Source organism: Plectrocnemia conspersa, unplaced genomic scaffold (genome assembly GCF_051122295.1).
Source record: "Plectrocnemia conspersa isolate PC_06_02 unplaced genomic scaffold, ASM5112229v1 ptg000013l, whole genome shotgun sequence".
NCBI classification, from domain to species: domain Eukaryota; kingdom Metazoa; phylum Arthropoda; class Insecta; order Trichoptera; family Polycentropodidae; genus Plectrocnemia; species Plectrocnemia conspersa.
Window position 1 is genome coordinate 21,417,427 of NW_028277177.1, and position 223,471 is coordinate 21,640,897.

The 223,471-nt window shown below is 32.1% G+C and overlaps 13 protein-coding genes and 2 long non-coding RNA genes across 49 annotated transcripts; 8 read left to right on the top strand and 7 right to left on the bottom strand.

The window, feature by feature from the left end:
- Nucleotides 1-3,127: 3,127 nt before the first annotated feature.
- Nucleotides 3,128-4,691, bottom strand: Vha13 (V-type proton ATPase subunit Vha13). Its single transcript, XM_088201305.1, has 4 exons — nt 4,540-4,691; nt 4,186-4,286; nt 4,017-4,115; nt 3,128-3,949 (listed from the first exon to the last, which is right to left on the bottom strand). The coding sequence occupies exons 1-4, from the start codon at nt 4,619-4,621 to the stop codon at nt 3,878-3,880; spliced, it is 354 nt and encodes a 117-aa protein (XP_088057431.1). The 5' UTR covers nt 4,622-4,691; the 3' UTR covers nt 3,128-3,877.
- Nucleotides 4,692-7,790: 3,099 nt separating this feature from the next.
- dnr1 (E3 ubiquitin-protein ligase defense repressor 1) lies at nt 7,791-36,775 on the top strand. Its single transcript, XM_088201297.1, has 6 exons — nt 7,791-7,970; nt 33,592-34,409; nt 34,485-34,701; nt 34,812-35,003; nt 35,111-35,241; nt 35,319-36,775. Exons 1-6 carry the CDS (start codon nt 7,884-7,886, stop codon nt 35,404-35,406), a joined length of 1,533 nt encoding a protein of 510 aa, XP_088057423.1. The 5' UTR covers nt 7,791-7,883; the 3' UTR covers nt 35,407-36,775.
- Nucleotides 18,454-23,037, bottom strand: LOC148227562 (uncharacterized). Its single transcript, XR_015811896.1, has 3 exons — nt 21,126-23,037; nt 20,904-21,048; nt 18,454-18,689 (listed from the first exon to the last, which is right to left on the bottom strand). It is a non-coding gene; the product is annotated as an uncharacterized LOC148227562 (long non-coding RNA).
- On the top strand, nt 25,325-27,652 carry LOC148227563 (uncharacterized). Its single transcript, XR_015811897.1, has 2 exons — nt 25,325-26,544; nt 26,598-27,652. It is a non-coding gene; the product is annotated as an uncharacterized LOC148227563 (long non-coding RNA).
- Nucleotides 36,776-45,164: 8,389 nt separating the features above from the next.
- RyR (Ryanodine receptor) lies at nt 45,165-134,432 on the top strand. The gene is made up of 99 exons (XM_088201255.1): nt 45,165-45,289; nt 83,068-83,264; nt 93,934-94,083; nt 94,157-94,210; nt 94,936-94,950; nt 96,165-96,242; nt 96,344-96,462; nt 96,528-96,597; nt 96,669-96,868; nt 96,934-97,116; nt 98,308-98,479; nt 98,550-98,719; nt 98,784-98,908; nt 98,968-99,532; nt 99,601-99,741; nt 99,809-99,963; nt 100,140-100,281; nt 100,344-100,554; nt 100,624-100,832; nt 101,604-101,844; nt 102,090-102,243; nt 102,316-102,443; nt 102,601-102,681; nt 103,388-103,487; nt 107,030-107,147; nt 107,233-107,313; nt 107,387-107,499; nt 107,563-107,674; nt 107,732-108,012; nt 108,073-108,181; nt 108,521-108,701; nt 110,166-110,317; nt 110,391-110,534; nt 110,599-110,773; nt 110,841-111,038; nt 111,106-111,211; nt 111,281-111,392; nt 111,457-111,597; nt 112,412-112,549; nt 112,616-112,768; nt 112,833-113,123; nt 113,186-113,289; nt 113,353-113,480; nt 113,546-113,635; nt 113,696-113,820; nt 113,889-114,071; nt 114,142-114,189; nt 114,252-114,381; nt 114,452-115,015; nt 115,079-115,340; nt 115,400-115,548; nt 115,637-115,785; nt 115,974-116,136; nt 116,208-116,400; nt 116,465-116,539; nt 116,602-116,725; nt 116,797-116,890; nt 116,961-117,098; nt 117,398-117,421; nt 117,522-117,678; nt 117,757-117,877; nt 119,001-119,205; nt 119,272-119,426; nt 119,489-119,666; nt 119,735-119,870; nt 120,592-120,716; nt 120,790-120,910; nt 120,977-121,166; nt 121,246-121,495; nt 121,565-121,709; nt 121,769-121,881; nt 121,941-122,012; nt 122,077-122,235; nt 123,555-123,782; nt 124,054-124,166; nt 124,993-125,086; nt 125,150-125,278; nt 125,348-125,470; nt 125,764-125,943; nt 126,015-126,374; nt 126,444-126,574; nt 126,650-126,810; nt 127,522-127,723; nt 128,177-128,338; nt 128,406-128,765; nt 128,840-129,043; nt 129,217-129,332; nt 129,834-129,936; nt 130,905-131,039; nt 131,391-131,637; nt 131,704-131,827; nt 132,532-132,695; nt 132,766-132,896; nt 132,970-133,333; nt 133,408-133,539; nt 133,618-133,774; nt 133,839-133,948; nt 134,008-134,110; nt 134,180-134,432. Exons 2-99 carry the CDS (start codon nt 83,211-83,213, stop codon nt 134,281-134,283), a joined length of 15,429 nt encoding a protein of 5,142 aa, XP_088057381.1. The 5' UTR covers nt 45,165-45,289; nt 83,068-83,210; the 3' UTR covers nt 134,284-134,432.
- A 4,307-nt stretch (nt 134,433-138,739) lies between these two features.
- On the top strand, nt 138,740-143,320 carry LOC148227565 (uncharacterized). The gene is made up of 6 exons (XM_088201302.1): nt 138,740-139,687; nt 139,751-139,910; nt 139,983-140,105; nt 142,676-142,823; nt 142,887-143,002; nt 143,068-143,320. The coding sequence occupies exons 1-6, from the start codon at nt 139,194-139,196 to the stop codon at nt 143,119-143,121; spliced, it is 1,095 nt and encodes a 364-aa protein (XP_088057428.1). The 5' UTR covers nt 138,740-139,193; the 3' UTR covers nt 143,122-143,320.
- An 80-nt stretch (nt 143,321-143,400) lies between these two features.
- Nucleotides 143,401-147,095, bottom strand: Seipin (lipid droplet biogenesis associated protein seipin). The gene is made up of 6 exons (XM_088201304.1): nt 146,666-147,095; nt 146,454-146,599; nt 144,351-144,553; nt 144,152-144,290; nt 143,934-144,077; nt 143,401-143,592 (listed from the first exon to the last, which is right to left on the bottom strand). Exons 1-6 carry the CDS (start codon nt 146,944-146,946, stop codon nt 143,525-143,527), a joined length of 981 nt encoding a protein of 326 aa, XP_088057430.1. The 5' UTR covers nt 146,947-147,095; the 3' UTR covers nt 143,401-143,524.
- Nucleotides 147,096-148,419: 1,324 nt separating this feature from the next.
- On the bottom strand, nt 148,420-153,659 carry hrg (poly(A) polymerase hiiragi). Its single transcript, XM_088201293.1, has 7 exons — nt 153,175-153,659; nt 152,739-153,076; nt 151,800-152,670; nt 151,599-151,729; nt 151,361-151,525; nt 151,127-151,288; nt 148,420-150,749 (listed from the first exon to the last, which is right to left on the bottom strand). The coding sequence occupies exons 1-7, from the start codon at nt 153,299-153,301 to the stop codon at nt 150,588-150,590; spliced, it is 1,956 nt and encodes a 651-aa protein (XP_088057419.1). The 5' UTR covers nt 153,302-153,659; the 3' UTR covers nt 148,420-150,587.
- Nucleotides 153,660-155,413: 1,754 nt separating this feature from the next.
- Nucleotides 155,414-160,051, top strand: LOC148227568 (uncharacterized). The gene is made up of 7 exons (XM_088201296.1): nt 155,414-155,583; nt 155,658-155,754; nt 155,829-156,143; nt 156,238-156,578; nt 157,190-157,372; nt 157,443-158,141; nt 159,546-160,051. The coding sequence occupies exons 2-7, from the start codon at nt 155,688-155,690 to the stop codon at nt 159,774-159,776; spliced, it is 1,836 nt and encodes a 611-aa protein (XP_088057422.1). The 5' UTR covers nt 155,414-155,583; nt 155,658-155,687; the 3' UTR covers nt 159,777-160,051.
- A 2,466-nt stretch (nt 160,052-162,517) lies between these two features.
- Nucleotides 162,518-167,759, bottom strand: JMJD5 (Jumonji domain containing 5). Of its 3 annotated transcripts, XM_088201299.1 has the most exons (9): nt 166,408-166,668; nt 166,175-166,326; nt 165,940-166,099; nt 165,692-165,858; nt 165,293-165,630; nt 165,022-165,224; nt 164,736-164,960; nt 163,649-163,729; nt 162,518-162,994 (listed from the first exon to the last, which is right to left on the bottom strand). In XM_088201299.1, the coding sequence occupies exons 2-9, from the start codon at nt 166,261-166,263 to the stop codon at nt 162,839-162,841; spliced, it is 1,419 nt and encodes a 472-aa protein (XP_088057425.1). In that variant the 5' UTR covers nt 166,264-166,326; nt 166,408-166,668; the 3' UTR covers nt 162,518-162,838. The 3 variants fall into 3 exon arrangements, with proteins under 3 accessions (XP_088057425.1, XP_088057424.1, XP_088057426.1); XM_088201298.1 differs by lacking the exon at nt 166,408-166,668 and having other exon boundaries at nt 166,175-166,333; XM_088201300.1 differs by lacking the exons at nt 162,518-162,994; nt 163,649-163,729; nt 166,408-166,668 and adding an exon at nt 167,599-167,759 and having other exon boundaries at nt 164,570-164,960.
- A 640-nt stretch (nt 167,760-168,399) lies between these two features.
- hppy (MAP4K3-like protein hppy) lies at nt 168,400-184,376 on the bottom strand. Of its 6 annotated transcripts, none has more exons than XM_088201261.1 (20): nt 184,211-184,376; nt 181,109-181,416; nt 180,905-181,043; nt 180,769-180,841; nt 180,505-180,695; nt 178,524-178,634; nt 178,149-178,440; nt 177,933-178,080; nt 177,148-177,210; nt 176,081-176,119; nt 174,440-175,506; nt 174,215-174,369; nt 173,902-174,106; nt 173,682-173,825; nt 173,491-173,615; nt 173,286-173,421; nt 173,100-173,218; nt 171,743-171,908; nt 171,546-171,672; nt 168,400-171,474 (listed from the first exon to the last, which is right to left on the bottom strand). In XM_088201261.1, exons 1-20 carry the CDS (start codon nt 184,313-184,315, stop codon nt 171,378-171,380), a joined length of 3,810 nt encoding a protein of 1,269 aa, XP_088057387.1. In that variant the 5' UTR covers nt 184,316-184,376; the 3' UTR covers nt 168,400-171,377. The 6 variants fall into 6 exon arrangements, with proteins under 6 accessions (XP_088057387.1, XP_088057386.1, XP_088057389.1 ...); XM_088201260.1 differs by having other exon boundaries at nt 174,215-174,375; XM_088201263.1 differs by lacking the exon at nt 177,148-177,210 and having other exon boundaries at nt 174,215-174,375.
- A 3,219-nt stretch (nt 184,377-187,595) lies between these two features.
- On the top strand, nt 187,596-192,519 carry LOC148227571 (uncharacterized). Of its 3 annotated transcripts, none has more exons than XM_088201294.1 (11): nt 187,596-187,938; nt 188,012-188,224; nt 188,299-188,552; nt 188,621-188,714; nt 188,785-188,971; nt 190,460-190,702; nt 191,126-191,210; nt 191,281-191,398; nt 191,484-191,658; nt 191,727-191,849; nt 191,910-192,519. In XM_088201294.1, exons 2-11 carry the CDS (start codon nt 188,020-188,022, stop codon nt 192,334-192,336), a joined length of 1,911 nt encoding a protein of 636 aa, XP_088057420.1. In that variant the 5' UTR covers nt 187,596-187,938; nt 188,012-188,019; the 3' UTR covers nt 192,337-192,519. The 3 variants fall into 3 exon arrangements, 2 of the variants coding, with proteins under 2 accessions (XP_088057420.1, XP_088057421.1); XR_015811895.1 differs by having other exon boundaries at nt 187,606-187,938; nt 190,460-191,019; XM_088201295.1 differs by lacking the exons at nt 191,281-191,398; nt 191,484-191,658; nt 191,727-191,849; nt 191,910-192,519 and having other exon boundaries at nt 187,606-187,938; nt 190,460-190,599.
- Nucleotides 192,520-193,507: 988 nt separating this feature from the next.
- Nucleotides 193,508-194,701, top strand: LOC148227572 (uncharacterized). The gene is made up of 4 exons (XM_088201303.1): nt 193,508-193,906; nt 193,964-194,056; nt 194,165-194,240; nt 194,309-194,701. The coding sequence occupies exons 1-4, from the start codon at nt 193,520-193,522 to the stop codon at nt 194,620-194,622; spliced, it is 870 nt and encodes a 289-aa protein (XP_088057429.1). The 5' UTR covers nt 193,508-193,519; the 3' UTR covers nt 194,623-194,701.
- A 2,889-nt stretch (nt 194,702-197,590) lies between these two features.
- Nucleotides 197,591-218,531, top strand: LOC148227573 (serine/threonine-protein kinase MARK2). 25 transcript variants are annotated; one of them, XM_088201275.1, is made up of 18 exons: nt 197,591-198,157; nt 206,103-206,354; nt 206,420-206,527; nt 206,591-206,849; nt 206,912-207,047; nt 207,115-207,299; nt 209,032-209,144; nt 209,214-209,313; nt 209,385-209,587; nt 209,657-209,762; nt 209,879-209,999; nt 210,998-211,080; nt 211,153-211,276; nt 215,315-215,383; nt 215,996-216,055; nt 216,540-216,686; nt 216,754-216,872; nt 216,941-218,531. In XM_088201275.1, exons 1-18 carry the CDS (start codon nt 198,026-198,028, stop codon nt 216,997-216,999), a joined length of 2,376 nt encoding a protein of 791 aa, XP_088057401.1. In that variant the 5' UTR covers nt 197,591-198,025; the 3' UTR covers nt 217,000-218,531. The 25 variants fall into 25 exon arrangements, with proteins under 25 accessions (XP_088057401.1, XP_088057403.1, XP_088057402.1 ...); XM_088201277.1 differs by having other exon boundaries at nt 209,900-209,999; XM_088201276.1 differs by having other exon boundaries at nt 209,214-209,304.
- On the bottom strand, nt 202,642-205,079 carry LOC148227574 (uncharacterized). 2 transcript variants are annotated; one of them, XM_088201307.1, is made up of 2 exons: nt 204,842-205,079; nt 202,642-203,262 (listed from the first exon to the last, which is right to left on the bottom strand). In XM_088201307.1, exons 1-2 carry the CDS (start codon nt 205,077-205,079, stop codon nt 203,252-203,254), a joined length of 249 nt encoding a protein of 82 aa, XP_088057433.1. In that variant the 3' UTR covers nt 202,642-203,251. The 2 variants fall into 2 exon arrangements, with proteins under 2 accessions (XP_088057433.1, XP_088057432.1); XM_088201306.1 differs by lacking the exon at nt 202,642-203,262 and adding an exon at nt 203,959-204,059.
- Nucleotides 218,532-223,471: the final 4,940 nt, after the last annotated feature.

The window sequence follows — 223,471 nt, forward strand, 5'->3', positions numbered from 1 at the left end:
TGTATTTATGCTGATGTAGAAGCCATAATTAATGTTAAATATCTTGAGAAAATATATATATAATATAATATTAACATTGCGTACATATAATATAAAATTTGATCTCAAAGACACAATTCGCACTTTTTGCTATTATATATATAATCAAAATTGTAGTTACAATTTATAAATACATAATTTAAAATGTTTTTTTGTGTGAATTAAATCTGTTAAGACACATATGATGTGATTTAATATAAAAAAGTTAGAAGTTTGCCTAAAATATTTCAAAATTGCATAGATTGTGTGATCTTAGTTATTACATACATAATAAGCGAAAAAAAAATATAAAAATGTGTTCAGGTCACATTTTTTCTCGTGGGTTTTAGCTATAGTTTTATATATTATTCCACCAAATCCAAAAAGTAAAAAAATATATTTATCTTAATGTAATCAACAATAAGACTAATTAGTTACCTATATAAACTTTGCCATATATTGATGATTTTTTTTCTCAAAACCTCTGCAAAGCGTAAAAACGATTTTTTAAAAGTGTCATTTTAAAACTGTTTTTGTCGTAATAACGTAAGATTTGTATTAGAGTGTAAGCTTTACTTAAATTTACAGCTTTACACCAAAGCTCTGCACGTCTCGTGTACTGTAAAGGTTACTCTAAGATTGAATATAATATTTAAAAAGACATATATCGCTCGTTGATGATGTTTGAAATGGCTTATTTGTTTATTATTTTTATGTTTGTACGATTTTTTTTCTCTTAAAGAATCAATCTCTATGTTATTGTTAATCGATTTTATTTGCGCTTTTGCATAATTTCCTACAAAGCTGTGTGTTTTATGATTTTAACATTGTCTTTATAATAGTGGTCGCACGTTTGAAGATGTTACTGAAATTGTGAAACATTTGACACCGATTATATTAAACTGTTTTATGTTTTCATTTATTTTTTTGTTGTTTATATACTTTTTTGTCATTATAAATAATATACATGAATATTGTACGATGTGTACTTAGGCTACTTTGTTTGTATTGTCAACATCTCTCGTTTATTATTGTATTCTCACTGAATTTATTGAAAATGTAAATACACATGACTTTGATTCGAATAAAATTTAAATGAAATTAAAAAGTAATTCATGATTTTCATTCCGTACTAAAATTTAAAATTAAGGTTCAAGATAAAAATACTTCAATACGAAAGCTGCAAATAATGTAAGTATAAAATATTGTCTTTATGTAACAATAAAAAAATATTAACAATTATAATGAGAAAAACTGAGAAAATGTGAGAAAATTTCAACCAAAATATCTTACAAAACCATATATGTATGAATAATAAGAAAAAAGAAAAACAAATATTTTCTTAAAAATATTCAGAAGCTTGTAGAGTTTTTAAACTCAGTTAATAGATGTCTCAATTCTTTAAGTAATATTTTTATGTGAATTTGCTAAATATTATTTTAATTATATAAATAAGATAATAAACTAGCTCAAAATTAAAGTAAAATACTTATAAGTAAAAAATTTAAATATTTTTATTCACGAAATACAAATATTTTTGACATAAATTATTAAATTAGATGATTATTCTATTTGAGACTTCTCGTTGATATTACCTATAAATTGCTAATTATTTTATAATTTCTACCACGACAAAATTTAATTTAAATAAATTAAGCCTTCTTTGTGTCACTAAGTAATAAACACATTTCTAATCCCTTTTATATTACTTACATCCCATCTCCATCTATTGGCCTTCCTGCGCAAGTTCACTGTAACAAGAAATTCAACAACACAGGACGATAATTACAAACAAAAGTCTTCATTAGATTCTAGCACATTACATATGTCAGATATTTCTAGCGATGAAACCCATATTTATCCCGTCCGTCATAAATATTCATCAAGTAACAATGAATAGTATCGTGGTGGCGTTTTGACAATTCCCAGTGCTGCCACCCCACCGCTCAACTTGAGAAGCGGGTGTTCTTAACAACTGGCAACATACACTCTCTCTCTCTCTCTCTCTCTCTCTCGCCATGGCCAAGGCAAAGCAAAGCAAGCAAGCAAATTGATGGCAAAGTTGAATTGGTGTATGATATTTGAATGCATGTATGTATGTATATCAGCTAATGTTTTAAATGTAATGTGTTGATAATATGTAGGGACAACTTAGTTTTTGCTTGAGGCGCTAAAAAAGCTATGACGGACTTTGATTGTCATACCAGTATAGGGATCGTGATGGTGACGGGTGGCAATTAGACACAGATTGAACCGCTGCAGTAGTATATTTTGATGATTACAGTTGTTTACATTGTAAAAAAGGGCGGACGCGAGAAGATGCGTCCGTTCGCCAGGAAGGTTGCCAGTGGAGAGAGAAAACCGTCACGCCAATGCTACTCCAGCGCCGACCAGTTTTGGCCATAACAAATCTAAACTCGGCTCCCATACCAGTATAGGCTAAAAGTCACCAAAATCCAAGAGTTCAGCCTGATCTTCTAAAAGATTTAAAGATCTGAATTTCAAAACTATTGAGAATTTAAAAAATAATAAGGGTATTATACGAACAATACAGCAGCTTTGCATTTTTCCAAAAAATAAATGTGATGAAAGTTAAAATATTGATTAATTTTACTTAATTCTTCTATATAAATAATTTGTTTTAAGAATCAACGAGGCAACAATTAATTATTAATGATAATTTTTTTTATCAAATTTATGAAGTTCAAAATACAGTTCAAAATGGATGCAGCTCATTCGTAAAAGCAGCAAAATTACAGCTCCAGGTATTGAACATCTTATTACCACTGAATCTGTGGGCCAATTGTGTGTGAGCTCTATTACGTAAGAACTGAAAGTTCTCTACGAATATAAAAATTTGAAGTGTTTCACTAAAATATTTCGAGCACTTTTATTTTTTTAAATATGATAGATATGATTATTAGTGCATCAACAAATGTTACTTCTTAAAACAGGTACCTCTGTGGAGAGATATGGCCCAGGATTCGCATATGTATCGAGTTTCACCGCGTTTGTACTATGAATTTAATATACGAATTCAGTTTGAATCTGAAATAAATACTCATCGGTCAGCCTCATTTCTTCGAACCTTATAAAATGAATTCGTCACTTGCGTGAATAAATAAAATACTTTTATTTCACATCTAATATTATACAGAAACAGTAACAGCGAACTACTCTTAGATCTGTAACATTTCAACAATAATTTCACATCTCTGACAACATTCTACAAAGACAGAATTATTGTCATAAGATATATTATTTTTTCGTAAATTTCGTATATAGTAAATCGATTAAATAGCGATCATTGTAACATTATATATTTATTTAGCAATTTAACAAGTACACGTAATCGATCACAAAGAAAATCTATTACCAATACAACATTCTTAAGTGAATGGAATGATTAAATATATAAATTTACGCCTGTATATAAGTAGAAACTCAAACGATGATAAAACATTAATCTTATTAATTAAATACTGATAGACGTGTGCATTTTTATATACTTTTTAACTATGTACACAAAATATATGGTTTTTAAATAATATGTTAGATTAGAACAACGAAGTGAGGATAAATATATGTTTAAATTATGTAACTGTAAATTTATTATTGCACAGTGGAGGAAAAGTTTGCGTCGTTATGGAACATGGACTATTTGTTTATACAATACGACCGGTTTCATCGTTCTAAATATAACATATTGAAGCATACTAACGAGGGATGATACAACAACATATATACAATCCGTAAATGGATGTTTTGATTATTTTTTTTAATAAACAGTAACGGAACACGGTCAATACGTAGCGGATTATCGTTTGGCGGTGTTCTTATTTGAGCGTTCTGATACTTTTTATTCGATGCGGAAGTTGATGTGCATCTCCGGCTTGATTTCGTATACCAGTTTCAAGATTTCCTCGACCACCTGAAGACATTTTGATAAATACGTTAATTTAAATCAATATATAATCGACGAAGATTTGTATAAATACCTGATTTTTATGAACCGTGACCGCCTTATTCATTTCTTCGATCTTTAACTTAGTTTCGGTTTCAATTCTGGCGGCGACGTCTTCCCGGGAACCCATGTGCTGTACGGATATTATATAATTTAGTATAAAATAAGATATGAATATGATCGTAAGATAGAAACGTGACTACCTTGGCTTCGAACTCCTTGAAGAGCTTTACTCGTTCCTGTCTGTACTTTTCGATCTCATCTTGAGCTTCCTCTTTAGCCTCTTTTAACCTGCGCGCTTTACCTGTAATAGTTATAAAATATTATAGATATAGTCAATATGAATAGTTGAGGCGAAAGTCATGTGACTCGAGATTCTCATATCAAACACGCCCAATAAAATTTTTACTAGTAAGTATGATTTTTTCTTGGTCAACTTTCAGAAACAGTCGTCGAGTGTATAACACGCCCTAAAGGTTTGTTTTTAGCGGTCATCGATGGAGAATATGAGTGAGGATGGGATTTATCGGTCGAGTCGGAATATTGCTATAACTCACGCTTCCTGGCGTCTGCGACTTTCTCTGCGGCTCTCTTCTCGGCCGCCAGCAGCTGCTGGATACCCTGGGTGTGCGAAGCCATGGCTAGATGCGGAGACGAACGAGCAGTCGCAACTGGCTAACGTCAGTCGGATCGATACCGTCATATGACTACGAGTGCGAGCCCTCGCCGCTAGAGGCGCTCCGTAGTCACGCGAAACGCTACCAACATAACAAAAAAAATGGAATAAATAAATATTTTACAATAACAATAACACAATAAATACCATTATTCTAATATATATATAAATACATTATATCAAACATATTTTAATGTAATGACTTCTCCGACTACTTTATTTTAACTCGTAATATCGAATACCAAAACATTTTTTAATTCCTCTTTCTAGATATATTCAACAGAAATCAGCAGTCTATGGTTGGAAATGTTCCGATTGCTAACTGTCAAGAGACCGAAATATTTTTAATCGAACATAGAGCACAAACGCATTTCCAACTCAAACGTTCGCAATAAAACACAATATATGTTTTTACATTTTTTTTTTACAAATAATAATATTAACAAAATAAATGATAAAAAACATATCTATAAACATATAACATACAAAAATCATAAATTAAAAAAATTACAAATGCATTGCAATCTGGCTATTTTATTACTTTATGCATTTGACACACAGCTCTGTAACAAATAAAACACGAAACGCGTAATTTTATTACCGGAACAATAGTTAATCGTACGTCTTCGTCCAATATTACGAGTACTACTGAGGGCAGATGATGTAGGAAGATCTTTGAGGGCAAAAGTCTTCACGAATAATTATATCGCTGTCTTTTGCATATCATAAAGGCATTGAAAGCCATAATATCAATAAGATCCATAAATATTCCAAATGATCACCGCCTTATTTAAAATATCTGTCGTATTTTTTATTGTAACAAAATATTGATATCACACTTACATTATACGGATGTTAAGTGTTTTCATTACACTCCGATGAGTCTGACATATTTGATATGAACTATAAATAGTGAAACGTCCCTTTACCAATGCTACGACTCTGGATATAAATATTTACTATTTAGAGCAGTTTACCACTAACCTTGACACTTCAACATAGTCGACTGAATTTCAACTGAAACAAAGTCGAATTACACACATTTAGTTAGGAGTCATATTTATATTATAAGAACTTTTTGATGTTGTTAATATTTTTTTGTTGTTCTAGCCACCTTAATCAGTCACTTTATAAATTATTTTACTGCATGAAATAAATATTATTTTATCAATTCGAATATTATTAAGCCCATATTTTGATAAAATTATGGTTGATTCGGAATCCGACTATTCATTAGATGGAGAATAAATGAGGCGTTCAGAGTACAAAAGGTGAACTCGAAAAATGACCATTTCGATAAAAACAAGATTATATTTTTATGTATGATCGTAGTCAACAGCTATCTATTTTTCTCGTAACGTCGAATTCGCCCTTTGTGCTTGTAATGACAAAAATCAGAAAATGAACTTATAAATTCTTATAAAATAGGGACAATCTCGGCAAGATAAAAATATGGCTATAATCTCTATGAGGTAAGGATTTTTATTTATTTTATTTAATTACTTACGTAATTTCGCACGAGTAAGAAATAACTTATTCTGCGGTCACAGCTTAATACATTAAAATTATTATATTAATTGAATAAGTACACATTTAAAAAAATATAATAAATACACTTAAAACATTTAATGTTTGTGGTTATTGTGCAAAACCAGATTTTTTGCACGATTTATATATTTATTGTTGAAGTCTGAGCCTTTTCTCGTATACATAGTAGATATTTTTAGTTATTAAAATTCGAAGTTATAGTTTGCGTGAGCTGTCAATTCAATATGAACGAAAGATTTATTGTCGTTTTAACTGTCGAGTGAATGAAATATTTTTAATCGAGCGCAGAACGAAACCATGCTATGCATTTTTGTCATTGTTTATGCATACACACAAATGCATTTTCCACTCAGACCCGATGAGGTCAAGCACGCACGGATTCTCAAATGTTCACAAAAATCACAATATATTTTTTACATTTTTTCTTCACAAGGAATAATAAAATATAAATGATAAATACCATATCTATAATTATTAAACCTAAATTACTTAAGGTAAAAAGTACATCTATAAATATATAACATACAAAAATAATTAATTAAAAAACTCCAAATGCCTAGCAATCGGGCATTATATTACTTTTTTAATTTGACACACAAATGTTGGTATCATACTTAGATTATACAGATGATGAACTGTAAATAACGAAAATTGGTCATTACTGCTTTTGTAATTAATAATAATTTCAAATGTAAATGTGAAAAGTACTAATTTCATAATTGCAATAATCTTTGTCTGATTCCGATTCGAACATTTTAGTCACATCTTCGTTATCTGAGAGAAGTTCTACACATTTATATTCGAGATCCGATTAATCGGAATTATTATATCTTTCGGTTATCGCTATAAATATTATTTAAACTAAATTTAGTTTGAATTAAAATTATTTAACGTAGTAAAAACATAAATATTCTTAGTAAATAAGTCGAAAAATAATTGAGAACCGTGGGAATATTTTGCGCTTTGACGTAACTCTCCCGACGACAGACAAACAAATATTGACGCATTCTCACTTTGTCACATGCACGTGTCATCTCGCTCGTACACCTATAAGCGAATCTGTGCGAGAGAAAAGGGGATATACTCACCGTCCGATATACCACCCATCTCTCTCTTGCGAAATTTTCTGATAAAGTAGTTTAGCATGGGCACGTGAAAGTTAAATATTTTTATTATATAAATTAATAATTAAAGCCCCCTTACAATGTGATAATCATATTTTGAATGTTTTTTTAATTAGCTACTATCTTAGCACATGAATATCGCAGCCCGCATACAAAATGTAATAATATCTCAATTAAAATAATGTAGAGATCATTGAATCATTGAAAATCGTCGACGAGTAAACTTTTAGTAAGTGTGCGGGTTCTGTAGCAAAATAATTTTTGTACATGACCATTTTACCATCTCACCACTAATTATTTTGAATGAAATAGTGAATGTAAGGATAGAGATATGTTTTAAAATTATATTTAATTTAATATTAAAATTGAGATTAGTTGCGATGGCGTTAATGGCCGACGTCATATGTCATTCGCGGCCAAAATAGGCAACAAAGTGCCGTAGCTCGCTCGCGTGCGGTTCAGTATAGAACAAGCAGCGCTCGTCGTAGTATGGCAGTGCGCCACTTCCAGCCTCAGCGGCTTCCGTTCCTCGAAGAGTCTTCCTCTCAGCGCCATGTGGTGCCTCGTCAGCCAACCAAACGCGGTCATCATCGAAGTCAAGGTCGACCCCAAGGCCATAGGCCAGGAGTGCCTGGAGAAGGTATTGTTACTTTGTTGTTTACCTTCCTCCCCCTTAAGCATCCCGTTTGTATTATTTCGAATATCGGTGTATCGAACGCGTACGCGTCTTGCATATTAATTTGATCGTCCTTTCATATGCAAATCTATCCACTCGCAAGTTTGTTTTGAATGGAAAACAGCTGTCAATTTTTACATCGGCCATGTTCGAATTATTGAAATCCTGCTCGAATCATGGACGATATTTATACGACTTGGACCAAGATATATTAATGCGCATTTTTCGTTCCTACCTGATACCTGATTGCTGTTATCGAATTTGTTTTGTTTTGCTATGACACAATTTTACGACTGCTCGTTTCGCGTTTCATCGACGGTGATTTCGTTCACCAAATTAATAAATATTTATTCAAAATTAATTCCGCCATTGTTGCAATGAAATAAAGCCTAATTCATACTGTATTTCCTGCATATAAAGCTCGCTCACATTATTGTATAATAAATTATTTCTCTTATTTAAAAAATATTGTGGCGCATCTAAAAGTAGTCCGAATTATCTTAATTCTTAAATTTATTTATCTGACATATTTTCATTGTTTAATCTAAACAAAAATATATCTTATTTATATAAATATTGAATACTTGAATGCAAGGACATATTAAGTGATATTTTATCATAACTTTTGGTTCAGTTACACATAAGGCTAATAGGCAGTTTTAACGCCACCTCTATCTGTATTAATTTGTACAGAAAATAAACATTTCGTGTCGAAAATATTGTCAGATAACAGAAAGGCAACAATGGCTGCTAACAAACTAAATTATCATATTGCATTTGCAAAAGAAATGAATCATCTTTTAAAACTCAAAACAATTCTAAAATAAATAGATTAGATTAAAAATAGTTTTTAATGAATTCTATCGAAGAAAAAGACGCGTTACTCTGAAAATCAAATCAACGTTAGAAATGGTATTTTAACTTGTACTACTAGTAGCCAATTAATCATTCCTTTACCTTTAATTCGACAACTAAAACGAATATATCTGCTATTTCATATTGAATTTATACGACTCGCACGTCGCACGGAAAATTCCATGTCACATTGTTTGAATTACGAGAAGAACCATATTCTGGCACGATGAAAATTTTCCATCTGCAGACCTTAGCCAAATTGATTATTTGAAGCATGTATTCACAAAATGCTATTGCCATTTATCATTAAAAAATTATTGTATGCCGAGATAAATGTCCTTTTTATCAAATAATTTATGTCAGTTAACATGTTCTTGATTCAGCCAAAATATGTTAACCGACATTTTTGTTGAAAATTAGTTAATATGCATTAAATTAAGTTTCTTGTGTTCTTTAAAATGAATACACTCACAGCAAGTGAAGAACGTGTTAACTTATTATGGGAAGAATGTCTTTACAATTATGTAACATTTAGCGCGTGCTCATAATAATAGGATAATATGAAAAATGTTTCTTTAAATTTTATTAAAATAAAAATAAAGTTTTACTTGTGCGTTTTAGTGTTGTCGTAGGTATTTATTGAAATTTACAAGTATGTTTATTTATATAATCACAGATGAGCTGTATATTATACAAACGAAGCTGGTTACAAATCAAGGTCTTACTTGAAAAATCTCGATTATAAACATGTGATGAAATTATTATATATGTTGACGTACAATTCCTTTGTTTGATAAGTTTTAGTATGTGCAGAAGCATCAAGTAAAAAATAAACCATTCGTTTATATGTATTGCCAAGAAAATATGTCTTACGCAAAAATATACATTTATTCCCATCAAGGTGATCTTAAGCTTTTTTTTTCTGATTTGATGATTTATCTGTCTGAAGTTAATAATATTATTTATGATTTAATGATAAAGCTTGATGCTCTTCAGTACGATAGATAAATTATAGTATTTGAGATTGGAACGTCCTCGTTGGCAACGTAGATATATTAATAGTTCAAAATGTAATAAAATACATACACATGTTTTAGTATATACACCTGAAAGTAAAACACATATGCGTCCAAAATTATTATTCGTCGCTGCAAAATATTGATTCAAGATTAAAATTTCAAGATGTATTTCGTCAAAGGCGTTCGTATTTGCTTAGATGACTCCAATTCAAATATATGCGCGTTTCAATTATTACACAAATAATATTCAGGTAGTACTGAATGTTTTCAGTTCGTAACAAACAATTTGTTATTCAAAAATATGTAGGTTTTACAGTAGCTAATTGTATAACAGCGACCTGCCACCATTATAATCATAATATATTTTATTTGGTTGCGCCATATTCGGACTAGCCTCGAAAGGCCTGCCTCAGAGACCGTTATGGCCCGAATTTTATTCGTCACCATTGCAATGCAGCAAACTTTCTATAATCTATGAGGGTTTTTTGCCTACATTTTATAACTTCGTATGATTTGGTCTAAATATGCTAATGTTAATAATAATTGTAGTTCCAACCTAGGGCGACAAAAATGGCGCAAAAAAGTATAATGTTATAAGATTTCATGTAGTGCGAAAAATAAATATCAAAGCTTATTAAAATATCAGCAATATTAGCAATTAAAATATCGACTTTTCCAAAATAGAAAATGTGAATTTAAAAAATGCATATATTAACTAGTCAATGTATGCACTGTCAAATCATTTATGAACAATGTAACTAGTTATTGTATACTCTCACTGTTCGGTGTTTTTCAAAGTATTCAAAATTAATCATCTTTTGAAGTAGATTCCTTGTAAAGAGTAATTAATGGGCTGCTCATTGTTTTGATCTATGCTATTTTTTATTGGCTCTATGATTAATCGCACGCAATTATGTTGATTGTCACATACGCTTGTCGGAGAGTTCACACACTCACTAGTTAAAGCATACATTATATAGTAAAGATATATACAAAATGTAGCATTATAATCTTTATTGAAATTTAACATATTCTTTGTAGAAATTACAATTTAAAGTTTTTTAACGAAGTTTTCAGCTCGAGTCGCAGTGTGACCTGCATAGGGAAGTTCTATATCTATAGTATATTTTTTATGTATAAATTGATCGATTTCTAACGATTTCACAGAAGGCGACGATAGTAGTAATATGTAGAGCGATTTTTTTCAAACCGTTGTATTTGAATTAGTTTACTTTCACTACATTTTTTTTATATAAATATACTCGAAATTGTCTGTACGTTCCATCATTATCATTAGAGATCGGCCGTTCGGTAGATGTGCACATTGGACCCTGAACGTTCCATATACTAATTAATTTTAGTGCAACATTCTTATCTTTTTCTAATTCAAGTGGAAGCGTGTTACAACATTCGCGTGTCGTTGTTGTCATTTTTGCAACATTTTTCGACCTTTGTGTTATTTGAAATAATTAAATTATTGTATTATAAATGACTTAATACTTTGTTAAAATTTGTATATGCATTAGCTTTATGTGTGATGTCAATAACATTTGCCATCTAGTCAAAACTAATATTTTTTATTAATAAAAATAATTTTTAATGTCATAGAATATGATACAAAGTGCATATTGGAAGTTAATTATATTTTAAAGAAAAAGCAAAATTTCTTTATAAAAAGTATCTTTTCCTCAAATTATCGTTTTTACCTTAATGATTTTACCTTAATGTTTTTTGCTATAATGATTTGGGTTTTTTAATCGATCTATCATAATTTTTTTACTGCTACTTCACTGGAATTACATTTTTTTTGTCACAATTCATTCAACTATCTCATTTATATGTAAAGCTATGCGCTGAATTAAAATATTTTACTAGTATTTTCAAATTTTATTTTGTTATCAAACATTAAATTAAGGGTAGTTGATTTTTATTTTTTTATTTTAATACATGAGCTGAAGTAGCTCATTATTACAACATTTTCAATACCAGATATGTACGACCTAGTTCGATTTTAATTAATCACCACGATATTCATCCGTGGGATTAGGAAAATCTAGGTAAACCTAATCTGTGATGATCGATCGGAATTATAATTATTTAATAACAACCAATACTGATCTCCCAGATACGATACATATAAGAACACTATGGTCCGCATGGGATTCGAAGCCAGATCTTTCATGTCAATAGTCGTAGACTTATACCACTCGTCTATCGTGCTGGATATGGTAGCCTGCATAATTTACGGCAAGAATGTATAGTATATGTACTCTTGCCATAAATGCCATTATGCCATTTAGTCCTGTAGATTATCGCGTGTTTTTTTTATTAACGAAAAGAACTAGGAATAAATATTTTTTTTTAAATAATAATAACTTAAGAGGGTATGCAAAGTTTGCAACATGATTTTAAAATTTAAAGAGGTTAGGTGCGAACGAGCGGCAGCGAGCGAGCGTTGGTCATAACATGAACACCCCATGAATAATAAGGCGGATTATATAAATGAATACTTGCCTCCGACATGTCATTTATAATTGTATATAAATATATAAACATTTGAATAAAATTGGTCTGCATTCTCTTCGTGAGAATATACTTTGCTATTTTTAATGAAATATGTCAATTTTTTTTATGAATTATTAAAAAGATTGTCTATTTACAACTAGCTATGTTTACAGGTTTTTTTATTCAAAAGGTGTAATTTGAAGTGAAAAAAGTTTAATTTGAAATAAAAAACCTGTATCAAAACTACCTGTCAGTTGACACTTTCATATCTCGGGTTATTCTTATACAATGTTCGTTTTATTCGTCATTTACTATAGATTTTTTCATAAATTGCACAATTTCTGTCTATTTATAAAGCGCTTATTGAAAATTCTATCATCTGTAGTCTCGTCGTTAGATACGAAGTCCAACTTTCCACGTGCTCGTTGTGAGTCACGATGTGAGGTCGTTACGTTTTTTTTCACGTGAACTTTTTTTTTGCGTTCGTTTAATTTGTTTTAATTTAAACGGATCGAACTTTGGTCGTCGAATAATTAGTTTATATTTACTACGTATATGCAGATACATATATAGTATGTGCATAATATATAGCGAAAGCCGAAAAGTGTGCCACCGAACACGTTTTATGGTTTGTATATGATTTTTTACGCTCATCGTCCATAGTAATAATAAATTATAATGCAGCTCTCTAAAGTAGTTTTTAATTGATTCACAAAATATAAACAGATTTTTAAAAATGGTCAATGTTTACGTCTGTTTTATTACTATTGCACACTTGACAATTTTCAAATTTTCTGCATAGTAATACGGTTTATATAACTTCAACTGTGCATTATTTGCCTGCGAATATTTGACGTATTAGCAAGTTCAATGCCCTGCTGTGTTTCTGATTTTTAAGAAGCGACGATATACTCGTTTGTGTCAAGTTTCTTCCGCGAATGCGTTTTTATGCATTATCCTCAGTTTCAGATCCTCTTTATGGCTTGTTTCATTGTACGAGCGCCAAAACATGTTGTATACGTCATACGCATCGACCACATCCTGCTCGTTTTATGCTTTCAAAAATAAAATTGCGTTTTCGCAGAGGCGATCGCTCGCGAATGCGAGTTTTGTAACGCCTGTCGGTCCAAAGTCCGTCTCGATCACCTTCGTTTCACATGTGTGACCGGCTAACTGACTTGACTGACTTTGTTGTACCATTCGTTTGTACAATAATTGCAATTAAGATGTCTCGCATTGCGTCGTTTAAATAATCAGATCGGATTCAGTACACGCATGGAAAGATTATTTTTACATGGATAATGTCCTCTGGTTTATGAAGTGGGATGAGCTAAAATGTTTACCCATCTTAAGTAAAGGACATTTTTTATTGGAAATTTTAATATTGATCGTGATCGCAAACTTACCGCAACGCTTAGCATTGTCGACAAAATATAACCATCCAACAATAAATTAATTGGTTCTCTTATATCTAAAAGAAAAAGAAGATCGAATATCTTTCTTCACGCCCATATTTTAGAAGTTCATAATATTTTTTTAATTCAGCGTTTTTAATCTTTTAACGCCTTCTATGGGAAGGGGTCTTCGGAGCGGGTTGTTACGCCCTTCTTCGGCGACGACTAAAACTGTTTCTTCCCGACCGTGACTTAAATCCGTTACCCCGTTCATTTGACGGAGGGAAGGGGGTTCTCGGAACCAAAACTCCATATATTTAATCAAAATATAATATAACTAATCAAAATTTCCATCGACGAGTCACCCCTTTCTCTTTTCATTTGAAGCGGTTTGGCGTGGCACATGGTCGCCACAGAAGTTTATACATATGTAGAAATAATAAATTTGATTTGATGAATATATTATATATTCCATGGGTAATATAGAAAACTTTCGTTCTCCGTTGATTGTTTACCATAATGATATAAAGTGGGATAAGTTATTCGAACTTTCAGTAAACTTCGACCTCATAGAGAGAGAATTTCAACTTATATATTTATGTATACAATTTACAAGGACTCACTTTCTTCGTATTATGCGCGGTGTTAATTTGACTTGTAAAATTTCGCCAATCGTTCCAATATCGTTAACCTTTCGATTTTTCACGCGCATTTTAGAGCACCGAAAACGTGACGATATTGCCATTGTTCAACGCGAAAAACAATAACATTAAAAAATGTTGTTATTGCATAATTTTCAAGGATGCCCACACATTACTTGAAGTGTCGATTAGTGTTATTGTCGATATTTCAATTTTATTTATATGTTTTTCTTGGAGAAAATAACATTTTTATGTGAAAACTCGTTTCCATACACAAGGCAGTAAAACCATGAATTATACTTTCGTATTATTGATTCTAATAAGCATGTAATTGGCGCTTGCGTCAAATTTATGTTGCATTTTCATTAGCGAACACGTCTCAGTTGTAAATTACTATTATTTAGTGCATTTTATATTAACGCTGTGGTGTAAACAAAGCGAGTAATTAAACTATCTAATAAAAATAAATATGATAAAAGCTTTTTTGTTTTAATTCACTCTAATAATTTACACGACGTAAAGGTGTTTAATTAATTATTTTTTTAGGAACAAATAATTGTAATATATAATATTATTACTTTTCCTTCCGACCCATATGCGGAGCATCGTGCTTACCGCGAACATCCTGCTATAGCTTTTGATATCGTAATTCGAACCATCCATCCTGTTTATCTATCTGAGTAATCTTCTTATCATGTATAATACATACTTTTATCCTCGCCTACGTCTCGAGCATCAGCGTTAAAATTAGATAGTTAAAACTGCACCAATTACTTTTGATTAACCGTGTCCGGATGCGTGAATTTGCGCTTTTCTGCGCGCTGGTGAATTTCTAAAGCGGTTTATTTTTTGCGCGTTGGTTCGCATTAGGCATTCATCATTATGTTTTGTACAATCTCGACGAGTTTTTTCTTTCGGTTGTAATGTATAGAACTTTCCTTAGTGCCACTACAAATTCACTAGTGTAATCTGAAATGATCCAACTCATTTCGATCGTTTCAAACGTAGACACATTGTATTCTATAAAACAAATTGCTTTCGACTTGTTAAGTTCAAACTTTGTTTAGTTCTACTTTGTCGAATGTCGAATTAGTGCTTTGTTTATCTAGCAAGTTTAAAACTGCTTAATTTAAATGAAAATGTAATAAGTTTAAGGTTAACGTATACTATTTGACCTTATTTAATAATGCAGACTGCGCTTGAAACTATTGAATGTAAACTAGCAGTTTTTAATAATATTTAATAAAATAAATCTCCGCGTGTATAAATTAATGATGTTAATTTAGCCACGTTAATTAACATAATAAATTGTATTTTGAAATAATATGGTGTACACTGTAATGTACAAAAAGTCTTGGTGAAAACAAAAACAAGGATGATTTAACTCGGTTATTCTCAATTGAGCGATCGCAGATAGTTCGTAATAAATGGCGGCCGATTGTCGAAATTTTTTATTCAGGGGTTCCTCAAGAGTACATCCTGAGCTCTATGCTCTTCGCGTTAATAACATATCGAAAAGTGCTCTACTGTGTTATTTTCTCTATCCCGTTCGCCATAAGGTTATTCTTACAATTTAAATGCGAACGTTTTGGCTAGAAAAACTTCCACTAAAGATCTCAAAATTACTTTTGCGAGTAAGTGGAGTTTCTCTCTACACGTAAACGACGTATGTGATAAATCTCTCAATATAATCTAAGCTTTATTATGAGGAACGCATTTCACTTTATTGTTCGTGTCTTCTGTGAATCCCTGAGTAACCATACTCCATCTTAATCGAAACAATTCAAAAAAATTATTGAGATAACTTTATGAGAGAAAGGATCTTGTGTCCCAGAATTCTCTTAGAAAGTTGTATATCGTTAAGCATATCTTCAAACGACTGAATGCTGTCCAGGGATGTAATTTCAAAATTTGTCATAAGTGGGAGGGGGGGGGGAGTTGGCCATTCAGTATTTCTTTTATATTTCCATTTCATTAAAATTCATTCATGACATGCATTTTTTCGGCCAAATTTAAGGAGGTCCCTGTTTAGTCGCAGTCACCATCACAGTTAAAACGCTCGGTTATGTAACGTTCATATTAAGACATTTTTTTAACAATATTACGATTTGTAAGAATCGAATGAAGCACATATAAACCGAATTTTGACCAATAGGAGATCGCAAAAAACAATTATTCCTTCTTAGAAGTCAAAAATTCACGTCAAAAGCAATAAAATCGTGTCGGCGCCGTTGCACCGCGCATTGACTTCTGAGAAGTGATAATTGTTTTTGCGCCCTCCTATTGACCAAAAATCGAATTGAATATACTTTGATCAGCCCTCTTATATTAGAAGTCCATACTAATATCGATATAGCTATCATAGTGGAATATATTGTGTACTCTTTATAGAGTACATAATATATAATAATTATATAAATTAAACTATCTAATTAAAAGTAATAATAATGAATTATATTCATTTGTTTATTTACATGTACGCATTGGGTTAACATGTTTCGTCACGATGGTCTTAATTTAATTTAAATAAATAAATTTTACACGATACAACTAGAAAAAATAACCTTAAAAAAGTTCATTAAAATATCGATTCAAGATAAAAAAAAATATATTCCATTGTTTTATAGTAGACCGAACATTTTCGTATCGAAAGCCACATAAACCCTTTATTCATCGGCCCCACTGGTATATTTGATGAATCAAAAGGGCCAAATAAATATATGTAGTGTTATTTTATTTATGTTATAACTGAATTATTTATGTTAGGTAAAATGCTTTTTTTTTAGCAAAATGTGCTCCCTATTTTTCGTTGTATATATTTCGCATATATAACGCACAAAAAGTTTTAAAATAAAGCCGCATTTAAAAAACTTGGATTTTTTCCGCAAAAATGAATGAATGAGCTAAATTGTAATTAAATAAACATTGGGAATTCCATATCTTGATTGCCAAAGTTCAATATAACCGCAAGTGTGGGATATTTTATTCCACAATGACGCGTGTACAAAGTACATATTATTAAAAGTAGCACAATAGTGTATTCGTTTTAAAATAAATTCAACCCTTCAAGTGTTCTCACAATTGTGAATGTTGTGTGCCACTTTGTGACCTATGGTTGATCTGGTTTATATACAATAATGTTATGCAGATGTATAGGATTAGTGAATAAGATCAGTTACATTTTCTACGGTCCACAACATATTTGAAAGTCGAGTTTCTCACGATTGAATCAGTCAGACTAAACTTCAAAATGTACGGCGCTAATTGACGCGAAAATTAGACACTCGACACAAAAATTGCATCACATTTTATTTTTACTTATGATAATATATGCTATAAATATATTTTTCTCATGACCTACCATAACAATAAAAATAAAAACTACAGTGGCGCTGATATTAAAATCAGCAATACAAAGCACTAATGCTATCCAGCTGTGAGTCATGTTTCTATCAATATATGTTCAGTTTTTTAAATTCCACATTTTCGGCTTGGAATTGCTCACCTATACTTAATTTTAAATCCCATTAAATATTGTAATCGTGTCGAGAATTAAAAAAACCGCGCCGATCCGCTATATAGTGTATGTATTATAGTTGCATGTCCGTCTGTCTCGCTCTGTTCGGTCTCGCTTTCGCCGGCCGCGGTCGGTCCAAAGTCCATAGTCCGCGGCGTGAGCACGTGCGCGCCTCGTGGGTGTTTGGTCGATTTCACCTCGCCCCGTCTCGCTCGCTCACCTGGCCTTTGTCTTCCTCCTCCGCCGTCCACTCTGACATCTTTGGCTTAAATTGTTGTGCACGCTTCTTGCACAACGGCGGCACACCGCGAGGAGTGCGCGTCGATTTCCTGACGGCGCCGGACAGAGTTGTAGGTCAGGAAGAGAGAACCCTGGCAAAGACTCGTCGAATGTTAATAATTGTAGCGATGCACTATTGGGCCAATTCCTCTGATTCTCTAAAATAAAAGGTCATCTAAAGAAAATATGTGCTAACGTCAGCCAATTCATCCGATTATAATAATAAAAATAGTTTACATGCATTAGAAGTACTAATTAATAACTAATTAGGATATGTTCAATTGCCGTAAAAACTTACGAAGAGGCATGTCTTTGTGTTGCGTGTCATGCATTGTCGTGTTGCAGTATACGTCTTTGTTTATTTACAACAACTGATCGATAGTATAGTGCAGCCGTGTACTCTTTTAAATCAATACGAATAAAGTAATTAATTATGGTAATGTTTTTTTAAGCATACCGATTTTCTTTAGCAGCTGAAATAATTAATTACAATAAAAACAGTTTGAAACACTTATAAATATGTGCGTATGAACCTATATTCGTTATTCAAATTGTATTTTTCGATTCTTCATAAGCTTTGGAATACATATACAGTAAAATCCCTTTGTAACGAATACTTAAATAACGAAATTCTCAGTATAACGAAGCTTCAACTTTTCTCAGAAAAACTTTCATATAAAATGTTTTCATTGTAACGAAGAATGATCTCAGTATAACGAAATATTTCGATCCGAATTTAAGAATGACGTTACAGCTTGACACAATATTTCTCCGAATTCAGTTCGATGTGTCCACAAGCGACATTCAAGGTGTTTCACCGATCCTCAAATTTTTTTTTTAACAAATTTTATTGCGCTCATTACAATATCTTTAAAAATAGACAAAAAACAATCTTTACATCTCGTATGAGGTTATTTTGATGCTGCAGTAATATGGTAAAAATACCTTTCATTCAATATAACGATTTTTTAGTATAGCGAACTTTTTTCTTCGGTCCCGTGAGCTTCGCTATACTGAGATTACACTGTATTAGAATAATTGATCGTTTATTATTTGATATTTGAACTCTTCATTACAAAGTAATACCAACGACGTGTTTATTACAACATTACAAAAAAATGTTTGTAATAATTTGTAATGATCGATGGTAACTCAAAAGATGCAGATAGCTACAATCATTCAACTACCTTTTATTTGTATGGCAGAATAATGTATAATACATATAAAAATCTTATCTGAGATAAAAAAAAACTGAAGATGCAATGAAACGTAAACAAGCTTTTTTATGTTTATTTAATCTTATTAACTATATAATATTTTATACGTCCTTGGACGCATGTTTTAAAGCCATTGTTTGCAACATACATACGTTCCAGGAAATATCGCGTAAATCGAAGCATATAATGTGATTTGTAATAAAGAAATTATCTTATGTATTATGTTAATATTAGCCTGCTTAATGTCATAACACAATATATCATAATTGAGGAAATACATAATATTTCGCAACAAATATCTAATTGCGTTACTTCGTTAAATTTATCCATTTCCTCTCTTGTGATTAACAGAATATATTATTTCAAATTTCATAACGGAATTGTGTAAAAAATCATCACCGTTCGGAGAAAATGAAGGATTCTGTTTTAGAATAATGTATGTTCCAATTAATAAATAAACTAATAAACTTATCAGCATCAATCTTATCACAACTATAGATAATTTAGAAATAATAGAATTCCGAATTTGTAAATAACTTTAGCTAACAATTATCTAGGGTTACATATCAATGATTTGGCGACTACAAAGGTCGATTATAAACTATCTAAAAATGTCATATAAATCGGAGCATATCAACATAATACATACACGACTTATTTGTCGAATATTGATTAAAATGTATTCAAGCGTTCTCATGTAAGTTTGATTATGGCAACCGCAATGGGGTCGCCAAATGCGTATTTTATTATGTATTCGTGACATTTTATACGAAAAACAATGAATAATTCCGTTCAAAATTCTGAGCATAGTCTACACTTGAATTCAAATATTTATATTATGACGTATGTAAATTATTACCTTAATTAGCAGAAGGCATTATACATAATAATTTATTGAGAGGCATATATGTACATATATAGGAACTATGTCTCGTCGTAAATCAACGTCTTGATAGCTTCTAAGTTTACCATAAACCATGATGATTAATCAAGCAAAGAGTGCGATCCCTCCTATTAAATTGTTTTATTATTTCATACTAATTTATAAGGAGCGTCCACATTTACGTCGAGTTCATACTTGAACGCAAGCTAATGTATATATGTACTATATAATCGTTTATTGGTTTACTTAAAGCACTTGTTTAGCGTTAGAATACTATTAAATAATCTATTGGCGTTGCTCCAAATATGGGTACGTTTGAAGTTTGAACACACAGTTAACTATTATAAAAAACTCAAATTCCAAATTCATATTCTGCTTTGTTCCGGATTTTTTTCAGCTAGGTGAAATTCATAAACAATTGCGACATTGACCCCCAGAGCCATTGAACATCGATCGTATATTATGTTGTTTAATTCAATGCCGAACCTTTGCTCTTTTTATCAAGTCAATGTGTGCAAACGATTGTTAGATTTGCATAAACGATTCCATCCGCTTCCTCGGCTTGTTTACAAACATTCCTGACTTACCTGGAACGATGTTTTTTCTTATCACCCAACCAAAAGAGACATGTGTCGAATTTGTCGCTTGCCGATCTCGAAAGGAAAAAATACACTTTGAATGTTGAGCAAGAACGTCGGGTCCAAAGTCCGACGGCAAACCAGCGACTCGGTGCTGAAACGTGATAAAAGCCAACTCTGTCAACGCACCTTACTTTATCGTTATTAGCTCACGTGCGTCGAGCTCTTTACCTTAGAATTGATTTTCGCCCACAGTCCAAAGTCCGACTGTCGTCGGATTCAATTGCGAAACGTCGCAAACGACATTGTCCTTTTTGATCAAATCTAAATATGGACTAATTTGTACTTGATTCATGGATCTGTCATTCTGTCAAACGAATGCAAGCTCCAAAACATAGTTCAATCATATAAAATATATAGATTATACTCTGTAATACAATATCTGTTAAATTCTAATAAACTATCTTATTAAAATATTTTGAGCAATAATATTGGATAACAACATCAGTTAAGGCTTTGAGTGCATTTGCTTATTTTTATCATGCATTTTCGCCGAATTTGAAATGTTTTGATAAAATTTTACATTTTTTCACGCTATCAAAATAATTATAAATGTAAATATTACCATCTATAGATAAAAAAATAACGTGTTGAAAATGTAATCCGGCAGCAGTGTTCCATTTTCGTTCCAAAATAAAGTGACATGGGCCCAGATGTCTTGAATTAAATTTGATTAAAATCAAACATAGTTTATTAGTCTAATTTGAATTATTAGTATGAATCGAATGTTAGCCCTTGAATTCTTGACGTAGGATGCTAGATTTTAGTGACCATGAAAATATACGTATATTTAGATAAGGTGTCAGTCGTTCTCCTTGAACAAAAATGTCTGAAATGATATGTTTTGAGCTCCAGTAGCAATATCTTTCCTCGAATAAAAATTTTCAATATGCCCTTTTTATTTTTAGTGTACTCCTTTGATATTTTCAAAATCTGTTCACCTTGATAAATAAATTTGGATCGTTTCACAAACAATAGTATTTTGAAACTAATTAAAAAACATTAATTTCTGCCCTTAATGAAAAGAAAATCGCGTCGTCCGTTCGATGTTATAATCGACTTGAAATCACGCCCAGAATGATTTATCATTTTTAAATATTTTTTATTGTTTTGCGTGTTATCTGATTGGAACAGATTATACAATTTATCATTATTCGTTATGGTTTTTTATATTATTAACAATAGCCATGATCATAATTTAAGTTTGATTGGATATGTATTTGTTAATAAGTTTGACTGTCCAATCGCGTTCAAGCAAAGATGAGTGACTGCTAGCGAAATGTTTTTTTTGGAATCAAATCGATGTATTTTTCAGTAATAGAGCATTTGCAGACATTCCATTGCGATAATCATCTTCAACACTGATCATTGTGTATGAAGGACTAATTGTTCCATACTTTCACAAAACTTTGCAGACATTAATAACTGCATAACCTCACAAAAAAATAATTGTGTGTCTAGTAATACATACTTTCTTTGTATCAAGTCGCAAATAATCTGTTGAACATACTGTCCGATTTTATAAAATACAACAACATATATTTAGAGGCTTGTGGTAAGCCTTACGTATTGTGTTTGCTGTTAGAAGTTTTTCGTATTTATTTTTCAATTAAAAGTTCACCCATTATTTATACACGTTGCCTAGTAACAGGTGCTTAAGTAAAAACATTTGTCTATCACTGTGCAAAACTCGTTATTGTTTTTACTTATTTTTATATACATATGTACATACACATGTGGTCAATGCTAGTTCAGAGCATAATTCGAAGGTCTGTCGTTGATCAAGCGACTAGTCATGCACTGATAAATTGTTACACCAGCAAGTGAAATTGTGAAGTTTTTTGGGAACTAGTCAAAGCTATTGAGCACTGTGACATTCATGCATGATTCAAATTTTAAAATTTTGTGGAGAAATTTAGTGGATTGTAAAAAAAATACACTGCGATCTATTATGTCATTGAGCGAAACTCGTTTTTTTATCCGGCGCAAAACGTTCCTCTTGGATAGTAACAAAGAAATGGCGTGCATGCGATTCAGCATGCAATGACTAGCGTACGTGATGGAAGACAGGCGCTGCTGCACTGCTTGGAACCCAGTACTGCCAGGAAAAAAGGTCAACGTAAATCGACGCGAAGGTCGAGGACTCCCCGATTTGTCAGTCTGAGCAATGAGTCATTTTATTCGCAACTTTCCCGACGCCGTAGTTACGTATACGTGTCGACGTTCACGCGCGGCGGTACAATAACATTAACGACATCGACCTGTAGAACGATATTTGGAGTAATTGGGACGTGGCTTTGACCCGCATTTTTGAAGAGCTTTTTGCGCTGGAAGGTTCCCAAAAACGGCCGACGCTTTTCCGAGAATTGTCTTTATATAAATTTTCTCTGGCTGAATGAACTATAATAGCTAAAATACTTATTGTACAGACTTGCGATGTAAAAGTTATCTTGAATGTAAATAGTGATTTAATCCATCACGCACAGTTTCTATACAAATCATACTTCTAACTTTGACATTTTTTTTTCAATAATTAAAACTGATCTTGTTTATCATCAACAATTAGTTTTATTCTATGTTTAAATGGACAATTTGTGGCGATTTAAAATTATATCAAAAACATTGAGGCAGAATACCTTATTGATCAGAAAAAGTTGTATTTCCACCACTGATGAAACAATTTGGCACAATTTTTGCCAAAAGAAGGAAAATGTTTTCAGTACTTCTGTGACCAATTCTCTAGTTTGTCAGAGGCGAAATTGAAGGAAGGCATTTTTGTTGCACCCAACATCAGAAAATTTTGAACAAAAATGAAAAAAAAGTGAGAAAGAGGCGTGGAAAGCATTTAAAATTATTGTAATCAACTTTCTTAGAAATAAAAAAAGAGTCAAACTACAAGTATATTGTTGAAGTAATGTGTTTAAAAGTACGTTTCCTCCATTCAAATCTGGACTACTTTCCTGAAAAGTTCGGTAAGCGAAGGAGCAAGGTGAATGATTTCACAAAGACATAAATGTGATGGAAATGCGATACCAGGGAAGATGGAATGTACACATGATCGCGGACTGTTAGATGTTGAAAAGGGATGATCCTCAGCAAGTTTGCAAGAGAAAATGTATTTTTTTTTGTATCGATTGGAAACTTTCTTAATGATTTTAGTTTTCATATTTGTGTATCTCTAGTACATATATATTGAGTGTCAACATTAAAACACAAATATCTTAAAATGTCATTTTTTAATCTTTTATTAAATTTTTGTGAAATAACCTTACATTTTTATCAGCACTAAAAATTAGTTAACAAATTTAAAACAATTTACAAAAAGTTGTTTTTTGCAGGTATGTATCGTCTATGTACATACGTATACACAGATTCGCCGGTTCTAAAGTCCGCCTATAATTAACTATCAACGCTCGTTGTCACATTGAGACGCTTTTTGCGTAATTTTTGCAAAAACACAATGAGTGTATGATTAAAGTTTGCCGATCGACCCCGCGATCTTTGAGTAATACATCTAGTTTTTTTTATGTCACTCTTTTTTGGTTCAGTCGAGGTCTATTTCTAGAGTGACTGTTTACGCAGATGAGAGATTAATCAAATTTGAATAGCTGTAGTGCAAATTACCTCTCACTATTGACGTCGACCCCCTTATGAGTTTTCGGTTCAGTTAGAGATTCGAAGAGATGGTTTTCAATAGCGTTTACACTTTCAATAATAATGTGGAATATTAGCTATATTATTTATTTACATACTAAATGCATGAAGCTATGTAAACAGCTATGACAATTATTATATGCAGATAAAGGTTTGAGAAACTGGCATATGAGTTGACTTTGCCACAACCTTTAGGTATATATATTTATATATTACTAGCATAGGACCCGTTGATATATCGACGGGAAGCTAATGTTGTGTGTAAAAGTTCCGACAATATAGTTATAATAACATTAAAATGCACACATGCATATACGTGTAGCAAAATATAGATATTATTACGTTGTTTGACGTAATAATTAAATTGTATTCTCTTTTTGTAATTATTTAAAAAAAAGTACTTCATTATCATTTTTAATATAAAGTTATTTTAATTTTATTTAGTTTTGTAAATAATACGTGAATATATTATATAAAATAAAAATTATACACTCAAAATTTATGATTGTTGAGGTCAGTTTATTTTAATGGTTTTGTTTACATTGCAATAATCATATTGCATATACATTACGTTAATCATAAATAATGCAAATATTATTTTTGTATTACATTTCTACATGTGTGTGTATTTATATAAGTTAAACTTTTGTAATAATATTGATAAATAGTCGATAGAGTTTTGCCTCCAAATTTTTGGGAATGATTCATTACATCTAGTATGTTTTTTATTATAAATATATATATGAACAGATGTAATTTGGAATTATGTTGCTAATCTGTCTGTGACGTCTATTGCATATTTTTAGAATCAATAAATACGTGATGACAAAATGTGTTACATACATACATAATAATAATTAGATATGTTATACACTTGCTCGTGGTACTGGTACTCATTAAAACCGGACCTGTTTGTATTTATATCGCATTTTTATGCAAGTAGCGCTTCAACAGATAATACGAGTCATTCTTATCAACAGATCTTTTTGCAACATACGAATGTTTTTCAGCTAGTGATTGCTATTGTGGCAATAAACGATTTGGAAAGTACTCGAGAGTGGGGCAACCCGAAACTCGGCGAAGGATTTTCGGTTCAATTAACTCTAATTCGCGGAAGTAACCTCGATTCCTTCTGGAAAGGGTCAAAACGAGCGCTGTTAACCGGTTTCAGTGCTATACGCTTCGGCATCGGTGGATTGACAGTAACTTTTCAGCCGATAAGGTGAGTTCTGTCAGCGACGCCGTGTCTAAAGCGTTAAATTTGCGATAAGAAAAGTGCGCATTTACAACATAGCTAGCTGTCAATGCCTCGCAATCTTTGTAAGGCGAAAATCGATTGTTTGCTTGGATGTGTGTATCTATCTGCCATATCGGCCCGTATCGACCGTAAATGCGCGATACCGTTAACGTTTCAATGCTCCAAGATTAGCAATGTTTATATTTAGATGGATAGATAAACGCGGCGAATGTTGCTGCTACATATAATAGATACACTCACCGCATGAAGGAGCAATTTTGTATATTAAAGAATGCTATGACTTATTATGGGACATTAAGGCAATTTTAGAGCTTAAAAAAGATTCCAGTGCCGCGTTATTAAAGTCGTAAAGATTTTCCCATTTTCTTCCGGAAGACAATCCGGCGCTGACAAACAATGGCTTTTGATGTTGGCAATTTATCGTAGCTAATACTCGTTTTCCTTGCACCGCCGAGAGGTTATAATGCTCTTCTTTGTGGCTATGAAGCTCTTGGTACGTAGGCGGCAAACCTGTATTTTCGCCTATTGGCTATAAATTAGCAAAATTCCGCAATTCACACATGCGGCGGTAGTGTATATTTACGTTATTTTTATCTAGTCGTTGTCCTTTGTTCGTTTACGGTTTCAAATGTTTAGCTTGTACAAAACAAGCATCATACTTTTGAATCTAAGTCAGAGGTACCGATTCCGTCTACCCAGTCTAAATTAAAGTGTAAGTTTTACAAAGTCAGGATGCGACATGTTTTGTTAGATATTTAATGTACGGAACCAAAAAAATACCTTGCCTCTACATTTTTTTACGATTTTTGTTAATTAATAGCCGGATTATTACAGTGGCGTAGCTAGGGGGGTGCCGCGAGGTGCACTTGCTTGGGGGCGGCATTTCCGCGATGGAATGACCGTTTTAAACTGAACGCGCTAGAAAATATACATTACTGTGCAAAAGTTTTGGGCATCCTGATTCAGTAATATTATTTAAATAATATCATCACAACAATTCTGGTTTTTATTACCAAACATTTTTTTCGTGTTGTTGAACAATCAACACAACTGTTTAAAACATAAGAGCAGTAATTTTTCGGTATTTTTATGACTTACTGGACTTTCTTCGAAATTATACGAAAAAATGCATATTACGACCGACCGACCCCAAACTTTTAATTGCTTGTTATTAAAAATAATAATTCTTCCTGAGAATAATTCATTTGTGTTTATGTCTATATCTATTCAACAGGAGAGCTAAATATCCTCCATTAATACCATATTTAGCAGGTGCCTTAAAAGGGATTAAAAGTTCCATTTTAAGCAGGTACCGAACGAAGATCTTCAACCATTTCTGTAGAAGATATTTTTTTATTTCTAAGGCTTGTTATTTTTAAATACTTGGCTGCATCTTCATCAGTCGTTTTTGCCCTTGCACCATTTTTTTGTCTTTAAATGGACCTGTTTCTGCAATTTTTTTGATAATATGTTTCATTGCGTGTCTTGAAACTTCGATTTTTTTGCAATCTGTCGTTATCTTAAACCTTCTTTATAATGGGATATTACTTGGCATCTTTAGAATACTGATTTTTTTTTAAATACAATCAATAGACAACACAATGAAGATTTTAAAATTACAAACATAGCTACTATAGTTTTCTGTTATAATTAGAGATTTTTTTATTATAACAGTCGAGATTTTATCATTGCACAGTTTGTTTATAAGTTGGTCGGCAGCTAAAGGAAAAAAATGTGGTAATGCATGCAATTAAATAATTTGCAAAGAAAAATCGTCCCAACAAAATAATTTATTTTCTTAAAAAAAAAACACAAATTTCTCGCCACGCGGCTTACTTTTTTATTGACCTAATTAATTCTTAAGGAAATTTTTTTATTATCGTCTATATTTATTTATTATACTCCGTATACATTTTTATATATGTATGTATATAAATCGGGTCAAGGGGTAGCTAGGGGCCGGTTCATGTGCTTGCTACCTTACGTCTTGAGTGAAAGGAGAAATGTATTTTTTATTGCTATAGAATTCGAATATGAAATATAATTGCTTTCGTGGGAGTATATCTGATGTGACGGTGTATATGTTCGCATATTGAAAAAAACATACGTTTTTTGCGATCGAGCTTTCTAGAAAAAGCTTTGCGTTTGATATTTTTTTATTTTTTATCCAAAAGGTGCAGAAATTCTATTGAGTTGAAAACTCATGAACTATTGACTCGCGTGTAATCATTATTTTTGACATTCTTTGAAATATATGTTAAATTTAAGTCACCTCTAACCTCGGTTGTGATACGGAACTGTTTTTTTTTGTGAATAGTTTTTTTTATCTTATATTTGTATAACTAAAAAAAGGTTAGGATACTCACTTATCGTAATGATCGAACATTGTTCTTCAATTGTCATACTGAATGCTGGACAATGGAAGCAATTAAAAAGTGTCAAGGTCGCGTTCTGAACTTCGATTCAATAATAATTAACCCGATCAAATGCAGCGGCATACATAATAAACGCCAGTTAGATGCAATACCGTCCATTGACAATCACGCACCATAACCGTGATATATTGTTACTTAATGATATTTCGATCGATAGAGAGAAAAAAACACTTCCGTCCCGCATCCGAATTCTCACTTTTAATATTGAAGTTCAAGGCGAATCTCAATTTGTCGATTGACGGCAATTCTCTCTGGGTTATCGATAACGCTTCGGGTCAGCTGGTGACCCTAGCTATCGCCTGAAGCGTGACTCAGTCCAATTTCGCTTCCGTATCGATGATTAAAATTGCAAGTGTGCATACTACAATATGTGCACGATGCATGTACTTACGTATCCGAATCTGGCGTTCATCCATCGCAAATTGGAGTTGCACGCGGCGAGTGCATGTGCGAGTCGTGCTCGGCGCGTGCCTACTCTTCTCCGAGCCAAGCGGCCGCAATAGAGTCACCTATATAATGCCATGTTTTCCACGTAATTTCACTAAGATTGGCACGTGCGAAAAAACGAGTCTGAACGGCCAGATCTAATTTAGGCGTCGTCGCATTGTCTGCTCGTGCATACTTGAGCAGCACGTGCTGTCAACATTTTTGCAACTAGAACTAGATCGTATCAACTATTCGTAGGTTCGTTTTCATTCTGCGAAGAATTTGAATGGAGAAACGTCAGAGTCTGGCTTCTTTCTTTGTCTGAAAATAAATATAAAAGCGTCGTAATCTTAACCATTATTTACTCAAAGATGAGTTGGACGAACTTTTTATATTAAACATCGGCTGAGCTTGATCCATCCATTTAGGATGTTACTAAACCATGCCATTTTCCTTCTATTTTCCCTTTCAATATCAGCTGAAGTATCTTGTATTACTTAGCCGAAGTACTCCAGTTTAGATCGTTGTGTGATTATTTCTAGATTTATTTGTGTTTATCCTATCTTCTGTTCTTTTCACGTGCAACATGTTTAATCCATCTACGTGCTCACTATATGTTCTGAAAACTATGAAATATCACATTTTACAGTGTTGCTTTTAAAAGATTCTTTTAAAAAAAATATTTGATATTTTATAGATGATTTCCATAGCATGAATAGGGGGAGCAACGTGCCATTATTAAGTAATATTCAATCGAAAGCGGAGACAAGACCATTGATTTTTGAAATACCGTGTTGTTTCTTATATAATTGCAGTAATATTTAGCATTATATGTAAGACCACATATTAAATGGTAATTTTTACTGATGGTCAAAATAATTTTTTTAGTCAGTATTTATATTATATGCTCTGTATTTTAATCTCAATGTCAGTTTTATGTTGATAGATGGTCAACATAATAATACACGGTCAAGGTGTTTTAAGCCCAACAAGCCAAGCGTGCTCTACGCCGCCGCTCAGTCGTTATTCCTGCTCCGTTCGTTGCTTGAATACAATTTTTGCATGAACATTCACACAATTCGCATGACACTCTTGAAGTAGTGAAATAAATTAATAAATATTTGTAGAAAGTTTCATTTAAACTTACACGTTTAAAGCAGTCACATTTTTATGAATGGAGTAAGTATGTACAACAAATCAAGCGTGCTCTCCGCCGCCGGTCTGTCGTTATTCCCGCTTCGCGTCATATATATTCGATTCGTTGAGAGTTATTCCTGGGGCGTGCAATGTTCAGACCAACTCTCGCTCGCACCTAACCTGTCTTAACAGTTTTGGCGCGAACGAGATATATCTAAAATAAATTATCATATTTATAAATGTCATACTTAATATTTTTAAGTCACATGATGGTTCTATATATATATGTAAATTCTGATCATCTTATATTTTTTTCTAACTTTTTAATATTTATTCTGACACAAAGTTGTTTTAAATTTTTGCAATTTAATTTGTTGCTCTATTTCATTACATTACTTTACTCGAAATGGAATTAAGTTATAATCACAAATGCATAAGTACAATATGCAGATGTTCACATCCTAAAATAAAAAAAATCCTCTAAATATAGTCATATATTATTTTTATAGTAGGTATATAATAGTTTTAACTATTATTATAGATTAATGTTGATGTCTCCATATAAGATTAATCGCAAATTGTTTTTCTAGTTTTGTTATCTCAAATGCTTATCTATGTGCTTGCAATAGTTAAATTTCAAAGGTTAACTTTCTGACAACATATTATTAAATCCGATCATTTTGTTATTTATGTAACTACCTTTATCTCTCCGCGTATCTATATGTTGCTATTGTAAATATGTGTTATGCCATTTACCGTAATAATCACGAACGATAATCGATTGTCAATTTTGATTTTCAAACAGTTTGTATTATTAGAACATTTCCATGAAGATAAACATATTTTAGTCAAATATTTTTATAGGTCACTACGCCTCCTTCAAGTTGTTGAACCAACTGTTTTTTTTATACGTTATAGTTGAAATAGCATACATGTTTTACATCAGAATAAAAATAACTTGTTTACAGTGTAGATGAGAAATTTACAATCGATTTCAGGTTTTATTTGTATGTACAATTGGAATAGATACACACTTCAGAAGACGATATTATTGCATCATATGCATACACTTGTGCATGAATCTATAGAGTAGCTCCTAATTTTTATTTTACCAGGACGTTGTGACCTTCGACGATTCTGCTGCGCAGTTGTTTTTTTTTTGTTTCACAGGTGCTCGATTTTTTGATCGTTTTTTCTCTCTATCCACACATAGAATACACCATGTGCGTGTGTGTTTATCGCATCACACTCGGAATGGTATAAATAAACACAGCATGTGTTTGATTAGCGATTTTTGCTATCACGTCCTCGTTTTTCTCCCCCTTTGGGATTCACGTTGTCGACGTTATCGACAACGTGAATCTGTTTACAATAGCTGTGTTAGCAACTAAAATTTTTACTTTTTAAATCCAAACATCCCGGGTCAGTTTGTTTTACGATAGTGCCGGGGTCATCCGCGTCACGTTTCTATATGTGTGACATTTCAAAAGTGTCCTACCACCTACTTCATCAATTATAACGTTAATACAAATTGAAAAACTATTCGTAATCCAGATATTTTGAACAATGCAAGAGCGTCTTCTAGTATTAGCGTCTGTTAATACTTATTTAGAGATTAAATTAGGTGTCCTTTTTATAGAACGCTCTGCGCTAACGGGTTAATATAATTAAGACGTAGAAAAGCCGTATCGTGCGAACGTGTGCGGCCTTCGTAATAAGGCTTCTACGCCATTTAAAACAATAACATTATGCTCGACCTGTTCGTCATTGTTTAGCCAGCGCAACGTCGTCGCTGAAATTGATCAAATGCATATGCAAATTTAGCAACTGGTACGTGTTAATGAACACTTATATTGCATGAGCTTTCTTCAGCGAATAATATTTGATCAAGTCAGGCCGGTGCAACTTGTGCTGATAACATTTTCTCATTGCGCAGCTTTTTTTAGATGCATTTTCAATAATCGTTAGTGTGTCGTGAAAATTGTTATGAATAAAAAAAAATCATTTTTAAAATTTAAAATTTTATGCTACTAAACTCAGATATTTATTTGCATTTACTGTAATTTATTTTTATATTTTACTTATAAACATAAATAGTAATACGCATTAAATAACAGGTTATAATTGGATTTGTGGCATATGCGATTCGGACCATAACGGTCTCTGGTTCAGGTTTTTCGGGGCTTGTCCGATTTCGAGTTTAATCTGATTTGTGTTTATTTTCATATCACTCTTGATGCGATTTCAGTAAATGTACTAAATATTGTTAAGGTCTGTCTTTTCTCTTTGTTTGGATCGCAAAACATTATCTGTGATATTTTCCTGAAAACGCGAAAACAAGTCGACTCGCGTAAATTTATTTATATATATAGTAAATACAGCGTGCACACAAGTCGGGCAAACACACGTTTTCTATGCGAATCGAAGGCGACCCGCATTTTTACCAGAGTCGCATTCTTGAAGAGTTTCGCTAGTTGGCGAAATTTTGACGCGTAGTCCATGCGTGTTTACTTACGCGCACTGCCTCTTGGCGAGTCATTGAACTGCCCTGATCGTCTCCTAATGAGTTTGTTATTGTATGTGCGCCTTGCTCTAACTGGCGACTAGTCCCAAAATAACACGTCGCTGGCTCCTGCATGGTCACCTTGCTCGCTTGTATCTATCTATCTACAAGCTAGCACACGTTCAAATGTTTCCACTTTGTTTATGTGCGAGAGACTCGTCCGAATAGGCTTTTTTGCGAATGCGTAAATTACTATATCCTTTCCAAGGTCCCAGAATTTATAATTAGGTGACACGCCCACAATGTGCCGCTGATAAACTTGAATCTTTCTGAAGTCTGACCCCGACGTGACAGCTGCTATCTTTCAATTCGAAAACACTCTCTCTCTCTCTCTCTCATGGTTACAATAATTGATTGACCCACACAGTCTTATCTGCTTGAACCGTTCAGGAACTGTTGTGTCATAATAACTCATCTCGAACGAATAAACATGCTCGCACATGTAGTACAAACTTGTCTTTGAGCATGATTACTTTATCTTATCGATATGGATTTTTGGGGGTTATTTCCCCCAGTGAGTCACAACTTTTAATGCGGCCGGGCTTACAAATTTTTGAACCTGAGAAGATAAGAGCAAAGAGAAAGTCAGCTGTGTGTTAAAGTACTTTGTTAGAAGTGCAGGAAGCACGTGACACCCCATTTTTTGAGGGTATGGTAAGTTATATTAAATAAAAATGCATAGGACTGGCGGACTATGCATTTTTATTTAATATAACTTATCTATATGTACAGTGGCGAATATGTCATTTTTATTGACATGCTATTTTTGTTCATAAAGACTAATAAATTGATGCGTAATAAAATTATTAAATTAAAAATAAAAGCTACTAGAATGCATATTTATTTCATTTCTCGAGTGATATCCTATAAATATCAAATGACTCTGTCTATCTAAAATATTTTGGTTTAGTTCTGCTTTTAACCGTTTTCGTGCCACGATATATTTCAAAAATACGTAAAATTAACTCACTCCCAGGTGTATATTAACAAATTCATTACTTTAAGGATTAATACGGCGTTTCACAATAATGCTGCTAATGTAATATTTTTATATTGTTAATATGTCACAGCAACCTAATTTAATTTCAATATACATTTTATCACACAATTCTGAAAGCTTAAATAATTGATGAATTCTATTAATTTCTTGCTTTTGACTTATAGGTATGTGAGCAACTGGGCATCGGACCAGAAGCTGACTATTTTGGGTTGAAAATATCAAAATGTTCGCCGGCAACAGATGCGGTCGAATCTAACAATTCCGGAGGGTACAGCGACAGCGACGATGAAGCGTCCGGCGAGTGGGCGAACCTCCGCAATCTGATGACGGCCCAAACTCGCCTCCGTTTACGCGTCAAGTTCTGGGTTCCGCCCCACAGACTGCTCTTGCCCGCAACCCGTCATCAGTTCTACTTAAACGCCCGTCGCGACCTCATCAACGGCCGCATGGTCGTAGCCGATTGGGACATCGCAAGCAAGCTAGTCGCCTTCATAGCGCAAGCCGAATACGGAGATTGCGATCCAGAAGCCCCTTTGACCAACTTGTACAGTCAGTACCATAACATTGGGCCCCAAAATGAGAAACCCATCGATTACGTCCAGCACATAATCGACTATCACTGCGGAATGACCGGCATGAAGTCATCCACGGCCGAATACCAAGTGTTGAAGCACATCTCTGAATTGGAATCCTTCGGAGAGGAGTTGTTTTTCTGCAAGCCGCCCGGGCCACACAATAACAACGACGCACACAGTCTTTACACTCACCTGCTGTACCACGGAAAGGACGTAGAAGTACCGACTAAATACAATAGTATGTACGCCAGCCAGACGGTGGGATGTTTGACTACAGGGGGAGTCCAAGAAGGCGTCGTTGAGGGATGCGGATGCAAACTGGGTATGTGCGTCGGCGTCGGTCCACAAGGAATCGTCGTGTATCGCCCCGGAAACGGGACTGGACCAGATGCTAATGAAAAACAAAGGTATGCATCGAATTATATGCTTTGATATCATATACGTAACGTTCATGATTATTAATATTTTATTAATTTTTATAGCATTCCTTACACTTCGATCATCCGTGCTGCACCAGTCCGTAAAAACTTTCAACTGACGTATTTGAACGGCGAAGGAAAAGAAACACAGCTCAATATCAAAATGTATTCGGGCCCCATTGCTGCCGCGTTGTATAGAGCCGTCACCGAGAAACATGCGTTCTATTGTTGCGAGACTGTTCGCAGCGATGTTACAAAACAATTCATCAGGGATCTCAAGGTGAAAATTTAGATTAAATACGTTACGTATAACATACATTAAGACCACTCAATAAAAATATTGGAGACTCATCATGCATATGTACTAATGTTTATATCTGCGTTTTTCAGGGTACTATTATATCAATATTCAATGAAGATTCCACAATTGGTAAAAAGTATGTGTTCGATATTCGTCGTACGTATACCGAAGTGTACGACAACGCAATGCGTGCGCTGTTTGCAGCCGGTAGCGGTCCAGGACACCTTCCGACCTTAGATGGATGCAATAATGGACACCGCAGAAGTTCTCAATGTGGAATAGTACGTATCTTTAAGTTTTTTATTTGCTTTATAAAAATATTTTCTTGCAATTATGTATTAGTTTATATTGTAAATGTTATGCATTATTAATTTATATTTGCTTCTAGGAATCCCGGGAGCGCAGTAACAGCTTATCGCAACAAGCAGATTTTGCTTGTAGAGTGTGCATGGATAAGTCGATGGATACTCTTTTCCTTCCTTGCAAGCATGTCTTGTGTTGTTTAGAATGTGCCACCAGGTATATATACATATAATTATATAAACTTTTAATTATATCATTTTATACATGAAAGTGAAGTAATTTTTCCATTTTAGGTGTGATAGGTGTCCATTCTGCAGGAGTGAGATTGAAAAAGCTTTCAAAATATTCTTTCCCGCAAATGTGTACAGTGCGAACCAATAAAATATAAACTAAAACTCGACAATTGTGATATAAGTTTAAGGATTAACGAGTCATAAGAAAAAAATGTGATAATTTATTTAAGTAACTGCTGCCTTTAATCATGTGAAAAGTATCGATTGACATGCGTAGCCTTCGTAGTTCTTCTGTTTTGTGCAAGAAACAAGGAAATGAACAGTTTTTGCAAGGATTACGTTCTGATGGATTCACACTCGCTAGGAATATTTGGACAAACTAAAATAAACATGATACTCAGCTGGACTGAAGTTTGTGCTTGTGCGACGGAACTATCTGGATCGTCTCAATGTGATCGTTTGTGATTTGTGAACTATCAACTACTTGAACCATCCTCGCTTAGTTTAGTTTGAAATTATATCATTTGTTTATATCGATTATGATTAAAAATCATTTTTTAAATTAGCTAAAAGTACAAAAAATATCAATTTTTCATATAATTAATTTAGAAAATATAAGTTTTGCTTTTGATTTTATTATATTTTTATGCCAATAATATTTTTTAAGCTGTTTCGTTTTAGAAATGAGCATTTTTAATTTTATGGTTATTATAATAGAATACATGTCAAGATTGAATCGTATTGACACGGGCAACATATAAATGTTATTGATATGTGAGGTTGTGAAATTCATACAAATCAATTACGTTTATGTGAAATGTAAGTTGTCTTGCATTTATTAATTTGATAATTTATATGGAAAACATTTTTTACATACTGCATCGAGTGTATATCTAAAATAAATTGTGAGTCTGAAATGTGTGATGACAAATCTCTTTAATCGTTTATACTTTTTATGGATAATATATCATATAATTAATATTAAAATTGATTTTCGAACATGTTATGTAAAAATGATGCTCTATTTTATAATATGTTTATGATGCTTTGATTATCTGTTATGATTTTGAATATCTTATCATGCTGTATTCTTGTTATATAAAGTCAATATTATGTTTAGAGTTATCGTTAAATTGAAAGATGTATTAATCGCCAGCATTTCAGACATATTTCCTGCTCTATTTTATATATTTATAACTAGTCAATATTGAGAAAGCTTGAAAGGCAAGACCTTTTTGCATGATGTTACCTCTGAGTGAAATAAATTTATGTACTGCATTGTTTTTTTTTGTAAGGTTTTGTAATAACGAAAGAGGTGTATCTCATTTAATATTGTAGCTATTAAGACGAATTAATATTTTTTAACGTAAGTTATATTATATACAGTATTAACCACCGTTAATTATGTAATTCGACATTATACCAGTTGTTGATGATATTTTTTTGTATGTTTAAAAGATATGGTTGAAGTATTTTTCAATGAGAAATAATATAAAAATATATACAAATACTAAAAATGTTTTTAATTATTTAGATGTATATATGAGATTCTTGATAATTTAAGAAAAGGTTTAATATTGTGTTTTAACATTATAAATATTTTTCATTCCAAATTTTAATTTGAAAATCTAATAAATATTTTAAAACTTTGTATAGATCTGCGAGATAATTCCTCTATTATTATCTTCATATTTTTTTTATTAAAATCAATAAAAAAAATTTAATTAACATGGGTAAACATGTTTACAATTTATTTTAAACTTACTGTCCTGGAACTTTGCTTCCCATTAGGAAAAAATTGTAGAAAAAAAGATAAATAAGACTTAAATACATAAGTATGAATTTTAAAACTGCAATTTAGATGATGTTTTTCTACAACTTAATTTTAAAATACACAAATCGAAAATTACAGAGTTTGTGTCAGCAGTTAGAACTAATTTTTTTAAGTTAGAACATGTGCATTTTTCTTACAAATACTTTTTATTTAACACTACATTATTATTTACCGAAACAGAATTATTATTTTGTGCACTACAGTAATATTTACCCTTGAATATTTATTTTTTATCACTAATCTTTTACTGTTATCTTGTACCTTGCACCAATAACTTTTATTTGTAAGATTGCATCTTACCTTCAACCATTACATTATATCTTGAATGGCTGTATATTTCAAACAATGATAATTCGCTATTTTAAAAAATGAATACTGGAATATTGATATTGAATAACATATGTGCAGTATACATTTTATTGTGTATATTGGTTTATTCAATTTTTTATGAATATTTAATATATTTTTAATTTATACTATTTTTGAGCAATACTGGACTATTCAGATCATCACGAGGCGGTCTTAGAGCTAACGCCGAGCAGCAATTAAACTTCAATCTTTGCCAACGGCGATGTCAAATCCTTCAATATCATTAGTCCGAAAGTTTTCTCTAAAGTCGAGTATTGGCTTTTATATTGTAAGGAGAGAAGCCCCTCTGCATATAACTGCATCTTTCAGGAACGGCGTACGTTGATGCATTATGTTTATTTTGCCAACTTTTTTAATTACCAATTTCATTAGATATTTGCTTCGAATACCTTTCTATGTAAGTCGTGCTTTTATTGTCGCCACAATATATTTCATCTTTAGCTAATGAGATGTATAAAATATTAAAAATAGGTACACAATAAATTTCATAAACTATACAATAATACAGATGCCAAACATAAAGAGCGATTAAATTTTATTTGCTAAAAAAATACAATTGTAAAAAAAACGACACAAAAATGTGATTAAAATTTATTTGTTAAAAAACTATTATTTTAAAAAATAATACAACTAAACTTTAATCATTTAATTAAGATCTTATTATTGTTATGTTGCATGTTTTTCCCGACGAGGAAAATAGAATGAAGAGTGTTTTTCATCCATACACACCTTGTATTTATTTACAATATTTTCCATTTTTCGCTCCAATAGTATATTTTTAATTGTTATTTCTTTATTATAGCTAGTCCAGTGTTTTTATCAACAAGCTATTGACTGAAGTTATCTGAGAGTCTTATCATATATGTATTAATGTATCTGATATAAATTTCAGTCACAAGTGTTTAATTAGTATTATAAAGGTGATCAAGCTGCAGTGTCCTTTACTTTTTTAAACAAAATAAACACAAATTTAAGAATTTCTTCTTATTAATATAACATTTGATGTATTTCATTAATTATGAAAAAAAAATCAATTAAATGGCCGCCTCTGGACCTTTTGCAGCAACCGATCCTTTACATTTCGGGCGTTCTCTCGCTATAACTAGTCGGATGTTGGTTTTTAGGTGCCCAAATATTTCGGGTTTGTCGGCGTAGACACGATCCTTAGCACAACTCCCCAAAAAAATCCAACGGCGTTAAATCGCATGATCTTGGTGGCCATTTGATGTCGCAAAAACGTGAAATAATGGGACCTGAGAACTTCTCACGTAAAACATCTAACGTTGCAAATTGCGACATTTGTCGGAACCACGTGTCTTCCACATCAATATATTGGATTTCGTGTCAAAAATAATCGGTTATCATACACCTATAGCGCTCACCGTTTTCAAAAAAATAAGGCCCAATGACGCCGCCTGACCACAATGCGCACTAAACAGTCACGCGTTGAGCGGTGGTTAAGCGATCCATTCGTAAATATGTTATTGTAAATTACCATTTGAATACGTTTGATTATTGACAGCTGTCTGATTTACAGTGCTGCCAACACAGGAATCTCGACTTGGATCACCTTTATATAGCGTCTCTTGTTTTGTTTTGTGTGAGGTCCCCATCCAAATGCGCAGAAAAATGCCTATCGAGACCTGTGAACGTAAAATAAGGATAATGGAATACAACTTGACAATTGCGTAATTCAAACAAAAGCAACCCGCAATAAGATAACGACATATTAATACAATAGATTTAAACTGAACATACCACTACGGTTAAACCCTTGTAGTGTCTGTAGAACAAAACGATCCTTTCACCGTAAGACGGATAGCATCGCAAGGCCCAACATTCCGTTACACAATTCTTCGATCTCGGAGGTATTCATCAAGCAAATGTCACTTTCTAAAGGCGTATAATTATTTCGTCGTTCTAAGAAGCGAGTGCGACTATTAGCTTGATGATCGCTGAATAATTGTGATTGGTTAGCAAACTTTGCAGCCCTGGATACTTAAGCCTGGACTCCAATGAGAAGAGGGGAGTCACAACTGGCAGAATCCGGCAGAAGCCCGCCCGCCCGCGGACAACATACTATCATGTACATTCGCATCAGAGAGCTCTTGCACCGACAACATCCCTGCGGCAGCTTCTCCACCACCGCTCGGGGAATAACGATCTCGCCCATCATAGTCTGTTACAATATGTAATTTAATCTAATAAAATTCTTACTAGTTTCCACCCGCGTTTCACTGGCTGCGAAGTCACATCCCTCAGGGTTAGAATCCTGAAACTAAAATTTTTATTTATTTGTTACTTTCTAAAAACAGCATTATGGTAAAATCCTAATACTATAGAGGTATTGCGCTGCTGTTTACTTCTTGAATTACACCGCAAACGATATTGCTCGTTGAGGTTGAAAATACGATAATCATTCTGAAGAAGAGTATAAGACTTTTTTGCTAAAAATAAAAACCTTTTAAATTTTACTAATACTGTGCAGGTTTATTTTGACACAAAGATGCCAAATGAAACTTCCATCTCAGTTGATATGCCTTGCAAAATTAAATCCGGTAACCGGCACCTAAGCATATTTATATAAGCTTCGTTTTTATTTATTTCTCGTAACAGAAAGTATTATAGGGGGTAGTCAGTCATAATGACTTAGTGGCCTTTAATAATCGTATTATTATTAATGAGTATTTCCACCGCTACTAAATTAGAACAATGTGTAATTAAAAAAATACAAAATTATATAAATTAATATATTTTTTTATACATATTACAATTTTTATAACTTGTTATTTCAAATTTTAATCTTGTAACTGTGAATAAATTGCAGTGGTGTTGGAAGGAATATGCGAGCAAAATCTCTCAATAGGCACCGGATTTTGTGAGCGCCATCATTAAAATTCGTACTAAAAAATTCATTATGGTGCTTACTAAACAAAAGGTTTTATGTGGCACAATTAAGAAGGGCTCGGTGCTTAATCTACTTTATACACAGATACTGCCTCAAGGATTAAATAAATCTAATTATAAAGTGCATTTAATATTACAAATATTTATATTTACAACTTAAAATAAAAATATACATAATCATTAACATATATTTAAACAACACAAGTAATGCAAGAAAAATTAAAATAAGACAATATTTTTAAGGTACCCGTCTTTTTGAAATTAGTAACTACGTTAAATTTGTAACTACGTTCAACTTACTGTGGTTTTTGTTTTTTTATTACTATTAAATACTAGGTTTGTTATAGTTACCAAGCGACAAAACAAAAATCAATAAAGCCGTTAAAAAATTCAAGACTCTATTAGACAATACAGCAAAATATTAAATTCAAAATTATTTTAAGACCTTGTCAGCCTCAAAAAGCAACGACTACACGCTGTGGAAAGCTGAGAAGAAGCTAAAGCAACCCATATCATACTCGCCGTCAGTTATAAACGGAAACAATACATGTGTTAGAAGTGATAATGAAAAGGCCGATTTGCAGCTGATTTGAAAGAGGTATTCACACCATACGATCCTGCGACAGAAACTACAAGGGATGCAAAGGAAATTGCAGATTATCTAAGAGCACCGCCACCCCTTCAAGCGAGTCTAATAATAAAAGAAATAAAACAAATAGTATTAACATACACAAATCCAAAAAAAGCGAAGGGGTCTGAATTAATATCAGAAAAAATAATTATCGGGAAAAGGAATGAAAATTATCACAATAATATTTAACGCTATATTAAGGCTGGAATACTTACCTTTGTCCTGGAAAGTAGCAGATGTAATAATGATACCAAAACCAGGAAAACCACTCGAAGAAACAACGTTGTATAGAACGATAAGCCTGTTAAGGTGGGCACACACGTAACTGCAAGCTTGACAAACATGGATGGTCAATCTTTTTGTACAAGCGCTTGAGCGTTTGTATGATAATTTTGCACAAGCATTTAGAAGATTGAAGGAATTTCGATTATGGAAGCTCGTACAAGCTGGTCTAGTCGAGGCACTGAAGAGATTTAAGTACCGACACTGTGGTACTACCACTTGTTTCACTATTTGCGAGATCAAGACAGGCCCAGAAGCTCTTAATCCAACTTGAATGAAACATATGTAAGTGTTATTTATATACATACACATTTTATTTATAAAACAGAACACAATACAAATCTAGTATATTGATTTAATAATTAATTACATGTACACAAAATTATTGAAATTTATAAAGGTACCTAAACAAATGAATGCACAACACAATATTAATGTTTACTTGTTTAGTGTACAAGGTTGTCTTGCCAATGCATTTGTCTTTCATTGACAAAAACCTCTTTACACTTGTTTGCCATCAAATGTTGTACTTCCAACGATCCGTCTTTGTAAAGGCACCATATTCGAATTCTCAGATGTTAAACCAGTAATGACTACACCTTCTTCCATGTCTTCAAAATCTAAAGATTCAAAGTGGACGTAGGTGTGACTAACAACTGACATTAAATAATTATGTAAAACACAAGTTGCTTTTACTGTGTCATCGATATTTGCCAATTTCATATTCATAGCAGTGTGATAGATTCAAAAGCGTGCTATAAAAATCCCTAAGAGCTTCTTGACAATTTGGCGTGCTTTCGTTAAATGGTAGTTATAATTTTTTTAGCACCTCATAAATAGCCTACTCATGTGGAAAAATCACAGTTGAGTATTCATAACTCTTCCTGGTCGCAAAAAATCGCAATGTTGTTGTTAATCTTTTGTGTGATGTTATTGCTTGTCTCATGATTGTATCTTGCTTTTTTAAGGTTTTACGAGTGACAAAAGGTTAAAATAAGTGTCTTCGTTCATTCAAAGATAATTATACCAGTCCCGAGCATATATTTTCATCTCATTAAATATGTTATTAAATATCTGATAATAAGGCCCTACGCGTCCAACCCTTCAGGTGGGCACCCAGCTTGTGACGGCCGGGTGAGCGGTTCCTTACCTCCGTAGTACTAATATGTTATTGGCTCTCGCTGGCTGGCCGGCATTGCATTACGTATCATCCTAGTAATAGCACCACCCCCAGTTCTACAGGGGGGGGGGGTGTTTATCTCCTTGTCCTCAGACCGAGCCCTTTGGCCCGCTTGCGTTACTCTGCTATGCTTTGTTCGTCCTAGGTAGTGCCTCGCGCTCTAAGACGGCCAGCCCGAGAGGTCCGTTCTCCTCAAGGATTTGGGATTTAACCCACTTGGACTGGCGCCCAATGTTAATGTGAGAATAGGTTATTCTTCTCATTAGCTAATATTTACACCACAGCCACAGTTTCCGTTTCTTTTTCTTTTTTTTTTAACGAATACGACTAGGGCCACGGAGAGTGAGCCCGAGCACTAGAAAAACAATGATTCCGGGCCTCATGACAAAAATGGCATTTTATATATTTTTTGACATAATATAATTTCTTGAATAAATAATAATAGATACGAGTTAACCCTTTCTATGTTACAAATAAATATAAATATTAGCCACCGTTGCGACATATTTTTTGAAATCATATTTTATGCGAAATATTTTAATTAGGCATTAAAAATTATTAAAAAAAATATTTACCTGATAATTAGCCGTGTTTTCTTTGCTGCTCAGTGTTGCCATATAGTGAACTTCCAGTTCAGGTCAAAAGTAATAAATCGTGCCATCGCGAAGGAGAATTGAAAAAAACAATTATCCCTTCTCAGAAGTCAAAAATCTACGTCAAAAGCAATAAAATCGTGCCGTCGCCGTCGCAGTGGGAACACTCGGTAACGAGCGCCGACACGATTTTATTGCTTTTGTCGTGAATTTTTTCCTTCCGAGAAGTGATAATTGTTTTTACGTTCTCCTATTGACCAAAATCTGGTTTGAATATACTTTAATCAGTCCATAGCAATATCGGTAAGGATAGTTATACTATTTTTAAAACATAGTGTTATATCGAAATGTAGACAAACTATGGAGCAATATGTGAGATGCGATGTCTATATGTACTTATTCTTACGCTTATTTCCTCCTGAGGGATGAGTTGGCTTAGTTTGTATTTTGGACTTGACCTAATGAAAGTTTTTAAACTATAAGTAGTTTTAGAATTTTTTTTGAGCAGGAAATGGATATTTCGTATCTGTCAAATTGGGTTTCATCGACATTTTAATGCAGCACATTCGCGCCTATCAGTTAACTTAGCTTTTCGCTAGTAGAAATATATATCTACTGGTGAAAATATATTTGGACTTTCCTAGTGAAAATATAACTAATATAACATAGACAATATTAAATTCAAACTACTTGTAAATTCAGAGAAATTTTTCTTACCACCTTCACACATAAAGCTTGCTCTCATGAAATTTTTTTTGAAAGCGTTAGACAAACATGGCACTAGTTTTCAATATCGTATGACAAAATTTCCAAAAAATTCAGAAGCAAAGTTGAAAGAAGGTATTTTTGCTGAACCACAAATACGCGAAAACCAACTCATTAGTGTTCAGTTAGCTGGAAGTCGTTCAGAGCTTTTTAGGTAATGATAAAGACTAACTATTCTGATTTACTGAAACAGTTATTAGACTGTTACCAGAAAATGGGTGCATGTATGTCACTTAAAATTCATTTACTCCATTCGCATCTTGACTTTTTTCCGGAAAATCTGGGCACAGTAAACGACGAATCGGGTGAGAGATTTTATCAAGATATAGCCATTATAAAATACCGTTTTCAAGGGAAATAGAATGATAGAATGATGGTAAATTACTGTCAATTCCTTCAAAGATAAATTGATGAAGTAGAACATAAGAGCATTTTTCATTCAGTTTTTAACTGATGTTTTTCTTTATATATTTGTTATTGTTTTTAATATAAACTAGTAAATATATTACCTACTACTTTTACTCCATATTATTGTAACTTTGAATTGCCTTTGACAAAAACATGTGCCAATCACCGTTACATGTTTAGTGTATGGGGTCCATACAAACAATATTTTACTGTAACATCAAAACTTGACCATACAGACTTTGAATATGTATGATAAACTTAGTGCAAATCAGTTATCAAAATCTTTGTTTCCCAGTGTTATCAATACAACTGCAATAAGCTCTGGGGAGGCGGAACGAGAATTTTCACTCATTAATACTATTTTCTCAGAAAAAGGACAACTTTAAGTATTAGACACATATCGGACCTAATGATTATGTCTTCATATGTTCAATCACTCTGAAGTTAACATCATTCAGCTAATGATAAACGTGTGAGACCCGCCACGGTCAAAGTATTTAATGTAAATCAAATTTTTTTTGGAATGAATATATGGAACATATATAAATTTATTTGTAATTGATTTGATTATAATAATTGAAATGCTATTTAAAAAATCGAGGGGGAGAGTGTGCTGAGATGCGAGCCGGTTAATAAAACTTTAGCAGCTCACCACTGGGTGAGAACCACTGCATTGACTAGCACACCGCCTCACCGCTGAAAATCATAACCTATAATCCGAAACGGCTCGAATCCGCGATGCGAAGAATGACGCACGATACAATTTTCTTCGATTATCTAACATTTTTTATTAATCTAATTGAGCTTTCGATTGAAACAAATTTAATTTTTTCATTATATTACACAGAGAGAGAAAGCGCTCTTCTATTTCAGAGACCGGAGAGACCAGCTCGGTCTATATATATAATTATAGCTGTAAGCCGGCCGAAAATGATTCACTCGTCCGGATGTCGTGCAGTCGACGGTCGTTTTGCTTCGATTTGGTCTGTTTCTTTTGACAAAATGTGCGAAGGTTGTGTGCGACGCTAGAGTACAGCGAGAGTACAGCGAACGGAGCCTGCAGTAAGTACCCGAGATTTGTACTTTCGCGTGATTCGGTGGTGTACTCGGTCTGGACCCTGGAACTATTCTTTTGAGTGAAAATCAGTGAATGAAAAACTTCAGTGCCATGGATGTATTAGTGAAAGTGAACGTCTGTTTCTGATCTTCTCAGAGATTCGAAGGGAATATTGTGGTGCGCTAGCTTTATCAGCTGTGTGTGCTCTCCTATATTTACACATCTATAAACATCGTGCCCGACAAACATACCCAGAATTCCTATCCCGGCGTGACGTAGCTGCGAAAATGAAATGATAACGTTGTGATGGCACGCGATGGAACCAACCAAAAGTGTGCTGGAAATATGAATAACGTGCGTTCGGTGGTTATGCAAGCATTTACTTTATGTGAAAAATGGGTGGCACGGTGTTATTTCTTGTAATATCCTAAATTTTGCTTGACGTGTTGTCAGTGTCATAACAAAAGAGTGGGGGGGTTGTCATTTTATTTAAAAATGCTTTTATTTCTTCAATAACATTGATAAATATTAGTATCTATATATAAAGTTTATGCACTTATGCAAGATTTAAAAAAAAATCAAAATCTTCGAGTCTGTCTATTGCTTATATTAGACTTTTAGTTTATAGATGGTATATGTATGGTTTGATAAAGTTTTAACTAGCATCCTCTTAAAGCGTTTTAACTTTATTCTCGTATTTCACAATGGAATTTCATTGGTCCATTTGCACCGAGCAAGGTTGTCATATACGTTCCAACTACTTCATTGTTATTCCAACCCTCGCAGTCTTTAAATTATTATCGCTATACATACGTAAATTATATATATTGATAAATTATAACTTTCACTATTTCAACATATAAAAAATATAGTAATATTTCTAATTTATCTAGATTTGTTTAAAATATTGAAAGGGGTAATGATCAGGCGCGTACGGTGAGATATATTCCCTTTTGCTCGCTTGCGTGTTAAGTGACTGAGAGATAAAGGCGTGCGGAACCAATGTAACGCACGCCCTTATCTCTCACTCACTCTCGTCACTTAACACGTTAGCGAGCGAAAGGGAATGTATCTCACCATATCCTGGTAATGATAACATATATCCGCATCTTGTACTTTAGAGTAAATTAGTGGGGTACACCCAAAGTTGTCAACTCTTTTTCACTTATGAATAATGACAAAATGGATAAACCTCAAAGTGACTCTGTTGAATGGAACGAAGTATAAATATATTTTCTTTGAAGTAGGGTACATCGCCTAAATTTGTGATAAGGTTCGAGGATATTCAACTTTGAATATAGCTACATTATCTGTAATCCCAGAAAAGCGAATTATTCCTTACTAAAAAAGAAAATTTAGCGAAAATTTTCATATATTTTAACAATAGAAAGTATGAATCCATTCGTATTTGTATCTCAGTGCCCTTTTGCTAAGAGCGTTGAAATACAATTTTGTGCATTTTTGACGTAACATGTATTTAACAATCCGTCGATGTTCAGCGATTTTCAGCTGAGAACTGTAGAGTGCCTAGAGCAACAGTCTTTATACAATTTTTATCGCGCCCCTGAAACAAAATAAAACCCCAAAAAATACATACATACATTAGTAAAAAATCAAATTTATTCAAAATATTTCCTGTCAACTCTCCTACGAATGAGTGAAAAAGGTCGATCCAAGAGTCTTCGTTGAGTGAGCGGTGCTCGATTGGTGATAGGTGTCACATGTTTTATAATGATTCTTTGAAAAAGCTTGAATGAATAGGAGTTTAATTGCTTTCTTTTTTACTCCACCTCCAAAACTCAACCCTTTGGCAAAACTGCTTTCAAGGCGGCCGTCAGATAATTACAAAAAATATTTGAAGAATTACTTTGGGTCAAAATATTAATATTAATGGACCACGTTTCCCTATCAGATATTGAACAAATCCCCTCTCTTCCTGTCTGGCCAAGAAGCACATCTGAGTCACAGGCTGAGCCATTCTAGTCGTTCTTCATCTGGCGAAAATTCTTATTGTGCGACCAATTAAAATTTTATTTTCAAGCTTTCGACATTTATTTAAATAAAATAAGTAAGATATACAAAATTTACGCTATCTTGCATAAAAAGAAAGTCACTAGAATATCTTTAAATATAATTTAAAATATTAAGTAGCAGCTTATTATTATATCCAAATACAAACGTTGTAATGAATAATTGTATATCGACATTTTCTTTACATAAAATTCAGTTAAAAATTTAATTCACAATAAAACTGTTATTATTACGGGGAAAATATAAAAAAATCATATTATATAATATATACCAGATCACTAACTGATCATTTAATATATTTTATTTGGTGAATAATGAGTATCCATTAAAAAATCAAAAGAGTTTAAAGGGTTTATTTACCCATATAAACATGTTTTCTAATATCTATATTCTTACACAAATATTGTTGTATTTTATAAAATAAACGGTTCATTATATAAGCTGTTTTTTTAAAAAGTAGTATAAGTCCATTTTTTGAAAAAAATTGAGTTATTTGTATTTTATTCAGATAATAATATCCTCTTTTTATATTTAGATATGTATATACATAAATGAATAAAAAAAAGTTAAACTGTAAAATGTTATCGCAAGAATGTTTTGATTGAATGTGGAATAAGTTCAGTCGTAATAATCACAATTGATGAAAACTAAATATGTAAAGGAGAAATGAGATTGAATTATAAATTACTTTGTTATTATCAGTTATCTTAAGTAATTTTCTTTTCACACTTATTTATTTATATATTCATTATAATATAACTGCAATTATTTTTTAATAAGCTCGAATATGTGTTTTATTACATGCTTTCATTTAAATTAATATTTTTAACATTAAAAAATACATTTTATAAAAACCAACTTTAATTAACATAAAAATTTTAAATTTCTAATGCCTATATTTTTCATAATTTATTATTATTGAAAGACATATAAGTCCATCTGTAACGAAAAAATCGCTTATTTTATTTATTATTATTGTTAATTACTATTGCATAATAAAATTGAACAAGTCGATAGTTTTGAAATCATTACTCGAATTGATTAACGTTTGCCAGTTTTTTTAGGAGGCTGATTGAAACGCAAGCTCTTAAATATCTTAATGTATGAATAAATGAACTTTTACCACTTTTAAAAACAACGGCTTATATATAGCCTTGGCCATAATAATGGGGGACCCCAATAAACGTGCTATATATTAAGGTTGTTTAAAGTGCTTATTTTTAATATTTATTAGGCCTACCCTTAACTGTAATTACAGCTGCAACCTTTTTTGGCATACTATCAACTAATGACTTGCAGGTAACGCAGACAACTTTTTCCATTCCATCTGAATTTCTTCTCACAGCTCAATTTTGGATATGCAATTGTGTTGAACAACCATTCTTTTTAATTTTGCCCATAAACGCTCTGTAGGATTTAGGTCTGGTGACTGTTTAGGTCAAACTTTTTGACGCAAAGCAACTCCTGCTTTTCAGCGGTATATTTTTATTGCTGGAATCTATGGTGGTTATAAATATATTCAAGTAGGAATTCATTAAAATAGATTCCAAAATTGAAGTATAAATATCACTATTCATACTACCCTCGCAAGTATGTAGCTTTCCTACCCTTGCTGCTGCAATGCAACACCAGACCATAACGCTTCCGCGTTTTTTGTTTCAGTACTAACAAACAATTAAAAATTTTTTTAACTACACTGATTAATTTTGATTGTTACGTCTTCGTGAAATGTTTCATAAACGTCCATTATTTAGGTTTTTAAAAGGCTGGTGGTGATTTATAATTATTGGGTGTTCACATATTACATTTATCGATAGTTTTATCATAAAGCGCAGAAATATATATCTAAGATCTGTTAAAGAGCTTTTATTTATGTTATAAAAACAAACAAAGCTTTTCAATTTTATTTTTTATAACAAGCGTTTTCTTTAAATAAATTAAGATCTAAGTTGTTATGAAAAAAAATTGTAATAAAAAACATTTTTATTGATATATAATAGAACCTAAACTTTTTATTTTAAATTAACATATGGTAAAATTTCATTAATGAATTAATACCTATAATATTCAACATCAAAATATACTTGTGCTAAAATTAAATTATGAGAAAAGCATGTTTTTTATTTATATACCTTTTAGCATTTTTTTAGGATTTTCTTTACATATTTTCAAAAAAAATTTTTTTTAAATAAAATATTGAACACATTACCAATGATTTTCATTAATTGATTTTTCATTTCAATAATAATTTTTAAAGTTAGATAACCCTGAACAGAATTGTTTCTAAAAAAATCCTTCGAACCAACAATCGCCTAGTCTAGGCGAAGCGCGCTTTTGTTATGCGAATCTATTTTAGTATTTTTAATCTGTAACACAAGATCCCGGTGAACCGAGCGGTGGGACATAAGTCCCACGGTTTCGACTAATTTGAGTTCGCCAATCGATTCTTCCGTTTCCACTCCGTCACAAATCTTTTTGAAAACTCTCGATTAGCGTCCGACCCGAGAGGAGGAAAAGTTCCGGTCACATGTAAATAATTCATCCGATTCGTCTTGCAGTTACCATCCTGACCTGAATTAATAACCGACCCCGACCCGGATAACGGAATTTATACACATTCTCGATTCATGGGTTTGTAATTGGTTTTTGGCGGGTCGATGCCGTTGAATTTGTATGCTGTTTTATTGTGTTTTTCGGCTCGCGTTTGTATTATTCCTAAATAGGGTCAGAAAGGGGAACTTTGAGATTTATACGCGGCTTTTGAACAAACACGATTTTAACTCGAATGTGTTTTCATTTGTGTTAAACAATAAAAACATACGATTTTTTTGGAATTTTTATCACGTAATACACAAGACTTAAATAAAATGTAATATTATTTTAACCCTAGTTGAACCATGACCCGAATCAAGATCTGAGAGTCTCTTATGTGACACAGTGATAAAGTAGTGCTATTTTTGCTACAGAGACAAAGTAAAATTGAATTTTCTTTCTCTCCGTAATAATAAAAAAAAATAAATGAATAATAACTATTTTAAAATGTATATTTAAATATATTGAATCTTAAAGTATTATTGAGATATCTATTATTTATAATACGTATGCAATACGTGTTTAAAATAGCCATGTAAATTTCTAATCTCGTTAAGTGCGAGGTTGATTCTTAACTGCACCTGAACTCACTAAAATTCCGTTTTGATTGGCAATTTTGATAAATGTCGAGAATTCCTCTTTATAAACTATTATCTAAAGATAAATCAATCGTAAAAAAATAATTTAATGTATTATATAATATACTAGCAAGGCCGCTGAGAGCGAATTCGGGTCTCATAACAAAAATGGCATTTTATGTATTTTTTAACATCGTAATATAATTGCTTGAAAGTTAACCCATTCTAAGCTACAAATAAATATAATAGTATATAATAAATATTAATATTGTAAGCAAATTTTTACACAAACGGAGCCGCGTCAAAAAACTACAATCTGTCCCTTTGAATAATAATGTTTATTGTGAAAGTACTACATAGAAAGTGGGTGCTTTTGAAGGCAATGTTCCGCTCCTTTTATTTTTTGTATGTATAAAAAGGGCTGAAGGAACTTATACTTGAAATATATCGATACATACATCTCAAACAATTGTAGTTTTGTTTAGATTCATTATTTGAGGGCAATTTTTATACTTTTTATAAATAAATAATTTTCTTCAGAATCAGGCCCCTCAATGAGGATTTTCCACCTCTCGGCAGACTTGCTTACTAGTGATGTTTTAAACTAGCTTACCTCAATCACACAATAGTTATATTATTCTTGTTGAGAATGAACTCAAGATTTTCCATCACCTCTACAAAACGAATATGGTTCCTCTTTTATTATATCCAGATTTACCGCTATAATAAATCTCAGTCTAAACCAGCGTCCATATATCATCTCGCACGTATAATAAAAACTGTATATGTGATGAAAAATAAATTTGAAATATATATTGTAATTGAAAAAGAAAAAGGTTCTTTGAAAAATTAAACACGCAATGTTTCGATCGGGTCGTGTATAATTATAAAAAATGTAGCTTATTAAATAATTTGAGAACCGCTGGTATTTCCGGCTTTGTCCGTTTATAACCCATATACGTAATCGGCACGGTGAAGGAGTCCAATTTTCTAGAATTTTTTTGAGTGTACCAAAAATAACTTATACGTATGAATTATTTTTAGTGCACTTGAATTAAATTTTGCTCATTAATGAATACTGAATCAAATTGAGGCTATGTTTTTATTTACAGCATCATCTATGTGGCATGTGTAACTACCAATGGCAAAGAGAATTTACATCTAAAGAACTTATAAAATATTTTCTTTCATCATTTAATCTGTATGACTAGAACTAGTTTAAATTATAAGAAATACATATTTTGCGCTAAATAGATAAATTTTATTATTTAATATATTATTTAATATTTATATTTATTGTTTTTGCAATGCCAAATATGGGTCGTTTCAAGTAGCTGAAGTGGGTCTTAAGCTAAACTATGAAATGATCCGTCTCTGACCAATAATGCTTTGTCAAAATCCAAACGCAAATTGAATGTCAGGCGATGACGCTTTTATTCATAAATACAAAAAAGGGATGCTTAAGCTCCCGGGCATTCACCAATCAGAGTTCTAGTGGAGATGTTTCTTGAAACCTTTTTTTCGGATCGAGCATCTGATGCCTATGGGTATTCAACTTCATGGAATTCGTATCCCTTTTAAACGATTTCAATTACGATTGCATAATTTCTTTTCATATAACAATAGCACTCATCTAAGTACTATTATCTTCATTATTATATCTTATTAGTGAAGTAAATTAAAAAATATATAGTATCAATGTATAAACGTTTTAAGTAGCACCACATGCAATAAAGTACCATAAAAGTGGCAACAACTTTCACGTCAAAGCAATTTACGTAAGTCGAGTGTAATTTTTTGATATATAGAATTTTATATTACATATTTTTTGTATGATTATTCTGTCTTTAAAGATAATCACGACCGTATTTTAACGTTGTAAGTCCCTTTTTCCGTCCGGTGCGCAAAGCTCGGTCGACGTTTGTACTGCGTGTTTATTTTTGCACACACATATACACATGCATAAACATATAAGTTCTCTCTCATACACACGCGCGGTTCAAGTTCCTGTTTTCTCGGCCAGAAGACGGCCATTACGAAATTCGAAGTCCCGACATCGCTAAATTACCGAATTCTTGACACGATCCCGGGAGGAACAGGAGCGAGGAACGCTTTAATTGTTCTCTTCGACAGTGAAATATTAACTTAAGTAGATACTAACTTAATCAATTTAAGTTAAATTAACTAATTCATTTAGTTAAAAAGGCGTAATAATTCATTCTCTCTCGGTTTTAATTTAACATTTGATTACTAGATTTTTTGAGTAAAATAATAATTATATTTATTTAACAGGTATTGTTTTTTCATACCGCGTAGCGAAATTTATTGTGACTCGTAGTATTACTTCCGAAGTGGAAACTCATGTTTAAGATGACGCGATAAGCCTTGTTCCGTGATGTTCCGCCTTTGGCGAGGCATCTAAATAGCGCCTGTTGCGCCTTTACATTAAGTGCGGCTTTGCCTCGGAAAATCTATAAAAAAATAATGGAATCTGGTACGAATCTGGAGGTAGCTCTATAAAATCGTTTTCTGTTCAATGACTACGGCAGTTTATTCAGACAATAGGATTTCATTTTTTTTACCTAGAGGAAAAAAATAATTTATTTATTTAAATGGAAAATTTTAGTTAGCACATACATATGCAAATTTTAGTGTTATTAAGATTTTCCTCATTTAATTAATAAAGAAAATTGTATATTTTTAAAATTCAATAAAACGAATCTTGTAAGATATATCTAATTAAAAATCCTACCTACATCCATACATAGCATAATTTTATTGGAAAATTTTCAAAAATCAATAAACAATTCAGTAGACAGCTCAAAATGTTATTGTTATATGCCTTGTGATAGGTTATTTGACGTGAGGGATACACAGGTGCATGTAAAGACACAGGAAAATATTGATTTGTTGTTCTAGAGATACGTTTGTTACCAATTCACTTTATTTTAAAAACATGAAATGCTTTACTTTTATCATAATTTTTTCTTGAATGGAAAAGTGAATTATTTACGTTCACGCTGTACATCTGGCATTAGATTATTTATAAAATCTTGAAAAAGCAGATAGACCTGATTTTAGCTAATATAATAGTATTTAAATTCACAGTTTTTTAGTCACAGAAATCCGCTTTTTTAATTTTACAAAAAATAACTAATCTAATAATAATATTTTAAAGTGACAGTCATTTTTATCTTTGTTATCCTGATCTTATGTTATCATGATTGTGATTAGTTGTTCATCGCAGGGTATGCACCTGTACGTGTAAATACACAGGATAGTAATGGTTCGCTGTTCTCGAGATACGTTTGTTACCCTTTCACTTTATTGTGAAAGCATATGTCTTTGAATTCAGAAGTCTGGTGATTTTAATGAATAAAAACTGGTTTTAAAACGTTTCGTAGTTAGACGATAACACAGTTATTGTATTTTAAGGTTTGGTAACCATAAGGTGTGTGACTTCGCAGCCAGTAAGACGCAGGTGGAAACTAGCGAGAATTTTATTAGATTATATTACGTATTGCGACAGACTATGATGAGAGAGATATTTTCTGCTGGCGGAGGGATGGTGTCGTTGGAAAATTTTCAGAGGTCTTGTAGGTGGCATGGCAGCGACAGTATAGCGGAGGTTGATTCCTGCTTGTATATGGCGGAGTCACTCTCAGGATGTGAGCATCCATGACCGTATCTGCTATGTTTCTCTTCAAATGTTTCATTAAAGCTGCAAAGCTTGCTGATCAATCACAATCATGCAGCGATCATCTAGCCAATCGTTCCACTCGCTTCTTAGAACAACAAAATAAAGTGATATTTGCTTGATGGATATCTCCAAGGCAAATTGCGTAACGGGAATGTTGTGACCTTACGATGCTATTTGTCTTCCGGTGATATATTGTTTCTCGTGACCATTTCGTAACAAATAAATATTCATTCAATGCACCGGAGAATTCTTGAGTGTTATTTATGAGAAACCCTTATTTTTTCTAGACGTACCGAAGGCCTTTGTGATCCCACAATTGTCTAGTTTATCCTTATTGACGAATAATCACTTTTAGTCAGAGTTTCAAGAATAAGATTCCCCACAAACGAAAACCACCTGTTTGGTACCCCATATTATTCTATTTTATATGTTTTATTAATTACAATCATTGCTTTACTCTACATTTTTTTAAATTATTAGTGTCTTGTTTACTTTTATTTAATTCGTATTCGTATACGTATTTGTTTTTATCCACTGACTCTTGATAATATATATAGTAATGTGGACGGATGTTATGGCGCTACGGCGCATTTTTTTGCGCTTAACGCTTATAATTTTGTGCTTGAAACCCTGCGTTTAAGTGTTTTTTTATATTTAAAAAAAAAAACATTTAAAACCGGATAACTCTAAAAACACAGTTATTAAGTATTAAGTATAGCTCATTTGTGTCCTTTATTGTTTTATGCGTTTTCCTTACCTATATTGTTTTTATAACAGCCATGGCTATAACAAAAATACCCGATAGATAAAATATTCAAGAAAAAAACACATTGTAACTGCCGAAATTCCAGAAAATACTCATATTTCCGAGGTAATGTTGTGCAGCTGTAGACTTTCTCGATAGATAATTTGTCTTTATATGATCTTATCTAATTCATTAAGCATATATAATATTCTTGCACAATAATATGTGATTATTGTTTTATTATAATACCGACAGATTATCATGTATAAATTAGGTTTTCCTATATTTTTTAATTCTCGCGAAAAAGCAATTAAAATAAAAAAGTTATAAATAGTGGTATATATTGATTGAAAACTGCAATAACAGTTGATAATAATTTTAAAAAATGTCACTGATTTACAGTATTGTGTCTCATATTACTTAAAAGTTAATTGTGTTACCCCATTGTAACGCATTAGTACATCGTCTGTCATGATGCAATGAAAGATTAACAATAAATTTTTAAATATATTATCGCTTTTTATACTCTTTTTAAGATAGGAAAGGCGTTTAGACTATTTCTTACCTTGGTAAGTTTCAAATGGAAGTGTCATGTGTATGATAAGTTTGTGTTTAAACTTTTTTTGAAATAGGGAAAATGCTTGGTTATTTTCAATGCGACTATTTGGAGCGGAAACAGAATATGTTATTATCTATAATATTTCTTATAAAAAATCTTTTGCGTAACGACTATTTTAGATGAAGGAGAGTTTGAAATGCTGTCAAGGGTACTTTCACTGATGGGACATTGTTGTTTATTTAAGTCATTTTAAAAGCTTAAAAAAATAGTTGGCGCAACGAATAGACTTGTTCTGCAAGTCACATATACTGTTATTACGCTCTTAACAAGTAATTGTGACAAATTTAGTCTTACACTTAACCGATTGATTTTGACATCCACTACCGAGACTCATTCAGATATTATATTTAATCGTCAATATAAACTATTGAGTGCCAATTTTTAAATAATAGCATAAATACATCATTATACAAATGTTCGGGCTACTTTTAAATGCGCCACTTTATTTCAGACAACAATACCGATAATGTGGCGACACACGCTCGTAACATTATCTGTTAAGATCTGTTAAGGCTGAAGTTTCATGTCGGCAGAGCTGACGTGACATGACAACGCCAAAGTGATATTTATTCAAGCTTGAATAAAATTTTCTTTTATACACACACACACATATACATAGTATATTCACACATTGTAATGTGTGTACGCGTGTGGTTTAACCGCGATACTCTTCCGAGTATCATTAGTTTTTCTCGCTTCCAGGGCGTAAATTTTTCAGTCATATGCTCATCTCGCTTGTACTAATACAAGTTTGTATATATCTGTCCCTTTCTACTATCTCGTTCGTTCATGCGGCACAATTTACTGCAGCGCAACGTACTGTATTATATCGAACATCATATGCTATGACAATATGAGCCATTATTTTACAATTGCAAATAAGCAGCAGCCAAAATTTGATACCCCATATCAGACATTTAATTCTGTTCATGACACAATCCTACGTTTCGTGTTTTATTTCCACTCGTTGCGTGTACGCTCAGTGATAAATATTTATGTGAGGTATATGTAGTATTATACTGTAGGCTTTGCGTGACTCAGTATATTAAAAAAAAATACGTAAAAAACTATTAAAAATGTTATGTACTTGGAGTATACTTACACTAAAGAGGTGACGTGGCTTAATGTTTAAGAAAAGTAATTTATATCAATAGAAAGACCCTATATATTTTTGCTAGACTAACAATGTCTTAATTAGAAGCTTACATTAACATATTTTAAATAAGGTAAATGGTGATATAATCCTGTCAGAAAATGCTTAATTTATGTTTATTTATTATTGAAACTATACGTAGATATAAAATACCATTACCTAAATATTCCATAAAATGATACATGATTTATAGTGATCGCAATATTATTTTAAATTTATTAAAATCAAAAATGCATCATAATAATACGTAACTAGCAAATTTATAATATGAGTTGTTATTTAAGGTATTGTATATTTGCTTAAGCAGTGAAAACTCTCGTACAGCGAGCTCTGACGTCATGAAATTTAATTATCAACTTCCAACGTGATTACCATTTAGAGCTATGTGCATTTAGCTGACAAATGCAATATGACACATTACATAACATAGCTTAAACATTGAAAGTAGTAGATTTTTATACATAAGCAATGATCGGTGACTAATATATAAAATACCTAGGTTCGATTCCATATGGACCATAATGTTTTTTATTTTTTATCGTTTCTGTGAGATGATAGTTAGTGATTATTATATATTTCTAATTCTAATCATTATCACAGATTATGTTTTCCTAGATTTTTATCATTAACATATTATAAACTCTAATTATAATTTATATTTAAAAAAATATATGTCAATGGATTATAGAGTTTGAAGTTGCTCTGCTGTCTCACTACTTGATTGTGTTTAACCCCGTTGTAATGCATTGCAACGATTATTGACAATAAATATATTGAGTAATGAAAAAATTACTATTCGTGTATTTTCTCATTATGCTCACCTCAATTTAAGTCACTTTTTAAGACGAATATCATTAACTTTATGTCTGCAGTAACAAGTTTTTTATATACAAGATAAAAAATTCGAAAGAAAATGAACGTCAATAAAAAATAAAAGAAAATGGACTTGAATTTTTTCGTGTCTCAAAACATTTTGAACAATATCAAGGAAATGTTTTTAGGTATTTATAATAATATATGATATTTTTGCAAAATATGTATATAATTTATAATTATATTAAATTCTACATAATCTAAATTAAATTGTATATATTTACTATTTTACTTACCTCAATCTCTATACCGATTATCTATTCCAAGAATTGCTTAGGTACACTTTAAGACCTTGATGTTAATATACCACCCTCATCTTCTTTTGCCTGTGTGAGAACCACCTTCTAAACCAGCAATAAAATTAAATGTCAATAACAAATGCGTGTTAAAAGCGCAATAAATAAAAAAAATAATTAGTATTTATGACAAGAAATATTGTTATGCATTTCGTACGTGACAATCAGAGATCCGAGGGATTAGCTAAAAATATTTCCAACGGCCGTTCGGTGCTTTTAAAATAATGGCTTGCATTGATAAATACAGAAATTAGAACGCAGGGTTGCAAAATATCTACCTATTTAAAAAGTTATTCGAATATTTTAATAAAAAGCTACTGAATTGAGTAATTTTAATTGTACTCGCGTAGCGCGATTGCCCATCGCGTAACGCGAATCTTCCTCCAGCTTGATCGAGCGTATATAAAACCCCGATAAACAAGTGGTATAAGTCGGTAAATATTATCTGAAATATCTATGATTTTTATATAATAACAATTTCATATTGATTATTACAGATTAGGTTTTCTAGATTTTCCTAATCTCATTTGTAAATATCGTAATGAATAATTTAAACAAAATCGATATAGATCGTGCTTAGTGACATCTATTGATTTTACAGTGAAATAAGTAATAAAATATATGTCTACAGACTTTGATTTCAGTATATTTTAGTACACAAAAAATTACAACTCATGTGTAACATAATTTATTTAAAAATCCAAATCAATGATTTTTTAATAAATATCACATATGTTAAGCTAAATTGTCTTGGACTAAAAGGATTATGCAGTATTTACGTATTTTTTATTATATAATATTGACATAAATTAGCGATCATAAATTGTTTATGCGGTCAATTGACGCGGCGGAAAACTAGCGATTAATTGCTGACGGTTAATTGCGGGTGATTTTTTTTCGAATCATTTTGTACTGACAATATACTGTAAGGTTACTTTATATTTTTACAGCTATTTTAATTTTAAATCAAACTATATATCTATAAGGCTTAGTAATATAGTGTTGTTGAGTGATGTTTACGCCAATAACTTTTCTTAACGTCTGCCATGTTACAATGGAAAATTAGCAAAAAATAATAATATTAATAAGTGTTGCTAGAAAATTTATATTTTACATACTATAAATAATTAAATATATGTCACTGATTTATAGACTTTAATTTCAGTCTAATGTCTCACTGCTTACTTAGTAGTTATTGATTGTGTTTACTGTTTACTCCATTGTAATGCACTGATCTAACCTGTCATGTTACAACAGAATATTAATTCACTCTCATTTAGTATTTCCATTTATCGACAAAGTCGATCAACTTTTACTATCCTGATATCAAGAGAAAATAGTGTATGGAAATATTTTGTAACTTGAACTAATTTTATAATTTCAAGTAAAACTGTGCATCCAATTTTATTTATATTTTTGTAATTGTTTTACTTTAAAAGAATAAATAGTTCACTAGGAGAACATCGTTGAAATTGTTATAAAACGCTTACCCTTATTATTTTAATTTTCATTTTGTAAAAAAATAAGTAGTTTTGAACAAGATCCAAAAGTTTCGTTGCGCTCCCTAATTATAAGTAAATATTCTCAGCTCAGCTCTCTCAGCTTCTTGTGTTTTGAGCCAAATTTGTAGATAATTATTTTAGCTTTTTCCTAATTCTAAGGAGTAGAAACGTACACAAAATAAAACATCATGCTAGTAGATGGGAATTTCATTCAGCGCTATTTGCTATAGATATTAATGCGGTCTAACGAAATAACACATATAAATGTTACGTTATTTATTCATCCATAAATTTCCGTGGACAAATCACAAATCCTCAACACCTATGGTCCGCTTCGGCTACGCCATGCGAGAGATTTCCTGAGAGACTGTAAAAGGACTCTTATAAGAAAACATGTTTTTATTACGTTGCGCAGTGCGATAGTGGCCTCGCTACTACTTTCTTACGACGCTGAATTTTGACGCTAGTTAAACAAACACCGATATCGATCCTCACTATTATTAACCTTTCAATGGATTAGATGTAAGTCCCATCCGTGATTCCGAAAAACAACCATCAAACAATCGACGGTTCAATCATTGCGAGCACGCGACTTGAATTATAAACGCAAAAACGGTTTGTAGCCCCTGCAACTCGACGAGTAATTGTGTTTTCAACTACAATGATGGGTAAGGGTCGTACACCTGACTCGATTTAATTATAATAAAAACGCGTTTAAGCTATACATATCGACCGAAATAAAAATGATTACTTATTCAATATTATGATAATGGAAATAGTATATAATCTGATCGCTATGTGTTAACATTAAAGATATTTTTATTATAGTTATTTATTTATTATATTGGGATTTTATTTATTATTTTAGTAAACATCGAGTTAAGATGAACACTATTCTAAAATATATAATAGAAAAGTTATTTTTGTATTAAAAAAGAAAGAGGTTTTTCCGCTTAACCTAAGCTTACAATATGTAGTTTTATTTAGCTAACGCTGATCTCTCTTAATGAGATGCGACTAGAGCTGTTTGGATTGTATTAATATACAAACTAATTAGTGTTGAATTGTATATACATATGTTGAGACGACATTAATTATTTTTTAATGAATTTTAATTTATTGCTAATAATTTAGTTTTATGCCAACACGATAGTCCAGTGGTTTATTTAGTGACTAATACTTTAATATGTTTTTTTAATTTTTTTTTCTATCGTATCTGAAAGTCAGAATTAGGGATGATTATATAATTTTAATTTGGATCGATAAATAGAAATTAGATTTTAATAGATTTTTCTAATCTCATAGATGAATATTATGATGAATAATTATAATAAAATCGAGCTAGGTCGCGTAGGTGTTGATTGTGTTTACTCAATTGTAACGCGTATGGTATTTTATAATAAATTAATAAATAAGTTATTTAAGTTTTGAGGGCGCAGTCTCTGGCGGTGTAGCAAATGGGAGTTTCTGTGTGTGCTAGGACCGTAGCGGAGGCCCAGCGTGACTGCCGAGTGTTAGTGCTAGAAATTTGTACTCAGTTCTAAATATTTATGGTGCTAAATTCTCGGACGCAAAATATTAAGTTACATACAAAATATCTTCGTTTTTAGAAAGAAAAAAGAACCGTTCTTTTTAAATCAATATAAATTAACATTGGAATCGTAAATATAACGGTTTAAGTGCATCGGTTTTTATGAGCTTTTCCTACCTGCTAAATGCACATGCACTTGCAAGTTTTTAATGGAACTAATTTTAAATTGAGGTACGTTGAGAATGGCAAAATTTTCTTGTAAACAATACAGATGTAATGTTGCATCTGTCATTAAATTGCATTACGTCGAGCGGCGAAATTTTTATCTTTCCTTTATTAATGCACGTGCAAAGTTAAACATGTTTTTCGTATATTTTACATATTTGCTATTTATCAACCCCACATAAGCATTATTTTAATTAATGTCTAATAAAATTAAGAATCCCAAAAGACTTTTAATTATACAATATTACCTAACCCGTTTTTTATATTAGGTGAAATTACATTTATTGCAATATATGGACTATTTAAAAAATATTTATGAAAAAACTTTATATATAGTAATTTTTTCATGTATTCTTTCTGTTGAAGCAGAAACTAAAGAACATGTTGAATAAAATATTGGCAAACATTAGTCGAAATATCTGCTTGACTAAATTTTTCACGCTCTTTTAAATGAGTAAGTTTGCATTGCTCAAAAAGGAATGAGAGTTAACTGCACTTTTATATTGAACCAAATATTCCAATTACAGCTTATTTTGACGTCTTCTAGGCTCACATTTTTTTTATTTTTAAAAAATATTTTTTGAGGACAAAAACTTTTTTCGTTCATAAGGTCTCCAAGTTGTATTCGAAGATCGGGTTCAACTATTGGATTACAAACTGCTTCTAAGTTGGTTCTGGTGTGTATAAGTTGAAAGCAGATCTCGGTCGAGGCTCGGCGTAGCTCAGCTTGATTGTATTTCGGCTGTACTGTTTTAAGTCAGAAGCGAACTGACTGGTATTTTAGTACGCTGTGTTACAAGAAGGTATTTCGTTCTTCCTTATAACAATCTACTGATCAATGTGATAATTTAGAACGGAAACCTGTAATTGTTTACTAAATATCTAATAATAATAATATCGGTTTTGTTTCAAAAAACGATTGATTCCACAATGCTGTAAAATGCGGGTTTTGATTTTTAGCGGCATTCCACCGACTTTGTATCGGCACCGACTGTTTTTTTGTTATGGTTAATCTTCAAAGTGCATTTTAAATCTGCTCATATTAGCTATCGGTACACGTATTTCTATAATGACAATTAAAAAAGCTTATTCTTTAAAAGTCGCAAAAAGCCTTGTAATTAATTTGATTAAAAAATATACTTAAATAATTCCTCTGCTTTTTAATGTATGTATATTTTATGAATTTCAAAAATAAAAATTGTAGGATAAGATATTCTACAAATTCATATACAAATACAAATTCCTAGGGCCCATTCTCCTTGAGTGCCCCAAATCTGAAAAGAACATATCTAGAATATATTTATAGAAAAAAAACTAAAAACTGACAGCAAATAACGAATCCGAATTAAACTAGTTTTTTGCGAGGTATGTGGACTGCGATGGCGCTGATACGATTTTATTGCTTTTGATGTGAATTTTTGCTTTCTGAGAAGTGATAATTGTTTTTGCGTAATCCTGTTGGTCAAAATTTGGTTTAGATATGCTTCATTCGATTCTCACTGATTGTAAGTCGTAATTTTGTTATAAAAAAATCTGAATATGAACGCTAGATAATCAAGCGTTTCCACTACACGATTTTATTGCTTTGGGCGTGGATTCTAAGCAGGAACCCTCTTAAATTTTCTCATTTAATAAAATATTAGGAATCATTAAAAAAACGACCTCATATCATATTACATAAGTCCCTATTAACTTGTACCATTCATTCAAAAAAATATATTACGACGATAAAACATACATAAAATGCTTTTTTTGTCATGGGGCCTAGAATCATTATTTTCCCAGGGCCTGGGCTTGCTTTCGGCATCTATGTATGTATGTACATATAACTTTGGCGATCACAATTATACACAGATTGGGCAATTGCAGTTGAAGTTTATTTAAGTATGGTTATAATAGATCGGCGGATGATGCGCCGCCGATCGTCGTCTTCTGCTGTATTGCTAAATGCAATATTGTATAATTAAGTTTATTTTATTTTTATAAAATACAGTTTATACAACATAAAGCAAATGATAAAATACAGCACTCTTAAAATGTCCCCAGTTTCCAATAGAACATTTTTTTAGTTCGTGTAAATTTTAAATCCTAAACTATAATACTTAGATCAATCAAGTGTTGATTTGCTTAACTTGTATTTATAACCGCAATAAAGAGTATACTCATGGATATCATCATTATTTTAGCTACCCTGTATTTACCGATAATATTAAATACAATAATATAAAATTTGCTCTGTTTATGTTTTTGAAAGATAACCGTTAATTATGGCGATCCAAGCAATTAATTGGAAAGTTAGGACAGTCGTGAAAGGCATAAATTACTATTTCGTGGAGATTCTAATAGCATTAGATTGATAATTCACGACAAGGATTAGCTCAGTTAAGGAAGGAATTATGCGCATAATGCTATTCATAAATCCAGATTTATAAATTAATTTTTGTGATTCTGTTTTATGTATCAATAATTTAATGTGTACTCAATGAGAAATGTTTTATTATACATATTATTTGTATTATAATGAATAATCATACGCGTAAATTACTAAGTCAACTTAAAAGTTACTAAGGAATTCAACACGTATGTTTTTTTTATTTATTAAACCGGCGCAGTGTTTAAGCGCAAGCGTCAGGATACTAGAGCTGAACTGATCAGTCGCACTCCGTCGTCCTTGGTGGAAAGTTTGTCGCGCGCGAAAGCTTTGTTCGAGAAAAAGCTCGGAAAAGCACCGACTGTTACATTATTTTCAACTCGTTGTTGTGTTATGTTTATAAGAGTGAATTAGTGTTTGATTTTTAATAAAAAAATATTTTTGAAAATGTGACACTAAAAAATGACGCTGAATATTGACAACTGTTGAACGTCAAAGAAGAGTATTTTTCTTGGTTTGTGTTTCATATTTATTTTACTTTTAATGTTAAAATATATATAGGAGTAAACGTATCTGAGGTCATCCAAGTAATTTTATCTTCCCCCAACAAACGTAATGAAAATAAATTGTTTTTCATAAAGGAGATACATTTTAATTTATAATTTAAAAGCTTTAGCGTATCTTCAATTTTAAAGCAGAGTCAATCTTAATCTCACCCTATTAACTTTAATATCGTGTGTTTGTTAACAATGCTAACAAATCAATTATCGATATAACCACACAATAGTGAACTGTTTCGAATTAATTAATTCTAGTACGTACCGCTGCCGTAAAACACAGGATTGTGTCGTTATGTAGTTTATTATGTCAAACTGCAGTTATTTCGGCCGTGACCCTAAAATTTATCATTGTAAATTTTAATAGGCCATTTTGGCTCAAGTCCAAATTGTGTGTGTAACTATGAATATTCGAAATTAAATATTGTACGTTTGTGGTTTACTGTGAAATATACGAAACGTCTAGGAGTGCCAAGGGTTGTTGACTCTTAAATTGCTCATACGTTTTATGTGCATTCTTAGTTCAAGAACCCTAATTGGACTTGGACGATGACGTTGTGTTAAAGGTCAAAATTTGAACCTAACTTCACCGACTTTATATATTTAAATATTATGTTAATAAATACCAATAAAAAAACATTGAATGAGCAAAACTATTTTTTAGATAGAATAAATTATTTATACACATAATGATATTCTAAACGGTTTTAAGTAAATACATAGAATTTAATGTTTGATTGTTATTATAAGTGAAGGGAATATATGATGATTAAATTTACATTAATTATGTTTTATAACAAATTTTATGCTTATGAAGAGATTTAGTGCTTAGAATTTAATAATCAAGAATATTTCTGAAATGTAAATTACAATATTCAGGAGAAGCCTAACAATATGATTAATGCTAATTTGGACTAATCTATTTTTTAGTAATAAAAAGTCTATTGAACGTAAGTTCTTTGTTTACTTTTCCGAACTAGAATCCTTTGTTAAAAATTTCAGTGTAAAAACGCAACCCCTCTGACCTTGTGAAATTTTATAATATCTAATGCTGTGTTTTAATATTGTTTTTAATTGCAAAGCCAAATTAGCATTGTATATTAAATACTATGCGTAATAATACAGTGTTATAAGTAAATTCCACGTTCTTAAGGGATGATCCCTTAATGTCGACCTAGTGACTAAAATGTTAAAAGCTGAGATAATAAATGACAAAAGCCGCAATAACGTTAGAGGTTTCATTAACCATCTTGATTATAACACACGTTGTGTAATTTCACATAGCACATGTTAAGTTATGGTAGCCGGGAAACCTCATCAAAAAATAAAGTAAAAGTTTTTTGTATTAAATTTCGCATAAAAAATGAATACAAGCTACTATTTTTCAAGGAATATCAGCATGTATATTTTATCATGCCTATCTCATATGCGCGTGAAGAAACATATCTTTAGTTTTTTCAATATAAGCACGAAAACACGTTCAGGCATTTTACAGTCAGTGGTGTAGAAAAATGAAAAAACTACATTCAATATAATTAACACCCATTTCAATTTATTATAGAACGAATTAAAAAAAAATATAATTTATATATTTTAATAATTTTTTGATACACATTCATGTACAAATATAAAATTAACTTTATATCCATAATTGTTCTTTAAAATAATTTCTGATTGTGAAATATAGAGCAATGATATTTTAAAGCTCTATAGTCGATTGGGCAGATTTTAAACAGCTTGTTTTTATAAAATATAACAATATTTTTGAACAGTGTAACAAATTATGAATAAATAATATTGTTCAGGAAAAATAAATACTTGAAACTTTGAGTTTATTTATATTACCTTTGAGTATTCTTCAATGAGTTTTAAGCAAATACGAAGTTGAATCTTGAATTTTATATATTTAATATTTAATTCAGTTTAATAAATATTGAAATAATTTTATTACCAAGTAATTTATAAAATGTCGTATTTTACATGTTGCGTGACTTATACCTAATTGTAAATTAGATTTTAATAAATTGAATTAGGATTTTTGCTGCGTGAAACGAATTAATTAGGGGTAGCAATATATTTTGAATTTAGGAACATATTTTTCGGTTATTAGTTAAAAGTGAAAACTTTCACCAGTTTGATTAGGTTCACTCCTCAGCTTAGTGCTATTATAATAAGAATACTTATATATTTTAAAACTAATATTTATGGTTATTTATTCATTTAAAATAACCTTGTTATTTTATGTTTTTAACAGATCTATTATTATAGCTTATTGCGCTTTCTCTCTATCTCATCTCTTTTTCTCACGTTTTCTTCGCATTTTTCTAGCTACGTAGCTTACGGCTTGATCTTGTAAATTATTATTTTTATGGTTTTTTATTGCTAAAAAAACAATAAATTCATTAATTTTTGTATATTTTTTAATTCATTATATTGAAACACAGTTTTGAAATAGTAACCAAGTATTTTAAATTGCTCTTTTATTTACAGTTAAATTTATTTATATCAACCCCCATTTATTTATTTTTATTTTTGATTAATTTGTGGTTGTGTGATTTTTTTATTGCCAAATTTATATTTAAATGTTTCTCTGTTTCTCTTTAAAAAAATCTCGGTTAGTCTATCCAATGTAAATTTTGTCGCCATTGTCACAGGAAATTTGATAAGCTTTTCGGAATTTATTAAGGATCCTTAGAATTCAGTAAAATTGTTTATATTTTACTATAAGATTTAAACATATATCTAATTTTTCCCATAAAATCTTGTATTAAAAATATTTCTAACAAACTGAATTATTTTTTAACAGTTTTACTTTTAGAAAATACTCATTATATAATCATCATAAAATATATTATTAGCATTTAAGCAAAATAGTATTGAACTTGTTTTAAAGCAACAAACCATTTTTTTTTTTTTTTCAATGCAGGTTTAGCTTTTGAACGATTTTTATTAAGTACACTTTTATGTTGGATATTATCCAACAAACTTATGAATTTTTAATTTCGCTAACATTTTGCAAAAAGTGATATATGTCAGCTCAAATATGATATAATATACACTCATATTCTTATTGACCTTGTTTTAAAGCAACAAACTATTTTTTTAAATTTTATTTCGATGCAATTTTAGCTCCTGAACGTTTTTTTTATTAAGTACACTTTTATGTAGGATTCTATCATACAAAGTTATGAAATTTTAAATTTGCAACCATTTTTCAAAAAAGTGATACATTTTCTTTTTTTAGCGATTATTTAAGGACTATTACGAATTATATTATATATATAATTCAAGTTCATATGTTCAAAATAAAGGAAATAAGAGTCTTAAGAAAAATCGCAATTCTTATAAAAGTTTGTATGGCGGTTCGATCAACTTTATATAGAACTTATTTTAAAGCAAACATTTAGAAATGCACATTCGTGTGCATTTCTAAATGTCAAAATAAAATTCAAAATTGATAGTGATCTAAATTGTTTTAGCTATAACACATCATTGTATTTCGCGATTTAGCTAAAAAGCTGGGTGCCTCGTGTAAGTGCTGCGTTCTCAAGCGTCGACGTTCTGACCGCAACGGTGAAGAATTTGGGACGTAATCGTGACTATCTTTAGAACCGACTTTCGACACCACTCCTTATTAAAAAGTGATTTAATACATGCTACATCGATAACTCAATAAATTTTATCACTGCTCTCTTAATAAAAATTCACTTAGATACAAATACGGATACGATCAGCAGATCCTTTTGTAGAGAAACTGATTTTTTTTCATTTAATCATCTCCAATAACAAGGAGTACTTTGCTTTGCTGAGATTACAGACAATGCAATAATTTTCTGATGCGCTACAAAACAACGTATCGTACATAAAAAAATCGCCGATAAATTGTTTTAGTTACACGCGCTCCGCATAACAAAGTCGAGCATCTTCAAAGCCTTACTGCAACCTTTGGCTGCTCAAAAATCACTCTCAAATCCTCAATAGATTATTAATTTCATCAAGAAATTAATAATAATACTTATATTTACATATATTTATCTGTCTGTAAGGGTGTGTTTTTAAACTTTTATCGCTCAAAGATTCAAAACAGATCAAAGTCTATACGTTCGCCAATGTTTCCTGAACTGTGTGTACTTTTATGTTTTTATAATAATTATTAAATATACAGTAGACCCCCCAATAGCACGGTAAATTATAAAATATAAATATATATTTAATAGATAAGCAGGCGTATATACAATACGTTTCTCATTGTAATATATTGTGGTTTTACAATATTAATAATACATCAAGGCATTAAAAAAACCTCAGTACGCCTCTGTCTGGAGCCAACGCTATATGCTAATGTTCGATAAGAGAGCGCCGGAATTACACCAGAGACGAACCCTACGCGACCCGTGAACTCTGGTTTAATGGTTCGGCTTTTGAAAAGCTTATATCCTTGCGCCGGTCCTGTACCTATAATATTTCCCTCGGCATGGTAGTGCACCGGTGCCCGGGCAGGAAAATTTATGTACATTGTTCGCGCGGAAAAGCCGGAGAAAAGCGCCGCGGCAACAAAGGTTTAATTATATCGTTACCAGTAGCTATGTATTGCCAGTTATTAATTATCTTCTAAATGTGAGGTGGGGGGGAGGAGAGGTTTTACATAAAACGATCGTTATTACTACTACAGATGTCAGTGAATTTAATTTGGGTGCGAATTTGGCGTATTTATGTATATATTTAAATTAATATAATGGGGGTCGAACACTCGTGCGCAAGCCTCGGGCACACCGGAGAGACGCGTGCTGCGGTAGCTGCGGCATATATATTTTACATGGATCCTAAAGCGGATTTGATATTTTACAAATAGTATTAACACTACCATCCGTATATAATACACGTAGTTAGTTGTCAGTGACATGAATAATACATATTGTACTAATGGTTTTAATCTTGACTATTTTACCCATAGTTAATTCTATAATTGGGCCGCTGCTGTAGAAGTTTATTGGAGTATAGTTATATTAGTTATATAGGTATTATATGAATAGTACCTTCCAGTCGTGTTCAACCAAAGAATGTGTAGCTTAAGTCGCTGCTAATCCAGTGTTGCCAATGTGCTGTCTAGTTTTTGGTCAAATAAATCGGACCCCCACATTGTCAATGAAGATAAAATAAGATTTACTTTGATTAGATTCAGTGTAAAATTTCAGTGGCAATATTAGGACTTTTATTTTTAATTGTTTACTATTTTCAAGATATATAATATGTCTCAGAAATGTTCACCTAGTAATTGATAGCTAATTTTTACTTAATGAAGTTGATATACATATATAAAAATAACTATAAAATAATTGTGAATTTGATAGTAGATCTATAGTTTAAATAATATCCTGTTGTCTTATTTAATACAATATTATTCCCACACTTTATGTATGTTTTAATAAAAAAAAACAATTATAAATATAAATGATTAGATTAATATATTTTTTTAAATTTAATTGCTATGAGATTCATCTTTAATAAATACATAAATAAGAAAATATATATATGTATTATCTTATTTTTGCTTGTTTAATTTATTATGCCGCTTTAAGTTTTAATGAGATAAAAGCCCAAAGTAAATAGTTAACACAAAAATAACAAAGCAATGGCTTTCCGTCTTATAGATATATAAGGATATGCTTCATATATATTTCAGCTATATATTTATACAATATATACACCTTTAAATTATCATTGAAAATGTCAACGTGATCAAGATAATAATATAGTTTATATTCACTTAAGTAGTTCGGTACATAATTAAATTTAATGTTAGGTAAATGGAGTGTTTAATGATTTCTGTAATGTTTACCCGGAAGCATATCAATATTTATCCACAGCTTCCACTTTGCGTAAATTTTCACGAATAGTTTAATTTTAGTTGAACATATTAAAAATAAGGAACAATTTTCTAGGAAGTGTGATAAAACATAACCACAACTAGTTGTTTTTTGTTTGTATCAAATTTCAGCCATATTTGCTGCTTAGTTTGTGTTTTTACACTGGTCGTTATTTATTATAAAAATGACAAAACAAAGAATTTGCATTTAATTTAATGTATAAATGAAATAAATTCAGTGAAGTGGTGCAAATGATAAAAAAAGCCTTTTGATGCGGATGATATATCTAAATAAAGGGCTTATGAATTTTACTGTGAATTATCAATTAAAACACTTTGTGACTTTTTCCTGTTAAAAACGGGTTAAATATAAATATGAAGATCTCGTTTGCCGGTGGATCTCAGACTCGTGCAAATTTTTTTTTAAAGGTCTTATTACCCCCTATTTATCCGTATTGAACAGCTGTTTTAGAGTAATTCTGATGGAAACCATTTAATATTCAAAGAAACGACTTATCATGCTTGGAATAGATCCCCATATACTTCCTCGCCATTGATTTTAAATCACGAAACACATGGGTGTTTGACTTTGGCTCATGCGGCGCCAAATTTTAATTTGGCTTTTTGTAAATCATATATTAGATCACGTCTGTCAGTCACCACTGTAAGGATCTTGAGTGCCACTATATATCAAACGTGTGATAGTGGATTTTCTAACTTTCTTTCTTTTTAGAAGAGTCTTATCACGCTTTATTATCTGTTTCAAACATATGTTTTAAGGGTGGTTTTAAGAACGATAGAATACTGTTCAAAATTCAAAGAAGCGTGTTATTATATTTGCGAAGATCGCCATATATACATAGATACCTTTTGATAAAAATAAAAATTGTATTTATTTTTTATTACCTCGTATATCAAATTATATGTCGTTTTTATGTGACGTTTGCAACCACGAGTCACCTCACTCCATGTTTTCAACATGATTAACTGTAAAATGAAACTCTTTGTACCAATTTACACACTGGAGGTTTTGCAAATGAGTACCAAAAAATAATATACTACTAAGAAGCTAGATAACATGTTTTTTCATCAACGATTGGAAATTAAATTTATCAAATGAAAATCGATTTTTTTCTAAAAATGTATTATTATTAAAAAAATTAAATGTCTCGTTTCGCTGCTCAACTTGTCTCATTTTGAAGTGTAAGTTTGAGTGTTTTTATATTAGAGTTTAAGATTGTTTTTATATACTAAACATAAAATGATTTCATTAGGTTTTATAAAATTTATTATCATTAAAGTATAAAATGTATAAAAAAAGTAGTAACCCTTAAATTAGGGCTTTTTATTCCAATATTAAATAAAAAACGAATCAAGTATCTTTGTCTCTGTTCTTACCGATATTAATTTATTTGTTCAATTAGTCCAGAGAATCAATTAATTGCCATAATTAAAAAATAATTATTGCTTAATTATAATTATTTAAATTAATCATTAATTACTTTCATAATTTCTAAAATATGCATAAAACAATACTGTGCGATTTACTGATAAGTGAGAGCGTCAAAAGGAAAATGCTTAATTTATTATTTGACATACTTTTTGATCAAGGACGTCATTTCAACTTTTTCCATGGTATAGTAAAACTTAGCCAGATTGTAAATGTATATATAAAATTACAACCCCTCCCCATGTTAAAAACCGTTCATGTTTTTGTATTGCTTAGGTTTTATATACATGAAATATGTTTTAATTAAACGATTTTTCAAGATAATTATAATAATGAGACGCAGTGAATTTAATTTTAACACAAATACATTTTTATATTTTGCCTTATTATCTTGTATTGTAACAAATGACACTCATATTTATCAGGCGCGTACGGTGAAATACATTCTTTTTCGCTCGCTCACGTGTTAAGTGACGAAAGTGAGTGAGAGATAAGAGCGTGCGGAGCGCATGTAACGCACGAGAGAGCGATAGGGAATATATCTCACTGTACGCGCCTGATGTTTATGGGTAGGAAAATAATATGACGATTAACAACAGGCCACTGCTTCCTCAACAGCTAAATAATTTCGAAAACTTTGAGATTATAAAAATTCCGTAACCAGTAAAATATAATGATATATATTTCTTCAAAAATACATTGAAAAAATGCTTAGAGATCCAAATACCTCGACTGCTCGTCATTTCCTCGACGACTGTGAACTGTTTATAATGTATTATTTCATAAACTTTAATTTAAAAATCCCTTAAATACATTTTTCGTATTTCCGAGAATGTCAAAGGAAAATTTACTTTCTTTTTTTATGCATAGTTTTGTAGCTATTTTTCTCTTTTCTTTGTATATTTCTGTGTTATTAATTCTGTTCCTCTGTATGTATATTTTTCTTGCTTTGATTTTCTTAGTGATTGCGGCACTGCATTCTCCGTCAAACCATTCTTTATTTAATTTGTGCTTATATATTCCTATGGTCTCATTCACGCTGGCTATTATGCTTTATTAAATTCTTTCTAAGTTGCATTATTGTCTCCCGTTTCTTTATCTTCTTTAATTTGTCTTCCAGCGGACAGAAAAATCTGTGTCTTTTCTCACCACACACGTTCGGATTTGTCCGCCAGGCACCCGCGACGGACAAATCTGTCGGATGTGCTCACGCGTGTATGGCCATCTAGAGTGTTATGATAGTTCATCATTGTGTCTTTGATATTTTAGCTCACTTTTTCCTTTTAGTGTCCTTTTTTTGTTGAATGAATTTAACTTTTATTGAGAAATGGTCTGAATCGGAAATTTCTTCTCTGTATGTTTTGACATCGTGTTTGGAATTTGCATATGGGTTAATAAAAAATAATAATAAATCATAATTTTTTTCCTTTTTCATAACTAATTTAATTTGAGGTTTTATTGCATACAATGTTAAGTATCAGTTAGCTGAAACCTAAACACGAAATATGTACATAATTCCGTCCTAAATACATTACAAAATTGTCTATTTATGTTGATTTTATTTTATAACCAACTATTGGGGAAATATTTCGTTGTTCTTAATTAATAATCCAACTAATTTCAAACAAAATAAACAATTCTGCATTTAAAGCAAAGTAAAAAATATCTTGTTTTATTCATCACTACTAATTTCTCTTCTATGTATTATTCTTAATAATTTTTTTTCGTGTAAGCATGGTATATTTTGGTGTAGAATTTTCATTGTTTTATTAGACCATTAGAAAGTCTTTTTTGCCAACAGTTACTTAAGAAATGTTGAATAAATATATTTTTTATATTTTCAAACAACTCGAACTCATATTTTAAGAAAATGCTGCCATATATTACATATGCGTATATTTAAGCTATAAATTCATATTTCTCAAGAATATGTTTTACTGAAGAAATAAATCCAACTTGTCTCGACTTAAAGTCGATATCTCAAAAATAAAGTTTGCCATTTAAACCAACTAATACTGACTAAAGGATAAGATCTGCGTTTAAATTGAGAATATTATACGCGATGTGCTGACGCTCTATGAACTTATGTGGATCAATATGTATAATACATAATTTTTAACAATTTATTATAGTATCAATATACATTGATTTATCCTAATATTTATTTATCCTAAATGCATTTTTGTCAAAATATTATCTCAATAGTGAGTTTTACTTAAATAATATAATTTTATGAATTAGTACCATTACTAAATTCGAGCTCAGAAAGAAAGACGTATTCCCTTACTGGCTTTCACAGGCAATCTATATTCTCAAAGAACCTCATTTTAGTTGAATAACATATATACTATATAGACAGACTAAAGGAACACTTATTAAATACAACTCGAAAGCAATATAACGCTTCATTGTATTAGTACACATCTACATACATACGCTATTCCAATTAATACAAACAATAAATAATAGTGTTTCATATATACATCTTAATATAAAACTTAATATTGTATTTATTTATATTTTATAATATTAAAAACATTGTATAAATCCATTTTTACCGTGACATGTTTAAAGACGGACAGTGAATGATGGTATATATAAATTATGCATAGTATTATTAAAAAGTAAAATAATTTAATGAATTATAATTATTAACGAAACGTTAACAATTTACGTTTAATTGACGATATGTCTGTAATACGTAAAACGGTCGTTATAACGATTGCTGTTATCAAACGACCGTTCTATTTTCGTTAATGGATGTGATTTTCAAACAAGAGGATAATAATCGTTTGTACTTTAGACAATATAAAAGCCTATGAATAACGCGAGTCATCGATTTATCTGACAAGATAATTTTATAGGATGGGCTAACATTTATATCAGAAGATGATAATTTTTTTTAGAGAATTGATAATTTAATTTTTATTATTAGTAGATAGCATATGTTATAAATGTAGTTCATAATGAATAAAATATTTGTCGCTGCTTACTCACTCGCAATTTATTTAGTAGTCATTGATTGTGTTCACATCGTTGTATCACATTTAACTAATGTCTGATATGTTGCAATAGAATATTAAGAATAAATTATCCATAAAAATGGATATGTAATATATTGTCCTTAGTCGTCACATTTGGTTCTTTATTTGTTGGACCATTAAGTATGTATACATCTCCATTAAATACCATTACTTGTGCCAATTATACTAACATAACTCTTCCATTTAACGATATCATCCACATTTACCGACAATTTCAACATATGAAGGTTGATAAACGCTCTTGGAAGCTTTCCAATGTTTGAGGATTTATTCTAGAAACGTTTTAAAACCTTCTGGCTAGCAGTTTCAAGATTGCCTCTATATAGTGAGAGCGTTGCGGAAATGTGCAAGTGGGATATTCGCTTCCGCATCGAATCCATAATCCGCCTGCTGCATGGGAGGCGTTTGTGTGTTTGTGTGCTCACAGGTGTTTACACCACCAGTACAAATGTAAACAAATTTATAGAACCCGTGTAACCTTGGCCTGCAACAGGCTACATGCAGTGACCACCCTCGACCCACCCCCGACACCATTGTGCCAGCCTGTTTGGATTTGTCCGAGGCCTGACCTTATGGGTTACGCTTTGAACACATGATCGACCTTTGGGTGTTAAACTTGCACCGTTTCTCAACGCGTGCTTTATACTGAATGCCTGTGTATCCTTTTTATATGCGTGTGTGGGTTAGGATATTAATCACAGTGTCCGGAACAGGCAGAGGGATACGAAATGCCGATACAGCCCAAAAAGCAATTTTGTGTTGTACTGAAAAAATATATTTTTCAATTCGAGATTCTATCATAATTTCGAATGTATAGGGTGGCACATAACACGCGTTAGGGTTTGTATATTCAAAAACCTAATCGTGCTTTTTGAAGTTTTTATCGACAAGCAATTATCATTCAAGTTTTAGATTGATTGAACACTTGTCAACTGATTAGGGTAAAGCTAAGTATAAAATAAATAAATTACCAATTGCTTAAAGTCAATATTAAAACAATCATAGTCAAAGTTCTATAAATAACTTTTTTTTTAATATTATATTATTTTTGACATATTTTTGCTTACCTGGAATGAAGAAAGGTTGCGAAATCCATTTGGAGCTTCGACCAATTGGTGGCATGGTACATAAAATATAGTAAATCAGCTGCGCAAAATCCTTTGAGGATTAGTGATCTCCGGCTGTGTCCTGCCTACTGATGAGAAATATAAGCTTTATAGAAATGTATTTTTGTAAATACTGTGATGTCGAAATTCTTCCTAAAGGATTTAGGTAAAATACAACGCCAACTGACATTCATAAAAATATAGTCATATATTACATAATAAATTTAATATTAAAATTAGAACATGCAGATACATAATTCATAAAAAAAACTATAAGATTGTCTATCCTATCCTTCCTAGAATTATAAAACCTTAAAATATGTACATAATTTAGTTTGACATAAATATATTTTTTACGATCGTATTGTATTTTATATTTATTTTAATTTATATAAAATATTGGGAGCTTAATTTATATACTTTAATATTTTAATATATCATCTTTAAAAAAATGTATTATTGTCGAAAATAAATTTCTACTCTAGTAAATTTCGTGTTAGCACACAAAAATATATTTTTAACGATTACTTTTCTTATAAATGTCATCCATACATGCAAATTTAACGAATCTTATCTCACTGTTGGGTTCCTCAGATGGTCGGGATAGCAGCAATAAACAATATTGCTGCCTCAGCATGCATATTTTAAAGCAGAAGAAGCTTATGCTTCCGCGCATGCTTCCTGATTTATAATATAAGTCTTTAATTCCATGTGTGTTTAATACTATCGTGTCACATTCACCACAATAAACAACACTTTCTTACGGAATTTATGAATGTTTTTTGCACATCCCCATAACAATATGTTATATAAGGGGTGCGATTTAACAGGGAATTATTTTAAGAGATGCTTGCATTCAAATAAAACTTTGTTTGATAAAACGAATTCTTTGTGCATTACAATAATAAAAAATGCGCATTAAATAAGTATATTTATTACATACATATATTTATTTAATGCTCATTTTTTATTATTGTAATGCACAAAAATTCGTTTTTTTTTATTTTAAACAAATATGGAATTTTCGTTTATATTAAAGAATTTTTATAAAGCAGTTTACAACCACTGCTCTTTTTATAACGCTGCATAAGTAAAGGCGGGTTCATGCCTAATATGCATACTTCTTGTAATGTTTTAATAGAAGTCTGGGAATGACAAAAAAAATGGTTTGCAATTTTTTAACGCTAGGACTCGCTTTATTTTTGCTTAAGTAATAAAATAATATACTCAGATAAGAAACGAAATATGCATATTTTCTCGGAAAATTGAAAGTTTTGAATGAAAGTTTTTTTTTGCGATTTTCTATTACTCTAACCGGCCGACGGATTTATTTTTGCTTTGGTGATCTAAGAACCCGCTCCTGATTTAGGGTTATTTTTTTTTTTTTGCTAATCCAAAAAGGTTTTTTTATATTGTTTTTACAAAGTAGCAACCGCTGTTATTGACAATTGTCTCACGATTATTATTGACAGTCAAAGGAGCCTTAAAATTTTTGTTAAGATAATTGGAAAATATCAATTCTGAGCTAAGCTCGAACTATAAAAAACAAGCAGGTCAAATTACTGCTTAAGTCTCCGATATTTATAACCAATATATTTATGAATATTTCGCGTTTCAAACAATAAGTAGCGCTTAAACAATCTTCCTTACATTCAGGTACTTCTAAAAATACTTTATACGCTGAAAACCTTTTTGTCTTATTAATGTCTTCACATTCATTAATGTATTACCTTGTCGAAGGGGAATATTTTTAAAAATGCAGGTGGCAAACCTTTCTTTTGAAACAATAAGTTTAAGAAAACATAATTTTTGACAATATATCATCATTCATCAACCGCTTTTGGATGCCTCTTAAGCTTTTATACAAAGGGCCAGAGCACCACTAGCTAATTTATTCCATTAAAATATATTATTATATTACTCAACATATTTTATCAGTTACGATTATTCGAAAGCTTATGAGAAAGGGTGCGCAAAAAATTGAAAATTTGTTTGTTCAAAATGCGTCATATTTTCTTCTAAAACAGATTTTTGTGATTGATGATTGTGATATTTACGTGATTTTTTATTTTATATTGTATCTCGATAATATTTATTTTGAAAGATTTATCTCTCGTATATTTATTTTTTTCTACCCATGTTCAAAATATTATTCATTCAATTTCAGTTATACATTTTCAGGTGAATATTGTAGAATAAAAAATATGCAAATACTGCATAGTATTATTCTACTTTGATATTCTACGCCGATAACACTACTTATGCTTATCCCCTACAATGAGCATCAATTTATTATTCGTTTTTGCTTTCAAGCAATATGGGCATCGTTTTAAGCTACGGAGATATCGTTTTCAGCAAATAAAATGTATTGATTTGAAAAAAGTATAATAAAACTTTTTTTTGGTACTGCCTGTATTTTATTTTTTAATACTGGTAGTATCGCATGTCGATTATTGCACCAATACCGGTATCACCGGTATTGCAAACCCATGCTTCCTGATTTTTTTTCTATGACAATCTTCAATTTAATGTCCAGATGAAATCTATACGTTTAACCTTTTAAAGGCTAGATTTTTTTAGCAAAAACAAAATCTATTAAAACTGTTTTTTACTGTTATTTACCCTGAAAAACACAATATTTTTTCCCTTTCCTAAGCCAGGGTTGTCATATTAAAAAATAAAAAAATGTAAAATATATATATGTATAAAGAAATTTATTTAATACAGGTGTATAAAAACAATTGCTAAGGTTGTCACATAGCTAGGTAGATTGTACTTATTTTTAGGACCCAAATATAAAAATTACAATACATATGTATTTAATCTTATAGATTCAAATTCACAAGACTGCTTAACTTTTTAATTGCTGAATCTTTTAGGATTACTATATAAATGTCTATGTAATAAATTAACTTTTTATTAGCTAAAACCTATTAAAATGTATCTTATTGACATCAGATCTGGCAATTATCAATATGGTATCAAAAGCTAATATATCCAGATACTCTTCCCACATTGGCCACCCTATCATTTTACTCAACATAAATTTATACTATATTTAATACAATCAGTTAAAAATTATCCTCAATTGCTCTTTAAGCCCCAAAAGAAAATATAGTTGCCCTCTATTTTATGTCACCCACTCCATTTTCGGACACAGTTTTACATATAATGCTACTCTTTATAATAGTATGTTAAATAAAATCAGTTTTTTACTTTAAATATGATATTTTAGTAAAGTATGTTACTTGTTTTATAAGCCTCAAAGAACATACACTAATTTTATTCTAAAGAGATGCTAATAAACCTTTCTAAAAATATTTTATTTGGTATATGTTGAATAGTTATTTAATGCGCAGAAAATATTAGCTATGAGATATGAATATTTATATCCTGGGAATTGTAGAGATTTTAATTTTATTATTATCAACGCATTTAATTATTGATTATTTATTATTTTCATTTTTTATAATCGAATTCCAGTATTCCAGTATTAAAAATATGGTCTGGTATTGAAAGACCTAACTCCACCCTGCGAACACACAAAGTGAAAATATGGAAAATTGCTCATGAATTCATGTGATCATAAATTGGCTATACTATGGGCACACGCGTTGTATTATATGTATATATGTATATAAGCCTTTTGATATTCACAAACGTAAATCAAAATACAGAGAATTTTCCCTGATGTATCACAAAGATTTTCCATTAACGACAATTTTTATTTTACAATAGTTTATCTCTTTTAATATCGATTTTTGTCATATTGTCATACTCAAAGATATGTTATATATATACAATTCAGTTTTATATTATGAAATAAATAAATGCTCTATTCTGTGTATATTTACAAATCTATATAAATGTAAATAGATGTAGAATATAATACATCTAAACGTAGATTGCTATCGATGTTATTTTATAAGAGTGTACATTTGCTTTTACGGAATGAAAATTTTGGAGCTTTCACGAGTATTGAAAGCCATAAATGAATTTGCAACGTCATTCAGCATTATGCCTGTGTGTACCTTATGAAGTATACTCGCAGTAAATATTTTACAGTGGTGTATGTTGGGCTTTTATGAAAGCTCTTTATACATACATATTATGTACGTATCACATTACGTGAGAATTATTTCTCAAGAAAATATTACATACAGTAAGATAGTTTTTCTATTTTTTTAAAGTGCTTTCGCATACGACAAGTAGAGATAATGGACTCGCCGAATAAACAATATTTTTAGTTTAGAAACGTTTGTGACAGTGTAAACAACCGATATATACTTTTCACTACGAGCATAGGCTCAGTAGATAAATCACTAGGAATGCAACCTAACTGATTCTGAATCATATATGTATTATATTATAAAATAAAATCTTACAGCCCAACAGACAATATTGTCATAAATTTCAATGAAACTGGCTTTGTCGCAATATTTTTAATCAAATTATATTATATAAATTTATTACATAAGTAAAACATCACATTCATAAAATAATAAAAAAGTGGTAATTGAAAACTCTACTAGAATAATATTATTAATCCAAATACTTTTCTATAATATAATATTAAAGCTTTTTTTTCAGTGAAAATAGCACTTCTCTAATATTTGACGAAGCTCTGTTTTCAACATGTCAAAACTTGCCCGTTTAAACGAATGTATATTTGTATTTTTCTCAAAAGTTTATCTAAATTTATTAAAAATATTTTTTTGCTGAATTTTGCTACCACACTGATTTGCTGTAGGGGAATAAAAGGACTTCCCTGGTGTAATATTTTTAATTGAATTGTGTTTCGGCTCGTATATCATTCTTCACAATGTGGAAACTTTAATTAAATACAGTCATTCTAAAATATACTTTTATATATGTATATAAACTGTTGAAATATCAAAAAAATACTTGGGAGTAGTCTTATCTATATTTATTGATCATGGAAATCACAATACATTCAATTTAATAACGATTAATTTATTATCAAATATTTATAAACTCACAAAAAATAGACTTAATAATCCGTTCAATAAATTATGATGCTGTATAATAATAATACATTTTTTTTAATCAGAATGTATATTTAATTAAGTTTAAAACAACAATAATTCCATCGCTACTAACTTCGTGCGTTAAATACAGATGGCTCTTTTATAAGGTTCATATAAAAACAAATTATTTAAAGAAAGTACATCTCACGCTTTTTTATTTATATGGTTCGCAATGCCGTATTAAAAATCGCAAAAAAAAATTTATATTAAAATTTAACATTAGATCAAAATTTATTTTTCTCTTCCTGCATACGTATAATGATTATAATCAATATTAGACATGTGTATTTAGTATGGTTTCGTGCGGTATCTAGATTGGGCACATGAAAGCTAATTAAATTAAGGTCTAACCACACCTCCATATCATTCCCTAGAGAAAGCTTGTTAGACGACCGTCCCATAATTACAAAGAATACGTACGAAAATGGTATTTGAAGTGTATTGCTTTAACCATTTGAGTGGCACACATTTTTATCATATTATATATTCATAGTTTATTTTATAAATGATATAAGTATTTAGGATCATACGGGAAACAATGTTGAAGGTTACTTTTCCCAATATTTTAGAGTTTTTCTATCATCAAGATAAGTAGACAATATTTTGTTAGATACATCTACACCTCCCATGTAATTATTGTAGTGAAAATTGCTTTGCATATCGATTAGTGCTTTATTCCGCGTGATTAAAAAAATAAAGAGGTTGGCTGATGATATGTGTTAAAATTCTTCTGAACTTAATTGAACCTGGAAGTTGTATTTTTGTCAATTTCTTAGCTTTCTGGACTTTCGATGAGATTAAAAACTCTGGATTTGTTTCGAATAATAGTAATGAAACTATCTGCGGATTCATATTTCATATAGCTATCAGCACTACTCGAAAAATCTTTCAGCGAATCGTCATATTTTTCAAATGTTTCAGTCGTTGAACTCGTTTTGTTATCTTAAATAAATTAAAAAAACGTACATATTAATTATTTATTTCCCCCGTTGTAAATTCAAATTGAAGTAAAAAGCAATATACATTAGTAGCTAAGTATATGTCAAAGCTAAAACACACGTGGCACGCGGAAACTGTCAAGAGATACTGACGTAAGCGCGATCGCGCTTCTGACAATTTCGCGCGTGGCACTGATAAAATTTACCACAGTAGAGAAATAGTGTCGTATCATGAATGCGATTTTTGGAAGTAAGAAAGTCGTAGTAGAATTAGAAAGTCAAGGTAGAGTAGTTGGGATTGTCGTCGTATTGTTCTCTGAACGATCCGCTAATGTCTCTCGTGTCAATGCGAATCTCCCTCAGTTTACCTCGAATACCATTTTCCTTTGTCTGTCTCCGTCCGTCTGCCAGATCTGGTTCGAATGCCGTCTGCTGTCTGACGACGTGACAAAGTGTCGTGTCACATCTTTTATATTATTGATTTGATACAGCTGTAGCGAATCACAGATGAAGATGTTGATGGGCAAATTGCATCACTTTTTGGTCACACTAATAAAATATGTGAAACTACAAGGTGGTTCCTTTCAAAGGGAGTTTTTAAAGAGGTATATGACAATATTTGTTTTTACGCAGGATAGACGCATTGTCTATTGCGCATCGTTTACGCACAAAAGGGTAGTTTTCCGGGTGCATTTGCGTGATTAACTCCTCGGTGCGGATTTGTTACAGGTGGTCTAAGAAATCTCAGTAATTATTACGCAATTGTTCATAACTGAGTTCTCTCTTTTATTATTAAACTTTTTGTCTAAGCGAGTTGGTATTTTCTTTTTATAATATTTGAAATGGTCGTTTGAATGCCCTCCAAGTAAATATAGCAGCTGGTAGGAGCCCATGCGATTTATGTTTATTGAGGGGCTATTGTACAGGTCTGTGTTCTGTCGATTTATAATGTTAATGTTTGAAATAATCCATTGTCGTTTTAATGATTTATAAATGTGATTTTTGAAAGCCATACCATCATAATTTGCATGATTTAAAAAAATTGTATGATTATATGACTTATTTCTGGCATTTAAAGTACCCTTCAGTTTTTTAGTCACCTTGTAACACATACATATGTATGTCGAAATAAAACCAGCATCTGATTAACAAACCATGCATAAATATACCATTAACTCGCTTCAGCAAGATAATGAATTTAGTCCAAAAACTCATCGCCAGGCGTCGTCAACCATTAAGGAGCTCGCAGCTCGCAGTTAACCAAGCACATTCTTTAGGTTATTACATATTAACGACGACGCATGGTAATTTTTGCGGTCGGTCTCATTTAACTTTTGGAAGGTAACAAAGAGTGTAAATATTTTAACAACTATGCCACACACAACTATAATATGTTAGCTACACAATGTACAAATCTAGATACACCACTGCGCATATTATATAGAACGAACCTTTCATTGGAAAAAAATATCATTCGAGAGAAAAATATGTCTTCAATTAATCTTATCCTTCGCCGAAATGAACTGAGTAATTGAACGTGTCTTTTTTGTGTTTTCAGCCGAGGCACGTGTTGTTTGGCGAAGTGAGAGAAACGTCACAGTAGGCAATCACCTTCGGCCCTCGAACGATGTGTAGTGTTTTCAATATCAATAAAAGAGAGTGATAATAGTGATTACGGTGGTTGTTGAGTGAACATCCAAGATGGCGGAGGCCGAAGGGGGGTCGGAGCAGGATGATGTTTCATTCTTACGAACGGTTAGTATAAACTATTTTAATTATTTAGTGTTTGATTTAGAATATATAAAGGTTAAGGAAGAAATTCTGACACAAACAAAGTGTTGATATCTACGTATTGTTTATGTCGTAATTGTATCACGCGTTCAGACATTTTGCAATTTTAGTCAAGAGAGCTTTTAAGAGTGTATTGAACAAAGATTGTTTATGTATCATATTAAAAGCTTGCTTATATATCATATTAATACTAAAATTTGGGATAGTTGATCTCTTGCTTCAATTCAAGTATTTAAAATCATCTGAATATCGCTTTGTTTAGATGCAAAGATACAGGTAAAAAATGTGTTGAACTAGTTCTTAGTAAACCAATTACCACATTCAAATTATATTAAAAATGTAATTTAAAAACCCCAGATGATTTATTCACATTTTATTTTTAGCAATATTTACCGCTGGAAAAATAATATATTTAACTAAAATTTATTTTAAATGCGTTTTTTCATTAGAACATATCAAGCGGCAAAAGCTATCTTTTATTTCACTCAAAAAGCTTTTTATTCATGACTCCTAATGGACTATTTATGTAATCCGTAATAATAAAACTCTGGTTTGAATACATCTTTGTTTCGTGAAAATATATCAATTGCACTTTCTACATAAATATATAACATTCTCGCTATATTACTTAATATATAATAAAAAAAATAATATGCAATGCTTTAGTTGTGAAGTGGAGAAGTTGTGGGTAAATTGGCTTCTAATGTTATCCTTTCTTTCTACCTCTACAGTAAAAAAAATTCAGTAGAAACGCCAGTTTGGTAATAAATGTACCAAATAGAAAAAAATCCTACAGTATATACGAAAAAAGCTTACATAGAAATAGGCCGGAAAAGTAATTGACCTAAATTTAATTAACCCTTTCACAGCAAAGTATAAATGACACTCGAACAGCAGTCACCTAATCTATATTTTTAGTTTCGTTGTAATCAATTGTATTTTTTGGTATTGTTCATATTCAGAATTTAATTTAACGTTTTATTATCGATTCATATTAATATATTTATTTTACCTTTTAATTATTTCATTATTAACTTAAGATATTGCTTTCTTGATAATTTTTATTAGTATTGCAACTAAAAATAATCAACTCAATGTTGATTAGTTTTTCAACAGACATTATTTTTTCTTGTAATAAAATGTCAATAAAAAACAGTTAATGAATAATAACTATTTTTTGCATTATAATAAAAAACTAAAAAACACAATTTTCAAGACCACTTGAAACGTTACTAGGAAAATAAAAACAAGAATTGCTAAAAGCTTATTTATTATTATAATTTATTATTTTTAAATCTTCCATTGTAACCTACCAGGCTTAAGCCCAATGCGTTACAACGGGGTAAATCTATGCCAACTAGGTAAGTCAATAAAATATAATAAATACCTACTAGTAAGTAATAACCACTAGACTGAAAGTCTGGGAATCTGTGACACTTATAATATTAATTATAAATTATTACTGCAGTTGGGACCGGTTATTTTAAGTAATTCCGCAGTTTTATAAATATAATTTGGGTGCCGCTGCCGGGGCTCGAACCCGCAACCTTAGCGTTACTAGTCTGAGATGTTACGAATACGTCCTCAATTCTTCAAATTTTCTAAGAACGATTATTTTTCTCATCGGTGCGCCATTGCGCATTTGAACGGATATATTTGACTACCCGGACAATACGATGGTCAATGCCGAGTACAAAAGAATGCGTAGCATTTCTTCACCGACAGATATCCAACATTCCTTCGGCGCATTATCGCATCATTGCTGATTTTATTAATTTTTAATTCATCATACGCCAATACAGACAATAATATATTTTCAATGATATATAAGCCCGAACATTGTATGACTTCAACCAGAAATATACTTAAGTCAGAACTTTCACTTCGCTTTCAACTTGGAATATGACTGAGAGTTCAGCTCAACTCGCACCAAATAGAACTACGCCATTACTTCCACTTTTTCACTTTACTCACAAGAGTAGGCCGATTTCTATACTATTATAATTTAGAAATATTTTATAATTAAAAACTACATCTTCAATTACCTACTTATGTAAATAATGATTGTTTTAATAAATGTAAAATAAATATATTATACAGCGTAGTCCGTAACGCCTCAGACTAGTAACTCTGAGGTTACGGGTTCAAGCCCCGGCAGTGGCACTCGAATTTGTATTTATAAAAATGTGCTATTATTAAAAAAAATGGCCCCAGCTGCAGTGACATCTATTGATTATAAATTTTATAGCACATAATAATCTATAATTAATAATATAGATGTCACTGATTCTCAGACTTTCAGTCTTGTGATTAATACTTACTTGTAAGTATTCATTATGTCTTATTGCTATACTCAGTTGGTTCAGATTTGCCCGTTGTAACGCATTGGACTTACGCCTGTCAGGTTAAAACAGTTTAATAGCAAAATATACGTCATTATATTGGTTTTATATAATTTTAAGTCATTAAATTTCTGATAATAATCGAACATGTTTTTAGTTAACTTTTAGGAGATATTGTGAATTATAATTATATAACTGACACGCTGGTTAAAGATATTAATCCTTCATGAAAATAAACTGCCCCTTAGGCAGCAATATCCAATAAAAATGGAAGGCGTGGAACGCTCTGAATAATTGGGCAACTATTTTTTTTGACATAATTTATATAAATAATGTCTCTTTTATCCTGACTTTACTTTTAAAAATTACATAATTATAATAAATGGGTGTAATGAACGCGCACAATACAATATACAATAGAAAAAAACAATATGATTATCTATTTCTGTTGCTAGAATAAAAACATATGGATAAAATAAATAAATAACATCAAAACATTTGTCACACAAGATCAAAATTTTTCCCAGTAGATTTTAATGTAATAGCAACATTTAAAAAAAGTCAGTTTGATGGAGATTAGTAGTGAATATAATTTTTAATAATATAAAAAGGTAAAATATTTCATTATTATAAATATTTGTCAACTATTGCGGTGGATTTAGTTTAAACATTAAAAATATAGGACAATATCTATTTTTTTTACAAATGTATCAATATGTTACAATGATACTATAAAAATATATACTATTTATCAAATTGGAACTAATATTTTTGAGAATAGCCTTAACACTTCATGGTAAAATTTGTGTATGCATTTGTAAACCTCAAAGATTAATAAATATATATGTTTGTTTTGAAATTCTGTATTAAGTATACTTCACATTCGACATGAACCCACTCTCGATTGCTGAGCAAGGTCTCACGCTCGCTAAACTATTGGCTGATAGATGTTATTTATTGTGAAAATATGCTTATTATACAAAACATGCGTTTAATTATACAAAATATTGATAGTAGTTTAATAATTTAGGACAAAGTATAAATTTAAATTAGCCACACCCTAGTATATAGTTATTTTCTTTACTTTAAGTACAATATATATTGAAATTAATTAAAATATGGTAAAATGCCAATAGAGTGGTTACGCATATTTTAATTATATATAAATTGTCTCATACATTCCAACATATGACGATGTTACATCGTCAGAATAAATGTTAAAAACTTTCTTAAACAAGGTTTAAAATAATTTTAATACAATTTTGGATAGCTTAAAATAATTGCATTATTATAATTCTAATCATGTTAGATTACAGCTTTATTTTCTGGTATCACTGTTGCCATGAGATTTGTTGGCATTGGAACTACAAAAGTGAGTGTAATGTTTAATAGAAAGCTTCTAGAAAGTATGTAAAGGAAATAAATATTTGGAACAAAAAAAAACATTCTTAAGTCTTCGATATGCATCTTATCTTAGTAATAGAACAGTAATTGCACTAGAGTAGAAATATGTTTTATACGTACTACACGTTTGCGCAATACTTGAGTTGATAAACTTTAAAATGCTCACATATATATATCATAGTTAACTTCAACCCATATCAATTTATTATACAAAGGTCTTTCTCGGGTCTAAAATGTCTTTTTCAATGATCCTAAACATGAAATACGACTTAAATTTTACGGCGATCTCAACCTCGAATTGTGTAAGAAATTTAAACATTTACTCCTTGAAAACACGTACTTAAAATATTGATCAAAAATTCGAGAACCAAAATGGAATTGCCCAAGTTAATGCCACATAGGTGCGGCCCTATCTTTGTCTATCCTAATTGTCAGCACGCCATGTTCTTTTATAATATGAACCACAATTATTATCAGAGCGTGTCAATTACAATTACCTAAGCTCTCTAAATATTCTGAAGTTTTTTAGGTTTTATGACTGATTGATTAGGATCGGAACGTAGCGAGTGTATCAGAGATAATTCGGTAGCTGCAACGAGCCAGGGACATTCCCCGGACTGTTGACCATTTGTCTTTCTGCCAAAGAATGGCTCGACAGACATGTGCCCGGGGGCGTGCTTCGACCACGTGGTGGGTCACTAATTTCAATGGCTTCCTTCAGAAAAATGAATGAAACAGTTAGGATAACCTGGCCACCTAGCAACCTCACCATTCCTAAAAGAGGAGTTTCCAAGCCTCAAATCGATACCACTCAATCGACGCTTGGAGACGCGTATAACACAAAAGTTCACAAAAGTATCGAGACGTTGGCCTAGATCCAAATGCTAAAGCTGGACACACACACATGCTAAATTTTTCATCAAGAGTCGGGAAAGCGATAAGTTGCTTGTAAAACTTATGAGTTATAGACTGATGTAAAAGTCATAATAGTGGGGTATTTGATAATATTTCCATGTTTGGTTATTTAACATCATTTATGTGGCTTTCATACACAAACAGGGAAATGTAATCAACAAAATATTATTTTATTATAAATAGTGTCCTCTTAATATACATTGAAAGTATTAAATACAGGAAATATTCAGAAATACTAGAATGACCGACTTTTAATAAAAAGTCACTTGATCCTCAGTGCATTTGATGAGACAGAGATCGAGTTTTTTTATTGTAATTTACTAGGAATCTCGACCCTCTTATTTTCTCGATTAATCTATAGCCCAATATGTTATTAACCATTTTATAAATTATAGTAGTGAAAATATAAAGTTTTTTCATCATATTTTTTAAAATAAATTCATCTGTGACAATATATGTGCATTCCATTCCATAGGCATAACATTCCATAGGCATAACATTTCTGCAATATCAGGGTTAGGATTTTGAGTCAAGATTCCAAATAAGACGCTAAGGAAATCGAACGAATCTATATTTATTATATTATTAAAAAATTAGCGTTTACCATAAAAATAACGCAGTTGTAGATGACCAAGTCCAATCGTAGCTTCAGAGTTGCAGAGTAAAATCTCAAACCGAAATGTAAAGAAGTATGTTTGAAGTTCATATTATGAAGTGCAAAGACTCACAGTTATATAGACTAAGTTTTCAGCACTTCAATCCAAATTGATTTCTTAATGGAAAAACCGTGTTACCTTTGCGAGATTTTTTTGTTGATCGCACAACAAAGTCCTTAAGGTTTTTATTTTTATATTTTTAATTACTGACATTATTGATCTTATACTTATTATTTCTGATATATATATTTTGCCAGCAAGTTATTGCTTTACACGGAACCTCTATACTTAAAAATATCACTATATGGAAAAAAAACATTCAAAATTCTCTACAATCGACTTTAAAACATACAATTTTTGTGGCATTCTATTTTAGGGAAGTAGCACTGAACGCCGCGTAGTTAAGTGTATCTAACCAAGTTCTGATAGCTTTGACATTCTAATCATCTAGTTTGCTATCTGTTTAGATCATTTGCTACTTCTATAAATTGTGATCATTTTGAGGCTATGGAAGACGACATTGATTCTTAAAGATAAATATTTCACTCATAAATCGTTAAGCGTTTGTTGGACCTTAAATATAACGATTAAATTCCACAGCTAATGAAAAAAATATTGCTATTTTGAAAAGCACACACAACGATTGGCAACACCTGTTGTTCAAGTCGCTAATAAAAATAAAATGAGCGAATGAAGAAATTTGTACATAAAAATCGACCCTTCATCCACGCGCGCACCTGCTAATCGCGCGTGATCAAGAAAAATATAAAAACACCAAAGTGAATTCCATGGGAACAGAGTGATCGATAAGTCACAGATTGCGCTGTACAAGGGGGAATTTTCTTTATAAAGCACGTTAAAAACGCACCTGAATCATTTATTCTTTAACTCAAAAAAACGCTCACAATCTTGGATATAAAAAACGAACTTCTGTTACTGGTCGGTCAACAAATAGTATATCCTCTCGTCGACCGACCTTTGACATTCAATAATTGAAGGGATTTACTTATACTAATAATCGTAAAAAAGGCAAGTTCGACTTGTGATAAAGCAATTTAACTGATTAAGAAAAAATGTGTTTCATTGTTACCAAAATGGGACAACACTGTGCAAACCGTTTTATGGATTAAATCATAAGGTACGCGCCATATATAAAAAATAATTAAAATATTCGCCGCTTTGATAAAATATAGCACATGAATTTGGGTTTATACTTAAAACGACCGTTCCTGACCTGCCTTAGCGGCCAATATATATTTTATTAAAAAAACTTGCGTTTGTAATTGGTCGTCCCATTGAAAATGAAGCAGACAACAAAATTTAACATGGGCCATGGATATAAATACTGGAATGCAGGTAACCAGAAAAAACGTTCTCTCAGCCATTTCGTCAAAGAACTTCCACTCTTATAGATTAATTTTAATAATTTATGTATATTTTCGTCAAGGATTTTTTAAATTACGAATTAAACTTCTTTGCTTTTTAAAAAAAAAATTAAAAGTTAGATATTTTCTGACAATTTAATTAAAACTACGGCAATTATCGTGTCTTTAAAAACTGTTTTATTCCACATATAAGACATGAAAATTGTTTTAAACATTTTTTTTTAATTTTCAACCTTTTGCTATTTTATAAAATAGACACAAAACAATAAAATATATTGATAAAGGTAAAGTCAACGATTAATTATACATAAAATATTATTGCCATATATTTGCGATACAATGAATTACGGTAAAAAAATAATTAAGGAAGCTTAGTGTAACTTTTCTACTTTTTATGTTCAATATACATATGTATTATATACATAATGCACATATAACTAGGTTACCTCGACCTAAAACTAAAACATACATAAACATAATCTGTAAAGCACGCTTTATGATTAAATGCCGTTTAAGGTAACTACACATAATATAAACGAATCTAATCTAAATCAACTCCATATGCAATGTATTATATAATATTTGGAGCACACGAAAGCTTTACTATGCACATTACATGTTTTTAATAAATTTATAGTTGTATATATCGTTATTGTTTATTTTTTTGCATATTTATAAAAACGTTATCAAATATTTTTAAAGCTGAATTGACTTAATTGCATATAAAAATGTATGATACTGCATAATATAATATATGTATAGATACTTATTACAAATCATATTAAATTATATTAGATATTTTAATAATGTTACTATGAATTTAAATTCAGCAGTGGGACTTGAACAATTGTGCAATATTTATATATACATAGGTATGTACATGTCTATTAAGACATGTAGTTAATGGCATGGGTTTAACATAAATAACCTCGCATACCTCCTATTTTATTTTACGTAAATATATAGGTCCATTTTATGCCCCTCGTAGGCCCTAGACAAATTTTGAATCCCATCTTAGCGAATAAAATAATTCTAGATAGTTTATTTATTGTTAATAATATTGGTAAAAAAAATAATAAGCTTTCAATAATAATAAAAAAACTTTCGAAAACATTTATAATATAAAAAATGTGTACACATACTGAATACATACAGAAGTTGGTAATTTCAGACTCGTCGGCAAATGTAGTTAAAGTCCTTGGGTTAAGTCTATAATTTTTACATTTCTTTATTTACTCAGGTAATCTTCGTTAAGGGCTATGCCATTTTCCCAATCAGGAACAAACTTTTTTAAATCATATTCGAATAACTTAGTGTAGTACTGTTTATCTCCGCTATCATCTCTTCGTTATGTTTTAAATAAAAATGTTTGTCTCGGAATTTATTTCTTATTTCTCTGAATAAATAAAAATCATTAGATAATATGATCTATTCATAATCACAATATACCGTGATGGCATGATATTAAACTTTTTTCTTGTGGCTGCTATTCTTGTAATTTTATTTTACTTGTGCTTTGGAATTAAATTAGTTGCCCAGGTTTTATTAGTCATGATTTTTCGTTTTCATTCTATTTGTAGAATGATCACAATGAATTTTTCAACAGTCACGAGAATTTATTTACTTCAAAGCAGAATCCCTGAACTATTTTGAAATCAGTCGTAAGTCGTCGCAATCTCAAAGCCATGACCGTCTCAACTCGAAGGTCCTTCTTTATTTTGTTAAGATAGAGATAGTTGTTATTTAATTTGTTGCGCAACGATTGAGAAGTGTTGTCTGTAGGCTGCAAGCGTCTCTGAAGTGGGTCGGTCTGGATTCCGGACGTCAAGCTGGACCATTGGACACGAAGAGAGAAGCAGCTGCTTCTGTAATTTTCGCTGGTCTAAAGTTGAGTCGGCCTGATCTTGGTTGTTTGCAATTTAAAAAGCTCTTGAAGTTCTAATGTCCCAAACTGCGATGTGGATGTTCAGAGTTAATCTATAAGAGTGGAAGTTCTTAGACGAAATGGCTGAGAGAACGTTTTTTCTGGTTACCTGCGTTCCAGTATTTATATCCATGGCCCATGTTAAATTTTGTTGTCTGCTTCATTTTCAATGGGACGACCAATTACAAACGCAAGTTTTTTTAATAAAATATATATTGGCCGCTAAGGCAGGTCAGGAACGGTCGTTTTAAGTATAAACCCAAATTCATGTGCTATATTTTATCAAAGCGGCGAATGTTTTAATTATTTTTTATATATGGCGCGTACCTTATGATTTAATCCATAAAACGGTTTGCACAGTGTTGTCCCATTTTTGTAACAAAGAAACACATTTTTTCTTAAACAGTTAAATTGCTTTATCACAAGTCGAACTTGCCTTTTTTACGATTATCAGTATAAGTAAATCCCTTCAAGTATTGAATGTCAAAGGTCGGTCGACGAGAAGATATACAATTTGTTGATCGACCAGTAACAGAAGTTCGTTTTTTTTTATATCCAAGATTCTGAGCGTTTTTTTGAGTTAAAGAATAAATGATTCAGGTGCGTTTTTAACGTGCTATATAAAGAAAACTCCCCCATGTACAGCGCAATCTGTGACTTATCGATCACTCTATTCCCATGGAATTCACTTTGTTGTTTTTATATTTCTCTTGATCACGCGCGATTAGTAGGTGCGCGCGTGGATGAAGGGTCGATTTTTATGTACAAATTTCTTCATTCGCTCATTTCATTTTTATTAGCGACTTGAGCAATAGATGTTGCCAATCGTTGGGTGTGTTTTTCAAAACAGCAATATTTTCTTCATTGCCTGTGGAGTTTAGTCATTATATTTAAGGCCCATTCTACCATTAACTTGTACAAAGTACTTTTTTATTTAACAGTCAACAAACGCTTAACGATTTGTGAGTGAAATATTTATCTTTAAGAATCAATTTCGTCATCCGTAGCTTCAAAAGTCACGATCTTTTTTTCTTCTCGATATTTATCTGTGAGATTAGAAAAATGTATGAAAACCAAATTTGTTATAATCGATCAGAAGCATACACATTCATATATGATTCGTACCAAGAATTTTTAGGTATAAGTCACCGACTTTTATACCACTGATATATAGTGCTGTGTATTTTTTTTGCTAATTTAAATATTTTTTATGAATTAAAGCCATATTTTTACCAAAAAAACTACAAAAAAACAAGACGTTAAGCGGGTTTTTGGTTGAAAAATCATAAATTAAAAATCAGCACGTTATTTTTATATTTAAATCGATTTATTTTATCTTTGTAGTAAAACAGTACAAAATTTTTCTGATACGCAAATCATATAGTTTGCTAATAAATATATATTGATTTTTTATATGGTATTACAGTTTTTTATAAGTACTTTATTTTATTATGCCTAGATTATGAGATTAATTTTTCAAGAAAAATTCATTCGTTAATAAAATATTATTTCATGTTTTAAAACCTGAAATTTAGCTTTGTACTTTTACTAAACACGTAATACATGAGACATAAATTTGGAAAATAAACCTCGAGTAATATACATATTTTTATTATACTCATATTTTATTATAATTAAAATATTTTTCTCGTACAGTCCACAATTTCTTGACTCCACTTATATATCTGGGTTGCCGTCATATAAAAAATATATAACATGAATACTTGAGCAAAGCTCGAGCTTATCTTCCAGGCGATCGATCAAAGCTGCATTCAAAGCATATTACAATACAAAGCGCTATTGAAGTTATAGTAGACATGGGAATTGTGCATCAGTGAAGGGGTTCGACCAAAGTAAAATCAATACTGCTTTGTCTTGCTAATATATGATGCAATATCTTTTGAAAGATATTATTATTGAAACTATATTTTAAAATAGGTTACACAACACATTTTTTGCATAAATATATTTTATATACTCACTATTGTTATTTTTATAAAATTACAGGAAGATATGGTATGTCTCTCCTGCACGGCAACCGGAGAACGAGTCTGTCTAGCAGCTGAAGGATTCGGCAATCGCCACTGTTTTCTGGAGAACATAGCCGATAAAAATGTTCCACCAGATTTGTCGCAATGCGTATTCGTCATCGAACAGGTATACTATTTTATCTGCACATATTATCTCATCCACCTGAGCAGCTTTTATCTTATAACAATTATTTTTTCAGGCCCTTTCAGTCCGAGCCCTTCAGGAATTAGTAACGGCCGCTGGATCTGAAACGGTAAGATTAAACATATACCTAAAAATACGATAACATTCAAAGGCGATCTAATTATTTTTATATTCAAATTAAATCGAGCGTTTTTGAGTTTAAGGGGAATACCTTGTGGTTTTAGTAAATAACATTTGGTCATAAGACGAATTTTTATGCACCCATCTTTAATGTCCATTTGTCTATAATTTTGTATAATATGTGTACGCTCTTCAAAGCTTTACACGTGAACGTAAATAAGTTTAATAAATTGTTCTAATAGATTATTTATTAATTATAATATAATTAAACACCATCCTCGTATTATTTAGTCTTACTTAGTTTTATTTAATTCTGTATTGGTTCCTAATAATTGTTGTTTTTTATTGTACATGAACACATTCACATTTGATACATTTCTTAAATATATTTTTAAAGGGTTGTGTAAAATGATGTATTAATTAAAATATGTGTGCATGTACACATACATGTAAATATGTATAATCCTATCTTTGCAAAATAATGTATGACCCATAAAATTATTTCCTATCCAATTAATAAATTGATGGATTGGACACTTGAAATGGGTTTAATAAATTAAACACTAATTATAATTATCCTGTCAATATTTTAACACAACCCTTGATATGAAACACTGACATACATTCGGCACACTATCACGTATATTTTATGTACGTATTGTTAAAAATTATCCTTACGTCTCGACTAATCAATGTCACCGGTTTATTTTGCAGGGTCAAGAAAATTTAGTAAGTATTGTAGAATCTCCTAAGCTTTTGTATCCAAAAGTTTTGCTCTCATTTCTTCATACTATATAAACACATAATATCAATAACTGTGACAAGCTTCTATTGTTAATTTTATTAAACAACAATCAAAATTAATCATATGCTTTATTTTCGTTTCGATCGTTGAAGATTTTGAGCTTTTGAAAGATCCCGTCTTGGTTTTTTTCTTATTTTCTTTTTGAGACAATAAAATTAGACATCATTATTTACTTTATTTTTCGAGCAATAATGTTAAAAAATATAATATTGATGTCTATTTGTTACACTAATACGCATGTATTGTTAATACGAAATCTATGGTAATAACTAACAACGAAATCGCCTTATGGTCTATAAATGTTGTAATCAATGTTCGGTATATGAAATATTTAAATTCGCAATACATGTTTTAAGTGTTATTATAATACTATTTTACTTGTGAAGCTATATTAAATAAATAATAAAATAAACAATCAGAATATTAATGTTATTAGAGCATTGAATAGATGTCGTAAAAAAAGTTATTACCATTTAACTACGAGTGTTTGTATGCCGATAATTTTGATGATCAATTTAATAGATGATCATTATTGTTTTTCATTTTTTACACAAAGTTTAGTTTTTGAGATTTTTCTTAATAATTTTCAATTGAAAATTCACACTTTTATCAAACATATGGTTTCTAAGCTTCTTTCAAAATATAATATAATGTATTAAGTCGAGGTCCTTAAGTATAAATAATTGTCTTATTCGACTACAGAAAATAAAAAACTTTGTAGTTTTACTATTAGTAGTGAATACTTTTATTTTAATGTCATATTTATCAGAATATTAGAAAAAAATAGAAAATTGACAAATTATCTGTATAAAAATAAATAAACTTCCATCGATAATTATATAATTTAATTTTCGGATTTATTATATAAATTTATAATATTTAGATAATAATCTGATACTTCATATATATTTTAATTCATATTATTTTTATTTATTTGCATTGTAAATTATATAAAATGCAGTTCTGTATCTATTTCATAAAACACAGTTTTATAATCATTCATGTCACCATTATCATTAATAAGAATATTTTGATTTTGGTTTTCTGCTATTTTTGTGTTGGAGGTTTCTACAAAACAGAACATAATAACAAAGCTTGAATTTTAGTTATAAAATTATCTCTATCTTATCTTGTTCAGGGCAAAGGAACTGGATCCGGTCACAGAACGCTGCTTTATGGTAACGCTATCCTGTTAAGACATCAAAACAGTGATATGGTAATTATAATACTATATGAAAGACAATCTGACTAGATTGTTCATTATACATTTTGAATAAATAAATCAATATATGTATTTAAATAAAAAATATATTCCAGTACTTGGCTTGCCTTTCAACATCTTCATCAAACGATAAATTAGCATTCGACGTCGGTCTTCAAGAACATTCACAGGGAGAAGCTTGTTGGTGGACTGTACATCCTGCCAGTAAACAAAGGTTCAATTTTCATCAATCAGTATCATGTTTTAAAATCCAAATCCTAATTATTACGATGATTATAGATCTGAGGGTGAGAAGGTTCGAGTGGGTGATGATTTAATTTTGGTATCAGTAGCTACTGAGAGATATTTAGTAAGACATTAATCTGAAAATATGAAACATAACAACTATTTTTAGTTACTAATAATCTTCTCCAATTTTAGCATACAACTAAAGAGAACGATATTTCGGTTGTAAACGCAAGCTTTCACGTAACTCACTGGTCCGTCCAACCTTACGGTACCGGTATTTCACGTATGAAGTACGTCGGTTACGTGTTCGGTGGAGACGTGTTACGTTTCTTTCACGGAGGAGACGAGTGCCTTACAATACCATCGACTTGGTCTAAACAGACTGGTCTAAAGTAAATTAAATGCCACAAGTGATATGTTTTTAATCGAACGATGTTTTAATTTATATATTTTATAGCATTGTGGTGTATGAAGGAGGATCTGTTATGTCTCAAGCTCGTTCTTTGTGGAGATTGGAATTGGCGCGTACCAAATGGGCTGGTGGTTTTGCTAATTGGCATCATCCTATGCGTATTCGCCATATAACAACGGGTCGATATCTTGGTGTCAACGAAGGAAACGAATTACTGCTATTGGGAAGGTATGTATGTACATTTGAAGTACATTGATAAATACTACTTTTTTTAACATTATTAATAAATATTATTTACCAAATATCGTTAAAGCTTTCCTCATATAAAATATGTGACATACGAACTGTGATAAAAAAAGTACGGTGAATGAATTTTTATAGCAGCAACTGCCACCGCTACATTAATTTTAAGTAATAATTTCAAGAGATCTTTCAATCCATTGAGATAGTCAGTGTCAAATTTGAACAAATTGTCACTTTTTAGCCGGCTTCCAGAGCCGGACGAGTGAGGTCGTCTCTATTGCGCATCATGGATTTCGAACAACGCGTTAACTTTAAGTTTTATTTTAAGTTGCAAAAAAGTGCTAATGAAGCTCATGAAATAATAACATCAGTGTATGGCAATAATGTGGTGACTTTGAAGACTATTTACAAGTGGTACGAGTGATTTAAAAGAGGAAATGAGTCTGTTGAAGACAAGGAAATGAGACGAGTGATGCGAAATTTGTTCCCAAACTTTTGACTGACAGAAGGAAAATCGTGTGTCAGTTTGTACGGAATTGAAGTTTCTTCTTGATGCAGATCCGGACTTAATGTTCAAAATTATAGCTAGAGATAAATTTGGGTGTATGATCCTGAGACGAAAATGCAGGGTTCCTAGTGGAAAACGAGTGATTTTCCTCGCCCTAAGAAGGCAAGTCGAACCTCAACAGTTTTTTCGGTAGTGAGGGCATAGTGTGATCAAAGTTCGTTCCAAGAGAAACCACAGTAAACTCCGAATATTACAAGGGCGTATTGCAACGTTTGCGAAACGATGTACGGAGGAAGAGACCAGAAAAATGGGACAATGGCTTCCTCTTTCACCTCACACCTCACTTCTGGCCGAAAAAAAGGTTCCTCTCTGTCTATATCCACCTTACTTTCCAGATTTAGCACCATGCGACTTCTTACCCTTCCCAAAAATAAAAAACGTACTAAAATTAATACGTTTTGCCACCCTTCTCGACATTAAGAGGGCCACGACGAAGCAACTAAAGGCCCTTCCAAAAGAAAAATTTATGATTATCGATTAATATAAATTATCATTAATATTTTAGCGAATATTTATCTAATAAACTTTTAAAACACCTTTTTATATTAGTAGTGACTAACAACTTTCAGCAAATTGTTTATAAAACATATATTATTATGACTTTACAGAGATGAAGCAACAACTGCGTCATCTACGTTTTGCTTGCGTCAAGAAAAAGATGATCAAAAAGTTGTGCTTGAAGACAAAGATTTGGAAGTAATCGGAGCTCCGATTATCAAATATGGTGACTCGACAGTTATCGTTCAACATTCAGAGTCTGGTCTATGGTTATCTTATAAGGTATGTATTACGTTTAAATTTGTGAAATTATTATTAACAACAATTACAGTTAAATTTTTCCTGATTTCAGTCATATGAGACAAAGAAAAAAGGTGTCGGTAAAGTTGAAGAAAAACAAGCTGTACTGCACGAAGAAGGAAAAATGGACGATGGTCTCGATTTTTCACGTTCACAAGAAGAGGAATCTCGCACAGCTCGTGTCATCAGAAAGTGTTCTTCACTTTTCACTAAATTCATTAAGTATGTTCTAACGTTATTTAAACATTTATTGTGTTATTATAATAATACTATAATATAATTACAGTGGCTTAGAAACTCTTCAAGAAAACCGTCGCCATTCTTTATTCTTCGCATCAGTTAACCTGAATGAGATGGTTATGTGTTTAGAAGATTTGATCAATTATTTCGCTCAACCTGAAGAAGATATGGGTATGTGTTTATAATATTATATTTAATGATACTGTTTATTAATTAATATATTCTTGTAGAGCACGAAGAAAAACAGAATAAGCTGCGTGCGTTACGTAATCGTCAAGATTTGTTCCAAGAAGAAGGCATTCTTAATTTAATCTTAGAAGCTATAGACAAAATTAACGTGATCACATCTCAAGGCTTTTTGGCTGGATTTTTGGCCGGAGACGAATCCGGTCAAAGCTGGGAAATGATATCTGGTTATCTATATCAACTTTTAGCCGCCATCATTAAAGGAAATCATACAAATTGCGCTCAATTCGCCAACAGCAATAGATTGAATTGGTTGTTCTCTAGATTGGGTTCACAGGCTTCTGGCGAAGGCACTGGAATGTTAGACGTGTTGCACTGCGTCTTGATCGATTCGCCAGAAGCTTTGAATATGATGAGAGACGAGCACATTAAAGTAATCATCTCTCTATTGGAAAAACACGGGCGAGATCCTAAGGTTTTGGATGTGTTATGCTCTCTTTGCGTCGGTAACGGTGTAGCTGTACGTTCATCTCAGAACAACATCTGCGATTATTTACTACCTGGAAAGAATCTATTATTACAAACGCAACTAGTCGACCATGTATCAAGGTATTTATTTGCATTTTATTATAATTATGAATCACATCTACAATTCATATCAATTATATTATTTCTAGTGTACGTCCAAACATCTTCGTAGGACGAGTAGAAGGTTCAGCCATTTATCAAAAATGGTATTTTGAAGTCACGATGGACCATATTGAGAAGACGACGCATATGATGCCCCATTTAAGAATCGGATGGGCTAACACTGCTGGGTTAATATTTTAATAATCATATTTTTATTGAATTTTATGAGCAGCTGTTAATGTTTAAAATGTATAGATATGTTCCATATCCTGGAGGTGGCGAAAAATGGGGTGGAAATGGTGTTGGTGACGATTTATACTCATTCGGCTTTGACGGAGCTTATTTATGGTCTGGTGGTAGAAAAATATTAGTAAATCAAACTCACGAGGTAGAGCCGTTCATTAGAAAAGGTATTGTTTATAGACATATTAAATGTAAACCCAATAAAATATGGAGATATAAAGAAAGACTTATTTATTATATGCCTCTATATTTTATTTTTTATTTAACTTTTAAGATTCATAAGATTATTTTTGATGAATATGATATATATTTATAATACATAATAAAATAATTTGTTAAACAGGTGATGTCATCGGCTGCGGTTTAGATTTAACAGTACCATCGATTACGTTCATGTTCAATGGCCAAAAAGTGAACGGGTGTTTCAGAAATTTCAACTTAGACGGAATGTTCTTCCCAGCCATCAGTTGCTCGAGTAAAGTGAGGTATGTATTATGAAAAATAACGATGATGAGACATCTGTATCAATTGATTTACTATTTTACAGTTGTCGCTTTTTGTTGGGCGGAGATCACGGAAGACTACGCTTCGTTCCCCCTCCTGAAATGTCACCGTTAGTAGAAAGTTTATTACCGCAGCAAACCCTCGGATTAGATCCTTGTTCTTATTTTGGTAATCTGAACAAATGCGTCCTTGCTGGTCCATGGTTGGTAGAAGACGACACAGCTTTTGTGCCGACGCCTGTCGATACTACAACGGTGAGTAAACCCTAATATTTTTAATATATATAAATAAAAGCAATAATAAATATGATACTTTATCAATAGATCACTTTATCGTCTTACGTTGAGCAAATCAGAGATAAACTAGCTGAAAATATTCACGAGATGTGGGCAATGAATAAGATTGAAGCCGGCTGGACTTACGGAGAGAAACGCGACGATCTATACAAAATACATCCTTGTTTAGTACAGTTTGAGAAGCTACCAGCAGCAGAAAAGAAATACGATAGCCAGCTTGCCATTCAGACGTTAAAGTAATATATTTTTTATATAAGGTAGTCCATGAGTTACTTTACCCTTTAAAAAAATAATAAGTATTCTGCTCTTTGATCGGTATATATACGAATGTTTCCTAACCAGGTCATGCTTTTCATTTTGATCTAATGCTTCCAATGCCTTCTATTTTCTTATCAGAATAATAAAGATAATATATAGACCTTTGGACTAACGTCACAGTATATAATAGCGCTTTATTTATTTACAAAAATAATATTTTTATGTAAAACAATACAATAAAATGCATATATCAGGCGCGGGCGGTGAGATACTTTCCCTCTCGATTGCTCGCGTATTAAGTGACGAGAGTGAGTGAGAGATAAAAGCATGCGGTTAGCATGCTCTTATCATGCAGTGACATATATTGGTTATAAATTATATTACACATAATAATTTATAATTATTAATATAGATGTCACCGATTCCCGGACTTTCAGTCTGGTGGTTAATACTTACTTTGTAGATATTCATTATATCTGATTGACTTACTCAGTTGGTAGAGATTTTACCCCGTTGTAACGCATTGGGCTTACGCCTTACAACGGAAGATTTATTAAAATAAATAAATATTACATATAAAACATAAAATAATTTTAAAATGTGCAATGTGTGTTAATAAACCCACGTCATTTAACTTACATCATTTTCATACACAGTTCCAAAATATATATTTTAAATAGTAAAGCAACTCATGGACCTACAAAAAATATGTTTTAATAACACGTGATACTAAATATATATTTTTTCAGAACAATTTTAGCACTTGGTTATTACATCAGTCTCGATAAACCACCATCGCGTATAAAGAACGTTCGTTTACCTAACGAAAGCTTCATGCAATCTAACGGTTATAAACCCGCACCGCTCGATCTTACAGCAGTAACTTTAACTCCAAAAATGGAGGAGTTAGTTGATCAATTGGCTGAAAATACACACAATCTTTGGGCTAAAGAGCGCATACAACAGGGTTGGACATACGGTTTGAATGAGGTATGTATACATAGAATATTTATGACTTTAATATACGTGGAAAGGCCGTCTTAAGAAGCAATAATACATTTAAGATGGTTTTACTTGTTGTATTTTAACGCGTCGTTGAAGTACAGAAGCCAGTAGTGTAAGAACAATTTGGCCCGCTCGGCTTGGGCCAAATATCTCTTAACCATAATGAAATTTGAGACGAAAATGACACAAATAAATCAGAAGAAAAGTTTTATCATAGAATATATTTTCAGGATCCCGATATGAGAAGATCACCTCATTTGGTTCCATATTCTAAAGTGGATGAAGCAATTAAAAAGGCAAATAGAGATACGGCGTCAGAAACTGTTCGTACTCTTTTAGTGTACGGTTACAATTTAGATCCGCCGGCTGGAGAACAGCACGATGGTTAGGATCATAAGCTATGGTTATATTATTTGTAACATTTGTATCGAATTTATGTGATAATGTGTGTTTTAGCTCTGATGATCGAAGCTTCACGATTGAAGCAATCAGACTTTAGAACATATCGCGCAGAAAAAACGTACGCAGTATCCTCAGGGAAATGGTACTTTGAATTTGAGATTTTAACAGCCGGACCATTAAGAGTAAGTTGTGTTATTGAAATTCAACTTTTTATTATTATTAATAAATTATAGTCATCACATATATTTAGTGCTTTCAAAAAATTATTATACAGTTCATCTAAATATGTAATTATTGCCTTTCCTCAAAAATTTTAACTCTCAGTATTTTATTTATTAGGTTGGATGGGCTCATGCTGATTCTCAACCAGGACAGATGTTAGGTCAAGATGAGAGTTCTTGGGCTTTCGACGGTTACAATGTAAGTTCAAACTTTATTATTTTCTTTCAAGTGACATATATAATGCTCATATTATATATACTATAGTATATTTGTTGAGATTCTCGTGTATTTTCAAAATAAAATGTATGTTGGAAACGTTCATATCAAACTCTCCGTGATTGCATAACGAACGAGAATGATATCACTAACGATTGAATAGGTTCAAAAAATTCACGGTGGTTCCATCGACTGTTTCGGCACACTATTGAAGGTCGGCGATATAGTAGGCTGTTTTTTGGACGTGGCTGATCAGACAATCAGTGAGTTGACCGGTCAACGTATCGGTTGACCCGTCATTAGTGTGCACCTAATTGTTTTTTTTTTTACTTTTCCTTTGGAAATAGTGTTTGTCATAGATAAATTCACATTATTGTTCCTTGTTACTTGTAAAACACTGTTTTATATGCACTTGCCCCATTTTCATTTTGTATCCGTGGTTAATAATATTAAAACAAATACAACATAATAGAATTGCCAACAATAAGAATTAAAACGTTGGCAAATCTAACTTACACTTCATACATATATGTTTTCCAAACATCCTACTCATGAGAGCAATATTTAGTATTGCTTATATTTAGATATGCAATTCTTTTACAGACTTGGTGGAAATGTTAGCATTCCTCTGTTCAATTTTTGTCGAGTGTTGAAATTTAGTTTTTCTTTTCCAAATTATTTTCGATAGGAAGAAAAGGTTTACTGCGGCACCATGGAGTCTTTCGGTAAACAATGGGCTATCGGAGACGTAGTCGGCGTATTCCTGGACTTGATCGACAGAACTATCAGTAAGCCATGAACGTAACGCTTTATTTTGCTGCAAAGATTCATAATCCGCATCAGAGTATATACTACAAAGATAAATCGAACGTCATAGGACTTGCAAAATGCTTTTAAAAGAATGTTAATATAACAAGATTTATGCACATTCGATTATAAGATAACAGGATGATTCTTTTTTTATTTTTTCTAATGGATTATTTGGTTATTTCATCTTTCGTTTACATTGATTATACGACATCAACTCATCATAATATACAATTCTATTATGAAGCATTGAAACTATGAGAGTGTTGACTACGTTGCCGCTTTCGCTGCATGAATGAGAATTAAAGATTACTATATTTCTTTGATAGAATAATTTTATGATCAACTCTACCTTGTTAAGTAAAGTAAAATACATTTATGATATATTTCAAAATCATATTACTAAATATTGCTTTAGTTTCCATTTATTTAATACATATTATTCCTATTAATATTTTTTTACAAAATAACATTTTTTTTGTCACTAAATTGCATTTTACGTGGTTTTTATTTTTCTTTTATAGTGTGTTTTAATATTCACTAACATATATTGGTCAATTTAGTTACGAAAATGTAAATATTTTTTATGTAAAATTATATTTCATTGTAAAAAACATTCAACGTGATAGGTAAGTCTACAATGTATATATTTCACAAAAAAATATATCAAGCTTAATAATCAAATTTGCAACACAATTGAGCATAGTTATACAACAGGCAATATATAATGTCCTGATCTTCTGGTCAGGAGTTTATTTTGTTGTAAAACAAAGATAGTTTGTTGCGCAGCGATTGAGAAGTGTTGTCCGTAGCTGCGTCCGTAGGCTGCAGGTGTCTCTGAAGTGGGTCCGCTCTGGATTCCAGACATCTAGCTGGACCAGTGGATGCAAAGAGAGAAGCGGCAGCTAGTCTGCAGTTGAGTCCTCCTGATCCTCCTCTCGGTTGCAGTCCAAATTGGAGGGCTCTTGAAGATCTGATGTGTATGTTAGAGTGTAAACGTCAGTATTATCAGAGGAAGTTCTCAGATGAAATGTTTCCTGGTTTCTTACGTTCCAGTATTTATAGACATGGCCCCCTTCATGCTAGATTTTTTGGTGGGACGGCCAATGAGAGAAAGGTGGCGAGTTTTTTAATATGAATTTCTGTTGGCCGCTAAGGCAGGTCAGAAACTGAATGCACGGGTTATTTTTTCTCAAGGTGGTGATTATATTATTCCTTTCTGAGTTAAGAGATTTTCTATGGTATTCCATTTAACGAAGAAACTCTTTTTTTATTTAACTGTTAACACGCTTTATCACAAATAGAATTGGCCCTATATACGACTTACCAGCATACGTTAATCAGTTAATAAGCCCGACAAAAATATTTTTAAAAACTTATTGTTTCGGTCGATTCGGCGTAGCTCCGCTTATTCCAAGTCAAGATAGGTCTATATAAAGTTGCGAAAATAAGGTATCTAAATAAAGTTAATCAATGCAGCAGTGTTCTGGCGTACATATACACTCTTGAGAATTAGTGGAAGTCCAGCATTTCTTATAGTCCTTGATCGTCTGACCAAAGTCGATGATTCAGGACATAATCAGTATCATATTTGACTATGTGGCGCGAATCTGTCATCATTATATGGAATGCGTGATCAGGGGATGCTGCGTTTGGTGCCTGTATGTGGAGATATGTAGCGATTTTCGCTTCTGTTCAAGTAAGGTCCACAGTTTTATGTAAGTTCGTTGATTGTGCTTTATTAATTTATTTATTTAAATACAAGTTCAGAGCATATTAGCTTCACACTAACGCAAAAATATGTGTAAAACCTTATTATGGACCTTATTGTTTTTCAATTTCTATCGCGTCAGGAAGATCGAAATTATTTATTAATATATCATTCTATCATCACAGATCAAGTTTTCCTAGATTTTCCTAATCTCACAGATGAATATCGTAATAATTAATTAAAATCGAGCTGAGTTGTACATATTACGTATTGAAAATTCTCTAATAATTAGATATATAGCTCATAAAGAATGTCATATGTATTCAACAAAAATAAATAAAAAATATATACAATAATATCTAGATGAGAACAAATCAATACTATTTTATAGATAATCAAAAAATCAGGGAATTTGAAAAATATTAATGTTCTTGCTTGCAGTAATATAAGCAATAATCGGGAACTATTAATTAAGTTATTCTAGATATTATTTACATTCTCTCATATACAGGTATCTGAGAAACAACAGTTGCATTATTTGGTACTGCGTACTTGATTATACAAGGCACACAGGGTTCCCGAGCTCCTATTTTTTCTATATGCTAATAGAATTCTTGAACTTAAAGGATACTATGTAAGCCTTGATAAATATTTTTTAATAGACGTCTGCTCGGATACGCAAAATCGTTTATTTACACATACAAAAAAACTTTTAATTGGATTTGATTATGATATGTGTTATGTGATATTTTTTAGTGTAAATTAAATATAAAACCGTTACAAAAAGCCTTATATACAACTTTAAATAAATTTAATTTATATTGTATTAAAATGTATGTCTTAGCGAATAATAAATATGCAATAACGTCGTCATTTTATGGAACACGTAATCCGGGGATATTGCGTTTGGTGTGCATCGTCTATCGCTTTGGTTCAAGTAAGATTCACGTTTTTTTATTGAAATACTATGGATACCAGTAAATGGACGTCCACTCGGATACGCATTATCGTTTGTATATGCCTAGAAAAAAACGTTGTTTCTTAGAAATACTGAGGAATACAAGTTTTACTTAAAAATTCACATTTTTAATCATTAATTATGGGTGATTGAGATCAATGGTTTTTATCACCTTACATAATACTCAAAAAATATTTTTAATTGCAGTTTTGAATTATTTTAGGTTATGAAATATTAAAATAAATTCATATAGAGCTGACATTTTATAGTATGTTTTTTTATTTAATTTTCAAAATTCTAAAATACAATTTAAAATAAATTATATGTATACTACAACTAAAAATAAAATTATTTTTAGTATTTAAAAAAATAAGGAGTTTTGCTCTAAGAAATAAACAACATACGAGCGGTATTAGTGGCTGACTACTGACCTGAAAGACCTAAGTTCGAATCACATATAGATTATTTTAAATTTCTATCGTATCTAGAAAATCTGTATTAGTGAGTATTATTTAATTATAATTATAAGTTTAGGTTTACTTACATTTTTCTAATCACACGGATGAATCTCGTGATGATTAATTAAAATCAAGTTAGTTCGCACATATTAGGTATTGAAAATTCTATAATAATATAGAATATCTTACATTTATTTTTTAAAAATGTACCAATATGCATATAATAAGCGAGACATTAAAAAGACAAAACTAATCAACGTGTTATTGTTCACATCTTATCTTTGTGTAAAAAAGTCTATTAAATGGCATATAGCTATGCTCAATTAACACAATATTTTGTTCAATACACAATCAATAAAAAATACTGCCAATTACTATTAAAATATATTTCACTAGGTTTTTCATTGAATGGTGAATTACTAATGGACGCTCTTGGCGGAGAAACAACTTTTGCTGACGTTCAGGGAGAAAATTTTGTACCTGCTTGCACTTTAGGCGTAGGTCAAAGAGCCAGGTATATATTAAATAATAATATTATTAGAATAATTATACATAAAATATGATAAAGAAAAAATCAATAATATACAATTTGTGTATAGACTAACTTTCGGTCAAGATGTCAACACGCTAAAGTTCTTCACAACTTGCGGTCTACAAGAAGGATATGAACCGTTTTGCGTGTAAGTGTTTTATATACAACTACTAGAAATACCCACACTATTTCTTTGTTATTTTATACTATCATACTTATAGTAACATGAAACGAGCAGTGACTTATTGGTACACGAAAGATCAACCGATATTCGAAAACACTGAAGATATCCCCGATGCTAAGATCGACGTGACGAGGATTCCTGCTGGATCTGGTATTGAAAATAATTTCTATACATTTAAATTAATTTATGTTGTAACATAATTGCGTTTTATAGATACTCCACCATGTATGAAAATCTCGCATAACACATTCGAGACCATGGAAAAGGCGAATTGGGAGTTTTTGAGGCTTTCATTGCCTGTGATATGCCTGCCTGAGTTTATTAAGTAAGTTTATCGAACCATTCTTGAATATTTGTGATATTGATTTATATTTTTTTGTAGTGAAATAGAAAAAGCACATCGTTGGGAAGAGATTAAGCATAGACAAAATCGACTGTTAGCTGAAGTGGAACAATCGACGCCGGCTCACATTGAACAAATTATGAAGAGCGGTTTTACCATGAATGATATCAAAGGCCTTCATAGAAATTACTCAGAAGATGGAGTAGAAGACGTAGAAATGAGCGCCGGACCGTCTGGTGGAAGTCCTCGACAAGGACGCTTACCAGCGAAGCCACCTAGGAAAGGATCGTTGAGCCGTCAACCAACATTTGAACAAAATGGTAAAGTTGTGCTATATTGCTTTATATATATTAATATATAATATTAATATTCTTGTATAGGTCTTCACGATGGCTTACCAAGATCAAATAGTGAGTTGGAAATGTCGCAGTATATGGACACTGGTGTTAAGGACGACAAGAAAGATAAACGAGGAAGATCTCCGTTTAGGTAATCTAATACTTTAATTTATGTAAATTATACTGCCGAAAGCTGTTTTAAAATAAAATGTATAGTTATATATTGAATACTAAATTAAAAATAAATATAGTAAATATTAACCTAATTGATTTATTTAAATAGCATGCTTAAAAAACTTCACCTTCTCTCTACTGAACAAATCTAAATAAATAAATCTTACATACACCAGTTGTTATATAGTCTTCATCTTCCTCTCAAACTCTTTCATGGCACATCTGAAAAGCATCGATTCTTTTTAAATATGGAAAAAATTATCTTCCACTTTAAACCACCGTACAATAAAATATAACTTTTACATTGTGTTTATAGATTCTTCTCACGCAAACGAGGCGAAAGTAGTGAGCGGTCCAAAGCAGCTAAAAGCAAATCGCCCACAGGCGAATTAGATGTTGAAGTAGATAGGGGTATATCAGAACAAAGACGCGTCACCCGTCAACCAACCACAACGGCTGCTAGTAGAAACACAAATCCGCAAATAAGGATATCTCAAGTAAGCACTCTTTAAAATGATATGTGATAATTCAGCTATTACCAGCACATATTTCGAATGTGTTAAATATGTTTAGAATGACGAAGTACATGATGATAGGAACAGATCGCTTTGTACTGAATTGATAGCTATAGTTACATAAACTGAATAAGAAAACAAAGCATATTTTCAGAAACAATGTTCTGTTAAAAACTCCTAATTTAATAATAATTATAATTATCATATATAAATTAATTGATTGATTACATTAATTTGTTGATATTATATTCAATCAAAATATAGGATGTCCCAAAATTAACGAACGAAATTAAATTCAACGAACTCTCTTCGCCGTGCATGGTCATTAGGCTTCAGTTGTTGTGTTAATTGAATTTTGTAAGCATGGAGACCATTATGTTTAGTGTCTCCAATTGATCCAGTCTCTGAATTTTTCAATTAATCTCTTCGCAGTTGACGAACTTAAAACACTATTCCGACAATATTTTGTATTAAATTTTCGAATTGCGGCTACCAAACTTTCAGTATTTTTCAGATATTGTTCAATAATGAAAACACGTTGTTATATCGTGTAACGCTCCATTTCTACTAACCCTAAACTCTCAGCTGTCAATTTGTTTTTTCAGGGCTGCCAACATTTACTGCACAAATGACGACAAATTCAAATCTTGCGTTAATTTTAAAACACCTTTATTTATTTGATAGTCAATCTTAATTATTATAATTATTTTACATAGCCTATCCTACGTGAAATAGTGAAAACAGGAAGAATTCAACGTTGCATTAAGTCATAAACAATTTGTTGATTATTAAATTATTTTCACTGGCATTTTAGTAACATCATATCGGAATACGTTTTCACCAGTAGATATATATATATTTTTACTAGTAAAAAAGACATGTGCTAGTGACATTTTATACTGCTCTTAACTGTCATTTAACAGGTGTGAAAAAAAAAATTGTGATTTTTAACTAATAGTGGTGAACGCTACTTGTTAAATCCTATACGTCACCGACGAACTTCGTTTCAAAAAAAGTTGTAGGACGCGATATCAGCTGTTAAGGCCAAAAACTACGAACGTACGCGTACCGGATTATCCGCGAAGTGAATAAATACTGTTTAACTGATTTTGCCCAATAAACTTATAAAGCGATTGTTTGCTACATTTAACTAGCCTAGTTACTGAAATTATATTTATACTAGTGAAAATATAACTTCATTGTAACAATTGCAAAACGTACATTTTCTGTTCAAACCCAAACCTAGTTACTTCGAAATATTGTGTATTAAATCTTAGACTTTGGTGGAAGAGGCATACAATTTAGACACACGTATTTGTACAGAATAATAATCTAACTTTGATTTTTGGATTTGAGCAGTCTTGGATTTGTTGCATTTATCTAGTGATCAATGACCACGCGTACAAATCTGGGGAATTGATTATAATTATATTGTAAATCTTTCAGTCGAATCTTGCAGTTCAACCACCAGCTGTACCCGATCGTCAAAAACAGATGACAACCAACAATCTGATCGGCTCCGGCACTGAAATGATCGGCAACGATATATACGATTCGGAGTGTTTAAAGTTGATGGACGAATACTTTTATGGTGTTAGGTAAAGTGATCAATTTTTCACATATATTACATAATGAAATGTTCAAATGTATTGATGTTTTATTATAAAATAGGATTTTCCCTGGTCAAGATCCTACTCATGTGTACGTAGGCTGGGTGACGACACAATATCATTATTACTCTAAAGAATTCAATCAGAGCAAAGTGAGGAAATCATCTGTGGTTATCGTCGATGAATATGATAGAGCGATTGAAACGTTAGTATGGCATTAAAAAAATATTCAATTATGTGCTTTTTAATTATATTTTTTATGATAATAGGATTGATCGTCAATCTTGTTATATGGTACGAGCTGACGAGCTTTACAACGAAGTAATGGCAGATGCTACTGGAAAGGGTGCTTCTCAAGGAATGTTCATAGGGTGCTTTGTGGACACAGCTACGGGATACATCTCATTCACTTGCGAAGGCAAAGAGACTCCTCATAAGTTCAAGGTTGAAATAAATAATAAAAACATATTATTATAATAGATATGTATGTACTCAGCTTTTTTATGTATAGATGGAGCCTGAAACGAAATTATTCCCTGCTATATTCGTGGAAGCGACGTCTAAAGAAATACTTCAGATTGAATTGGGTCGTACTCCTAACGCTTTGCCTTTGAGTGCCGCAGTTTTGCCAACTGGTGATAAGCATGCTACACCACAGTTTCCACCTAGGTTGAAAGTCCAATGTCTCAAACCTCACCAATGGGCTAGGGTGAATATATAATTTGTGTTTATTTTTTTATATTTATAGTTATAACTTAATTAATAATTAAATATAGGTTCCAAATCAATCGTTGCAAGTTCATGCTTTGAAACTGTCTGACATAAGAGGATGGTCAATGCTTTGCGAAGATGCCATATCTATGCTAGCATTACACATTCCAGGTATGTTAAAACTTTAAAATAAATAGTTTTTTAAATGAAACATCTATTCAAATATGTATATTATTATAGAGGAAGATCGTTGCATTGATATTTTGGAATTGATTGAAATGGACAAACTGCTCAATTTCCATGCACATACTTTAACACTTTATGCAGCATTGTGCTACCAAAGCAATTATAGGTAATGATGGTTCATTATAATAAGATATTGATGGTCTAATAATAATACAAATATTATTTTACAGAGCTGCTCATGCACTTTGTTTACACGTAGATCAAAAGCAATTGTTGTATGCCATCAAATCGGAATACATGTCAGGACCACTTCGACAAGGTTTCTACGATCTTTTGATTGCTCTCCATCTGGAATCACATGCAACCACAATGTAAATATAATATTTATTTATACATGTAAATAATAATAAATTCATTACTGATGTACCGGAATAGAATTTAAAAGTATATTAAGATGTGGTTTCAGAAATTACTAGTATTTTCTGGAGAAAAATGATAAAAAATCTTTTTCATTACCTTGTTTATTCTATTAAATCAAAAGTCCAATGATTTTAATGCAAAAAAATAAATCAAGATCTTTTTTCCTGCCCTACAGACTTAATTTTTTTGCTGTCTAAAATATTTTGTAATACTCTGAACAAATCATAATCAGAATTGGCATATAGTAACGCTTAATAACATCCCGATTAAATCATTGTGACATGGTTTTGTCTTGCACTCAAATCAACACATATTGGCAGATGACAACTGATGCGGAGTCCACATATTTTACCGCTAAACCATTCCCATGTGCAAATGCCTCATGACAGTTGAATGGTGAACTTTTAGTGCAATCTTCCTTGCATTTTTACATATATAAGTTTTAATTATGACCCTTAATTTATATGGGGCTTAGCAATTAATGAAACATCTCTGGTTTGGAATTTCTTAGACCATCTCTGTGTCATTTTATACAAACACGTCGCATATATTTTGCTTGTCACAGTCGTTGTGTTATCTTCATAAAATAAACAATAATGTGGATGCATTAGTAAAATAAAACGACTCTACTAAATCGAAAAGGAAGCGATATATATCAATTTAGTAGATACAATTAAACTTTTGAATAAAATATTATTAAATAGTAATTATGGTTAGATTATTATATTTATCTTTAGATATTAATACATTTTATTTAAATTAAAGGGAAGTGTGTCAAAATGAATACATCATACCACTCAGTCAAGAGCTGAAGGAGCTATACGATAATACAGACATGCGTCACAGTCTTCGTTATCTATACACTGAGAGTGTGCGTCCGCAGATGAAAATGACTGAAATTGCGTTAGTATTTAATATATAAAATATAATTGATATTTATATTAAAAATATTATTGTTTATCATTGCAGTGAAATTATTCCAACTATAATGACACTATATTCTCCATATTTTCCATTGGACGTGGTGAGAGATTATGTAATGTCGGCTCTAGCTGAAGCCGTTGAGATAAATCAAGTCCATAACCGTGATCCGATCGGTGGTAGTAACGAGAATCTATTTTTGTTAGTATCTCCTCAATAAGTGTTATATATTTTCAGAATAGATATAATAAAATAATGTTTACAGACCTTTGCTCAAATTGACTGATCGTTTATTGTTGGTCGGAATGATACGCGACGAAGACATTGAAAAATTGCTTATTATGATTCATCCGGAGACTTGGGATCATTCTTTCGACAAGGAGGGTAAAGACGAGCATCGTAAAGGATTGCTTCACATGAAAATGGCAGAGGGTGCTAAGTTGCAAATGTGCTATTTGTTACATCATCTTAACGATACACAATTACGTCACAGAGTGGAATCTATAATAGCTTTCAGTTATGGATTTGTCAATGATCTTCAAGCTGATCAATTGCGGTAATAGTTGCATTTTGGAGAATTCATATAGCATGATCTAAGAAAATTATATTATATTTCAGGCGATACGTTGAGATCAAACAATCTGATCTTCCTAGTGCCATAGCGGCTAAAAGAACCAGAGAATACCGCTGTCCCCCGAGAGAGCAGATGAACTCAATCTTGAGTTAGTATTTAATGTGATAGTGAATCAGTATAATTTATTATTAATATTGCTATTATTGTTCAGGTTTTAAACATATGGAGGAAGAAGATGATTTACCTTGCGGTGAAGAATTAATAAAGCAGATGAATGAGTTCCACGCCGATTTGATGGCTAATGTATCCTTAGCCGCTCTACAAGAACCAGAAGACACGGTTTGATATAAAATTATATATATTTGGAAAAATATATGTATAATATATATGTTTATTAAATAAAGGGTCCAGCTGAACCTCTAGAAAAACCTGGACCGATTACGAAGCTATGCAATTTTATCAATGCTGTAAAAGAACTTGAAGAAGAACCTAAGGTTTGTGTTGTAAAATAATATTATAAGTAAGGTTTAATGATAATATATAAATATATATAGATTGAAGAACCGCCTCCAAAGAAAACTCCTGAAGAAATATTCAGAAAAGTTCTCATAGCCACAATTGTAAGTTGGGCTGAAGAATCACAGATTGAAACTCCAAAGTTGGTTAGAGAGATGTTTAGGTATGTTTTTGAACGATTCATGTACATTTTAATTAGCATGTGTATGATCTTTCTACTTAATCTTTTAGCTTATTGGTTCGTCAATATGATGCTGTTGGAGAATTGATTCGTGCACTTGAAAAAACATACGTGATCAATGCTAAAACTAGAAAAGATGTCGCAGAAATGTGGGTTGGATTGAGTCAAATAAGAGCTCTTTTACCTGTGCAGATGAGTCAAGAAGAAGAAGAACTGATGCGTACACGTCTTTGGTAATAATTTTAACTAATTAATGTAATAAACACAAGATATGTAAAAATATATTATGATTGTTTAATTCAGGAAACTCGTCAACAACCATACATTCTTCCAACATCCAGATTTGATAAGGTATTAAATTGTTTATAAGTGATTATGAATATCATATTCTTTATATATTTTATTTTATATAGAATCCTGCGTGTTCACGAAAACGTTATGGCAGTCATGATGAACACTTTAGGAAGACGAGCACAAGCTCAAAGTGATGCTCAAGCTCAACCGCAGCCAGATCAAGAAGGGCAGCCAGTTACAAAGGAAAAGGTTTAATATATTTTATGTATCATAGTATACATTGAAATGTATCATTTATAAATATTAAATAATATTTCAGGATACTTCTCACGAGATGGTTGTAGCTTGCTGTAGATTCTTGTGCTACTTCTGTCGTACAGGACGTCAAAATCAACGAGCCATGTTCGATCATTTCGACTTCTTATTAGAAAACTCCAATATTCTTCTATCGAGGCCTTCACTGCGTGGCTCTACTCCATTAGACGTGGCTTATTCTAGTCTTATGGAGAACACCGAATTGGCTCTTGCTCTTAGAGAGCATTACTTAGAGAAGATCGCCATATATCTATCACGCTGCGGTCTTCAATCTAATTCTGAATTAGTAGAAAAGGGCTATCCAGATCTTGGTTGGGATCCAGTGGACGGAGAGCGCTATCTTGACTTCTTGCGATATTGTGTTTGGGTTAACGGTGAAAGTGTAGAAGAAAATGCTAATTTAGTCATCCGTCTTTTGATCAGAAGACCTGAATGTCTCGGACCTGCGTTGAGAGGCGAAGGCGAAGGTCTTCTCCGTGCTATAGTCGACGCTAATACAATGTCTGAGAGGATAGCCGATCGTCGTAAGCTCCTCGAAGTCGAGGGAGTCTTAGATGGAAATCTAAACGTTAGTCTAATCTCATCGATCAATTAATATAATACATATATACCAATAACTGAATATTTACAGTTCACTCATCCACTTCCGGAATCAGAAGACGACGAAGATTACATCGACACCGGAGCCGCTATACTTTCCTTCTATTGTACTCTCGTTGATCTATTGGGTAGATGCGCTCCAGATTCTAGTGTAATCGAGCAGGGCAAAAACGAATCGTTAAGAGCACGTGCTATTTTGAGATCTTTAGTACCGCTTGAAGACTTGCAAGGTGTTTTGAGTCTAAAATTCACGTTGTTGAATCCAGCTACTGGCGAAGAAAAGCCAAAATCAGGTATTTTATTTTATATTATAAAACATAAATGAAGATGATTTTATATATTATTTTTATAGATATGCCATCCGGTTTAATTCCTGGACATAAGCAAAGTGTGGTTCTGTTCCTTGAACGTGTATATGGTATTGAAACGCAAGAGTTATTCTTCAAGCTCTTAGAAGAAGCCTTCTTGCCTGATCTTCGAGCTGCGACTATGCTGGATAGAGTATATAATTTTATTTTGAATATCAAGTGTTATTATTTTTTAATCTAATTATTATTACATTTGTTAATAATATTATTATTATTATTAGAATGATGGATCTGAATCAGACATGGCACTATCGATGAACAGATACATTGGAAACTCCATTCTTCCGTTGCTCATCACACATTCTAGGTTCTATTATGAAGCTGAAAATTATGGAAGCTTGCTTGATGCTACTCTTCACACTGTTTATAGGTTTTTATTAATATTTATAGTGGTCCATAAGTCTGTTCGAACAATGTGTATTTTTTTAAGGGTTTAAAATAGAAACAATTAAAACAAAAACTAATTGGTTTTAAAATAGTAAAGCGACTTTTGGACTTTTTGTTACCATTACATATTTTTATTTACAATAATAAACCATATTTTTCAATTAATTATAGATTATCAAAGAACAGAATGTTGACTAAAGGACAGCGTGAAGCTGTCTCTGACTTCTTAGTAGCGTTGACTTCGCAAATGCAGCCGTCCATGTTGCTAAAATTATTGAGAAAACTTACAGTCGACGTGTCAAATCTTTCAGAATATACCACTGTTGCTTTAAGGGTAAAATATATATGTATACATATTTAATTCAGATTTAAAAGAATTACTTAATTGTGTATTGCATATTTTAGCTTTTAACGTTACATTATGACCGCTGTGCCAAATATTATGGATCAACGTCCGGTCAAGGAGTATACGGAGCTTCTTCTGATGAAGAAAAGCGTCTGACCATGATGCTTTTCAGCAATATTTTCGATTCGCTCAGCAAAATGGATTACGATCCAGAATTATTCGGAAAAGCTTTGCCATGTTTGATTGCAATTGGTAATTTAATAATAACATATTATTAATTTATAATCAGAATCTTTCAATTTATAAATTATTTAAGGTTGTGCTTTACCGCCTGATTATTCACTATCTAAGAACTACGAAGATGAGTTTTACAACAAAGAATCACCTTCCGGTAAGTAAATTATATATTTATAAATTAATGTTAGTGAAATATAACAACAAATGTTATTTAAGGTGGTCCAGATAATCCACAGTATGATCCACAACCTATCAACACAAGTTCGGTTGCTTTGAACAATGATTTGAATACAATTGTACAGAAGTTCTCGGAGCACTATCACGACGCTTGGGCATCTAGGTAATTAAAACTATTAATTAAATTTATAATGTACAATCATATTAACATATTTTGTTATTTGGTGTATTTAGAAAATTGGAAAACAGCTGGGTTTACGGTGACTCTTGGTCAGATTCACAGAAAAGTCACCCAAGACTCAAGCCATATAATATGCTAAACGATTATGTAAGTCATAATTTTATTACATAAGATATACTATTTTTTATCATAATATGTTATGCTTTAATGCTTATAGGAAAAAGAACGATACAAAGAACCAGTGCGAGAATCTTTAAAAGCTCTTCTAGCAATCGGATGGTCAGTCGAGCATTCTGAAGTCGATATTCCAACTTCAAATCGAAGCTCAATGCGTCGACAGTCAAAGAGCAACGTGGTAAAGTATCCGATTGTATTATAAATTAATGGCCTTAATCTTTTACCCCCCCTTGAATTTATTGAATGAATCTATGACTTGATCAAAAATCATCTCAAATACCCTTTGCCTAATGCAAGTTTGTTACCACAAATGGATTATGTATATAACATTAGTAAGCCCCCCCCCCCCCAAAAAAATACCCCTTATTTGTTTATATATATTTTTACAATGCTTATGTGTGTATTTCATCTTATGTATTGTATCTCTCTCCTGCCACCACTTTACCATCCTATTAACATCGATCAATGGACCAAAAGCGCTTGGATGACGTTCCCACCATTGTAAGTCATCAGTTTGTTTTTTTTTATTATTATTTATTCATATATACTATTTCGTAGTCTCGATTGTTGAATGTCACTCATAATATGCTGTGAATTTTAGGTCGATTCAGCGACTCCGTTCAATTACAATCCTCATCCGGTAGACATGACGAATCTGACTCTATCGCGTGAGATGCAAAACATGGCCGAAAGATTGGCTGAGAACGCTCACGATATTTGGGCTAAGAAGAAGAAGGAAGATTCCATGACAAGTGGTGGTAATGTGTTATTTTAAATATATGTATTAGTTTATTTTTTCATGATTTATGTCGATTTAATGAACTGTTTATTTTTAGGTGGTATACATCCGCAGCTCGTTCCGTACGATCTGTTGACTGATAAGGAGAAGAAGAAAGATAGAGAAAGGTCTCAAGAGTTCCTTAAATATCTTCAATATCAAGGATACAAATTACACAGGTACTTATTTTATTTACTGGAATTTAATTTAACACATAAACATAAATTATTATAAATCTCTATCTAAAATGCACAGGCTAATTTTATTTTTAGCACAAAATTGGACATTATTTTTTTTTATCTGTAAAGCAATATTTTTGCCACAAAGATAAGATTTAAATATAAAATTTCGTGTCATTAGTATTTTCCTTACATGATCAATTCTGTTATTATTTTCTTTTTATATATAGCATTATTGGAATATCCACATAATTGCTAATTTCGGTAGATTAAAAATCTGTATATGCAATTTGAGTGAGCGATACCTGCTCGGCGAAGATATTCGGAACTTTTTTGTTAAATTAAGGTACAACGGTTGTAATGCAGTTGCTTAAAAATTGTTAATTGGCAATGGACATCCGCATGGATGTGAACTTTTTTTAGTGTTTTTTTTTAATTAAAAATTCATATTTTCAGATTAATTAGTGGATGAGTTTTAATTTTGGATATATTAAATAATTTGTATACTTTTTTTATTTTTACAGTACTTTAAATCCATGTAATATTCAAAATAACTGTATAAGTATTATAGCCGAAGCAAATTCGGTAAAGCATTTTTTTTATTCTATAATATAATCATCTGCAAAAAACTGTCTTTAAACTAATGAAACTTTTAAAGAATTTATTAAATATGTTCTGATAGAACATTTTGAAAATAAAATATTTCTCACTATCGCTTTTTATAAAATTAATAAAATATCAAAGAAAATAATCCTATTTTTTATCTAAGCAAGTATATGCTAATTATCCATGTCATACCTAGATCTAAAGTTTTAAATAATTATACTCACACGTCATAATCATAAAAACAGGTTTGTGTATTTTTAAAATACAACAATATATCTGAGCAGCATACAAATTAGTATATATTCTTATTATGTACCTTTCCTTAATTTGTTTAATTTGTATGATAATTAATTTTACTTCCACATGTAATTAAAATTTCATTATCATTTTGAGTAATTATACTCTTAAATTATAATTGTAAACAAATGTTCGCGTTTTTATAAAATACAACAATAATTTGAGTAACATAAAAAATAATTTATATTACTTTTACGTTTACATGTAATTAAAATTACAGACCGTCGAGAGCAGGCCAATCCGAAACTGAACAGGCTGCAGCTGGGATGGCAGTTGAGCTTCGTTTTGCTTATTCTCTATTGGAAAAGCTTATCGCATATCTCGACAGAGCAACTATCAACATGAAGCTCCTCAAACCATCTACGACTTTCAGTAGGCGAACATCGTTCAAAACGAGTACGAGAGACATAAAATTCTTCTATAAGGTATACTATTGATAAATCTTATAGTATTTATTTACATATTTATTTAATCGTGTTAATTTGATATAGGTCGTTTTACCATTGATGGAGAAATACTTTTCAACGCATAGAAACTATTTTATAGCTGTAGCTACAGCCACAAATAATGTGGGTGCTGCTAGTCTTAAAGAGAAAGAAATGGTTGCTTCATTGTTCTGTAAATTGGCTAGTCTTTTAAGATCCAGGTAACATTACTATAAAATATATTGATCCCAATTAAATTTAACACATTAATAATAAATTTTAGATTGGCTGCATTCGGTGCAGATGTTCGAATATCAGTCAGATGTCTTCAAGTTTTAGTGAAGGGAGTAGATGCAAAATCGCTGGTTAAAAGTTGTCCAGAATTTATCAGAACCTCTATGTTAACATTCTTTAATAATACAGCTGATGATTTAGGACATACGATATTTAACTTACAAGAAGTAAAATTTTAGCAATATCAATTTGATTAATTTAGCTACTGCATAATAATATTTTTTTATAATTTTAGGGAAAATACAGTCTTTTACGAGGCACACATTTAAAAACATGTACTTCACTATTTTATATCAACAGTGTAATTCTACCAGTTTTAACCGCAATGTTTGATCATCTTGCTGCTTGTGAATATGGAAGCGATCTATTACGTATGTATTATAAATTAAATTAAAGTTTTCGTTTTCAAGAGTTAAAGACAATATTTTTGATAAAGGCAAAAATATGCCAGTTTCCGCTGTAGTACTGCGTCTTTATAATATCTAAGTCGTATAGAATATCAAGTTGTATTCTTGGTATTCAGGTGACTACTCAGTTCTAGATCCATTGATGAAACTGAAAATGCTTCTTCTCATGATATTCGACGCTCAACTATTGTTTATTCCAAATCGGAAGCAGAGTAATAATTATAGATAGTTTCTGACTGAAAAATCTAAAAGAAATGTTCCGACTTATATTTTCTTGAAAATCGAAAGGAAATTTAACGTCCAATTTTGATAATTTGGGGTGGAACCAGATTTCTTAATATTGTCTATTACATATATTATTATACTGCATAGCACATGTTATCATACTGCATAACGATGATTCGAAATCAGTAAAAAATACCAACGTCACCATTCTATTGAATATGTAATCCGAGAAATGCACCGCATTCGCCACCAACTCTTTCGTACATTTGTTCAAATAGGATCACGATTTTTGTGCAAGTGCTTTTAAATCATTTATGGACTTTTAATTAATGCCGATGAGAAAAAACGTAATTTCCTAAAAGATCTAATTAATGTATCATGCAACGATTATGGGTGATCCCGACAAATATAAATTCTTTAATAGCTATATACCAGTTCTAAAAATATCATTACATTTCAGTGGATGAAATACAAGTCGCTTCTTATAAAATGCTCGCTTCATTATATACACTCGGTACTGACGCCACATTGACGCACGATAGGAAATATCTCAAAACTGAAATTGAAAGACATAGACCTGCTTTGGTAAATATAAAATATATAAAAAATATTATATCTATTTTATGTATAATTAACAATGAAATATTATTGAATCAAGGGTTCTTGCTTGGGAGCGTTCAGTTCAACGTTTCCAGTCGCCTATTTGGAACCACATCTCAATAAGCACAATCAATTCTCTCTGCTGAATAGGATTGCGGATCATTCTTTGGAAGCACAAGGTATTTGTTATGTTTCTTCTATAATATAGCTTATTGAATTGCATTTATATAGTAAAACGATTTCAGATGTAATGACCAAAATGGAATCGTCTATGCCGACGCTGGAGAGTATCTTAACAGAAGTAGATCAATTCGTCGAATCAGATAAAACCTACAACGAATCTCCGCATATTATCGACGTTATCTTACCACTACTCTGTTCATACTTGCCGTTCTGGTGGGCTCAAGGACCTGACAATGTAACGCCGTCTGGAGGGTGACTATTTTATTGTTATAAAATCAACCAAAAGCTAACTTTTCAATACTAAATCTACAATAACAAATATATTTCACAGTAATCACGTGACAATGGTAACGGCGGATCACATGAATCAATTGTTGAAGAATACGTTGAAGATGATCAGAAAGAACATTGGCAACGAATCAGCTCCTTGGATGACCAGAATCGCCGCTTATACCCAACAGATCATCATCAACAGCGGAGAAGAATTACTAAGAGATCCGTTCTTGCCGTTAGTGGAGCGTGTTAGACGTCGTACTGAAAACATGTTCCATAAAGAAGAGAGTTTAAGAGGTTTCATTAAGGTATACGCTAGTTTTAAATAATAATTATAATCAATAAATTAAATAATAATTAACTTGTATCGATTCTAGTCTTCTACTGATGACACGTCACAAGTTGAGTCACAGATTCAAGAAGATTGGCAATTGTTAGTCAGAGATATTTATTCGTTTTATCCACTTCTCATAAAATACGTTGATTTGCAAAGGAATCATTGGTTGAGGAACAATGTTTCAGGTATGTTATAAATGCATATATATAGTTATACTTTTATAATAATGATCATTTTAACACAGAGGCCGAAGAACTGTATAACTACGTCGCTGATATATTCAACATTTGGTCAAAGAGTCAGTATTTCTTGAAAGAAGAACAGAATTTTATCTCTGCTAACGAGATTGATAATATGGTAGGATTTTATAAATATACTCATAGTACAATAAATGTAATAATAATTATTATTCTTAGACTTTGATTATGCCAACTGCCACGAGAAGATCGGCTGTTATCTCAGATGGTGCTCCGTCTGGTGGTGGAAAGGTATGCCGTTTTATTGCTATATAGTCTCATATTAATAATAATTAAAAATTCATGATTAAAACAGAAAAAGAAGAAGCACCGTGATAAGAAACGCGATAAAGACAAGGAAGTGCAGGCATCTCTAATGGTTGCGTGTCTCAAACGTCTTTTGCCAGTTGGTTTGAATCTATTCGCTGGACGAGAACAAGAATTAGTACAACACTGCAAAGATCGTTTCTTAAAGGTTAGTATTTAACGCTTTAGTTCTAATTAAATTAATTATTCTCTGCCACAAATCCGTCAATAGAGCAATATTTAAAAAATATCTGAGCCACTAAGTTTGTTTGTATATGACCTACAAATTCTATTGATGGTATTACCATCACGATAAACCATTGGTATAAGTCGATTACTTATACATGCTTACAAATTTTGCGAAAAAATCCAATGATTCAAGAATCAGAACAATTTTTTTGAAGATATTGAATGAATATGTAAATATTGTCGTTTTCATGTTTTTCTTGAAAATATAAACAAGCAGGTCAAATTTAAGTTGCCGATATTTATGACCAATTATCTGTTTATGCATATTTCGTGTTAAAAGCTTTTAAACAATATTCCTTACATTCAGGTACTTCTAAAAATACTTTATACGCTGATCCTTTATTGTGTTGTTTATGAGAACTAATAAAAATCAATAAGACGACTGTGTACAAAAACCTTTCTGTCCTATTTATTTTTTTATTTTCATTCATTCACTATATTGTCGGAAAAATAACTTTTAAAATATGAGTTCAAATCATTTTTCTTTTGGAACAATAAGTCTAGAAAATCGTCTTCTTTGATCGACCATTTCTGAATTCCTCCTATTTTTTCATACCAGTAGCCAGAGCACCACTCGACAATTTATTTCTATATTACTCATTATTTTTGGTCAGCTACAATTTTCCGAAAAACCTTATGAAAAAAGAATGCATAAAAAAGTGTAAATCTGTTTAATTAAAATATGACATTTTTTTCTTAAGACAGATTTATGTGATTTGTGTATATAATCTTATTTTAATTATTGCACATTTGATATTTATTTTAGAATATCTCAATAATTACCATTTTTTAAAGATATATCTCACGTATACTTATATTTTTCTAAGAAACGGCAGTCTTATTGCTTAGGAATTTATTTATCAATTTTGAGAAAAAATAATAATATTAATTTAATTCATAAATAATTGTAAAAAGCGAGTCAAAAATCGGTTTTCATTTTTTTTTAAATGATCAAAAAACCGCCTAATCGATTTTGGTTTTAACCGGCTTGGAAGTCTGTGAGGTTCATCAAGCTTGAAATTTGATGAATCTTGGATTCATGAAAGACATCATACAAATGGTCGATCGGCGAGTAGTCAATATCATTGTCGCCCTACCCCAAATGTCAGCTAATCAATTTCACAAAATAAAAATGATATGTATAACATAATAATATAGTCAAATGAAAGACATATAGTATTAACGTTGTAAATTAACATAAAAATGATATGTAACGCATAATATTTAATAATGTTACAGAGAGTCGGAGAGTCTGACGTCATAGACTTTGCCAAGACTCAGTTGACTCTACCTGATAAGATTGATCCTGCTGATGAAATGTCGTGGCAGCATTACCTTTACAGTAAATTGGGTAATAAAAAGGAAGTAGCAATCGTCGGCAACGAATCCACAGACAAAATGAAGCAAATCGATGAAACCGTAGAAAGGATTGTCGCTATGAGCAAAGTTTTATTCGGTTTACATATGGTAAGTTATTGTATATGCACTTTGAACTAGATTAGATTATATTTATTGATTTTATATTTTATTTGTTTTTTATTTTATTTTATGGCACTTATGAAAGACATTCTCATATAATATTTCTAAAAACTTTAATTTTTATTATCCAAGGTTGAAAAAAAGAATTTATTTTTAATATTTTGCTGATCAGTTGCATTACCAATAAACATATTTGTTTAAGGGAATATTTTCAAAATTATGTCATTGAATTACCCATTTTTATTGTGGTCTCGTTCAGATTGATCACCCGCAACAGCAGAGCAAGAACGTTTACAGAAGCGTGGTTTCTATCCAGAGGAAACGTGCTGTTATTGCTTGCTTCAGACAACTTCCTTTGCACGCTCTCACAAGGTCTATTTTTATTATGATTTTTATTGTGTCAAACATCCTTTTAAAACAGTACTAACTAGCATCAGATAAATTAATAAAATATAGTAAACATTAACCTTTTATATATACTACATTATTAAAAATATTGATTCTGTAATGAAGAATGTTTCGCATATTATTCCATTATTATTATTTTAATTATTTATTTTAATAATATTTTTTTTGTACTATCCTTTTCGTTAACAAAATTATTGATATTATTACATATGACGGCTAGAATCAATATTAGACAAGTTACATATGCTCACTACAAAAAACGTAGCTTCGTCACTTTAATATTTTTCAACGACTACATATTTTATACCGCTGCATAGAAAGGGTGAATCCGTGCCAGATGTTTTTGAGTCATATTTAACGAAGTACTGTGACCAGGAAGTCTAATATTGGTTTTAAGCGCAAAACATATACTATGTTATTAACATAAATATAAAACGCATGCGTTGTTGTTTTTATTACTAAAACCAGTCTTCTAAACCACGACGTCATAAATCCAACTGGAGCCGCGTCTTATGTGCTGCTAGAAAACGTGCAGCCATTGCCTGTTTAAGATCAATACCCCTCTATAAGTTGAGCAGGTGATTTTGTTAATGCTGTACTAATAAATTAAATATGAAATTATGTAGCGACATGGCAAATCACTTCATCATCAATTAATTAAATTATATATGTGTGCTATACTCTCCTGCAGACTGGAACAGAGTTTTGTATGAATATAGCAGTTTGCCATAAAGCTATATAAATCGCTATATATAGTTACATTAAACTTTTTTTAATAATGCAATTTTAGACATCGGGCGTGTAATATATTCTGTCGCACATTCTACGAACTGTGGCTGCAAGAAGAAAACGTAGGACAAGAAGTGATGATAGAAGATCTGACGGTAAACTATCAATTAATTTTATATTTTTATTATTATTATAAATATAACTCATATTTTTTATAGCAATCGTTTGAAGATTCAGAACTGAAAAAAGTGGAAGCTCAAGAAGAAGAAGGAAAACCTGATCCGCTTACTCAGTTAGTGACGACATTCTGTCGAGGAGCAATGACTGAACGTTCTGGTGCTCTTCAAGTAATATATAAATGCAATGTTTATATAAAGACTAGAAGTAGTTTTTTTAATACATATTTTTATACGTAGGAAGATCCACTGTACATGTCTTATGCATTTATCGTGGCCAAATCTTGCGGTGAAGAGGAAGAGGAAGGCGATGGTGCTGAAGAAGGCGAAGGTGGCGAAGAAGAAGGCGGAGCCAGTATTCATGTACATATAATATGTTAATTATAAATATAATCATGAAATAATAATATACTAATAACATAAATTATGCTTGCGTTAAGAGGACAATGGACAAATTAATGGTATACTTTTAATTTAATATTTTACTAAATTTTATAAATAAAATATACATTAAAAAATGTTATTTGACTGCAAGCAGAAATGGAGTGTTGTCCTAATACAACGATTAGTCAGATATATATTTAATGCTCTTAATTGTCATTTAAAATATTTTGGAATGTACCGAAATGTATTTTAATAATCGTTGAACATTTAAGGAGCAAGAAATGGAGAAACAGAAATTACTATTCCACCAAGCAAGATTGGCTAATCGCGGTGTAGCCGAAATGGTGCTGCTTCACATTTCTGCATCCAAAGGCGTTCCCAGCGATATGGTGATGAAAACTTTGGAATTGGGCATCAGTGTGTTACGCGGAGGAAACATTGAAATCCAGATGGTATACTATAAAAACTATATCTACCAAATATATAAAAGCATGTTGCATATTATTATTATTTTTAACTTTAGGGCATGTTGAATCACTTGAAAGAGAAAAAAGACGTCGGATTCTTCACTTCGATCGCCGGTCTGATGAATTCGTGTTCTGTGTTGGATTTGGATGCGTTTGAAAGGAACACAAAAGCCGAAGGTTTGGGAGTCGGTCTTGAAGGAGCTGCAGGAGAGAAGAACATGCATGACGCAGAATTTACATGCGCTCTATTCAGATTTATCCAACTGACTTGCGAAGGTCACAACTTGGAGTGGCAGAATTATTTGAGAACGCAAGCAGGAAACACTACAACTGTGAACGTTGTCATCTGCACGGTCGATTATCTTTTGAGATTGCAAGAATCTATCATGGACTTTTATTGGCATTATTCTAGCAAAGTAAATTAAATGCATAGTTGTTTATATTGAATTTTATATAAAGACGTTATTAATATAATGATGTTATAGGAACTGATTGATCCTGCTGGAAAAGCGAACTTCTTTAAAGCTATTGGTGTTGCAAGTCAAGTGTTCAACACTCTCACTGAAGTCATTCAAGGTCCTTGCACACAGAATCAGCAGGCTCTGGCTCATTCTAGGTATGAAGATCTTTTTCTTTATATTATACATATGTTATTATTGTATATATAATTTGTTCATATTATTTAATCAAGGTTGTGGGATGCCGTCGGTGGTTTCTTATTCTTGTTCTCGCACATGCAAGATAAACTGTCTAAGCATTCATCTCAAGTCGATTTACTTAAAGAGCTGTTGAACTTACAAAAGGACATGATAACAATGATGTTGTCTATGCTTGAAGGAAACATTGTTAACGGTACTATTTATTATAAATATGTGACATCTAGCATTTATATCAGACATGTCGAGTTTAATTATGAATGCAGAAATTTAGATAAAACCACTATCTTCTAATTTGGGTGGTAGTGAATAAGATAAATATAGCTAGATTGATTGCCAATAAGGGTATTTATTTTGATAAAGACATTATTTAGTTAACGATTGATACCTCGAGCTGGACCAGAGTTGACGTAAAAACTGATTTCTCGACCTTTCGGCTTCGTTTGGTTCGAGTTCGTACGAACTCAGTTGGGCAAAGTTGGAAGACTTCGATTTTTAATAGTGGTGTCTTTAACAAAAGTTATTGATTTGGGCGATTTAACACTATTTTATTTTAATAGAGGGAGGTTTAGTGCTCGCCCCACTTTTCACTGCAATAGCCAATTACAAATATTGGCGGTGTAATTGTATTTGTATGACAAAACAGTGAAAGATTGACCACCGTACATATACGACGATACCGCTCAAAACAGTTAATCGTATGATTGTTGCAATAAAAGTCATTTTATGATACTATATCATGATTTATAATTAAATTCTATATGTAATGAAAAATATATATTTAATGCCTAATAATGTACAATGCGCTTTTGTATTTTTTTAAGTAAATTTGACATGCCTAATATCGATTCTAGAACTCACACGTGTGGATATTTTTGTATAAAATAATCATGATTTTTTTGTAAAGGTACAATCGGAAAGCAGATGGTGGACACATTAGTAGAATCGGCCTCAAATGTTGAACTTATATTGAAGTACTTCGATATGTTCTTAAAACTAAAAGATCTGACTACTAGTTCTAACTTCCTTGAGATTGATCCTAATAACGACGGATGGGTACTGCCTAAAGACTTTAGGGATAAAATGGAACAACAAAAGAGTTATACGCCGTAAGTATCATCCTTTATATTACATACATATACAATTTAAAGAGTGTGTTATAAATACTGATATTAAAATAGGAATACCTTCGTTGTTTTCTCTTTAATAATAATAATGATGATAAAGTAAATATTACGGCTATAAGCTATAACATGCAAAATAGCCCATAACAAAAAGAAAATTAAATATGAATTGGTTCAAAAGCATTAGTGACATATGCTTTTAGCCATATCGGCTCGCCGACGTTTATGACTAAATATGCAAAAAAAATCTTCTCACGGTGGTGTTCCAGTTCAACAAAAAAAATGATGTAATAATCCGAATTTGTTTGGTCCTGTAAGTTTCTGAAGACTAAATCATATATAGACCTGACCCGCTATGACTCATTTTTTTTAGTGTTTTTGCAGTAAGATCTTTAATCACCTTTATGAGCAATGTTAATCTATTGTTTTATTTCACAGAGAGGAGATTGATTTCATGATTGCTTGCTGTGAACAAAATCATGATGGTAAAATCGATTACATTGCATTCTGCGACCGTTTCCACGAACCAGCCAAAGAAATCGGTTTTAATTTAGCTGTGCTGCTCACGAATCTATCTGAACACATGCCTAACGAACCAAGGTATGAATATTATAATCGATAACAAATATATCAAAGAATGTGCTTATTAAATGATAATGTATTTCAGACTAGCAAGATTCTTAGAGACTGCCGGATCCGTTTTGAACTATTTTGAGCCCTTCCTAGGCAGAATTGAAATTATGGGAGGCTCGAAACGAATCGAAAGAGTTTACTTCGAAATTAAAGAATCGAACATCGAACAATGGGAAAAGCCTCAAATCAAGGAATCCAAGAGAGCTTTCTTCTACAGCATCGTCACTGAGGGTGGCGATAAAGAAAAGTTGGAGGCATTCGTTAACTTCTGCGAAGACGCTATCTTTGAAATGACTCACGCGTCTGGATTGATGGCTCAAGAAGACTCTGGTGGTGGACCTAGAAATAGAGAAGCTGCATACACAGGATATATTAGCGATGAAGAAGAAGAGAAGTGTGTTTTGTATATTGGAATAATGACTTCGTATAAGAGAGGTTTTATATGTTTTTTTATGGTTTATATTATAGGAATGCTAAAGATCCTATCAGAAGAACTATTCAAGCATGTAAAGATGCTTTTTACATGTCGTTCGCTATGATGTCACCGGCCAATATCAAACAGAAGATTTCAGAACTCCAACAAATGTCTCCCGCTGAGATCTTCATAGGATTCTTCAAAATGATTTTCTATGTGTTTTATTACTTTGGATATAGCATATCAGTTATTATTAGGTAATAACCTTAATCATATACATACTTTTAACCAATTAAGATCTTTTTGGACTAATATGATTTATTTTGTATACTAACAATATCGGATATAGTGTGTATATGTGAGTAAAATAACAGTTGTTAATGAACTATATAAAATACTTTTCTTGATGCCAATTTAAATTATATTACAGATACATATTCGGCATCCTGTTGGGACTGATGCGTGGACCGCACGTGGAAGAGCCTGTGGTAGAAGTAACGGAAGAAGAGAAAATCGGTCAGTTCAAGATTCGCTCTAGTAAACAAAGTAAGGTTTCTTCCCCAAACAGGTCAGCTGCACGCTGAATGCGCTGCTCTCTGGTAACACGCTGCATCGGTAACAAGGACACTAACATCGTATTTTTTTCTATGAATATGTTTTTACACACTATTGACATTTTTTCTATATTATGTTTTCATCGCATTTTATTTTTGAGGCTGCTGTTTGGCATAAGAGAAGATCGATCCGACATAACTATCTATTATGTACATATTTAAGATTTTGTCTTAATATTATGGTTTCTTTTTATAATGCTGGAGTAATAATTTAATCATCTGCGTACGGCTTTTAAATTATTATTTACAGGTGTTACATTTTTCATCGTTTATATCACAGCGATATGTTTTTAATATTATAACTGTTTCAAATAAATAATAATGCTTACCGGTCAAATTATTCGCTTTCGATTAGTGCTATGATTAGTAAGCTTTTAAATAAATATTTACTACAACATAATCACTCAATTAATAATGACAATGTGAAAATCAGGTCCATCAAAACATCTTCCTGCGTTACCACCTGCTGAAGACACGGGTCAAAACCCGCAAGTGTCTGCATTCGGATTGGATATAGCTAAAGAAGACAACGGCCAGTGAGTATTATTAATTATAAATAATACAAGATTCATAAGTTGTTTTATCATTTTAAAGTTTTTAAAAAAATGCATAAATAGGTAGATATCTTGAGTAAAAGCTGCGCTATTTCTGTTTGTGAATTATCGAACAATGATCGGTAAAAAATGTGTAAAACTCAATAAATCTGCCATTGAGACATTTAATAATTTAACTGAAGCTTATATATAATATATCGATACATGTGTTTTAGGTGGTACAATTTTTTTAAAGATGGTCTAGAAAATATTTAAGGCAAACCTAGAAAGATCATTGTTGTCAGCCCATGGAATCAAGAGTCATTATGCATTTAAATGAAAAAAACAGTACCTCGTAAACAAGAATTCACACACGAAACTATACTCTATTTGCGTTAACACAGTCAGTTCGAGAGCTATCCTTTTCATCATTATTCATAATTGGGAAAAAGATTGCAAGTGTGGGTTTACGCCCTTACTATTAGCTGATGTTTGATATATTTATCATTACTCCGATTGATTGATTAATATAAAAATATAGTAATGATTTTAATTTCTATAAATTTGTTCAAAGTATGCACAGAAGTAATGATAAGTATATCGAACGTATCGTGTGCTTTAGAGCTAATATTAGGGGCGTAAACCCAAACATGCCATATCTTTCTTAATCATAAATAATGATATGAACTGACTGTGTTAACGTAAATAGGGTATAGAGATATGAAATTTACTTATTAGACTTCCCAGCAGAAGAGATTGTTGCCATAGTACAACGTTTCTTTTAAGCATTGGCATTTATATTAAGTACATGGCAAACCAGAAACTTTCTGTAGAAGATTCTCATGTAAACTTAGAAATTCTGTATTGAAGAACTACTAAGACATGCTAAAAAAATGTTTACATTTTAATGACAGAGCGGCTTATGAACCAATATGTACAAATAAAATATAAAATAATGATAATTTTTATAGAATAAAATTACAACCGCACGAATCTCCGACGTCCTCCGGCGAAGAAGGAGAAACGTCCATGGAAGAAAGCAGCGAGGGTGCACCACACGAAGAAACTACAACTGAACCTCCTCCGTCTCTAATCGATCTTTTGGGGTAATGAAAGATAGTTTATCATATACGAGCCATTTTTTTTATTATAGGAAGAAAAAATAACAATATCTTGATCAATTATATTCTCCAGGCGCGTATAGTGAGATACTTTCCGTTTCGCTTGCTAGTGTGTTAAATGACGAGAGTGAGTGAGAGATAAGGGTGTACGGAACGCATGTAACATATGCTCTTATTTCTCACTCACTCTCATCACTTAACACACAAGCGAGCGAAAGTGAAAGTATCTCACGATACACGCTTGATATTCTTCATCGTAATCTATCACTTTTTGTCACAATGTCCCCGTTTTTCTGCGACAAACTCCGATACTATAATTCAATGTTGAAATTACAGAGGAGAGGCTGCTAAGCTCCAGGCTATAGAAAGAACTGAAGCTCAACAAGCTCAACAAGCAGCTATGAGTGCTATCGAAGCCGAAAGCAAAAAAGTCACTATCCCTCAACCGTCGGCGTTATCTCAAATGGATCTTTCGCAATACACGCATAGAGCGGTTTCATTCTTAGCTAGGAACTTCTACAATCTTAAATACGTTGCTCTCGTACTTGCATTCTGCATCAATTTTATGCTATTGTTCTATAAGGTAAATAGATCAAATTTATTTATATGTATTTTAAAAATACGATTTTATAATGTTGTGAAATTTCAGGTTACAACGTTAGGAGAAGACGATGATGCAGAAGGAAGTGGTGAAGGAGAATCTCTTATCGACTTGATTAGTGGGTCGGGTTCGGGATCTGGTTCTGGCTCCGGTTCTAGTGGCTCTGGCGATGGTATTTATCAGCTATATACAACTACATCTGACGAAACATTTCATTTTGATAACCTATAATACAATTTTTTTTTTTTTTCTTAAAACTTCACTCGGGTAGAAATTAGTGAGATTGTTAACTCTAAGAAAAATGATAAGGATTGCCTGCATCGAATCTAGAATAGTGTATGTCCTTTTTGAGCAAATCGATTAGTTTCGTTGAGCGTTGTTGCAGAACTCGCCAGTTGGAGTCGACGTATCGGTACGCTCTAAGGTCGCGAGTATCTGGCTCGGTTTTAATTCCTCAAATCGTTGTAGCTTTGCTGGGATGGCATTTCAGCTTTTTCCAGGGGGGAGGCAAAAATTGGCCAGTCCGTGGTCGTTTTTTTAATAATTCGATTGAGATTCATAGTGTTTCATTAAATGACATGCATTTTTCTGTTTTTGTGCCCTCCTATTGACCGAAATTCGGTTTGAATATAAAGACTTATATTACAAGTCCGTTGAAATATCGGTAATAATAGCTATCATATTTTAAAATATAGTGTAATATCGAAATGCAGACAAACCATAAAGCAATATGCGAGATGCGACGTCTGTCTGTACTTTATATGCCCTTTAACAACATATCACTATACAATGATGCACAAAAATGATTACTTTTGTAATCAAATTGGGTTGAGTTCAATTATATATTAAATTAATAAATATATATTTATGTATTAGGTGGAGGCAGCAGTGGAGAAAATTCTAGCGCTGAAGAAGAAGATCCTTTAGAATTGGTTCACGTCGATGAAGACTACTTCTATATGGAACACGTAATGAGATTGGCCGCTTTTCTCCACTCGCTATGCTCGTTGGCTATGTTGATTGCTTACTACCACTTAAAGGTAAAAAACAGCTCACGAACATATAAATTTAAAATAAAAAAAATATATTTATTATAAAACATTATTTCAGGTTCCACTTGCCATCTTCAAACGAGAAAAAGAAATTGCGAGACGTTTGGAGTTTGACGGTTTATACGTAGCCGAGCAGCCGGAGGACGACGATATCAAAAGTCACTGGGATAAATTAGTCATTAGTGCAAAGTGATTATATTTATAGTTAAATCAATATATCAAAAGTATGCTTTAAATTTTATCATACATTATGTACTTTCAGATCATTCCCTGTTAATTATTGGGATAAATTTGTGAAGAAAAAAGTACGACAGAAGTACGCAGAGACGTATGACTTTGATTCCATTTCAAACTTGCTCGGCATGGAAAAGACATCTTTCTCTTCTCAAGAAGAGGAAGGCAGTGGTCTCATATACTACATATTGAACATAGATTGGCGATATCAAATATGGAAAGCGGGAGTTACAATCACCGACAACTCTTTCTTGTATTCGTTGTGGTATTTCATATTTTCGGTCATGGGTAATTTCAACAACTTCTTCTTTGCCGCTCATTTGCTCGATGTGGCTGTAGGATTTAAAACGCTGAGGACCATCTTGCAATCAGTAACACATAACGGAAAACAAGTAATATTCATAATCAATTAAACATTATATGTAAAATACATAGCAGATCTTTATATGAATCAAATATTTTATAGCTCGTCTTGACTGTAATGTTACTGACAATTATCGTATACATTTACACCGTAATTGCGTTCAACTTCTTCAGAAAGTTTTACATACAGGAAGAAGAAGATGAAGTAGATAAAAAATGTCATGATATGGCAACGGTAAGTTACATACATATATAATATATTTTTATTATTTTTCTGATATGTAATAAATAAATCATTCATGTATTTTTCTAGTGCTTTGTGTTCCATCTTTATAAAGGCGTTAGAGCTGGTGGTGGTATCGGTGATGAAATTGGGCCGCCAGACGGTGACGATTATGAAGTGTACCGTATCATGTTTGACATAACTTTCTTCTTCTTCGTCATTGTTATCCTTTTGGCTATCATTCAGGGTTTGTAATTATAGAATATCAAATTAAAAATATCATATTAATACTACTCATTAAAATGTTTCAGGTTTGATCATTGACGCTTTCGGTGAGTTGCGTGATCAACTTGAGTCGGTCAAAGAAGACATGGAAAGTAATTGTTTCATATGTGGCATAGGCAAAGATTACTTTGATAAGGTTTGTATTTAAATGTAATATTTTATATAATAGAAGCAAAATAAATTATTATTTTTTAGGTTCCGCATGGTTTCGATACGCACGTACAACGTGAACATAATTTAGCAAATTACATGTTCTTCCTTATGCATTTAATTAATAAGCCGGATACAGAATACACAGGTTTGTGCATTTAGAACTCATTTTAATAAAGAACAGTTAAAATATTAGCAAATTACGTATAAATTTTAGGTCAAGAAACGTTTGTTTGGAATATGTATCAACAAAGATGCTGGGACTTCTTCCCAGTCGGTGACTGCTTCAGGAAACAATACGAAGATGTAATGGGAGAATAAAATATTTAGCACTTTTATTATTATATAAAATATATTTATTTCAATAGTTGTAATAAATAAAAGATTTTTATATGTATAAAAGAACCTAATTTTTTACTTAATAGCTAGATAACATTAAATATGTTTTAGATGTACGATCAAACATTAACATAAATTAATGTTTCAAAAGGTTGTTATTCATTTTAATATTTTTTTATATAAATTATTGTTGAATGTTGAAGTGTTAAATATTATAACGAATCTATAAATTCTTCCCATTATAATATTTATTTATTTTATTTATTGTACATTTAACATTTTTCTCCAAAGTCATAGTTAGAAAATAAACGTATGACCAAAATTATTATACAATATAAATTTTATAAAAATATTTACAGTATATTTTATTGAAAGGCGCACAAATACATTAAACCATATCACAATCTCTACGCTTATTATAAAATGTGAAAATGTATTATTAAATTTATGCACTTTTCAATATAATATTTAATAAAAAAAGGTATATTTCTTGTTTATTGTATATGTAGTTTATTATAAAAATGTTGTTTATTCTAAATATTTTAATAAAATTATTATTGTATAGTATAAAACCTTTACAACTTGGATTGTCAATTTGAACTTTGTATATACATAATATTTTTTTCAAATAAAGTTAATAAAACATTGATTGTGTTTTTTATTAACTCATTATATAAATGCATAATAATTTTATGGGACCAAAAAATATTAATATGCTTCTACTTAAAACAATAAATCATTTACTCTTACCTCATATTTTGTATAGTAATGATTTAAGTCTTCAATTTCAGTGCAGATTAACAAATGATAAGGAATAAAGTCGTTTTTTAAACTCTCGCCAATATTTTTCATAAATATTATAGTATATATACATAATTTATACTATTGTGGGGGCCTATTTATACATATTTATTTATTCATTCATTATGGGCAAAAGTTGGCGAAGCTCTGGTAGCACTGTCGTGACGGCAGCGGAGGCCAAATATTCTTCGGCGGAATTCGACCGAAGATTGACATACAGTGGTGCCCCATCTGTCGAGCATTCACATTATTTTGCAATGTAACGATCATATACTTCAATAAGTAATACTGCAGCGGCCCAATGTATGTCTAAATGTCATCCGTCACCATTCATCTGCCAAACTATATACACTAGATCAGTTAAACAAGTCATAAAAACGTATTTTTCCATACAAAAGGTTACAAAAAATAAACAAACGATATATTCCCTTTCTAGCCCAATTGATGCCAAAGCGGAATCTATTGTAAATGGCACATTTAACGAAGGAATGTGTTGCTTTCAAGATAATACAAAAAGTTTGCTCGAGCAGGTAGTGAAACCCTCCAAATCACAATGTTATCGGATTGCAGTTCCTTTCCCCCTCCCTTGAAAGACCATAGAAACGAGAAAATGGAGGACTTTTTAGATTGATCTCCTCCTATTTCCCGATCATATATAGGTTAAAGCGGTGCTATAATAAAATAATTTCTCAAGTATCACTTCACTTACAATTTGAAAATATACACTAGAGTTTGACCTTAAGCTCGTTACGAGTGGCAGTGGGCTCCACTAAATCTATGCCGACAATGCAAATGTAAATAAACCTCTTCTGCCTCAGTCGTTACACTTGGTCCAGCCAAGAATCGCCAGAAATAACTTGATCTTCAATACGACTTGAAAATGTTTATGAAACCAAAACACGGTGCGTATATTTATTAAAATATCTATGTATTGCACACATCTGTACGGCTCGGAATTTAAATTATTGTAACTTAAATATAATTTACAAATCTTTGTGATTTTAACTTAAAAATAAACGTGTGTGCCAAGTCTTGCTGGGCATGTCCCAAGTGAATTAGAACAATGATATATAATATTTGAAAGCTATGGCCATTCTGAATTAATTACGCTGCAAATATAATACATGGTTACAAAGTTAAGACGCCCATCTGCGAGGTATCGATCGAAAAAACATACTTTTCGACGTTTCAAAAAATAAGTGTAGAGAATGCAGCTCTGCTTCTATGTTGCAGTCGCTGCTTCAGGTATGTCAGCTGTTTTGGTCCCCGACGTACTCTCCCCTTAGCAATTTGCGGTGTTGCTTCTGAAATCTACCGTAGACTCGTGGCGTGGTAGCTAGGTCGGGGCAATGGGGTAGCTTTGAAACTCGAAGAGATGTCTGTGACTCCGGCGCATTGTAAATCAACAAAATGTGTAAATTTAACAATTAAAATATGACAAATAACTTTTAAAATGCTTATTAATCGCAAAAGATAATTAATGGTGAATCAACTTAGTTTTTGCCTGGTGGGTTAAATAAGCTAGAACTGGCATTAACCTTAAAACCGCGGGGTTGGGTGCAAACAGCTCGGAGTTGGCGTCAGGCATGAAGTGTACGCAAAAGAGATCACGTTGGTCGTCACCTCGTTACAGAATGTTAGTCGCTCCAGATATTTATTGGTAGTTATAGTTACGAGACGTCGATCAACGGGACTTTTATCCGCGTAGTCGTCACAGTGCCACGATTTACAATTTAGTTACAGTCCATTGTGGCGTTTTAATAACAACGACTCATTTCTTAACTTCACTGTAAGTTTCATATAAAAAAATGTTATTTTTTCGGCACCCGTTAATAATGAAACCAATGGTTATGAACTCCCCGCTGCATCACTTTGCTGGTTTGGCCCTAACGGCTACGAAAGTGACCAACATTGTTTTGCTACATAAATACGCTTTAAAATTAAAACAGGTTATGTGCGAAAGAACGTTAGCGAGAGAGCATTGGTCAGAAGCAGAACGGTAAACAACACATGAATAACTCTCTGCAACGAATCTAATTAAAATGAGATTACATATTACATAAATAATTTCAATGTTAAGACTAACCAGTTTAAATTTTAAAACGTATTTAGCTAGCAAAACGTTGTTGGCCGCTTTCATGGCCGTTAGGACCAAACCAGTGACGAAGAGTTCATAACCATTGGTTTATGAGTGTGCCGCTGACATTCTTAACAAGTACATTTATCTGAATTTAAGGTAAAATCCATTATTTTCACATAAAATAATAATATTTAGAATTTTTAGATATATTTGTATAAAAGGTGGGGGGAGGGATATTTTCACTATGAAATATTTCTGCATATAAATGAATACTAGGATTTTATCGTAAATTATATTTTACTTTATATATGCAATAGATTTATATTATTTATTAGCAATAAATTAAATAGTCGGAATAAAAAGTAAGTCTTGGTCAGAATTTTATTAACAGTCATAATTATATTATTCAGGTTCAGAATAAATATCAAATGGTTTAAATAAAAATTGAATTTGGTCAGAATAAAAATATAGGACATTCAGAATTGAAATAATCATATTATTCAGTGTCAAAATAAATAGCAAATGCAGGAACGTTATTTCAGGGGACAAAAATTGGCTAGTCAGTGGTCTATTTTACGGATAGATTCTTTATATTTTTTTAGGGGTAACTCGAGAGTTTCTGATTTAGAATCAGTGACGTCACTTCAACTTTTTTCAAGGAAGGGGGGCAAAATTTGGCAAATCAGTGGTCGTTTTTACAATATTTTGATATTATTATGATTCATAATATTTTATTAAATGACATGCATTTTTCTGGCCAAATTTATTTCTGCCTCGTTCTTCAAACGACGTCCCTGATCAAATGGGTAGAATAATAATAGTATACAATTAGAATGGAAAAAATATTATATCATCTATAAATATATATAGGCAATGAATTGATTATTTTAGAAATATCTTATAAAATATCTCACTCGCACCAAAACCGTCGGACAGGTTAAGTGCGAGTGAGCGTTGGTCAGAACATTGAACACCCCATGAATAACTTTTTTATTTTTATTATTTAATTGTATGTAAGACACGAAGGTATTAAGAGCAACGAACGAATCGGGAATAATTACAGAGCGGTGGCAGAGAGCACGCTTGGCTTGTTGTGTTGAAATATGACTGTTAAAATGTTGCGAACCCAACCAGAAAAGTTGGCACTAAAATATTTTGAAAATGACCATGAAATATTATGCTGATCACCTGTCAACATAAACCTGACCTTGAGGTTAAAATACAGATCATATATACTGACCAATGAACTGTAATAAATACTCACCGAAAAAAATGATTTTGCCAATCTGTCAAAATATTTTTTACCATTTAATATAAATTCTGACCAATTATTATAAATTCTGACCCAAAAAATATGAACCATATTTATTTGCTAATAAAAACACCACATAAACAAAAGGGGAGAAGATTTTCATCTAAATAATACCCTTTATTTTTAAAGAATATTATTAATATTAATTAGATGATTAAATTTATTTTTGAAAAGTGAATAAATTTAAAATTATAAAAGGGGGAAATGTTGATGTATATAGTACGTTATCCTTTGCGATCAATAAAGGTGTTTAAAGTGATCATAGAAGTAGATATATGGGTGTATTTTTGTTGCCAATAATTTAGTCAGTCTAAACGTCAGATATCCGTACGGAACGTCAGGTTTCATAAACATTTTTTTTCCGCTTATAATTGTCGCGAATGAATATATCTTACGTCATATTGTATTTTCGTTCAGTATTGGAACATATGTTTGCCCAAAAATATATTTAGTATATGACTGCGACACGTTTGAAATGTAAACAAAAATATTATTAATAAATAAATAAGACGGAATATAATAATCATTTCACGTTAGTAAGAATAATAAGTAATTAAAAAGCAAAAAATATGTTGAAACTCTAGTGCTAGCTAAATCTAATCTTGGCTCAAGGAAAACAGTTTTTGGCAGAAAATTCGAGCCATCGCAATGTCGCGTTCTAACCTGCGACAATAATTTCCTGATCCGAACCATATTCTGATGAGCATGAGCTCTATTCTGCGAGTGATCTACAAATACTACATCGAGGCTCTCGTCGACGAAGCGGTCATCAAAAAACGGAGCATCGTCGACCTCACAAACTTCGACATCGAAGAAATACCCGAGGGCCTCTTTGAAATTCGCTTGCAGAAAGTGTTTCTCAACAAAAACACGATAATAACAGTCAGTCCAAAAATACAGCAATGGAAAACGTTGACAATCTTGTCACTAGACTACAATCGAATAACGCGTCTTCCTACCGAGCTGAAAGAACTGAAAAGTTTAATATACTTAAATATCAGTCACAATCCTTTAGACGCAATACCACCCGAGATAGGCGAACTGGAGAGTCTCGAAACTCTATGGTGCAACTCCGTCGGGATCGAACGTTTTCCCGAACAAGTCTGCAAGCTAACCAACCTGCGGACGCTGGGCGCTAGGAAAAACAGCATAATGAATTTGCCCAAAGACTTTTGGAAGCTATCTAACTTGAGGTTTATATAAATATACAATACACATCCAAATACTTACATATATTAATACTTAATATATTACAGCTGGTTAACTCTCGAAGACAACGTGTTCGAAGAATGGCCGTCGTGCCTCAACATCTTAGATTTAGTTCATATAAATATATCTCAGAACCACATCAAAGAGCTACCGCATGATATAATACAATATAAGAGTCTAATTTACTTATTCTTAAATCATAACGAGGTTATTATATTGCGTTTGTATATACAATCTTGTTTTCAACTCAATATTTATACTGTAAAAATCTATTTTCAGATTTCACATTTGCCGTTATCAAAGTGTGACGATTGGGACTTATCCAAAATGGAATCGTTGATTTATTTAGATTTAAACTGTAATCCAATAATCAATGATACGGGTTTTAAACAATATATTGAGGTATGTATTAAATTATTATAATAATGATATAGAAACATACTGTAGTAAAATTCTGATTTCTAATTTATTTTGGACACTATTTTAAATTGAATTGTGACTTATATTTATGTAATTAATGATTGAATTCAGTTAAAGACCAAATATTGATTTTTAACTAAGAATTTCTAATAAACTGTTATTTTCTTAATAGCAGAGTACTGTTACATTGTTATCTCCCGTTGTAATGCATTGGGCTTGCAACTGTAATATTATATTATAAAGGTAGTATTACAATAAAATAAAAAGAGATACAATAACTCCATGACTAGCAGATTTGCTGTTGTTAATATACGAAATGTATTACTTTATGTAACTGTACAGTATCTGGTGATGCATGCATTTATTTTTTTAAGTACAAAGTTTTACTGGTTGAATCAAAAATCAGGTTGAATTCTTGCAATTCAGGTGATTGATTAGCTGGACCTGGTCGACAGTAGAAGTAAAAAGCTACTGCTTTTTGTGGCTTCTAAGGTCGTTTCTTCTAAGATTTGGTGTAGCTCGGCTAAACTCTCATTTATTCCAAGTCAGAAGCAAGTGGTAGTACTCAAGGCCAGCTCTGAGCATACGCAACTGATTCACTCGCTTAGGGCCCCGCGCACAAACTAAAAAATTAAAAAAAAGTTAAAATTATTTTTATTACAAAATGTAAAATTATAAAATTATGGGGTCGGTTTTGTTGTCTTAGACTTTGTGTATCCTTGTAAAATTCATATACCATCGATTTTGCGAGGCTCTTGTAATCCTTTGTGTAAAAGAAATAAGTGCTAGAACAACTTGAATGCGTCGTTTCTAGAAATTATTTCTCAACGTTTGTTTTCGTTGTAATAAATCTATAAAATACACAAAAAAAACTATTGCCCTTTAAAACGCATATGTTCGAACCTGTGTTTTCTTCTTACAGGCCATATTTCGAAAATAAGCGTTTCAAATTTTAACATACGTTGATTGCTAGCACTGATTCGAAAACTTTTTATATCGAGCCCCTTTTGAAAATTAGCAATATTTTTACCGAGGAATAAATTTATCAAGATTCAATAATGTAGATTCCTTAGTCACTATTTAATATATAGTTCTAAAATGTATTACTTTGATATTGGAAAGTACAAACGATTTTTTTACAATTTTTGTAGTCTAATTTCTTTGTATGATGCATATGCAATAAATTGAAATTATTTGAAATTTTATTTGATATTACAATACTATGTTAGTGTGTTTTATATATTATTGAATAAATTTTGTATTCGTTACATAACCTTTTTACGGGGGGAGGGCCTCGCACTTTTTTCTTGCATGCCCCACACTCGCCAAAGCTGGCCCTGGTAGTACTGGATAAGTTTCTGAAAATATTCTGAATGAAGTTATTCTGTACGGCCATGTTCTAACTTATATACCCTTCAGAATTGGGTGGAAGTCCAATGTCCCTTACAGCTCTTGTTCGTCTGGCCAAACTCGTTGATTCGGCGTAGAAACAGAACTTCTCAGAAGTCAAAAATTCACGTCAAAAGCAATAAAATCGTGTCGGCGCGGTTTCAGTGGGAACGCTACGGCGAACGTTCCCACTGCAACGGTGTCGGCACGATTTTATTGCTTTTGACGTGAATTTTTGACTTCTGAGAAGGGATAATTGTTTTTTGCGCTCTCTTATTGCTCAAAATTCGGTTTAGAGATGCTTCATTTAATTCCCACTTATTGTCTTAGCGTTTAACCTAGCGTTTCCACTGCAGCGGTACAATTTTATTGCTTTTGACGTGTATTTTAAACTGGGAAGAAAAATGCTTGTCGTTCAATGAAATACTATGAATCATAATGAAATATCTCCCTGCAGAAAGTTGAAATGCCATCCCTGTTTGCAAATTGACTGGTACTTTTGAATTTTATAAAAAACAAACTGTTTTAATGTGGGGATTATGATTGAAATGTTAAAAATATGCAGATGCATTTGATTATTTGATATGTTTTACTTTTTTAATGAAAAATTTGTAATAAGTTTTTAAAACTACACTAAACCATTCTGTAATATATTTTATTAAATTATAGGTATAGGTATTTTAACATTTTCTTAAATTGAAAAGTCGTCATTTCCTAATGATATTTAATTTGCTTGTTCTATATATTCTATCTATTTTCGAAGAACAATAGTGTTCATTTGAAAAATGCTTAATCTATTAGATATTACAACTCAGGCTAAGTTTACCAGATCACAAAACAAAGTCTTGCCTTTCTAAAAAAAAACACTTCGAATCAAATTTTAATGTAACGTGATTGACTTTAAGTCTAGATTAATTGAAAATCTAATCCAGACGTTGAAAAACCCTATTCTTACCTGAATAAGAACAAAACTTAGATAGAATCTTAATAATTTATCAAGAAACTGTAATGTTTATAGAGACTCGTTAAAAAAATACTTTTTAACATTTTAAAGCTTCGCACAAAGTTTTTGACTTTATAATAAACATTACTACATTATTATTCTTTATTTCTTTATATATTATACATATCATTTAATTATAAATTAAAATTTTCACCTATAGAATCACGCCCGCTTGAAATGTAAAGATGGATTTGTGATGATAACGGACGAAAGCGAAGAAGACGTTCAACCTCAACCAGAAACAAATGAAGAAGAAGCTAATGTACCACCGGTTCAAGAAGAAGCCGCCGTTCAACCAGAAGATAACGGTAAATATAAGATAAGAGATATAGTTTATTTTAAAAATGTGTATATATTTTATGATATTACAGAAGAAAACAACGATAACAATGGGGATGAGTCTGATTCATCTTACGACGACTGGGAGCACAGCGTCACGAGCAGTCAATTAAATTTTGACGAAATCAACGATGCAGATGAAAACGAGGTAATGTTATATCATCGCTTAATCTGTATGATGTGTTGATTTATATGTCATTATTTTAATTACAGATAAGCGATTATGATATAGCGGTTATATCAAAATTTGTTGGCACTGGAAGTTAGTGAAATGCATACACATATATGTATAATGTAAATTGTGATATTTTCAATAATGGAACTAAATTAATGTCATTAACATAATAAAACAATGTATGTGTTTCAATGAAATGGATTTATATCAACAATTTAAAAATAATTGTAATTAAAAAATCAATAATTCATATGAAATATACGTTTTAACATTAAATATATTTTATTACAATAACAGTCTTTTATTAAATAAATGATCATTTGTGATTTTAATAACATTATTATTTCATTAAATAATAAATATATGAAATATACATTTAAGAACATCCGTTAAGAGTTCACTTTATTTATTTATAAAGCTTAAATCAGTCATCTTCTATACATGTATCTAAATATAATTGTAAAAGACTACTATATTATGGAATATTTTGGGACGTTAATTCATCGTCGTGCAACTATCATCAGTCAGGCATCCTTCTGCTGTATCTTCACTGCCTTGTGAATCTAAAAATATAATTCTTTGATTAATGGCTTGTCTTTTCTGGGTTAAAAAATGATTTTTAATAACAAATCTAGCGTTGATTTATAGTATATACTAACAATACAAGTAAGTCACTAAATTAACTTCAATTTTAAAAGGCGAGAATTGAGGAATTGTTTCATTTCAATATTTCTAACATAATAGCTAGTAGTGAATATTAACAAATGTTGAACCAATCTTGACGTCAGTTGTTATTGTATGTATTTTATGCTGATGAGAATAATATTATAAAATATTATATGTATTGATTAACTAATTGCTCAAGTGTATATATAATAATAAAGTTTTTTTTAATAATACATACCTTCTTGCTTAATACTAATCGATCCTTCTGTGGGTGTTCCGTTTATGTCTTCTAATAGTTTTGTCTGATTTTCATCATCCAACTGCAGATGATACCAACTGAGCGCCCCGATTAGCGCTAAGAACAGCAAATTTGTACTTACGCCTGAAATAATAGCATCATTTAGTTAATATATAGTATACATCTTAATATATAAAATAAATAAATAAAATAATAACCGATAGCAGCTGACAAGTACGGCCAATGGAACATTATATAACGTAATCCACTAAAGTGAGCGTCTATATGCAAATTAGCAGAATATAACTCTATATATCTCGATTGAATTTCAACATAGACGTTGGTAACGGGCTGACTCTGAAAATCGAAATAAATATAATAACTGAAATTGAGATAATATTCGTAAATATATCATACTTGATCGTCTTCAAAGCTTGAAAATAACTCCAATTGTATCGTTTGTTTCTCTTTAAATGTGCCAATGAGCATCATTGGTGAATATACTATTGATTTTAATAAATGTAAGAGCGTAGATCTGTACGTAAGGATTCCGGATCGACATGACGAAGTAACCAAAGCGCCATTGCGAGTTCTGAATTCGGCACAGCACATGAACATTCCTAAAATAAAAATTTGCTATTACTTTCTATTCAGTATCAAGATGGGAGAAGGTCGTTACAACATAAATAGTATTTTTTTTATATTTTTATAGGAAAGCACTAAATGTTCGATAGTTTTATGTTAAATAGAATCACAAGTTATAATTAGGGATTGCAATAATACCGGTATTACCGAGAGAAAAACAGTCAATACTGGAATTGACATTATTATTATTATTATTTAATTAATTGATAAAAAAATAATCCGAGTACCGCTCCCATGATTCACCGTGTTTATTGATTAGCAAAACCAAAACATTCGAATACCCAGGCAATTAGTGTTTCGATATAATAAATATTTTAATTAAAACACTTTTATTATTTATAAAAAAATAATATTTTCGAAAATACAGGTGCCAAATTTTCTTGTTTTGGAACAATAAATCTAGGTCAACATCGTCTTTGACAGACTGCTTCTAGATGCCTCCTAAATTAGACTTACTTATTTTTAATATTTAGCACCTATGTTTAGTGAAGAATATTCTGTGAACTATTTGGGTAAAAATATGTTTGAATGTAGATAAAATTGTAGAAATAGTAGAAAGAATTTCATGTATACAATATCTGCTTTTGTTTTCATTTCGCCAGCCATCCCTATCATAAAAAATGGCCAGCAAGTCATTTTTCTGTTACATAATAGAATTACTGGGAACACTGCTAGGTACCGTAAGACTTGCCTGAGATAAAGTAAATGTATTTCTTTTATGTTCACGTCACGCATATCGTACAAAATAATCAAACATGTTAAATTAATTTTTTTAAATTTGCCCTGAAATATCGGGCAGTGGAATTTTTCGCATGGAATAAGGTGGGTCGATGTTTCGGCCCTCTAGAACTAAAAGGGATAATATTATTCTTCTTTGATATCCTACCCTGATAAAACTACTTAATTTAATCCCCTACAATAAACATAACTTTATTCTCTGCTTCTTCTTTCCAGTAATATGGGCATTGTCGTTTTCGTAGTTCAATCATGAAGATATCGTTTTCAACAAATAAGATGTACAGATTTCGTAAAAAATATTTTCAGTACTACCGGTATTGCAATCCCTAGTTATAACTAGTATAGAAATTAATTAATTAGATAAATCTCTCTATAAGCTAATATTGTAAATGTCGACAGAAACTTTACTGCTTTGTCAGAAATCTGCTAATGTCTACTCAAAAGTTAATAAGAAGTTTCTCAAAAAATTTGGTTTATAAAGTAATATTAGTTAAAAATTCAACCAAGTTCTCTTCTTCCTCATTTGATAAATTGGCTGCTTAATATTTTTCTTCAAAAAGATTTACAATCCAATTATTTTCTTCTTCAAATATGGAGATAAAATAACATTTTCTGTATTCAAAGATTTTTTCAAATACATTGAAAATATCGTTATCTACTTATTCTGAAGTGCTAAATTTAGATTGTTTTTTGTAGGAAAATATCTGATAAACATGTAATATGGAAGCTTATCGACCAGCATGATAGAGCAATGCCACATCAACCTATGGCATTTTTAAACATCTATTGTGATCAGAATGAGTGATTTTTGTAATTAAAACTCATATTAGATTTTTCCTAGCTTTGAAGTGATTAATTTAACCCGATCTATATCACTATGACATTAGTGTAATGCAACAAAAATCCATTCTTTTATTTGTAGAAGGCAATTTAAAAATCACACGCTTGCCGAGTAACTGTTATTGTCACATAGCAAGTGGTTTACCATTGAAGACGGCTTGAAAAAAGTTGGAACAGACAAATAATGTATTTAACAATTTGATTGCCGAAATCCAATCCTAAATCAATTTTAAAATACTTTTGACGAAAATGTTCTCCAAGTCAATAATATATTTTTGTAATAAAAATAAACCATACCCATGTTTTTATTGGTTTCTGATTCAGGTAATTCTATATCAATGCTGACTCGATAAACTTGACCGACCATGAGCAATTGCTGTCTTTTGGTTAGTTGCACGTGTGCAGCTGGATTGGAACATATTCCACCTCGCGCTTCACATGATCTGTTAATTATAAAATTTCAGTAATACATTACTTGTAATAATTTAATCATTATTAATATCGCTAACTTGTATTGAAAATGAACCGGTCTCGTATGGGTTATGTTGGGCATGTAAGTATAGTAGAAAGCGATGTACATGAAGACAGCCATCCAGATTATAATGGAAATCATTAATGCGACTATTGCACCTTTGATCGCAAACTCGCGTACACTGTTTACGCCTTCCTCAGTTCTTTTTCTGTATGAAACGGAAATTCTTTCCCAGTACTTCTTCAGAGGCTTCCTCAGACGCACTTTAAAAGTCTGGATTGGGTGCATGAGCTCCCAGATGAAGGTGGAGAGTTGCATTTTTAAGGTTAGTTTAATCTCCGGACAACAGATAAGAACGAGACGTGTAATTCAAAGTTCACTAGCTGCACACTGATATGACATTAAACGTTAACTTTTTTTTAATGCACTTTTTGGCCTTAGCACGGAAAATTTTATCTTAAGTGTCACTAAATATTAATTAATAGGAATTAAGAAAAAAATATATTTACTTATTAATTAATTTTATTTCAAAACAACTTCGTCATCACCCTTAAAGTACTTTGCTCTTTTATTGCAATACAATGATTTTTTAATAATATATGACCAATATTGAATCAAATACGTGAACAGTGAGACCATAAATAATAACTAGTTACATTGTTTCTAAATTATTTTGTGTGTACTGTATATGGAGTGATTTAACAGTGCAAATAGTATCTAGGTAATGTATGCATTTTTTTAAATTCACACTTAGCCTGTTACATGTAGTTTAACGGGGTAAAAACAATCAACAACTACTAAGTTAATAATGAGACGGAGTACACCAAACTAAAATCAATGACATCTATTTTATTATTCGTAAAGGGCTGATCTACACGCTGCCAGTTGCTGGCATGCCAGCTGGAAATTGACTGCCGAGTCACTGGCACATAACGACTGGCATTCTAGTTCACTGGCATGCGACGTCTATCTATAATTTTTCTTTCGCTTAATTCCTCATGAGAGATAGGTCGGCTTGGTTTGTATTTTACGTTGTGTTTGATTAATTTGTGGTTTGGGTTTGAACAGCAAGTGAATGTTTCGCAATTAGCAAATTTAATTTCATAGACTAATACACATAATTTAATTAATCAGTTAAAGTATATTTTCGCTAGAAGAAATATATATCTACTGGTGAAAATGTATGTGGACTTCACTAGTGAAAATATAACTTCACTTTAACATTTATTTATCGCATGTAAATAAATAATGATACGTATGTAAATGTATATATTACTATGTATGGAAAAATTGAAATCATATAACTTTACTAGCACCTGGCAGATAAATTATCTTTTTACCGATGAAATGTATTCCGATATGATTTTACTGAAATGACATATTTTAAAAAATATTTTTAAGACCATGCGTCGTGGTTTCATACTATCAGTCCCGGTTTCACAAAATTTCCGAGATGACAATTTTTATTTCACCGCATTCCAACTTAGCACATCTCAGCATCACAAAATGCAAAAAATTCTGAGAAGACCTTTTTTCTATCCCGGTTTAGTTTCATAATTATTGTAAGTCTACTTATACAGAAAAGTCCAGTTATTGTTCTCTCCTTGAGAAGCCAAATTTACCAAATCCATCGCTACAAATTTGTGTAGATGATGAAGAAAAAAACATTACACATACCTGTTTCTTAAAAACTTGTATATCAAAATAGTGACCAACTTCAGAACGCTAAGAAAAACATCTATAAAAGTATATATATTTCTTTAAGCTAAATTTTATTTAAAAAAAATAATGTTTCGGATTTTAGATTTCTTTATTCTTCAAAATATTATGTAATACAACCAATACATATAAAACATAAAATACATACCGTTGCACCATAAAAGTGTCATCAAGAGCCAATTCTATAAAATAAAACATATTTTAAACTGAAATTATGTTGGTGCACGAAAACATTATTACGTGACGCATCAGATGTACTGTTCCTTGTATATGTTTTATCATTTAAAAAAAAGAATAATTGTTTGCATTACATTTACACATACAAAATTATATTTAACTCTGATCTCGAACGAGGCAGACGAGAAAACGAATTACTAGCACTAAACAGTATTTATAAGTGTACTCAGTGGGAATAATTATCATCACTCGTAACAATCAAACTCCTTCCGTCGGATCCACAAAGACGTAAATCTCGTCCACATAGTAATGAAAGACGGTCATACTTTTTATATATTTTTACATCTAATTATCAACTTTCCTCTATCACTGTCGACGCAGCAGAAGAGTACAGCTGAAAAATATTTAAACGTTTTAATATTATATCCGTTTAATTATTTATATATCATTTAAATATACATACATATCGACATCAATTATACTTAGACATAGAATCGTATATCATTCTTTGAATTCACTATTATGTACAAAATAAAATTTTATTTTTTTGCATGATTCAAGAATGATGAGATTCTAACATATAGTTAGCCGATATTACATTAAAAAATTAAAAACAAAAACATTACCGTAAATCACCAATACTAAAAATGAAAATTTATGTTATTTAACAAGAATATTATTTCAAACGCAATTTGCGTCATATTAATCAATCACAGAAAAACGTTTACAATCAAAAAGTAAATCAAAAAGTAAAGGTTGACGTAAACAACTATTTCAACAACTTAGTGTCATCCGAAAAGTCTAAAATTACACATTGGGACTATTTTATTTATTTACAAAAATGACTGTACTGTGTTATCTTTTTAATATTTTTATGAGAAATGCAGTGAACACCGGTATTGAGACAAAAGGCACAATACACCAGAAACTGTGCGGATGACATCAATGTTAAAGATCACAGCTCTGGAGCACAATAGGCAGACAATCGCAAAAGAGACGCATACTAGAAGAGCTAAGGCTCATCGAAGACTGTGTACTGATTATGAAAGAATTGAAATGCATGTCAGTTCTAAAATTAATTATAAGGCAAAAGCAGAGATGCATAATCATATCGTACAAAAGGCCACTTTTTAATTGAGCATGCCGTAAATATTAGTAAAATCTTCGTATATTTAGAGAAGAATGTAAGCAAAATATAGATACAAGTTTTATTGTAATAACATTAGGCAGTAAACATTAATCGATTTATTATGATGTAGCTCAAAGAAATCGCGTCAATATAACTATTTAGCATGAAAGCTTTAAAAAATAATATTTCTTACTTAAATAGAGCATCTAAATGCCTGCGGACGGTCATGAGAGATTTTCGTAGAAGCGATGATATTACATTGAACATGATAATTATAAATTTACTACTAAATAAATTGGCTTTACTTTTTGATTCACCTATTTATAATCAATCCATCGAATCGGCGATTCAAGAACGCAGACGGAAGACCCATTACGATTGTTTAAAAAGAAAAGGACGACTTTTATGACTAATTAAAAATACACAGGAATTTTAAATATTCAATCTTATAGATTGAATGCAATTAGATATGAAAAAAAATGGAAAAAATCGTTGACTTAACGTTTCATATTTACATTTCGTTTCTACAATTAAACAATAATCTAATATATTTACATCATATTGAGATGGATTTTAACTTTTGGATAATTTGTTAATTTCAGGTTCAGCAGCATGCAAAACATCAGGCGTTTTTATTGTACGTATTTCAAATATTATAATTGCACTTAATCGTATTGCTTTGCCTGAAAATTTTCAATTAGATTCTTTGTAGTGTCATTGTATTGTTATTATGATAACCCACGAACCTGAGAAATGTATATTTATATATGTAAATAATATATTATTAAAATAAGACGACGCGTGCCAATACTCAATTATTCAGAGTGAGCGGACGCTTGTTCCGACTTAATGTACCCGCAATTTGTTCAGGATTTTTAACATCGAATCACTGAATGTTCGCAATAATATGAACTATACATCCAGACTGACGTCCTCAAGTCAAATCGCTCCCTTGACTCATACTGATGCAATCGTTGGATTGCACGCTTGCGGAAACTTGACTCGGTTCGGCCCGAGGCTGATTCGCCGAGCTCATCGATATTTCCACATGCATGGAACTGTTGGAGTCGTCGTTGCACACAGAGTTCTCTTCGGCCTGAAATATAAATAATAAAAAAAAACATAATATTGCATATTAAAGAAATCAAAGTGTGCATATTTTATATCGATTGTGTGTTAAAATGATTATGAAGAGTGAAACGTAGACAGTTTGTAAAAAACATAGTTTATTACGTCACATATATGTACATAGAAGTTGAAATGAAAATTTACAATCACATCGTACACTTAAACATTTAAACATTTACACATTAAAAAGATTAATCATACATACATAAATCAGTCTTATTAACATTTTTACAATTAAAGTAAAAAAAAAAACATTTACATTAAAGCTGAATGTATGCTTTTGATTATTTTTTAAAAGCTTTCTTATTTTTTTGTCGGATAGTAAACAGTTTTTACTGTACTCACGTTCGATTCCGACACTCTCTTTTTCTTCTCGTTGTTTGCGGCGAAACTGTCGCTGCGCCTCTTAGTCGGCGCGTTCGCGTTGCTCTGCGAGGTCTTCCTTTCGCGTTTCACCAGAGCCATCGGCAAATAGTGGGACAGCTGCTTCCTCTTCACGTGGCGAGCCTGATGAAGAATAAAAAATATGAATCACATAAAACAATCATTTATGATTTTAATCAGATAAATTATAATCACCTCGATAGTCATGCCTTCCTTCAGTCTCTTGATCTGCTTGGCGTGATTCGTGACCATGTCGGTGAACGTGAAGATTTCGTATCTTAAATCTACGTTCATATCGGAGTTCTTGACGGACGGCGGTTGGAACGCTAAACCGATGAACCACATGCTGCAGAATTTACTCTGGAAAACGATCGGAATCGATTAATATACTACATCATAAGATAATATGCGATTCGAGAGAAACGATACATACCTCCGGTAACGGCTCTTGTTGGTATGCGTTGGCAGCGGGGGCCTGGGGAGCCGGCGCCTGATTATTGGGCTCCAAAGCGTCCGCCGGCGACGGTTTAGCGTCGACGTCGATCACTTGGTTTGCTTCTAAAACTATAAAAATGCATATATTGCACGACGAACGAAAGATTCGATCAATGTCGACGTAAGTTTGGAAACGTACCCGGCTGCACTGGCTCGGTAGCGTTGATCGGCTCGTACGTCTCCGGATTTATATGAGCTATGACGATGTTCTCGTTGCGTTCCAAATTGCCGATCAGCAGTCTCAGCTTGCTGGTGATGAGTCCGCACCACTCGAGCTGATCTTCGGCGGTCTCGCTGCATGCCAGAAGCACGATGAAGTGCCTGTATCTGGTGAAGAACTGAGGCGGTTCGAACAGCTTATCCCAGCTGCATTTCCCCAACATGATGTCCTCGGTTATGTTCAGGCCGATTCTGAACTCCTCCATGATGACGGTTCGCGTGGAAGTGGAGACGTTGTACGTGCTGTTCTGCTGCGGGTAGGCCGGAGTGATGATGGGCATCAGATGATAGCGATCGGACACGTTGACGCGGGGATCCCAAACGGGAAAGCCGAGGTTGACGGTATCGGGCTGCTTTAGAAGAACGGGCTGCGGCCACTTCCACTGAGAGAACACTAAGAAGAACTTATGGACTAGAGTGGCGGGCAGAGCGTTGGGGTAAAGCTGGCAGGTTCTGGCGACGAGCATCGCCCAGGAGACGCCTCCGAGGTATCCCAGCGCGTTGGAGTAGATGCCGTGTCTTTTAGCCCACAGTTTGATGGCGCGCAAAGCCAAACGAAAATTGTGCATGTCCGGCACGAGTCTCAATATCTCGTCTGTGACTCTGCATCCGTTCAAGCTCCTCACGCACTTCTTGTCTAAATTCTTCAACAATATATCGTCCCGCAGATCGAACGAATCCGGTATCTCTTTGAGTGCGAGTCTAGCGAACAGCAAATCGATCTCTATGCCGTCAAAGTTCATCTTGATAACGGGAACAAAAGCTTCTTCGACGGTGCGCAAGTCTGTCACCTAAATAGAATATTTGCATTAGAATTAACGAATAACGTTAGATGTCGTAGGTAGATAGATGCGCGTACCTCGTCTTGTAATTTTAACAGCTCCATAAACGAGGAAAAGTAATCGGTTCGGTCGACGTGTCTCGGAGCTACGCATAAAGCGTCGATGTCGGCGCCCCTGTGGTGCACTCCGAGTCTGTACGAGCCGAACGTGTAAATATTGCCACCGACTGTGTCCGCCACGCTCACTGGCATGTTGCGCTGCAACGACAGATCGAAGATCCATCTCCTAACCAGACCGTGCAGCTTTCCTAGCACTTCCATGCGGTGGTGCATCTCCGGTTCGCTTTCGAACACTCCGTACGGCTCCAGACAAGTTTGCAGTTCGGCCGTTTTTTCATAATCTACGGGCCTGGGACCTGAAAGACGACGACGACGACGACGACGACAATTATAGTTAAAAAGTTATATGGGTTGATAAAATTGTAAAAATAAACATTTGACAGTGTTGACTCACCAGCCGTAGAGATGGCGGACGTCATTCCTAGCGTCCTCTGGTTCTGGTTGTTCCTGGGAGGAGGGTTGGCGGTGTTGGTATGCGAATACTGGTTGGCGGGCCACATCTTGTTCGTGCTCTTCAACATGAGATGTCTGAGTGAAGCGAACGACTGTTCAATATGGTCTCGCGGAGCGAACGTTGCGCGGTCGGCGGCCGAAGCGCGAATGACTGCTGGCTGAGCTGCGGCTGAGCAGCGGCTGCGGCTGGAGCTAGCGAGCGGCCGAAGCGGTGCGCGGTGCGAGGTGATGGCGCGGCAGTCGACTCACGAATGACCGGCCGCGGCGGAGCCCCGGGTTTTTATACCCGAGCGGCGGCGCGCGTCGGAAGGGCGCGCGGGCAGCGAACGAAGGGTGAGGCGCCGCCCCCTGCCCGCCAGCGCCGAAGAACGCCGCCGCTGGCGCACCCGCAACGCTTTGTCAACTCGGCCGCGATTTCTTGACACTAACGATACCAAACACGACCATAAACTAATGTTGATTTCGACTCATTTTCGCCAGTTTAGGCATCGTTAAAATACCCTAATAATTATATTCAAAACAGGCTAAAAAATAAACTAAACCTTCAAAAAATACTATCCAAAAGGCTCTTGAAAACATTTCATCTTACACATATTTTTAGATTACAAAATTGTACTACTCTTTTACAGTTTTAATTTACTATTTAGTCGATAATTTATTGCTTAAATGTTAAATATAATTTATACGTGTTTATTTTATTATTTAACATCGTTGAAAATTAAGACATGGTAGATTAACTTTGAACGACGGTTGTACGTACATATATGGATTAGTTTTTAGCCTTTCTTCTAAAAAAATTTACTCTAAAATGCCAGAAATATCAAATTTTGGTCAATTATGTTCCTTGTATAATAATTGTCATCTATTATTGCTTTTTGGGATAAAAATTGACTACTATAAAGTTTAGTTATATTATTTATTGTGAATTTGATTGATTTAATTATTCACTCGAGTGTTTTTATTATTATTACATGCTGCTGAAATCTTTTAAACCGACTACTGATTCTTTGCTTCTATACGATGCTTAAAACGTTCAATATTTATGTACCTTTGTATTAATAGCTAGGTCTACGACCTCGAGAGATTTCTATTCAAAATGGAACAATCTACAAACGATCTTATAGCATTCATTCGCGTCGACAGTATTATTACTAAATGTGAGGCACCGCTTATTTTACCTTTAATAAATACATTGACATAAAACTGTTGGTCCGTGTTTACAAATATTATATTTACAAATAAATGTATTAATATATCAACCTCCATTCAAATCTATTGCTTATTCATGCTATGATACTGTTTTATTTTATATTTCATTTTCACTTTATATAAAAAAAAAACGTTTAGACGCTTAAAATAATAACGATTAAATTTTGAATTTCATTAGGCATTACGCCTTTGGAATTTTAGTTACAGCTGTTTTGCAGTAGACAAAAAACATGAAACTTGAAAGTGTTTTTTTCTTATCGCGTTAATCACGGCAAAGGGCAGAACGATTTCGTAATCTAGGTTTTACCCGTTATACTTTCCATTATCGCATCCCATTAACGCTTTCGCTTTCTGCGGAATTTTTGAGAGAAAAAAACGTCACTATAAAAAACAATCTAAAAGTATAAGACGAATATAATTTTAAAATACTATTTTTTTTTAAATATTCGTAAAAGGAGAAGCAATACGGAAAATGATTACATTTTAGATTTCATCACATTTATATAGTAAAAATAGTATCCTGTACCATCTCGTAAACGACGTGTTATCTATTTATTAATGTATTATTTTTTCATTTCACTCTAATTCCGGAAAGCACTTAAAATTGAAAGTGAACATTATCCTTATCGCGTTTTTTTTCGTGCGATAAGCGATTATCGCAATTATTGGAACTCTCACTTTCTACAAATAATTATTTTTATATATTATTTTTTCATAACACTCAAAAATCAACTATTTTATAAATTTGATATAAATATAAAATAATTTTATTATTAGTCGGTTTAGTCCTATTATATTATTTATTTTTTATTAGGAAAACCAAAGTCACACTATTAAGGGGGAATACAAATGATTATCAAATATTTAAAACTTAAATAGTATACTATCCGTTTGAATTGCTTCGTTGTTATATTTAATAAGGTTTTTATTATCAAATGTGTTTATATACAAGCATAAACACGCCATATAGCTCACACGATACGCCAAAGTCCGTAGTATTGATTAGTTTGCTGTAAAGTTGGCAATGCGCGAGGGAACATTACATAGATTGAAATATTAAATCTCCTCAAAATGGACTACCACAACTGCTGTACAAGGCATAATATGCATTTTGATGCATTAGATTATTAATTATATCATGGTTACTTACGATTTGACATCATATTGTGATATATGTGTATTTTTTTATTATTAATCTAACGATTCCTTTTACAGCATTATAATTTGCAAAAATAATAACATAATATGGCACTAAAAGCGAACATTCGCATTTGTATGAGTTTTTTATTATTACTTTCCGTTTTAGAAATAGGTAAGCTCTATTGTGATATACATATGTTGTTGTTTTAGTATATTTTCTTACATATCAATTTATATTTCTTATAGTATTTGCATATAATCGTACATCTTATGGTGTCGACGCACAGGACAACGACCGCAAGCTTGCTCAATATGCTTCCGATGTAGAGAAATTCGAGATACGAGTGAAAAAGTCTAAAAACGCATATCATAGCTTGCCACCGAAGAATCTCTATCCCCCGGACGATCCTTCACCGACCAACGAAGATTATTTTGCATCATACGACGGCGATTATGTTAATCAACCGAGTAACTTCAGTGCTCTCATATACGACAGCAATTCTGAAAATCCAGCCATATTCCCAAATCCGGAGATGATGATCTATGATTCGGAAAAGTCTGGTAAGATATTCGTAAACATGTACACATTTCTATATATTCACATACTTAAGCATGTATTAAATATGTATTATAATAATATTTAATTAAAATACAGGAAGTGAGTCATATTCTATGGGGAACGAGCCAGATGTTCTACCTGACGTAGATCTTCCGGACAATTCATTAGCCGACGGTGATTTAAGAGATCGTGATTTGATCGATAGTATTCAATATGTATATTTTGGTCGAAGTCAGACTACAAACAGTGGCAATCGTAGCGGAAAATGGGGGTATGCTGTTCCAGGAGGTGCTTTGGTGGGAGTCGTGGCACTCGCTATGTCAGCGGTGGCTTTATTAAGGCACAAGACTTTCCGTAATAGCAAAATGTTTCCGATCGAAATGAATATCATATCTTGTTTCATGGTCACCAATTTTCTATTAATAATTGGAATTGCGGTAATTGAATTGTTTTATATTGAAGGGATATAACACCAAAGGCAGCAATTTGTAAATATTATCGAGAAGTTATCATAACAAAAACAACATTATATCGTATTATACAAAAAATCTATTTCTCAGAGTTCAAATATTATTAAAAAGGTGAAGGTTCTGGTTTATGATTCTTTATATAATTAAAATAAATTTATATTTTAATTAGTCATTTAATATTAGATTAAAAAAACACAAATTTATATGTGATAGAAAACTATAAAATTTGCTTAAAAAACAACATTATTTTTATAGATTTTAATAGCAAAAATAGCAGTATCCAAGTTAACTTAACAAGGTTAAGGAAATATATACACATATCGAAAATAAAAAAGATTGTCTATTATTTTCTGATATAATATGTAATATAGCATGAGCTTCAGGAAAAAACTGCAATATTGGTTAGGGTAAACTAAAGAAATACCATAAGAGAAAAGTATTAGTGTACATTGGTATTAAGTGTACCCTACTCTAAAGCAAGCATATAATAGAGTCAAGAATGTCATCTTTGATTTTATATCCCTTATATTCAATTATGTATTAAAATAGCTTTTTAAATATGAATTGTAACATTATAGGACACCAAATCGGATATCAGATGTGAAATAATAGCACTGCTGTTACATTATCTGCACTTAGTATGTGCTTCGTGGATATTTGTGTATTGTTATGTTCTATCAGATAACGTAACCAAAGGATTCATTCCAAATTTGAGATATAATTATCTGTTTGCATATGGAATCCCTGCGGTTCTCGTATTGGTGAGTTAATTTTATTATTCTTAATATCTTATATATAAAACTACTTTTTAAATGCTGTTGAATATTTCAGTTCTTCTATGCAATATCCATAGAAAGCTACGAAACTAAAGATTACTGTTGGATGTCACTCGAAAAAGGCATGCTTCTCGGGTTCATGCTGCCGGGAACAGTTTTGATTCTAATCAACACATTGTTCGCTATGATTGGATTGAAAGCAATATCGAAGAAGCAAAAAGAAGCAATCGCAAACACGATACAGTCATATTTATCTCAAACAGTGCCTACTGAAAACAATTGCAGCGCGGCCAATAACACAGGTCCGTCGAATTTGCCAGCCTCAGATAAATATCTCAGCACAAACAGCTCCATGATGAGTCTTGACTGCATGCCGCAAAGAAACGAAGAGTTTAACAAGACCGAAGTGGTAAATAAATACAAATCCTGTGATCATTTGGAGGAACACGGGCATATGGAGGGTGTGTCTTGGGCCGGACACTCTTCTCACATGCAAACACAGATGGGAGACTACAAAGACATTGGCTCGTCGAAGAACTTCAGTTTTAAACTGGATCTGAGTAGCTTGTCTATCGACAATCTTTCGTGGAAGACGGCCGAGCCCGAAGACATGTCCGACATGAGAAAGTGCCTCAATTTTGCACTAATAATGCAGCCTTTGTTTTGCGTTTTTTGGTTCATGGGCGTCGTTGCACTGGAGAACTCTGATCAAATTGTACCACCGTTTGTTTTCGCATTCTTATGGTCACACATGGTAATAATTTAAAAATATGTGATGTCTAGAATCAATATCAAACATGTCACATGTTCATTTTTATGGGGTTTTTCTTACTATGTATACAGAAGTGAGCATCTATAAAATGTATTTTAAAACACATTACATTTCAAATATGATCTGGTCTATGAACTTTTCGCAACGATAAACAAGCTTTTTAAGACTCTCGTTGAATAACAACTGTGGGGTACTGAAAGTGCTTGTCCCGTAGCATTATTTTTATTTTCTTCGAATGGATGATAATCACTAGACTCTAAATCAATCAAATAATGAGGATGTGATAGTATTTCCTATCCTGGATTTTCCAAAAAATTGTTATACGGTCTTACATGCTACATGCAGATTTCCTCATCGTGGTATCTAATGAGCAGAAACTTTATTTACTGTCAAGAGGTCATGTATCTCTTGAACATTTTTGTAACCGATGTCCAACTCATTAGAGGTCTCACAAATGCTAACATTTATATTATTCATCAGTAGTGTTTCCACAGAAGTTATATTTTTCGTTCACCGAGTGATTGGTCAACCACTATGTTCATTGTTATTAAGGGTCATTCTACTTCTTCTTTAAATTAGTTAATCTAATAGTACACAATACTTTTCAATTCAATAGACTCGTCGATCAGATGAAAATTGTTAATCCTTGTGAATTAGCTGCGTCTTCCATGACATAAAAGTCATAACAATTTTGCAGTTTAGTATATCTAGAAAACAATAGGAGCAAACTAAATGATTGATATCCATTTTCAACAGTAAGCAAGTAATGACTTGTTCGCACATACTGTTGCTCTGTATGCATGTGCCAATTAAACATCAGAACAAAATTTCCAAAAGACCCGTCCTAAAAAAATATATTAAACAAAGACAAATAAAAACCAATTACATGGTTATGTAATGGACTAGTATAAAAATAGTTTTTAAAATATTATTTAATTAGTTAAAAATATTTCTTTATCTGTAAATGTGGCATTTCTTATATTGATTCTAGATATCACATAAAATTATCTAAATAAGATTTTATAGATTCGCACACAATAAGCAATTTAAACAACACTGGCCATCTTATATTTTATTAATAATTTTACATAATGATGGAATAGAAAGCTTATTATGAAACATAACTTGATTATAGTTCTTGAAATTAAAAAAATAGCATTTTTCTTCAAGCACAACTGATTTTGAATTGCTTATAATGAATTACTGTTTCTTATATTCTTCACACTGAATTTATTTTAAAAATACAATGCAAAGTTTTTACAGATCACATTTTTAATAAAAAGCACTGATCATCCTTTGCCCTTTGTTTGTTAAATTGTTTAATTATGTACGCCTATTTGCTATGATTTGATAGACATAATGTTTTGAAACTTATTTATTTTTTAGCATTGGTTCATATTCGCCCGTTTTGCGTACGTGTTTCCATACATTCCGTACGAAGAGTACTGCACTGACACGGAGGAAGTGAACTCAACTCTTCAAGATTCGACGTTGATGGTTCACAACCACACCAAGTCGACGGATACTATTCCACTACTCGTTACAAAAGTAGATCCAACGCGCGACACTAGAGACAGCAATCGGCCTCCCGATTCTATTAGCACAATTAGCAACTAATTAGTAGACATTTATAAAAAGCACTGAAATTTAATGTTTTCTACATAGTACATAATAATTTTAATAACTTGTACGTGAAGAGAAAAATCATATTCTAATCAAAGATTTCCCACACTTAGTATTTCATTTCTTGGTAACTGTATTAGCTCTAATATACTATGTATTTAAAAGAATTATATTATAAAAAAACATAATTTATGGCTACTTGTATGTAAGCTACATTTTAAACGAAAAATTAGAATGAAAGAATAAATAAGACACAATATTATAACAAAGCAATATAGTTTTATTTTAATACATGTAGTGGTATCGTTACAATTTTGACACAATTATTTTTAAGAATTATAAAAATGGATAAAAATCACAATTTTACTTTTCCTTGCTAGCACTATATAGTCACCGACACCACAATTTTAAACAGCACACTGCCCAGCGCAATTATAAATACAACGCAACGCAACAAGCAATATAACCAGGGTCGTCATCTTCGGAAACACATAAACTAAAATCTCATTGTACACCCAAAAGGGGATAGCGTTCCACTACTTATTTTTTTAGAACTACACCACTGGGCACAACCCAGCCGTCATCTTGAGTCATCATAGTGCCGATTTTGCAACCACAAAATGTCGGAAACTTTGTTATAAGAAATGTGATTATAATAATTATATTATTTTTGGCGTAATATTTTGAGATATTTGCAATTTTTAGTCTTATTTTATAAAAAAAATTAAGATAAAATTCCAAGCTGCAAAACGATAATATAAACAATCCAATAAATAAAAAAATTTTTTTTTAATAAAGCTGTGATTTGTAGTCAGCACTAATATTGATGCCCTAAGGTGCGATGCCGATTAATGGATATAATGGATAAATTTATGAATATATTTTTTATTAAACTAAATTTTGTAAGGAAATAAATATTAAATAAGTCACATCAGTATTTTTACTAATTATTATCAAATAATTATTGAATAGAATTTACAAAGTTGATTACCTAAGAATATTTTTATGAAGGACATGCAGGACATGGCCTAAAGTAGTATGACCATATTTTTTCGGTAAAGTAAGATTTAATGATAAAAATATTGTCACATTGTATCCTACATAAGATACTATAACTCATTATCATGCTTTGGTGTCTTATTTATTATTCTAAAGTCGCCGTAAGCTGTATCCGATGATAGGTGATTTACATACATAAATAGTGAGATAATACAAATAAAACAAGGTTATTAAAAAACTATATATATTTATATCAATACATGCACAGTGTCATCCCAATAAAGATATTATTTTTAAGAACTACAAAAAATAATTGGACACGACACTGTTTCAAGTTAAATGCCCAATACTATACTCAAAATGGATCAAATTTTACATACAATTGTATTTATTATTTTTTAAATAGCATTTTATTCAAATGATAAAAGCAATATTTTGCTAATATTGATTTAAAGTTTAAATAATAGTCTTCCAATAGTCAAAAAATATTAACAACTAAGTCCTGAAAACATTGGGAAGACACCACTGTTAACAAAATAGCATTAAGAGATTAATCTCAAAAACTTCCAAAGAATTTTATACAATATTCAGAATATCTATTGGTAACATTGTCACAACACCAACACCGTCTCATATTATTATGTTATAAATGTACTTCGGATGAAAAAGTGAATCGAAAACATTTATATTGCTCATTTATGACAATTAATATGAAAAGGCAATCTTAAACAGGATCTTATAGGAATGGATTGCTTATCTATGCCAATCTGCAATTATAAATGAGATATGTATATTATGGTACTATTGTAAGAATATTATAATAAAGGTATACAATCACCATTATCATATTGTTTTTCGGAGTAAATATTGCCACACATTCCCATAGGCTGAACGACAAAAGTAGCACAAACAAAGTAGCAACCTAAAATCAATAAAATATAATATGTACATATTTAACTTTACATAATTATCAAGTTTTACCATATAAAATTTAATATAAATCATTTCCGTCTATACTGTAAGAAATACAACTTGATTATCCGCTTGCAAACGTAGCAATGTTATGATCCCGGTGTGAATCTCTATATATATTTGAATAACAAATAAATGGTTTTGACCTCATAGACGAATGTCATAGCATTTGTATAACAACATCGATGATTCAATTGATTTAATAGACTAATGGATGCACGTTAACATTTATATAAGATGCACTAGTTTGTGTAAGCAAATAGTAATCACATGAAATTCCTGTATATGGATCTTGTGTTTCATGGCTCAAGAGTATTATTAGTTATGCAAATATACAAACTCGTAAGAAGCATTGAAGTTGGTAAAATGGAATCAAAAAAAGTATAATTTTGGTTTTGAATAAATACAATCCGTAGACCTTTTCAGTGATGTTTCTGTACCGAGCTTTGTAATGAGCAAGTCTTACCTTTCTGCGCTTTGCTTAATTTATTTATGAATGTTCCCAAATAAGAACATGTTTTTCATTTCAATTCAAAACTTGTATTATTTATTTTATCACATAGTCATGAAATTGTGTGACTAAAGAACTCCATTTTATAGTAATGTCTTACTGATTATCATTAGGATTTTTCTGTTATACGTTTGATCCACTAAAGTCTATAATATCTAATGTTAATGATCTCAAACTAAATCATACATACCATGAAGCAAGTTTGATATATAAGTACATGTTTATAATATATAATTAAATAAAACATGATGTAGATAATAAAAATATTTAATTGATTGTCTAAATAAATTGATAGTAATACATTGCTACATAATCAAATAAACAATATATGTTACAATAGTCATAAAACATAATAGGTGGCCGTTCATCCACATGGGCTGCGGGGCTGCAGCCCTCCCAGAATAAAATAAATGTTACTGTTTCAAATATTTGTATGTAAGTAATTTAGTCAAACTACCTTAATAAATTATTTTTGTCTTGTACATATTTTAGTTTTATTAAGGAAATTTTGTTCAATCTTATAACTTTTATTCCTGCAGCCCCTCCACTACAAATTCTTATGGGCCGCCACTGATTATTCTATACACTTTGGATTAACGAAATCGTGGAAAACTTTTTTACAATATATCGTATTCCTGGCTTCAGACGAACAACACATGCACATGGTAATCATGCGACTTGTATTGAAAAATATACTTCCACATGTTCTACAGAGTTGAGCAGGATCAGCCTATAATAATAAACAAGTAAATTATATTTATTAATACAATTAAAAATAATTGAGATGCTTGATAGAAGAGATTTAATTTTTAAGTTTTCGTTTAGAAAAGATTCTTTCGGTCAACAAGAAAATGTAAACATGTAGATGCGCTCTTTTTCTATGATATATTTTCTATATATACATTTTTATTAAAAATGAGTTACAATACATTACATAGTTTGGTTTTTTATTAGGTGATTCAATATGGCTGTCGGGGCTTATATACCTTTGAGAATTAGGAAAGTTATAAAGTCTCTTCCAGTTCTCGATCGTCTGGTTCGTGATTCTAAAATCGGGAAGATCGGCAATGATTTAAGTCTACGGAATGAGAGTCCGATAAACGTATGGTACCTATCGGCGAATATACACACTCTTTTGTATTTGGCACTGACCATTGCATTATTCAGGTAGTATAGGTTAATTTTGCTTTCACTGTTTGAAGAAAAATATAATAATCTATCGGACACAAGCTAAGCTTTAGAATATTTTTTTTGTTTACTGATATTTTCTTAAAACGCATCATTTCACTTTTGTATATTTTACTCAATTCGCCTTTTTATTTATAGAAATCTTTAAGGTTTAATTAGTCGCTCTTCTACCAGCTCCAAAAGGTGTTATACTTACTTCCCTTGGAATACAAGGTTTAGTCTTTGCATCGCACTCAGACAGACTCAACGCAAGAAGAAATACGACTAAAGATGTAATCTATAAACATATACATATTATATATAACATATAACTAATAAACATATTTTGCATATACTGTGTACTCTTGATTATCTAGTTCGGTATCAATATTTTTTATATATGTGTATTTAAAGAAAAATTGTACCGTTTTATAAATAAATGTGGTTTAATGTAAGCATCTGGAACTCATAAAATGCAAATCTTAGTAATTGAAAAGCAGATGTATGTAAAGTTCTTTGAAGATTGTTCCTGAAGTGAGATTTTATTTGAAAAAAAGCAGTATTGTTTTAAGATGAAGAATTTTTTTTTAGTGTCAACCAACTCAAAAATGATACTTGAAGAAGAAACTATAAACTGGAATAATCACACCACAGCATTGACTTTTATTGACACTTGATTGGAGTATATCGACCAATGGAAATATAAATATAACGATAAAAATTCGTACTGATATTCATAAATCATTAAAAGATACTCTAAAATAAATAAAAAGAACAAATTTTCCTAAAAAAGAATTATTTTATGTTTAATAACAAAATAAAAATAAGATATTCACTAACCGGATAATCGTAAGTTTACTGTATGAAAATAAACGTTACCAGCCAAAATTGTTTAAAGGTCATCTCTTAAGTTAATCCTCCACTTTCAACAGTAGATAACACATTGACGAAGTCTGTATTTTTACTACGTGTATTAAATTAATTCGACCTTTAATAGATTAAATTCATAACCTAGTGTAAGGAAATGTATTTGATTGCAACAAGTGTAAGGATTGCACTTTTAAATGAGATATGAATGGCCGTGCATCCTGTTATGTACACATTCAATTATTTAATAACACAAAAAGACATTGAAATATTTTAATAAATATATTTTATTTAAAAATGAAAGCATTTTGGTAATCACAATGAAACTTTAAAAATATACACTAATAATATTATGTTTACGACTAACTAAAACGTACTATTGATTAATTACAGTAATTTAACTATCAATTCCACCAAAAACTAACAGAAAAACTTACAGAGAGTGACTTAACATAGTGCCACCATTTAGGAGGAATATATAAGATATCACCAGCTTTTATTATACAATACTTTGGCGTGGCTTTTGCGTATTTTGGAAATGTTTCTAAATCTGGATCTAGTGGATCGACTTGCGCCGTATTGTTCAGTAATTCTTCCTCGTATGTATATAAATACGGAGCATCTTCAGGACAGAATAACACTACTACTTTTTCTCCGACTACCTATAAATAATTGAATATAACAATTATTTATCATAATTTGATTTAATGTTTAAATAAATACCTGTGCTAATAAATTATGCTTTGGATCTGTGTGTAGAGGAGATACTGTATTAGCCGGACCAAACCAAGCATTTTTATCAATCACATTATCTTCGATACCGTCCACGTGTAAACAGCAATAATCGGGAATTTTAAAATCTTTCATCAATTCAGGTATTTGATCAAATAGTTGGTGTTGAGCCAGATAACCGATTTTTTCTTCCGCTGTAGAATAATTTAAATTGAAAAATGAAGATTCAGATAAAAATCGTTAATGCTTTAATACCACTTACAATTTAATACATGTTTACAAATGAAATCAGACATTGATAAAACTGTCTGTGACCAATCTTGGTCTGTGTATTTAGAACCGAACTCAACAGGAACAACACGGTGACCATAATTTGCCATAAAATACGCAGGCCTATTCCATCGATTCATTGCGGGCCAATCGTCGATACATTTCTTTAAAACGACCGGAATCTTAGGCATCATGTGATTATTATGAAACGATTCTAAAGACGGACAAATAAGAATATCAATTGGAACTCCATTTTGTACTTCAGGATTTTTATTAATTTTTTGAACTGGATTAAATATCAACGGATCCCATTTATCAGCATTTTCTTTCCTAAAATAGCAATTTATTTCATATAAAATATATTTAATAATATAAACAATAAACAACTTACCCTTCATTATTTATTTTAACTATCGAAGCACATTTTTGTAATAGATTGTTGTGTTGAAATGGTAACGGCGCTCCGAATAATAGTCCTTTGTCAATTATATCGGAAACTCTACATGCTAGTAAATTGCTATCTAACTTATCGTGATAATTTTCTATATACAATATGATCTAAAACATATTTATATAAATTATGGTCAATGGTAAATATTTAATCAACGATAATCGCTCAATAGTAATAGTATCACAAACCATGTAATAGCTTAGAATGGTTATAGTTCGCCTATCGTTAATTGTGACTTCTTTCCAATTGCCGATGTTGATTCGCTCCATCATTCTTTCCATGGCCTTGTCTACTAGTAATAACAGTCGGGGATTTGGTTTCCTAGATCTCCAACCTTTGTGACATAACCTAAAAATTGTTATTGCCCAAATGTTACATCGCATTTTTTTCAGAAGTAATATAGCCGCGAGTAAAATAGCATACCTCAAAATGGACTTCATTGAAGGCTCTGGCGTTTCAACGTTTAACAGCCTCAAGGGCATAAATTTGCGAAATTCCGAATACCAAACCATCTCGGGAGATTTTCAAATATGCACCACCATTTTAAAATCAAACGTCAGAATTGGTAGGTGTTGCTATGTGTAAAAATAATCATTTATAAAAGCTTCTTTTCTGTGAAATATTATTTACAATTTATAATTCAATTTTTAATTCACCGCGCTGTATAGATAAAAAAAAGTTTTAATTTTCACAAACGCATTAAGTTAGCTGTGAATGATTTTTATTTCAAAATAAAATCATAATAAGATCGCTGTATCTGCGAGACTCATCGAGGACATCTGTGCTATTTTAGGCAAACGGAAAATTTGCACTGAAAATTAGCACTGCAAAGACATGAAAAGAACGGCCGATATGAATCCGGAATTCGTGTTAAGCAATAGCATTGTAACTGGTGATGAGACTGACGTTACCAATATGAGCCATACACAATGCGCCAGAGTTCGGCTTGGAAGGAAAAAGACAAGTCGAGACTGACGAAAGTGGGCATTCAGAAGAGCTGAGTCAAGTTTGTTTACCGTTTCCTTAGATGCAAAGGGTGTGATCCATAAAGAATTCGTGCCAATTGGTCAGATGGTGAACACAGACTATTATTTGGACGTTGTTAATTATTTTTAGGCTAGAAATCAAGTTCGACCAGAATACCGAGCTCAAGACAGTTAGTCATTGTTGCATGATAGTGTACCAGCGCATAAAGAGAAGAATGTACGCGAATTTTTTGGGCAATAAAGTCACCGTAGTGCTCAGCCACCCTCCATATTCACCTGATATGACTCCTTATGACTTTTGGCTATTCCCAAAAATTAGGTTAAAGAGGTTCGAGCAAGGCCTTAATATTGGCCTCAGCAAAAGATGTTTCGTTTATTAAAAATTGAATTATTATTTACACTAAATAATAATTCAATTTTTTTAGTACAAAATCTACCATTATGGGTTATGATCCGAAAGACGAGATTTATTTTTATTCAAATAAAGATGCCCTCACCTGATCCCCCATATCCTCAAATGACGTACCTGACTAGTCGATCGACGAAATAATAATCTTTTCGTGGACAGGCTTTGGGAATCAGCTGACCCTCATTTTCTATAATCTCCCCCTTAAAAAGGTCGCCTTAATGTTTTGTTATTACGATATTTTTTAATTATAATCTGTCAGATATTCATCCATACATTTAAATATACATATAACAAATGTATGCCTTTGAAACACTAATGCAATAACAAGTTCCCAAATTAATATACATTTCCGAGCCTCATGATGTTCACAAGGATTGTCTTAGCATATATTTGATGTTAGCACGATAGAAGTTTAAATACATGGAGTCCATTGCGTACACCACTGCCGTTACCGGTAAGATGTCCATACGAGTCCAACCCTTCGGGTGGGCACCCAGATTGTGACAGCCGGGTGAGCGAAATATGTTATTGGAGATATATTAGTTTTCATCCTGAGCGCTCAGGGAAACCGGCTCTCGTTGGCTAGCAGGAATTGCATTGCGTTGCATGCATGCTATGACAAAGTCACACTAAATTTGTAATATAAATATAAAATGCCTAAGCACATATTGCTTTGGCATTTTATGTATATTATGTATAATATATTATATAGCCAAACATAACGTAAGTACTTTAAGAACACAATGCACCTCTGCTTTAAATTACCCCAAGTTATAAAAATATATCTATGACTAAAAAAAATATAAATAGTTGCTATACTCATGTGTGCCGACCTTTGTTCTGACAAAGTGTAACTACATACTGTTATCGAGAACAGGTACTGAATAATTTAGGTCTGACCAGATTTAAACATGTAACATAATACATTGCGTGCAAATTACTTTTAAAATAAAACAAACCATTCTAATATTTAATGACGAAAATAAACCAAATCCCAGAGTTTGACTGACTTATTAATCAGACAGAATCGAGGGAATCTAAATTACAGTTAAACAACAATTTAAAATGTATAAACGTGAAAATAACTAGATTCTTTACCAAAATATGAATATATTTTTGACATCCATTTGTTATTGACCAAATTTCTAATCGCTATTATATTGCATCATATGATCCTATTATTGAAATATTTTTGATACTCTACTCTTACTATATTTATTGATAATATTTGTTGCGTAAATATAAAAGGCACATTTGAAGGCTTTGATTAACTTTATTTCATACATTTTACAAATGAAATTTTGAAAGTGTACATACATTCAACTTTTTAGGCCCTTCACAAATTCAACGCTGTATTCTTTCAGCAGACAATTTCCTGCAAACGTTACACATACACACATAAATCTATTATTTCAAAATGAATAAATTCGTTACGTTACTTTTATATCTTAAAATTCCAATTTCAATAAAAGATTTTCATATACTTTTTCCATTTAATTACAATTTTGAATCGAAACATTTAAAGACAATAATTAATACAAAAAAACCCAGGAAATCTAAAATAGAATACAAACTGTCCTGTCCTTCTGTAAAACTCGCTATTCTTACGCTCTATATCTCTAACTTTCCCCCGATGGTTTTACATTGTATATTTAGTGGACGTGGCAATAATAAATTTTGTACCTTTTGAACAGTTTTTAATATGTATATGTACTGCATTTTTTTCATTAAAATACCAATGCACAGTATCAGGTAAATATATTTATCTCTTGCAATCTATAAAGTATATTTGGATATAATATTATATAATCTCATTAAAAGCTTACAATTACATCGTTATCAGTCTACACGTCAGCGGCTACACTTTAATAATTTTTATTTCTGTACGAAACTAATCAATCACATGATACTTGTGCAATTCATAAAAATCGTTAATCTCATCATCTCTATATATACATACTGTATTCAAAGGTGTTACATCTAGAACATTATAGGGTGTTTTGTAACTGACGAAAATATTAATAGACTATGAATATAAATATAATTAAAAATTTTTGACAATTTTTCTGGATGTATGTATATTAGACGAATTATTTAAACATTTAGACAGTGCCAACAATTCATAAATAGTATTTTAATATTCATTTGGGGAGTTTGAGATATATTATATGATTAGAGATTTAAATGGCAATGCAGGTGGCAATCGTTTAATTTGGATGGTGAATGTGTGACGTGGCCATTTTTTAAACGTTAACTTTAAGCATGAGTGTATAGGGAATTTCATTATTACTTTCAAACTCGTCATATATTTAATATTATATATATATAGAACTAATTGTATATATTTATCCAGGTAATTCATATGGTCATATTATATGGTAGGAGACCTAGAGATGAACGTAACAAATAACCGAATAAAACTATTATTAATGTCCATTAGATTATTTGTTATTAGAATTCGAAACATTTTTGCTACGCCTTCGCCAGGGTCTACCGATTACAATATCGTATTTGGGTCAACATATTACTTTCATTTATTTCATCAATTATATTCACAAAAATATTTATTATTTCGTTATATAATATAATTCTATGTTTTTATTATATTTTTTAATGATATTTACATCTGAATTTATGTTTTCTTTCATTTCGTTTCGTTAATAAAAATATCATTTCTCTTTGTTCATCTTTTTTGCAATATTTGATTTACACATAACTCAATCCCTTCGCTAAAAATATTTAGGTACTTGAATAGTTAATGTGACTATAATTTGATCAACATAGTTTAAAGTATACATATATTTACAAATGTGTAATAGATCGTATTTGATTATTTATTAACAAGCATTATACACACATGTGCTACCTTCAAAATGAGCAATTTTTTTTCAATTTAATTGAATAATGTAATAAAAAAATTAACTTTTCTAAATTAGTAATTGATATAAAAAAATAATAAACGATTAAAAAATTATACACATAATATGTATATATTTGTTTAAATATACACACATGCGTAAAGCGAAAATTATATTAATTTGTATAATATAAAAATGTTTTAATATTAAAATAATAATATCACATCACCTTTCGTGTTTCAATATTGTATCGTTTGAAACAAAACGACATAATTACGATATGTAATTGTAATATTTTTCAATGTATATATAATTATTACGAATAAGAATAAATAGTCATTCTAAGAATTATATGTTTAATATAATATACTCAGCTACGATATTACAAAATTAGTGCTATGAATACGAATATAGAATAATACATTTGCCATATAGGACAATATATAATGTTTAGTGAAAATTGCTAAAATGCGTGGTGTAATTAGAAAAGCAATGTAATTTGTTTAAATTTAAAAAAATAATTAGTTTTAAGTAAATAACATCAAACAAGAAAAATACTGACATAAATCTTAAGTAGTGACTCAAATGCATAGGTATTAAAATTAATACACCTTCAGATAATCAGATATAGTTGTAGGGAGTGTGAATCATGTGAAAAGTTTAAAATTGTAAAATAAATTTTAAGCTTCATGTCTTTGAGTAGAGTAGAAAGCGTGTCTGTGATAGACAATACTCATTCACCAGATACTCGGGCAACTCAGCACTGAAGGATTTGTATCGAGCTCAATGGAAATTTTTAAAGCAATCTATATCACTAACAAGATAAAGAAACTCATTGTATTTCATAAAAAAATACAAAGCTTTTCAACTAAAACCACGCACAGCAAGATTTTACTTTATCAAAGACAAACTTCACTAATCAAAAATATGTGTTCAATCGCAACGAATGACTAAAGATGATCTAAAGCGTAATGGAATCAAATTGACTGCTTCAAAAGTAATAAATAATAAAGTATTTACATAACGCACAGTTATTATGTACACACTACAAAATGTGTAATACGCATACATCTTATCAAATTCACATGTTACGATTTGTAAGATGCCCTTCAGGTTGACTATTGTCTATTAATCGTGTTATAGGCAAACAATAACTAAAACATATGTTACGAGAGTCGGTTTATAAAACTCATTAAAATCGTCGATTACATGCATAATTTTATATATTTATTTATAATATATACGAGACAACTAAGTAAATAATCTAGCATCGCTCGTTTCTTATCTACATCATAAAAAAAAATCGGCGCCGCTTAAAACTAATGAGAACAACGTTAATTGAGAGCCAGTCGATTCGCTAAAATCTATCCAAGCTAATAGGACGCTTCGTGTCCGGCCAAAATGTACAGGTCGTTTCCGTCTTCAGTCATGGTTCCGGTTTTAAGAGTGCGAGACTCCAAGGTCACAACCCTGAATTGAATACATAATATACATTAAATGGAATTCAATCTAATTATCTATCGAGTAATAAATATACTGACTTATCGTGTCCCAAAAGTCTGTAACTTTTAGATGGGTCGCATATTTCTTGGGTGACGGAACCGTCGCGCAAAGATCTTCCTTGTACACCATGAAGATGAAACGCTAAAACACTATCGGCTAAAACAACTGAAAAAAAACATGTATGAGAATGCGGAGCAAGAAATATAGTCAAATTGTTGTTGAATAGAAATATTACCTATGCTTTCGACGTTAAACGCAAATTCAAGCTTAGTGACCAACTGCTTCTGCCTCTTCGTTTTCCCACTTCCAACAATAAGATCTGCAGTTGGCTGACGATTTAAATCGCCAGTGTTAGGCAATGGATTAATGATTTCTACGAGGTTATCATAGCAAATAAGCACCTGAAATAGCATATAATATAAAAATCAAATAAAAAAAATATTAAAATTTCTAAATTTAATATATGAGCCGTTGTTTTTGAAAGTGGTATAAGTCCATTTATTCATATATTGAGATATATAAGGGAAAAATAACTTCTGTATACTTCAAATCATAATATACAGTAAACCCCCTTATAGCGTATGCCGCAGTCCCTCCTAAAGCGTTAATATATCTATTACAAATCTAAAAAAATATTATATTAGATGACGATTTAAGATGTTTAACTTTTTTCATTTCTACTATTACTATTTGTTTTTAATATAATTAATAGGTTTTTATCAATATCCTAAGATAAAACATACTTCAGAAAAGTTTGATAATTTATATTTACTTGTTGTTATCTATTCATTGTAAGCTTATGCATTTAAAAAAATAAGAAACTGTTTCGTTTGACTCCCCTGGCACTCGCAAAATCAAGGACATTCTTCGCGCGCGCGTTGCAATAAGAACATAGAACATGTGCTCTTGTTTAAATACATAAAATTAGAAAAAAAGTTTGATTTGCTGATTTCGTTAAATTCACAAAATACAGTTGAAAGAACCTAACCTCAAATTTTGTGTGGGTATCTTGTCCCCTATAACGTGGTATTCCTATAACAAAGTCCCAATCTCTACGCTATAGTGGGGTCGGCTGTACTTTAATTGCCAGTGCTAATTTTTGTTTTCTCAAGCAATATTAAATATTAAGAGAACCTTCTTCTCCAAATTTCTCAGTTAACCCATCATAATTATCAGATAAAAATATTACAAGCAATTTGTTTTTGTTAACAAATTGTTCACATAATACAATATTTGAGTATGACATTAACACACCTATTAGAAATTTCGACTCATATTCTTCATACACACAATAAGTAAACAGCTGTGCGAAACTTTTTTATGATTAAGATTTAACCACCTTTTTTGTTCTGTGGATTGTTTTATAAATTACAAACGCAATATTTACACAAATAGTGTGATGTCGAACTAGCAATTTAAAATCCATATGTCAATGTCAGACTGTCAAAAACACCACAAAATAAGTTTTGTCTGGTATATGATTTTTATTTTGCGCCGGTATTGCATGTCTTAGACTTATGACACTTATTTAAATTACAATATGTATAAAATAAAAAATAATATTAATTAGTTTATTACTAAGAAAAACTTACAGAATCCTTTTCTAGCTGCTTTATACCGACGATTGAATGTAATTTATCCGTCCGTGGTATAATCGTTGAAGTGCCACTCATATTCGGATCTAGTTCGTCAGAATGGAACCAGCTAGCACCTTTAGGAATAATAAAGCATTATAATAACACATTATTTCATACTCACATGAACCATTAACAACATACCTCCTGAATTCATATTCAATAGATCGAGTTTAAGAGGTTTTCGAGTGGCGCCGACACAAACCAATGGATATTCTTGCTCTGGTGTTATCACCATTTCGAACACCCTCAAAGGAGATGGTAAATTGCATTCTATGTGCTGTAAAGAAAAATAGATGATTTAAATTAAGTATATCTAAATTTATTAATTTGTTTCATTATAATGTACCTTTAATAGCATAAACTTGTGGAGAGGATCATACCATTGCATCAAGAACAATCCTTGTGCGGTAGCACCACACAAATATTTATAACCGTTATACGGATTTCTACTTACTGCACACTTGATACAACCTTAAATAAAGTTATCGTTGTAATTTACAATTGTCTCATTATTTTATATTTTAATATAATAAATACCTTTTGTATCAGGAACTCTAGTCGTAAGAGCAAACTTTCTCGGAACTAATTTTTCAGGCATTCTTTGTACCCTAAGCGAAAATCTATTGGTGTGACGACCTTGTAAACCTAACAAATCATGGCGATACAACTGCTGACTTTTACCTATAATTAAATAGTAAAAAATATAATTTAAGTACTAATATATCCATACATATTAATTATAATATAAATACACTACCTGATAGAGACATTAGTACATCTTTTATAACATGCATCCAAACAGTCCGTCTTGGACAAAGCTGCTCCATTGCTGTTTCATGTAATTCGTTCAAGTTCAACGTATATATTCCCTCTTCGGCACCGATTAAAATGTGCTGATCTCTCGTGTCGGGGTGTATCCACGAAGCAGTACAATTTATTCTGAGCGGACAGCCGTTAAAAACCTACAATGATTATAGTAAGAAAATAGCCCACATATTTAAAAAAAAACAATGAGATTTTCCTGTCATATATTCTTGACATGACAATAGATTCATCAGAATAAAGTATACCTTAGAGAAGCAAGCTCCCATATGAACCTTAGGTGTAGGTGGAAGACCATTAGTATTGGGACGTGGCGGCGTTAAGGCTCTCGTTCGATGATTACGCGTTCTTCTCGGCGGAACCGGTGGAGTGCCTCCTCCGCCGACAACATCAGGAGCAGTCACTATATCTACAATTGTACATTAATCAATAACACACCAAAACGGAACATAATCAAATTATATAATCATTACTTTTATTCTCAGTTTTGGCTTTATCGCGTTGACTATCAGAGAGACTGCGTTGTCTCGAACCGCCGCCTTCTAATCGCTCCCTCGATCGTCCTATTTCAATTGGATTAGAATTCCTAGAGGTAGTGACTTCCGCACTGGAATGACTAAATATCTCGTCCACTGACGAAGTTTTTCTTCTCACTTCTACGTTCGACTCGGACAGTTCACATATGCAAAATTGACTCAAATCTATTCCTCCGTTGCCTTTATTAGATTGATTCCTATTGTGGTTGAAGACTGTGTCCGAACTATGCCTGCCGTGTGTTTTAATTGACGTTTTATCGCTGTCCTGTGTCGATTGTAAAGCAGTGATAGAATAAGCGTTTTTCATCCGCATGTCTATCTCACTGTCCATGTTCAGCGACAAGTCTATCCTTTTGCATAGATCGTCATCAAAGTTTGCATTGCGCTGACTGGACGCCGAGCTCTTGGCGCCATCTGCCAGATGCAGCCTATTTGCGATTTGTAAAGCTCTAAAATTCGACAATGAAATCTTTTGCTTTTTACAATAATCACAGAAAATAATGCCAGATGACTCTTGTTGATTATTATTGTTCGCCGACTGTGAATTTAACGTGTTCTCCTTGCTACATTCGGTGCACAGACACTTTTTACTGACCGACTGTTGCAAATCACTCAGCATTTCGGTACGCTGCTGTTTAGACTCGTTACACTTGCTGCAATTGCACGAACTGATACTGTTGCTCTTCTTATCGGAGACGATGATGTCGCTGCCCACTTGATCGGCGAAAATTATATCGTTACCGTAACTGACCATCCTGGAACACGCATGATCAACGCTTGACAGTGATGTTTTTGACGAATCTCTACACATAGACGTCGATTCTTTCTTCTGGCAACCGTTTAAGTGTTTATTTATGCTGTGATGACTCGAAGTGCTTTGTGAATGGAGATATTCCTGCTTTAATTTAATACATTGAGATAAATGCCTGTCGTATACGTTGGGAGCGGCATGCTGATCGTTATGCGGAGTGGAAGTAACTTCGTTGGTGAGCGGAAGAGTGGCCCTAAAAACAATAAAAATACATTAACGCTCTATACTATTTTAATAATAAATAATAAAAAAAAAAACATTTTGGAGCTGTGCTAACAACTAAGCAAAATGTGTTCAATTTTCTATTTTTTATGATTGTATGAATTTTAACTGCATTTATAGTAATTTAAATAAAACAAGCTAATAACACAACTGTTAGTGTAACAACTTTAATAACTGTTTATAAAAATAAATTAGTTACAATGTTTTAATATGATGTACTATAAATGGGATGAAAGTTAAATATACTAATAAAGAAAATTTATTATAATTATATTGATAAATATATTAAAAAAAATGAAATCGAGAAATTATGGACATATTTTATTTTTTAGAAAATATTTATATGATTCATTCTGAGGGATCAAAACCAAACTACAACTATAAAAAATTCTATCACTAATGCAACATAAAAGAAGGTGCAGAACAGAATAAGATGTATTTATATAGAAATAAAAAACAAGCGATCTACTAAATGGCGCATGCATAAAAATATAAAATAAACATAAAATAACATTCATGCATAATGTACAGGTAAATAAGTTTACCTTAACATTAACTCTTCATCTATATATTGTAAGAGACTCCTAAAACAAAATACAAAAAATTGACAAACAGCCACAAATTACAAAAAATATAAAGCATACTCAACACATCAAAGTATCATATATAGTTTACATTAAATTTAAACAATTACTCATCAGCATCACGTACATAATATAATAGTAAATTATATGCATACAAATACAGCTCACATATATTCACACATTTTATATGATAAATCAAAATCCATTTTTAATTAATAAACATATCATTCATTGTTCTTACAAAAATATACTTTGCACGCCAGATTAACGATCTTTACATTCTTATCTATACTTCTTAATAATAAAATCAATTAATAAATAATGTAAAACATCAATAAGAAAATAATAACACAGAATAAGAAAAAAATAATGCATCATTACAATGCATTTCAACAATAAGAATCGAAAGTTATACTTTTCAATTAAAGATTAAACGACAATTAAGATTCTTGTTGTTGAACCAGAGACTTGTTGATTGCATGAGTTAATTATATGACAAGCATGAATATGAAAATATTTATATTAATAAAAATTGGGCCATAATTTACTATGAATATATAGCATATTGTGTGTGAAATAGTGTACGTAATCTGATACGATTTTTGTAATACCTCATGCATTATCCATGCAAAGCGGTTGGTATTTATAAGCTGTATCATGCTATGAGGATTCATATAAAAAATATTGATTTTTGCCCAAAATATCCGCAATGCTTGCTGATATCATGATAATTCGAGAATGTCGTATACACAATTTAACCGTAAACCGCAAAAAATGTTAATGATCCTACTTTTAATCATAATTTTCAATAGTAAAAAGAATGAGAGTTAAAATAAAAGTATGTTCAATCAGTAATAAAAAAAAGTGTTAGATGTGTATGTACAAAACTTATATAAATGCAGTTTTAAAACGATTCTATTGAGAGAGAGGCACTCTTCAATGATTCCTTCGCTTCACACGTTACAAAACATTACCACTCTTATTATAGTAAAAGACATGCCTTCACACACGATATAGAACCGAAATACCTTAGGCTCATTTTCATAATTTGTTCACCGGTTATGGGGTAATTCCTCGCTCGGACTTTCACTCTATAAATATATATATTTTTGTCGATATATGTTTGTATGTATCATCATGTTTGTATAAATTATTTAGAGTTTAAATTTCATGTTATGTACCCTAAAGAATCATCAATTGAGCAAAGTTATGCAGAGAGCAACCAGTCTTTATTATAATAATATGCGAAATTTGCATATTTATTGACAATCTCAAAAAAAATATATTTCAATCTTCTTTGTTCCTCTAAAATGCTCCGTTTATTACAGTCTATACCATTATTCATTCAGAGTAATTTTTAAGTATTGTGTGGGTGTTTTCCGTAAAATAAAATATCTAAGTGATGATTGCGAAATTTTGTAGTAAAAAATTAGGAGTAACAACCAGCTATAACTCTTTTTCTGACTGTTGTCATCATAGTGATAAAGCTACGTTAATTTATAAATTTAAAGATGAGCCGCTTTCTGCATATCCATGTATGTAATATGATACATTTATCATTGGAATTTATCTCATTGTGTTATCTTTCAATCTAAAGCTTAAGATTTGCTTATTGAGATATGATACTTTTAAAGACAAACGTTTTAAATGAATCAAGAGAGACAATAGAACCTTTCAATTTTTTTTATATGTTTGAGACAAACATACTCACCGTTGTAATCTATCAACATAAAAATACACAATCGTAACTAATAAATGTTGCATTTTTACACATAAACACACACTCGATAAAATGACACACTCGAAAACTTACTTTTCGTTTGGAAGCGAATCGTACGGCTGAGTCGTGACCGTATTATCTTGAGATTCTATGCTAGCTGTGACGTCGGTGAGCAGATCCAGCATGTCCCAATTTGACGGATGATGATTGCCCGATTTGGAATGTTGCAAATAACTTCCACCTACGATTCAATTTACAAACGTTATAATATAGGAATTATATTGATTTTATTAAAATAATAGATATTACCTGCTCGCTTTATTGTATCGGAGTTTTCGTTATCATAAGACTTGGCCGTGCTTGTACCTTCTAATTGACTCAAATCGTCGTCTGCGTCTAAATCTACTATTGGCGAATCGTCAAACACGCCAGATCTCCTCTTTGGCGGCGACACTATTGACTGGTTATCACTTAAAAGGCTATGCGGACGAGTTCGAGCTATGCCTGAAGATACTCCCAAGTCTATGGAATTTGACACAATAGGTCGCCTATTTTTGACGGTGTGTTTGGAAGCTATGCGTTGCGGAACGTTGGATATTGCCTGAAAGAGTAATAATAATGCGAATGTCATTATATTCTTCTAATATGATTGTTACAAAAAAATTATACATATAATCAACTCACAATATCATCGTCTACTTCAACGTTGTAATTGTAGACGTTTGTCGGATTAGAAACTTTTTGTAACAATTCAATTGCCAGCCTCTTTGTCATGTCGGATTGGAAAAATGCGTGCTGAAAACAGAATATAATATTTACATTATATGTATACATTTACAACAATCTTGTATTGGATTTTTGTTTTAATTTTAGAAATTTTATTGCTTCTTTTAGTTCATAAAAATACAATTTTGGCGAAAGTGACAGATGGCAATGACACGGGATAGCCATTGCAGATGATTTATTTAGTATTTATATTATTACTTATTTTAAATTTATAATTATGAGCTGATTGGCGAGCGACTGATCAATGGAAGACGTCCTTCTATAGCATTGCCAACAAAGTAAGACCGCTACTGCCGCTCCGCCTCAGTGTTGCTCCATGTTCAGTTCAGTACCCACAGTACCTAGCAATCTACTATTGCGAAAATCAACTAGCAAGAAAGATGAAGATTTTGTTTTTGGCATGAACGATCACCGTTCTCTCACTTGCACTAATTATAAAATATATAGTGTAATATGTAATAATTTAACTAGTCAATAAATAATCTGCAGCGACTAATCTGTGTTTTAATGCCATCCCTCACAAAACATTCGGCAAACAATCTTGTTTTCGATCATGGAAGATTATTTATAGTATGCAAACCTAACCTACGGCTTTCAAACCAGTTAAAACCAAAACTGAATAACAGGTTTTTTAGTCATTTAAAAAAAAATCAAAAACCAGGTTTTTTGACTCGATTGATATTTTTTTCAAAATTATTTTAAAATTAAATAAAGAATATGTCTTTTCTCAAAAATTATAAATAAAGCACAAAATCGAAGAATAAATTCTTAAGCGATAATACTCTTTGCCTCAACTCAGAAAAAAGATTCCTAATTATAGAAATGCATAAAAGTATATCATCCATTAAGACTGTTCAAGAAGTAAAAGTTTTATTTTTTGACAGTTTCCGATATGATTTCACTGAAATACTAAGTAAAATATATTTTCACTAGTATCATATTCTTTGCCTGCCTATTTCCCAAAATTGTGAACTCATATTTCATAGAAAATGTTTATATATAATTGCTATTATTTCAGATATTGATTATGAATTCAATCATTTTATGCATTTTGCTATATTTGCTTTTAACAAATAATGCATAATATTAGTCAAAGAAGAATTTTTCGTTTAGTAAGCGATTAAAAACAATATTCTTTATTTATTTTTATTAAATCTTTCGTTGTAACCTGACAGGCGTAAGCCCAATGCGTTACAACGGGGTAAATCTGTACCAACTAAGTAAGTCAATCAGATATAATGAATACCTACAAGTAAGTATTAACCACCAGACTGAAAGTCTGGGAATCAGTGACATCTATATTAACACATTACGGTCCGTTCATGCGTTTTCGCGTGTTAGCAAAATTTTGCAGTCAGTCTGTTTATCTTTTTATACAAATTACAAATAATTGAACTTAAAATTTTATAATATCATGCGAACGTAAAGAAGTTTTAAGATTTTATCGAGAGTTGATAATAAATATATATTTATAATTATTTTAATAAAAGTCACACTTTGTCAAAATATTTGAAATTTCGTGAAAATAACTAATTAATTAATAATTATAAATTATTAAGTGTAATATAAATTATAACCAATAGATGTCACTGCAGCGGGTTCGAGTCCCGGCCGCGGCCTGGAAGGACGGAACAGACATCCTTATGTTATATGTTTTATTAATCATATACTCATATTTAGTAATTGAAAATAATATTGACAAATAGCTAAAATTTGAAAATGTCCTACAAGCAAAATTAATATTGTAGAATATATAAGCCACTAGATAAAGTTCAATTAAATGTAACATTCAATTTACAGAAGTTTCACTTCATATAATTAAAATATCAATTATTATTATGATACAATTAATCCTAAAACGTCCATCGAATATATTTACCTGTAATAGCTTATCTGCAGTCGGCCGCTTTTTCGGATTCTTTGTCAGAGCCGTCTTCACGAAGTTGTGAAACGTAGGACTCCACCTCTCTTTGTCCCGCAACATCGGTGGTTTAAATCCTGACTTTGACATTAAAAATAGCACGCGCATCGGATGTAAATCGAACATAGGCGGTTGCAGTTCAGCCAATTCTATAATAACAGACAACAATGATATAAATAGCATTCTCACTAATATTAAATCTTAATTTGAATCTATAATCACCTATTGCAGTTATTCCACAAGCCCAAATATCACACAACTGGTTATAACCGCCCTTTCGTTCCACAGCAGCGACCTTACACAAAAAAAACACATTATAAATCACTATTCGCTATATTCAAATGCAATTTGACGATACTTCAGGAGCCATCCAGTACGGAGTGCCAATGAAAGACTTTCGTTTATTGATTGTCGCCGTAATTTGCGCGCTGACTCCGAAATCGGCTAATTTTACATCCCCGTTATCAGTTAACAATATGTTAGCACCTTTGATATCTCTGTTGAAAATTATTAATTGATTAATTTCATTCAACCGAACATGATAGATTATTATCGAATATACCTATGCATTTTTCCCATACTGTGGAGATACGAAAGACCGGTCAAAGTTTCTCTACACATGTACGCTATCTGAGGCTCCGTTAGAGGTCCGGTTATGTGATATATGTCCTGCAAACTTCCCCCGCCGCAAAACTCCATCGCGATCCATAGCTTATCTCTGCGTAAATATGAGCCGTAATACGCAATTATGTTGGGATGTCGGCAATCTTTCATCATGAGGATCTCCTGTTGAATGATGGCAAAGTCATCTCCGGGTTCTAATTTGATGACTTTGATTGCGGCCAGCTCGCTCGATGATATCCTCTTAGCCTGTATATAAATAGGTTCCAGTTAAAAATTATAATATATATTGTACATTATAGATGATTAGCATTGATCCTTTAATCTTATTTATAAGCAGACTAAAGCATTATATGATATTCGAAACATCGAGCAGTAGTCTGATAATGTGCAAGTAGTAAAAAAAACTAAATGAATATATGTATTATGTCCCCAGTTATCTTTGTCTGCCACTAATATTTTATGATGCAATATTTAAGGGTATTTTACTAGTACTACATATTATTTTTTATGTAAGTATTAGTACCGTGCCTGTTGAAAAATCGACAGATTACGTAAAAGTAATATAAATTAATAAAAAGTTTTTCTATAATGTATTTCCTCAAATATAAACCAGGTGGGTTCGAACATGGTACGTAAAAATGTAGACTTGCTCAGAAAATAAGCCAGATAAATTTACAAGTTAAAAATACAACTTGAGTATGAAAGAAAACTCAAATAATGGCCTGGATAAAAATTGGAATTAATTAATATAAATTCAAACCTATATTCACTAAAATACGTTATTAATTCCCATAGAAGACATAATTTATTCATAATATGGATTACCATTGTATTGTTGTATTTTATAAAAACAGAATGTTTCATTTTTGACACAAGACGAATTTATATAAAAGTCAAAACTTTTAACTATTTTTTTATTATTCCTTTTAATTTAAAAGATTTTTTTCTTTTAATTTTGCATTGCGCGAAATAATCGCAAAACTACTATTTTTTCATCATGGAACACTTCACATTTTTTAGGTATTTTGTCGGGACTATCCATAATCCATAATAGTTATGAAAGATCTGTAAAATGATCAAAAAACTAATGCATTTGTGTCCCATGAATTTACTAAGAATGGAAGCGGTCTTCCTCCTCTGCAAACAGAATATTTGAACAATAGAGTAATTATGCATCTAACACCCTGAGAAAAATGAATATGATCAATAGTGCTGATGTAAATAACAAATGAATGTGCACTTAACCGTTGAACTGTATCCCAACAAAATAACAGTCAGCCGCAGATATCTTTATTTATTAGGTAATGAGAGCAGTGGTGGGCAAAAGCTGGTCAGTCAACTTCCAGCTGGCACGCCAGCAACTGGCAGCATGTAAATCAGCCCTTAGTTATATTTTGTTACGTTAAGAATATTTCCTATCTTCAATCTTGCTACAGAAAACATCTAATATTTTAAATACTAAAAATATTTAAGGTGTAAATATTGTTTTCCCATATTTTTTTAAAAATAAAATACTTTAAGTTCTATAAGGCCTTTGTCTTTTTTAATATTTATATTTCATTAAGCTTCATAGTATTTCATTAAATGACATGCATTTTTCTTGCCAAATTCAAAGGGATACCTGTTTACAATTCACGTCAAAACCAATAAAATCGTGCCATCGCACTGGTAACGCTTGGTCATCTAGCGTTAATATTAAGACTTTTTAACATTATTACGACTTACAATAAGTGAGAATCGAATGAAGCATATATAAATCGATTTTTGACTAATAAGAGAGCGTAAAAAACAATTATCCCTTCTCAGAAGTCAAAAATCCACATCAAAAGCAATAAAATCGTATCGGTGCCATCGCAGTGGGAACACTCGTTAAAGTGGTAATGCGTTATATCGTTTTTTTTTTAATTTGCCACCTTTGTAAAAAAATTTAGTGCATTACTGATTCAGCCAACCACTCTTCGATTATTTTCTGACTATGGCTGTAACCCTCGAGGGTCTAAGAAATAATCAATCTGTTCTAAAGAGTAACATTATTGCTAGATGTCTAATAAGATATGTATAACACAATCAAAGACTCTAGTTCTGCCCCAAATACCCGCATTGGTAAAATAATCGACAAATAAGAAGAGCATTGGACTTCCCTTTCCTCACTAATATTTAAACCAGAGCCCCGCCTTACTTCTTGGCTTTCATTAGGGCTTCCTATCATTCAAAACTTGGATTATATTTTTTATCTGTAACCTCTGGGTTACCAGGCAAGATGAGATTTCAACCCTAATTCGCTCCCCAAGTAGTTACATTGAATAAACCTAGACAACAACTTAATCTATCAGGAGTGAATTTAATCTTTAAACTAGGACACCACGACAACAACATACCAGCACCGTAGACCAGTAGTATAAGTCGGTGATTAATACCAGAAATATCTGGGTTCAAATCCCATAAAGACGAGAGATATAAGGGAGATTGGAATTTGTGATTATTGTATTGTATAATTATAATTCCGTTGGATCATCACAGATTAGGTATATTTAAATAAAATCGAGCTGGTCGTGCATAGTGACATCTATTCAATCAATTATAAATTGTAATAATAGTTAAGAATGAATAAACTAGAAGTCACTAATTTACAGATTTTGATTTCAGTCTAGTGTCTTTGTAATGCAACGGAAGATTATTAAACTATTATAATTGTTAAATTTAAAATAGCTTATTAAAAATAATTAGATTTGTATATATGATGAATCTGTTTTTAAATTTGTACGGTTTATAAATATAAAGAAACTGTCTTGGGGGAAAAAGGGCGTTCTGTCTAAAATGTGTTAACAATCAAACGAATTTGTTATTATTTAAATTGAAATGCACATAAGAGTTAGATTAATATAAATTATCGACTGAATAACAAAATCGAGGCGTCGCCCGAAAACGCAGTTGGGGGTTGGGGGCTTTGGGGCGGAGCGCCTTGACGCACCGATCGTCGCCGCGTGCGATGCGCGGACAAAGGCAGGGGCAGGGACAGGGGCAGGGGCAGGGGCGGTACCTTGTAGACGTCGCCGTATGTGCCGGAGCCGATGCGCTGCACCAGCTCGTACTCATCTTGAGGGTTTCGCCGCGATATGTCGGCCGCGAGCGCGCCCTGAGCCATGGCCCCGCCCGCGGCAGACACAACTTGACAACTCCCGTCCCGCCGCTGCCGACAACCTGACGGTCCGCCGTCACTTCTGCCAACTGTCATGTTTTCTCAGATACTGGCTTAGCAAAAGCTGGCCATGTACGATGAGAACCTCATAATAATATTTTTTTATTTTATTTTAATTTTGCAGAGCGGCAATCTCTACATAAAATATATTATTGCATGGACCAAATTATGTATTTATTATGGCCAAAACTAGGAGGCACACTGGTAGCACTGACGTGACGGCGGAGTAGTGCAGCACATTCTTTGGTGAAACTTGACAAGAAATTAACGGCCGCCGGTGCCTCGTCTGTCGACCATTAATATCATAATATTATCATGTTACATCATTTACAAATTTTCAATAAATACTACTGCAGCGGCCTAATCTGTGTTTAATTGCCACCCGTTACCTTAGTATGATTAGTGATTTCCATGTATTTCTACAACTTTCAGGAGTGGCAAATTATATTGAAAAATTACACAAGGAAGAATTCACACACGTAGCGAAGTACGTTCGATTCATTTGACTTCTCAAAAATTTGTATTGAAATCAATCAGCTGTAATAAGCATTGAAGATAAACAAACAACGTATATTCCAATATATAGAGGTGTCACAGAGGGATGTGTTCTTTCTCCTACTATTTTCGATATATACTCTGAACCCATGTTTAAAGAAACACTCCAGGGGCAAAAAATAATTAAAGTCAGCGGTGAGACAATTACTATCATTTATTTATGCTGATGATAAGGCAATATTTGCTAAGACCGTTGACGGTAATCAGATATCCCTTGATAGTGTAAATAAAGTATGTATAAATAGAGTATGAATAACCATCGATAAAACAAAATTTATGCTTGTTGACGTCGATTTCGCCTGTCGTGTGCGTTTACGAACGCCGTCTTATGGCATTCGAAAATGTTAATATGTTGACATCCAGTCGGTTCCGATCATACTTACGAAAAGGTTGAAATAAGCCGAGCTCAATAAAATAAGTACACGTGTTTTGGATTCAGTACACGTGTACTTGTGTTTTAAATTCAGACCTCAGTACTTACCAGTCTACGTACCCCGATACACAACAATGGTTATACGTAAGCTCTTCGTGGGCCCGTTCAGCTTAACGTTAGATGAAGATAGAATTGAGAAGATAAAGCATTTCAAATACCTGGTTATTCAGGTGAACGACGAAATCCGGACGTAGAGATTAAAGGCAGCATCGAAATTGTTAGAAGCCACTTCTTAAAAAAGTTAGTCTTTCACCACATTAGCACTTGCATCTTCAGACCAGAATTAAATTATATAAAGTGCTACATCTATTGCACGGATGCAAGACACGGACTTTAAAAATTATTACAATTATTATATTAGAAGCATTTGAGATGTAATTTTATAGGTGTATGCTAAAAATTCCAAAAATTCTCCAAATACAGAATTTTTTTCATATTAGGAGACGATCGAAAACTTTTTTCATTAAGCTTCAAGCAAATTAATTAGTTCGCATTAGCTCGATAGAGCCGGTTGCTAAAATAATTTTAGATTGTAGAGCAGGTTCTTAAAACAAGAACTAGAAACAATACGTAAAAAGAAAGGTTTGTAATGTTCAAAAACAAAAATAAATGTGGTATTTTTGAAACGTACAGATTTGTGCACACATTGTGTGTTGTAGAGACTGGCTGAATATGCTTGCACTCGTTAGCAGGCATACATTGCTATTGCTGAAACGAGTGCTGACTAAAACTTGAAAGATATATTGCAAGTGTTTTCGTTGTTTTCCTTTTTCTTTCGACAGCTACATTTTCTCCTACGTTATTTTTCTTAAATATTATCCCCAGAGACTTCGCCAGTTCATTCAGTGCCATAGTGTTATCTAATTATTTCAGTGTCACAGTGTCATTTAGTTCTTTCAGTGTCATAATATCATATTACCCACTGGCCACTGTGTAAGTTTGCTTGTCAAAATTATTTGAATAAACTACATTATTTTTGTAACATTAATACAAATATTTTATCAGTAACAATAAAGCGACACACTCAAAGTTTGTACCTACGTTCATTCGTTCGTTAAAATTTATGAAAGCTGCCACAACTGAAATTAAAATAAATGATAATACTGTACAAATTTCATACTCTCAATAGCTCCCTGATTGTTAGAGTCAATTCCAATATGACGCTTTTAAAAGTAAATATAATGGTTTGTTCGTAAAAGACGCATTTATTGTGCAACAAATATTTTTCAGATACTAATAAGGACTTAATATTTCATAAGAATGAGGAATTAATATTTCATAAGAATGAATGGCTCTGATGATTGATATTTTATAATAAATTTATATTTTGTCGAATGCTCTTCAATCCAGAACAAAAAATCTCACTAAATTGAATTAATTAATTTTAAGAATAATATCTGCTTTTGGGCAATTGAAAGAAAATCTGGGCTGATTTGAAAAACAAGTTGAGGACATAATTAAAACTGATTCTTATAAAAATATTGACTTTCGAGAAAATATACTATATGAAAATCTCCCCCGAGAAAAGTTAGTCGTCAGTATAATAAAACACGTGATATTGAGGATAATGAATACGCATGAAGTGAATTTAAAATATCGAAATAATTATAATTTAACTAATAAGAAAATGTACGATCTACATAAAAATTTTGCACTAACTAACTAGAAATTAGATAAAAATATCAACCTATGAAGAGCTGGTGAAGAAAATATTAGGATTAAACGTGAAATGTTAAATGTAATTGCTTTCAGAGTTGCTTTAGATGTTAATAATATCATAAGAAATAATACCAAAACATTCTGAAATGGTCAGAAAATATCAAAACATTATTAATACAATTGCAATAAGCTCTGCCAAGGCGATACTACGATTTTCACTCATGAATACTATTTGCTCAGAAAAAAGGGCAACTTTAAGTATTAGACACATGTCGGTTGATTTGATAGGACCCTACACCATATGATCAAGCATGGCTCTGAATTCAACATCATTTAGCTAATGATAAACGTATGAGACCCGACACGTTCAAAATATTTAATGGAAATCAAAATATTTTTGGAAAAAACATATAAAATATAAATTAATTTATTTGTAATTGATTTACTTCTTATTTTTTAAATAAAATAATTAATTTTTAGTGTAATTATAATTACTTTGGTAGGATTTTATTATTTAAATTATAAAATCGATTTTTAGGATTTGTTTACAAAACTGGCGAAAAGTAATCGCGCGGCAGCGAACAAAATTAAAAAGATTTACCAAGTGACGTTTAGCGGTTCGGTTCATTCGCTTATTGATGTTTTATCTTAAAATTATCGATAAAAAACAACTCCAACGTTTATTATTGATAACACACCATATTTAAAAACATATTATATAAGTCAACATGAAATTTTTTCAAAAGAAACAATTAATATAGGAATCGCAATTTTTATTTTAATCTTCTGTGCAATGATCATGTTGATAATCGATATCTTAATTTTTAGCCATTTTAAAGTAATTAAATGTACGTTAGAACTAAGATGTTTAGTAATATGAATACATCATAAATTATTAATATAAATCGGTGACTTATAAAAGGTATTTTGTGTGTGAAATGTAATTCAATATTTAATGTAAAATAAATATTGTATTATTCTTATATTAATGGCAGCTGCCAAGATGTCTAGTGATAATAATACTTCCGATGGCAGCAACACCGAAGCTTCAGATTCTGAAGATGACTTACCAGTGAATCTTTTAAAGGCGAAATCGGAAAATAAAATTAGAATCGTTTCTATGGAGGATCATGATGCTGACGTAGACTTAAAAATGACCGTAGAAACTGCAGACGATGATGATGAGAATGCCAATATTGAATGTTCTAGTAATATATTTAATGTCAATTGATTGTTTTACTATTTTATTATTATTATTTATTATAAATGTTATATTTTTAAGATAATACAAGGAACCATAAATTAAAATCTAAAACGATCGAGTCTGAACAAGAATCTGAAACTGATGAATCTGATGATTCTGATGATTCCGATGAGGATAAAATGGATTCGCTGATACTTAAACAGCAACCCATGACACACAGAAATCAGTATTTTAAATCTTTCAAATTCGGTCCGCAGCCCGAGATTAAGCTCTCCGAAATTAAATTACCTGAAGGCTTCGGAGAACCTATCACTGTGATTCCAATTAAACAAGTATTTCGATTTTATATTAAATTCATACATATGTTGTATACGACTTAGTAATTTGATTTATTTAATAGGAATATGATGACGATATGCCCGATGGAGATAACTGTGAAATATTTCCTGAAGTCAAGATTGAAGAAATACCTGGAAAAATTAAAACTAAGAAATGTATTCATTGTACATGCTATTTTTATTATGTAAATTATGGATCTATTTTATTACAATTACTTATTTTTAGCTTTGAAAACAATCAGTGATGCTGAATTAGCTGAATTAAACGCTAAATTTGTGTTTACCTGTCAGATGTGCCAGGCACCGTTTACCAATGTAGATGAACTTAAAGAACATATATCAACCCACGAACAAAAAGGGACATATTTATGTAAAACCTGTGATAGAGTGTATCAAAATATTAAGGATCTGAGGTAATTAGTTAAACTTTTTGATGTAATTGTGTAACAGACAATTTTTTGCTATTGTAAGCTATATTGCTCATACGTTCGAAAATCAAACAACGCAGATTCCTCTTAGATCACACCATCAACACTTCTTTCATAGATTCACAAAGATGCTGCTTGAGAATCGGAATAAATGGACTGGCACGGCTCTCTAAACTAGACTTTGTATAGAATCAGGCTTGAGTAAATAAAATTCTCATGGATCAGTTTTAGTAAGAGGCTAACACCTCCTAGCCAAAAAACAATTCTCCCTTCTCAGTAGTCAAAAATCCACGTCAAAAGCAATCAAATAATCTGAGAAGTGATAATTGTTTTTGCGCCCTCCTATTGACCAAAATTCGGTTTGAATATACTTTGACCAATACTCATATCAGATAAGGATAGCTATCATATTTTTAAAACAGTGTAATATCAAAGTGCAGACGAACCATATAGCAATATGCGATGTCTCTTTGTTCTTCTTCCGTTTATTATCCTCTGAGAGATGAGTTGGTTTAGTTTATATTTTGCACTTAAACTAATGAAAGTTCTAAATCTATAATTAGTTTTCGAACTTCATATTTCATATTCGTACTATTAAAACTTTAACCTCACTGTTAGGTTTGAGTTTGAACAGCAAATGGACATTTTGCTACTGTTAAATTGAGTTTCATAGACATTTTAGAGCAGCAGTTAAATTATATTTTCGTTAGCAGAAATAAATATTTTCTGGCTAAAATGTTTTTGGACTTCACTAGTGAAATTATAACTTCACTAAAAAATATTATATATAAATACAATTTAATTGCATACAAAAAATGTAGCTAAAAATGAGTTACTTTTCGTATTCTAGATCGCCAATAGATGAAAATGACCTTGTAAAGTTTAACAAACGAATAGGGCTGTCACCTTTGTAATTTCTTAATTTATATTTTCCTTTATTAATTCACTTTTATCAGCAATTATTATTATATCATCAATCATTTTGTTATTCATTTCCACACCACCATTGAGGTAGAAAAAATGGCTTCCATGAAGGATGTAAAATATTTTCAAGCTATATTTTTCGCAATTCTGGTTCTAAAGAAAATCTAAAAATATATGTATAATATTAATAACCTTAATATGTAACAAATATATTTACTAATGAAATATTATTTTCATAATTTATATTTAATTCTATTATATATTAAATATAAATTCGAAGTATGGAATGCGCAGCCCTAGGCAATTGCCCTCCACCTAAACCTCCCCCTCCACCCGCAATGATGTCCCTGAGTAATTTTCATTATTGTACTTCACCTAAATGATGAATATTGTACTGTGAAAATATGTTGTAGCCGTAAATGTGCATTCTATATCATTTTTTTTAGAGCGGAATCAAATGTGAAATGCCCGCATGCTTGAAACTAATACTGTAGCTGAAATTTATTATTCTTCTTTTTAATTTAATTATTTTTATGAACTTATTTGTAGAGATCACATGGTGTGCCATATAAGATCGGGAAATTTCAAATGTGAAGACTGCGGAAAATTGTACCATCACTCGCAAAGTTTGATAGCGCATCGCAAAAGGTGGCATACGGACGAGAAACCGCACTTTTGCGAAATCTGCGGTAAGACTTTTAGTCTTAAGAATGATCTCACTACTCACATGCGTAATCATAGTGACGATAAATTCAACTGCGAGTATTGTAAAAAAGATTTTCGTACTGACAGGTATTATTTATTCATAAAAATACATAGGTTGTTCAAAAAGTTCCTAAAATTTTAAAACAGTACAATGACACAAATTCAAAATTATTTGCGGTTTCAAGCATTGAATAAATCAACTCAAGTAACCTACCTTTTAATCTTCATTAAAAACAAGAGGATGATGAGGATTGTAGTAGTTCAGTTTTTTTATTGAAGACAATGACAAGCATGACAGTAAATGCATGATTACAATTATTAGTATGAAAAGTTATGAAATGCAAGACTGAAGTGACATCTGATCCCATTGTGTGGATAATTTAATAATTCGGTGATCTAAAATGGTAATGTCTATCAAGACTGATTCAATGAGTACTTTTTGAACAGTCTACGTTGTGCCTAATTTCATTACTAGAATCCTGTATTTATTTAACACTTTTACTCTTTTAGATATCTTCGAATACATGTAAAACATGTACACTTGGGTTATAAACATACTCTCATTGAGTGCAATATATGCCATAAAACGTTTCAGGTATTCAACATCTTAAATAAAATGTTCTATGATTATTTAAATACTTATAAAATTAAAAATTTATGTTTAGAAAAAGAATTTATTAACACACAAAAAGCTTCACGAAGAAAAGGTTCATAAGTGTCACTATTGCGGAAAATGTATGACGACTTCTTACAGTTTGATAGCTCATATTAGAAGACACGAAGGTAAGCAATACAGAAATGATACATCTCTAAATCTCTGGAGTTGAACATGTAAATCTCTTTATTTTCATATTTTTATCACTTTCAGGCGTGAAACCTTTTGCTTGCCAAATTTGTAATAAAGCTTTCGTAGATAAAGGAAAATTGGCGCGACATCTTCATTCTCATAAAGGCACGAGAGATTATCAATGCGATATGTGCGAGAAGAGCTTTTCTGAAAGTCAGTATCTTCGACAGCATAAAAGAACCCACGATCTCACCAAGTATTAAAAATTGATCATTATTTTTTATATAAAATGTAAAGTAATAACAATAAAAAAAATATTTACAGGCGATATCCGTGTAAAGTTTGCGGTACTATGTTCAAGAGCATGAATTCTGTATGGTCGCATATGAGGAAACACACACACACTAATCGATACGAGTGCCATTTTTGTGGAAAGACTTGCTACAGGTTAATTTACATTAAATAAAATAAAATCTCTTTTATTACAATATATATATTTTATTTTAGGCCTGACCATTTAAGGTCTCATTTAGTGAGTCACACCGGAATCAAGGATTTCCAGTGCGAGATTTGCTCAAAGCGGTTCGCCAAAGCTTACGATCTAACAGAGCATATGCGAGGTCACAGCGGAGAGAGGCCCTATCATTGCAAATTGTGCAATCGAGCTTTTGCGAGACACGGAGAGTTTCGAAAGCATAAACAGAGCAAATATCACGCCGAAAAGGAACGAGAGGCTTGCGGTGAAACGCTAGTTTCTCCACAGCCGCGCGAGCCAGCCCCGCGTCCCTTTTCTTGCGTTCCGTGTAACAAAAAGTTCACTAGCGCCGCTCGGCTCGCATTGCATTGTAAAAGAAAATCGCATGCGACTCGAGACGATTCTCCCATACAGATATACGATAATGCATTGCAAAATCTCAATGTGGAGAATCGTTAATTGTATGGATGTTATAGGACAATTTGTGTATTTGAATACTTTGTAACATAATTTAAATCTATGTGATATGAAATACTCTATATGAATTATTTTAAGTTATTTTAATTAAATATGTTCATATCAAATCTTTTATCAATAAGTAAAATACACTCAATGATCAATAAATATAAGTATTATTAGAAATTGATTTTGATTTTTATGTAAAAAAATCTTTAAATATATTATTGTAGATTTCTGCCAATATCTCGATTTAGTGAAACTATAATTGTTTATATTATATTTGTGCGTAGAAAAAAATCCCTAACAGTTAAATCCCTAAAAGTTCAACTATTTATGTATTTTTTAACTATTAATAATCATTATGTTGCATTTATACTATAATATTTTAAGTAAACAGTGTTTGCTTATTTCCAACTCAAAATCTCATTTAGAGAGTCTGTCATTGTCATCAAAAAGTAAGGGTAAAATTAGTAAGGGACCACAGACTTCATATTTATCAGATGTAGATATCTTACTAATTTATTATTTCACATTTTATTATAAAAACCTGCTTTGATTATGTTGAGTGTTATTTATAATATCTTTATAGCACCTGTCAGGCTGTCACCGTAGACTTCAGTACAATTGATGAGCAAAGTTTCTTAACCCTTTAAGCGGCATCGCCGTACATGTGCGGTGATTGATCTTTTGAGAAAACTATGTCGAGACGAAGATTTGAGAAAATTAAACTATTTTTTAATTATTCTATAACTTTTATACGTTTAGGCACCTTATTGTTAATTATTGATAATTTTTAATTTATATTTTTACACAAAATAATAATAAGCAAAAACTTTTTTTTTATTATTATAAAAAAGTGAAACATTTCATAAAAGTGAAAAAAAGTAAAAATTTTAACTTTTTTAACAAAAACAAACGAGTATGAAGTAGTTTTAACAATAGCCTTTATGTTAATTGTTGTTAATTGAAATTTAAAATTTTAATAATAAATTAAATTGATTAAAAATTGTTTACCACCACAAACTGAACACAAACGTCGTTTATAATTCATATGGTTTTATTTCCGGCTCCCTCTTTTACAAAGTCATTATTGATTTTCGGGTGTTTGTGGCTTGCATCTAATAAATCAGTAATAAAATTGTAATCGCTCGATCTCGCCAGCGCTGGCAACACTGTGGCCTGGATGACAGTTCCGTTCGCCGGTCGGTCAAAGGTTTTATTTTTAGGCTTCCTTGGATTGCTGTTAATGTACAGCAGCCGTTTAATATACAACATTTTAAACATATCCGGTGTGGGCGTCAAACGCGGTTTCTCCGCCAACATGACGACGTGGCAAGAACAAAAAGAAATGTTCCTCAACAAATCTTTGGAAGAAAAGCGGAAATTGAATAAAAACTTCGTGGCCTTGGATAGTATAGAAGTTTGGAAAAAACAAGTTCTCAACGAGCCTCGAGCGCAGACGCAAGATTGTGAAAAATACACAAAAGGTGAATTTAAACGTCGAACTGAACTCGACGGAGTGCTCGCCAACAAGATTTCGATTTGGAAGGGAGACATTACTCGACTCGAGGTTAGTATTATACGTTATGTAACGACGAACGCTTACAATGTTGAATGTGCTTTTTAGATTGACGCAGTCGTGAATGCTGCAAATTCAAAACTTCAGGGTGGAGGAGGCGTCGATGGAGCTATCCACAAAGCTGCCGGGGAATATCTTAAGGTTCAAAATATTATTATAATTTAATAAGGAGTAAGGAGAGTTGAAATTTGAGACATTTCAACGCTCCAAAGCTCTTATTAATACACTTTATATTTATTGTATATTTAGAAAGAAAGTAAAGAACTCAATGGTTGCCCTACTGGTGAAGCGAAGATTACCGGCGCTTATAAAATGCACGCTAAATGTAAGATTCAACTATTTGTATTCTAAAAAATGTCACAAAATTATTAATAATGAATCCTTCTGTTGCAGACATCATACACACAGTAGGCCCGACGGACAAATCTCCCGTAGCTCTGACAAACTGCTATAAAAATAGTTTTAAGTTAGTCAGAGAGAACGGAATAAAATCTGTTGCTTTTCCGTGTATCGGCACTGGGGTATATGGCTTTCCACACTTGGACGCCGCTCATGTCGCCCTAACAGAGGCTAGAACATTTTTGGAGAAGGACCATCTGGAAGAGGGAGGAAAGATGGAGAGAATCATATTCTGCGTCTTCTTGCCGGAAGATGAAAAAATATACAAATCACTTGCACAATTGTATTTTGCTAGTGATGAAATATGAAATGCTTAAATTACTTCACTGTTTTCTTCATAAATACATGCATGTAGTGATTATTTTATTATAAATTTTATGCAAGAAATTTATAGTTTTTGTTTTATCGTTTATTCTACTCTTTCTTGTTTTTTATTTATTTATTTGAGTAATATTCAAACATTTCATGCAAATTTTAGAGGTTCAGAATGAAACAATTTTTTTGTACAAATTTATTTAAAAGAAAATTTTAAATCATTTGTGCTATTTATTTTTTTAAATTTAAGTAAAATTCTTAGGTAAATCCTTTTATTGAATATAGTCTAAAATCGTGGAAAACTATGAAAAAAATTGCCTTCATAATATCAACAAATCCATGATACTGTGATCAAGTTTATACATGACTTTTATTTAGTAGTATAAAGTGTTTTATGAAGAAAAAATATAATAATGGTAGCAGCTACTATACGTACTATGTTAAATTGCCTATTAAATTTCATATCTTTGACAGGAATTTATTACGACAATAAATATTTAAACTGGTTTGATTTGATTAGGTTTCATTTATAAAGGAAGATAAGCAAATTGTAAAAAGCCGTGATATATGTACATACATGCTATAATGTATGTACATACATATATCATTCAAATTGGTGTATTTTTACTCACATCAATTGATATTTTAAAAGAAATAATCATGTTATTGATAGCTTGCGATTTTTGCTCTCTTAAGTCTGCTAGCAACTTACCTTGCGTTGTATACTTTTTATCTCTTATGATGCGGGCAACCACATTCATTCTCGGCCTTAGAATATGCGTTCTCTGCCTAATATTTTATATTGAATACCCCTGAAACAACAAAAAAAAACATGCGAACGAAAATTTACATAATTGATAATCATTGTAGGTAGCCGCTAAGGATTAAATTGCCTACCTAGCACGTCAAAGCTGATAAGGCTTATAAAGATAAGATAAACAATAATGATACAAAGGTGTTTCTGCACAGATAATTTTTTTGATTGGAGGAGGGCTTATATCCCATTGTCTTAGTCGCGATTGCATCACATAATCTTGACCATCAAATCCATTTTATCATCAAGTTTTTCCACAAGACTAGGAAGTAGTAAGCATAAAAAGTATTCTATCTACGAATTGTCGGCATAACTCTCGACAACTTCAAAAAGTGCTTTACTGAATACAACGAATTGTACCTTCAATGCTCCTTTCAAAAATACGCTAAGACTCAAATATAGATACAATAAGTACTTCCTCTTATAGAGGATGTATATATATAAATATAAAAATAAAATACTTAATAAGTGGGGCAGTTAGCCAAATAATTTATTCTTCACCACATATAAATAAATAAGCGAAAGAATTTGAAGATACTGAAAGCGTTGGAGATACAAAAAGGCCTGCGTATAATCGTGGCGCCCGTTCAGCCGAGAATATTGCTGCTGTAAGCAGGGCCGTCACAAGCTTTTGCGAGGCAGGATTCAAAAATGTTTGCAGGGCTTTACCCGTGTCTGTTTTAAAAAACTGTATTCTCGTTATAACCTTCCAAGAAAGTAGGCATGTTTTCAAATATTAGGAATCTTTACTCATTGCTAGGCACGAATCCGCCATTTCTTATGCAACAAATGGCTCCGGGCCCCCACGCCATTTAGCGAACACGTGCAGGTTACCTATCGAAAAGTGGATGTCCGAGAGTGAATGAGAAGATGTAGGCATGCGAAACGCATGTAACGCAAGCCCTTATCGCTCACTCACTCTCGTCACTTAACACGATAGCGAGCGAAAGGGGATGTATCTCACCGTATGTGCCTGATTTCCACTTCCCAGGGTACAAGCAAAATTGCCACATATGGGACAAGGAAAATCCTCATATGATTCACGAGAAACTATTACACGGCAAAAAAGTGACTGTTTGGTACGCATTGTGTTCAGAGGGCGTCATTGGCCATTACTTTTCTGAAAATGACGAAGGTAGGACTGTAACAGTGAGCGCTATAGGCGCATGATAACCGATTATTTTTGGCACGAAATCGAATATATTGACGTGGTTCCAACAAGATAGCGCCACACATCGGATGCAACGTTGGGTGTTTTACGTGAAAAGTTTCTAGGTCACATTTTTTCACGTTTTGCTGACGGCAACTGGCTGCCAAGATCATGCGATTTAACGCCGTTGGATTTTTTGAGGTTAATCGTGTCTATGCCGACAAACCTGAAACGTTGGAGCACATAAAATTAATTATATCAAAATTTTCAATTGTTAAAAAATATTCTGAAGATATCCTTAAATTTGTGGGGGATTTTTGTAAAAGTTAGGAAACTGAAGTTGAGTCGCTTTTATTGAATGACTTTTTGGTGACAGGAGGTGACGGATGGCAATTAGATACCGATTGAGTAGTTGTAGTAGTATTTTATTGACGATTTGGAAGTTACATGTTGATTACTTATATACAGTGAACGGTGCACGGAAACTGCACCAGAGTGCCGCCAAGATTTGGCCATAATAAACCTAAATAAATACATATTTAAATAGTCCCCCTATAACTTTAAGTTTTAAAAAATAGTTATTCGCTTTTTCTGTTAAATATCTATTTTCAGGTTGCAATGGCGCCAAGCCGCTTAGACACGAATTACGCAATACGTTAATTAAATTAAAATCCGTCTGAATGAAAACGTTTTTTATTTACTTTCAAGAGATTTGTCTGGAATTACAGAATTTACTGAAATAATTATTTTAATTTTGTAAAACTTTTGAAATTTTATTAATTGGACTTGAGGCGATATCGACTATTAATTATTTAGAGAAATAACGACGATTTGCCCCTCTGAGGTTTATATTTAATTAATTTATATGTCAAGACGTCGCGGTTAATAATGTTGTGACATACTATGAGAATCGTAATTTGCGTAGGTGGGAAGGGGGTTTAAACGAAGGGAGAACGTTCGGTCGGGGAGGGGCAGCTGGTCGCATTTCTGTCGGTTTAGACCGCGCGGGCCTTGCAGTCGGCGGCCTCGCCACTGCCGCCGCTCGGGGTCGCCCTTCTCGCCTCCGCCTCCGTCTCCGCCCTCCTCCCCCCGCACCCCGCACCCGTCCCCGCGCCGGCGCGACTAGAGTAGAGCCGTCCGCCTCGCCCGGCCGAGCTGCGCGCGCCTGCGCCGACAGCCCCCGCCCCCGCGAGGCCGCCGCGCGCCTCCTAAGCCGGCCGCCGCCATCTTGGCCCAGCGGGTGCGCCCCCGAGCGACGCCGAGGCGGCCCTCTGCGAGAGCGCGCTCCGGCAGCGCGCCCCCGACCGCCGGGGGCGTCGACCGAAACCCCTCTACCCTCCGCCCCGAGGAGACCGAGGGGGTTGCGTAACTTCCGCCGCCCGACATGGGGCGCTCCGCCGTCTGATCGCCTGCCGCGAGCAGCCCCTCAGCCATGTCCGCCACTATGAGGTCCGTCTTGCAGACGGTGCCCGAGTCTCTGGCCGCGGACCACGTCACGCAGCCGGAGCCGGCCGTCCAGCAGACGCCCGCGCCCCAAAAAGTGCGCGCCCCCGTCGTCGCCAAGGTACGAATCGAAAAATGTCCACTACGACATGAACGACAAGTGACGTAGTCTTATTTTAATTAACTCCTAAACAATTGTGACATTCGTACATGTCATCATAACAATCATTTATTCTAAAAAATATTTATTTATTTATATATACAAAGCTGTAAAAAATTAATAAATTCGGCCCCCAATAATAGGTCACTTTTACTTTTCAAACAAAGAATTGTCTAATTAAAAATATTTGAGAATGAAACATCTTTTAGAAACCGTTGTTATCTGACAATATTTTCGACATGAAATGGTATTTCTGTACATATCTATCATAGATAGATAAAGTTAGCGTTGAAATAGCCCTACTATTATTGATCTTGTGCAAAGTGCAAGCGGAGAATCGCTGTTAGATGTAAGTGCGACAGATTTATATCCATAAATATTTTTTAGAGAAATGTTACTGCCGTAGTTTTAATCAGATTTCTAATCTTAAAACTTCACCTTGTGTAATCTCGGTTTGAAGTTTTTTTCGCGAAATTCTTCAACATTTATCGTTATGAGACAAACAGCCTTTACTTTAGAGATACATACAATATATAAATTATTTAGCGAGCTACCAACCTACCTACTGATTATTTCGCATATTTACATGGGGAGAAAAATAGTTTTGTATTGAATATTATACGAGACGTCGAGAATAATAATGGCATGTTTGACAAAAGCATATTTAAAGATAAACATCTCCTAATCGTTTGAGAATATTACCATTTCAACAGCATAGTATTTTAAGAAACATTAATAAAATTTTAATACGTCTAACTACCTGCATGGTACATGTTGTTGGATAAGCGGCGGGGGAAGGTTCCGTCTATTTTGTTATTGTATTATTTCTTATTTTATAAACATTAGCGATTTTATCTAGAATTGCCTTTTAATGTAATAATAATATCACACTTGTTTAGTCCGCCCTTGATATTATGTACATGTAATATAATCATGAAATTGGTGCATAATTTTTGTTTTGTAGGATCTTCCATATTGGATGGATAAAGTGTTACAGGCAACAAAGTTAACATACTTCTCCAAATAAATCACCCCCCTCCCACCACCACCTTCCTTATTGGCTGAAATCATATCAAATAATAAGTTCTGCCCCGCACTGGCAGCAAGTATATGAGTAGATAATAATATTTAAAGTGAAATCTGACTCATGAGGATAGTTTTGAACTTTCTAAACTGCATTGCTTTTTTCCACAGAAGTTGCAACATAAGACCTTCTGCAATTGGTTGTATTTCGATCAAAGTCTACTAAATAATAATTTGTCAAATTTTCGCAACGTTCTACTTATCTTAATGTTTTATATTTCGAACAATTCAAAGGATACGTAAAATAAAAATAGGATTCTTCAATTACGATCTGAATTAAAAAAATATAAAAGTCAAAAAGTGACAAAGAAGATGGATCAGTGGTATTAGTCGGTGATTAATACCTAGGTTCGAATCCTATATGGACGATTGGAATTAGTGATTATTATATATTATAATTTTTATTGATCCTCGCAGATTGTTTTCTTACTTTTTCTTAATCTCGCATATGAATATCGTGAATAATAATTAAAATGAAATCGAGCTAGATCATGCATTGTAACATATATTGATAGTTTATAATTTATAATTAATAAAATATATGTCACTGATTTATACATGACTTACATTAAATTAATAGAAATCTACTGATAATTATTCTTCGTTTACACAGCTCTACCGAAACGTCATTTTATATGGTGACGTATTTATAATAAATTAAATTAAACAATATGAAAGATACACAATAAAAATATGTATAACATAAGATTATTTAGGTAGAGGGGAAAGTTCAAGTTTATTTTAGTGTCATCTTGTATGGCGCTTAATACAACAGTGATTGTTAGTTCTAGTTTTATAATGAGGAGGTATAGTGGCGCGATTCGTTGAAGAACGCCTAAAAGACTTGTGTTCGAATCCTAGATGAACCCCAATATTTTTTTATTGAATTCGTGAAAAATTAAATAGTGCTCATTTGAATTATATTTCTGATCAAAAATCGATTAATAGAACCTAATAATTATGTTCTTTTAGATTTTGAAAAATTGCGTTCACAGTTTTATAATTAAAAAACAAGAGAAAAATAATAATTGACAGGAGAGGGGAGAGGGTGCAATACGTCAGTGTCTAAGGCTCCGAAATATTTTTTGATAGAATATATAATTATTTATTGCGTAGGGCTCAAAAATCGAGATTTAACATATTAACTGCCACTATGTTCACCGACGCCCGGCATACAAATATGACATTGCGCCATTGTGTGTACCAGTGCTCGACAAAGTTTGCTGGCGAAAAAAAATCCGTAAGCACCACTTCCTTAGTGAGACCATATGGCCTCTTTCAATCAAATGCTTAGAATAATAACCAGTGAAAAAATAGTTTTATTTTTAATTCGACAATTTTTTTATGTAATGTGTAATTAAAGTTGAATTGTGCTAATGGCGCAGAGCGAATGTTTCGAAATGTTGCTTGGCTTATTGCGTGAAATGGGCAAAAATTGCTTAATTCATGAAAAGTGCAAGCTCGTTGCCTTATTCGTGAATTTGGAAAATTATATGTAGAATGCATGCATTTAAGCCAATGGGATAGTAGCGCTCCGGTGATGTTTATTGAAACTAAGCCAAATGTCACTTTTGACAGTTGCTAAACGTCGCGTTTATTGAAAGGTCCAAGTTGTTTGCTCCTGTAAAGTGTATGAACAGTATTACCGTTAAAAATAGAGGTCCATATGCGTGTACTTTATCTGGTCGTGTAACTGATGCCAATATATTAGCAGGTATATTGTAATTTAATGAAATAAAATATTTATTGACTATAACAAGTTTTTCATGCAACTGTTGGACAGGCTAGGTGCGAGCGAGCGGTTGTTAGAACAGTGAACACCCCATGAATAACTACAACGAATCGTTTAAAATAACTATACGGTACATATCTCTCGTTTACACGCCCGAGCTTACCTGCGCAAACCGGTTTGCGCAGGCAAGACTTAAAAAAGGCACTTTAGCGTAACCCCACAAAAAATCCAACTGCGTTAAATCGTATGAACTTGGCGGCCAATTGACGTCACCAAAACGTAAAATAATGCGACCTGGGAACTTTTCACGCAAAACATCCAACGTTCCACCCAATGTGTGCACCGTGTCTTCTACATCAATATCTTAGATTTCGTGCCAAAAATAATCGGTTATTATGCGCCTATTGCGCTCACCGTTGATTGTTACAGTCCGATCTTCATCGTTTTCAAAAAAGTAAGGCCCAATGACGCCGCCCGACCACCATGCGCACCAAACATTCACTTTTTGGGCATGGAGTAGTCCAGTGAATCACATGAGAATTTTCCTCGCCCCATATGCGGCAATTTTGCTTATTAACATATCCAGAGTGGTGGAAATGTGCCTGATCAGGGAAAAAGAATTTATTTAAAAAATCAGCAGCAACTTCCTGCTGCTCTTTAACACCCAATCTGGGTATTATCTTTGCTCTCTTTGCTGTGTGTATGCAAGTCTAGATGCAAAATGCGCCAAAGGGAGCCATAAGAAAATACCAAAGACTGCGAACGCAATCGACAATCCGGGTCTTCGGCTACACTTTCACGGGCGAACGGGCGCCACAATGACGCACAGGCCTTACCATATCTTCAACGCTTCCAGTTTCTTTAAATTTTATCACTACGTCGTAAAATGTTCGCTCAAGATGAAATTTACCATAATCCTCCCGTAAATTTCGATACACATTTCGTACGGAATTGTTATTTCCGTAGAACAATTTTAACGCGTTGAGCGCTGCTTAAGCGATTCATTTCGGAAATGAACACGCGTGATTATCGACAGCTGTCTGATTTACAGTGCTTCCAACATATGAATTGGATCAACCTGTATTTTCAAATGACATTTGGTCTAGTAACGAAAAACACCATAGAGCGCTAATATCTGCTTTGCTCAATGCACGAAAAAAATCCTGCCCAATTTACGCATTCGGCAGATAATTTGTCTAATTCATGAATTAGGCAAAAAAAATCTTATTTCACCATATGCATATTTTCGGGATATAACGGATTTTTTGGACGCGATTCTTATTAGATATTCCTATATCTATGTTTCGGCAGCATGTTCATCAATTCTGAATATTTGTAACTATTTTGATATTAGTCATACCTTTAACATATACGATGAACGGACTAGTGCTCACATGCCAACTGGTCATACGAACATTGGTCACATAGCAACTTGCTAACACGAAAATTGGTTACAAATCGATCGTTTGCAAGACACTCTTCAGATTAGTTGCCAATTATGGCGAGAGTTAAAAAACATATTTGCATACATTTATTTTTTAAACGATCAGTTCTTATATAATTATGTTCATAAATGTGTTTTTTTTTTAGAGGTATAGAGCTTTAAAATGAAGTAAAACACACAAAAATCGTGGTAATGGCCATGGTATTGGCTTTATTGTAAAGGTAATTTTATGCCATTAGTGTTAAAATATGATGTCGGGCATAAAGCGCACTCTGGAATCCAATTTTCGAGCAGCTGGGGTCGTACGTCGGCAATAACGCGGCAAATGTTGGCTTCCAAGTCGTCCATCGTCTCTGGTTTATCGACATAGACTAGCGACTTTACATATCCCCACAGAAAATAATCCAATGGTGCTAAATCACACGATTTTGGAGGCCAATTTACTGGTACATTACGTGAAATTATGTGCTCATCGAATGTTTCCTTCAATTAATTGATTGTGGCGCGCGCTGTGACAGTGACTTTTTGTGGATGTAACGGTGTCTCAATAAAGGTTTGTGGATTTTCTTCACTCCAAATGCAGCAATTCTGCTTGTTGACATAGCCATTCAACCAAAAATGAGTCATCGCTTGAGGAAAATAAGGATCAAGAGCAATCGTGTTTACTTGCACGAGCTGGATCTTGTAAGCTCGTAACTTTTCATAAAGTGGATGGACACAGTTCCAATTGATGTACACGATGGCGAATCGACTCATTCGGGTCCTCCTCAATACTAAGCGCCACAGCAGAAACAACTTACGACGTCTCTGCGGATGCGTATTATCAATTAGAGTATGCGTGGTGCGAAAACGATCAAAGGTTATTCGAATTACTTGCTCGGATTGACATTTATGTCGATCGCAAAGTTTCGCGAACTGAACCACGGTTTTCGAAAAAAAATTGCACAAATTGCAAGCGTTGTTTTGGCGTAAGTCTTCGTGGTGAAATGGCAAACCAAACAGCCCAAATCAGCTGTTAGGCGTCAAATTGGATGTTGAAAAAAAACACCTTTATATTTCGGCAGCCTGTTCTTTAATTCTGAATATTTATAACTATGTTAATATTAATCATACGTTTTACATATATGACGAAATCGGTGAACGGACAACTGGTCACACGAACATTGCTCACACCACGAATATTGGTCGCAAGACACTGAGTAGTTGCGAATTATGGCGGAAGTTAAAAAAAACATATTTCCTATATAATAATTAAATACATTGCATTAATTTGCATTTATTTATTTTTTAAACATTCAGATATTATATAATTATGTTTATATCATTGATATATTTAGTTTACGAATCAGCATCTTTCATAATTAAAATTATTCATATGCTTTCGATTTTTAAATCAAAATTATATAATTGCCACATTATTATTTAAACCGGATATTTTTTTTGTAAAACCGGAAAAAATAGTGTATAAATATTTATTAATATTTTATTTCAATCAATTGATTATTTTTCACTTTGTGTCCTGTTAATTTTGCGATCGATTTATGAGAAGTTGCCTTGTGACCTATTTATTGGCATGTGAGCAACGATCATCGAACCGACGAACTCTAGCGAAAGTAAAATAAATACGCTTGCATCAGTTTTTTTGAGTAAATGCGCTACTGTGTTACAATCTAAATTTCCTCGTTATCTTTTAGGGAAAAGTTTTATTAAAATATCGTCGAAGGGCGCATAATAATTTGCCGAATATATGAGGCGCTACGTAAAAAGTTACGGCGAAGCGAGTACCGCTCGTATGTTTTTAAAACAGGCCGTCGCGAACGGGACGTGTATTTGTACGTAAGTCGAATCTCGTCGAACCGAGTCGACCACCTGTCTGCCTTTCGAACCGATCGCGTTCGATAGTGACGTCATCGGACGTATTCGACGCGCGCGCGTGAATCACGGTGATTTTTTGTGCGATGCCAGATCGATAAACTACGAACGGAGCTTATCGCGAACGGCGGACTAACGAACGAAGTTAAATTTGTTGTTACGGTTCGAAAGACGAAACGCCGTTAACATTAAGTCGGGCGGGCCGTCCGCGGTTTCGGAACGTTCGTCGACCTCGATTTTTTCGTCGCCCTCGGGAGCCTCGCCGCGAATCGCGAGAAGGCTGCCGTCGTCGGAAAAACGGGACGCGCGCATCGCTCGCTAGTTGCGAAAGCGAACGGTCCGCGACGGCGCCGTCGGTTTTTCGCGTGCGGAAACGTTTTCGCAGTGCTGCGCGAGCGGCGACGGCGGCGGACGCGGGCACTACGCGCGCGACGTAATAATAATGCCGATGACGTACGGATGCGCGATGATAACGAGGAGATCGTGAGAACGACGACGGGTCGAGAGGGCGAACCTTCTTCGGGAGGCGGCGCCGCGCGGCATAGCGGCGCAGCGTCGTAGCGGCCGAGCGGCGTAGTGGCGTAGACGCAGAAGAGAAGAGCGGCCGCCGACGTCGGGATCGTCGCGGGACTGCGTCGGCACGCGCGCGCCGTTCGAAACGAACGGAGCGATCCAATTTTCCAATTGTGGCCAATCTGGAGCGGTACGAGTCGACCTCCGCGTCGCGCTCGGCGAGTCGAGCCTCGCACCATGTACGAAGTGTGCGTCGGCGGCAACAAGGTGGACGCCCTGTGCGCCGTCAAGAGCCTGGCTCGCCCGCCCAAGCCGGTAAGGCGCTAGGCGTCGGGGCGCGGCCCGAGAGCGACTCCTAATCTCGCGACCTTCGCCGACAGATAGCGAGCGATCGCCATTCGCCGATCGACGATCGCCCGCGCGTAAGATAAGATAGACATGGACGCGAGCGCCGCCTGCGTGGCCGTCGCCGACAGACTCAGGGCGCCCGCCCCCGTCGTCAGCGTGGCCACCCCGATCAGGCTCGAGTCCTTCGGGGGCGCGGACCTCGACGACCCTCATCTCCGCCGCGTCGACGATCAGATACGACTCATCGAGCGCGGCTTGCGCGAACGCTCCGATGGAGACGACGAGCCTGACCTCCGAGGGTCCTCTGACGCGGGCGCGCGCACCTCCGCCCCCGTCGCCCCGGCCGCTCCCGCTCCGGCGAGAGCGCGCCCCGTATCGAGGGCGGCCAGCGACGCGAAGGTCCGCACGCGACCTTCGCCTCTCAAGGTACATTATCCTGGACGAGGTCGCTCTCGACGGGCCCCCGGAATAAGTTCCCCTAAACATATGCCACTATGGGCTTTGTTACCCGACCGCCCGAGGGCTACATAAAAGAAACCTGTATTATACTTTTTAAAGTACTTTTTGAATCATCCTAAAATTCCGCAGCTGTTTCATTTTGATTCAAAATATGAGGAAAAAAACAGCATTCTACTGAAAAGCGTCTAATACAATTCCACAAATCGATTACGTTTTATTTTGATTATTCCCTCGTACATACGCATAAACGAGCTTAATATAATAAGCACTCATGATTCTCCATCATTAGCTCTGCGGAGAACGAACTCAAGGTCATGCCACCATATATATATAATTTACCCCGCTGTTCTGATTCGGTTCTATCCTAATCGATTTAGAGTGCTAATTGCAAGAAAAATATATAAATAAGCCACACTATGACGCATATTTAAATTTTATGTTCAATCGTCTTTCAGACTGCCTCGGAGTCCTCTTCTCAGAGCGCTGCGACTGGCGGCGGAACCGGCGGCGCCGCCCGCGCTTCCGGCCGCTCGCGGACGACCGAGGAGCCGCACATCGGCAAATACAAACTGCTGAAGACCATCGGCAAGGGCAACTTCGCCAAGGTCAAGCTCGCCAAGCACGTACCCACGGGAAAGGAGGTAGCCATCAAGATCATCGACAAGACTCAGCTCAACCCTGGTTCGCTCCAGAAGCTCTTCCGCGAGGTATTTTCCATCACAAAACTCATCAAACCCGCCGTGTTTTACTACGACGAACTTTTTCTTTCAAGGTGCGAATCATGAAAATGTTGGATCATCCCAACATCGTTAAGCTGTTTCAAGTCATCGAAACTGAGAGGACCCTTTATCTCGTCATGGAGTACGCTTCGGGAGGAGAGGTAAGCACCTTCGATTGTGTCGCTCTGTTTCGATCGCCGATCTCTTACAATCTCTCGTTTCAGGTGTTCGATTATCTCGTACTACACGGCCGAATGAAAGAGAAGGAGGCGCGAGCCAAATTCCGACAGATTGTGAGCGCCGTGCAGTACTGCCACCAGAAGCTGATCATTCATCGAGATCTAAAGGCTGAGAACCTTCTGCTCGACGGAGAGATGAATATCAAGATAGCCGATTTTGGTTTTTCTAACGAATATAAACCTGGACGACGGCTAGACACATTCTGCGGAAGTCCGCCGTACGCCGCTCCCGAACTCTTTCAAGGTGATTGTCGAATCTGTAAATATTCCGCCATTCGATTTTTCAACGCCTCTGTATATTTTCAGGAAAGAAATATTTTGGCCCCGAAGTCGACGTCTGGTCGTTGGGCGTGATTTTGTACACGCTGGTGTCAGGGTCGCTTCCGTTCGACGGCTCCACGCTCAGAGAGTTGAGAGAGAGAGTGCTCAGAGGAAAATACAGGTAATCGATCGTTCGTATCGACCGCTCGTTCAGCGACGACCCTCTGACATCTATCGCACAATTGCAGGATACCATTTTATATGTCGACCGACTGCGAAAATCTCTTGAAGAAGTTCCTAGTGCTCAACCCGGAGAAGCGAGCTTCCTTAGAGACCATAATGAAAGATCGTTGGATGAACACCGGCTACGAAGAAGACGAGCTGCGTCCCTATTCCGAACCCCATCAAGACTTTAAAGATCATAAGAGAATAGGTATTGTTTTTCGATTTAATTAATCAACGAAACGAATTCGTACAACTTCAAGTCAATTTATTTAATAAATAATCAGTCATTTTTATAGTATTGTTAAACTTCAAAAATCAGAGCTACGAGTAGACACAAATGTGCTAATCGTACGGCGATATAGCTTCTATATTTTTTATTGCTTAGAATGAATTCACAGTAATTAGCTTGTTAAGATATTTTGTTAGCGAATGAAGATTAGATAAAGTAATAAAAAATCTTCTATCGATCGAAATATATTGCAATATTACATGCATATATGTATGTGAGAGGATACGGTTTGTGGCTTAAAATAAACCGCATCGGCAGTGCGCTGCTCGTCTTTGTGGTAGATCATGTTGCAACTGAAATTGAACCTTACTTGCAAATCTAATAATTAACTTCGTAATTCGAAATATTTGGCATTTCCCATTGATCTCTTATACTTGTGTTTTCACAAACTTGTTTTCTTTTTAAACAAATCTTACTGGACTGTTTATTTCTGCAATGACTTATAGTACAAATGGGTATGTTATTCATAGTGGAAAGTTGGAAAAATATTTTCATGTTGTAAATATAATTCGTATGATCGTATGTTATAAAAACTGCCTTCGTGGAATGCCAACAATTTTTGCATGAAAATGTTATGACGCATACAAATTGAGTTATATTTATTTATTTACACAAATACATAAATTGTAGTCGATAAACTCACTGTGCTTTTTATAGGCTAATTTAGTCTACTGCTCTTATGCAACTGGGCATATAAAACCCTTACTTGGAACATTTTTTTAACTTTATATATTAGCTTACATACATACACTTCTTTATAAATAAAAAACTACTTACAAAATCAAACATTTACTCATGTTAATTATGCTTGAGTGCCTTTTAGTCTTAGTTGAATTCCCACTGCACAATAATAATTCATTCTGAGCTCTAATATGTGGAATTAATTTAGTATTTATTTAAGAAATATGTATTTTATCGTTTTTTTTAATCATATCAAAACCTTTATTTTAATATATTGTTTAATGTTTTAAAATTAGATATTTGAGTATTGAATGCAGATCCTGGATGATATTAAAATAATGATTTAACAATTTTCAACAACTATTGAGAATGAGCTAAATCAGTGTTTTACTGAAACCTATTGTGTTTTGAAGTTGATAGTGCAACTTTTTTTAAATATGTGCATGGTATAAAAATATCAGCTGCAAAACGCAGTATTGTTTAAATTAAAAATATCTTATTTTAAGTAAGAGAAACTACGATTTTTCTATTTAGACTGCAATGAATCAGCTGATATTATTAATATGTTGCATGAAGTATCGTGAAAAGATGTGTTATCTCTTATTAACTGCTGAATCGACTCAATTGATAGTATGCGTTAACTCGGTGGTTATTGAATTTGACTAAATTCTAAATCAAGTTTAATCGTTTAGTTAACCAAAAATTCGCTTTAACCCTTTCATAATTGTGCCTATAAAACTGAAAGGGTTAATTGTTTGGCTTTTTAGGTTTTGTCAGTGGCGTTTGCTTATTTGTAATTATTTCTCTCGATACAAATCGATTTTCACCATGTTTTAGAAGAATTTCATAAAGAATTATAATAGCATATGGCAGATTTATACGTATTTAGTATTTATTGTGTTATTTGTATGATTCATACTTTTGTAATATTGTATGACGTTTATTAATATTTTAATAATCGTTATTTCAGAAACGCTCGTCAGCTTAGGATATAATAGACAGGATATAGAAAAATCATTGGCTGAAGCCAGGTATGACGACGTGTTTGCCACCTACTTATTGCTAGGAAGGAAGAATACAGGAGTATGTGCATTTCTTTTAAAAATACATTTTTTATGTTTTGGATCGTTGCAATTTATTCATTATTTTTAGCCCGAATCTGACGGTTCGAGATCAGGTTCATCCCTTTCGTTAAACATCGGTGGGGTTCCTCAAGCGAATGCCACCAATCAACAGAATTCTGGTAATATGGGTGAGGGTTTATCATATACTTGGATGAAAGAAGAAGGTGAGATTCTATTTTTTTAATTTGTTTTCGATCAGGTGCTGCATCGCCGTCTCACCGAGGCGTTCATCGTTCCATATCGGCGTCGTCCGCCAAACCGACTTCACGGAGAGCTTCTTCTGGAGGCGAAGGGTTGCGAGGAGTAGGTCAGACTATTACGAATAATGCACCTCCTACTCAACCTCCGCCGCCGACGCCTCAAATCCAAACTTCGACGCCGTCGTCAAATTTCAAAAGACAGGTAATTATCGCTTACGGTATAACAATATTCATCTGTGTTTGTAATTTTTGCAATGTAATCCTTCCGTAGAACACGATAGATTCGGCTAGTATCAAAGAGAACACGGCTCGAATCGCCCAGATGCAAATTCAACAAGCCACGAGACCGGCTTCGGCTCAACCGAAATTAGAACCTCGTTAGTATATATTCTAAGATATATTTACAACACATTTTTACAGTACGCGCTGCCGCATGGCTGTATTGTGTGTTGTTTGCATTATTATTACTATAGTTGTTGTTGATTTAATATAGGACAACGAAATTTAACCACAGGTGGAACAGCTGGCAGGCGTTCGACAGTTAATTACGATACTAAAACTATCATCACAAATGATAAACCGAGCAATCCGTCGCTAATTCCGGACAATTCGAGGTAAATAATAAATTTAACAAAATAATATTTGTGATGATGTAACATTGTATTGGAGAAGTTCAAACGATCCATTTACTAAATGAGAGTAACTAATTAGCGATACTAATACGATCCTTTTTTTTCTTTTCTGCTGCGTAAATAAATCGGATTCAATATAATAATAATTATGGGATAGTGGCGGTTGTGATAGTGCTTCGAAGGGCTCCGGCGCTTCGAATTCTTCGAACGGTACTAGTGGCACTACTAACGCGACGACCGCTAGTACACTTCCTGCTACTAAAGGTCATGTTAAAAGTGCCTCGGTATCTTCGGCCGGCGGTAATAACGGAGGCCAGCCGGGGTCCGTGACTCCCGCCGATCAGCCGGCTCTAGGATCCCTTCACAATGTAGATCCGCTAAGACAAAGGTGATTCGTATTATATGTGTCACAATAGCACATAAATCACTCGTTGAATTTGATGGAACACTCGAGTGCAATCACTATATTTTTATGTGTGCTTATATTTTTTTTTTTTATTCTTTCGTAAAAAAGTGAAAACACAACTTGAGACGATGTGTAATGTTTACGAACAATAAATTCATATTGCACACTTGTTCAAACATCTCTCGGCTGAGATAATTATCTTGTAATAGTAAACTATTATAAATGTACTTTCTCTGTAATATTTGGGTAAAGCTATTTCAATCTTACTTACCGGTTAAGGGACTAAACTGAACCATAGACGTCAATGTATAACTTATACTAATTATTATTATATTTGCTTTAAGAAAAATCAATAGCACACATCAACTCAATTTGGTATGTCAATAAATGATTCATGAATAGAAATCAATACACACTGCCCTCTATTTCTATATTTAGACACATTCACTCATAAGCAATACATTATAATGTTAGTTTTTTATTAATTGCGTTTTAACATATGTATTTTTGTATAACACATCTAGATCTAATATTATTTACTTACTCCTAATTTCATAATATTTTTCAATTACAGCTTAAATCCTACAGTCAATTCGGCGACCAGACAGCCGATGGCTTTTCCAAGGAACGTTCCTTCAAGATCTACTTTTCACTCGGGTAAATAGTATACCTATTTTTAGTTTTAATGTCTTAGGTTAAAATGTTTGTTGTAATTAACTTAATTTTCAGGTCAAACTCGGCCACGCAACGCTTCCGCCGGTATCGGCGGAGTGTACGGCGCAGCCGGTGACGGATCGCCTCACTCTACTAGACCTTCGTTCTTTTCTAAATTGTCGTCGAGGTTTAGCAAACGGTGAGTTTAACTCTAACTCAGACTTTTTACATATAAATCATTTTTATTATCTATTTGATTAACAGTTTAACGCTTTTCGTGTATAATCACACATAGCGTATACAATTTTACGCAGTTAGGTACTTTTCATTCTTGATTTCATTATTTTCCAGTATTAGTCTTTGGAATTCGTAATCTAACTCATTTTTTTTAAATAACGGCTAGCGATAAACTGATAAATTAGTAGCGACGGATGTTTGTCGCATTTTTTTTTTTAATATTTCTGAAACGTCAAAGTGAAATGTCAATTTCGACTCTGATGTGTATACCACGGCGTCTCGATACTAGTGGAGTAAAATTGTATTTATTAATTAGCAAATTGACAACACAGCCTAACTTCTCTTATAAAAAATTAGTTCTTCTTAGTTACAAAATATAAATTTTATATTTATGTACATATATATACTTATTTATTATGAAATTTTTTTTTTATTTATTTTTTTATGATTTATTTTATATTTACCTTAATTATTTTCATTTAATATTGTCAGAGAATAATAATACATATATGGGTGCACAATGCTTTTAAAGAATAATTTTATTTTTTAAATATATTTCTTAAAAAAAATGTTATGATATACTTTTGTGTTGAATATAAATAAAATGTGTGCGAGTTACAAGCATACATGAATTTACATACGTAAATTGTAAGATCAACTACATAATACCCAATTTATAATATATATATACATTGCTGAGCTATCATACTTTTTTATATTTTGTTGCTTTATATTCATTTTTTAAAATCATATAATTGAAATTGTAGACGTGAATGCGAGAGATTTACGAATAATAATTGTAACCGGCGGACATTACTCCAAACAATTTCAATTTTAAAATATTGCATATAATTTAAACGATAATATTCTAATTATTTGCATTTTGCAATCTTCTTGCGGATTTTTATAATAATTACTGGCATCACTCTATTTGTCATAATGAACAGTCGGAATGAAATATAGTCGAAGATGAACTGTGAAAATGTTTTCATGTTTATAGTCACTTGAATTTAACTTCTATATATTTATGATGCTATCAGATTTTTCGTTTTTACAGCTGTTTTGTTTTTGTGCGCCCTGTTTTTTTTTTATTATCGTAATAATAAGTTTCTTTTATAATTTTGTTTTCATCCAAAACATTTTTTTTCTCCGTTTTGGATTTATTCCGCTCACACGTGAGAGATTGTAATCGTTTGTTATATAGATGGTGATAATGTCATTATCAGCTATTATATCTAAATCGATTAAACGTCATTATGTTTTATATATATGAAAGCTTTTTACGTAATCATCTGGTAATCAAAATAATCATCGACTCGAATGTCGTTAAGGCTGTTATGCTGTGTCGTCAATCCGCTGGTTATAATTTTTTTAAATTTGTATTTCTTTTCTTAATGTTGTATCTTTAGTGCCAACTACCGATGTTGCGTAGTTGTAAATTGTATTGTGATATTAGCGAATATAAGGTGATTAAAAATGTATTTATTGTATTCATGACGTTTTCGTTATTATCATTTATCAGATTCATACACAGAAAAAGTAAAATCAAAAACAAATGTTACAGTCGGTATTATGCATATAATTTCATTGTCATATAATGATTTAGTGCGTTTTTCATTTTGTTTTAATTTAAAGTTTTTTTATAGATATATCAAAATGTGACGATTTTGGGGATATCTCATTCATACATATTAAACTTATGTTGTGAACGTGTCTTTGAAAGAAACTTTATTATGTTGGTTTTTTTTTCAATTATATTACATATTGGGTTTTATGAGCGAATTGGCAACGTTTTAAATAATAATAAATATTTAAATTGATTGGTGTATTTTATATGTAAGTATATGATGCACATGTGTTACATAGATTAGTTATAATTGGTTATGGATTATGTAATATTATCTACTTTTCCACTTTGAACTGTCTAAATAGATTTATCTGTTAAGTATTGTGCATCAATTAATCAATCTCTGACGATCTTAAATGGGAATACAATTGTTCACTTTTCACATAAATGATTGGGTACAGGTTAAATCATAATCACTGACTGGCTCTGGGGATGACAGTGTCCCCCACATCAAACAATCTATAATTGTTTCGGGCCAGAAAAGATTCGAAGACCACCCGGACCAGAGGCAACACGTTTGCAGCGGTAACAGAAGATACATTCCCCGATATGACGATAAACGTGTGAAACGTGTTTTATGTATAATAAATTATATATAAATAATATTCGTTTAGATCAAAGAAGTGCTTCTTTAACTGTTTTGACGGAAGTGAAGTGAATCGTTTTATGACTTAAATTGTTTGTTACATATTATTATCACTTTGTTATATTGACAGAAGTTTCCGAGACGTGGAAGTCGTCCTTATCTAACGAGGTGGTTGTCGATGTGATCTCGCGAAAGCCCATCTTGTGATAATGATGTCAATATTTGTTTCATGAAATTAGCTAATTCTATATATATATATATTGATAATATATATATACATATATATGCAATATCAAAGATATTATATTTTTAATAATGTGAATTTTGAAACTTATTTTAATATGAACTATATAGTCTGTTATTGTATAGAAAGTATTTTTGTGATATTTAGTCATATTATACTAGCACTTTGCTCTGTGTAATATAAATATTGATTGCGCATGGCACCGAGTGCATCAAATTATTATGTAAATTATATAGGAGAATGAAATTGTATAATGATAAAATTATTTAAAATATAATTGATTAAATAAATAATTTTACAAACTATAACATTTCAGTTTAAATGTATCATTAAAATTGCAGAGGTTGATATATTACCAAAAATGTGTTTGTAATGCTTTCGTTTGGCCTTTTGATATACGTGTACTTGATTTTTTTTTAAATAGACTCGTTAGGATCTAAGGGGGTGGCGGGTGACATTGACAAACATGTGTAATTAGTTCGATAAAGTCAGAATCTTAGCGTTCAAACAAAATGATATGGTGCAATAAAAAGACATTGATTGCCGTTTTGTAACATTTGTTTTTGTCGATATGCTTAGTCTAAATGTTATATTTTAATTATTTTATATATGTAGGTATATTGTCCTATAAGTTTCTGATATCATTGACCATTGGCTAGTTCAAGGAGCACGAGAAGCTATTTTTTATAGTTGTCTGATGTAATATTGCTATATCTTTTATATTGTGCGCCATCTTATCGTCAGGTTGTATGATTATCATTGTTTTCTTTCCGATTAATAACTAATGAAATTAGACAGAGATTATCATCTTCTAGTCACATCATTCAGGAATAGGTAATTCATGCGTGTATGTGCGTGTGTTGAATGGTATAATAATATTTTTTGCATCTATACTAAAATGTATCTTTTTTTAATATATTACAAGAATCATGGCGCATTTAATAAAAAAAATCCTGTATCGTTTTAGTCATAGGATCGTATAAATATACTATGGACAGATAATAATTTATATAATTATATTTATGATTATTTTTAGTTTAAATGTATATATAGATATTAATAATTTATATTAATAAAAAAGACATGCGTAATATACATACAGAGGTATTCATTACACATAGACACGTGCATACATACTAACACACTTGTGCATATATATTATATATACACAAGTATCATAAGTTTTATATATTTATTTTATTTGGTTTTTTATTTTTATTTTTTTTTATATATATTTATATATATTTAGCTTAATCATATATTTTTAATTATGAATATATTTATTTATTTGTTTTTATTTTTTCCCTCCTTCCTGTATCCAATATCCTTTCATGCACATAACAAATGTCATATTTCGGTTTTCACACTGTTTTTAATTCGATTTAAATTTATCATTGTCGTCGTCGTTGCCGTCGATTATTTCTTTGCAAATCTCATTTGCTCCGATCGATCTCACGCCGTCATTTCGTCATTTATCTGCTAACGGTGTTAACATCCCAACTAATACCGATCCTTTCACCGGTTTTTCCTTTCTCTCAAACAGCTTGTCTATATTCAACGATGGTCATCCGACCAAACAGAGAATAATCTCGCAACCGGATATTCAAAAAAGGTTTGTACTCTCAACGTGGTAATGCAAAAAAAAGCGCCAAAACATTTAATAAATAACAAATTTTCCTTTTTTTTTATTTTTGTTTAGTTAAATTTACATTACATCCATAACATATTTTTAATTTTTGTCTTAACCATAATAATTTATCCTTTTTTTTGTGTATGTGTATATGCAGGTTAACATCACAACATCATCGACATTATAAACACGTACACATTTTTTGTACATGTTTATCATATTTAATCACAATTTAATTTATCATGTGAATAAAAATATATCATATACGCAAACATTCAATTGCACAATATTATTATTATTATTAAAAATTATGTCTTATCTTTATTAATGTATTTTTACCACGTATACACAATTATGCACAGATTTGATAACATTTATACACAGTATTAACAATATAAATAATTTGTGATACAGGATACTTTGGGGTTCGATTGTGATCTGGCTTGAAGTAGATGATTTTTTATTTTAAACTATCACAATCGAGCTGTAGAAGTCCTGCATATACACCGTCACATATTTTTATCGTTATTTTGTGCTGTTTTATTATTACGTATCCCAAAAATTTTAGTTGTCATGTTATTTGATTTGTTGTAGACCAATTGTGGATGGCAGCTGCCCCAAAACCATTTCGGGCACACCCCACACCTTGCTTGGGTAATTATTTTTCACATTTTATTTCACAGGATCTATTTGATTTATGCGTTGTTGTTCGTTTACTTTTTTTATTATTCGTTTTTTTTATTTAATTTTTTTCAATCAAATATACGCCGAATAAGCATTGATTTTAATTTGCATGAATATAATCATCAAATTTTATTTAATCAGTATATAAAATAAATATGAATACACTATTCATCATGAGATATTTTAATCTGCAAACGTTGTAAATGACGAAATCGTCTTTGCACTACTAATTTACTAATGTGTGCGTGCGTACGGTTGTATGTCGTGTTGGAAAATTTTCAAGCACAAAAGCGAGACAAAGTGCTAATAAATAGCTCCTTGAACACACCTTGGATTATTGTTACGCTAATTGATGTAAATTAACAATTGATCATCTCGAGAATTAACAATGACGCTTTTTTATTAACATTTTTTCGTTCTAAATAACGTGCGCATTTAACTTTGTAATTTTCAGACAAGGAAACGAAGAACAGGTGAAACCGCGTTCTCTTCGTTTTACGTGGAGTATGAAAACTACTTCGACGCGAGACGCTAATGAGATAATGGCGGAAATCCGCAAAGTATTGGACGCTAACAACTGTGATTACGAACAAAGAGAACGGTATTTGATAATCCATGTTGATGTACTTGCTTAAATTGCGCTCTAATGCATCGTCGATTTACTTTAGATTTCTTCTATTGTGTGTACACGGAGATCCAAACACGGATAGCTTAGTTCAATGGGAAATAGAAGTTTGTAAACTACCGAGACTTTCTCTCAACGGTGTGAGATTCAAACGAATATCGGGTAATTAATATTTTGTGTTTGCATTATATTTTATCCCCGGGTGTATTAAAATGTGTTTATTTATGCAGGTACGAGTATAGGATTCAAGAATATTGCATCAAAGATAGCCAACGAGTTACAACTGTGACTGCCCATGCAGGCAGACGATCAATCGTCACAATCACCTTCGCATTCTCTCTCTTTCGATCATGATACTCCCCAGCGTCAATCTGCTACTTCTTCGAACCACTACAACACTTACAACGTACAAACTTTGCCTAATATGCAAAATAGAAACAAGATGTACGCCGACGATTTTTGTTCGTCGACCAAACCTTGCAAGATTCAACCCAGGTCTAATAAAAAACAGCCGCTCAACGTTGATGATAAATCTTTAGCGAGTTTACCCTGTTCTTATCAATACAATACGCTTGTAAATAACGAACTGCCTTCTACGAGTAACGGTAATTTTTCAAATAATAAGTATCCACATTCAGTATTAGAACTCGTCGTCGATGGAAAAGATTCTAAAATGGACAATTCGGTTATTTTAAATAATGCAAAGAAAAGTATTAATAATGATAATAATGTAAATTCAGTGGAAACGCCTTCGTCTGAAGGCGCTAGAAAAAGATATAAAAGAAATTCATTTTTAAGGACGGCCGATGATAATTACGATAAGAATTACAGTAAACTTGAAAAGAAGCTTAACGTCAGCAACGCGACCGAAAAGTATTTACGCGATATTGATATTTTAAACGCAGAATACCCGCAGGTTTCCAGCAAAGAAGATAAAATTTCGAGAGCGGAAAGAAAGTGTAACAAAAACAATTTAATTGATGCGTCTGCCTTGAAGTGTAAAACTACATATTTCGATAATACTGATAACGTAATCTCCTATATATCCGATAAGGAGTTTGAAAAAGCCAAATTGGCTTACTTGTCTAACCTAGATAAATTGGCGAAAGAGCATTCGACTACTTCCGGCGGCGATATGCTAAAAAAAGCCGTTAGAACGGATAAAAAAAATGTAAAAAGTAGCAAATCAAATGTATCCGAATCTCTCGTTGCTAGAAATGTTAACGATTATGAATTATTAGATACCCAATATACCGATCATAAATATGATGTACCTAAATCGTCGAACGTCTCGAGTGAATACGTCGATATGGGAAAATTGTTCAAAGAAAAGAAGTATTTCACCAAAGATACACATCCGGAAAAGGATTTAAACGATGTCAATAGGGTCACAAACGTAAACCGTAAAAGTAATAAGATCGTGAGACGTCACACTACCGAGTATCGCGGACCGTCGCATTTTACAGTACCTCATTTGGTTCACGATAGTTCCGACAGTGTTGAGAAAAGTCCGGCGATTAAAAAGAATTCCGTGAAAAATTATCCATATCTTATGCTGACCGAGTCGAAGTTTTCTCAAAAGAAAAGCAGCTTAACGAGCACTACGTCGGAAGATAACAGCGACGCTATGATATCGACGCTCAAAGCGAGGAGTCAAACCAAAGAGTGGCGAGACAATAAAATACCGAGAAAGATCGACAGTCAGACGGTGGATCGAAAGCTGTACCGAAAAAATTCCTCTAAAAGTGCCAAAATTAAAAGACGCGGATCGTTGAATATTATAGATCCAACGGCTAACAAAACTCAGTTCAACAAAGAAAACCATAACACAAAATCGCCGCTCTTAGATCCGAAGAAAGTGCCGCTTCAAATATCAGCCGAAGACATGGTGCAGATCGCCAATTGCGGCGCTAGAAACAAAAACGGTAGCCTCTGTCATTTCATCAGCACAAATAACGATAATTATTTATCGATAAGTCAAGCCCTGCTCAATCAATCGTCGAGCAGCGAAGACATTTTGACTAACAAATCTCTACCCTCCAAGCATTCGATAGATAAAAAGTCTTCTCATTCTTTAGTGTTAAATCTGAGCGATGACGACTGTTTGAATATCGAAGAGTCGAAAAATAACGTATCGTTGAAATCCATCGAGACGGATAATATGCATAACAAAACCGATTCATTAGTCAAACGACACAAGGGTCACTCTAGGCAACATTCGCACGATATAGATCGACTGCATAGAAAGGAGGATTATATTGCGAACAAAAAGCTCGTTCATACGAAGAGCGAAGGCCAGCGGTCGTATAAAGTACCTAATTATTTCCCCGAGAATGGTGCATCGTTAAAGCAGCACGCCGGACAGGACAAGAGGAGCAACGTTTTGGACAGCGCCGAATGTCGGTGCTTGGTCAGCAATCACACGTTGACCATGATGGACGGAAAGAAGCACGATTTGAACAACGAGGTCAATTACGGAAGCGTCGCTTATCGTCACTTCGGAGCATCGAGTAGGGAGGAGCTCACGAACAGTCAAGACATTGAGGACACGTTTGATTTTTAATTTCGAGGATTTGCTTATTTAAATTTCATATCAATCTAACGAAGAAGAAATAAACAACTGCGACGTTCTAGCGATTAAGTAATTAAATTTTAACATTTTTGTGGTGTGTGTTTAGCGATGCTTTTTTAGGATTCAAACGTATTGTTTTCTTCTGGCTTGTATCGCATTATAAAGCTATTTTATCGACTCGAAAGTGGCAATAATTTTTAAGCAGAGCATTGTCATAACACGAGTACTATTTTCTTTTTTATTAGAAAATTTATTTTTATATGTTTGATGATTTTTAACAGAATGCTCATATGATTAAACATCTTCGGTCGAATGTTACACAGGGTATGTCAAGTTGACTGCTGATCATGAATCTTTTTTTATTTTGTATTTATATAATTTGAGACAAAACCTTTTTCGTAAATACATATGTAGTAAATTAATAATGTATGTTAGTCACAATCCAATGATGCTAGATAAAAATGTTTTTAACTGCTCCTTATACACGGTAGAACCGCAGATCTTGTGATGATTGAGGTTTTTCTGTGTTTGTATATAAATGTATTTCTTTTAAATATGCATTTAATTTTCCTCCTATGTATTGTTAACTTAAAAATTAGCGCTAAATTATTTTATTATGCTATTCAATTCATTCATCGGATCGAATGATCGTTCTCTTCATAATTTCACCGTTGTGATCTTAAAATTGAAGCGACATTCCGTAATATCCTTTTTAATATCCTGACAATGAGTAAAATAATTTTTGGGATCGAATATTGTGTTTTTAAATCACAATCTCAAGCTTTTTTATGTTTTACTATGTTTTATATAATTTTTAAAAAGCATCAAACTTTTAAAATTGAATCAAACAAAATTGTTACGAATATTACATATTTTAAATTTTTCGTGAAACGATTTATTGTTTTTTTTTTTAATTATATTTAAAAATCCATACAAATCTCATTAAGTTCAAAGTATAATAAAGGTACTATCACATATTTTAAGATATTCTAATGTTTATCACATATACGTACATATATACATCATATATAAATGTAAATGTTAAATGTACAGGTTAGGAAAAAAAATCAATATATTGATGTGTTACATTGTAAAAATACACATGATGAATAAAACGACCAAAACCGTGAATGCGAAAAATTTCAAAAAACATATGTTTGTATTGTTTTAATCCTCGAACAAGTTTCAACAATGTCATTACGGTACTTAAAAATAGAATTGTAGTGTTTATGCAAAAAAAATACAACTAATTCCATCTATATGACATATGTGTAATTACATCGTTTTTGTGAACGTATGTTGTAATATATATACACAGTATTAACTTTATTATTGCATATATATAAATATATATATATAATATAAAAATCGGTTTCACGTGCACGTTTTTTTCTTCTGCGATCGGCGCGGAGCTACCGCATCAAAACTTAATAGGATGATGAGGTAATTCATCCAATCGTTTCTTAAATGAACTCTAACTAAAGGAATAAACACTTCGATGTATACATTTTCTATGAAACTAAACAATGTTAGGTTCTACTGTGATTTAAAAAAAAAGTTATATTTATTACATATTAATAAAGTCGTTGTGAACATTTTCCACTTCTTTTTTTTTTAAATATTGTTACGATCCTGTAGGAGATAGGCGGAGTTTGTTAGATGCTAAATGGGGATCAATCGTGAGTGCTCCTAGGAATGGGTATAGTGAGAAATGAACTTTGCAAAAGTGGTGCGAATCTCTTTGATGAGATTATTTAATTGTAATGTACATATAAATATGAAAATTCGACTATCGCAACAGGGAACCGAGAGCTATTTTAGGTTATTATATATTCGCAGATGTGGATTTGAAGATATTGACGAAATTATATATATTCTCATGATTTTATAAAGCGTGATACGAATATCTTTTCAATTGGATGTAACCTAAATTATAAGTAGTTCTAAACTGACACTTAAATTATTGGTTTTGAGTGATTAACACGAATGCACGTCGTTAAACAATAGGTATTCAAAATCGAATTATTGTCGAGTTGATTATTTTTCGATAAATATAATATAATCCATAGATTGATTCAATGTTTTTTGTAGTGATATTAAACCGTTATATATGGTAGTGTGTCATCTGTTAGTCTTATGCCGAACTATGTATGCTTCTCGTTTATTTATTTTAATGTTAAATAGCTCTTAAACTGGCGATCTGCAATATATTTTATTGTAAGTCTTGCGTGAAAGTTATAATTACTTATTTGATGTAGTTCGTTTTAATATTATGTTTTGTAAATATATAAACTTCTGTGATTTTACCTACAGAATTATATTTGCTTTTATTATGTTATTATCATGTAGCGAAATGTTGTGTGCGCGGCCAGTCAAATTTCATTCGCATCAATCACTACCTTCTAACAATTTACACTTTTCTATTGTTATATTTATATAATCTTCAGTGCATTTTTGTAAAAATTAGGAACTATGAATGGTTGATAAAAAAATAAAAAATAAGTGACTGAGGAGAACAGAGTTAATACACATTCATACACACATATATCTTTTAATGTTATTAATGACTATTGAATATTGAAAAATAAAATAATAAGAAAATAGATGTAATGTTTATATAAAATCTAAGGAACTACTACAATTGTGTCAAAACGCTTTTTTGACTGTTCATGTAAAGTGACATAGGCTATATTATTAAAAAATGTATCTAATTTTAAACATATATATATATATTAAAAAAAACACATATGTGCTCTCACTGTGAAATAGTAGTGTTTAATCTAATTGCAAGAAAGTTTTATTATAAAAAAAATATTATATATATATATATATACATATATATATATATATGAATTTAATTATTATTATTTAAAAGAATACAAAAAATAGAATGTTGTGTTAATTTTGTAGATTTTGTTTAAATTAATTTCAAATTATTTTAATATGTTTATGCACACATAACGCGGAATTTGAAATATAATAAATTGCATTTTAATATTATATTTCAATTCTCGGGTAGGTGTATAAATATATTTTTTTTTACAAATACACACACACACACACACACACACATATATATATATATATATATACACATATATAATTATATAAATAATATATGTATTATAACTTAATATTAGTGATGTAATAATTTCATTGTTTTTTCGGACTGAAATATACACAATTTAATTGACTTTGTCAGTTTTGACGGTCTCTTTTTGTGTCGTACTTTTAATCATCTTCGATATCACAGCCTAATTTATTGACTATCGCTAAATGTATCGAGTCATATTTGCAACCATGTATGCTCTATCTCTCTGTAAATTGATAAGAATATATATATTTTAACTATGTTACATCAACACTGCATTGCAAATCATATTATAAATGTATTGAAAATGAGCAAATTAAATTCATTCGTTTGTTGTAATAAAGGTTATTATTGTATTATAAAATTTCCTAGATAAATATATGGCCAGCATGCCCTATGATCACTGACTTTAAATCTTATGCTTTTTCTGCATACATATATAAACATTTTTGCATATCCTAAAACATCTCATAGATGTTTGATTCATATTATCTACACTCTTCATTTTCCTTCAACATTCTTTAAGTTCCCTTCAAGCTTTTTTCATCGGATGATCAAGATCAAAATGTACAACAGAAACTAGTGAACTGCTGGAAAAGTATTGCAGAATAGAAGATCGTAATAAGGATATGCTGAAAAATATGTGTCACTATTGCTAAACAAATTGGAGCAAGATCGATGATACGTAAGTTGAAAATTGGCTATATAAGAGGTCAAGGATAGGGCTGGATAATACAAGAGTTCAAGCACATATTTTGAAAGCAACCAATCTGACAAAATACATGTATTTATATGACACTCATTGTACTTAGATACTCTTTGTAAGAACTTAGTATTTCTAAATATACTTGAAGAGCATTATTCAAAGCTCGGACTGTGAAATCATCAATTTAACTATTACACCCTGTGATGATATGAATAACATTGAGGTGATTTCTGATACAGGTGGTTATTGATTAGCTTCAAATTGACTCGTTTTATGTCAGTAGTTACTTTTCTGGATCAGTATTTTGCCCTCTAGATCTGTCAATCTTTCTTTACAATTCTAAACTATATCTGGATCGATATGCTATAAAAATGTACGTGAAATAACATAAT

Coding starts and splice junctions, on each gene's coding strand:
- Vha13 (XM_088201305.1), bottom strand. CDS start 4,621: ATGGCTTCGCACACCCAGGGTATCCAGCAGCTGCTGGCGGCCGAGAAG. Junction 4,287..4,539: donor AGTCGCAGACGCCAGGAAGC/GTGAGTTATAGC, acceptor TAACTATTACAG/GTAAAGCGCGCAGGTTAAAA. Junction 4,116..4,185: donor TCAAGGAGTTCGAAGCCAAG/GTAGTCACGTTT, acceptor ATATCCGTACAG/CACATGGGTTCCCGGGAAGA.
- dnr1 (XM_088201297.1), top strand. CDS start 7,884: ATGTGGTGCCTCGTCAGCCAACCAAACGCGGTCATCATCGAAGTCAAG. Junction 7,971..33,591: donor GCCAGGAGTGCCTGGAGAAG/GTATTGTTACTT, acceptor TTTGACTTATAG/GTATGTGAGCAACTGGGCAT. Junction 35,242..35,318: donor TGTTTAGAATGTGCCACCAG/GTATATATACAT, acceptor TTTCCATTTTAG/GTGTGATAGGTGTCCATTCT.
- RyR (XM_088201255.1), top strand. CDS start 83,211: ATGGCGGAGGCCGAAGGGGGGTCGGAGCAGGATGATGTTTCATTCTTA. Junction 100,555..100,623: donor CGCCTGTCGATACTACAACG/GTGAGTAAACCC, acceptor CTTTATCAATAG/ATCACTTTATCGTCTTACGT. Junction 116,726..116,796: donor CACGACGCTTGGGCATCTAG/GTAATTAAAACT, acceptor TGGTGTATTTAG/AAAATTGGAAAACAGCTGGG.
- LOC148227565 (XM_088201302.1), top strand. CDS start 139,194: ATGAGCATGAGCTCTATTCTGCGAGTGATCTACAAATACTACATCGAG. Junction 139,911..139,982: donor TATTCTTAAATCATAACGAG/GTTATTATATTG, acceptor ATCTATTTTCAG/ATTTCACATTTGCCGTTATC. Junction 143,003..143,067: donor ACGATGCAGATGAAAACGAG/GTAATGTTATAT, acceptor TTTTAATTACAG/ATAAGCGATTATGATATAGC.
- Seipin (XM_088201304.1), bottom strand. CDS start 146,946: ATGCAACTCTCCACCTTCATCTGGGAGCTCATGCACCCAATCCAGACT. Junction 144,554..146,453: donor AGAAACCAATAAAAACATGG/GTATGGTTTATT, acceptor TTTTTATTTTAG/GAATGTTCATGTGCTGTGCC. Junction 144,291..144,350: donor CAAGCTTTGAAGACGATCAA/GTATGATATATT, acceptor TTCGATTTTCAG/AGTCAGCCCGTTACCAACGT.
- hrg (XM_088201293.1), bottom strand. CDS start 153,301: ATGTTGAAGAGCACGAACAAGATGTGGCCCGCCAACCAGTATTCGCAT. Junction 151,526..151,598: donor AACAAGAGCCGTTACCGGAG/GTATGTATCGTT, acceptor ATCGTTTTCCAG/AGTAAATTCTGCAGCATGTG. Junction 150,750..151,126: donor AGAGAGTGTCGGAATCGAAC/GTGAGTACAGTA, acceptor TTTATATTTCAG/GCCGAAGAGAACTCTGTGTG.
- LOC148227568 (XM_088201296.1), top strand. CDS start 155,688: ATGGCACTAAAAGCGAACATTCGCATTTGTATGAGTTTTTTATTATTA. Junction 157,373..157,442: donor TCCCTGCGGTTCTCGTATTG/GTGAGTTAATTT, acceptor TGAATATTTCAG/TTCTTCTATGCAATATCCAT. Junction 158,142..159,545: donor CATTCTTATGGTCACACATG/GTAATAATTTAA, acceptor TTTATTTTTTAG/CATTGGTTCATATTCGCCCG.
- JMJD5 (XM_088201299.1), bottom strand. CDS start 166,263: ATGGTTTGGTATTCGGAATTTCGCAAATTTATGCCCTTGAGGCTGTTA. Junction 165,225..165,292: donor TTGTAAACATGTATTAAATT/GTAAGTGGTATT, acceptor ATTATTCTACAG/CGGAAGAAAAAATCGGTTAT. Junction 164,961..165,021: donor AGCATAATTTATTAGCACAG/GTATTTATTTAA, acceptor AATTATTTATAG/GTAGTCGGAGAAAAAGTAGT.
- hppy (XM_088201260.1), bottom strand. CDS start 184,315: ATGGCTCAGGGCGCGCTCGCGGCCGACATATCGCGGCGAAACCCTCAA. Junction 174,107..174,214: donor TGGGAGCTTGCTTCTCTAAG/GTATACTTTATT, acceptor TAATCATTGTAG/GTTTTTAACGGCTGTCCGCT. Junction 171,909..173,099: donor AGCAGCTAGAAAAGGATTCT/GTAAGTTTTTCT, acceptor ATGCTATTTCAG/GTGCTTATTTGCTATGATAA.
- LOC148227571 (XM_088201294.1), top strand. CDS start 188,020: ATGTCTAGTGATAATAATACTTCCGATGGCAGCAACACCGAAGCTTCA. Junction 188,225..188,298: donor TGCCAATATTGAATGTTCTA/GTAATATATTTA, acceptor TATATTTTTAAG/ATAATACAAGGAACCATAAA. Junction 191,211..191,280: donor TATGCCATAAAACGTTTCAG/GTATTCAACATC, acceptor ATTTATGTTTAG/AAAAAGAATTTATTAACACA.
- LOC148227572 (XM_088201303.1), top strand. CDS start 193,520: ATGACAGTTCCGTTCGCCGGTCGGTCAAAGGTTTTATTTTTAGGCTTC. Junction 193,907..193,963: donor GAGACATTACTCGACTCGAG/GTTAGTATTATA, acceptor TGTGCTTTTTAG/ATTGACGCAGTCGTGAATGC. Junction 194,241..194,308: donor TTATAAAATGCACGCTAAAT/GTAAGATTCAAC, acceptor CTTCTGTTGCAG/ACATCATACACACAGTAGGC.
- LOC148227574 (XM_088201306.1), bottom strand. CDS start 205,079: ATGGTGCGAGGCTCGACTCGCCGAGCGCGACGCGGAGGTCGACTCGTA. Junction 204,060..204,841: donor GGCGCCGCCTCCCGAAGAAG/GTTCGCCCTCTC, acceptor TACTTTCGCTAG/AGTTCGTCGGTTCGATGATC.
- LOC148227573 (XM_088201266.1), top strand. CDS start 205,279: ATGGACGCGAGCGCCGCCTGCGTGGCCGTCGCCGACAGACTCAGGGCG. Junction 209,145..209,213: donor TAGGAAGGAAGAATACAGGA/GTATGTGCATTT, acceptor CATTATTTTTAG/CCCGAATCTGACGGTTCGAG. Junction 211,277..215,314: donor TCGTCGAGGTTTAGCAAACG/GTGAGTTTAACT, acceptor TCTCTCAAACAG/CTTGTCTATATTCAACGATG.